The 284,507-nt window shown below is 38.8% G+C and overlaps 5 protein-coding genes across 7 annotated transcripts; 3 read left to right on the top strand and 2 right to left on the bottom strand.

Annotated features, from left to right (window-relative positions):
* Nucleotides 1-9,153: 9,153 nt before the first annotated feature.
* LOC115261560 (muscle M-line assembly protein unc-89) lies at nucleotides 9,154-69,868 on the bottom strand. The gene is made up of 8 exons (XM_062858673.1): nucleotides 69,682-69,868; nucleotides 68,388-69,618; nucleotides 52,513-53,211; nucleotides 46,867-47,991; nucleotides 42,298-43,056; nucleotides 24,307-25,017; nucleotides 10,792-10,964; nucleotides 9,154-9,453 (listed from the first exon to the last, which is right to left on the bottom strand). The coding sequence occupies exons 2-8, from the start codon at nucleotides 69,607-69,609 to the stop codon at nucleotides 9,367-9,369; spliced, it is 4,776 nt and encodes a 1,591-aa protein (XP_062714657.1). The 5' UTR covers nucleotides 69,610-69,618; nucleotides 69,682-69,868; the 3' UTR covers nucleotides 9,154-9,366.
* Nucleotides 69,869-132,016: 62,148 nt separating this feature from the next.
* LOC109416616 (uncharacterized) lies at nucleotides 132,017-225,754 on the top strand. Its single transcript, XM_062858670.1, has 9 exons — nucleotides 132,017-132,556; nucleotides 171,991-172,214; nucleotides 196,813-197,555; nucleotides 219,101-219,217; nucleotides 220,812-220,987; nucleotides 221,064-221,337; nucleotides 221,411-221,702; nucleotides 221,802-221,929; nucleotides 224,066-225,754. The coding sequence occupies exons 2-9, from the start codon at nucleotides 172,009-172,011 to the stop codon at nucleotides 224,215-224,217; spliced, it is 2,088 nt and encodes a 695-aa protein (XP_062714654.1). The 5' UTR covers nucleotides 132,017-132,556; nucleotides 171,991-172,008; the 3' UTR covers nucleotides 224,218-225,754.
* Nucleotides 225,755-229,180: 3,426 nt separating this feature from the next.
* Nucleotides 229,181-238,497, bottom strand: LOC115261571 (protein-L-histidine N-pros-methyltransferase). Of its 3 annotated transcripts, none has more exons than XM_029863463.2 (7): nucleotides 238,382-238,497; nucleotides 235,394-235,485; nucleotides 231,644-231,934; nucleotides 231,069-231,220; nucleotides 230,802-230,974; nucleotides 230,465-230,745; nucleotides 229,181-229,502 (listed from the first exon to the last, which is right to left on the bottom strand). In XM_029863463.2, the coding sequence occupies exons 2-6, from the start codon at nucleotides 235,481-235,483 to the stop codon at nucleotides 230,534-230,536; spliced, it is 918 nt and encodes a 305-aa protein (XP_029719323.1). In that variant the 5' UTR covers nucleotides 235,484-235,485; nucleotides 238,382-238,497; the 3' UTR covers nucleotides 229,181-229,502; nucleotides 230,465-230,533. The 3 variants fall into 3 exon arrangements, with proteins under 3 accessions (XP_029719323.1, XP_029719325.1, XP_029719324.1); XM_029863465.2 differs by lacking the exon at nucleotides 238,382-238,497 and adding an exon at nucleotides 238,186-238,346; XM_029863464.2 differs by lacking the exon at nucleotides 238,382-238,497 and adding an exon at nucleotides 238,095-238,119.
* Nucleotides 238,498-242,487: 3,990 nt separating this feature from the next.
* On the top strand, nucleotides 242,488-275,662 carry LOC115261572 (uncharacterized). Its single transcript, XM_029863467.2, has 3 exons — nucleotides 242,488-245,575; nucleotides 267,026-267,233; nucleotides 275,405-275,662. Exons 1-3 carry the CDS (start codon nucleotides 243,065-243,067, stop codon nucleotides 275,419-275,421), a joined length of 2,736 nt encoding a protein of 911 aa, XP_029719327.2. The 5' UTR covers nucleotides 242,488-243,064; the 3' UTR covers nucleotides 275,422-275,662.
* LOC134291197 (uncharacterized protein K02A2.6-like) lies at nucleotides 245,607-249,955 on the top strand. Its single transcript, XM_062858669.1, has 2 exons — nucleotides 245,607-248,323; nucleotides 248,391-249,955. Exons 1-2 carry the CDS (start codon nucleotides 247,980-247,982, stop codon nucleotides 249,949-249,951), a joined length of 1,905 nt encoding a protein of 634 aa, XP_062714653.1. The 5' UTR covers nucleotides 245,607-247,979; the 3' UTR covers nucleotides 249,952-249,955.
* Nucleotides 275,663-284,507: the final 8,845 nt, after the last annotated feature.

Raw genomic sequence — 284,507 nt, 5'->3', positions numbered from 1 at the left:
ATAAACTGTTGCTAGTTAAAAAACCAGTCATTTTGATGCATGCATTCAAAAGTTATACACTATTTTCCGTGGTGTAATTTGATGCGGGACATCCTTTAGGTTCATTTAGTGTTTGGAATTGTTTCGGTATCCGCTTTATAAATTATCATTTAACCTGCCACACAGTACATTATTTACATTTCTTTTCAACATTAACTAATCCCAGTTAGAAATTGAGAGGCGCTATATTAAGGTGCCCTCCTCTCAGTGGCTTCCGGGAAACCAAAATAGGGTGTCGGGGAAGTATGGCTGTAAAATTGAAATTTGGTCTGCCTGGTTTATGAACAGCCCCCATCATGGTTTCTGAAGAAGAATCTTCGAAAGAATCATTATTGTTATCCAAAATCAAGCTTAACCTTCCTTTTGCATCACGTTGGCAGCAGCTCGCTGACGTAGTGTACGGTTTGGGTCAAAAATGACTCTAATGCCAAAGGAGGGTTAAGAGCGGCTTATTTTTTTGTCTGTTTTAACAAGATTTTTAACCCTAGGCTAGTTCATCTCGGGACCCACGCTTTACTTCCCTTCCAAAGGAAGAACTCACATTATGTGAGTATGTCGGGAGTGGGATTCGATCCCAGGTTCTCGGCATGATAGTCTTGTGCTCTAACCACCACACCAGGTCCACTCCAGCGGCTTATTTATCTATTCTACAGCAATAATTTTGTTTGTTAAGACTGTATCCAAGAGCGAAGGCGAATACACAGATCGAATGTGACTCGTTGGCTTGTTTTCCGACAGAGATCCGGCACGTCACATACGTCCTTCAGGATCGACTTAGCTGTGCAGACCCTACACTGGCGCCAGCTACGCCAGGTTTTAAGTCAATATAGGAAAGGGGAGAAAAGTGATGATTACAATAGCCTACTTCAGGCCGTTCAGTCCTCAGCGCCTGCACATGGTCGTGCGAATGTCGGACGGAGTGTTGTTGGGAAATGGTTAGTTTCTGTTACTTTTGGCCGAGAGTTCACGCATTGTCTCCTTGGGGCACATAGGGTCAACGTAAAAGATGTCCATACTGGGCGGCTGCTCACTTTAGACTTGACCTGGGCCCAGGTCAGATTCCTATCGGCTTCTTTGATTTCCTTGTCGAGGCTTGTCTGCCTCTGCTGCGATGTCCTGCCAGATTCCAATTCAGCGCATACTTGGATTTCAACTCCATTTTTTTTTTTTCGTAGTTTGTGGCCTGGAGGTGGGGTTCTCGAAATTCTGTTGATATCGGTTTCTGATGGCATTGACGATAGAGTTCATACTGAAAGACGCCTTGCGGTTGAAATTACTATTCTGCAGAGTCAATTTAAATACATAACGCCACTAAATTTGTGCAGACTGAATTTCGTTTCAATTCAACAGATTAATGTTTTCAATTTTATCATGGACTTGATTTACAATTGAAAAAAAAATCCGTTGGCAACCGGATTCGAACCAAGAATCTTCATATCAACAGGCTCCACGCTACCACTCGTCTATCGAACCAGTTGATTTGATAGGAAACACAATGCGCACAAGAAGCGTGTATCAGTCTATGATCACGTTTTGCCATGGTAAATTTGAAAATATTTGTATTAATGTCTTCGCGGTTGAAACCCGAAGTTTCCCCACACGCGACAATCGATTTTTTTCCAAATCCATACGTGAAACCTAACGTCGGACGTAGTGCGCTGGGCAGCGGATCTGGTCCCCTATCCAGCGCACTTTGCCTGACGTACGTCCGGCGCATGGTTTAGGAGAAAAATCTATTTTCGCGTGTCAAAAATTCCGATCTTCAACTGCACGAACAATACCGCAATTCGAGATCCAGTTGTGAGGTCATCGAGGTCTCCAGTTAGCCTAGTGGTTAAAGCTTAACCAAGGGGCTAGACACGTATTAGCATAATGAGTGTATTGGAAATATATTAGTGTCACTTTCTCAGACCCCCCCTCCCTCCTAAACGATGGACGTCATATTTGAATTACCCCTTATTGTAGATTAATGTATTACCATCAAAGTAATCGTACTAGCTGAAATCAAGGCAGTGACAGATGAATCAAAAAACAAGCATTGTTTATCGAAAAAATCAGCCGCAGAGTTTGCTACGATGCACTAATCCAATGTTTCCCAAACTTTTTCATGGTATCGCCCTTTTGAAGCCAAGTAAAAAAGTTTTCGTCCCTCTAGGCAACTTTTTTTTAATTTTATTGGTACTATTTTACTTATCGTAAGTCTCAAAATGCTTATCATTTTTTTTTTTGCTACTGTAGCATTTTAACAAACCTAGAAATTTGCTGTTTTTGGAATCGTGATATGAATATATTAATTTTCTTCAATTGAATAAAATGAGATGATTTTTCTACCGTGCGTACGCAAAATTTAAATCATTTTGTGCTAAACGATTTAATAACCTCGAATGTGCTATGTACAATTGCGGTCTTTGATCAGCTGTTTAGAAAAATAGTCAACACTTGGTCGTATAAAAACCGTTAAGGTACCCCGGGGCAAGTGGGACCTAAAAATGAGCTAGTTTGATTTTGTCATACCAAAAAATTCTAAATATGAATAATTTTATAATTTCAAAGGTTCTAAAAGACATTGTTGGTGTATTTTATATTAACGGGCATTAAAACTGTTTCAAAATTTTTAAATTCTATATATCATGCATATAAAGAAAAGTGTAGCAGATCTTCAAATATTCCGTTCCACGGGGCAAGTAGGACGTCTGTTCGGATTTTTTGTACATATGACTTAATATACCGGCAGAGGGGGTGTTTTCGGCCTTGGCAGTCTCTAAACGTTTGCAAAAACGATTATTGCATTTTAACCCGGCGGTTTCGGTTATTTATTTAACCTTTTTCAAGGAAAAGATGCACGTTTTCTTGTTAGATTTCTGGAAACGTTCAATATACGGAGTCATGGTGTAATGGCGTCCGCTATGGTGCTCTTGTGTCGATCCGTGAAAAAGGTTAAATAAATAACCGAAACCGTCGGGTTAAAATGCAATAATCGTTTTTGCAAACGTTTAGAGACTGCCAAGGCCGAAAACACCCCCTCTGCCGGTATATTAAGTCATATGTACAAAAAAATCCGAACAGACGTCCCACTTGCCCCGTGGAACGGAATATTTGAAGATCTGCTACACTTTTCTTTATATGCATGATATATAGAATTTAAAAATTTTGAAACAGTTTTAATGCCCGTTAATATAAAATACACCAACAATGTCTTTTAGAACCTTTGAAATTATAAAATTATTCATATTTAGAATTTTTTGGTATGACAAAATCAAACTAGCTCATTTTTAGGTCCCACTTGCCCCGGGGTACCTTAACGGTTTTTATACGACCAAGTGTTGACTATTTTTCTAAACAGCTGATCAAAGACCGCAATTGTACATAGCACATTCGAGGTTATTAAATCGTTTAGCACAAAATGATTTAAATTTTGCGTACGCACGGTAGAAAAATCATCTCATTTTATTCAATTGAAGAAAATTAATATATTCATATCACGATTCCAAAAACAGCAAATTTCTAGGTTTGTTAAAATGCTACAGTAGCAAAAAAAAAATGATAAGCATTTTGAGACTTACGATAAGTAAAATAGTACCAATAAAATTAAAAAAAAGTTGCCTAGAGGGACGAAAACTTTTTTACTTGGCTTCAAAAGGGCGATACCATGAAAAAGTTTGGGAAACATTGGATTAGTGCATCGTAGCAAACTCTGCGGCTGATTTTTTCGATAAACAATGCTTGTTTTTTGATTCATCTGTCACTGCCTTGATTTCAGCTAGTACGATTACTTTGATGGTAATACATTAATCTACAATAAGGGGTAATTCAAATATGACGTCCATCGTTTAGGAGGGAGGGGGGGTCTGAGAAAGTGACACTAATATATTTCCAATACACTCATTATGCTAATACGTGTCTAGCCCCTTGGTTAAGCTTTAACCACTAGGCTAACTGGAGACCTCGATGACCTCACAACTGGATCTCGAATTGCGGTATTGTTCGTGCAGTTGAAGATCGGAATTTTTGACACGCGAAAATAGATTTTTCTCCTAAACCATGCGCCGGACGTACGTCAGGCAAAGTGCGCTGGATAGGGGACCAGATCCGCTGCCCAGCGCACTACGTCCGACGTTAGGTTTCACGTATGGATTTGGAAAAAAATCGATTGTCGCGTGTGGGGAAACTTCGGGTTTCAACCGCGAAGACATTAATACAAATATTTTCAAATTTACCATGGCAAAACGTGATCATAGACTGATACACGCTTCTTGTGCGCATTGTGTTTCCTATCAAATCAACTGGTTCGATAGACGAGTGGTAGCGTGGAGCCTGTTGATATGAAGATTCTTGGTTCGAATCCGGTTGCCAACGGATTTTTTTTTCAATTGTAAATCAAGTCCATGATAAAATTGAAAACATTAATCTGTTGAATTGAAACGAAATTCAGTCTGCACAAATTTAGTGGCGTTATGTATTTAAATTGACTCTGCAGAATAGTAATTTCAACCGCAAGGCGTCTTTCAGTATGAACTCTATCGTCAATGCCATCAGAAACCGATATCAACAGAATTTCGAGAACCCCACCTCCAGGCCACAAACTACGAAAAAAAAAAAATGGAGTTGAAATCCAAGTATGCGCTGAATTGGAATCTGGCAGGACATCGCAGCAGAGGCAGACAAGCCTCGACAAGGAAATCAAAGAAGCCGATAGGAATCTGACCTGGGCCCAGGTCAAGTCTAAAGTGAGCAGCCGCCCAGTATGGACATCTTTTACGTTGACCCTATGTGCCCCAAGGAGACAATGCGTGAACTCTCGGCCAAAAGTAACAGAAACTAACCATTTCCCAACAACACTCCGTCCGACATTCGCACGACCATGTGCAGGCGCTGAGGACTGAACGGCCTGAAGTAGGCTATTGTAATCATCACTTTTCTCCCCTTTCCTATATTGACTTAAAACCTGGCGTAGCTGGCGCCAGTGTAGGGTCTGCACAGCTAAGTCGATCCTGAAGGACGTATGTGACGTGCCGGATCTCTGTCGGAAAACAAGCCAACGAGTCACATTCGATCTGTGTATTCGCCTTCGCTCTTGGATACAGTCTTAACAAACAAAATTATTGCTGTAGAATAGATAAATAAGCCGCTGGAGTGGACCTGGTGTGGTGGTTAGAGCACAAGACTATCATGCCGAGAACCTGGGATCGAATCCCACTCCCGACATACTCACATAATGTGAGTTCTTCCTTTGGAAGGGAAGTAAAGCGTGGGTCCCGAGATGAACTAGCCTAGGGTTAAAAATCTTGTTAAAACAGACAAAAAAATAAGCCGCTCTTAACCCTCCTTTGGCATTAGAGTCATTTTTGACCCAAACCGTACACTACGTCAGCGAGCTGCTGCCAACGTGATGCAAAAGGAAGGTTAAGCTTGATTTTGGATAACAATAATGATTCTTTCGAAGATTCTTCTTCAGAAACCATGATGGGGGCTGTTCATAAACCAGGCAGACCAAATTTCAATTTTACAGCCATACTTCCCCGACACCCTATTTTGGTTTCCCGGAAGCCACTGAGAGGAGGGCACCTTAATATAGCGCCTCTCAATTTCTAACTGGGATTAGTTAATGTTGAAAAGAAATGTAAATAATGTACTGTGTGGCAGGTTAAATGATAATTTATAAAGCGGATACCGAAACAATTCCAAACACTAAATGAACCTAAAGGATGTCCCGCATCAAATTACACCACGGAAAATAGTGTATAACTTTTGAATGCATGCATCAAAATGACTGGTTTTTTAACTAGCAACAGTTTATTATGTGTAGATGATGCCATACAAATTTCATCGGGATCGGTTAAGTATTGGCAGAGATGTCTCCGATGCGAGAAATTTAGAATTTGGGAATCTTGTACACTCATTCTGAAAATGGTCTAGGTTATAACTTTACTATTAGTATATCAAAACGTCTAAAAAATTGACTATACATTCTCAACATCATATGTATTAAGCGGTAAAATTTTCATCGAAATCGGTTTCGGAATTTTTCGGAAAACCCCAGTGGATAACCAAACATTTTCCACAGACATCACCTACTTTGAAAAATCATAACTCAAGAACGTAACATCGTAGACACAATGCTTTTTTTTAGTGAAATCATAAGCAAATTTTTTTTCCTGGAGAATCTTCGGGTTTCAACCGCGACGACAATAGTTTTTCCTACTTTTCCAACCGTTTTTCCTCAACAGTGGAAAATTTTGTGTAAAACAATTTTTATTTTGTATTTTTTTTTTCAATTGCTGAGAAAATTTGCTTATGATTTCACAAATAAACATTGTGTCTACGATGCTTCGTTCTTAAGTTATTTTTTTCAAAAAAAAAACGGGACGTACACAGTTAGAAAAAATCACCGACTTCGGTAATGTTTTACCGAAATCTCAACCGTTAAGTTTGTTTTACAGGAAAAATTCGGTAAAGGTAGCAACTTTTACCGAAGTTCGTTAGAGTTTGACAGATAAACGATAACATTTTACCGAAATTTGTTAGTTTTCTACAGATTTTCGTTAAAAACTCATTACCGAACGCTCAGCGGTTGAGATTTCGGTAAAAATTACCGAACGTGATTAGCTGTGTATAGCACATTTGGAAAATTTATACCAAATTGGTCATAACTCAGGAACGAAGAAAATCCACATCTTGATAATTTCACAGAATATAGCTTATGCAATTCCCTTCCAAATTTTTTTTTTCAGAAATTTCCTGGAGTGCGAAAATAGTTTTTCCGACTTTTTCAACCGATTTTCCACTTAACAGTGGAACATTTTGTGGAAAACATTTTTTATGTTGTAGTTTTTTTTTCAATTAATTTGCTTATGATTTCACAAAAAAAAACATTGTGTCTACGATGCCTCGTTCTTGAGTTATGATTTTTCCAAGTAGGTGGTGTCTGTGGAAAATGTTGGTTTTCCAGTGGAGTTTTCCGGAAAATTAGGCGACGTTGATTTTTTTTTCAATTTTGTTTGTTCATATATATATATATATATATATATATATATATATATATATATATGAACCCTACCTGTGAAAAAAAATTCATTGAATTCTGAGAACCATGGTACCAATTTGTACGATAATAAAAAAAAATCCCCTTCAGAGTGAATCTTGGAGTGAATTTTAGGCAATTCATTACAATTTTCAGATCCGTTTGCACTATGTCGACTATAAACCTGTTAATACTACTGCGATTCCCAATAAAATTTAACAGTGTTAACCTAATATAAGACTGATACAAATTTTATTTTCGGGGCCCGTGGCGTAGTTGGTCACACGTTCGCTTCATATGCGGATGGTCATGGGTTTGATTCCCAGCCCCGGCACTTGCAATTTTTCGTCAGTTGCTTTTCCCCCGAGAGCAACTGACACTGACCCTCTTCTGAGTCCCATGGCTCAAACGGACCCGGATACCTGGACATCGGCGAACTGCTACTCATAATGGACCCCCAATCGGACTGGAAAGGAACAACGGCCATCCATCATCATCCTTGTGCTCATCATTCTACTAGGTATAAAGTAGAAAAAGTGAAAGCAGCAGAAAGGCAACCAGTTCGATAAAGTAGAATAAGAATCTAGGCGCTGTACAAAATGTAAGTGCAGCTGTCAATTGAAATTGCTCACGTAGTGCCCCAGTGGACAATAGAGCTGTAAATTAGGTTAAGTGATTAAGAATAAAAAAAAACAAATTTTATTTTGACTTTTTGTCTCCCTTCCACCCCTTCAAAAATTTTTGGCTGGATTTTGCATTTTGAGGGGGCAGATAAAAAAATATTTATCAAAATTTCGAGTCTTACTCAAAATTCTTTAACAAATCCGATGAGCAGGGATGCGACCATTCATTTGCAAAGATTTACATTCACTTGCTATTAGCTCAGTTCAGAAGCATGCTATCGAAAAACAATGTGTGGATGAATTTAACCTTGTAGTTTTATCTGAAAGTTTGCCAAATAACATTGGGGTCGCACACGCATACCAAAGTCGTGAGCGAGCTGTGAAGGCAACTCTCCACAGCGTGAATGTAATTTACATTCACCGCGTGGAGAGTTGCCTTCACAGCTCGCTCACGACTTTGGTATACGTTTGCAACCCCAATGTTATTCGGCAAACTTTCAGATAAAACTACAAGGTTAAATTCAGACATACATTGTTTTTCGATAGCATGCTTCTGAACTGAGATAATAGCAAGTGAATGCAAATCTTTGCAAATGAATGGTCGCACCCTTGCCGATGAGTTTTTAATATTTTTCAAATTAAATGCTTTATTCTTTTTATCCCCCCCTCATCGAACAGTCAAAGAGTGGTGGGACAAAAAGTGAAATGAATATTTGTATCGGCCTAACAACATGTTTTCAATCAAATTTTGAGTTGGCTTAACACTTTCAAAGTTAGAAAACTTTGAATGCCACAATACAATAAAATATAAGTGTAGAATTAGCTATAAGTTAAAATACACATTAATAAAATCAAAAAAAAAAAAATACAATAAAACATGTTTGCATATTGCGACTTTTGGCTACAAATACGACCACAACTTTTCATCTGTTTGCCCAAATGGAATGATATTTTAAAACAATATTTCTACATACATACGCCTCCTATAGAAAAAAAAATCATTGTAATCGGTTCAGTATTCCTGACTCAAGCGTTACATATATGTAAAATATTTGCTATTTTTTTTCTTTGTGTGTACAATCTAAATTTCTTGCGTCGTAGCTATCTCCATCAATATTAAACCGAATCTGATGAAATTTGATGGCAACATCTACACATAATAAACTGTTGCTAGTTAAAAAATCAGCCATTTTGATGCATGCAATCAAAAGTTATTCACTATTTTCCGTGATGCAATTTGACGCGGGACACCCTTTAGTTTCATTTAGTGTTAGGAGGAATGTTTGTCATAGTCTGCTCTCTCTGGCATGAGTGATCCTTAAAAACAACTTATGTGCCTTAAAAATGCTACTTTTCTCGAAAATCACTCGACAGAATGAGGAAGTATATCTACAAAATGCTATTTTTATGTATTTTTGTGGTGTTTATTATTAAAATTGGCTAATTGTTGTGTAATATATACCAAACACATGACAAGATAATACAGTTTTTTTATTGAGACATGACTCAATTCAATGGAGTTTCTTTTTCTACTTATTTAAATACTGTATTTTATTAAGCTTTCAATAAGCTATCCACTGAGTGTTACGCCAATATTTCTATATTCACCATGTGCTTAACATTTACATAACAATGGCGTCGACTGTTTCATCATCCGCATTCCGCAGGTACAGATGTGAGCTATTATACTCTGCCTTTGCCAGGTTTCTTGACTTCGGTTACACGGTCTTCTATGTCCGCGTCTTTTTTGTAACCCTTGGGATGTTTCACCTGCAAAAAGCGAGAATTAGGAAACAATTAGATATAAAATGTTTAAAAAAACGATAAAATTCTATGAAACCTAAAAAATATACACTCCCGTTCAAAAGTTTGAGGTCACCCCCTCAAAAACATGTCATTTTTTTAGGCCTATATCTCCGCCAATTTGCGTCCGATTTCAAAACCCTAGGTTTCATTCAAAAGATAGTAAGTCAAAGAAACTTTGAACATGATTTAAAAGAAACTTTTTCAAAAAATTTTGTATGTTAACTTAACCCAAAGTTGCCAAATTTTCTAAAAAATGAATATAAACTTACGGCAGTGTTGCTGGAAGTTGGGTCGACCAAATTTTAAGATGAGAGCGGTAATATGACCCATTTTCTATTAGCTTTCAACTGCTTTTTACAGAACTTAGCTAAAAAAACTAGAAAAAAAGTTATTAAGTAAATTAATCCTTGATGTCATCGACCAAAAGTTTGGGGTCACCCCTCAATATGCTGTATCGGTCAAAAGTTTGGGGTCACTTTCGTAAAACATGGAAAAGTGATTTGTTGATATCTTTGTCATCTTTCATTCAATTTTAATTCTTCTTGGCTTATTTGAAACAAAATGAATGATTCTTACTGCATAGACATTGAACCACACATATTTGTTGAAAATTACATACTAAAACTTAACGTAAAGTTGCCTCATTTTTTGAAGCGTGGTAAAATGTGCTAACTTTACATAACATTTTTATATACAAAAATCGTTAAATACGTTAAGTTGAAGACATCAAACGTAAATTTAGTTAATTATCTTTGAAATGAGCCAAAAATAATTAAAAATAATTAAAATTGAACTATAGATGACGAAGATATCACCAAATCACTTTTCCATGTTTTACGAAAGTGACCCCAAACTTTTGGCCGATACAGCATGTTGAGGGGTGACCCCAAACTTTTGGTCGATGACATCAAGGATTAATTTACTTAATAACTTTTTTTTCTAGATTTTTTAGCTAAGTTCTGTAAAAAGCAGTTAAAAGCTAATAGAAAATGGGTCATATTACCGCTCTCATCTTAAAATTTGGTCGACTCAACTTTCAGCGACACTGCCGTAAGTTTATATTCATTTTTTAGAAAATTTGGCAACTTTGGGTTAAGTTTACATACAAAATTTTTTGAAAAAGTTTCTTTTAAATCATGTTCAAAGTTTCTTTGACTTATTATCTTTTGAATGAGATCTAGGGTTTTGAAATCGGACTCAAATTGGCGGAGATATGAGCCTAAAAAAATGACATGTTTTTGAGGGGGTGACCCCAAACTTTTGAACGGGAGTGTACGTTTGTTGCATTATAGCCCTACTTACCATAACTTTGGTGAAGCACCTATCAATGCCATATCGATTCCTGGCAACAATGAAGTACGCTCCTTCGTCGGTAGTCAGTGCTTCCTTGATCGAAAATCGAATAAAATCGTTGTGAACTTCCTTAACCGTTCGGGCAGCGTTTGTAATATCCTTGGTTCCCTTCATCCATTGAACTAAATAAATAAAAAGTTTTTGGGAATAAGGTAAACTTTTAAAGTTAAACATTTTAGTAGGTACAATTTGATATTTTTCAATTAAAAAATGAGCAAGTCACATCGAGTCAAAAGTAGATTACATACAAAACCATTTTTTCTGTGTTAAAATCACCATTTTGACTATTCAAGATTAAATCTAAATTGGAGTATATTGAAAGCAGTTAAAATCGGTTAATAAATGGTTTGCTCTTTTGGGAAAAGATCAGCAAGGAAAGCCGTTTTTGCAGCAGTACCCAAGTGACCACGAAGCACGATAGTTCATCTGGAGGCGAATATAATGGTATTTAGGAACTTTTTTTATACTTATTCGTTCGACGCCACTTGGGCATAATATTGCCGAAATAATCTTCACATTTTTTTTTATGTTGATTTTACATTTTGTTTTTAAATTTATACTGACTTAATACTACGTTAGTTTTGGGCGACGAAGTACCGTAAAACGGGGCGAATAGAAACGCCTTCCAGTTTTGATGAATTTTAAAACATAATTGCAATTTTTTTACAATAAGTTATTTGTTTCTATTCGCCCCATTGTTTCTATTCACCCCGTTTTACGGTACTCGCGGCTGTTTCGAGGTTAGGGATAACAAATATATAAAGTTGGAAAGGAGGTATTTAAGGGACTTATACTAAATTACTTGCTATCTTATACTAAGAACATTGATGGGACCGACTGTCCTGAACTGTAACGGAACTAAACAGAAAGGGCTTTATCGGAAGACAACGACAAGAAGAGGACAAACGGAAAGGGGGGCAACGGAAGACAGGGGACGAACAACAAAACCAAATGGCGGGCAACGAAAACAAGGAACGTACGGGATCAAATTCTGACATCAACACATTCAAAAACTGGTAAATGAGACCCATGTACTCCAAATCAAGACCTGCCAACACTTCTCTAACGGGTTTATGTTGTTTTCCTCGGACCCGGAGAACAGCTCAGATCTGACTTCACGATGCTCATCGCATCCCCACACGACATGTTCGATATCCTAGTTAGCCACGCCGCAAACACAGAGATTGCTTTCCGAGAGCCCAATATGGAAGGTATGTGCGTTTAACAAATAGTGGTTGGACATCAGCCGACACATTACACGAATGAAATCGCGGCCTAAATCCAATCCTTTGAACCATGGCTTCTTCGATACCTGCGAAATGATGGAATGCAAACCATCTACCCGTCTCTCCATTTGTGTTGCCAGCTGATCAAGGTCTTCTGACGGGCTAATGCAAAAAATTCGTCGAAGGCGATTTGACGCTCGTAAATATCGCCTTCGCTAGCGCCCACCTTAGCCAGAGAGTCCGCTTTCTCATTACCCGGAATTGAGCAATGTGAAGGGACCCAAGCTATGGTGATGGTGTATGAGCGTTTGGACAAAGCACCCAAGACTTGGCGTATTCCATTCAGGAAGTACGCTGAGTGCTTCATCAGTTTCATTGACCGGACAGAGAACTTAGACTGTCGGTAAAAATGAAGTAGTGCTCAGGTGAAAGAGTGCGAATGTACTCTAAGGTGTAATATATAGCCACTAGCTCAGCAATGTATATCGAGCATGGCTTTTGAAGCATGAAGGTGGCGTTATGAAATTCGTTGTAGAAACCGAAACCAGTTGAATCATTGGTTTTCGAACCATCTGTGACAAACTGTCTGTCTCAGCTAACATGCCCGAACTTACTTGCAAAAATTTGTGGAATACACACGGAACCAAAAATTCTGGTATTCCGGTGATCTCATCCTTCATGGACAGAGGAACTGTCGAAGTCTGAGACGTTGTCACGATTTTTGTTAACCGGAGATGGGCTTATCTCCAACGTCATGTACCAGTAGTACAAGGTTCTGTTCAAGCAGCTCTTCCAAATTTTCTTTGACCAATGGATTCACAACCTCGCATCGGATGAGGAACCGGAACGATAACTCCGCAAAGCGGTCTGTCAGAGGCTGTACACCAGCGAGTACCTGTAAACTCATAGTGTGATTTGAGTTCATGCAACCTAACGCGATCTGAAGGCAACGGTACTGAACCCGTTGAATCTTCAGCAAGTGTGTTTTCGCCGCGGATTGATAACAGAAGCTACCGTCAAACGGTGTTACTTGCAACAGGGGTGTAACTTGCAACACGATGACGTACATTAAATGTAAACTATTTTCTCATAATAATGAAAGCTAGTATGCTCCGCTATTTCTGTTATCGAGATTATGCATACCAAAGATTAATTCAGTGGAAAAATCAGCTTTGTTACTTTGTTTATTGTTTAGCTACACTGTTAAAACAGTTTGCTCATTTTATGCCGTAAAAACAAGTATGGAAATCGTGCTTTACCTCTCTCCTATGGTAAATGCAATAAGTCTGACGACCTTGCGTGCAGTGAGGGTACCTAATAGAAAGCTTAACTAATCAATAAAAGTTTAATAAACTTTTCGACTAAGTAATGTAAAAAATCTTTATCATATTTGACAACCACTATGGGGTAACTTGCAACACTTAAAATTGATAAAAATGTCTAGTATTTATTTTTATTTCACGATATTTAGAATAGAAGTAATCGAAATGAATCATGAACTAACTCCGTAACGCGCTTATTTTCGAATGTCGACTCAATTATTACAGTTTTTGCACGTGACCTTCAAACATTGTTAAGGATTGCTATATTTTGAAATTTTATTCTTGTTTCATCTTGTTGAAAGCTGAATTTAGTTTATGGGCGTTTCAAAACAATCACCAACATCAATTTTGGGTCTATATTGAGCAAAGTATTTCAGTGGAATGCCCAAATGAACGGCTTTGATAGTTATTTACAAAGTTAAATGGGTGCTTAAGTCATGTTATTTCAGCTGAAGTAGCCAAACACCACTGCAAACTGAAAATTATCTATACATGACTTACTCTACTGTTCATGAAATGACATTTTGTAAGTAGTACTAAGTCACGAGATCCATATTTATTTTATATTTGAGGGACGTGAGATCTGTTGTGAAACGATATACTCTTGTTTGTAAGACATATCAATTTGTTCGTTAAAACTGATATTTCAGCTGGTAAGTGTACATCTTTTCAATGCATTTTTCATGCATTACATCAAAACTTATAATACGATCAAGTACTAGAATGTTAGTGCAGTTTAATGGTAGCTAACTTAGCTTTACGTCATATGTTGCAAGTTACCCCACAGATGGGGTAACTTGCAACAAGCATGTATTTCGCACCTCCTGATTGGGTGGAAACGTATTTTGGTAAATCAAGTGCTGCATAATATTCTACTCGTAGTAATTAGTGTACACGATGCTTTACAATATATTTTAAAAGTTTATATTTTCAATGATATTGCGTCAAAGTCAAAAAGTGTTGCAAGTTACCCCATTTGACGGTACTGTATTCTAAAACCAACAGAATGGTTGTTTGGTACAGCCTGATCAGATTTTCCGGATGAGCTCCCCACCATGTTCCGGTAATAGTTCGCATAAAGTTGATCCGCTTTTGGCATTTTTGTATCAGATACACAATGTGCTTCCCCCAGGTGCATTTGGAGTCGAACCACAGACCGAGATATTGAGAAGACATGCTATGAATGATTGTTTATCCATCAGATGGAGCGGAAACTTAGCCGGTTTGTGTTTTTTTTAGAAAAGACAACCATCTCAGTTTTCTCCGGAGGGAATTCGATACCCAGCTTGAGAGCTCAAGTAGACAAAATGTCCAAAGTATCGTGTAGTGGTCCTTGCAGATCAACTGCTATTGATCCCGTCACAGAAACAACACAGTCATCCGCAAGCTGTCTTAAAGTGCAATTTGCCTTGAGACAATCATATATGTCTCATAAACATTGTAAAGAGCGGGGCTTAGACATGAACTTTGAGAGAGACCCATGTAGCTAATTCGTGAAACTGTCAAGTCACCATGAGCAAATCTCATCTACTTCTCAAACAGCAAATCATACAAAAAGTTGTTTATAATTGATGAAAGGCCACTTTCGTGGAGTTTGTCGGAAAGAACATCGACACAAACTGAATCCAAAAGCACTGAGCCCATTTGCTGTTTTTGAATTTCTGAAGAAAGATACGCAAGACAGTCGTCCGTCCCTTTGCCTCTGCGGAAACCAAATTGTGAATCTGAAAACATGCCATTCGATTCAACCCATTTGTCCAGTCGAAAAAGAATCATCTTCTTCAACAACTTCCGTAGGCAAGACAACATCGCGATTGGACGGTACGAGTTTTGATCCGACGCGGGTTTCCCGGGTTTTTGAACAACTATCACTCTCACTTGCCTCCAATCATCCGGAACGATGTTGTTATCCAGGAACTGATTGAACAAGTTCAACAAGCGCCTCTTAGCGACGCACGCGACGTCAGGCAGGTTTTTAAGCAAGTTGAACTTGAATCGATTCATCCCTGGAGTAGAATTGTTACATGACAGGAGAGCAAGTGAGAATTGCACGATCGAAAACGGCCTATCCATGTCATCCCTATCTTCGGAAACGTTACGAATTATTCGTTCCACGGAATCTGGACAAACATTTTTTTGCGAACTTGAGCATCCACCGGGGAGAGCTTTCCCGGTCCTTGTTAACCGACGCCGCGTTACGCATTCTCCTCCCGACGTTCCAAAGAGTTTTCATCGAAGTCTCGCACGACAAGCCCTCGACAAAGCGACGCCAATAACCGCTTTTCTTCGCCTTGATCAAGTTCTTAAACTTGCGTTCAAGGGAAGCGTACCGCTCAAAGTTTTCGACCGTACCGCGTTTACGAAACTCTTTAAACGCCACGGATTTCTCGCGATAGGTTTCTACTACGGATTGGGGGGTTTCCTACGAACCGAGGGACCTGGTACTGGCCGACGTTGTGCGTGAAGCGCGCTACTGATGATCAGTTCTGAGAGAAATTGATACTCTTCCCGTGGTGGAAGGACTTCTATTATTAAGACTTCTAGTATTAGGATTATTAGGACTTCTAGTATTAAGTCTATGCTTCTACCGATTGCACACCTTCGATGATTGCTTCCGCGTACTTCCCCCAGTCGATGTGTTTCGTAAGGTCATATGTGATGTCAATAGATGTAGGCTGACGTGGGCCATTGGAAATAGAAACAACGATCGGCAGATGATCACTACCATGGGGATCCTGGATAACCCTCCATGTGCACTCCAGCGACAGCGTGCTCGTACAGATTGAGAGGTCTAATCGGCTGTCTCTAGGATTGTCATCTTTAGCTGGATGTGCCACTGGCGTGACTTCCCCGGTGTTCAAAATCGTCATGTTGAAGTCGTCGCAGAGGTCATATATCAAAGATAAACTGCTGTCACCGTATAGTTCCCCCCAGCCTGTACCATGGGAGTTGAAATCTCCCATCAGCAGCCATGACTCAGGCATAACCGAGCAGATGTGACACATCTGCTCGGTTCAGGGATAGGGTGCGACTCAATACTCTTCTCGAAAAAAATGTATTATCTGGGATTTTTTATGTTCCCGGGAGCGAAGGAAAGTCCCGTTCATCTTGGATTTTGAATCCAGGAGGTAAACGTTTGGTGCGTTTTTCAACACTCCTAGAATTTGTCACGGTGGGTTGGGGATCACTGCTAGGCAGATTCCGAGGTTTTTTGGTTGATCTCTGGAGCCTCATCCGTTTCCTCGTTTCACCCTTAAACACAAAGGGAACCCCGTCCCTAACCTCAGAGTCAGAGCCCTGATCATCGAGAGACAAAGACGAGTACATGATGCGTGATTCAACGACCGGAGCAGCTTTCTTCAGCATCTCGGCGTAGCTTCGCCTAGAACGCTGCTGCAACAACCGTTTTTGATTTTGTTTTTGCTGTATGTACTTCGGGCAAACATTGAGATCATGTGGATGGTCACTGCCACAATAAACACACCTTGGCGGCGTTTTACACGCACCTTCCACATGTCTCTTCCGCATGTTGCACAGCGAGGTTTGTTGCAGCAGTACTGAGCAGCGTGGCCCAGCTGCTTGCAATTGGTGCAGTTCATAACCTTTAGTACATACAGCCGCACAGGTAGTTGAAGTTTGCCAATCGCCAGCAGATCTGGTAAAGCTGATCCAGAGAAGGTCAAACAAAATTCATCAGATGGTGTGTAAACATTCTTCTCGCCCTACTGGCCAGTGTCGAAAAAAATCAGCACAATGATGTTCAATTTGTGCGAAAACGAACACAAATAAACAAACACAGTTACCCATAGACACGAGACCGAGAATGAACATGACAAAGAAGAAACGAGACAATGAAAGCAGCGTTTTGTGGTGTCATCCACCGTAGTTGAAGTTCAGTTCAGCTGAACTTCAGCTCGATGGATTCGAATATGAATATTTCTATTTGAAATTGGTTTTAGGCATGCAAATACCGATATGTTACCTTAATCCAATGCATTATAGTTACTTTTGGTGAGTGATGCAGAACAACTGCATTTTTTGCTTCTGCATCGTGCTTAATTAAAACGAATCAGTTGAAATTGAAAATGCTGACTTTGAGTATCAGTAGATGGTTGAAGTTCAGCAGACAACGGTCAAAAGAATTTCGAAAGCATACATTTCTGAGAATGCTGCTCGGGTTGTCAAGACGACTATCAAAACAAAAACAAATCATCGACGCTGGCGCCGCAGGGCGTCGGTGTAGACGACCGTAATTTGACAATTGCCGTCACTGCTACTGGCAGACCGAATGCAGTTCACTATCTGGACAGGAGGAAGAGAAGTGTTCTTGAAGAGACCACAGCCTTGCATGATCGTTTAGCAGGTCAAAGATCCTTCGGCGACCTTGCCCGAGATCTCGACCTGATGGCTTGGCATGTAAACGTGATATTCAAGTGTGAATGCTCATAGGCCACAATCTCATTAGCTTACTTTCGGTCACCAACCGAAACCCGAAGCTTTTATGTACCAACCATGTCAATGGCGATAACAGACAAAAACCGCTTTGTCAAGTCCTTGCCAATCTGAACGGCGTTCAAACGTTTGCTTTTGGGTCGGAAGAATAGAACAGCTATGGCAGATTATGCACGAATACGGATTCCCGGATAAACTGATACGATTGATCAAGGCGACGATGGATCGAGTGATGTGCGTAGTTCGAGTATCAGGGACACTCTCGAGTCCCTTCGAATCTCGCAGAGGGTTACGGCAAGGTGATGCTCTTTCGTGCTTGCTGTTCAACATTGCGTTAGAAGGTGTAATTCGAAACTAACATTCATAGACCATTGTAATCTAGAGAAATCATTTTTATAAAAATAACCAATAATCCTATGGAAACAATCAATGCGTCAAATGAAAGGTTTATGCCTATACTTTATAAGAAAAATGCAAAAATCAAGCTAATACTTGAGTTTTGTTTCAAAAGTGGCACTGGCCAAAATAGAAGCATTGCCGCAGTTTTGGCCATATTCTCAACTTTGGTTTCTATTTTGGCCAATCACGTGTATTTCTTATGGGAGTGGCCAAATTAGAAGCACCCTGGCCAAAATAGAGAGCTGATATTTTTAAGGAAAATATTTTTTTTCTTCTAGTTTTTAATCAAAATGTATGGTTTTCACAGCTTCAATCATCATATTACATTAGAATCTACTAATAAAAAATAAATTTATGCTGATTTAGATCGTAACAGGCTGAATACCGCACTATGGCCGAAACTCCGAGCCAGCCAAAACTGAAGCTTCTACCCTATAGTTTGGTCACTGTCTTCAGTAATACATGAAGCCCGTATAGAATCAATTCGAAAACAGTTTTTATGTACTTTTTGCACTCCGAAAACTAGGCTGGACAAGGTTGCCTCTCCCATCCTATGAAGCACGATGTACAACTATCAATTACGACTGAGCGAGAGAATGAGTGACCACCGAAGTAGCCGATGGTCAACCGACGACGCTGTGAATACAGAGTAGATGTATGAGAAATTAGATCGCTAATGGCGCTGTTCTCAATAAATAAATTAATTTTTTTGCAATTCGGCACTATAAATATGATTTTACACTTGCCGTTTCAGTATCACTACGGCCTACTTTTCAGTATTATAACAAACAATTGCATTATGATTCATAATGCAACTCATTTCGGTTGCATTATGAATCATAATGCGATTATTTGAACAACAACCTGAGTTTTCCTTGGTTTCCACAGCACGAACTTGAAAAAATGTGACGGTTATAGCACGGCTTACTTGGTGCAAATTTCGTGCCTACCATGATAAAGCACGTGGCCGTTCCCATTCAATTATCACAAAGCACGATGATGTTGAAGGCATCGATCATATTTTAGTGAGTATTTTTTGTCTTTGCAAAAAATGTTGTATGTAACACCATAGACTCGGCAAGCCTCGTTGGATAAATGTGCTCGTGCTGTAAAAATCATCATTTTGCAACTCGTTGCATAAATAACTATTATTTCATACCTCAGGTGCATTTATCCATTATTCTTCAATACACATGTTGTTGTGAATAATTTGGCTATAAAAATTGGTTTGACACTTTAGGACCGGTACTGACGCTGTAAGGGCGTGGCAAACTAGAAGTTGGTCATCACTCGCGACATTGACATTCTGTGGCTAGTTATTCTACTGAATACTGCAACAATTGTACATAGTAATCAGTAGAAAATTATACATTGAACTACGTTCGATTTTTGTCCCTTTGGTCGGTCGATGACATCATCCGAAGTTCATTACCCCCGGCGCTTGTGAGAAACGGTCTCGGGTGTACTATCACTATCGCGAGTGTTCTAATTTTCGGTGCTAGTACGAACTAGCGAAGTAACACCTTCGATTTACGGCAAGGCGAGTATCGCCAACAGGAACAATTACCCTATTTGTATTTTTGAACGAGTGGTGTGAACGAGTGATCATTCAATATGGTTTGGTGGACATTCTAAACCTCTTGGATACTGACACCGAAGGCACACAGAAAACCTGCTGAATAGGATTACCCGGTGAGTTCATTCCTTGCTATTCCCTTTTATATTTGAACATGACATATACGTGAGAGTTTTGAGGGGGCATGCGGAAATTGCGAAACTTTCAATGACGGAGAAAAACATCCCCGTTTGTCGTCATGTACAATGATCAATGACAGATGGTAACTTGCTGAGAGATGAAATAATGGTAACACGATGAAATGGGCTGGTATGGTGTGGTACCATTTGGCTACGGAGCATGTTAGATGGCAAGTGAGATAATTATGCAAAGAGAATGTCGATTTTTTTCCACTGCGTCCAATAAGCTGAACTTTTGTGGCATGTCCCGTTTTGATATTCGCATCTAGCCAGCTAATTACCATATGTCAAGTAATCAGCTTCTGCCACGACGCGTCGTCTCCCAGTCAGGTGCAATGGAATTAATAAACCCCAAGACCTTCCCAGGTTCTGCAGACCAGATCTCACTGGGTTGCAAGCAACCACTATTTAGAAATCTTTGCCTGCGCATGTATAAAGCACCACAACTGCTAAGCAGATGTTCCGAGGTTTCTCGTTCCGTATTACAGAAACGACAGATATCACTCTGAATCTGGCCAATATTTTACAAGTGATACCTGCTCGGACAGTGTCCAGTTACTAGGCCAGTGTATGTACATAGAGCTCTCTTGTTGAGCTCTAAGAGCTTTTTGGTTTTATAAGCATTTGGTGTTATAAGTCGTTTTGACTGATTGCAATTTTTGACATCCATCCAATTGGATATCACCCTCTGCTCAGCCCAGCATTTCAGATCCATTTTAATTGTACAGTTTGATATTCCGCAGAATGGTTCTGGACCAACAAATTGTAAATTAGAACAACTTTTAGCCAGGGATAGGGTGCGACTCAAAACTCTTTGCGTGCCGCACACTCTACTACGAGACAGCACAACAAACTAGAAGGAGACGAGTACGCGCAATCGGTTGTGTGTTGCTCGCTTGCTTTGCCGCGCGCTGGAGCTCTCCTGTCTCTCACGCTGCACTCTCTCGGTGCTTGTCTCCGTGCTTTTCACTTGGCTTGATACTACGCATGATTGCAAAAATTTCGAATCAAACGACCCATCACTTGTCAACCCTTGACAAGCTTAACAACTTTGCCGAAAACACAAACTCTTCAATTAATTTATTAATTGATTTTTTCTGTTTGGAGACAAGCGCAGTCCCAAGCACCGTGCATTACTCCCTGCGCCGTAGAGCTAGTGCTGCGATTGTCTCTCGCACAATTATGAAAGCTCTCACTCATACGTCTCTTGTCTCTCGGCAAAACGGGAGACGAGCACTTGCGATTGTGTGAAGCACACGCTTTTTTCGCACCGCACGGTGCATGCCGCCAATCCCTGCTTTTAGCAAGCTCGTCTGCCATTTCATTCCCTTCAATGCCGCAGTGACCTGGAACCCAGTATAAGTTTACTGAGTTCCCTTGGCACAGCCTGCGCAGTGAAAGAATGCATTCCCAGACAAGCTTTGAAGTACATTTGTAAGCGCACAATGCTTTTAGTGCAGCTTGACTATCTGAGAAAATACAAATATTTGCATATCTGTATTTTCTCTCAAGGCAGATATTTGCGCATTTCAAAATAGCAAGAATCTCTGCTTGAAACACCGTAGGATAGTGTCCCATCGCCACTGATGTTTGTATTCCAGGGCCGTAGATTCCTGCTCTCGTTTTTATTCCAACTTTTGAGCCATCTGTATAGAATTTGATTGACCCTTGACGAACAGTGGGACCTCCGACTTCCCAATCTGCACGAGTTGTTTCGTGCAACTTGTAAGGAACATCATGGTTCTCCACAGGTTTCATCCAGTCTTTAATCATTTTCATTACTGGCCTATTTTGGAAGTATTGTGAAATGCTCAGGTGACCTACAAGATCACCTGGCATAAACTTTTCAACTCGTTCAAGTCTCAGCAATTCCTTTTCTGCTTCTAATTGCACGTACTCGTGCAAAGGTAGCAGATTGAGAATCGCATCTAAAGCTTATGATGGAGTGCTACGCATCGCTCCTGTAACAGCAATGGACGCAAGACGTTGAATTTTCGCAAGCTTTGATTGCGTGGTAGCCTCTTTTGTTTTTGGCCACCAAACAAACGAAGCATACGTCACTTTTGGGCGGATTATGGCAGTATAAATCCACATTATCATTTTTGGTTTCAAGCCCCACTTCCTGCCAATAGTTTTGGAGCATAACCAGAACGCACTTGTTGCCTTACCGATCACGGACTCAATTTGAGCATTCCAGTTCAGTTTGGCATCCAGAATCAAACCTAAGTATTTGACTCGATCACTAGGATGAATTTGTATCCCTCCAAGCCGAAAAGCTTTTAGGTTGATCTTCCTTCTCCTAGTGAAAGGGTCAATTACGACTTTTGACGGATTGATGCTAAGGCCCTCCTTAATACACCATGAATGTGTATAGTTTAGGGCCCTTTGCATTCTCTCCGAAACAGTTTCGTCATACTTTCCTCTCACTATTATGACTACATCATCTGCAAAGCCCACAACTTCGAAACCTCTTTCCTTCAAGCTTCTTAGAAGATCGTCTACAACTAAGGACCACATTAGTGGTGAGAGGACTCCTCCTTGAGGGCAACCCTTTGTTGCCCTTACTGTTATACAAGAACTTCCCAGCTCAGAGGTGATTTCTCTTTTTGCAAGCACAGTATGAATCCAATGTATGATACATTGGTTGAAGTTTTTATTCTCCATGGCACGCTTCATAGATGAATAGGAGGCATTATCAAATGCTCCTTCTATATCTAAAAAGACGCATAGAGCTATTTCTTTTGCTGAAAACGTTTTTTCCACCTTTGTTACTAGCGAGTGAAGTGCCGTATCCGTTGACTTACCAGATTGATAAGCAAACTGGAAGTCAGACAGGGGATGCTCTTTTATGTAAGAAGAATTGATAAAATCCTTCAAAACCTTTTCCATAGTCTTCAACAAAACTGAAGAAAGACTAATTGTATATCTCTTTATTGTTGACACTAATTGGTCTATATGCTTTCGGATGCGTTTTATCTCGTTTCCACTTTTTCGGGATAAAGATAACTTTTACAAGTCTCCATTTTGATGGAACGAAATTCAATCTCAAACTAGCCTTGAACATCTCAATTAGTGATGGAACCAACACCGCTTCTCCGTTTTGAATCAGTGCTGGAAATATCCCATCAACTCCTGCAGATTTAAAAGGCTGAAAAGATCTTATCGCATTTTCCACCCTGGCCTTCGTGAAGATTTCATCAGCTAAATCTGAGGCGGTGTTTACTGTACTATTTGACTCCATTGAGTTTATACTAGGACATCCTTCACCTTCCAGAGATATAGTATCATTGGAATCCACACTTAGAATCGAACCTGGAAAATGGGTTTCCATAATTAAATCCAAAGTTTCACGAGGAGTTTTGGTAAAAGCTCCATCGTCACGCTTCAGATTTCCCAATTCATTTGCATGATCTTTTGCAAGCGTTTTTTGTAGTCTAGCAACTACAGGAGTACTGTTTATGTTTTCACATGTCAGCACCCAAGATTTTCTTTTAGATTTTCGTATTTCGTTGTTGTACTCAGTCAGGGCTTTCCTATACTGAGTCCAATCTCCTGTTTATTTCGCTCTATTGAACATTTTACGAGAAAATTTTCTTAGGCGATCCAGTTTAAAGTTCCACCATGGCACGTCTCTAGTAGAAGACGATTGTATGGTGGGACAACTGCTGTTAAAGGAATTGATCAAACTTTCATTTACTCTTTGAGAAAATGATTCCAACTTTTGGGTTGAATCGATAGTTTCCCCCATTGTAAATGAATGCGAATTCAACAATTCTACATATTGATCCCAGTTTGTCTTCCTGGGATTTCTAAATGCAGTTCTAGAATAATCTCCACCGCTCCAATTGAAGATTATGTGTTTATGATCAGATAGAGAAATCTCATCTGACACGTGCCAGTTTGTGATCTTGTCAAAGATTGCAGCGTTGCACAGTGTTAGATCCAAGACCTCTTGTCTGATTGCATTTAAGAAAGAAGGTTTATCACCATTATTACAAATGTCTATATTGTTCGAAGACAGATACTCTAATAGTGACTCACCTCGACTGTTAATATCCATACTACCCCAAACCGTGTGATGCGCATTGGCGTCACAGCCAATGATGAACGATTTGTTGAGAATGTCGATATGAGTGAAGAATATGAAAGGCCTCGAAGTAATCAAAAACAAATTCATCTAAAAAATACTTTGTTAGCACATGAATATCATTCCAATAAACAATTCGAGGTTACAAGGGTAAACGAAACAAAACAAATGGTCAAAGACGTTTAGTTTTTGTAGTTTTGAGGGTTTCTCTCGAAATACTCACTCTTTGGTTTCGGGTCACCGATAATCTTGAACGCCATCGAAATTTCCTGTCCTTGTCGAATCTTAATTTCCGGTTGTGGCCTGGCCATGAAAATCGGTGGTTTGGCTCCCTTGATTGCATTTGGATTTATAACGTCGACATTGGACGACGATTCAGCCTTACCGAATGCATTGGTTGCCCTGCAGGTGTACTTTCCTGAGGCGTCCATCGTTGCGGCCGTTATGCATAATGCGAAAACTCCGGTACCGTCGCTGTAGAACCGGATCTTCGGTGGTCGTCCCTTAACTTCGTATTTGTCCTTGAACCATTGTACCTCACAGTTGCCCTGAACTTCCACAACTAAACAAATATTACCACCGGATGGAATAGAGTAATCTGCTAGAGATTGATAGAAATGCGGTAGATTAGGATTTCGGTGGTAATAGCTGTGAGTTCGTTCCATCATGATCTGCTCCTTTCCAACAAATTGTACATTATGGCTGATAGCATCACTGCAGCCTCCGCTTTCCGCCTCGCAAGTGTAGGTGCCAGAATCCTCTTCACCTGGTTTCGTTATAATCAACTTGCAGGTTCCATCGGCGTGATCGTACTGCTCGTACTTATCTCCAGGGATGATGTACTCTCCATCCTTTATCCATGCTATATTTGGTCGCGGAGATCCTCTTACACGGCATTCCAGTACAATCTCATCCGAATGTAGCGAGTAAGTTTCTATGAAGAATTCGATTAATATTAATATGCTTTAACTGTTGAGCGTAATCCCTTGGTATATCAATTTAGTACTCAAAAAATTTCTGGATCTAGAAAATATGCAGTCTTTCAGATTAATCTATTTGAATCCCTCATTAAAAAACAATCATTAAGAAACGAATAGAAAAAAAAAATGATTTAAAAAAAAAACCGTTTCCGAATCGAAAAATTTAATACATAATAATTTTGTTATTTTTCATCATGTTTTTGTCGCGATTGAGTAGTTTCTCTAGTTGGAAATTTTCTAAAGGAGTGCTATCAAGTAGTTTTTGAAACATGAATTTACTCATCATGTAAACACTAGTTGGATGCGTTGGATGCGTAAGACATCAACAAATCCATTCCACCAGAGACGCAGAACTCGCGTGAATCAAAATCAGCTTTAACACTAACATGAGCATGAGCATGAGCATAGATGACCGCACAATTCGTAGTTGCTACTCCGTGATTGACCAGAGCAATCGAAATTGCACAAGGAACCAATGAATAGGGCTTGGGACTAGCTTACTATTCTCAATGTACACAGTTCGAGAGCTCTCAACTTTAATAAGGTCAATAACGGCGCCGGCCACGTTCTTACGGTCATCGAGGATGGGAGGGAATGTTAGTAAGACAAACGTTGTTATAAATACCGCGAATCGCTGCATCTCCCCGCTTGTCTCAGGAAGGAATTTTTGATAGTAGGGTAAGGTACATAGTCAGTCCGGGAGTCACCTCCCAAGTAACAATCTTAATTCTATTTGTTTTTATTTATTTTTATGATAGTTTTATCGGAACATTGCATATTCTAGTTGATCTTATCGGAGTCTCAGCTGAGCACAACTATTCTTCGTCAATATGTGGTTTTAAAAACACCTCCAAGAATACTTGAGGTTCAGTTCATAAAACCATAAACACAACAAGAACTGTTGAACTTATTTTCAGTTTTATAAGGTTCTTGTAGTTATCTTCAATCATCCGTTCTTGATCAAGAGCAACTGTTCTCGCATAAGAACAGTTTGGTACATGAAAAATACAAGAAAACACTCAAGCATCAGATTTCGATTCTCATCGTTCCATTATTGCTGTAAATCAAGAACACCTACCCGGAAACCCAACCGCAACGCGGTGCAGTGCCAAGTTCCTCCGGTTGCAGCATTCGAATTGAGGTGGGTATGGTCATCTAGGACGTCGTTTCCCGTGCAATCGGGGTTCCAATCAGCGGTCTTCAAAATCAACCACTACTTACCTGTTGGAAGTGCTGACCGGAGGAATGAGGCACTGCACCGCATCAAGGCCGGTTATCGAAAAAGGTCTGCCTGGTTGGCAACAGTACTGGGTTGATAAATAAATTCATCGGACGAGATTCACAAAATCCACCGCGGTGCGATAATTTATTGTTTGTTTACAATTTGGCGTACATGTTTTATGACGTTCTTGGCGGAGTTTGCATAAACCTATATCAAGAACGTTATAAACCTGAGTACTCTTGAGTAATACTTCTTACCCTTGCATAAGATGAAATAAATTTAAGACGTTCTGGATGGAGGCCAACCAGGCTGCATTGAGAACGTTATAAATCCTAGTATTCTTGAGTTATGCTTTTAGCTCTGGCATGAGTTGAAAGAACTTTAAGACGATCTTATGGTGATGTTGATTAAAACCATCGATGATGGACCGACCACCGGCCTAGATTTCAATGGAAGCCATGTTGAGAAAACTCATGAGAAATGTTCGCATGACCAGCAATAATATTTTTAAATATTTTATTAATGCGTTATAATGGAAGCGCGTTGCAATTTTTGGAAGTATCTTGCAACATATATACGATGAATTTTGCTTGGCATTTGGCATTCTTGTTACAACACGGAAATATTTCCAATTTGAGTAATAAATTAATCCCGATTACAATAATGTGTTATTTTCATTGTGTTTTTAATTTCAATTTAATTCACCAAACTTATCTGTCGACATAAAAGCTGCATCAGCAACAACACTGACAAATTTATTATCGATTTATCGTGCACTTGAAGAATTCTACAAGGAGAGAGCAATTCGCCTTGAGGACAACTTGGGAAGTACAACAAGTTTTAAGAGAAATTTAAAAACAACTCTCCAAGAGCATCTTAGGATGGGCCTCTTTGGTCTTATGGCGGGTTTATGGTTGAGTTGATGTCGTGTTGCAGAGCAATTTGGTTTATGCATGGTTTTAAAGAACAGGTGTTGAAGAATACTTCAAAAGCATTATAAAATTAATTTTGTTACTTGGGCTATGGTTGGTGAGATGATTTTACAATGGATCAATATACACAAACCGCCGTTAACACCCGACTACTTTTCGACGCAAAAACTAGCCAAAAAGAAAATTCTATCGCGCGTCTCCACTCCACTAGGGAGCAGAAACCTTTAGTCTATTCCACACAGAAATACACTGAACGCGACTCACTTGTCGGCGCCCGGATTTTCCTCGACCCGCGACCCCGAACCAACACTTTTCACTCTTTTGTGTAAATGCAAAAATGACAGAAAATATGCATTATCAACTTAAGGACAGACTTGTTGGAATCCCAAAATGGCCGCCACATTGGCCGACTTTGGCACCTACTCACGATTTCGAGGGCACAAATCTCTTCGTAAACAAAACCAGCGCACTTGAGCATTTTATTTTAAGCTTATTACAAGTGAGCAAGAACAGAATAACAAAATGCACTGCTGTTTGAAGCTCGCTTCTTCAGATTTGTGCGTTTGAAGTTCTGATGCACTGTTGAAGCGGGATTTCAAGACGTTTGTCCTTAAGAGCCAGTTCGCGAGAACCGTGACCCCCTTTCCAAAGGAAGTGGAATCGATGTGCTCCGATTGAGCTGAAATTTTCAGGGTATGGTTTTCCATATAAAAGATGATATCTGGCCGATTTTCAGATTTTTCCGTTAGGGGGAAGTGGGATAAAATAGCCCTCAAAGTTTTCATGTCTAAAAATAGGTAAAATCACAATAACATCCGCAAAAGTTAACGGATTCAGCTGAAATTTTGCATGGACACTCTATTACTATGGCTTTTCCATTTAAGCCAAGCGTTGGATATTCTTTGATATTTAATTTGAAAAAATAGGTTATTTTCATAATTTTATTGACGATTTTCAGGGCGTCTGTTTTCGGACCAACAGAACTAGGATGAAAAACTGAGTACTACGTTTTGAAGGATTACCAAAGAGCTTTCATTTGATATGTGACCCAGATGTGCCAACTTAAAAACTTTCGAAAAAAAAATTTCGGGGTATGCATTTTACCCCATATTTTTAGCTGTCTAAAAAGACGTGTTGCCGCAAATTATGACAACGTTATTTAACTTTCAAGGGTTTTTCTTCAATTATAATTCAACAGAAAAATGATGAATAAGAAATGCAATTATAAGGCAATCTGGCGTTCATCGCCCTTCTCTCTCAAGCAGCAGCAGAAGATAGCAATTTTTTGTTTAATGTTTTCATAGGGAAACGTTTCCCTATGAAAACAAACCTATCCTCCTCGGCAGCCAAAAAGAGAAAGGTGATTAAACGTCAGATAGCCTTATTGGTTATTTTTTTCATTTGGGGAAAGTAAGGTAAAATGGACTAACTCAACCTCCTTTCGAAATAACGTAATTTTCAGAGTTCGTTATTCTATTGAAGAATAGATGCTTTATCACATATTATTTTTTTTTCTTGAGAGGATAGCGGGGTAAAACAATTCTCAGAAAACAATGTTAAAAATAATCAAAATTTCAAAAGCTCCAATGCTTTGGTAAAACTTGGCGAAATTTCATGAAATTAAAATAAATTTCTTAATTTTTATTGCTTATTCAAATGAGCAAGTCTGACAACCTTTTGACGTCGAGAAATGTCACAGATTAGCACGTGGTGTGTGATTCACCGGATCCTTTCTCGATTTTTCTTTTGACATGCATCTCCGGTTCAATTTTCTCTCTTTTTTTCTCGTGAAAGTTGCTGCAGTGCACAATGGTCCACGAAAAAGATTTACGAGGTAAGATGCATTCAGCGCCTTTAAATGATTTTTTGGACAAATAGTGTTTCTTGGGTGACTTTGATGAAAAATCGAAACTGAAAAAGTTAACGCCAGAAAACCGATTTTTCTTGAACCACCCTAGGCTTATTCAGAAAAATATCTTTAGATCAGTCAATTTTAAAGCTACATAAAAAGTGTCTTCAGGAAACTTGCTCAAAATTGATAGATCTACAACTTTCTCGAAGAATGTATACAATTATTTTTGCAAATAAAAAAGTTTGGTTCCCAATTTCTTTGATAATATGGACCACCCTAATTTGTATGTACATTGAAAAGAGGGCCTTATTTTTGGGAACAACTTTGTAGAAGACCATATTTGTCCAAAAAATCATTTGAAGGCGCTGAATGCATCTTTCCTCGTAAATCTTTTTCGTGGACCATTGTGCACTGCAGCAACTTTCACGAGAAAAAAAAGAGAGAAAATTGAACCGAAGATGCATGTCAAAAGAAAAATCGAGAAAGAATCCTGTGAATCACACACCACGTGCTAATCTGTGACATTGTCAGACTTGCTCATTTGAATAAGCAATAAAAATTAAGAAATTTCTTTTAATTTCATGAAATTTCGCCAAGTTTTACCAAAGCATTTGTAGCTTTTGAAATTTTGATTATTTTTAACTTTTTTTCTGAGAATTGTTTAAACCCGCAATCCTCTCAAGAAAAAAAATATGTGATAAAGCATCTTTCCTTGAATAGAATAACGAACTCTGAAAATTCGAGTCCGATCAGAGAACATCGTAGCAACGTTATTTCGAAAGGAGGTTGAGTTAGTCCATTTTACCCTACTTTCCCCAAATGAAAAAAATCCAATAATTGCATTTCTTAGTCACCATTTTTCTGTTGAATTATTATTGAAGAAAAACCCTTGAAAGTTAAATAACGTTGTCATAATTTGCGGCAACACTTCTTTTTAGACACTGAGGCAAAAATACTTAGGAAGAACTTAAGAATCCATTATGATTTGGCGACACTACTATTATTGTTGAAAGCCATAAATACCACTTATGATTAAGAAGGAAAAAATCAATATCCAGCCACTTACGAATATCATAAGTTTTCAGTTGTGAATATTATCGGATAAAAATTATGATTATCGTATGTTTTCTCTTATTGAATTCAACTACTAATACTTATGGAAAACGTTATTGGTAATTATGAATTTCATGGCGCAAGTAAAATAATATTCGTATTCCAACTTTATTAATTTTAGTTTTAATTTGAATTATTTCTATTCTAAATCATGGCATGACATTGTATTTTGAGATTACACCGTAAGTTAAATGATCGACTTTTCTTAATCGATAATTTAAAATAAAAGGACAAGGAGCGCGTTTGACTGTTCTTTCATTTAAGTTTACATAAGTAGGTAACATTCTGTGGCAAAAAATGACTAACAAATTGGCTTCTTGTCACTTTCATTTATTCGTTAAGTTCGATTAAGAACAGCCGATACTTACGAAATCCCAGATTTCTTGTTGGTTTGGGCGGAGCATTCTTGGACGCTATAGAAATTACGATATAAAGGCAATTTGACTTTTTATGTCTTTCAGTTCCGAACGAGTTCCGAATACAGATCTGTGAGGAATGTGTGTTTATCCAAGCTTCAGCAAATTGGAATCCATACCCTTATTGAAACGATTTTCATAGTTTTTAACCCTAAAAGGGATACCTGGGGTCCATTTGGACCCCAGGCGCTTTCAGAGCTCATCTTTGATGGAACACACTCAGCGAGGTGGCGAAACTGAGGCCATGAAGGTATCCCTTCTAGGGTTAATTATGATTTTTTCACAATCATGCCGCTTATGGCAATCATAAGTTGTAGATATGAAACGCAAGCACAACAACTATAAAATAAATAAGCGAGAAATGAAACAGAAAAATCATCCATTCATAAGTTATAACTTATGCAATTCCTAAGTGTTGTTGCCTCAGTGGACAGCTAAAAATATGGGGTAAAATGCATACCCCGACAAAAAATTTTTTTTTCGAAAGTTTTTAAGTTGGCGCATCTGGGTCACATATCAAATGAAAGCTCTTTGGTAATCCTTCAAAACGTAGTACTCAGTTTTTCATCCTAGTTCTGTTGGTCCGAAAACAGACGCCCTGAAAATCGTCAATAAAATTATGAAAATAACCTATTTTTTTCAAATTAAATATCAAAGAATATCCAACGCTTGGCTTAAATGGAAAAGCCATAGGAATAGAGTGTCCATGCAAAATTTCAGCTGAATCCATTAACTTTTGCGGATGTTATTGTGATTTTACCTATTTTTAGACATGGAATCTTTGAGGGCTATTTTATCCCACTTCCCCCTAACGGAAAAATCTGAAAATCGGCCAGATATCATATTTTATATGGAAAACCATATCCTGAAAATTTCAGCTCAATCGGAGCACATCGCTACAAGAAGGGGTTGCGGCTCTCGCGAACTGGCTCTTAAAGTGTATTGGGAACTAGCGCCGACGGGAAGCGAAAAATTCGGAACCGACTCGATCCACGACGCGTCCACCGCACACTCCAGCATTTCGACTTTGCCTCCAAAAACACACTAAACTGCCCCGTACGAAGATGAGCACTGTGAAATAGACGACGACGACAACGCGCTCGCGGCCGAACCAAATGAAAAAAAAAGCGGCATTTCGACGTTGCCTCCAAAAACACACTCCAAAATCAGCTTTAACACTAACAATTCAAAAAAAATAGCGCAGGTAATAATGCGGTAAACTTCTTCGCAAGGAGTGGGTTGGTTAGGTCTTCGCGGAGGACGGTGGGTACCGGAAAAGATAGCCAAGCACTAGTTCAGCTTTTGCGAGTCGTCGAAGGCTTACTTCAGGTGTTTCGAACAGGGACAAGTGCCTTGGATCTGCAAAGGCCTAGACTAGACGAGTAAGCTTTACAGGCGATGATATGGGGGCAAAGACCGCAAGGATCTGTTTCGGGAAAGCCGAGAGCAGTAAACAACCGACGGAAGGCCCAAAATGTCCGCCCTTCAATGAGCCTCAGTTGGTAAAGCACAGTGCACGTAACGCAGCTAAATTTAATTCATTGTGAATAAGCTTGGAAGCGTCAGCGTTAACACAAGTCATAACGCGATTTTTTTAGAAGCGCCGACACCGCCCAGACAACCAGTAATCGTATAAGATGTTGCATAGGATGATAAAGTGGAGGCCATATGCGTGCATGCCTCCATTCAGGCGCATGTAAAATGTACGCATATCGCCTCCACTTTATCATCTTATGCAGCATCTTATACGATTACTGGTTGACTGGGCGTTTGACATCAGCTGCAGCTTAACGTCCGACTATTTCTGGTACTAAGCCTATACACGGACGGTCAGGGAGACCGTTGCTTTTTGTGGATCTAGCCTAACAAGTAATTCGAACTAAAGGGTACACGCCCAACTAACAATTGCAAGTCACAAACAAGCAAGCTTGCTGAATTGTTGCTTAATAATGGTAATGATAGCTGAACTAAAATTATGCTCTACACATTACTGTTTAAATGATTTTTCAATTGAGAAAGTAGTCAATGTTCGACTTTCCTCATCGATATCAACAATGAAAAATTAAAACAGTTTTCAAAAGTTTAACAAGAAATTTATTCGACAAGCATTGATTCCTTAACAAAAGAGTTTATCAAAACATTTGTCTGCATCTTATTAAGCTGATGTATCGATAAGCATATGCTCCTGAACAGTGTGCTTTTCACTTGTCAAATAAACGCCTTCAGCCCGTCGGAACTTTGTTCGGATTATGGGATAAATCATGGCTAAAACTGTTTAGACAACCAAGTTATTAAAGCACCAATATTTTAAACGAATTACATAAAATAAAACTGAATAGAATTATGTAGTTTAACATTGAGTGCCAAGAGACGTAATCAACATAAAAATGAGGCATTTAATTATTATTATTAGTCTGTAACAAAATATCTTGTACCTTGATTATTATATTTTTATCTTTCGCAGCAGTTCGACTGTACGAGACGCTTGGGTCGATGCATTTGACATTTCAGTGCTGGCGAGTTTACTGAATATTGTTCCCACAGTCACCTAGATAACCAAACAGCATTCAGAAATCGACACATTTCAAGTATCCCTAAACATCCTTATGCACTATTAATTGAACATAATATCAAGATTCCATGACAAAAGCATAAATAAAAAAATGCTTAACGAATCTTCGACTGAGCATGAGTAGATTACCTGAACAGATGCTGTGAATGCACCATGTCCAAGACCATATCGCACCATATATTGTCATACATTTTGAAAATCGATATTTAATAATAAAAATAAAAACATGTTCATATTGCAATTAGTTCGTCTGGAAACAATATCTTCAATAAAGACCAACACTTTTTGGCCGCATTCGATACAAGTTTTCTCACCGTGCGATAAAAATACTGACAGCGAAATCAGAATGGAAAACACGTGTTTTGGGCTGAACAGCTGTTGAATTATAAGGCGTTGTTCAGTTGATTACCACCACTCCCCTGTTGGGGAAATTAAGCCACTGCGTCCAATAGGCTGAACTTTTGTGGCATGTCCCGTTTTGATATTCGCATCTAGCCAGCTAATTACCATGTGTCAAGTAATCAGCTACTGCCACGACGCGTCGTCTCCCAGTCAGGTGCAATGGAATTGATAAACTCCAAGACCTTCCCAGGTTTTGCAGACCAGATCTCACTGGGTTGCAAGCAACCACCATTTAGAAATCTTTGCCTGTGCGTGTATAAAGCACCACAACTGCAAAGCAGATGTTCCGAGGTTTCACGTTTCGTATTACAGAAACGACAGATATCACTCTGAATATGGCCAATATTTTTCAAGAGATACCTGCTCGGGCAGTGTCCAGTTACTAGGCCAGTGTATGTACATAGAGCTCTCTTGTTGAGCTCTAAGAGCTTTTTGGTTTTATAAGCATTTGGTGTTATAAATCGTTTTGACTGATTGCAATTTTTGACGTCCAACCAATTGGATATCACCCTCTGCTCAGCCCAGCGTTTCAGGTCCATTTTAATTGTACAGTTTGATATACCACAGAATGGTTCTGGGCCAGCAAACTGTAAATTGGAACCACTTTTAGCAAGCTCGTCTGCCATTTCATTTCCTTCAATGCCACAGTGACCTGGAACCCAGTATAAGTTTACTGAATTCCCTTGGCACAGCCTGCGCAGTGAAAGAATGCATTCCCAGACAAGCTTTGAAGTACATTTGTAAGCGCACAATGCTTTTAGTGCAGCTTGACTATCTGAGAAAATACAAATATTTTCATATCTGTATTTTCTCTCAAGGCAGATATTTGCGCATTTCAAAATAGCAAGAATCTCTGCTTGAAACACCGTAGGATAGTGTCCCATCGCCACTGATGTTTGTATTCCAGGGCCGTAGATTCCTGCTCTCGTTTTTATTCCAACTTTTGAGCCATCTGTATAGAATTTGATTGACCCTTGACGAACAGTGGGACCTCCGACTTCCCAATCTGCACGAGTTGTTTCGTGCAACTTGTAAGGAACATCATGGTTCTCCACAGGTTTCATCCAGTCTTTAATCATTTTCATTACTGGCCTATTTTGGAAGTATTGTGAAATGCTCAGGTGACCTACAAGATCACCTGGCATAAACTTTTCAACTCGTTCAAGTCTCAGCAATTCCTTTACTGCTTCTAATTGCACGTACTCGTGCAAAGGTAGCAGATTGAGAATCGCATCTAAAGCTTTTGATGGTGTGCTTCGCATCGCTCCTGTAACAGCAATGGACGCAAGACGTTGAATTTTCGCAAGCTTTGATTGCGTGGTAACCTCTTTTGTTTTTGGCCACCAGACAAACGAAGCATACGTCACTTTTGGGCGGATTATGGCAGTATAAATCCACATTATCATTTTTGGTTTCAAGCCCCACTTCCTGCCAATAGTTTTGGAGCATAACCAGAACGCACTTGTTGCCTTACCGATCACGGACTCAATTTGAGCATTCCAGTTCAGTTTAGCATCCAGTATCACACCTAAGTATTTGACTCGATCACTAGGATGAATTTGTATCCCTCCAAGCCGAAAAGCTTTTAGGTTGATCTTCCTTCTCCTAGTGAAAGGGACAATTACGACTTTTGACGGGTTGATGCTAAGGCCCTCCTTAATACACCATGAATGTGTATAGTTTAGGGCCCTTTGCATTCTTTCCGAAACAGTTTCGTCATACTTTCCTCTCACTATTATGACTATATCGTCTGCAAAGCCCACAACTTCGAAACCTTTTTCCTTCAAGCTTCTAAGAAGATCGTCTACAACCAAAGACCACATTAGTGGTGAGAGGACTCCTCCTTGAGGGCAACCTTTCGTTGCCCTTACTGTTATAGAAGAACTTCCCAGCTCAGAGGTGATTTCTCTTTTTGCAAGCACAGTATAAATCCAATGTATGATACATTAGTCGAAGTTTTTGTTCTCCATGGCACGCTTCATAGATGAATAGGAGGCATTATCAAATGCTCCTTCTATGTCTAAAAAGGCGCATAGAGCTATTTCTTTTGCTGAGTGATCATTATTGAGTCATGGGAAGATAATGTTTTGCTTTGGGTGCTGTATCTCACCATCTCTAGGATGGTGCAGATTGGAAGGCATGCGGCTGGCAATCGACAGGTCTCGAGTTCGGATTTAGGTAATTTTATATGTAATTCTTATTTCATAATAGGTGTTCTCAACATGAGAGCAAATAATTACTCTCGTGAGAGTTCAAGATTTTTTTCATTTTATTTATTTTCAGTCATTTTTGCCAAAGCTCAATAACAACTTTCCTGTACATTTGTAAAACGCTTTGAACAACAACAAAATAAGTTGGTGCACAACATGATGCTTTATAACTTCTCCAAATTTGTGTGAACAAAACCCGAACATAGGTTGTACGTGAAAATAATTCAAATGTTATTCAACATTATACTGAATAAATTCGTCATAATGGTGCCTGTTAAATGAGTGATTGTTAGTTAGGTGATGCTTCCATTCACAGTGAGTTTGCCACTGTAGTGACTACACTTAGCCAAGTCCTCGCAGGATAGTTGGCAACACTGGCGTAGCCACCGAGGGAATTTAGAGCTGAAATTTGTGGAACAAATTTTCATTATAAAGCGCTTTGTAACGAAAAAATTTCAAACTACGTATCTACACGGAGAGAAAACCATCTAGTTTGAAGCAACCAAAATTTTGGTTGATGTTCAAAGCTTGATTTTTATTGCTCCAAAGTAAACAAATATGTTGTTCTACATTGGGGTTTTGTTTGAAACAAATCATTTTTTCGAGTATATTTTGCCTACATGATTTGGTTCTTCCAAAGCCATGTTTGATTTGATTCAAACTAAGATTACATGCTTGTTTTTACCAAAACTTAGGTTGATGAACATGTTTCGGTGTTGCCAAATCTAAACTAGATCATAGGTGGGATTGAATCAAGAACCTCAATAAAATCAACCTAAAAAATTGGTTGGGTGAAGATCAACCTAAAAAATGGTTCGAAGCAAACTAAGCTATCAGTTTGTCCATACCACTGCTAAATGTGTTGCTACAGCCGTAGTCGTTCTTTGTTTCATTGTTTTTGGCTCAGTTTTCGCGGTTTTCAGATCATTGGGTTGAAAGTTTGACTGTATCAGCTGCAGTAGATCCCTGCGGCTATTAGTGGAGCCCTACGACGGCCGGAAGACAAATTTGACGTAGAAATCATCGTCAGCCCACGAGTTAGTTTAATTCTTGTTCAATTAAAGAATTTTTCTAATTGGCAATGCAATTTTATTATTTTAGATTGATGCGCTTTTGCACAAGGATCATGGCCAAAAATTTGCGATTTTCAAGATTTTTCTTTTTACTGCAAAGCAGTAGCCCGATGTTACGACCGGATTTTGCAGATGATCAACCGGAATTAGCGATATCTAATAATTTTCTTGAGGCGAAGGAAGACCCCCTTGCGGGAGGTGCAGAACTGGATGTATGTTTTTATGACAATAAAAGTGTAAGCCAAATGTGATAGTAATAATGTTTCCTTGGCAATAAAAGTGTTACTATGTTCAATCTTTTACTGTTTTATTTGTATATTAATTTCTTAAAAAAAAAGAATAAGAAGGAAGGGGAGGGGTAGGGAAGAATAAAAAAACAAAGTAATTTCAATGAATTCTTTGTTTAGTATAACTGTCGTGTTTGTTTGTTTCGAGCCATTTTTTGTTAAGTTGAAACTAGACAACTTGGCTGAAACAACAAACGTTTTAGTTTGTTCCGAGAGCTGTCAAAATTGAACAACCAACATAATGGTAAATTTAAACAAAAGTTGGTTGCATTAAGCTATCGAACCCTCAAAACAGTTATATGACATTATAGTTTGTTTCAACAAACGGCAGGAGTTGAAGGAAGCTAGGATTTTGTTTGTGCAAAAATCAACCTAGAGATTTGGTTGAATCGCGCTAAAATTTGTTTGTATTTACCAAAAATTTTTCTCCGTGTAGTTGCTTATTTCTGTTTACGAAATGTAAGTATAAAATCCACCAGGGTGCGAGGCCGCCATGTTTAGGAATCCAACATCTTGTATGTAAACATTTGTGTATCCACAAAGGATTCCATTGTGGATACACGAGAGATGTTGGCTCCTGTCAGATGCATTAGGTGGGATTAGGGTTGCCACATACGTGATAAAATCAAAAAGGTATCATTGACCGTTGAAAACCCCTCCCATGCATAAGATGCCACCATGCCTCGGGAAGTCCAATCTAGGCTAGCGCCTGTCTGACTAGACGACGGATGCAGCGAGCACGTACTGATGGGGAGCGTGATGACCGACGGGTCATCACGGTGTTTGTGGCTGCCAAATACCCTCATTCTTGTTTTCGATCGAATCCACTTTCGAACGTAAATCATTCGCATTCCCGTTTACGCCAGCAAAATCAAATGAGTTACGGATTCAAACGAACCAAATACGTTAGAAAGCGGATACGTCCGTAAACAATAATGAGGGTGAAAGTCTCACTCAAGACCGGGATAAGGATAAGCAAAAAGGCCTGCTATGAGGGCCATTATCAGAGTGCCAGTATGAACCCGTGGGGTGATACATACAGGGTTGTGATGCTTAAGACACGAGGTATAATGGCTTCCACTGAGCAATCTCCAGAGATGCTGCAGAGGATCATCGAGAGGCTCTTCTCGCGTTATGAGTCCTTGGCCTTCTTTTGTAGAACAACGGTGGATGATAAAAAAATTGATAGATGAGGAATTTACGGGGATTTCAAAATCTTTTAGCGTAGGTAATACTTCAGATCCGGATGGAGTTCCGAACCTGTTCTTAAAAGTAGTCAATGCGGAGGCTGTAGAGATGTTAAGACCTACTATGCAGAAATGTCTGGACAGGAGAGTCTAGTTTGTGACACGGATATGGGTCGGAAGAGCTTTCACTTAACCTCAGGAGTCCCGCAAGGTTCCATGCTGGGTCCGGTGTTATGGAATGCCATGTACGATGAGGTGTTGAGATTAGAATTCGCGGTGGGAGTAAAGATGGTCGGCTTTGCTGACGACATTACGCTGGAGGTCAACGGTGAATCGATCGAAGAAGTGGAATTGACTACTACCCACTCTATCGCGATTGTGGAGGGGTGGATGAGATCCAGGAAACTGGAGTTGGCCCACCACAAAACTGAGATGATGGTTGTGAACAACCAAAGGTCGGAGCAGCAATCGGTGATCAGTTTGGGCGATGGCACTATCATTTCGAAGCGCTCCATCAAACACTTGGGGGTGATGGTCAACGATAAGCTTACCTTCGGTAACCGTTGATTACGCCTGCAAAAAAGCCTCCACAGCTATAGTGGCACTGTCCCGGATGATGTCCAATAGCTCTGCGGTGTATGGCTAATGTCGCCTCGTACATGCTAAGATATGGCAGTCCGGCTTGGGGCACGGCGCTAAGTACCAGAAGCGACCGTGGTATTAAGCTGGAAAGTACTGATAGGCTAATGTGCCTGAGGATTGCTAGCGTGTACCATACCGTGTCACACGATGTACTCTGCGTCATCAATGGTGCCTATCGGTATCCTCATCAAGGGAAGACATAGTGTGCTTCGAAATGCGCGGCACAAGAGGCATAGGCAGGACTCCCAAATTGGCCTCCATGGTCAAATACCAGCGCGCGTGGGGCAGTTCCACCAAAGGAAGGTGGGGTTGGATCTGAGCCCGCGGTTGGAAAGGGTTCCTCGGCAAGATCGGGGTAGGTGGAGGCCCCATGTCGGGTCGTCCTTCCGTGTGCTCGCTGATAGGGCCTTACTTACGGGAAGGTCAAATCGTTGTGCACGCGGTATCAGTTCTTGCAGGAGTGGTGTCGACTCTGCCTGCCTACCGAGGACAAAGGAAGTGGTGAGGACCATTCGGAAAACTGGGTAAGCGTCAGAATGGTGAATCGATAAAAAGAGCGTCCAACATAGCTCTGGTCCTCATAAGTTTCTACCTCATGCTTCCACGGATCAGTCGATGACAATGACCGCCAGCTAAGAGTTGTGTGCTTATCTGGTACTGCAGCCTGGGCACTGTTGCCTTTCTGACTGCAGCTAGATTAAGGAGGTACGTCCCTTTTCTATGAAAAATCATAACTCAAGAACGAAGCATCGTAGAAACAAGTTTTGTTTTTTAGAAAATAAAAGAAAATTTTCTCAGGAATCCAAAAAAAAAAAATGAAGTGGAAAAAGTTTCCCACAGAATTTTTCATCGTTGAGGAAATTTATAAAGAAGAGCCGGAAAAACTATGCCCGAATTCGCGGGAAATTTTCAAAAACAAATATTTTTGAGAAGGTAGTTTCATAAGCTTTGATGGCTGAAATTTTTGGAATGCACTTTTTTTTCGTTCTTGAGTTAAGGCCTATTCGGCACTGATTTTTTTTTTATTTGGGCCTAACTGACATTTTTGAGTTCTCTTCATCGATCCTCTTTTTGTGTTATCACAGAATGTGTATTGAGTTTTCCAAAGATTTTTTGGTTGATTTGCGAAAAAGACGACTACATGCTGCTATAGAAACAAAAAGAATAATGATTTTGTTTGTTTTGATCAAGTCATTAGCGAAAGTGAGAGTCGACGAAGAAAAATCGATCAAGTCAGTTAGGTCCTTATGAAAAATCATTGCCGAATTATGTGAAAAATGACCATTTAATTTATGCGTACATGGTTATTTTTCACAAAATTGACCATAACTCAAGAAAGAAAAAAAAGTCCATTCCAAAAATTTCAGCGATCAAAGCTTATGAAATTACCTTCTCAAAAATATTTTTTTGAAAATTTTTCCTGCTTTTCTTTTTGAATTTTGTGGAAAACTCTTTCCACTTTATATTTTTTTTTAAATTCCTGAGAAAATTTGCTTTCATTTTCATTGAAAAACTTTGTTTCTACGATGCTTCGTTCTTGAGCTATAATTTTTCAAAGAAAAGGCTTCACATAAGCCTTTTGGACAATTTTCAACAAAATTGGCCATAACGTTGGGTGTGTGGAGTGCCAGTTGGCCGCGTGGAGGACTCCTTCATATGTTGTCTTTGTGGCGACAGCCTAGTAGATTGGGGTATTTGGTAGGTCCAAAGGAAGCGTAGGGACCACACCCAATTTCCCCCCCCCCCCCCTTCAAGGACTGTGTCGGAAATTAACTATAAAGTTCACAACTGCCTAAAAATAATCTATTCGAAATAAACATAACTTTATTTTTGGAGATACTACATAAATCTCTTAAATAAGGAATGGCAAAATTCCTCCGCAGTTAAGCGCATTTCTTAAAAATGAAAAAAGGCCATTGTTTGAGGAACTTTTTTTTATGCGTCCTCAAAGAACGATTACGCAAATAAAAAATAGATATAGTTGAAAATTCGCATTTTTTTTCAATCGGGCATGTATTTTAATTTATTGAAGAAGTAATTTTACCAGAGAACGGAATTTTATAACCTCTGAAGATATTTAAAACAGAGCGTAAAAATTCGACCTAAAACTAAGTGTTTTTTGGGATAGACCATTTTCTACATGTTGGACGGTTGTCCATCCAAAACAAGAATTTTTAAAGTCGGTATTGAGTGATATGTTATGTGTACATAACTGCTAGTAATAATCATTATTTTTCAGATTTTTCCCCGTACATTTTTTTCGCTACAAATTATTGAAACGTTAAAAAAATTGAAAAAATGCATTTTGTACAGATTGTTATTTTGTGTGGTGTACTCATTGAACCATACTTTCAATAATTCTTAATATTTTCGAAATTTCTTCAAGCTGTTCTAAACTTAACTATATTATGAAGATTTCATAGATGAACCGGAAAAACAACGATTGCTCTTCAACTCTTTTAATCTTATTTATTTCATATAAATCCACTTCACTACACAACCGTGCTTCAAAATAGAGCATTTTGAACGTTTATAGTTAATTTCCGATACAGTCCTTACTTGATGCTGTGAGTGCAGCGGGAACACAGGCGTAGCGTACATACATAAATCCTGCCCCGCCTTCCCCGGACATAGGGAGCAATAATGTCGCTCAGGAGGAAATTGCTTTGATTTTTTATATCAATGACAACCGGATTTTTTTTCTCTCTTCGACACCAACATTTCAAAAGGGCGTAACTGATTTTGGACCAACTATAGAACCCATCTCAACTCTCCCGACCAGTCCACTAGCAGAAAAGAAAGATAAAATCTTCCTCTTTTAAATAATATATGTGGATTACATGAGATAAATGAAACGTGATCCAAGTAGTTTCATCCTATCGAAATGTTGGTGCCGTCTTAAGGTATTCAAGTGATTTTGTTGATTATAAACCATATGTTTTCAAGTAGACTGAGACACACATGGAGGGGCATGGCTGCTGATATCGATGAAAACATTATTTTGCAATTGCTTCTTCTGCAGTATCCTGCAAATATTGTCTAGTTCGCGTTAACTTAAATGCCCTTCAAATAAGGCCGCTTATCATTTAAAACGAAGAAAGTTTGGGGAATACCATTTTACCACACGATGGACAGGACGCAGATTTCAATTTCGTTCCAACGATGTTATGATGTCGGAACCCAGTATTCATTCTACTTCATAATATCGTTGGAAAGAAATCGGTATCTGATGTCCGGTTAAGTCTGTTCCGTCCCTTTGAGGATAAATTTCCTGGTCCCACTTGGAACTTTGCTGCGTCATCATGACCCGTGGTTCACGATCTTACCTAGTATGGTGCTTGCAAAGATGGGAGGTACAAATTCGGTATAGGGATTTGGATAAACAGTGACCACGGATTTGGACTCAATCGTTCCGGCGTAGTTTTTGGCCTCTATCTTGTAAACTCCGGAATCTTTTTCGCTAACGTTAACTACTTCTAAAGTTACTTTTCCATCGCGTCGCTGTTTTTGTCGATATTTGCGGCCTTGTACTAGCGGTATGTCATCCTTGTACCACATAAATTGTGGATATTTTCCATCCACATAACACGTGAACTTGAGATTGGAGCCTTCTGGAACGGTTTTATCCAAAAGGCGTGTCACAAAGCGTAACTTATAGTTGTACCCATATTCTTTCTCATGCTGACTTCTAGCTTCAGACCATTTGATTAGGTATTCATCTTCTGGCGAGTAGACGCATTCCTTGGCACGCAAATGTCTACTGCTGATAGGTTTCTCTGTCTTTTTGTGCAGTTCATCTTCAAAGACTTTGATTACCTCTTCATCGCTATTTTTGTAATTCAAATAGTACACCATATCGGTCTTATCCAAGCTGTTTCGAGCACGACAAACATATCGACCGCTATCCTCTTTCTTCGGCTGGAAAATTGTCAGTTGCTGTCTTCCATCTTCGAACTTCCGGAAATAGTACTTCGTCGTAGACTTATGCATGAACGTGCCTTGGATAATCCATATTGTTTCAGGGGTGGGATCTCCACGTACGGTACATTCCAAATATAGCTCATCTTTGAGAGGGTTGTATGTTTCTGAAACGAACAAATGGTTGTGAAATCTGATACGTAATATTGTAGTTTGATAAACTGTTAGGGAGCGTCCATAAATTACGTCACGCAAAATTTGTCCATTTTCAACCCCTCCCCTCTATGTCACTCTTTATGTATGGGACCTCTGAAATTTTTGTATGCATCTCGTCACATTTTGCTGAACCCCCTACCCCTCAAAGCGTGACGTAATTTATGGACGTTCCCTTGAAGAAAATGTGACGTATGTGCAGTGTAATGTGCAAATGGGAATCTAATCCGACACCATTACAAGTTACTTGTAAGATTCATCCCGAAAATAAGTCGTAAGAAGAAGCGAGCAGTTTCCGATTCAATAGTTTTACCTCCTTTCTTCTGAAATGCTTAGGGAGCATTGTCGATCATCATATCCGTGATGGTCGCCTGGCTAACATGCCGCTCATATTTGCCGAAGTTGGTCAAATTAAGAAAATTTACGAAACTAATTTCATGTTAGTAACTTTGTACTACTAACATCGCACGGACAGAAATGCCACCGACAGGTTTGGGTTGGTTCTCCGAATTTCATTTCACAAATGTGCATGTTTTACAAATTGACTTCATCTATATATATAAAAATGAGTTTGAAATCCCTTTGAGGCAACAAAACTCAGGAATGGCTGAACCGATCCGGCTGATTCTGATGACTGTGATGACATGATCTCGAAAATTTTTGTTGCAGACAAAATGGAAGCTGAATTTGTTGCGTACTTTTCAACTCGTGAATAATCAATTATTACTAGCGCAAAGTCAAAACTATTTGATGATAGATCTTCAGTAGAGTTGCTGTGTTTACCGACTCGAAGTTAACGTTTAAGAATCGCAATGCAAGGCTTAAAAATCTCTAAACTCATGGTGTACGATGTTTATCCTATTATTTTCAAGTTGGGACAAACTTATGTTGCATTGGGTGGATTGTCGCAACAAATACAGGTTGCGACATTGTCATTATTGTTGAATTTAATTGGTGATGGTTGAATTTCGATTCACTGATCGCGAGCGCCCTTTCCTTTTTGAGTGGAGTGCTCGATTCGATAAGTCGACTAATTTATCGGAGTAAAATTTAACTAATATTTCGAACAGTTAGTAGTAATTTGAAATTCAAAGGTTCGAAGTAATTTTCGCGATAGTTTTCAAACCAGTAAGTGTGATTAATAATTGAAATTAATATTACAGGTTTTTCTTTAAGTTTAAAGAATTTCAAAAATAAATTGTGTACCTTGATTGAAGAAGTTTGAGTGATTTTCCAACGTTGAATAGGCTACGCCCATCCAACGAGGGCGGCTTGTCCTGATTTGGGCCACATTTCCGAGGACGAGTTGGACATCTCGCGGGTCGATACTGCTAGTACGAGTGCTATTCAAGCTCCCAGCAAGAACCAACCACGTGTTTCGAGTAAAAGACAATTCTCGAGGGTGAAGTTCGAAGTAGAAGGACAGTCCGCGTGCTAACGGCTAGTATTTGTCACATTGAGTGGAGACCAGGTAGCATAATTCGAAGTCGGTGTCGGCTTCAATATCGGGTGTGTCAGACTGCTCGAATCCCGGTCCGTTTCGTAAAGTGGGACGAGTCTGAGCCTCAAACACGTGCTCTACACTCCACTTCGGACAGGGACGCCTCTACCCTGGAATTGTCGTCACCCACGGGCCAAGCTATTGTCCCCTCAACGACGGCCAAAGGCGGAACTGCTTCTCAAGACTATTTGTAACGGAGTAAGTCGCTCGAACCCAGCTTGCCCGCCGAGCGCGGACCTGCTGTAAGTAGCCATCGTAGGACAGCGTGGGAGCCCCACCGTTCCAGGCCAAGGTCAGATTAGACTAGTAATTTCCTAGGAATACAGAAGAATACGTTATTAACATTGTCAAATCGAGCTAGTCGTGACGTCACAAAGTTATCCAGCTTTTTACGCTGGCTATAAAAGAGCGAGGGGTGATTCGATTTTGACAATTCTTGCCGACACATTTTATGGTTTGATCTTAGTAGGCAGTAATTTTCGTTTGTTGATTGAGCTGTCAAGATTTTTCACTGCATATGCTTTGAAGCTACGATGTATGTATTCGCATTGCAATCTTTCTCAATATATTATTAATTTAACTATTTTTATATCTAACCGCAAGAATTGTCAGAAAGGGGTGATTCGAAAATTATGGCAGGCTAGCGTAAAAAGCTGGATAGTTTGGTTTTCTTGAACTAAAGTCGTTATTTCAATGAAAGCTTTCCCAATTTGTAACTGTAAAGCTTATAACAAACCTGAGAAGTTTTGTTTTGTTGGATTCGATATTGGATGTAATAAAACTGATTAATTTGATTTTAGTTCACGCTCCACTAGCCCGTGACGTCTGAAAGATTGAGCTGATTATCAAATTGATCGGTCCATTTAGCTGAGACACCAATCAACTGCTCGAAAGTACAATAGTCTTCTAAGTTTTAAATTTCCTTTCAGATTTTTTTGTGCCTTTAGAAAGTTTGCCAACGTTGCCCAACGGATAGGTCAATTTGTTTCAATTCTGTCCGTTAGTAACTGTTTGGCCTGCTCTGAGATAGCAGTCTGTTGCCGGGATATAAATCCGAGTTAACGATCCTTCCAAACGAAGGTGGCGCTTAAGCCGTTAGCTTAGCGATACCGGAGGATTGTTACAAACGGTTTGACGACACCGCTCATACGTCAAATTTCGTGTGAGAGTAAGCAGGCCACTATAAATTCGTGCAGTAATTCATAGAGGAATATAAGTCAAATTTACAAAACCACACAAAAAATACTAAATGTGGTTTTCCTTTAATCCAAATTGGTTCTAATATATTTTATTTGAAATATCTTGCGAACAGAAGTAGATATCGATATTGAAATGTAATGACATTGATGTAAAAACACATTTTTTTGAGAAAGATCCAAAAAAATGTCAATCCATCATAACTTTTTTCACGTTCAAAATTTGTTCCAAATTTGTACCAATGATGCACATATAATAGGTTGACAAACTGTCAAATTTGATAATGTTTGATGCACTATATGAAAAGTTACAACTTGTTGATCATTTTTTGTGAAAAAAAAAGTTCCCAAACATGTTGGCCATGCCCTGTATTTTACGACTCGCCTTTCGTTTATTTTGTCCGGTTAAGTAAACCTGTCGGCTCCCACAATTGAATGGAAAACCATTTTGACGAAAGAGTATGGACAATTGGGTTGTTTAGTGAATCAAAATAGCTATTATCTGTAGTCAAATCGTAAGAGCTTATTTTTTCTGAGTATAACAGAGTTTTATTGCGTTTTAGTATCTTTGTTTGGCTGGTCAAAAAAAACAAAATAATTTCCACACAACTTCAAATGCAAATTGAAATTAGTTACACCAAAAAAATGATGAGATTTTGGATTTCGATTTATTTTCGGATGTATGAGATTGTCATATCATTTTTTTTTGCTCACCATAAACGTAGACAGCAGTGTCTTCCAACTATCATGTACAAGAGTTAGTGGCATTAACCAAAGGGTGGTTTGATCGGAAAATAATTGAGTTTTTTTTAATAGCCATTAAATGAACATTTCATCCTATTTTGATTAAAAGTCTTGATTGTGGGTTATACGCGCTTTCACATTTTCTCGGTCACATGTTGAATAAAAGCAATAATAAGTATTGAACTGATTCCAAGATAATCGTTCCATGTTATCAGGTATCGAAAGGTGTTAGAAGCAATTCAAGATCAATCACTTGCGAAAATTCATATGCGTGTATCTGATTGTTGTAATGCAGTAAATATGTATGCAAACGTTTCACTTACCTTTCATAACCTTTGTGAATATAGGTTTTTCCCCTTTGATTTCCGTTTCATAAATGGTTACCGTGCACGACTGTTCAATTTCACCATATTTTTTGCTTTTCGCGACGCAAGTATACACACCACCATCTCGATATTTGCATTTCTCGATTTCAAGAACACACGTGCCATTTTTGGTCGTTATGAATGATGACCGCAAACCCTCTTTCAATACGCGGCCATCGTGTTTCCACTCCGAGGTCATTTCCCCTGGGCATTTCACATAAGAAAATAGCCTAAACGTTTTACCCAGTGGAAATCGAACGTTTGGCATATGGGATACGAAATCAAATTTTTTTCGGCGTTCAAGTTCTTCCACATCGAGCTCAATTTGCGTTTTCTTTCGGGTGTATAGGACTTCTTCTTCATGGGTCGGCAAGGCCACCGGGGGGGCCGGCTTGGGATCACTTTCGTTTTTTGGAATAGAGGTCTTTAGTACGGCTGCTGAAGAGGTAGCTTGTTCTTCCAATTCGGGAATCTCACTTACTTCTGGAAGCGATGATACTTTTGAAATGTTGCGTTTCACTGCCTCGGGTTTCTTGATATTGGCTTTGTCAAGGGATGGTTTGCTGGCTTTTTCTTCTTGGTCGTCGCTAGTTTCCTGGTCATCGCTAGCTTCTTCAGTTGCTTCTTTTTCTTTCTCTGCCGCTTGCTGCAGGGCATAAGCAGCATCAAATTCTGCATCGACCTTTGCCAAAATTTCATCTGGATCGAAAGTTTCAGCATCCTCTGCTACAATAATGCCGAGTTCAAGTTCTCGCTTTAGTTTTGCCGAAGGTCTTTTCTTTGCCAACCATTCGAAGTATCCCTCTTCGCTAGAGAACTTGAGGCTATAGGTATTCGTTGCTTCACCCAATCTATTACTTGCAGTGCACACGTAGTCTCCAGAGTCCATGAAAGTGGGATCATAAAATATTAAAGAGGCAATGGTGTGCTCAGCCACTTCATCGAAATGCTGTGACATTCGGATATGAGGATCAGGAAACATTGCAAGATTGAAAAGTCCCTTTACCCATTTTATGGTGGGAGGAGGATTGGCCTCAATCAAATGTTCGATGGTTAAGATGTTGGTATATTGGTCGAAAATTTCTGCGGTATGAAAAAGAATAAAAAGTTATTAACACATTTCTTAGGTATGTGTAAATGCATTGAATTTGATTGTATTCTATTAGTTCTTGATCAGAATATTATCGTGATGCCTTTCATAAAGATTTTATAATTATAAAATATCGAAAAATACCAAGTCTTGCCTCCGGATTCAGCTGTTTTGGACTCTCAGAGGCTACGTTCAAAATTCGAGTAAAATCGGTCAAGCATAAGGGGCGCTCAACAAGATTTAAGTTTATATGAGAAAACGTGGCCAAATATATGCAGAAATGCCAACTGCTCCTGATCACCTTCAACGTATCTATAATGAAGTCCATCAGGAGTATGGACTAAGTCCCATAGAAGCCTCTGCTGACCTGCATTCATATAGAATTATAGACAGTACCTTACCAGCGCACTAAGGGGATTCAGGTGGCCAAAAATCGAAAATTGACTTTATTAAATTTGAGATTTAGTTTCGGTAGTTGAAAGTAGACCACTTGGACCGGTAAACTCTAGAATATTAGTTCGCAAATCCCTATACTTATCAAGATACTGACAGCAGAATGAGACTATTGTCAATTTTTGGTAAAATGAATGAAATGTTCAACTTCGCATATCTTCAGCATAAATGAACAATGTTAAACTTTTAAAGCAGTTTCCTAAAGCATGCCTATAAACCTTTCGAATGACGTATCAGACGTAGAAATGTTGATTGTAAAACTATTAAATGATGCTGAATTAAAAATATCAATTTTTCCCTATACAAACCGTTTTATACTAAAAAAAAATGCACAAAGTTTCGCTTCGGGACTACTTTTATGTCTTTGTTTATGTCTGGTAGGCATTGAAATCAAATTTGGCTGCTACTAGTTGCTATTCTGCAATTCCAATCAAGTTGTCGGCGATGTTTGAGATATTGCAATATAAAATCGCCATTAAATACCTCTGAGGAAACATTTTGTCGCCATGGCCACTTTTCTCTGTAGATCAATCATAATGAAGTCTAAATCTGGTCTTGGATCTCTTAGCGAAGCGTGTTTTTACGAATTTGAATCAATTTTGTAAAAGGGAACAGAAATCCTTAAACGCCTAAAAGTATGCAATGCCCTTGTTATTTCATACTGTTTTAAACTGTCGTGTTGAAACAACCTGTTGAACATGTTTTTCGTATATTTAAGGCATAAGCCCTACGAATAGTAGCAATACATTATAAAATTGACGCGAAAATATGTTTGGTCACCTGTTTGTATGGAGCCGCCCCATAGTGCAGCGAACGAATTCGTCGTCTGCAACAACTACGGCAAAGTTCCAACCAATTTTATTCGCCGTGTTTTCGCAAACATGGACGCATTCTTTCTACGAGGAAGATAGTATTATTTCCTCAATCGACATACTTCCCGAAGAAGTTTTGACAACAGGAAGTAGTCTTTCCGAAGAAAATATTAATGTAGGTAGGGTCTTGTACAATTTGGGCAGGTGTACCTATTTTGGGCACTTGCCGCTATAACTAAGTCAATTTCAAACCCATTGATTTGAAATTTTGTCCAGAGTTAAGCACATACTGTACTAACTCTGTACAATCATTCAAATCAATCGGTTTGAAATTGACTTAGGGTAATTCATGTATTTTGGACAGGCTGAGGACAACGATAGAAAAACCGTCCCCTAGCTTCCTTAGAAAGCAATTGATTATTTTGCAAAGTTACTATTACGCTAATTCAATAATAATATGATTGTACTTTGCGTTCCTGGTGTCAAAAACCTTAACGAAAGCATTTTAAGCTGAGAAAATCACAATTTCCAATCGCCTGTTAAAATTGCATTTTGGACACCGAATATATGTTTTGGACACCCTCAGGTATATATAATTTGGACAGGGCAATTATCTCCATGTTTAGCCATGAATACTGGTTTATCATGAAAGAAGCATAATTTCACAAATATTTTCTTGTAAATAATCAAATTTCTCCGCTTAACAGGCATCTATTTTGATAACTATTACAGTGTTTGTTAAAATCGAGGAAATATCGCCAGAACCACATAATACGCCTCCAAGTATGCAATCGCACAGCATCCCCATGTAGTTCGCCAGATGACCAAAATATATTTACAGTAGAAAATTTGTAATGTATTTTGGACACCATCTGTTTAAGGCGTTCTAGATGAATGTTAAGAGATTGGCTGCCCAATGCTTCTTTATTGAATAGTTTTCATTGCAATAAGGCTTTTAAATTTCTTACAATTATCAATTCAACGATTTTGAGGTGAATATTGTATGTGACTGTGAAGTGTATGTCTTCTTGCATACCTGTGCATTTGAGGGGTTCTAGTGAAACATTTTACATTTTCGATAATTTTGAAGTGAATTCTTAATTGTTAAGCGTATTTTCAACGTAAGTCATCAGAATAGAGTCTGTTTGATCCAATAATCGATATTCAGAAATATCTACTTTGATTAGCTCTCCGGAACAAGACATACATCGCAGTGCATGTCCAAATTATATGCATGTCCAAATTATATTTTTTACCCTATGTCGAATTCGTTTTTGAGCCTGGGTTGGAACTGGATCGGCGGAAAATGTGTAATCAAACAACGTCAAACAAACTTTAGTACAAGCGAAACCGAAGTCGGGTTGGGGTTGAAACTGTGATCTGATCCAGTTCCAACCCAGGTTGGAACTGAATCAAAAACGAAAACGACATTAGTTATAGCGATAAGTGCCCAAAATAGGTACACCTGCCCAAATGGTACAATACCCCATAATTATTCCTTCAAAAACCTTTTCACTTTTTCAACAGAATGCGATTGAAATTTTGGTGTACTGCCAATATTTCAATCGCGTGAAAAGCCCAGGAAAAATTAAAGAAATCTAACAACATCTTATATCTTCTTCTTTCAATGTAATACTTGGAACTGAGACTAGCTGGGACAAAAGCATCAGAAGTGAAGAAGTTTTTGGAAATCACTATAACGTTTTCAGAGATGACCGTGATTTTCGAGAGTCTCAGAAAAAGTCAGGAGGCGGGATGTTAACTGCAATTTCGTCAAACTTCAATTCCGAATTGATAAGTACAAACAAATTCAAAACTTTTGAACATGTTTGGGTGAAATCACACATAGCTGATGAAACCCATGTATTTGCATCGGTGTATTTCCCACCAGACCACGCGCATAAAAACACATACCTACCAAATTTTATCACAACTTACTCCTGAAGTTAAGGTACACACTTACAGCGACTTTAATCAACCGCGATGCTGACTTCATTCTAGACTCCGAAAATGATAATATATTACTTCCGGTTGTTGGTGATAACGATACACTACAGCTTATATTTGATGCTGCTGCTAATCTTGGACTTAACCAAATGAATCGCATTAGGAATCGACCAAATTGCTATCTGGACTTTCTATTTACAAATACTTATGATGATTTCTGTGTGACTGAATCCTTGACTCAATTATGGAAAAATGAAGCATTCCACACAGCAATCGAATATTCCCTTTTTATACATAAGTGCCAAAGTCCAAACGACTGGATGGAAATATTGGGAATTCTTTGAATATAAACATGCAAATTATGACAACATTTAATTTAAATTAAACTGTGTGGATTGGCAATCAATTTTAAGGAATGATGAAAATGTCGACATTGCTGTCAATAACTTCTACAACATCTTGTCGGACATAATTGCACAGGAAATTCCAAAAAAGAAAAGAAGATGCCAAAGAAATACAAAATATCCAATTTGGTTTAATAAACAACTAAAAAATCTGAAAAATCGCAAACAGAAGGCTCAATTTATAAGAAAAATAATAGCGAATAGATAAATAAATAAGGAACAAAAAAATAAAAAAGGAAAAAAATATTGAAAAAATCAAAATTATATCCACCATTGAAAAAATATTTTCTAACTATTGAAAAATAGTTGCTTAAAAACTATTGAAAATGGAGTCATGGACCGCCATGTTTTTTTTGCCCCTTCAATATTTTGGAATTTTTGTTGAGGGGGGGGGGTGACAAAGAACAAATTAAATATTTGCATCGGCCTACAAAAACTTCAATAAAAGTTGATTTTCTAATAGTGTAGTAGATTTCTTAGTATTTTCAACACAATCCGAGCTTCAATTGTTTGACTGAACTATATTCAACCTCCCTTTTGCCTTACGTTGGGAACAGCGCGCTGGCGTAATGTATGGTTTGGAAGTAAAAAGAAAATCTCATTAAGTACTGTTCCTTTGAATTCCACTAAGAATTTGCATCCTTTGACAGATACGTATTTCGACCTCAATTGTAAGGTCGTCTTCAGTGTCTTGTACTTGACTCGACTTTGACTCGACTGGTTTGGGTCAAAAAGAACCCTAATGTCAATGTAAGTTCGTTAAAATTGCTACGCTAAATTGTTCAATAACAATTAAAACTTATCCATAACTTAAGATAAAATCTTTAAGAAAGGCATCATTATTATCATCAAGAAAAACTAATAAAAATTATTAGACAAACTATACAAAGGCACTTACCTCTAGTGCGATGCGGTACGAATGTCGGTGCGCATTCTTTCGACTTTGTACCGGGATCTACCACTGTCAATTTGCAGACCGTTTCAATTTCCTCAAACCCATTGGAGGCCACACATTTGTACGTTCCGGCATCACTGGGGCACAAGTCATTGATCCAAATGCACCCATAGGCGCCCCGGTGCAAATCATTCATATCGACAATGTGGTCATCGTACTCGATGGGTTCGTTGTTCTTGAACCATTTCAATTCGGGCTGAAATCCGATGCACATACACATCAGCTTGAATCGTCGGCCGGCCAGACCGGCGCGGTTCGTCAAGTGTACGGACCATTGCAATTTATCTCGGTTGTGTAAAATTTTCTTATGATGATATTTCACCAAATCGTCGCCATACTGAGGAGGGGGTGGTGATTGTTCCGGTTTATCTCTCTTGAACTTGTCGGCAAACTTTGGAAATTCTGGCAGCGCAGCTTCCTCAGAACTAGGAGGTTCTTGCCCTTCCGCGGCAGCTGCACCTGCTGCCTCTGAGGATGAAGCGGCATCAATGATTGTTTCTTTTTTAACGACATCAGCAGTGGCCGAAGCTTTGTCTTTAGGAGCGCCTGATTCCGATGGAGCTGTTGCGGGTTTCTCTTCGGGTTGTGGTGGTTTCGAATCCTGAATAGGTTTCTCTGGCTCAGCAGATGTTTGCAATTCATCTTAATCAAGTTAAAACGTTATCATCGATAAAAGCTTGTTTAATATATTTCGAAAATGCTTTTGCTTCGTACATGTAATTACATTTAGTTCAGCATTAGACATGGCTAGGTAAATGTTACTAAAATATTTTGTGGACAAAGCACAAACAAATATCACATTGAATATTGTCTTCGGAATGCCCAAACTTGGAAGTCTAGATAATTCTGCAAATCGTCTTCTGTTTGAGTCGTCGTCAAAGACGAAGTCGGCACTTCAGTGGCTACAATATACTTCAGCTTTTAAATCAGTTGATTTAAAGCTCAAACTCAGATTCTTACACTCCTTTAAGTTGCCTTCTCTCACAGAGTATGGTATTAAACTCTTTATCACTTGCTTAAACTGGAAAATAAATAATCTTGCAGTCATTGTTTCCCATCCTCATCAGTTGAAAGAATGTAAACAGGGAAGCACCCATATAGATAATCTTAGAAAATAAACAATGATCAAAACTTAATTTTTAATAGTCATCGCTTAAAAATTGATCTAAACTTATGGACTAGTGTAACCTTGTCAAATATCCTAACGCGATTCAAAGCTGTTGTGTTCAAATCTGTTATTGAGTGAAAGTGAAATTTATATGTTCTCATAAATGCTGCGTCCGAGACGACGTGATACACGTCGTCTCGGTCTACCGTGCATTCTAACGAAATTCCTCTCATTTGCTACGGTAAACAAACTCATTGTGATTCATCTAGCACTCTCGTTTATCGCCGTGCGCATGCTAATCTAATTTTCGTTTTTGGCATAGTATCAAATGCAGTGGATCATCAGCAGCATGTGGGTAGAGCTGTCCCAATATAGAGCGTAGTATATAGATGACGGAATAGGTTTGCTAATCGAAGCATCATCAATAAACTCTGTTGGATAGTTGCCCGAACCCTGTGACGGAGCCGCTATAAATATTTATTCATGCTCATATCGAACAATGCTTGTACAGTCGGCGTCGGTGGTGTAGTGCTACAGTAGTGGTAAGCGTGGTTGCCTCTCCAGTCGGTCGGGGTTCAATTCCCGTCGACGCCGATGATCATGAGACATGAAATCCGTGATCACGTCTTCCCTCGGATAGAAAGTAAAGCCGTAGGTCCCGGCCCATGTGTTGATAGGTTCGATATGTATAGTCCTCAGGTGTGGTGGCTGTCTCCCTGGGGCGTCGGAATTTTAGGCTTAGCTCCTAGACCCAGCCGACGTAAAACACAACTGGCGCCGAACGGTGCCATAGACGAGTGCACCGATGAACCAGATGAACATTGAGTTCATTGAGCCTGAAAAATTTTGACACCACAGCGGGGTCGACTCTTAACAACTTCTACTTAGAGATGCATACCAAAAAGGTGCTGATATTTTCTTTGTTTGATTTCTTACATGATTTTTCATTTGAAGTGATGCATATGCATGTTGTTAATGCGCTAGTCCATATTTTTGCAACTTTATCGTGAAAACTAAATGCAATAAATTAAACAAATTTTCAGCTGGGTAGAAGTTGTTGAGAGTCGATCCCGCTGTGGTGTCAAAATTTGCTGCCCGAGTGAACTTTCCGCGAGCGGTGCAATCGTCTATAGCAAATCGTGAGCATCGACCGGTTCCATGGTAAACTTGAAAAGATTAATCTGTTGAATTGAAACGAAACTCAGTCTGCACAAATTTAGTGTCGTCGTGTATTTCACTTGACCCTCAGAATGGTAATTTCAACCGTAAGCCGTCTTTCAGTGAAGGGTGACCAATATAATTTGGTCCACCATATATTTTGGACCACCTGGGTCCTATTATCACAACTTACACAGGTTTAATGATGAGATGACGGAAATTTTAAGAATCATTCGCTAAAGAAGATAGCTCTGCACGGGCAGCAATCAGAAATTAGCAGAAATTATTTTTTTGCCAATCTCGTCATCCGTGCGAGTGTCACATCGTGTTTACAAAAAGAGATTGCGGTGCTGAGGAAACTTGCAGATGTTAACAAAATGACCTATTCGGCCTAATGACCTATTCGGCTTAATGACCTATTCGGCCTAATGACCTATTCGGCCTAATGACCTATTCGGCCTAATGACCTATTCGGCCTAATGACCTATTCGGCCTAATGACCTATTCGGCCTAATGACCTATTCGGCCTAATGACCTATTCGGCCTAATGACCTATTCGGCCTAATGACCTATTCGGCCTAATGACCTATTCGGCCTAATGACCTATTCGGCCTAATGACCTATTCGGCCTAATGACCTATTCGGCCTAATGACCTATTCGGCCTAATGACCTATTCGGCCTAATGACCTATTCGGCCTAATGACCTATTCGGCCTAATGACCTATTCGACCTAATGACCTATTCGGCCTAATGACCTATTCGGCCTAGTGACCTATTCGGCCTAATGACCTATTCGGCCTAATGACCTATTCGGCCTAATGACCTATTCGGCCTAATGACCTATTCGGCCTAATGACCTATTCGGCCTAATGACCTATTCGGCCTAATGACCTATTCGGCCTAATGACCTATTCGGCCTAATGACCTATTCGGCCTAATGACCTATTCGGCCTAATGACCTATTCGGCCTAATGACCTATTCGGCCTAATGACCTATTCGGCCTAATGACCTATTCGGCCTAATGACCTATTCGGCCTAATGACCTATTCGGCCTAATGACCTATTCGGCCTAATGACCTATTCGGCCTAATGACCTATTCGGCCTAATGACCTATTCGGCCTAATGACCTATTCGGCCTAATGACCTATTCGGCCTAATGACCTATTCGGCCTAATGACCTATTCGGCCTAATGACCTATTCGGCCTAATGACCTATTCGGCCTAATGACCTATTCGGCCTAATGACCTATTCGGCCTAATGACCTATTCGGCCTAATGACCTATTCGGCCTAATGACCTATTCGGCCTAATGACCTATTCGGCCTAATGACCTATTCGGCCTAATGACCTATTCGGCCTAATGACCTATTCGGCCTAATGACCTATTCGGCCTAATGACCTATTCGGCCTAATGACCTATTCGGCCTAATGACCTATTCGGCCTAATGACCTATTCGGCCTAATGACCTATTCAGCCTAATGACCTATTCGGCCTAATGACCTATTCGGCCTAATGACCTATTCGGCCTAATGACCTATTCAGCCTAATGACCTATTCGGCCTAATGACCTATTCGGCCTAATGACCTATTCGGCCTAATGACCTATTCGGCCTAATGACCTATTCGGTCTAATGACCTATTCGGCCTAATGACCTATTCGGCCTAATGACCTATTCGGCCTAATGACCTATTCGGCCTAATGACCTATTCGGCCTAATGACCTATTCGGCCTAATGACCTATTCGGCCTAATGACCTATTCGGCCTAATGACCTATTCGGCCTAATGACCTATTCGGCCTAATGACCTATTCGGCCTAATGACCTATTCGGCCTAATGACCTATTCGGCCTAATGACCTATTCGGCCTAATGACCTATTCGGCCTAATGACCTATTCGGCCTAATGACCTATTCGGCCTAATGACCTATTCGGCCTAATGACCTATTCGGCCTAATGACCTATTCGGCCTAATGACCTATTCGGCCTAATGACCTATTCGGCCTTATGACCTATTCGGCCTAATGAACTATTCGGCCTAATGACCTATTCGGCCTAATGACCTATTCGGCCTAATGACCTATTCGGCCTAATGACCTATTCGGCCTAATGACCTATTCGGCCTAATGACCTATTCGGCCTAATGACCTATTCGGCCTAATGACCTATTCGGCCTAATGACCTATTCGGCCTAATGACCTATTCGGCCTAATGACCTATTCGGCCTAATGACCTATTCGGCCTAATGACCTATTCGGCCTAATGACCTATTCGGCCTAATGACCTATTCGGCCTAATGACCTATTCGGCCTAATGACCTATTCGGCCTAATGACCTATTCGGCCTAATGACCTATTCGGCCTAATGACCTATTCGGCCTAATGACCTATTCGGCCTAATGACCTATTCGGCCTAATGACCTATTCGGCCTAATGACCTATTCGGCCTAATGACCTATTCGGCCTAATGACCTATTCGGCCTAATGACCTATTCGGCCTAATGACCTATTCGGCCTAATGACCTATTCGGCCTAATGACCTATTCGGCCTAATGACCTATTCGGCCTAATGACCTATTCGGCCTAATGACCTATTCGGCCTAATGACCTATTCGGCCTAATGACCTATTCGGCCTAATGACCTATTTGGCCTAATGACCTATTTGGCCTAATGACCTATTCGGCCTAATGACTTATTCGGTCTAATGACCTATTCTGCCTATTGACCTGTTCGGCCTAATGACCTATTCGGCCTAATGATCTGTTCGGCCTAGTGACCTATTCGGCCGTTTTTCAGCACGTGCAAAAAAAACAGTTTCATCTACCGTATGATACAGTTAGTTTCATCTACCGTATGATTACAGCGATTACAGTTACAGGTTTACAGGGTGCGGCCGGAAAAAATGCGAAAAGTTCAAGGCACTATTACACGCTAAATATGGGATATATATGACTATTTTTTCATGACAGTGTATTAGTCAATGTCTATATTCTAGCACTGAAAAATAAAAATGAACATATTCGATGTTTAACATGTGATAATGTGGGCCTAATAAGCGGATATCAATAAACTGCGCGCCCAATGGTCATTAAATAAAATGACTACAACAGTAACAAAATTAGCTCAAATTCGATGAACAACCAGACCACACTGATCCAGAGCCATGTAGTTTCACATATCAGATGAAATAAGTACATATATTTGATGATATTGTAGAGAAAATCAAAAATTTTGTTTTATCAGATGCAAAATTTAGCGACCTGTGTGATTTTCTGCGGTTTGAAAATTCTGGTTGTCTTCATCTTCAGGCACCGCCCTGTAAAGGTTAGTGACCAAAATGAGAAATTTTTTAATTAACTTTTCAGAAAACTAGCCTATTATAGATCATGGAACGTTGAAACATAGATTGGTTAATGTCAAATGGACGAAAATGAGGTTTGAAGTTGAAAAACACTTTCTCATTTTTTCCTGCCGCATACTGTAGTTACCTGGACAGAAGAATACAACAAAAGAAGATCAAAAATTTGCCATTAAAAATGAATAGCTGAATGGCAAAATTTGTTATTGGTTTGTTGGGAATAAAAGCTAAAAATGCAAAAATAATACCTGAATTTGTACCGGAAAATAACCCAATAAGAACTAATTTTATCATTACAAGAACAAACATTTTGAAATGTAATATAACTGAATCAGTTATTATCGAGTTTTTGAAAACAACTTAAGTACCAAATAAGTAACCCGTAACGTGGGTAGATCACCTTATAATGGTGCGTTACGGCGTAAGATCTACCATAACAAATTTTGATTTCGTAATTCTCCAGCTTGGTTAATTTAAATGCAGTAAAATTATGAGATTAAAATTTGGTTTACTTTTTGTTTTATTGTTTGGTTTTTGAATTTTTTTTCTCTACTAATGTTTCGTTTGTTTCAGTGTTATTTGCTTAATTTTAACTTTAATATCATAATGATTTGTTTCAGCGCTGTTCAGGTAAATAAAGTTGTAATTGTAATGTAGGTCAAATAATATTCTATATATCATAATAACAATATTTATTATTTCAGGTAAAATCAGTTGACCAAATACCGTCAACTATATGATAAATTATATTTAAATTACATGATACTTGGGATTTTGAGAGGGGTAGCCTAAGGAAGCTAAATGAACTGGTTTCTGGGCAAATGTTCGTGGGGTGGCCAGACTTTGTCACGAGATAACAACCATCGTGTTGTCTTCCAAAGGTTTCCAGTGAATTTAGCTTACCCTGCTACAACAAACCATCAGGTAGATCATTCCCTTCCGGTATGACTCTGCAGCCATAGGTAATGCTTGCGCTGATGGTGGATACCCAATCATCATCATCATCATCATCATCATCCCAACATAAGTACCAAATAAGTCAAAGGGGGTTACTTGCAACAACGGTGTAACTTGCAACACGATGACATACACTAAATGTGGATCATTTTCTAATAATAATGAAAACTAGTATGCCCTACTATTTCGGTTATAGGGATTATGTGTATCAAAGATTGATTTAGTATAAAAAATTAGCTTTGTTTCTTTGTTTATGGTTTAGCTACACTGTTAAAACGGATTGCTCATTTTATGCCATAAAAACAAGTATGAAAATCGTGCTTGACCTCTCCCTTATGGTAAGTGCGATAAGTCTGGATGACCTTGCTTGCAGTTAGGGTACCTAATAGTAAGCTTAGCTAAACGATAAAAGTTTGATAAACTAATCGACTAAGTAATGCAAAAAATCATTATTATATTCGACAACCACTGTGGGGTAACTTGCAACAGTGTAATTTGACGAAACCTTATATAATTTATCTTCATTTCACGATATACATGACAGAAATAACCGAAATGGATCATTTATTGATTACGTAACGCGGTTATTTGTAAATGACAATTCATTTTTACATTTTTTTTTGCACATGACCTTCAAACATTGTTAGGAAATACCACATTTTGAAGTTTCATTCATGTTTCATCATGTTAAAAGTTCAATTTTTGTTTTTGAACGCTGTAAAGCAACCACCAACATCAATTCTGAATGGATGGAGAAAATTATTTCAGTCAGTTTAATACCCAAATTAGCGAGTTTGACATTTACAAACTAGAATAGGTGTGTTTCAATCATGTAAATTTAGCTGAAATTGCCAAACACCATTTCAAACTGAAAACTACTTGAAGATGACTCACTCTACCTTTTCAAGAAATGACAATAATCATTGTTGACATTTTGTAATGAGTGCTAAGTCACGAGAATTATATATATATTTTGTGTTTGAGTGACGTGAGACCTGTTGCTAAACGATATACTCTCGCTTGCAATAACTATCAATCCTTTCATGAAAAATTATATGTCAATTGGTTAGTGTACATCTTTTCATGGTATGTTTCATGCATAACATCAAAAATTTACAATACCACTATATACTAAAATTAGAATGTTAGTGCTGTTTATTGATAGCTAACTTGGCTTCTTGTCCTATGTTGCAAGTTACCCCACAGATGGGGAAACTTGCAACAAGCATGTATTTCGCACCTCCTGATTAGGTGGCAACGTATTTTGGTAAACCAAGTGCTGCATAGTATTCTACTCGGGGTAATTAGCGTACACGATGCTTCACAGGATGTTTCAAATGTTTAGATTTTCAATGATATTGCTTCAAAGTCAAAAAGTGTTGCAAGTTACCCCATTTGACGGTATTTAAAAAAGATAATCATAATTGTCAGTTTTGTTCTTATGAATGGGAAAAAACACAGTGTTCAGAAATGTTTTGTCCTTGGTTTGATCCTATGATAAGAAAAATAGTTATTATCTAGGTTATTATTTAGTTATTTTCCGGTACAAAGTAAGTTATTGTTTTTGTTCTTTTAGCTTTTATTCCAAACTAGCCAATAATAAGTTTTGCCGCTTAGCTATTCATTTTTTTTAATGGTTATATTTGATCTGCTCATGTTATTCTCTCTGACAAAACACAAAAATGCCAAATAACTCATGAATAAAGAAATAAAAAAAATAATTTTAATAGGGTAATTCATGTATTTAGGACAGGCTGAGGACAACGTTAGAAAAATCGTCCCCTAGCTTCCTTAGAAAGCAATTAATTATTTTGCAAAGTTACTAATACGCTTATAATATTATTGTACTTTGCATTCCTGGTGACAAAAACCTTAACGAAAGTATTTTAAGCTAAGAAAATCGCCTGTTAGAATTGCATTTTGGACACCGAATATATGTTTTAGACACCCTCAGGTATATATAATTTGGACAGGGCAATCATCTCAATGTTTAGCCATGAAAACTGCTAAATCATGGAAGAGCATAAATTTACAAATATTTTCTTGCAAACATTCAAATTTCTCCGGTATCTATTTTGATAACTATTACAGTTTTTGTTAAAATCGAGGAAATATCGCCAAACCCATACCCATGCATACGCTTCCAAGTATGCAATCGCACAGCATCCCCATGAAGTTAGTCAGATGACCAAAATATATTTACAATGGAATATTTGTAAAGTATTTTGGACACCATCTATTTTAAGCGTTCTAGATGAATGTTAAGAGGCAGCCAACTAATGCTCCTTTATTGAACATTTTTCATTGCAATATGGCTTTCAAATTTCTTACAATGTGTATGTCGTCTTGCATTACCTGTGCATTTGAGGGGTTTTAGTGAAACAATTTACATTTTCGATAATTTTGAAGTAAATTTTTAACTGTTATTGTTTAGCGTATGAAGATGAAGACTCAACAATCCGTTTTTGAGTTTTTCTTCCAAGACTGAAAGCCATAACCTCAAAACATGAATGTTTTACCAATATCCAGTTATTTAATATTATGCATTCAATAATAACTCAGAAATAACATATTCTGCAATGATAACATGTTTTGTTCTTAGCGAGTTATTCGGTGTTATTCATAACTAACATTAGAATGATAAAATAAAATATGATTGCAAACTTGTTATTATTTTGTCTTTGATTTGTTCTTTTCCTCAACCCGGGTACTAATAAAAAGCAAATCCAACTAAGAATGTGGTAAAAATATTGTATGTTGAAGATTTGAATGTGTTAATGTGAAAAAAAATCGGCTATATAAGTGTTAAGTGATCCACGACACTACGTGTTTGTCAGCGTTATTTATTTAAGGTGAACAAGAGTTTCGTAGAGGGTCCATATAGCCGAGGCGGTAAACGCACGGGTATTCAGCATGACCATGCTGAGGGTGACGGGTTCGATTCCCGGTCGGTCCAGGATCTTTTCGTAAAGGAAATTTCCTTGACTTCCTTGGGCATAGAGTATCTTCGTGCCTGCCACACGATATACGCATGCAAAATGGTCATTGGCAGAGGAAGCTCTCAGTTAATAACTGTGGAAGTGCTCATAGAACACTAAGCTGAGAAGCAGGCTTTGTCCTAATGAGGACGTTACGCCAAGAAGAGAGAGAGAGAAGAGTTTCGTATATGTACGTCAACAATGAATTAAAATAATAACATTCTAGGTTAGGAAATTCGGCTTATCCGTCCTTGCCTTTCTAGAACGAAAATGTTTATGATTCGTCCCTACGTTTCTGTAACGGTTGCTACCACTAAACAAAGAACGATTCCATTGTTTTCCCTGAGGATGGTTGCAACCGTTACCGAAACGTAGTGACGAATCATAAACGATTTCGTTCTAGAAAGCAAAGAACTGATAAGCCGAATTTCCTAACCTAGACCGTAAATCTAAAAGTTGCACTCTCGCACATCCGTTTCATAATAACAATAACAATATTATTTTTTATATCCAAAAGTCATTACATTTACATTACAATTACATTTCACGTTTGACCTGGAAGAAAAATCTGTTAACACATTAGAGTACACTTAATTTACTACGGAATATTCCGTTCAAATTACACATTCAAAAATACAGCTCAAACTCACAACATTAACACACAAAAATTCATAAAAAAAGTCGCTGCATTTTCTAGATCCAAAAATGTAGGGTTTCTATGAAAGACAATCAGTGGTCAGAGATGATGTAGAAAACAGATTACAATTCAATTTTCTTTGCGAAAAAAAAAACAGAACTTAATAGTATAATAGGGTATTGATTCCTTTATTAAGGCGAAACTGGAAGCATTTTCTCATTTTTTCGGTTTTTGATTTTTTATTAAATAACGAAGCAATATTTTTAAAATCGGTTTTCGTACACATGTAGAGTATGGATCAAGGTATCTTCTGAATTTTTTTGAGGTGGAAAATGTTTTCCATTTTTGCAGAAACCATTTTTATGTGAAATTTTGTTCAAAAATGGTTTCTGCAAAAACGAAAATATTTTCCACTACAAAAAAAAATCAGAAGATACCTTGAGCCATACTCTACATGTGCACGAAAACCGATTTTGGAAATATTGCTTCGTTATTTAATAAAAAATCAAAAACCAAAAAGTGAGGAAATGCTTCCAGTTTCGCCTTAAGCATGTGGCTCCCATTTTCATCCTACGAAAAACAAAGGATTGAAGCGCTGTTTGCTTTGTTTCTTATTTTTGTTTTTTTTTTTTGTTAGAAGTGAGCACCTATGAAAACAAAAAGAACGGAATCCATCTGTGCCGTAATCGCTAGTTTTCGAATAGGATTAATATGGGAGCGTGAGATTACTGATGGCACACATACCCTATGACTTGTTAAAAAGAGAGGTTCTTCCATCTGTTCAGCAGAGAGCTCCCAATTTTGTCCTACTAAAATCGAAGGACTGAAGCGCTGCTTGTTTTGTTTGTTATGTTTGTATTTTTCTGTTTGAAGTAATCATTTCGACAATGATTTTTCATCAGGGCCTAACTGACTTGATCGATTTCTCTTCGTCGACTCTCTCTTTCGCTAATAACTTGATCAAAACAAACAAAATCATTATTCTTTTTGTTTCTATGCAACATGTAGTCGCCTTCTTCGCATTTCAACCAAAACACCGATTTGTCTAATTTTATTGAACGATAATGCTGCATATTTCCCAATAAATCTGCCAGTACTGCATTAGTAGTTTACGCAACAAGGTGCAAAATGAAGATTTTCACAGCATGAGTCGTACATTTATCCAACGAGGCTTGCCGAGTTGGATAATTACGACGAGTGCTGTAAAATCGTGTTCTGCATCGAGTTGCGTACGTTTTTTTTTTGCAATTTCATAAATTACCGCTTGAGGATAGTTTTTAACGAAACTTTTTCATCAAACTGCACGCTGATGTTCATAGCCATGTTTAAGAAAGTCTGATCATAACAGGTTATACTGTGTAGTTGTCACATTTTTTTAAAACTGCGTCTAGAAAACATCAAGAAGTTGATCAAAACTGAAGACAGTGCTGTAATAATTAATTACGCAACGCAAATCAGTGCTGCAATGAACCATAACAGCACTGTTAATTTGGTGAGCGAATTGCAAAACATAATTTACCAGACTAATTTGACTAGGCAGATAGGTTTGAGTTGCTTGGACTGATTCGTTTTCCTTAAAAATAAGCTTTTTCTATTATTTTTTGTAAGGGGCAACAGGGACAGCAGTTCTGGGGCTTGACGAAACAACTCCTACCCCTCCGCTTGCGAGTTAGCCATGTAGTTGTCGGCAGAATAACAATGTGGACCCCCTGTTCCAAGAATAAAAGTCCACCAAGCAGGGGACACCAATTCAAGGTGTCGGGCGACCCGTGCTGACGAATGGTTGAGGGGGTTTAACCTTCCGTAACTCGCGCGGTTGGCTACCTGCGTCAGCACCACGCTAATGCTGAGTACAAAAAGCGAGATTTTTTCAACGTGTTGTACAAAACACAACAGCGCGATCGCTCGAGAGTTAAAGATGTTCATCAGTGTTTGGAACCAAAGATGTTTTCGATCACCTGGCAATCTTAATAACTACCTGCAGAAATTGCTAATGATATCTTCGAAAATAAAATCAAAAAGATTTTACTGGAAAATCTATATATATAAAAATGAGTTTGAAGTACCTTTGAGGCAACAAAACTCACGAACGGCTAAACCGATCACGATGACTCTTGCACGGTTCGGTTCGTATTCGTGGTGGCTGTGTTTATATGTACAAAAAGTTACGAAAATCAGCTAGAAAAGTAACAAAATTGAAAAAGTACTGATTTTCCATGAGCTGGGGAGGAAATCAACACGACCAAAATGAAATCAATCTAGAGTGCGGTGCTATTTTGAGCTCAACAGTTGTCAAACCTCCACAAGACGGCAAGACAAAGTTTGCCGGGCCAGCTAGTTTACTTGATAAAATATTTGCAGAACTTTTGAAGAAATTCTTTGAAAAGTTTACGTTTTCGATTAGTTTCCTTAAGGCCTTGAAATGAGTTCCGATCTGACCTACTAAACAATTTCTGTATGAATTTCATAAAGGAACAGTCTAAAAATTACGGAAAATTAATTTCTGATGGATTTTTAAATGATATACTAGTTTATTTTCTGGAAGAAGTTCAAGTACATTTCCTGATCGAATTCTTTGATTAATGTCTGTAAAACGTGATGCTGGGAAATGAGGTTTTATCCCCTTTCGAATGTCTGGGATAATTCCCGACTGTACTTTTCAAATAAAGGGTGGTACGGTCGAAATTTGGTCAAATAATTTTTTTCATAACTTTGGACTGCGTACACCAAAATAGTTGATTTTTGGACCAGTAATGGTGCATTATATGTAGCTAATGCCATACAATTTTCATCAAAATCGGTTAAATTTTTGCGGAGATATTGTTGAATCTTGAGATCTGCAATTTTAAAATTTTGTACAAAGAGGCTTCAAAAATAAGAACACATTTTTACTGTTTTATTTATAGAGCCAGAAATATTGAACCGAATTCAATGATTTTTTTTCTGTATATAAAGAATGCATGTCCAAATGTGTAAAAATTTCATTCAATTTGATTTTGCCGTTTCAAAGTTATATTTGTTTAAGTGGCTGACAGGGTAGTTTTTTCATATTCAAACTGCCACAACTTTGGAAGTATTCATACATAATGGCTCAATTTTACTTAGATCATATTTGTATAATATTATACTGTAAAATTTTCATATGAATCGGAGCAGTATTCCTCTCCTCTTCTTGGCGTAACGTCCTCACTGGGACAAAGCCTGCTTCTCAGCTTAGTGTTCAATGAGCACTTCCACAGTTTTTAACTGAGAGCTTCCTCTGCCAATGACCATTTTGCATGTGTATATCGTGTGGCAGGCACGAAGATACTCTATGCCCAAGGAAGTCAAGGAAATTTCCTTTACGAAAAGATCCTGGACCGACCGGGAATCGGACCCGTCACCCTCAGCATGGTCATGCTGAATACCCGTGCGTTTACCGCCTCGGCTATATGGGCCCTATATGAATCGGAGCAGTATTAGTAGTTTTATAACCAAAAGTGTGCTCTACTGATCTTAAATTGTCAAAGACTTACTATGGAGCGCCTTCGTACAAAATTCTAAAAAGGCAGGTCGATGGTATTATCTATATATCAACCAATACTTAATGGATTTTGATGAAAATTTTATGGCATAAGCTACACATAATGTACCATTAATGTTCCAAAAATCAAATGTTTTAGTGTACGCAGTCTAACGTTCGTTTGTATGACCAAATTTTGACCGTACCACCCTTTATTTTATGGAGAAGCCCTTGAAAGAGTAATTCTCCGTATTCGGAAAATATTCGTTCGTGAAAATCCTGCAGAATTCTCTTCTATTTCTGAACGTTTTGTAACGAGATTCTTTGAGAAATGTGCAATGGTGTCTATCAATAATCTACAAATGCGTCCCACGAATCAGAGATGTTATTGGCTGGACCGTCTCAGGATCTTTAATTCTCTTGCGTCTTAAGGGAGGAAAACATATACTCAATTGTTTTCTTCGTTTAGACTGCATACAAATAGAATGTACATTTCCCATCTTATTGAAAACGAAAGTCATCAACACTTCCCTACACTGAATTCTGTTTTTACAAAATGGAATAGTGCAAAAAATATTCGAAACATTTTATCATGGGAATGTTTTTTAAATTTGCCAGGACATCATGGATAGTAAAAAAAATTCTTCCGAAAATAAATAAGAAAATATGCCTAAAAATTATTTGAAGAATTCCATTAAATATGAGAATTTCCAAAGAAATAAGATATTTGGTTGGAATTTCATCTAATATTTTAATAAAAGGATCGTTTATTTTCTAGCTTGTTCTTGAAAAATTCATGGTACGTCTAGACGAATTTCAGGAATTTTAATTTATTTTTGTTAATTTTTGCACAAATTTACAGTGACCCCACACCGATGAATCACCCTAATTTTGTACACTATTTATGAATCAACATGTTGATCAAATGGAGTGATCCATAAACTGTGGTCATTTTTGCCGATTTATAAATTGTGGGGTCACTTTACAAGTGAAAAAAACTTGGACGGAACTCCCGCAAAATTATCCTAGCAAAATATAAGAATTTATTGTAAAAATGTATACATTATCTATGCTGTAGTTCATATGCTTTCTGCATGAATTTTACCAAAAAATACCATATCCTCCTCCCTCTCCTCTTCTTGGCGTAACGTCCTCACTGGGACAAAGCCTGCTTCTCAGCTTAGTGTTCTATGAGCACTTCCACAGTTATTAACTGAGAGCTTCCTCTGCCAATGACCATTTTGCATGTGTATATCGTGTGGCAGGCACGAAGATACTCTATGCCCAAGGAAGTCAAGGAAATTTCCTTTACGAAAAGATCCTGGACCGACCGGGAATCGAACCCGTCACCCTCAGCATGGTCATGCTGAATACCCGTGCGTTTACCGCCTCGGCTATATGGGCCCTTTAAAAAATACCATATATGCTCTTCAGAAATTTTAAAACAAATTATAGAAATTTCGATCGTTTAAAAAATTCTGACAGCAATTTCTACAAAAAATTAGCAAACACTTCACCTACATTTTTGCCAGCAGTAGTTCTACGAATAGCGCCAAATGATCCTCAAAATAATGCTCAAGCATTTTCTCCTGAAATCTGCTTACAAGTTCCTTTTCCTTCGGAACTGCAATATTGGTTATAAAAATGCATTTTCAAAATAATGTTTGTACCAGAAGACACTATTTAGTTACTATTTTTTAACAATTTCAACCGTAAGTTTTTGCCTTGATAATTAGACATAAAAAGTCAAAACTATAAGATTAAACTTCATAAAAACCTTGAAAGTACGATTTCAAAGTCCTTAAAAGCAATATTGTTTGAATCACTAAATCATCTACTTATTATCCGAGAGAAAGCTTTGGTTTCACAAATCAGCACGTTTGTTCACATTTCTAAGTAACGTTTTTTTTTTATTTTCTTAACTTTGAACTAGTAACCAGAGCAACGATTTAACGAATCGACTCGCAGTTTTGTGGTTAATTTGACACAACTCGTTTTCTTGAAACTATGGTAGTATGAAAAGCCTGAAGGACAAATCTGAAATAATTTTCTACATCATCAAAATTCACTGAGCTTTCACCCTACGCAATTAGTTAGTTACACTCTGAAAAATGTTACCTTTGATTGAAATAAAAGTGGGAGGAATGGGCTTGGATTCAAAGCTTTCATACACTTTCACAGTTGTAGACGTTGAGGTTTCTCCATTCTTATTTTTGATAATGCAACTGTATTCACCCTGATCGGAGAAATCCACATTGACCATTTCCAAGCTCAGTAAACCTTCGCTAACCTTGAAAGAATGCTTTGCACTTTTCTCAATAGGATTACCATCCTTGAACCACCTGACCGTAATTCCCGGTCCAGATATAGTGCAAGTTAGCTTCACTGTTGAGCCTTTGGGAGCTGCTCTCGATTTCAAGTGAGAGATAATCAGAGGTGGTCGCATCAACTGGCGTTGACGTTGCCATTCCAGATCACGTTCCCTTTCCGTCATCTCGTGAGTGGATTCCCGCCTGGATGATTCCTTTGATGCTTCCTTAGCCTCCTTAGCCTTGGTCTTTTTCGTCTCTTCTTCACTATTTTTCAATTGTGTTTCTAAGTCGTCAACACTTTTCCACACTGAAGGATCGAACTCTTCCTTCGGTGGAATCAGTTCAACGTCTGAATCATATTCAGGTTCGGGTGTAGGTGTCTTTGGTGGAGTAGGTGGCGGTGGTGTCGGCTCACGAGGGGGTGGTGGTGGCGGTGGGGTCGGCTCACGAGGTGGAGGAACTTCTTCCTCTTCTTCTTCCTCCTCTTCCTCTTCCACTTCCTCTTGCACAGGTTCTGGAGTAGGCTCGGGAACTACCTCGACGGGCGCTGGAGCGGGTTCTGGTGACTTACCTTGTTCTTCCTGTTTTGCGGCCAGCTCGGCTTCTGCTTCACTTAATGTTTTCTCATGCTCAGCAGCGGGCTTTGGTGCTTCAGGTTCAATGGGCTGTTCTTCCACAATTTCGATTTTCACTGTAGAAATATCACCACAACTGGCTGGATCAAGACTGCAGGAATCCGTGAAAAACAACGAAATATATTCATCCACATTTGTTACACCTCCCGAAATGTCCATAACCAATGCTTTATCGATGATTGCTTTTTGGGACGCAACCTGCACATCTGGTTTTTCACCAATTTCAAAGGGCGATTTTTCACGATGCAAGCTTCGGAAATCACGCGGAGAGTCGCCCCTTTTAGGAACTGCCAGAAAATCCTGAGCTGGAGCAAGCGGTTCTGGAGTTAATTCAATTTTCGGCGTTTCATCCTTGCCCGAGCGGCGTGCCCTTCTCTCTTTGCGGGTACTCATTTTTACCAACTATTTCAAATTATATAACTTTAATGAGTTTGAATTTTAACGCACAAAAAAAGCAAAACTTACGGAAACGATTTATTATTATAGAATTAGAAAAATCTACCGATATAGGAAAGTAAAAAAATTAAAAAATATCTTAAAAACTATAACTTTTTCGAGGAGTTCGGACTATCGTAGAGGGATTGCAAAATTCCCATCAAACAGATAGTGCCGAAAAGCTACTCTAAGGGATTGCGGCATAGCATTTTCGAAAACCAATGTACATGTATTCGATCTATTCTAGACACACACGATCATGTGTGCTGCTTTTATTGCTAATTGTAACGATCGATATAATTAGCGTTCGGCAGTTGGTTAATTTTAGCTAGCAGCGTAAGTGACATACTCACCGTATTATAGGGGATTCAAAGCACGAGTTGAAGTAACGTGACGCATAAGCGTAGCAATGCGTCTGCTAGTTGAGCTGATGATTTGTTTTATTTTGCAACTTGACTAAAACATTAAAATGCACATTAAACTTTTGCATAGTTGAGGATCTCCTTGGGCATTTCATTCATTCATTCATTCAACAGTTAAACTGTTTAAGTTATTTCAGATATTTAAATTTAGTAATTATACAAGTGATAAACGACGCATTGTGGGGTCTTTTTAAAATCCGTTTGGCCAAAATTATTTATAAATTCTTGAACGTTCAAATGCCTATCATCCTGGCACATGGTGTTATATGGAAAAATATACAACAGGGAAATATGCTCACTCACCATCTAAGCCAATTTTTCACAAAATTTGCCATAACTCAGGAACGAAAATTAAGTGCATTCCGAAAATTTCAGCGATCAAAGCTTATAAAATTACTTCCTCAAACATTTTTTTTTAAATATTCCACGAGTTCGGACATAGTTTTTCCGGCTTTTCTTTATGAATTTTCTCAACGGTGAAAATTTTTGTGGAAAACTTTTTCCATTTCATATTTTCTTTGGATTCCTGAGAAAATTTGCTTTCATTTTCATTAAAAAACTTTGTTTCTACGATGCTTCGTTCTTGAGTTACCTTACCTTGCCTTGTTGGCTACAAAGTAACTTTACTCCAATGCCGAGCGTATAGTAGAGCACCATCTTCGTCGGTCTTGGGCGATGTTCCTCCAGTTTCCCCGAACGTGTAGGGATCGTAGATCTTCTTCAACCGCGTGCAGCCAGCGAGTTCGCGGTCGCCCACGAAGTCGCCTACCTCTACCGGGTTCTCTGCTGAATATTGTTTTCGCTATTCCTTCTTCCGACATTCGCACTACGTGTCCAGCCCACTGAAGTCTGCCGTATTTTATACGTTTCACAATATTCGCATCTTCGTACACTTGGTACAACTCGTGATTCATGCGTCTGCGCCACACTCCATTTTCTTGTTTCCCACCGAGAATTGTCCGCAGCACTTTGCGACGATCAAAAAACGATCAATTCTGACTATACATGTCAATGGTTGCTCCTCCGTGATTGATCTGAACTGGTACCAGTTGCACTGAGATCCAACTGAATAAGGGGCTGGGACATTCCACTCATTCTCAAAGTGCAATTTTAGCAGCTCATGCATATTTGATCAATAACGGCGCCGGCCAAGTCCTTATAGTCAGCTGGGAAGGAAAAGGAATGTTAGAGTGTACTGGTTGTTGCTACTAGAGACCGAGAGCACTCTGCGTCCCCACAATCAGCACGGACTGGGGTATTTGTTAGATGGAAAGGATGGGAGATCTGGGAGTCACCGTTGGGTCGGTGATGCGATCCATATGGATTGGGGTTATTTATAGTGTTTGTGATAGATTGTTTGATGAATAAGGTGAATAAGGTCAAGCGGCACAGCACGCTTTGGTTGCATAACTTATAGGCGTTATATATACACTGTGCTGTGAGTGGAAGTTGGAAGGGAGGGAAACGACTTTTTTCAATTCGTTTCTGGTTCTAGCGATGGCTATGAACATATGAATATATATGAGTTGTACATGTAGAGAAGAGAGAGCGAGAGAAAGTGGATAGAAAGACACAAAGTAGGATGAAAAGAACGGGCCAGGGATTGAACCCATGACCTTCTGCATACGAATCAGAAGCGGTAGCCACTAGACCACCAAGCCCGTCAAGAATTGTCCGCAGCACTTTGCGCTCAAAAACTCCAAAAGCTTTTCGGTCTACCTCCTTTAACGTCCACGCTTCGTGACCGTAGAGGGCAACCGGAAGAATCAGCGTCTTATACAGAGCGAAATTTTTTTGCGTTTGCAAGTTACGGGACCTAAGCTGGCTACGCAATCCGTCGTTCTTGAGTTATGATTTTTCAAAAAATAAAGTTTTTTGGCTCATTTGGACAATTTTCAACAAAATTGGCCATAACTCAAAAACGAAAAAAGTGCATTCCAAAAATTTCACCGATTAAAGCTTATAAAATAATTGGCTCAAAAATATTTTTTCGAAAATTTTGCACGAGTTCGGACATAGTTTTTCCGACTTTTTTTTATGAATTTTCTCAACGGTGAAAAATTTTGTGGAAAACTTTTTCCATTTAATTTTTTTTTGATTCCTGAGAAAATTTGCTTTCATTTTCATTAAAAACCTTTGTTTCTACGATGCTTCGTTCTTGGGTTATGATTTAAAAAAAGGCTTTTATGGCACATTTGGACAATTTTCAACAAAATTGGCCATAACTCAAAAACGAAAAAAGTGCATTCCAAAAATTTCAGCGATTAAAGCTTATAAAAGAATTGTCTCAAAAATATTTTTTCGAAAATTTTGAACGAGTTCGGACATAGTTTTTCCGGCTTTTCTTTATGAATTTTCTGAACGGTGAATAATTTTGTGGAAAACTTTTTCCATTTCATTTTTTTGATTCCTGAGAAAATTTGCTTTCATTTTTATTAAAAAACTTCGTTTTTACGATGCTTCGTTCTTGAGTTATGATTTTTCAAAAAAAAAAGGCTTTTATGGCACATTTGGACAATTTTCAACAAAATTGGCCATAACTCAAAAACGAAAAAAGTGCATTCCAAAAATTTCAGCGATTAAAGCTTATAAAATAACCTTCTCAAAAATATTTTTTCTAAAATTTTCCACGAGTTCGGGCATAGTTTTTCCGGCTTTTCTTTACGAATTTTTTCAACTGTGGGAAATTTTGTGTGAAACTTTTTCCAGTTTATATTTTTTTTTTGATTTGCTTTCATTTTCTAATAAAAACTGTTTCTACGATGCTTCGTTCTTGAGTTATGATTTTTTAAAGTGAGTAGTGTCAACCATGATCCATCCTATCTCATAAACAAAATAAGTTTCAAAATTATCTCAAGGCCGTTTTTTCTTGGGCCACGAAAACTAAAGCGTGCCACAAGGACATTCTCTTTGAATGACTGGCTTTTAAGTAATAGTGGGTCATGATTATTTATCACTTTTTTATTTTCAAAATGGAATGCACAGAAATTCATTTTTTTTTCCTCTGAAATGGCTCGAACTTAAGGCGAAACTGGATCCATTTCCTCGCTTTTTGGTTTTTGATTTTGTGCGTGTGTGTGTGTGTGTGTGTGTGTGTGTGTGTGTGTGTGTGTGTGTGTGTGTGTGTGTGTGTGTGTGTGTGTGTGTGTGTGTGTGTGTGTGTGTGTGTGTGTGTGTGTGTTTTTTATTCTAGGAGTCCAAACATCTTCTAAAGACGCTGTGTGAGATTCGAATGTGCGCCTACCCACTAAAAACACTCTCCTAGTTCACCTCCACCTTAAATTCCCCTCCGGTACCACCATGCAGTATTTCTTCGGAGGGGAGGCGTTTTGTGCCTTGTGCACCATCACCAATTTGTTATTCTACGCTTTTGTTGTTATAGTTTCCTAAGCTCTTTCGCTACCTTCATGCTGAGCCATTTAGCTCTTGCTATTAATTTGTTTAATTTCTAGCGTTTCACCGATCAGCGTGCAACATGCGTCGTGCTGAGCCATTTACCTCATGTTAGTGAATTTGTTGTTATTTTCCTATTTTTGTCGCCATTCAGCGACACTTCAACTCCAGTCAGTGCACATTACAATTTGTTCATTTGTTAATTTGCAATTTGTTAATCTTCTACGTTTTTTCGCCATTAAGCGACTTACTTCGGCTCCTGTTAGTCCAAAACTATCAGTTCACCACGGTCGCTCGCTACTCGGATAGCCCCCAGCGGTGGACCCATCCTACTCCGACGAAGAGTTCCCCGGCGATGGAAGTTCTTCCGAACCGATCTTCCCGGGTCGGCGTCAAGGTCAGTCCTGAGATTCCGGTTGGAGACTGGCTTCCGGTTCAAAGGCGCCCCAACGACCGTTCTCCGGTGCTTTTCACGGCCTACTCTGTCTAGTCCCCGGCGGTGGACCTAGCCTACTCCGACGGAGAAAATCCCCGGCGACGGAAGTTCTCCCGAACGCGCAGTTCAATCACGACCGGCCAGGTGCCGAGGTCGACCCAGCGATTCCGGTTGGAGGTTGGCTTCCGGTTCACTGGCGCCCCGACGACCACAAACTACGTCACGGTCTACTCGGTCTTGTCCCCGACGGTGGATCAAGCCTACTCCGATCGCGGTCAGAGATCCTCTGGTCTTCACGCCATTTCCTTTGCAGCTCGGACAGTATTCGCCTTACTACGCGGTCGACAGCGTTCCATTTCTCTTCTTCGCGGCACATTTCGCGGACGACATTGTCAGCTGTCGTACCAGGCAAATCCCTGCGCGCTTCGTCGAATCTGGGACATTCGAAGACGACGTGCTCTGGTGTCTCTTCTTCGTTTCCGCACTCTGGACAGAGAGGCGAAGGTGCGTGACCAAACCGATGCAGATATTTCCGGAAGCAGCCGTGCCCGGACAGGAACTGCGTCAGATGAAAGTTCACCTCTCCATGCTTCCTGTTCACCCACTCAGATACATTCGGGATGAGCCGATGGGTCCACCTTCCATTTCCCGCATTGTCCCACTCTTGCTGCCACTTAGACAACGAATCCGTTCTAACGATGCTCCGCACGTTCCTTGTATTCCTTCGCTGATAGCATTCCACGTCCTCGGCCAGGGTAATGCAAATGGGCATCATCCCAGCGATAACGCATACTGCCTCCGATGAAATCGTACGATAGGCGCTTGCGACCCGCATGGCCATTAGTCGGAACACTCTGTTCAGCTTCCCTCGGTTACACTGTGTTTTCAGCGCTGCGGCCCAGGCCGGAACTGCATATCTCAGGGTTGAGGTTGCAACGCTAGCCAGAAGGCGTCTCTTGCTGCTTCTCAGTCCGCCGACGTTTGGCATAATCGCGTTGACAGCCTTCGACGCCCTTTCGCAGGCGTAATCGACGTGTGCGTTAAAATTTAAACGGTCGTCGACCATCACCCCCAGGTGCTTCAGCACACGCTTCGACGCAATTTCGTATTCTCCGACGTTGATGTTTACTGATTGAACGGCTTTCCGGTTGCTCACTAGCACTACTTCCGTTTTATGATGAGCCAACTGTAGTTTAGCTCCCGTCATCCACGCTTCAACGGTGTCCAACGCCTCCGCCGTCAACATCTCGACCTCTTCTAGCGTCTCGCCGGTTACCGTAAGAACGACATCGTCCGCGAATCTAACGATTTCAACTCCACAGGGCAGCTGCAATGTTAGTACTCCATCGTACATCGCGTTCCAGAGCGTAGGACCTAGAATGGAACCTTGTGGCACCCCTGCCGTAATCGTGGTCGATGTTTGGCCCAACTCCGTTTCGTACACCAGTATTCTGTTCTGGAAGTAACTTTTCAGTATTCTGCACAAGTAACTAGGAACACGCATCCTGTGTAGTGCTACGGCGATAGCCTCCCAGCTAGCACTATTGAAAGCGTTTTTCACGTCGATTGTTACTACCGCGCAAAACCGTTTTCCTCTCCTCTTTTGCGTGGCTGCCTTCTCTGCACTATGCACGACTGTCCGGATTGCATCCACCGTTGAGATACCCTTTCGGAACCCGAATTGCTTCCTCGATAGACCATTCTCGCTCTCCGTGCAATGTGTGAGCCTGTTAAGGATTATCCTTTCCAATAGCTTCCCGAGGGTATCCAACAAACATATGGGTCTGTACGATGCTGGGTCCCCTGGCTGTTTCCCCGGTTTCGGTAGTAAGACCAACTTCTGGATCTTCCATCTATCTGGAAAATAGCCTTCATCAAAGCACTTTTGCAATACTATCCTGAACATGTCAGGGAACGCCTGTATCGCCGTTTTCAGCACTACATTGGGTATTCCATCCGGGCCAGGAGCTTTCTTCACCTTCAGACCCTTCGCAACTATTATTAGCTCTTCGTTGGAGATCCGTGAACCTCTGGATTCATCTTCTTCGTCCTCATATGGCGTAGGCGGCCACAGCGTTGGATCATGGTGCGGAAAAAGGCCTTCCACGATCGTCTTCAACTTTTCCGGGCACATTTCAGCGGGGGTCGCCGGGCCCTTCAACTTTGCCACCACGATTCGATAGGCGTTACCCCATGGGTTGGCATCAGCTTCTTGGCACAGTTCTTTGAAGCAGTTCAACTTGCTCAGCCTAATCTCCCGTTTGAAAGCCGCGCGAGCTTCGCGAAACACGAGTCTCCGTTCTTCTCTCTCGACATCAGTTCTTGCCCTCTGAACACTTCTTCTGGCTCTGAGACATGTAGCACGTAGGATACTGAGTGATCCATTCCACCAGTAAGCTGGGCGCCGTCGGAATCTGGGCTCCAACTTCCTTGGCATTGATGCGTCACAGGCTGTTGCTACCGCTTCTGTCAGCTCCTCTGCGTCGAGATTTGCACCGCTGTGTGTCCGAAGCGCCTCGATGAAGAGACCCTTGTCGAAGTCCTGTATCTTCCACTTCCGCTCTCGGGTCCTCGTTCGTCTCGTTGCCGAATAGGCTCGCCAGCCGACGGTGTAAGTTATCGCTTGGTGATCGCTGTGGGAGTACTTCTCGCTGACTCTCCAGTTCATGTCCTCCGTAAGCGAAGGACTGCAGAACGTGACATCGATTATTGATTCACGTCCGTTTCTGCGGAATGTGCTGACCGTACCGTCATTACAAAGTTTTACGTCCAGCTTCGCCAGGGCTTCCAGTAAGCTGTATCCTCTTGAATTGGTAAGTCTGCTACCCCACTCCACGGCCCAGGCGTTGAAGTCACCTCCGATGATAACCGGATTTCGTCCAACCAGCGCGTCGGTGAGTGCATCCAACATCCTGTTGTACTCTTCGTCCGTCCACCTTGGAGGTGCATAACAACTGCACACGAAGATTCCATTGATTTTAGCAATTACGAAACCGTCATGTGAGCATTCGATCACTTCTTGGATAGGGAATCTACTCATGACTTGAACTGCCGCTATCTTAGCTCTATCGGCCACCCAGTTGCCGTTCTCGGGGGGAACCCGATACGGCTCCGCAATAATCGCAACATCACACTTTGACTCTGTTGTCGACTACCACAACAGTTGCTGTGCGGTGTCGCAATGATTCAGATTTATTTGAATTATCTGCATCATTGTTGGCCTGTCCTCGCCTTTTTGTAGGCCGGGCACTTAAAGCCTCCAGTCGGATGATCATTGCCGTCCTCCGGCTTGCACAGCATGCACCTGGGTTGCTTCGTGCAGTCCCGAGCAACGTGTCCGTTTCCACCGCATCTCCAGCACCGTTCGGACCTGTCCGGACCCTTGCAGTTCCTCGAGTGGTGACCAAACTCCGTGCACCTGTAAGATCTCTCCATTTGCTTGGTCAAACGGGGAGCCAGTCGCAGCGAGCACACCGCCCATCCAACTTTGACCTTGTCATTCACCACCAGCTTATTGGCAGCATCCGCCGGCAATCGGATTGTCGCCGTCTGGGTGCCTCCATACGACTTCCTTATCCGAATCACCATCGGCCCTTCGACGTTGCACTGCGCAGTCAGTGCGCGCTTCAGATCTTCTTCGGTAGTGACCTCGTCCAGATCCTTGATTTCAACCACCGTCTCCTGTGATAAGGCTCTCACGTTAGCCTCGCTGCCCAGGGATTTGGCAACAAGCTCCCTGAACGCCGAGCTCTTAATCATCGGATCTTTCTTGAGCTCGAACAGCATCTCTCCTTTTTGGGTGCGTCTGGTCTTCACCACATTTTCGCATCGACCGCGCAGAGTTACGGAGAATCATGGACGAAAACGGCTTTCCTGGGAAGCTGACTGCAAAACTGCGTAAGGGTTTCGGGTGAACTATCCAGTTCATTCGAATCTCGCCGAGGACTGAGAGAAGGCGATGGACTCTCATGCCTACTCTTCAACATCGCTCTGGAAGGTGGAATATCTCAGAAACCAGTGGAGATATCGTAATTTTGAGCACAAATTTGGCCCAATTGGGTTCTAGAATCACCGATTTAGTCTAGAAAACATAAGTTTGAAAATTAAATTTGAAATTATTTTTGAAGGTTTGTTCTAGTAAAAATTTCACTTGAACCCTTTGCGACACCCCTAAATATCAACCGAAATCGCTCATTTTTGTACAGCTGACTCATTTCGACTAGCAGATCACTTTCCACTTGGGAAATCATATATCGGAGAGATTTTTTGAAATTAGCCCCACCCTAGTGTGATGCGACGAGCCGGGCTCAACAGCCGGGGAACGATTTTCACAAAATCCGGTCAATTTGTGTGTTTTGCGGACGACATGGACATTATTGCCAGAACATTTGGAACGGTGGCAGAGCTGTACACCCGCCTGAAACGCGAAGCAGCAAAGGTCGGACTGGTGGCGAACGGTTCAAAAACAAAGTACATGCTGGTAGGCGGAACCGAACACGACCGGATCCGTCTGGGTAGTAATGTTACGGTAGACGGGGATACTTTCGAGGTGGTGGAGGAATTCGTCTACCTCGGATCCTTACTGACGGCTGACAACAACGTGAGCCGTGAAATCCGGAGGCGCATCATCAGCGGGCCTACTACGGGCTCCAGAAGAAACTGCGGTCAAAAAGGTTCACCCACGCACCAAATGCACCATGTACAAAACGCTAATAAGACCGGTGGTCCTCTACGGGCACGAGACATGGACCATGCTCGAGGAGGATCTGCAAGCACTCGGAGTTTTCGAGCGACGCGTGCTAAGGACGATCTTCGGAGGTGTGCAGGAGAACGGTGTGTGCCGGAGAAGGATGAACCACGAGCTTGCTGCACTTTACGGCGAACCCAGCATCCAGAAGGTGGCCAAAGCCGGAAGGATACGGTGGGCAGGGCATGTTGCAAGAATGCCGGACAACAACCCTGCAAAGCTGGTGTTTGTAGCGCAGAGAGCACGATGGGCGGACCAGGTGGAGCGTGACCTTGCGAGCATTGGGCGCGACCGAGGCTCTCCATCCTAATATTGTGGCGTACTATTGTTGATTATGTCTTGTATTAAGTGATGTTGAACAAATAAGTGTATGTATGTATGCTTAAAACACGTTACGACATTGAACTCTTGACAAATATTTACAAGACCATAATCAACGTATTGCCTTATTGTCCATTCACGCTATATTTGAAGCATAATTCTATTCAAAGTATTTTTTTATGTAAAAATATTTCCTGGGATCGTTTTTTGGATCTACAATTCCCTAATACAAGTGGCCTAACATAATTCATACCGAAACCTGGATTATTTTTGGAATTATTAGCAGTTTTCCCGCACATCACTTGGAAACTAGCAGTCATAAGGCGAACTCCTCCTTATAAACCTTAAATTAGACAGTTTTCATGAGAGAAACACTGAGAACCATATGTATTATGAAACTATAGATGTAATTCTATGATCACAAATTAAAAAAATCAGAGTAGATTCAGTTTAGTTAAAAAAATATCTTAAGATATTTCACATCATTCAAACACATCCAACGAATTTCGTCAGTAAACGTCCATGCAGCTTTCAAGCCACGATTATACATACCAACCAATCAGAATGTTTTGTTTTGCAAAGCATTTACTCCTTTACTAATGCTGGAAAAGGGATAGTTTTCAAGTTATGCAAAGCTGTTGTACATGAAATGCATAATTGAAAATTAATTTTAATTAGCGCGGCATGCGTTATACAAGGTAAGACATTTGTGAAAAGTTGTAAATTTGATTTATCAGGAGATTTCCTAATTTTTCTAATATAAATAATAACTCAGAGAATGATTTTTCGTTAAGAATCTTTTTATTCTTTTTTTTTTTCAAATAATAATAAACCAGACAAAAAACAAGCATGTTGTTTTCTAATGAATATATTATTGAAAATAAAAGAAAACTATTTTTGAAACTACCATAATATTGTAGATGTCAAGCTTGACAGCCCACGTCAAAAGCCTGAAACCATTGTTATTTCAATCAGATTTCCGATTGAGGAACAATAATACAGGATTGTAAAAACAATCATACAGGATTGTAAAAACAATCATACATTCTCATTGCGGCCAAAACAATTTCAAATTCTTTTTGACTTTACGTCGAATATGGTTATTTTTACCGTAGATTTTTCTGCGTGTAGTACCGATTGTTGTGTAATTTGAACTGACGGTTGGGTAAAAAGAACTTCTACTTTGAGTACTTTTTGTCTGTATGCGAATTATCCCGGGTGCAGTCGCGTCTTGTACTGAGTGCACGCACCATGTAAAAATACACGCTTGTAGTACACTGCGTGTGCGTGGTGCCGTCGAAGGTGGCTGACAACGCGACTGCTCGAGGGTTAATGTAAATTTCCCACCTCAAGGTTGGGTGGATTGATCTAACTTTTGGAAATTTTCCATTCTCTGTGCAAGTTCAAAACAATTGATAAACAGAGAAGAAAATTGAATACCAACTTGCACGCTAAGGCATAACATGTCATTCAGAACGATTTTTCGTAATTTTGAACCATGAATAAATTTCAGTGAACATTTAAATTTAGCACTGCCCTTATTAAAGGTTTGTTCGAAAAATAAAAAGTTGCACACCAAACGAAAACTATCAAGGTTCAGTGTTGCCAATAGTAATAGAATTGGTATAAAGGAATTTATGATTCTTGTTTGATAATTTGATTTGATACAAAAGTTCTCATATACCTAATTCAGATTTTTACAATAAAATAAAAATGTTTGGCAACACTTCAATTCAGTCTAATTTTCTAAATTTCTAAGATATTTCTAATTTTTCACTTCTTTAGATCGATGAATAGAAATTCTTTTTTAGATCGAAGTGAATAGAAGAATCCGAAAGTCAAAAATGTGTATATGTTATAGTTTCAAAGCTGTAAATTAAGGAAAGGAAGGGAAAACTTGGATTTTTCTTGTATTGGCAAAGACGAGGGGTGGTGCTGTCACGGGCCGAGGGGTGATCCTATCGACACCAAATTTGGATTTTTCTTCCTCTATTTGAACAAACATTCCAACAAAATTTGGTCAAAATCGGTGATGGTCGATAACATGTTTTCACTTTTTTCTCGGTCACTTCATATGGAATGACTCATTTTCATTTTGGTATTAAAAGTTACCTATTGGCGATTAAAAGTAGAGGTTGAATTTAGAAGTTTGAAAGAGAAATACCAGCTATCAGCGCATAATTTTTTTGATAAATTCACCGGTACCTAAATCGATTTTTTACTTAGTTTTCGCCAAATAGATTGTCTGGAATTACTCAATCACTAAAATACGAAATGGGGTTTCACAAAACATACCTCTCTTTAGGAGGCCAATTATCTAGAAAGTGTCCACAGAACCCTATAGACTGATGAATAGGTTTTGACCCAGACTTTAAGTCAGAACGCATATCGTTGCTGCTAATCTAAACCATTGCTGAAAACAATTTTAATATTTTTTTTTTCATTCCAGAAAATAATTTTCTTTCCGTGCATACCCAAGTAACCACAAGCATTATATCATTACACGAATTAGACTGAATATCAACCTTTGCAATGCGAAATGCAGTAACTCCACATTTGTCATGCAATAATCCTTTAGATTGGCATTATCAATGTAATGATGCATTGCATTTTCCTTCACGTTAGGGTTTATTAAAAGGTGATAAGATAATTCAATAATTCAACACTGCAAAAACTGAATAACTGCAATGTACAAACTAGCAAAGTTTGCTCGAACAATACAATTATAAAAGCTTAACTCTAATGGTAAACAAATGAAGTCATGAAGATTGAATAATTTTACGGTCAACTCTAGCGGTCTTCAACATTTCTGGTTCGACTTCCCGCCAACTTAATCCCCGTTTGAGCCACCGATCGACGACAGCAAAACCTTTTTAGATTTGAACTTTTCTCTTTTCTGTAGACTGCTATCACATACCAATAATGATGGAAATTACAATTAGCATATGAGCAGTGTGCGAAGGGTGTTTTATTCGAAGTTTTAATTTTCTTATTTTGATTAAATATCTTCTAAAATGCATTATGTATTTATCAGAATGTTATGAATTACTGTATTCTATTACATATGACATAGACGTTTTGTCCTCGACTGCAATGATTGAGACAGATGAATAGTTTCCTTTTAGTTAATGAAATATCTGTTGTTATCACTGCAGCAGAAATGGTCCAAGGCGCCAGCGCATTTGGAACTCATCTAGCGGTCTTCAACACTTCTGGTTCGACCCCCAACACGGCGACAAAAAAAATGGTTAAAACATTCATGTGTGGGGGCATCAGTACCGTCGATAACGAAACGGTGCTAATAATAGATTTTTGTTTTGGATTTTCGTGTTGCACGTATCAAGCATGTGCAAATGCAAATGTACAGCACATGCACTTATGTTACTTTAGCAATGGCTGTCAGCGTGCTGCAATATTGTGGGCTTCGTGGCCGAGCGGTTAGCGGCGTCAGTCGTTTAAGTGTCTCGTAAGCCTCGGAGTGTGGGTTCGATTCCCGCTCCAATCGGGGAAAACTTTTCGTCAAACGGAAAATTCTCCACTGGGCCGGTATTATATGTGTTGTCCGTTGTCTAATGTTAGTAATGTTCAGTCTGTGTGGCCTCTGGCCGAAGACGGTATAATTGTCTTTTAATATGTGGCACTAATTTGATTTTAGTGGGGCCCTTTTCGACTTTAATATTGCTTCAATGAGGTGTTTAAAGTAATGTAGCATTATTATATTATATTCACAATTTTATTCACAATTTTAATTATCAATATATGGCAAAATTGATGCACTTATATACGGCTTTGTGGTTACTTGGGTATCTTGTTATACCGCTTTTAGATATGTTTTGCCCTCCTTTCTTGATATGCTGCCCCAAAAACAAAATTAAATTTTTAATCGCCTATTTTCGCGCCGCCTACGTCGTGGCGGAACAAGTATAAAGCATTAAATAAGAATTGGCAAACATTTTTCCACTCTGGGAATTCTTGGTCGATATCGGTTCCATTGATCATTTCTACGCATATGAGAGCACCTATGTACATTCGAACTAGATTTATTTTTCAATATAAATTACACCCCCAGGAAAGTAGTTATTAAAATATATATATATAGGTCAAGGGCAACCACAAGAACACCCTCGTAGCCTCTGTTGGACCTTGGCGCTTGGCTACTGCGCGTTGAAGAACACACACAGTGCGCGGCCTGGAATGGTTGAAACGCTAGGCACAGCGCATCGTTATATCCATTCCAATGTTTTTCCGTTCTTCGTAATTTGTGTATACTGTGTACATAACGTAGCTCCAGTAACGAAGCATACCGTGCAATGGCGTAGAAATACAACTACATCTGAGAAAACATATTTGGTTTGGTTCGAAACTTACAATTTCTTAATTAGTTCTGAGGTTGTTTGTTGATAAAAACATCTTTAGATTTCGCCTTCATCTAAATATTTTTACTAATGATTTATTTAACAAAAAAAAAAACTGAAAGCACAGGCAAACAGGCGTAACACTTAGTACATTTTTCGATTCAAATTTTAGCCACGGAAACACGTTCGCCCAATGCTAAAGGGCCTGAGTTTGGCCAACCATGAACTAGGTGGCGGTAGTGAGCAAACGTCAAACCCGAACAGAAACGATGCATGCGTCACGGGTGGGCAGTCGGCCAACTATCAAATTTAAAAATAGACCGGTAAATCGGTGCACGATTGGAATGGATTACCCGCAAGGAGTGCGTTCAATGTTGGTCAGCAGGAGTAAAATCAATTTATTTTGTATGGCGAAAAGCATCTAAACTCGAATTTCTCGAAATGAAAAGCTTTTAAGGTTGAAGGATTCGTCATTGAAATAATCGTCATCATTGAAAATTCGAAAGCAGTTTTCTCGTACAAAGCTGAAATTTCCGCAGTGAAAATGTATTCACTGTATTGCGGCTGAAGATTGGAGTACAGTGAACATATTTTCACTGCAGAAATTTCAGTTTAGAATGAGAAAACTGGTTTTGAACTTTCAATGATGACGATAATGTCAATGACGAATCCTTCAACCTTAACGAAAAAAAAAATTGGTAGGCAACCAACCGGTCATCATTGTGCACAACCGTTACCAAATATTTTTTCGATTAAGGCTCAAGCATCCGTCATCATTTTTCGGGAAATAAAAAGCAGTTCTCTCGCTGCAAATCAAAACAAGGATCATGAAAATATATTCACTGCATCATATTCCTCATGTGAATATATTTTCATAGCATAAACTTTTGTTTTGAACGAAAAAACTGCTTTCAAATGTTTGATGATGACGATGATTTCAATGACGAAAAGTTCAACGTTAATGTGTTCCACTTCGAGAAACACGCCTTGAGATGCTATTCGCCATAAAATATTTTTGCGATTTACTTTTAGCGATTTTTCGCGCATAGAAGCTAGCGCCACATTGGTCGATGCGGAGAGTAGGAAAACTGCCAAAGCATTTAATTCATTTTCAGAATGTTACGTCTGCTTGTCTGTGCTGTAAATGTACATGACTCTTTACGTCGTGCGTGTACTGATGAATTTTACAGAAATAGTTTGGGTGAAACATCAACAAAACGAGTGAAATTTTAGTTCTTGGGACATGACAATTTTTCAAATGTTGACTATTAACCGTAGTGTGGCCAGTAAAAAAACACCCGTAGAATACCGGCAGGGTACCCGGGTACCCACGAAACTGAAATGATCATATCTCCGTCAATTTTCTACCAATTTTAATTTGTTTTGCTCATTCAACTCACAAACTCATTATCTATCGATATAATATCACTAGTTTACAGCATTTTTGAACTCGGTAAGCTGATGATCATTTTTGGTGTAGAATCATGCCCTGAGTTCGAAAACGCGAAAGAAAAAAAATACAGTAGAGCGGAAATTTTTTCGACTTTCCATACAAGGTTGATTATTTTAAATCGATTTTTGTTCTATTTTTAAGCAAAGTCGCTCACTTCAAACATCTCATTCTCCGTAATCAATGATCCGATTGAGCTGAAATTTTTACTGTAACTTGCCTACATATGATATGTCAAATAAACGTCGAAAATTTTTTTTTAGTTGTTTTTTTCTTATTGAAAAAAATACATTTCTTCAAAAAATTTTGGGAATTTTGCTAAAATTTAAGAAGATCGTCCCTAAAACTCGCCAATATCTTGAATTTCATCAATCTGACGCAAATCCTGTGTTCAGATGATCGAATGGTATTGTATTCAGCTTTTAATTTATGGAAAAAGATTTTAAATTGGTTGAACAAAACACAATATATTTGAATTTTAGTAAATTACATATTTTGAAAAGTTGCAAAACTCGATATTGAGCTAAAACTCAAAAACTGTTCTACTTAAAAATTTTTGAAGGTCGGTTTCGAAATCAGCACTAAATTGTGCTTCAAAAATTTTGGTCGTTGACAGAAGTTCACGACTTTCGTTTTATTTTGTAAACTTGTGTATTTGGTTAGACCGGTCCGATCACCGTGGGTGCCGGGAAATCCGAATTTCCGGGCTTATGTTTTTATACAAACTTACCTTACCGATCAGGCTAAGGCCGGGGTAGCCTCTGCTGTACATATAGTTGCCGTCTCCATTCCACTCCGTCCATGGCTGTTTGTCTCCAGTTCCGCACTCTGCGTGAGGTCCGCAGATTGTCCTCCACTTCGTCGACCCACCTAGCTCGCTGTGCTTCACGTCTTCTTGTACCGGTCGGATGACTCTCGAGAATCATTTTAGTCGAGTTGCTATCCGTCATCCTGGTGACGTGACCCGTCCACCGTAGCCTCCCGATTTTTGCAGTGTGGACGATGGTTGGTTCTCTCAGCAGCTGATGCAGCTCGTGGTTCATTCGCCTTCTCCAAGTTCCGTCTTCCATCTGCACTCCGCCGTAGATGGTACGCAACACCTTTCGTACGTAGGGTCCATGTTTCGTGCCCATAGAGGACTACCGGTCTAATCAGCGTTTTGTAGGTAGTTAACTTCGTGTTACGGCGAACTTTATTCGATCGTAGAGTTCTGCTGAGTCCAAAGTAAGAACGATTTCCTGCCACAATGTGCCTCTGAATTTCCCTACTGGTGTCGTTTTCGGCGGTCACCAGTGAGCCCAAGTACACGAATTCTTCAACCGCCTCGATTCCATCACCATCGATATAAATTCGGGGTGGCGGGCGCGGTTTTCATACAAAACAATGCTCGGAATTTTTGGTAGGTTAGTGGCAATATCGGTATCAACCATCGTAAAATTGCTTCAGCATATAGTATCTGACCAGCCTGGGATCATAAAACGTGTTGACTTTGTAGCTGCGATTTCGGATCAGGCTTCCCGTGGGGCCATGGCTGGCAATATCCACTATACGGTATCCTAGGCTCAACAATGTGGGATTCAATATGGTAGAAGGACGCGCTCCCGAAAATCCGGATTTTCCGAAAACTACAGTCATCAGATCGGCACAACCACATATTTTCTAGATAGATAATGAGTTTCTGAGTTAAATGAGCCAAAAGTTTTCAAAATCCGGTGAAAAGATGACGGAAATATGATCATTTCAGTTTCGTGGGTACCCGGGTACCCTGCCGACATTCCACGTAATAAAAAAAAATCAGAAACCTCCCCCCCCCCCCCACTGCCCCTCCTCACTTGGGAATTCGGTCAACCCCATTACCTAATAGATATATATTCACGAGTTCTAAGATCTAGCATAGTTCCAACTTCCTACTCTCAATAATCATAAACATATCGAGATTTGAAATTGAAAAAGGCACCCGGGTACCCTGCTGGCCACATAAGGGTTAAAAAAAGCAAACAATAGTTCATACTATATATAGTTGAGTAAACACTTTACTGTTTGGAGATCATGGATAGGAGGAATAACTAAAAACGGATTCTTAAGTTGTCTGTATCTGTGCGCAAGAGTAAAAGTGGCGCCAAACAGGCAACCGCATCCGTAGTTCTGCTACATGGATCGTTTTCGGAAATTCCCTATACTGAACCACCGCAGTTGCGATGGGGATCTCGGTCGCGTTGCATTGTTCAATGGAAAAAAATGACGCTTGTTTGGGGCAGTTGCGATGGGGACCTCGATCGGGTGGCATTGTTCGAAGAAAAAAGTAAAAAAAAGCCGCGTATTTGGTGCGGTTGCGATGGGGGTCTCGATCGCGTTGCATCGTTCGAAAGAAAAAAGTGAAAAATGACGCTTATTTGGGGCAGTTGCGATGGGGACCTTGATCGGGTGGCATTGTTTTGCGGAAAAAACGAAAAGTGACGTGTGTTTGGGGCAGGTGCACATTGTTCTTCCTCGTGAAGTGATAAAAATGGATGCATACTTGGTAGTCAACAATATTTCAGAAAATTGAAGGAGTCAAGGAGTGGTAGCGGTCATTCGACGACATGGAACTGGGTGAGATCATTTCGATTTTTTGTCGTTACATCCTAGAAGGAGTTGGAGTAATTTCGCCAAGGCGTTTTCATGAGGACTCCTGGAGTCTGGTAATATTTGCAAACTAATCTTGTATCTCTGGTGCTGGCCTAATATTAAAGCATTAAAAATGTTAGAAGAAAATAATTGCAGTTCACATCAATCATTGAGCAAATTAAAAATAATTTTCATAATTACCTCAACGGCTATCGATCACAGGTAACACTACTACTCTTAGTAAAATACATAATTCGAAAAAAGCTATCTAAGCTTGAAAGTATATTCACCGTATACTCAGGGTTCAATACTGTGAGAAACGCGTGACTATTTTCGTGAGTCGGTCGGTTTTCTCGGTAGGGAGATGGGGACAGGAATATTGAATGCGGAATCAGAAGCGTGCGATAACTTTCGTGGGAAGGTCGGATTTCACGGTTAAGTAAACGATCAATGCGGTGACGCGTTTAACCCTTATGTGGCCAGCAGGGTACCCGGGTACCTTTTTCGATTTAAAATGTCGATATTTTTATGATTATTGAGAGTAGGAAGTTGAAACTGTGGTAGATCTTAGAACTCGTGAACATATATCTATTAATGTGGTTGACCGAATTCCCAAGTGAGGTGGGGCAGGAGGGGGGGGGGGGGTCTTTGATTTTTTTTTTATTACGTGGAATGCCAGCAGGGTACCTGGATACCCACGAAACTGAAATAATCACATTTCCGTCAATTTTTCACCGGTTTTAAAAATTTTTGGCTCATTTAACTTAGAAACTCATTATCAATCTAGAAAATATGTGGTTGCGCCGATCTGATGAGTGTAGTTTTTGGAAAATTCGGATTTGCGGAAGCATGTCATACCATATTGATTCCCACGTTGTTGAGCCTAGGATACCGTATAGTGGCCATTGCCAGCCATGGCCTCGCGGGAAGCCTGATCCGAAATCGCAGCTACAAAGTCAACACGTTTTATGATCCCAGGCTGGTCAGATACTATATGCTGAAGCAATTTTAGGATGATTGATACCGATATTGCCACTAACTTACCGAAAATTCCGAGCATTGTTTTGTATAAAAACATAAGCCCGGAAATCCGGATTTCCCGGCACCCACGGTGAGCGGACCGGTCTTACCAAATATTATATCGATAGATAATGAGTTTGTGAGTTGAATGGGCCAAAAAAATATTAAAATCGGTGGAAAATTGACGGAGATATGATCATTTCAGTTTCGTGGGTACCCGGGTACCCTGCCGGCATTCTACGGGTGTTTTGACGTAAACTACGTCTATGGGGAAGGTACGGTACTGTACCACGGTACCGGGTGCAAAATGAAAATCTAAATTTTGCGACCATCACGAAATAGCAACAGATTTCAAACGCTAATAACTCAAAAAGTAATCGATGGATTTTTCGGATTTTAGCACGAATCGATAGGAAAATTTCATAACAATTTTCTACAATACACAAAAATCACTATTTTCAATCATAAACTTTTGAAATATTGAAAACTGTTGATCCATGTTTTTATTTTATTGACCAATCACGTGCAAGCACGTTTTTTGGGTTTTTCGCTGCGGTATAAAAGCATTCTGCTTCTTCTCATCTTCCATCAGTCTTCTTCGACTACTCGATAGGTACGCATCGGCAGAGCGCTGCCGGTCTGAGTTAGTATTCTTCCGAGCGTCGACCGCGGTGGAGCGGGAGAGAGCATTTTCGCATTTCGCTCGCCAATTCCGCTTCACATTGCCGAGCGCGTTGGACGTGCCGTCGGCTACCAAGCAGCACCGGACTCAATCGCATTTTCTCAGTGCGGTAGTGGATACGCCCGGCAGCAACGGAAAGGAAATTTCAACATCGGATCCAACACCTACGCCGAAGGAAGAAATCCCTCCTGAAAGTGGAATATATTTTGGTGTTGCGCAATCAAATTTAAACAGCCCTTTTGAGGGTTACTATTTTAAATTTCTGCACAAGAGTTCATTCAGAATTATCCTAGAAAGTAGCCGACATATTAAAACCAACTACAACGAAAGCGCTGCCGAGCGCGGTAGCCGCACCGACAGCAACCGAGTAGCAGCAGCAGGGATGGTGGCTCATTAAGATTTCCCCTGTGCGGTAGCGGATAGGTAATATGACACAGCTACTGGGAATTTTCATCGGAGAGAATTTAACCGCTTGATGTCGAATCAATGAATTAACTACATCGGCTGTTTTCCTACTCTCCGCATCGACCAATGTGGCGCTAGCTTCTATGCGCGAAAAATCGCTAAAAGTAAATCGCAAAAATATTGTATGGCGAATACCATCTAAAGGCCAATTCTTCAAAGTGGAACACATTATTCGAAAAAATATTTGGTAGTGGTTGTGCACAATGGTGACCACTATTAAGCCTACCAAATATTTTTTCGGGAAAAGCTTTGTATTTCAAGTAATTCAAGTTTAGATGCATTTCGCCATACAAAATCAAATTGATTTACTCCTGCTGATCAACTGTGGCTGCGCGCAAAGCGGGTAGTCCATTCTGAATTCAATGTTCTGTGTGTAAACTTATGCGCGCATCAAACATGAAATTTGTCCAACTTAGAAAAGTTTGCTGGTTTGCTGGAAAGTGAAAATTGTTAACCAGCGTTGCCAAATTTCAATAAGAATTTTCGAATTTCAAATATTAGTAATCTTTAGTAATTTTGACCGAAAATACATGGAATTTGTAGTACATATATGCAGTGATTCTTTACTATATTATAATATTTGTTAATCCTATGTCTTGTTCAGAATAATAATTATCATTTTAAATTATTTTGAATATTCCGCAAAAATAAATGATAACAGATAAATTTGTATGGCATCATTGATTTTGACTCCCCTCGTATCTAACCAATCACGTTCAAGAGGGGAAATCATACCTTTGTGCAGTATAGAAGCAAACTGCTTCTTCTTATCTTCGCTCATTATTCTTTAATCCATCGATGCCGGGCGGAAAGCGGAGCTCAGTTTGCTTTGGTCGCTGAGTTGAACGGTTGTCTCGCGCACCGGACAATAGGCCCGGTTCATTGGTGGTGGCTCGAAATCTCCCAGTGTGGCTGCGGATGGGTACGGCAGCATGCGGAAAAATTTTCATCATCGGATCCAACGCCATCAGCGAAGGAAGAAATCCCTAAACAGTAAACAGATTTGGTTTTGCGAAGTCAAATTTAAACAGCCCTTATCGGGGCTACAATTCAGAATTTTCTGCTGGAGCTAAAACCGAATGCTCGCGGCAGAAGCTCTGCCAGCAACGTAGGAGCGGCGGGGTGGCTGATTCGCATTCTCTCAGTGCGGTAGCGGATGAGCACGGCTGCAACGAAATGGAAATTTCAACATCGGATCCAACACCTTCGCCGGAGAATTTCACCTCGTGTATGCAATAATTGAACAACTATTGTTCAGCATATAGATTTAAACAGCCCTTCTAAGGGCTTTGAAAATGTTTCCCACAAGAGAGAACCGAATAATTTTCCAAGAAAGACGCCGGGTCACAAACTTCTCTTCTTTCATCATTCTTTCACACCTCGAGGGGAACGCATCGGAAGACTGCTAGCCAGTTTCTCCGTTTGCTTCTCCCTTCAGTATGCTTTGGCTAGCCGGGCGCGGTGGTCGTCGGCTGTTGCTAGTCGTCTTCGCATCGCTATGCGCGGTACCAGTGGGGCTGCTAACCACCGGATCAGATCTCTGGTGCGGCAGAAGCGAAAACTTTCTTCATTCTGGCTTCATCGGTGCTCCGGGCAGCTTTGCACAAGCCAACAAAATTACACAGCTGGATCGCGCTTGCAGTAAAACAGTCCTTGTAAGGGCTACAAAAATGTCCCACAGGACCAGGAGTGAAAGAATAATTTTCTTAGGAGGAAAGCCCGGGACACAAGTGTCAATCACTATGAGCGCTGTGTGAAAATTGAATAGCGCTCCGTCGCAACCATGAGACATTCAATTCAAATTTGTGAGAGCTGTGCTATTTGATTGGCAATTCGGAAAACGTTTTCTTCAACTCAGATGATGAAGAAATTTTCATTTTAATGAAATGTATTACTCAGTGTTGCCACATTTCAATGCGTGTAAGTCTTCGCAAAATTCGTAAATCTTGCCAAAATATTTGCATGATTTATCCAAATTATGCAAATATTCAATGAGATAATTATTCGAAAGCATTTGGTGTGCATTGTGAAAGTGTCGAGACCACCAAGAATTTAAAATCAACTGCATCAAAAGCGCGGCACGGAAATTTTACCATGTTTTATCGCATAGGAGCCCAAGTTTCTGTAAAATTGGTTCAAACAGTTCTTTAAAGGACCAACAATTTTCTGAAAGAGGGTACGGTGAATTTCCCGAGGAAGTTGCTACGGCCAAGAATTCGAAACTAACTACATCAAAAGCACTCTATGGAAATCAAACCGCATTTTGTCGCAACATTTCTCTAGTGCGCCTATTGAACTATTGCATTCCTTTTCATCATAACATGTGTTTGAAAATTGAAACTATCAAAGCCTGTCATCGTCGCTGTTCTAACACGTGCAATATTTTTAACAAATTCTGGTCCAAACAACTCTTTTGAGGGCTTTATCAGCAGTTTTCAGAAAGAGTAAACGGTAGATTTTCTGACAAAGTGCTGGTCACATAAGTGTCAAAACCACCGAATTTTAAAATCTACTCCTAAACTAAATGCAACAGCTTGTATTATCACCTAGTCATGTCATCGAATCTGGCGAGTACGCTTCCTTCCTGCGTGTACAGTGTATAATTATAAAGGGATTTCTTCAGGCTTCAAACTTTGTTATAAATATTTTCAACACAAATCTTGTTAAAATTATCGATTTTCAAAACTTTTAGCCACTACAAATTCTATTGTTGATCCAATGAAGTTGCATAGAAGTCATTTGTCGTTTATAACAAACTGCTTTACGTAGTTTACGTCATGCGGTTGTGTCTTGTACACACCCCTCTGATTTTTTTTACTGGCCACACTACGGTTAATATTGAACGATTGTTGACGTTGTTGTGCATTACCCTTATTATCGCGACTAAATAAATCATAATCGGGATGAAGATCGTGTCGTCTATTTTCATATAACTAGTGGATCATATCACCTACCAAAGGGGGCTCCTAGATTCACGCCACAGAGAAACAGACGTAACACTTAGAACAAATTATATTAAAAATCATCGTCACGAAATCGTAATCGCTCAATGCTAATCATGCCGTGTTTGGACAAGCCACCACTAGATGGCGGTAGTGAGCAAACGTCAAACAGGAGCAAAAACGATACTAGCGCCGCGATTGGTCAATGGATTTACCTGCAGGGAATGCGTTCAATGTTGGTCAGCAGGAGTAAAATCATTTTATTTTGTATGGCGAAAAGCATCCAAACTCGAATTTCTCGAAATGTAAACCTTTTACCGAAAAAATATTTGGTAGGCACCAAACCGGTCATCAGTGTGCCCAATCGTTACCAAATATTTTTTCAAATAATGTGTTTCACTTCGAGAAATACGACTACGCCATACAATATTTTTGCGATTTACTCTTAGCATAGAAGCTAGCGCCACATTGGTCGATGCGGAGAGTAGGAAAACAGCCAAAGCATTTAATTCCTTGACCAACTACCGAATATTTGAATCAACCTTTAAAAAGGTAATCGATGGGAAGGGAGAAGAGTGTGATGTCTGTTTCTTTGTGTTCACGCCTTACCCTACCCTACTAACAATTCAGTAACAAATTTTGAAAACGACGTATAATCAATGGTGTAGCATTGATTATACGTCGTTTTCAAAATTTGTTACTGAAATACTCCTTCCTGAGACAACTGTGGGATGCTGTGGATTCCACGGTTTCTAGTAACATGTCGAACAAACATTTCTTCCCTTTTCCGATGACCGTAAGGCGTCGTTATTGACTTTAAAATATTGAACTCTCGAATTGTACACATTGAGAGTGTTTAGCTAGTCCCAAGCACCATTCATTGGTTCTCTGTGCAACTTCGATTGTTCTGGTCATCTACAATGTGTACGGTTATCTTTGCTTTGCTTTGGAAATCAAAAATATCTGGCAGTGCGAAGTAATGAATCTCAACGGTTCTAGTCTTTGGGATAAATATGGGTTGTACTAGGCCGGACATGGGTGCCATTAACCTTCATGTAGGATTATTCATTCTGCTGATAGCAATAACTTGGCCCTCAAAGCCATTTATTACAAAATGGATTTTAAATAAAAAAAAAATATTTCTTGAATCAGTAAAGATAATGCAATCATAACATTCGGGCAAATTTGGCTGATTATTCTGATTCTAGCATGGTGTGCATTTTCGTGACGTTACAACGCTAGCAGAACCCTGTTCGAAACTGATCAAACGTTGCAACGTCAGGAAATGTAAAAGTCTCGCCCTCAGTATCATACGGGCGTATCTACAATGATGGATTTCTCTTCATCGATTTTCTCTTTGGTTAATAACTTGACCGGCAAATCATGTTCGGTTGTTTTTGTTGTTTTGGATGCTAGTCCTAGTCCTCCTTCACCGAAACACACCAAGAGATCATCAGAATATTGGTCGTATTTCCCGGGATAATCCGAAGAGAAAATCGATGAAGAGAAATCGATCATTGTAGATACGCCTGTATGATACTAAACGCGAGAAGTCGATTATCCAAAAACGAATCTGTAATTTATATGTTTTATTTCCCTGAATTGAAGTTCAAACCAATAATTTTCAATGGTGGGAAAAATTTTCAGATTAATATAAAAATCCGAAGAGATTTTTTAAGATTTTGATAGCGCGGTAGAGGGGGTCGAATTCTAGCGCGTATTAACGTCACGCTACAAATACACATTTTAACCATTTTTTTTTACTGAAAACAGAAAGTGTATTATCCAGAAACAAAATGTAAATTAGTAATGTCAGTTAGAGTAATAATGAAGTTGTTGGTATGGGAATGACAGGATATCACACTTCACACCACTTATTCGATTCGTAACCAGATTATATGCCTTCATCCAAAATTGGAATGTTTGCATGGGAATTACTATGGGACGTTTTTCATTCTATCGACCGTCGTATTTCCCCAAGTCCTCTAGAGGAATCCTAGGCAATCCTAGGCTACTTCACCTAAGACAGCATTCTTATCGGACGCCTCATAATTTAGTTATCGATGTTTATCTAACTGGAGAAACTTGATCAGTGATCCTCCAGCGTCCCAGCAGGCAACATTGCTGTATATGACGCATCATCACTGAACGGCGGCTTGCGGTAAAAACTACTATTCTGAGGGTCAATTTATACACAATACACAACGCCACTAAATTTGTGCAGACTGAGTTTCGTTTCAATTCAACAGAATTATGTTTTCAATTTTACCATGGACTCGACTTTCAATTAAAAAATGTTTCTGTTGGCAACCGGATTCGAACCAAGAACCTTGACATCACCAGGCTCGCACGCTACCACTCGGCTATCGAACCGGTTGATGTGAGAAGAAACAAAACGCAAACAAGAAGCGTTGGTGGGACGATGATCATGTTTTGCCATGGTAAATTTAAAAACATTTTTATGTTTGTCAGTACTGCAAGCCGCTTTTCAGTGTGGCTACTATATATGTTTCACTGTTAAATGCAGTAATGTCCATCGAATGGTTTAACCGTTATGTGTCCGACAAACTTATTGCTTTTTTCTACACCGTGTATTTTAAATGGGTGCTTGGTACCCGGGTACCCGGTCGGCCACATAAGGGTTAACCATCATGAGAAAAATTTTAACTCTGGGTAAACATCGATAGGTTAATAATTGGACATGCGATGTGAATACTATCTTTGACAAAGTTGTAGCTTAAGAGTAGCCGGGTAGACGAGAATAACTAAATTATATCTCAAATCGAACAACTTTTGCTCGATGTTATTTTGAATTTTGAATTTCATCAAAAATTCAATGAATATCGCACGAATAGCTCAAAGTGATATAAGTTTTTGCTCTCTTTGGCGCTTGTTTATTTTTATTTTATTTCACCATCTTCAGCTTATAGCTGTACAGACTGACTGTAAGTTAATTACCTTATACTATTTTTAAAACTATCTCTACTCTGGTTTAAGTCAAACGTAAAATCTAAACTATTCAGAAGTGTGAAACACTTCTCCAGTGAATTATTCTGCCCATATCCAGTGCGATGAAATGCACTCCAGAACAACGTACGATGTCGTAACCTACGCACCGGAGCCAAAAAGTTCGCCTATTGCAGGAGGTCCGGGCAGTCAACACGACTACTGAGAATATCAAAAGCAAACATCCTTCGCAGATATTCTCGCCGCTACCGCAATGTTTCCAGTCGTATCAGTTGACAACGGTCACATAACATAAGTGGAACTCTGGCTCAAAAAGTTGATGCCTTTTCGAGTTCGTACGCTGGTATACAGGGCATCGAAATGTCAAATGCACTATATCAAGATTGATTGCCATTCTATTTTCAGCACGTAGGGTATATGTACCATTCCTTGGCCTAATTTGCAAGCCACCTTGACCATTTTGACCATAACTCATGAATTAATAGTACTAGAAATAATATGTTGACCCTACTGCACACTCTAGGCAATGCATGTTTCACCAGCTGGAAGTAAACTAACGTAAATATTCAAAAATTTACTTAATTAAGTTGAAAAGATTCGATGCGATGGTATGCAACGTTGGTCTATGGTACAAAAATTGGCCTATTAGTGGATACAACGTTGGCCTATTGCTTTCCCTGCACTAGAACCACTTATTATCTCAATTTTTAATATTTCTGCTAAAGTATTATCTCTGTTTGTTCACCAATCTTACTTTTAAATTACATTTTCGAAGTCAAATTTCCAAATAACTATAAATAAATCACTTAAACTAAAGTTCTTTCTTAATTTAGTAACGAAAACAACGCTACCCTATTATTGTGTTATATTTTTACAGTCACCGCCCACAAAATCTTTCTTCCTGTTCGTTCTTTCTGGTTCTTACACAAGCAATCTTGTTGACGTCATTTTATCGGTGTTGTTGACGTCACTTTACTGATGGGCCAAGATTTGGGTACATAGTGAAAAAAATGTCCTCAATATTTATTTATTTATTTAATTTATAAAATAGTTATTATTCGTTGAAAACAAATATACATGTTCAAAATAGTGTCTTTGACCGTCGCATTAAAAGTTCAGTCATTGAAAAGTCAATTCGAAATGTTCCAGAATCATACCATTTATGATCATGTGTATAGACCACCTACTAAACCGAAGAATCATGGCGTCTACAAAAGCTGAACAAAGTGACATTTTCATTTAATGTTAATGCTCCAAGGTGCTAAAATTGAAACGAAAAGTTACAGTTGTTTGTCGCATAGCTTTTCCGATATGCGTGTTTGTTTGAGGTTTTGGTTTACGTTGAGATAGGCCGAACGAGGGGACCATGCCAACGAAGCATCCCGATACCCTATACCATTTTTCATTGCTGTGAAGTAAAACAAAGACCTCACAGATCTAGACTGGCAGCACGTGGAGATCTAAAATAGGACATAGATTGTAATAAAACTTTGTAAACTCAAGTTTAAAGTATGTTTTATGACTTTAAATATAAAGGGAGATCGATATGTGGAACGTGGATGTGCTATTTCGAAGATTTCAATGAATTTATGACAACATGAATATGTGGATTTCCAGCAGCTAGTTTTGCGCATATCTCAAATGCCAATCTTTGTTCCTGTATTCTATGCCAAAACTGGAATACTGGTTGGATGAGATGTTTTCTTGTTTACCAAAATAAGTGACAGTTCGACGCCTTTTATGAAAGATATAACAGTTTCGCGTGCTGGAAAAGGATACAACTTTTTCCTTCGCTCTGACCATGGAGTTCCACTTATGTTATGTGCAACGGTGTACATACGGCGGCAATCTGAGCTGATCATTCCACGGCAATCTTCGGAGTGCAAAACGTACAAAGCAGCGTTGCACTCTTTCTATTCTAGCTACATGTGTTTCGTGATGTGGAGCCCAGATTTGTACGGCGTATTCAAGAATACTACGGACCAACGAACAGTACAGTACCTTCAACGCATATATATCTCGGAACTCGTTTGCGTGCCTTAGCAGTGGCTTAGCAGTGGTCTTGGTAATGTGTTCCGCGAAGTTCAGTTTGTTATCAATTGTTACTCCCAAGTCGTTGAGTGATGTTACGCGGTCGAGTGTAATGCCATTTACTTTATATGCGAAACTCCGTAGTGTATGACTTTTACAAAAGCTGATCAGTGATCACCTTGCACTTCATCGCATTCATTGTCATTCCATTAGAAACGCACCAGTTCTCTACCGCTTCGTTATCTTGCTGTAAAGCAGCACAGTCAACCAAAGAGCTGATGATTCGATAAATTTTCAGGTCGTCAGCATACATAAGATGGAATGATGTCAATCGGTGACACAAATCGTTGACGAAAAGTATAAAAATCAGAGGCTCGGGATGACTACCTTGGGGGACTCCAGATGGCGTGTTGAAAAGACTAGACGAAGCCGGGTTCAACTTCACGTAAGCGGATCTATCTTTCAGATACGAGCGTAGCCATCTGATAAGCCAATTCGGAAATCCCAATCGCTAAAGTTTACACAACGCCAAATCGTGCGGTACTTTGTCGAACGCCTTGGACAAATCCACGTAACACTGTCGACTTGGCCGTTTTTTTCCAAGCTGGAATTTAACTTGCTAACACAGACCATGAGGTTTGATGTTGTAGAGCGGTTCTTCACGAAGCCATGCTGTGGCTGCGAAATAATTGGCTTTGCAGCAAAATACATTTTGTCGTGAATTAAAATTTCAAAAGCTTTAGCTAGACATCATAGTATAGAAATTGGTCGATAGTTCTCAACATGACGAACGTTACCAGCTTTATGGATAGGAGTGATGGCAGCCACTTTCCATGCTTCCGGGAAGACGGCTTCCGATAGCGAGAGATTGAATATCTTACAAACAGGTGGTCCTAGCACTCCAGCACATCGGTGAACAAATACGGGAGGCAATAAAGGGAGCCAGGTCCCTTTGATGGGTCAACAGAGTTCAACACGTTGGTGACGTCGGCGACAGAGAAAGTCGGGCACGGAAATCGGATGTCATATGATGGCAAACTATTCAACACAGCCGTGGAAACCGAGGGGGGATCGGAATTATAAACAGTTTGGAAGAAATCTGCAAAAAGTTCTACCGAACCTCTGACATCGTGACTCGTTTTGTCTTCAAATGACATTTCTGGAGGAACAGATTGCGCATTTTTCTGCCTTTGAGGTGACGCCAGAAGGAGGATGGATCGGTTTTGACTTCCTCTTGGATGCGAAAAACATACTCACGGAAAGAAGCCGATACACAATCATCGTACTCAGCTTCGAGCCTTCGTAGAACGCATCTGTTCTCTTCGGTACGGCATCGTTGAAAACGGCGGCGGGCTTTACGGAGAACTTTACGTCGGTGTCGAAGATCAGCATTCCACCAGGGATGTTTAGCCAAACAACGAGGACGTATTCGGCGTAGAGGAGTGTGCCTTCCAATCGACCAGAACACAGTGTCGTAGAAGGTGGTGACCATATCATTAACACTGGCGTCTCGAAACAGCTGGTCCCAGTCCAACAGTCGTAACTCATCGATAACAGCATCGTAGTCGCATCGGTTGAAGTCAAAGTTGAAGTCAGCAGTAGTCCTGTCGAAATTGTTCGTTGCAGTTCCTGTGGTCAAGCGTAAAACTAGCGGCTTATGGTGACGGTCAGTGGGTAACATAGCAGAAGGTACTTCGAACAATTCTACTTTGCTGCTGTTGTTAACGAAGGCCAAGTCTAGAAGCCTTCCGTTGGAGTTACGCACATCACAAATCTGTTGGAGTCCGCTAGTGATCATATTCTCTGTAAACACAAGCTCCTGCTCTGAGGAGGCGTTTGTCGGCAAGTACGAACCCACGTCATCGTCATACGACCAGAGAAGACGAGGCAAGTTATAGTCGCCAACAATTATTACAGAGTCTGTGCCGGTTGTTTTGTTCATAATTTGTTGAACGGAATCGGAATGGGTTACGTATTTGCCTGGAACACTATCAGGTCGCAGGCTGTTACGATCACATCGGTAAATATTGTAAGCGGAAGAGAGTTCAGCGTTACTTACATCACTTTGAAGCCAAGTTTCGGTAATTACGATAACGTCATAGTTCTAGATGCGGTCGCCAGGAAGAAACGATTAGTCTTGGTACGCATCCAGCCGGCGTTCTGATAATAGATTGTCAACGGAGCATTAACTATTGTTGGCGGTGGAACGGTGTAGATGGAGATGGCCTCAGTCAAAGACGTTGTGCCGGCGTTGGGTAAAACAGCAGGAACTAACGCTGTTGGATGTTGTCGTAATATCAGAAAATTTCTATATAAAAACAAATTTTATGCAATTCAGTGTCATAATTTCTATTTTATACTACTCATTTCAGTATCATAATGGCCAACTTTTCCGTACCGATTCATAATACAACTGAAATGAGTTGCATAATGAAAAATAGTTGCATAATGTTCATAATGCAACTCAAATGAGTTGCATTATGAAAAATCATTGCATAAAATTTTGTATGGAACTCGTTGCAAAACTCGATTTTTTCAGCACTCTTCGTATTTATCCAACTCGGCAAACCTCGTTGGATAAATGTACGACTCGTGCTGAAAAAATCAACTTTTTGCAACTCGTCACATAAATAACTATAGCTCTTCTGCACGAAATGGAATTCATACACCCATAAAGCTATGTTCATTTAGAATCCGGAATGACAAAATCACGCATATCTTAGGGATGGAATAACAAACATAAAAGGTGAAGCCCTCAAAACAAAGGTTATTTATTGTACTTTCATGGAAAAATATCATTGAAATTATTTATTTTTATTTTTTACACATTTTCTCACTTTTTCAGTGTTGACCTCTCTAAAAATCTGCACAACGGTGGTAAATTTTAGCAACAACCCCTTCCGCACGTTTGTTCAACAATCAGGTCATCTATGCAGTGTCCTGAGTGCCTTGACTAGTCTGACTAGGATTCCGAAGAAAAATTGCCAAACTTTTTTTTTATATTGCGAAATGAGGGGCAATTCAGTGAATTGAGAAAACGCGAAATTTGAGTGTTTTTTCGTTGATAAACACTACCCATCTGTGACGATACCACTGAACGTCTCCGGCTGTCATAACAGCTCATCAAAATAGGTAAAACCTCTACATATCCCTTGTGTGCGTTTTTGAAAAGCAGCACGGGATTCTTGAGGCTGTCATCCTTGTATGAATTGGTTCTCATCATCTTGTTGCGAAAAAACCATGCCCAGAGTTCGAACTTCTTGCCAAATCTTCAAATTCAAAGCAGATTTATCAATGAACCCAAGCTTTTTTCTTCCTAGGACACTTCCTTATGCCATGGTTAACAACATCTGTGCACATAACGCATTATGGTTTTGACGATATTAACATTTTTCGCGACTGCCGTACCTGACCACGCTAAATTTCCAACGTGTTTGTGTAAAATTTTTTTCCTCCTCTTGTCTTCAATCTGAAATAACTTTTCACTCGTTGCAAGAAAATCGATGAAATTTTCACCATTTAAAGAGGATTAGTGTATGATCAGAGTGCTGCAAAAGAATGATGAATATGTTCATTGAGAGCGCCACTAGAAAATGTGACATGATTCCAGATTCTAAGTGAACATAGCTTTAGAGATGGCTCAATGCTATTCTAAAAACTTGTTGTACTTCACAAGTTGTCCTCTAGGCGAATTGGTATCTGCTTGAGCTCTCGAGTGCACCATAAAACGATAATAAAATTGACTGCTGCTCCCGAGCAGAAGAGAATACCAACAGCATAATATAAGATGTTTTTTTGGCATAATGACTGTATAATGGAATAAGTAATTTTCATGTTATTAACACATCTAATTATGTTATAAACTTGTCTGTCATAAGCGGCAAAATAACAAAAATCATAACAAAAAAATATTCCTGGAAAACCAATTTAATAACATGTTTTGTTAGATTCAATAACAGCTTAATAACAATGAATCAAGCAGTGAATTTGAAAATTTATTATTGTTTTGTTATAGTTCATAGCATATGTATTTGTACATTTTCAATAAGAGAACAAAAACAAAACTTAATTTACTTAATAACTTTTTTTTCTAGATTTTTTTTGGCTAAGTTCTGTAAAAAGCAGTTGAAAGCTAATAGAAAATGGGCACTGCCATAAGTTATTATTCATTTTTTAGAAAATTTGGCACCCTCAAGTGAAGTTTACATACGCAAATTGGCGAAGATATGGGCCTAAAAAATGAAATGTTTTTGAGGGGGTGACCCCAAACTTTTGATCGGGAGTGTACAGGTAGATAAGCAAACAATTCACTTGTTTTTATTGTGGACAGGCTCAAACTCTCGTAATACCTTATTTGCTGTTGCTTCCAAATTATAAGAATTCCACCGTATGAACAACATACTTCAATTTCATTGATAATTTAATCATTTTGAAGGAATATAAATGGTACTTTTGAACAATAGAACAATGACTTGTTCCTTTACACTTATGCATTAAAAGTTTAACATAAAAGCCAACGGTTTCGCCAAAAACAGGGGTGTCCATTATGCCCCTAATCCCCCTACTTACTTTCAGTCCTAAGCAGCCATAAATACGAAAAATGCAGTAAAAAACTAGTTTTGCATATTATTTTTAAGTTTTTGCAAAATACATTAAATCGATATATCGTCGGTTTCCTGCAATATTTAGGGGCACAGCTCAAAATTTGTCATTTTTGAGATTTTGATGGCAAATGATGAAAAACTATGTAAACTTTTGCCTCACAAAGACCCCTAGCAATTTTCGTTGAGAAAGACGTCTCGTTTTTGGCATTTGTACCATTTTTTTGCAATAAAGGCACAACTCAAAATCAGTCAACTTTTTCAAAAGTCGTTGAAAAACAGCCATCCAAAATACAGATAGTTCTTTAGTCGCTTTCCATGATCAAATGTTGAATGAAATAAGTGAACTTGTAGGATGTGCTTCAAGGTTCCCAACTTTCAAACGCTTATTCTGAAAATTCACATTTTTTAGTTGTGCCCCTATTGCAGGAAACCGACGATATATGTTTAAATTAAACGTTTTTCTAAGATAACTATTTTTGTCATATACATTCGCTTACATTCAATACAGTTTCTGTTTTTAAGAGTGCTTTTAAATCCATGCTAAATAGACCTCATAATAGTAACACTGTTACAAGCTACTCCCTTCTACGGTATTGTTTCATATATGGAGTGGTGCATATTTATCGTAAATGGTTGGCAGATTGCGATTCCAGCTGTTGGACCAATGAACTTCTAGGCGTAATTAGAGTTGCGCATGTCTGGAACAAATAACAAAAAAAAACTGCTATAGCATAATAGTGGCTTTTGGAAGAAAATATCATTATATCTGCCACAGAGTAAGACGAACCGCTTTCCACCATTGAGAGCGCACCATTTCTCTCCAAAAGGCAAACGTGACTCAAATAGTTCAGAAAACCGTTATGATCTTTTCACTTTTTCGAATAAAAATTTTAATTTCTTCAAGCTTGATTACGGTGCACAACCTCTTTCTGTTTCATTTTCTCCGTAATCCACCATTACCCACCAACAACGTGCACCCGGTAGAAGAAGTGGGAAGCTCTTTTGGTATTCATTCAGTTGGGCCATGTTGCTTTCTGGAGAGGCAAAAAATCAAGATGCGTACTGCTCCCATGTTCACATACCTCTATATCTACGTACAAAAGTTTCTCATTCATTCTGATGGCCCCCGTTCTGCGATTTTTCTCGTGCCAACCGCCTAGTCCCACTTTTATTTTGTGCGAAGCTAAAGTTTGAGACCCGAGAGACCGTTGCTGAAAACTGCAGCGTAATGCTGCTTGGGCTTTGTAACTATTCCCATTTTTCGGAATTTATCACAGCTTTCGTCTGGCGTGGCGGAAACAGCATTTGACGATGCCACAAAGCATTCAATTAGAATTTGGCGCACTAACACGCGGAAATTGGGGTTTTAGATACGTGGGATGCCTTTTGACACTATACGGTGATCCGTCGCGTCGGCTGGCTGACTGCAGATGCAGATAATTGGGGTTTTCCAAAGGTGTTAGGTTTTAAGTATGCCGCGGGAATTTGGATGCCTAGTTCGCGCGTTGAGCATGTTCCGGTTGCCTATAGCTGAAGCATTTATGCATTTTTATGAAGCCTTTGGAGATAACAAGCATATTTATTAACGTTTTATATGCTCCAAACAATATTTATCTATTTGTACCTCGAAGCAAAATAATAAGTGGGGTTCATAATGCAGTGTGCAAACTGAAGAGGCAAAGATGAAACAAAACAAGATCAACAAACAGATGAATAATTCTGGCTGAATCCAGGTCACCATTAACCCATAGATTTTGTGTTCGTTTTTCGGGATTTGATGAAGAAAAGGAATATAATGAAGTTGGTTGGCTTGAATTGGTGGATTTCTCGCTTACCAGATGGTTAAACGGTTGGATATGGCTCGATTTGTAAAAAAATAGTTTGCTTTCTAGATTTCTGCACATGAACAGTTTTGATTCGAAATTTGAGAATTTGAATGCAATGGTACAGCATCAATTTTTTTTGATGTAGATGTTATGTTGATAAACATTAATTTGACGGCCACTGACTCAATACAATTGTCCAGGAAAAATACTTTTGAGGAAATAAGTATTGGCGGCATCGAACATTAAAAAAAAAGCTGTAAAAGTTGCTATTTCTAATAATGCCCATTTTTTTTATTTAAGATACACAGGGGCAAGTTGAAACGGGTGGGGCAAGATGAAAAACGAAGTTTTGAAAATAATATCAATACCTACGATTTGGAAAATTATCCTTCATCAAAAGATTTTGATTCAAAAACTATGTATTATGACATTCAAATCATTTCTCATGATTAGATAACATCACGTTAACCAGCTGTTTCATCTTACCCCACTCATTTCGACTTGCCCCGGTGTACTTTATATGTACAGCAAAATACTACGGTACACCGGGGCAAGTTGAAACAGGAAGTTTTGAAAAAAAAATCAATAGGGTAAACGTACCAATAGTGGTGCTATTAGTAGCTCCTTTTAGTAAAATAATTGAATTACATAATAAGGAAATTAATTGTTTAAAATAGGTTTTTCGACAAATCCTGAAAACTCAACTGATTTACTGTCATAAATTAAGGATAATGCATCTATTAAAAATGTCATTTGCGAGCTTTTTGGTCGAAATAGTGCTAAATTGCCACAACCACCACTATTGGTACTACACAGATCGAAAAAAGAGTGTAAAATTCTGTGACATATGAAGCGTGGGATGTCATAGAAGTTTACATGGCATATCATGTTATGTTCATGAAATATCATGTAAACTTCTATTATATGTCATGTAATTCAACATGAATATATCATGTAAACCATCACAACATTAAGTTTACATGAGTAAAATGAAGTTTACATGACGTATAAATCTCATTATTTTTATCTGTGTTTAGAGTGGGTCAACGTTGTATGGAGAAACTTTAAATTTGATCATATCAACCCGGAACAAAGCTTTTTCAATCTATATTAGCGCCCAAAACAGCTGTGCAAAATTTGGAAGCGATTGGTTGCGTCCCCGTATTCCGCATTGCGATTGAAATTTGTATGGAAGTTAGTATGGGAAAACGTACTTTTTTGCATTTTACACATAAGTTGTATTCTTTTGTCTAATACCATATAACTAATGACGTTAAAGTATAGCCTAGGATATGCCAAAAAACTTTGCCGAAGACCGCGAAGTGATCCGACGCTTGTGAAATAAGTTATTCGCCTGGTAACTTAGGCCAAAAATTGAGATTTTATTATTGATGTTATTCCTTTACATGTTAAACGTTAAGCACCACCCGGCAATCTGTACGTTTTAACTTTTTTCAGAAGTGTCGGATCACTTTGCAGTCTTCGGCAAAGTTGTTCGGCATATCCTAGGCTATACTTCAACGTCATTAGTTAGATTGTTTTAGATGAAAAATTTCAATTTATGAGAAAAATGCAAAAAAGCACGTTTTCCCATACTAAATTTCATACAAATTTCAATCGCAATGCGGAATACGGGGAAGCAACCAATCGCTCCCAAATTTTGTTCCAAAAAATCGACTTTGTTGACCCAGTCTATGTACCTCCACTAAGGTAACGTTTACCCTACCATTTGAAAATGTATCCTCCATCATTCAAAAACTATGTGTTATGGCATTCAAATTGTTGATAGTGATTAAATAACATAATGCTTACCCGCTGTTTCATCTTACCCTACTCGTTTCAACTTGCTCCGGTGCACCTTATATATATTTTTTTTATTTTTACCCTCCCTACACCCATAAGAAAGGTATAAATTCCGCTCGAAAAACCGGAATTCGATCCGAGGCCCGGAGGGCCAAGTCTCATATACCAATCAACTTCTGGCGATCAGACAAATAACTACGGATTAATATATTGGCGACTCTTCTGACCCCATCTATCAAGTTTTCCTAGCAAAATTTCGTGATCTAATGTGTCAAACCCATTTTAAGATCAAGAAACAGCCCAAGTAATGCAGTAATTATTGCACGAATTAGACTGAATATCAACCTTTACAATGCGAAATGCAATAATTCCACACTTGTCATGCAATAATCCTTTAAATTGGCATTATCAATGTAATGATGCTTTACATATTTCTTTACATTAGGATGCATTAAAAGGTGATATTCGATAATTCAATAACTCAACACTGCAAAAACTGAATAAACCCAATGTACAAACTAGCAAAGGCTGCTCTAACAATACAATTATAAAAGCTTGACACTAATGGTAAAAAAATGAAATCAAGAAAAGTGACCGTTAAAGCTCTAGCAGTTTTCAACACTTCTGAATCGACTCCCGACCAACTTAATCCCCGTTTTAACCTCCAATCGACGACTTTCTTCAGCAAAATCTTTTTAGATATGACCTTTCCTCTTTTCTGTTGATTGCTATCACATGCCAATAATGATGGAAACCACAATTAGCATATGAGCAGTGTGCTAAGGTCAATTTTAATTTTGTTATTTTGATTAAATATCTTCTAAAATGCATTATGTATTTATCAGAATGTGATTACAGGGATTCTATTACATATGACAGTCGTTTTGCCCTCTACTGCAATGATTGAGACAGAAGAACAGTTTCCTTTAAGTTAATGCAGTTAATGAAATATTGTCGTCGCGGTTGAAACCCGAAATTTCCCCCCACCCAGTCGAATTTTCTCAAAATCCATACGCGAAACCTAACGTCGGACGTAGTGCGCTGGACAGCGGACCCGGCCCTCTATCCAGCGCACTGTGCCCGACGTACCTCCGACACACGGTTCAGGAGAAAAATCGATTTTCGCGTGTCAAGAATTCCGATTTTCAACTGCACGAAAAATATCTGTTGTTATTACTGCAGCAGAAATGGTCCAAGCCGCCAGCGCGTATGGAACTCATCTAGCGGTCTCCAACGCTTCAGGTTCGACTCCCGACCCAATAACAAAAAAAAAAAAAACTAATGGTTAAAACATTCATGTGTGGATAAATAGATTTTTGTTTTGGTTTTTCGTGTTGTACGTATTAACCTTCACGTACCCAACCCCCGACAACTCATTTTCAAAATGCTGGCATTTCGTCAATTTTCATCCGATATTTTTGAAGTCGCCCTCAATCGATCATAAATTGGTGCAAGTTTATTTTACTGAAGTGGCTTTGTAATACCCGGAACCATTCCGGAGATATTCCGGATTGTACTGGGGTCAGGAGATGAGGGAGGGGTCTGTTTTGCCAAATGGCTAAAAGTAATTATTTTAAAAAAAAAGGGCCTCCGCGGAACTTGTTCCAAGTGTTCCGGAGCGGCCCCCCTTGGAACCTGTGCTACACATTCCGGGGTGGCCATATTAGTGGATACAGACTTCAATCTACCGTTCCTGACTCAGCCATTCGAAATCATGAAGTCGCACGGCATGATTAGGTTGAAAAAAAGAAGTGTCCCCAATGAGGCCCCGTGGAACCTGTCACGGTGATCCGGATGGGTCAACTTATTTAAATCTTACTATCGTAGCTGTGTTTCACTGTTCGCTACAAAATTTCGCTGAAAATCGATGGTTCATACACAATAACACATGAAATAATCACTTTTAGCCATTTGGTAACCACCCTGATCCCAGCACAATCCGGAATATCCCCGGAATGGTTCCGGATATTGCATGGCCACTTGAGTATAATATACTAGCACCAATTTATGATCGACTAAGGGCAACTTCAAAAAAAAAATCGAATGAGAATTGACAAAATGCCAGCATTTTGAAAATGAGTTGTCAGGGGTCGGTAACGTGAAGGTTAAGCATGTGCATATGCAAATGTACAGCACATGCATTTACGTTACTTTAGCAATAGCTAACAACGTGCTGCAATATGTGACACTAATTTGATTTTAGTGGGGCCTTTTTCGACTTTAATATTGCTTTAATGCGGTGTTTAAAGTAAAGCAGCATTATATTCACAATTTTAAATATCAATATATGGCAAAATTGATGCACTTATATACGGTTTCGTGGTTACTTGGGAGAGCTCCAACATACACAGATCGAAAAGAGAGTGTAAAATTCTGTGACATTTGATGCACATAATTGGAGCGTGAGATAGCGCAGAAGTTTACATGACATATCATGTAAATTTCATGAAATAGCATGTAAAATTCCATTATATGTCATGTAATTCAGCATGACTCAGAATGTTTGCATGACATATAACGCAAATTTACATGATATATCATGTAAACCATCATAACATTAAGTTTACATGACTAAAATAAAGTTTACATGACGTGTAAACTTCATTATTTTTATCTGTGTAGCTCTCAGACTCTATTTCAGCTACTATGCAATCAACCAGCTCAGTGATTGCTATATTAGTTCCACTACCACATCTAAATCCGTATTGTAAGCTTTAAACTACGTTGTGATGCCCAAAAAGGCTGTTCAGGTATCAGTAGGTCGGCTCTAGAGGCACGTTCTCCTCCATTCGGGAAATTTGTGCCATCGCCATGAACACGAGCCTATTCATCATTTACCTGACGGAGAAGGGAAGGAAAAAGGATAGGACATGGGAAAGGACAGGTAAGGGAATAGGATCGTCATACTCGCAAAAGCGTACCACAATGAGTTCACATAGCGTCCTGAAAAGGACACTGTAATAACGCATAAGCGTGCCACAATGGGTTCGAACAGCGCCCTGAGAAGGGCACTGTGATAATGCATAAAGCGTAAAGAGAGCCTACAGCTCTTTACCACAGCGGGTCAAGAACAACAGAACGTCCTGAAGATTCAGGTTTCTGAAGTCAGTTTCACTTAATAAGTGTTTCCCGAGTACTCGGAAACGCAATTGCGCAAAAACTGGACAGTTACAGATTAAATGATACGAAGTTCCATAATCGGATTCACAGCTATCACATGCAAATGAATCAGCTTGCTGAATATTTGTTATGTGATAACTGAGTCGGCAGTGGCCAGTCAATGCTTTGACCAGCATGCTGCAATTCTGCTTTGATAGATTTGTTAGATACTTTGCCACCCCTAGAGATGGCTCAGTACAATACAAATTTGGTTGACGACATGACTCCAAACTATTCCAGTATTGTTTGTGCTGAGTGGCAGCCCAGGTGTCAATCTGAAGCTTCACCCAACACTTGGATACCGGAATAGCTGGCTCAGGGCCAATGAAGTCATGTGATGCTCCAGTGCGAGCTATCTCATCAGCCAATTCATTTCCAGCGATGGAAGAATGGCCAGGTACCCATACAAGGTGAACAGCGTTTGCTGAATTCAGCTCCTCAATTTGAGTTCGACAAGCGACAACTATCTTCGACCTGGAGTTGGCCGAAGCAAGTGCTTTAATAGCAGCCTGGCTATCTGAACAGAAGTATATTACTTTGCCCATTATGTGCTGCTGAAGTGCTGAGTGCACTCCACACATAAGAGCAAAGATTTCGGCCTGAAAAACGGTGCAGTGTCTGCCAAGTGAATAAGACTGATACAGCCTTAGCTCACGAGAATAAACACCAGCACCTGCTCGACCTTCGAGAAGGGAGCCATCAGTGTAACATACGATGCCGTCTGAAATACTTCTCTCCAGATAACCAGATGTCCACTCTTCCCGGGAAGGGAATTTCGTGGAAAATGTCCTATATGGAAAATTACAAGCAATTGTAAGATCACTTGGAGCAAGGACAACTTTGTCCCAATTCACCAAAAGTGGAAACAACGAGGTGTGTGTTGAACTGCGGTTCACAGGAGTTCACAGGAGATGTAATATCCACACATCCGGGGAAGTGTGTACTGAATAAACATTCTAAAACTTCCTCATCAGAGGAAGTGAAATCACCATTTGGCAAACGAAGTTCGTTCACTTGAAAATCCTTAGATTTTGCAAGGATTTTGTTCAATCGACTGGCTGCACTCAGACTGGAAACATTTGTACAAAGGTTTTTCCAGCCGGATCGTTCAGCAGACCGAAGAGCTTTCTGGTAGGCCTTGCGAGCCGACCTGAAAGCCTCCGATCCAGCCGAACGTCGTCTGTTCCAACTCTTTCTACATTGTTTCCTGAGCTTCGCCAGATCAGAGTTCCACCAAGGGGTTCCTCTTGTGGTCTTCACAGACCGCAGAGGGAAGGCTTCTTCAAAAGCCTCCATGATGAAGGCCGTTGTGGTATCAACGGCATCATCTAAATCACTTGGAGTGTCAATTGATGGTGAGTATCCATGAAATTTGGCTGCAACCAAATCGGTAAAGAGATACCAGTTGGTTGACCGGGGATTCCTGAAACGCAAAGTTTGCGAAGTAACATTCACATGTTCAAACAAGATGTAACGATGGTCCGATAAAGATTCTTCATCTGACACATGCCAATTGGTCAGCTCATGACTAATTCTGCTAGAGCAAAGCGTTATGTCTAACACTTCCTCTCTACCAGATACCATGAAGGTTGGGCGGTTGCCTATGTTAAGTAATCCAAGATCTGTACTACTTAAGTATTCCATCAAACTGGAGCCTCTCAAATTGATGTCTGAGCTGCCCCAGATTATATGGTGAGCATTAGCATCACTACCAACAATTAGCGGAAAGCCTTTTGAAGTGCAGTATGCAATGACTTGCTTGAAAGCATCCGTAGGGGATGGTTCATCATGCGGTAAATAAACGTATTTCCTGTTCGAACAATAAACGTATTTCCTGTTGAGGTTTCCAACAGATACATGTATTGTGATAGCACATACATCTCTGGTAGTTAGTTCCGAGATGAGTGTAGCAACGATTGCGTTGTTGACAAGCACACATGCTCGAGGCATGACACGTGAGTTTGCCATTTCATTTTTACTGAAAGTAGCAAACACCGGATTCACAAGGTTTCCTAAATAGAAATTCCCCTTACGAAAGTAAGGTTCTTGGACTAACGCCACTTGGGCTATACCATTTTGCTTAAGTCTACAAAGATTGATCGTTGCTGTTCTTTTGTGCTGAAGATTGATCTGAGCTAACCTAACCGTAGCCACTACTCAAACTAGGCAAGATTAAACTCTTAACAATCACAGCACAAAAAAGAACAGCAACAATAAAGCCAGATCGGTATCGATTTGAGTGCGCCAAAGGCGAGGATGCACAGAATACACTGTGTAAAACGCATAATGCGAAACCATATAGGTGAAAATCTAAACTAATTAATAACATCTTCATAATCCCGCCCTTATTCAGCCTCAAGTATGAGATTGAAGAAGGGCAGCTGATTGTCTCGGAGAAACACAAGGTCCACCGCGCTATTGCTCCGGTTAGCACAGTAAGGGCAAATACTGTGGAGGATGCCCTGGTACTCCACAGGCTCCGTTTGCGATTAGGTTTTTATAAGACCCCCCTAACCATTCATTCCTAGGCACGGTAAGCGTAAAGCCGCATAACACCATGAATTAGGGGTTACCTGATTAGTGGATTCCTACCACTGGAACAGGCGGTCCGTAGTGCTATTCTTAGCCAGTTGAACTAACCGCTACCGACACTACACAGCTATCTAGGCTGATCGGGAAAAGAAGTTAATATTGGTGATCAACTTCATACGGGCCCGAAAAGCCGGTAAAAATAAACTTCCATTATATGTCATGTAATTCAGCATGACTTAGAATGTTTGCATGAAATATAACGCAAATTTACATGATATATCATGTAAACCATCATAACATTAAGTTTACATGACTAAAATAAAGTTTACATGACGTGTAAACTTCATTATTTTTATCTGTGTAGTTCTCAGACTCTATTTCAGCTACTATGCAATCAACCAGCTCAGTGATTGCTATATTAGTTCCACTACCACATCTAAATCCGTATTGTAAGCTTTAAACTACGTTGTGATGCCCAAAAAGGCTGTTAATCTACTAACCAAAAATTTTTCGAAAATTTTGTTGAATATTGATAGGGCAGATATACACTAGCGTTTTGCACCGCTTATTCGATTCGTAGCCAGATTTTAAGCCTTCTCCCAAAAATTGAGCTAAATTGGTTGAAAATTGAGAGTGCAAAAGCCCTTCAAAGTTTGTACGGGAATTACTGGGAAAACGATGTTTTTCATTCAATTGAAGGTAGCATTTCCTCAAGTGCCCTAAAGTGTTACTTGACCTATGGCACTCCTAGGTTACTCCATCAGATATAACTTTACCGAAGACCATTTTCAAATCGGACGCCTTAATTAGTTATCGATTTTTTATCCGGAATGATGATCTTTGATCATGATGGTCTAACTCATGCTTGGAAAGCGTCAATGTCAACACGAGTCGTCACGAGATTTTTACAGAAATGCCTCTCTCAATATCATCGAATCGGGAGACGATGACCAAGAAAGACTAACAATATTCGCTCATATTTTGGTCATGACGAAGCATGACATGGACGTAAAATGGACGTAAAATTTGAATCCATTAAATCATGAATATATGTCCTCTCTATCCAGTATCCAGAGTCCGAGTAGCCCAAATTTGCTTGGACCAGTTGAAAATTTTAATTTTAAAACAATTTGAAAGTTTTCGTCATGACGCTTGATTATTGCGAAATGACATGACGAAGTGCGCGAGTGCTTTAATGGCACAAATGTCCCAAATGGAGGATAACGTGCTTCTGGAGCCGGCCTTCTGAATAGCAGCACTGTACACTATTCGATGGGCATCACCGCAATTTGCCTTGAAACATAGTAGCCAGGATTTCTGTGTGCTATCTTTGGCACCATGTGCAACAATGTTGCCTGCTGGGAAGCTGAACGATCACTGCTAAAGTTGTAATGGTGAACCAGATTCAATCTGGAATCGGTTGGATTACCCACTTCGCTTAAGCGCCAAGCAAGCGAAAAGTTTCACTTGCATGCGAAGAGGCAAGATTAGAACACCCGGCGAGACTCCTCAAGGCGAGTCCTTCAAAATCAACCGAACCGACGAATCGTCCCACAGCACACACTCACAGAACCTAATCATAAGCAGGATATTCAATGGGGAATCACTGATAAGAAAAACGCATGCAAAAATGAAAAACTAAAATCGATTATTGAATTTTCTCTTTTCTTCCGACTGTGGTGTAGGGCTACAATTGCTGTATTCGAGTAACGAATGCTCCGTTTATTTTCTTACCCACTCGGTCTTCTACTTTACCGCCTCTCTTTCCCCAAATAACATCCACCTTAGCCTCCTGTGTCTGATGTCCCTATATTTCCTCTCCACAATTTCTTATTCTATGATTCTGGTCCGGACCCGAGAGATCTAGTGTTTTTTTTCCAATTTGGCCAATTTTAACAAATTTCTAATGAAAAGATCTGACCTGTTTTAGATGCGCAGTCGTCGAGCTCCTTCCGCCTTGCCGCACCGCTGTCAGTGGTAGGCGTCCTGATCGTGGCGGCTTCTTCGGTAGGCTTGAACGTGTACACGTGGTTCTCTTGATGGCGGGCCCGCTGGTTTTACTCGCGAGAAACACTAACTCGCCACGAGGAAAAACCTACAAGCGAACGAGTTTTCGGTCCTATCCAGAGGTCACACGACGTGCGTAACCCCCTACACCTACCCAGGAGAAACACCTTCGCTTGAAGGATATTCGGTCCTTCAAGCGAATATCACATGTTACAAATTTTGTTCCGATTGTTAACAAATTGTGTTCTCATTAGAATATTTACCTGGACCTCGAGCAGATATTTTAACAAACTTCCACTGACTTCAATTGGTAGAAGTTTTTCCGAGCCTACAGGCAATTAATTATAAAATTACAAAATGGCCATTTTTTTTATAACTTAACTCACTTGACTTTGCTCAACTTAGAGGCTCACTTTGGGCAGATAATCACGTCCTCAACCACTAATTGTCTCGAATAGGTACTGCAATTTTACAACAATTAATTATAAAATTCAACTCTCTACTTTTCTTCTTTACAATGGTTCACTCACAATATAACTTTCGACTAGCTAACAAACTGAAGATCTAATAACTTTTTACTAGGTATACTTGGGACTACGTCCTTACACTCAGCCGATCAATTCGAGAAAGAACGATAATCGCTTAGTCAAAGATGGCCTTCACATATTGACCTTCGAGAAATCGCGGGATTCCCTTATCACACATACAAGCATACATACATATATTTCTAGCAAGTCATGTTTTCTTTTTAAACATTGGCTATACTGCCTATTTTCAAAGCAGAGCGATGTGATCTGCTTCGCGATCCGTTAAGAATGGGTCATTTCAATTCCCGCCACCCATGGCGCTGCGATCGAATAAAAGCTTGCATTTCAAATATTGCCTCTTATATACAAGTCTCTCACTTTTAGGCTTGGTTGTATCCCGAGGAGTGAGAAATCCAACTATAGATAAAATTTGATGTTTAAATAGTTATTTACATTTTGTAACCTTGTTACAAAGTTTCTCCATTTTGATAAAAATCGGTAGCTAATTAATGAGGCTTGAATGAAGTCTTCGGCAAAGTTGTAGCTGATAGAGTAGCCTAGGAGTACTAAGGGTCAACATACTTCTAGGACACTAGGCGAAAAGCTTTGAAGGTCATTTGAATGAAAAACGTCGTTTTTTCATACAAACTTTGTAGGGCTTGCAATGTAATTTATACATCACGATGTAATTTATACATCACTTTTACGACGTGATTGATGTACACTGAAAATGATGTGATATTACCAGATTTTTTTTATTGTGTAGTTATTCCTATGTAGATTCGACCTATTCAAATCGAACGCCAGATTTGTATCGTAAATATTCTTGCAGTATCACTTTGTACAAGCTTAGTGTCTTCGGAAAAGTTGTTGGCTCAGTCACGGGCTATCCAGCTCAATTAATTAGAAATTCATCCGCTAGGCGGCGCTAGTGAGCATGCAACAATACAAACACATATTTGTGTATCTCAATGATGTGGTAATTTAGGTGAGAGGTGTCTTTTACAAAGTTGTTAGCTTGGTCACGGCCCGAATAAAAAATACAGTAGAAAAACCGAACGTTGTATTGTAACAGTACTATTTAAAACCATATTTTTACAATAGACACCACTGTAAAAATAAAAATACAAAAACAATAAGATGTAGTGTAGACACCCATACCGTGAATTGTAAATAAGATTTTTACAATATACTATACGGGTTGTTAAGTATCGTAACAATATAAAAAAATATTTTTCTCCATATATATTTTTTTGCAAAACCATACATTTTATTGTTAATGAATTGTTTAAAATACTGATACGTGGGTTTAAATATACCGTACATTGTATGGTACATGAAAGGTTTCAAACAATAAAACGTACCGTAAATAAATTGTTTTTAATTGTAATTTCACTACTGATTATACATTTAATCAAATGGTTTTGGAATGGTTCTCTTTTGTTATGTTGTATTGTTTTACATTACATAAACCATATATTGTTATATTATCTTGACATTTTCCTCCTGTTAATGGAATCTTAGGCTTATTAGATTTATTAGAATGCGCTTTGGGAATTCTCCAGAGCGTTTTGGGTGGAGCGGACCTGGTGTGATGGTTAGAACACTTGACTATCACGCCGAGGACCTGGGATCGAATCCCACTCCCGACAAACTCGCAAAATGTGAGTTCTTCCTTCGGAAGGGAAGTAAAGCGTGGGTCCCGAGATGAACTAGCCAAGGGCTAAAAATCTCGTTAATACAGATAAAAAAGAGCGTTTTGGATAACCCTTCATATATAGGATCGCCCACGTCTAAGTCTGAGTAGTCTCTGATTGCATTAACAGTTGAAGCTTGGTCTCCCATGCCCCACCAGCCAGATAACCGGGTTTTGCAAACTAAGCATTATTTGTGGCAACACTTTGAGCGGCATGATGGAACTATGCCGAGCGCGCTAAGTGTTATTAGACCACTAATGTAGTTGCATGAAGTGGGTGACGAGATACATAACTATCATTACAGCGTGCTTAACCGTTATTGCAATATTGAGGCACCAGTTTGACTAAAGTTTGAAATACATAACAACTCATGAGATAACTGTCAAGTTTGATTCAAATATAAGTTAGGTTAAAAAGCGAACCCACAGACGAACCTATATTAGAAGTCATTTCAGTGTTCAGTCCAGTCCATATATTAAAGATGGCTCTACGTCAAAGATAAAGTTTGTCAATCGCATTTGATTCGATTGTGGTCGAAGGCTTGGTCGAAGGCAAGTTCACATGAGAGAAGAGGAGAAAACTCCCCTAAATGCAAATACAGAAAGAATAGTGTTGAACTCATCCACTGATTTACGGTAATCTGACCCGAGATCTGACCTGCATCTTTCCGGGTTGGCCTACATTCGTATTTCTCTCATCGCACTCTACACACCTAGCCCGCCATATCTCTTGGACCCCTGCTTGGATCTGCAGTTCTTAGGACATCTGGTTTACCACTGATTTAAACATATGTTATTGACTTTAAATTGATGTTTCAACGCAGAGAACAGACATTTAAGCTCGAACAAGAATACGTCGAAATCGTGTGTAAAGGATTTAAGTGTACCTCAACGCCACCAACGGGGACTGCCCCACACATAAAGTCGGTTTGACCCCACGAAGGCAGTGTTCATCGTTAAAATACACTAGCCCACAAAGCGACACGAGCGCCAAACGGCCAAAAACGTCGAGCACTGAAAACAAATTTGACAACACAACAATGTAAGTGATGAGACGCTAGCGCCGCGCAACGGGAGCATAACCACATACTCTGATATGACCGTTACAAAGTTTTACACAAGGCAGAAAGCGAAGATAGACGTCTGTTCTCTGTGGTTTCAACTTATTCACTTTTTTCTCTTTCCTTTCCTTTGCATAAAAAAAGTCACAAACATCAACAAAACAAAGCACGGAAAAAATCTTAAACTGAATAAATAATTAAAAATTCACGGAAAAATTATGTTTCGGAAAAGTGAATGGTTCAAACGTAAGAAAAACAGTATAATATATTGGTACATAAAAATCCAATGTAAATGTATAGTATAGCGAACCATTTCATTACAATACACTTTATTGTAGCTGGTACAATGTATGGTGCAGGAATGGTTTTCACCATACACCCTATGGTTAGTTTTTATCCGGGGGGCTGTCCAATGATGGTCCAAGTAAAAATAAATTCATTCGCTAGACTAGTTCTCAATTTGGTTGATAGAGGCGCTATACAGAAGCAATACTCAAAAACTATCACATATTTCGAGATCTAGTTTTGGAGATGAACCAGCCTCGGGCTGAAAATCTCCCTAATAAAGCTAATAATAATAATAAGATCTAGTTATTTGGAATGACGGTGTCTTTGGTAGAGTTGTTCGGAAGATCACGAACAATCTAATCTGGTGCTTTTCCAATTAGTTAGTGATTTCGCCGCTAGGTGGTGCGATTTGTCATGTAAAGATTTGAGCTTCAATGTCTTTCAATGTCTTGGGATCCAAAGCAGATAGAAAAGTGTAGTTTTCGGCTAAATTGTTTAGAAGTGCAAAACAATCTGGTGATTTGTTGGTGATTTTGCCGCTGGGTGGCGCATGTTGTTATGTAAAGTTTTCAACTTCAATGTTTCGGGAACCAAAGCAAGTATAAAAGTGTCATTTTGGAAAAAGTTGTTCAGAAGGATAAAAACCTTTTGGTGATTTACCAATTAGTTGGTGATTTCACCGCTAGGTGGCGCTAGTTGTCATTAAAAGTTTAAATTTTAATATCTTGGGATCCAAAGCAAATATAAAAGTGTCGTCTCCGCCATAATTGTAAAGGAGGGTAAACAACCTGATGATACACCAATGGACTACCCGCTTTGCGCGCAGCCACAGTTGATCAGAAGGAGTAAATCAATTTAATTTGGTATGGCGAAATGCATCTTCACTCGAATTACTTGAAATAGAAACCTTTCCCAAAAAAAAAAAAATATTTGGTAGCCTTAATAGTGGTCACCATTGTGCACAACCACTACCAAATATTTTTTCGAATAATGTGTTCCACTTTGAGAAATTTGCCTTTAGATTGTATTCGCCATACAATATTTTTGCGATTTACTTTTAGCGAGTTTTCGCGCATAGAAGCTTGCGCCACATTGGTCGATGCGGAAAGTAGGAAAACAGCAGATGTAGTTAATTCATTAGTTAGTGATTTCGCTGCTAGGTGTAAAGATTTAAACTTCAATATAGGGTATGTGTGCCATCAGTAATCTCACGTTCCTATATTCATCCTATTCGAAAACAAGCGATTAGGTACGACACCGATGGATTCCGTTCTTTTTGTTTTCATAGGTGCTCACTTCTAACAAAAAATACAAAAATAAAAATCAAAACAAACAGTAGGATGAAAATGGGAGCCACATGCTTAAGAAGGGAACCAATATTCTACCAGGATCCAAAGAATATAGGAAAGTGTTGTCTTGGGCAAAGTATTTTAGAACGGCAAGAACAATCTATAGATACTATAGTGATCGACCAATTAGTGCGCAAATTTGCTGCTACGTGGCGCAAGTTGTCATGTAAAGATTCGAGCTTACATAAAAGGTTTCGAAGAAGGTAGAAACGTGTCTGTGGAGTTTAGTATTTCACTGGGAAGGAATCACCCCTCACGTGCAGCACACACAACTTACCCAGGCTGACGTCGGTTCGCAAGTGGCAAGAGTGAACGCGGTTGAGTGACACCTGGAGTTGTTGCTACGCAAGCAGGGATGCTAACATTGTCTGCTTGACAGTTCGCATCACATTCAAATGCGCTATATCGCCTGCTGTGATCAATCTTCTTTCCACAGCTTTATGCAGTACATCTTATATCTCACATCCTCCTTCTACTCTAAAGAAGTTTTACACATTTTTAACAAAAAAAAATGAATTTACGTATCTCAATTTGGAGTGTTTACTTACAACGATTTAAGGACAGACTTGTTATAATACCAAAATGGCTGCCACAATGGCCGACTTTGGCACCTACTCACGATTTCGAGCGCACAAATCTCTTCGTAAACAAAACCAGCGCACCTGATGTTATTATTTTAAGCTTATTACAAGTGAGCAAAAGCAGAACAATAAAATGCACTGTTGTTTAAAGCTTGCTTCTTGAGATTTGTGCGTCTGAAGTTCCCACGCACTGTTGAAGCGGGATTTCAAGACGATTGTCCTTAACATATTGCGAAGATTCCACCTGTTTAGACTTCTGCGCGAAAATTAGTTGTGTGGGCCCACAGATATTAAACCAGACCGCGTCCTGGTGAATATTTTACGCTGTGTTGCTAGGTACACATTTGGTAATAGTTTTGCATTGTAAGCAAACGCACCTACGCTGAAAATGAGCCTAATCATTTGCGTCGGAATCTATAAATCATCACAACGGGCAATAAGTTACTGTTATATTACATCTGCCATGAAGCTACCGAATACAGTTTCATTGTGAGGTACCATTCTGAGTATGCTGCCGCTACTTTTTTCAAAATAGCTCGAACATTTTAGTGCTTATTTGTGGGAATGATATTTTCCGACGAGCAATAAGAGCTTGCACAGTGACGTCATCATCTCTCTCTCTCTCTTTCTCTCGTTCGGAGTCGCTCGATACAGCCGTCCTTGCTCGCGAAATAATTTTGAGGGCAATGCTTACAAATTGTATCTCATTTCGTTAGTTATGTTGGTAATGCAAGCCTCTATACTTGTAGTATTTAAAAGAAATTACCGTTTTGGTACTGGGTGATCCAGAAAAAATCTTGTTCTTTGAGTCTTTATTTAATCTTATATTGCTTTATTCACAGAAAATTTTCCTTGCTTCGCTGAACAACATGACGTTTTCTTCCAGCGAAGGCTTACGCGATACAGAAAATCGTTGAATTTCATACTAACACTGCAGAAAATCTGTCAACAATAACTCAATACACATGCATTTTCAGCGAAAAGATCTATTTGCATGACAACAATCCACTCCCATGCGAGCTCCCATGACTACCGGGCGGCCGCCGTCAAATATCAGGAATGCCAACTGTCCGGCGACTGCTGTCAGTTTTCTTTGTCGCCGAATCTGGCGCTGGGTCTTCGGCGCGGAAACCCAAAGGTGGGAATAAAATTTTGGGGTTTGTGCGCAATACCCAAATTTATCCCATTGCTCCGTCGTTTAAATTCGAGATATCTGATAAAATACAATATAGATAAAGTTTATTGCCTTCCCATTCATTGGAACACTAGTCACAGAAAACAAACTGCATTAACATAATCCTTCTTCTGGCCAGCCAACATTGACCACACTCTTTGATAAATAATATATTGTAACCATTCGATACCACATTTGCACGAATCAAAACTACGTGATTGTTCAATTTTTTTTTTTGCGTGCATTTCCAATATTTATCTGCCATGACAAACAACACGATGCAAACTTCCAATCCGATATTTGCGCGAAGCAAAACAACGGGATCTTTCTAACCTAGCTTTTCGTAAGCGGACATTGCCGGGAGTCTTCCTCCACGACAAACAACACGCTGTAAGCTTCCGATCCGACATTTGCGCGAAGCAAAACAACGGGATCTTTCTAACCTAGCTTTTCGTAAGCGGACATTGCCGGGAGTCTTCCTCCACGACAAACAACACGCTGTAAGCTTCCGATCCGACATTTGCGCGAAGCAAAACAACGGGATCTTTCTAACCTAGCTTTTCGTAAGCGGACATTGCCGGGAGTTTTCCTCCACGACAAACAACACGCTGTAAGCTTCCGATCCGACATTTGCGCGAAGCAAAACAACGGGATCTTTCTAACCTAGCTTTTCGTAAGCGGACATTGCCGGGAGTCTTCCTCCACGACAAACAACACGCTGTAAGCTTCCGATCCGACATTTGCGCGAAGCAAAACAACGGGATCTTTCTAACCTAGCTTTTCGTAAGCGGACATTGCCGGGAGTCTTCCTCCACGACAAACAACACGCTGTAAGCTTCCGATCCGACATTTGCGCGAAGCAAAACAACGGGATCTTTCTAACCTAGCTTTTCGTAAGCGGACATTGCCGGGAGTCTTCCTCCACGACAAACAACACGCTGTAAGCTTCCGATCCGACATTTGCGCGAAGCAAAACAACGGGATCTTTCTAACCTAGCTTTTCGTAAGCGGACATTGCCGGGAGTTTTCCTCCACGACAAACAACACGCTGTAAGCTTTCGATCCGACATTTGCGCGAAGCAAAACAACGGGATCTTTCTAACCTAGCCTTTCGTCAGCGGACATTGCCGGGAGTCTTCCTCCACGACAAACAACACGCTGTAAGCACAAAACAAAACAATTCGATCACTCTAGCGCTGCTGGAATTTGTTCTTTTGTTGCACTTTCACACTCTTTCCCGTCAATAATTGCCCATGCACAAACAGTTTTCCGCAGGCATGCTCCAGCGGGAGCTACGTCCCCGAAAAATACCACACCGAACTTCCACTTTTCACATATGGGTTTTGTGTTTCCCTCACTTGTTCACTAATGCATGCACATTGAAGGGTGATTCCTCCCAGCAAAAATATAGGTTCCATTTCCTCAATTAAACGAAAAAACTGGCAGGAATTCGCCAATGTGGAGTTTGGTATTTCACTGGGAAGGAATCACCCCTCACGTGCAGCACACACAACTTACCCAGGCTGACGTCGGTTCGCAAGTGGCAAGAGTGAACGCGGTTGAGTGACACCTGGAGTTGTTGCTACGCAAGCAGGGATGCTAACATTGTCTGCTTGACAGTTCGCATCACATTCAAATGCGCTATATCGCCTGCTGTGATCAATCTTCTTTCCACAGCTTTATGCAGTACATCTTATATCTCACAGTGTCGAATTCGGCAATGCTATTCAGGAGGTTGAGAGTAATCTGGCTGAGGACTCACCAATTAGTTTATGATTTGGCGCAAGGTGGTGATACTGATCAAGCGAATATTTGAACTGCTCTATTTTGGGATTCAGATAAAAAGGTGTCATCTTCGAAAAGTTCTTGATTAAGCCAAAAGATGTGATGAACCAACTTGTTGGAATTTTACCGTTTATGAATTAACTACATCGGCTGTTTTCCTACTCTCCGCATCGACCAATAATGTGGCGCTAGCTTCTATGCGCGAAAAATCGCTAAAAGTAAATCGCAAAAATATTGTATGGCGAATACCATCTAAAGGCAAATTCTTCAAAGTGGAACACATTATTCGAAAAAATATTTGGTAGTGGTTGTGCACAATGGTGACCACTATTAAGCCTACCAAATATTTTTTCGGTAAAAGCTTTGTATTTCAAGTAATTCAAGTTTACACAGTACAAATGCACTAATTTATTTCATTTTAATTCATTTACTTAAAATATCACTTAACTTAATTCACTTCATACTCATATCACAACTTCAAACAGTTCAATATTACTTAATTCAAAGATATTTTGATAACTTTAGATGATAGGATACGGACACGGAGACCCACTTCACGTAATGGCGTCAAAATAGTGCTTCAGGGCAGGAAAGAGATCGATGCTCGTTGCTTTTTTCCCCGTTATATCATGGTGTCCCGGAAGGCCTTTGTTCGCCTTGATAAATTTCTCTTGGAGTTTACACACTCAATCCTGAATTTTCTGTTGGGTACTTTTTTGACGAAAATAGAACAACGGAACTATTTCGGTAATTTTTAATTATCGATTTTACAGAGGTTTAGTACTTTAACTGTCAAAATCGTGAGTAAAAGATAAACAATCAATTTGCTGTGTTCAACGGCACTAAAATTTGCTGCAACGGCACTACGTTCACGCTGTGTATCACAAGCGTGCATTTTTCATGGTGCGTGTACCGTCTACCCTCGTTGGTTTGAACGACAGCTCATGCAAACAAACGGGGTTCATTTTTAATTTGAACTTCTTGCAACCCGGTTGGCATGGTACTCAGTACACGACGCGATCGCTCCCGGGTTAAAATTATGTGTGTAAGCTTTTATCGTTCTCGATAGACAAAGATAACGCACGGTTATAACGTATCATGTGATTTAACGGCTGACAAATAAGTGGCGCGTAATTTTCCTATTCGTAATGTGCATGGCATATACGAACAGGGAACGAATACCCAACAGTCCAATGAAAGGTTGTCTTAAAACAATCGCCTGTAACCAAAGCCAAGTTTATGCCAAATGGTCCCATTTTGGGCACTTACCGCTATAACAGTCAACTGCACAGCAATTATCTTGAATTTTTATACACGGCTATCTACTGTACGTAACTCACTGCCTACAGATATTGATTAAATTGGAAGACAATTGGCTGAGTTCTAGCGAAAAGCGCCCAACCCCCAGCACGAAGCCTACAATATAAATAGCGCAAAACTATTACATAGTTGTTAGTTATTTTGACTAACATTACTTTTTACGAAAACAGCTTTTTTAACTTTTTCTAGATAAACAGAACGTTTCTCTCCAGTCTATAAAAATAGAACATTTTTGCCTGTCCTAGACGCAATTTAAATTTCAACACGGTTAATCACTTTATGCTTGCTCGGCGTTAGCTCGCCAGCTGATAGGGAGCTAAAGATAAATTCAGCAAGGCGTGAAGCGTCAAGCCTTTAAAAACATCCACGGCCACGCAAAGTATTTCAAACCACGTTATTCTTACTTTTATCACCTGACATGGTCCATTTATCTCCAATGTGAACTACCGAAGTATGAGATTTTCTTCATGCTTGCTATGTTTTGTTCGCGGTTCGACGTAGATAGGACAATTTTCCTCGTTGAATCAGTTATGAGACCCAGAATGAAGACAGTTATTCCACATACGGGCGTTTTAAGAATTAGCTGCATGGTGAAGATGCTCCGTACGAGCAAGATTAATAATTTGCAGGAACAGAAGAAAGCATCGCGCTCGCACAACACAGTTATCTCGTATAGCGTTCAGCGGTATCACCTTCCACCTCGCAACAAGACCAGTGCATGCTAATTAGGCTAAATACATTATCTACCTACCACAAGCAGAAGACACAACAATGCGCCGCGCCGGTATCGACGTGAAGTTGCAAGAATGGAAGGTATTCAGTTTTTCTCTTGTGCAGGTCATCGTTGAAAATATGTGGTCAAATATTTAGGTTCAGGTAAATTTTAAATAGTCAGTTTTTTTACGTGGGGGATACGTACCGCGTAAAAAAAAACTCAGTTCAAAATTCAAAAAAACCCGTAAAAGAAGTCTCACCATTTCTCGACGAATCATGCTAAAATAAGACGATGATTTTTTTTTGTATGGAGCCGCGTAAATAAAAACCGCGTAAAAAAGACCTGACTGTAGTTGAAATAGCATTATTTTTTTTTTCAATTAAATAAAAATAAATAAATGAAAAGACAGTTCAGAAGCTCCAGATGATTTACTATTCAATAATCATCTCGACTTTAACACAGTATTACTGGTTTTGATTATTTTTGATTAAAGCCTGTCCACGTCAAATTTCGGGTACCTGGAAACCGTAAAAATACCACTCAAGGTCATTACACATTTACATTAGGGTAACACATAAGCTCACAGTTTACGGCATCAATAAAGCAAAACAGGAAAAGCTACCAAAAATTGAGAAATGCCTTTTCTACCAATTTATGTATTAAAAACGTACAAAAAATGTGATAAATCAATATCCATTCGTTGTATTAAGATGCGCTACACGGTTCCACAGGTTCCATACCACTACACACAAACACCTCTATTCAAACCCGAGAAGTTGAACCGGGTTGCGTCTAAAAATAACTTTCGCTTCGCTATACTGAGTAGTATACTGAGCTTCGCGTCCTAATGTCTACTAGTCCACTTGCAAACAGCACACTGCCGGATGCGGGCTTTTCAGTGCACAATGGGTCTAGAGTCGTATTTACGAAGACAAAAATGTTTCTACCAAGTTCCGTCATTTTTTTTTTTTGCATTATTGTGAAATGAGTACGGTCTCTCTAGTGTGGCTTATCAAAAAATCTGCTGAATAATTATTCTCTATACAGTTTCAAAATGTTCTACAAAGTTGTAGCAAATTTGCAAAAAAAAAAAACATTCATCTGATTAGAACTTTACGAAAAGTTTTCAATAAATTGCTATTTCTTTTCCCTTTGGACATATTTTAGTCGAGTAAATGAAGACCAATACATTAGTCATAAACTTTCAAAATTTAATTTAATTCGGTTCGCTTAATCCTAAGGTACAGTAATTTGATAAACGGAAGTCAAATAATAGGTATTCTACTAGAAGGGCTCTAATTTCGTGTAGAGTTAATCAATCAAGCCCAAATTTGTACCAATTATATCTAACTCGTTGAGGAACAAGTAATCAAAACTTGAATAGTTTTGGTGGACATTATAAAAGGTTACAACTTGCTGAAATGTTTTAGGCAATTTATAAAACTTAGCATGCTTTTGTATATATCACTAGGCGGCGCTAGAGGTCAAGCAAATTTTAAATTTCACATATTTTAGAACTCTGGTCACTTACAAAGTTGGTGTCTTCGACAATGTTGATAGGTAGGTCAAGGGCTTACAGTTAATGTTTCACTTGTTTCAAAATTCCGCAACTAGGAAGCACTAGCAACGCATTTGCAAAATTATGCAAATAAATGTTTTTTTTCGTAAAGTAATCAAAAAGCTGTAATTTTGTTTTCTTTGAACGTATTTAAGTCAAGTGAAAGGTTTTTCAAAGAGCTATGTATTACTCATAAATGTGCAAAATTTCATTTCATTCGGTTCACTTAATCATGAGATATAGCAGTTTAACGAAGAACACTCAAATATAAAACATTTTACTACACAAAAAAAAATGTAATTAAAATTCAGCGAGAAATCATGCACATAAAGGGAATGCTAGAGTAAGTGCACTTTTACACTTTTTACACTTTTTTTAGATATAATGTAAAATTACATTACCATCGTGTAAATTTTCGCCAACCATCGCGTAAACCATCATGGACACCAACCGGTTACGCGACTATTAGCGGAAATTTACACGAACATAACGTAATTTTACATGATATCTCATGTAAATATGCACTAATTCTAGCATTCCCTTTATGTGCATGATTTTTCACTGAATTTTACATGAAATTTTTTTTCTGTGTAGAGTCGCTCTAATTTCATGTAAAACTATCCAATCGAGCTCAAATTTGTATCATTTATAGCTAATTAGTTGTGCAACTAGTAGATAAAATTTGAGAATTTTCCCTACACTTTGAAAAAGTTACAGCTTGCTGAATATTTTCGAGATAATAAGTAAATGTTGCATGCCCCAAGTAACCACGGTGCTGAAGCCTTATTGCATGCAGATATACGGTGTATTTAGAGCAATCATTACCCAAGTAACAATCTTGATTCTATTTGGTTTTATTTGCTTTTATGATAGTTTTATCGGAACATTACCTATTCTAGTTGATCTTTATCGGAGTTTCAGCTAAGCACAACTATTCTTCGTCAATGGTTTTAAAAACAACTCCAAGAATACGATTTTTCGGGCAGGTAAAGATAAGCTGAGGAACTCGTTAAACCTGAACTTTTTAACGTTATTTTGATGCGGATGTGTCATTACATTAAAGAATAATAATATTTCTGAAAATAATGCCAGAAATTAGAAATTTCAAATGCTTGCAGGACATTTTCTCGAAATCATTGAAAAACAGATGGTCCGGTCTGACTTAACGCCGACCAACTGTTCTCGCATAAGAATGGTTTGGTACATGACAAATACAATAAAAAACTCAAGCATCAAATTTTGATTCTCATCGTTCCATTATTACTGCCAATCAAGAACACCTATCCGGAAACCCAACCGCGACGCGGTGCGGTGCAGTGCCAAGTTCCTCCGGTTGCAGCATCCGAAATGCGGTGGGTTTGGTCATCCAGGACGTCGATTCCCGTGCAATTCGGGTTCCAATCATCGATCTTTAAAATCAACAACTAGTTACCTGTTGGAAATGCTGACCGGAGGAATGAGGCACTGTCCCGCATCAAGGCCGGTTATCGAAAAAGGTCTGCCTGGTTGGCAACGGTACCGGGCTGATGATAAAATAAATCGGACGAGATTCACAAAATCCACCGCGGTGCGATAATTTATTATTTGTTTACAATTTGGCGTACATGATTTATTACGTTCTCGGCGGAGTTTTCATATACCTACATCAAGAACGTTATAAACCTGAGTACTCTTGAGAAATACTTCTCACCCTTGCTTAAGATGAAATAAATTTAAGACGTTCTTGATGGAGGCCAACCAGGCTGCATTGAGAACGTTATAAATCCTAGTATTCTTGAGTTATGCTTTTAGCTCTGGCATGAGTTGAAAGAAGTTTAAGAAGATCTTATGGTGATGTTGATTAAAACCATCGATAATAGACTGACCACCGGCCTAGATTTCAATGGAAGCCATGTTGAGAAAACTCATGAACAATGTTCTCATGACCAGGAATAATATGTTAAAATACTTTATTAGTGCATTATAATGGAAGCGCGTTGCAATTTTTGGAAGTGTCTTGCAACATATATACGATGAAATTTGCTTGGCATTTGGCATCCTTGTTACACCACGGAAGTATTTCCGATTTGTGTAATAAATTAATCCCAATTACAATAATGTGTCATTTTCATTGCGTGTTTTTTTAAATTTATTTCATCAAACTTTTCTGTCGGCATAAAAGCTGCATCAGCAACAACACTGACAAATTTATTATCGTTTTATCGTGCACTTGAAGAATTCTACAAGGAGAGAGCAATTCACCTTGAGGACATCTTGGGAAGTACAACAAGTTTTGAGAGAAATTTAAAAACAACTCTCCAAGAGCATCTTAGGATGGGCCTCTTTAGTCTTATGGCGGGTTTATGGTTGAGTTGATGTTGTTTTGCAGATCAATTTGGTTTATGCATAGTTTTAAAGCACAGGTGTTGAAGAATACTTCAAAAGGATTATAAAATTAATTTTGTTACTTGGGTACTTTACATGAACACATGTTCTAAGATTATACCAGTATAATCTTAAGTTGATTCTATAATTGCCCATTTCCACTTTAAATCAACTTTAAGTTTGCATGTAAAGTAATGATTGCTCTAAATACACCGTATATCTGCATGCAGTAAAGCTTCAATGCCTTGGTTACTTGGGGCTTCTACTAATTTGCAACTAACGCCGTCTACTGGCAGAATCTTGAACCAATCAACTAATCAAGTGAAAGGCCTTAATGAGTGCTGAGGAAACTTGCAGATGTAAACAAAAACGTATATCATTCTAGCACATTAAATTCGCAAAGTTCGTCTAATCAGCCTTTGCCAATCAAGTAATTAGGATGTGATCCAACTTATTCAAGTGGCAGATTCTTCGAAAATAGTTTCAAACTGGTTTAAACACCGGGTGTCCAAAATATATATTTAAGAGGGTCCAAAATGTATCGGGGTGTCCAAAACAGTGTAAACTGATGCTTTAAAAATTAGTCATTCTCATCAAATATTCAGCTAGAAATGACCTTGTGTATATTTTTAACGGACAGCGGAGTTTTTTACGATCATACCAACATCATCATTATGTGTAATACCATCTGAATCTGTTTGATTTTGACTTAAATTCAAACTTATGTCTTCTAGGGGTCCAAAATTCGACCGTTACCCTACACCGTCTTCAACCAGAGCACAGAGAACAGACATCCAGGCTAGAACAAATTTCATTCGGAAAGTTGTGTAAGGATTTGAATCTTTACTTGAGTAAGGTTGCAAACAAATACACGATGACAACACTAACGCCGCCAAACACCATATTGCCACAGTCAGTGGTGGATTGAAACATTTCAAGTGGTGAATTAAATTAGTATGGGAAATTAACCGATTGCAGCGCCACGCTATTGCTACTTGTGTTGCCGATTTCAAATGGCCGTTAAATTCCTTACACAGTTTCGGAACTGGACTTGGATGTCTGTTCTCTGTGACCAGAGGTTGAACAGACCACAGAGAACAGACTTCTAGACTAGAACAAATTTCATTCAGAAAGTTGTGTAAGGATTTGAATCTTCACTTGAGTAAGGTTGCAAAACGATGAAAACATTAACACCGCCAAACACCATACTGCCACAGTCAGTGGTGAATTGAAACATTTCAAGTGGTGAATTAAATTAGTATGGGAAATACACCGATTGCAGCGCCACGATGTTGCCTCTTGTGTTGCTGATTTCAAATGGCCGTTAAATTCCTTACACAGTTTCGGAACTGAACTTGGATGCCTGTTCTCTGTGTACAGACTGACAACGGACAACACACATAAGACTAGGGATGTAGTACCGGTAGTACCGGTACCGAAAATACCGGTATTACCGACCAATTTTTGGTACCGAAATACCGGTACTGACTGAGCATTGGTACCGGTACTTTCGGTACCGTGAAATCTCTCCCGAAGTACTGAAATCCGATCATTAGTATAGCCAATATACAATGGAAATATTGAATGAAAACATTAAAAACCAAGTACTTTGACAAACAAACATTTTATATATGCAACAATTCTGCAAATCCAGGTTATCATAGCAATGATTGATTTGATAAACGTTGAATGTTGGAATTGGATTCACTTGCTTAGAATAAAACTTGTTAGATCAGGGTCTAGATCAGGGTTTCTTGTTATTTCTTCAGTTTTTATAATCCGTTGATAGCATCATCAAGAAAAATTATTTATATCTTCTTCTGTCTTCACCTTGCAGCTATTTGATTTTTGTACATGTAAGGTTGTTCCTGTTGCATTTTAAATTGACCAAAATACTGCTTGTGAAACTGCACAGAAGCTAAGCAATAGCTCCAAAATAAGTTTAATGAAACTAATTTCTTTCTACCTCTTTTATTTATCTATATTTTTTGTTTAATTTATTGTTTTCTGGATAGCTTTTATGACATCCCTGAAAACCGTAATTCACAAATTCCTGGTAAATTGTTGGTTTTCTGTGCAAAGTAGATTACTCTTCATTTTAGTGAAAAATTTCCCAGTACCGGTAATTTACCGGTACTACCGGTACTGTGAGCCCCAGTACCGAAATACCGGTACTCACCAAAAGTAGTCGGTACTGCGACCCCTACATAAGACCCAGTGGCTCAGTGGAGAATTTTCCGTTTGACGAAAAGTTTTCCCCGACTGGAGCGGAAATCGAACCCACACTTCGAGGCTTACGAAACGTCTAGATGACTGACACCTCTAGCCGCACGGCCACGTAGCCCACGGATGAGAAGGAGGCAACCCTCATAACAGCGGTCTAGGACTACCTACGAATTTGTGCGACTTGGGGGCTGTCCATTAATTACGTAAGGGTTTTTGGGGGGAAGGGGGTTTGGAAAATCTTACGCGGCATACAAAAATATTTGGAGTTTCATACAAAAAATCTTAGAAGGGAGGGTGGGTGTGTCGAAATTTCGGAAAAATTGCCTTACGTAATAAATGGACAGCCCCTTGCGTAATGCAAATGCTAATGCTAATTTCTGTTAAAAACAATAAATGTAAACAGTTTTTATTGCTTTAATTGGTTGTGTTAATCACCGTTGATATTTATCATTTTTATTGATGTTTTTCGGTGAGCCAAAAAACATCAATAAAAATGATAAATCCGTAACAAATTTTGAAACGACGTATAATCAATGCTACACCGTTTTCAAAATTTGTTACTGAAATAATAGTTTTTATTGCTTTTACTCAGGTTTTCTCTACATGTAGTTCTAGGGGGGAATAGAAATAAATATCAAAATTTGTGCTCTTCTTCGATACTATACATGTTGAACAAAGTTACAATTACAATTTTTTGATAAATAATTTTCGTTTATATTTAAAAGTATAAAAAAAGCCCGAAAATATATTGACTGCTGTTTGTACTTATCAATAAGTCTATTCTACAGTACAATTTAATTAAATCTATTGAATTCGTATTTTTATTCAACAACAATGGTATTGTCTATAGTGATTTGAACATCAAGTATTTTATTACTAATTACATATGTTTACTGCTCCGCTTAATATAAACAAAACTTAATATTCTCTGTACTCGCATGTCAATTAAACAATTGACCGACATGCATTTGAACCTACAACTTCCGCACTTGGTGACACAACATCGCTTGAGCACCGCAGGGTCTGGTTTCTCGTTACCCCGAAATGTTCTGAGTGTGAAAAATTGAGCCAAATATGATTAGGTTGAAACCTACCTAATTGGAAAGAAACGTTACTCTGCAAACATTAACCGACGCGCAAGCATTACGGTGCATTAGACAAGAAGGTACCCCAAGCAGATAAAATCTGTCAAGCATAGAGTGATGTGAATGTCAAACTTAATTTGGAAAATTATGCCGCAGAAGTAGAGAAAAACGATTTGTTTACTTCAATTTACGTAACGGTACACGTGTGTGCACTAATATGCTTGAATTAGGGGCATGCACATATTGGTGGGTAGAACGAGAGCAAACAATCGCACCGAAATCGTTGTTCCAGGATATGAGTACTCCAGTTATGCGAAACATCGTATCGCTTTATGAATGACGATCGTTTCGGATTAGACCTGGTTCGGAAACGGCGTGTCTCGTGTGCACCAGAATTGGCTGAATTAACGGATTGCATATTTAGTTTGACAAAAATTCCCATGAAGTGTTCCAGCGCATTTTCTGGGCAGATGTGTAACTCTTCACAATCATTGTAAATGAATCTAGCTTAGTGTAATTGGTATAACCCAGCATGCCAGAGCATTTAATGCCTCCACCGCATTACTGGTTGTGGTGGTTGAATAGAAAACATAAGGCCGCGGGATTGTGTACCACATTACCGTAAACTAATTCTCGCTTTTCCTCTTTACTTTCCTCTTTCATTGAGGTTTTGCTTTGAATAATTCGCTCTTTCTCTTCAATAACTCTCTCGAACTGGCGACTCCGGCGGGAGCTCTGGCTCTATACGATCGTTATTGATTCACCAACGAGAAGAGGAAAAGAGAGTTTCGAAGGCAGCAGCGCAGCATATACTGCTATGTTTTACAAGAACTACATCTTCAGGAAGGCCATAAAAAGCCTTGCGAACATCAGCCGCAAAGTCATTGTCCATGATGCAACCGGAGCGTTAGCATCAATTTTCGTTTCTTTCACCGCTTACTTGCTTATCTCAGTTTCAGCGCTGGTGGTGCGTTAAATGTACTGTTGCTTCTTTGTTACACTTTTTTTTTCATATGTGCTTCGGTGACACCGTTTCGAAAGGATAAACGTTTTACGATAATCTCCTGATCTGGTTGCTGTGCGAAGAACCCATTGTGTATGACGTTAATCGTTAATTATATCCAGTGACAGAGAACTGTTCATCATCCGCGAAGGCGCGCTGCTTGCGGGAAGATCAATTTACATCAAATACCGTTACGGATTCCACAGGCAGTAGGCCTGGTGAAAAGAAAACTAACGGGTGAAACAGTGCTGCTGCTGCTGTTGCTGCTGAAGAAAATTGCAAAGGCATTAGTTTTTCGCATCGAAGAACGGGTTACAAGAAAGACAACCAGCAAGAATTTGCGGTGAATTGTGAATAGTGATTGGATAAAAAAAAGATCGGAAACACATTTACGAAAGTTGAAGGTATGTGTTTTTGCTCATGATCTCAATCGGATATACAGTGTGTAATCGGAATCATAAGACAGTGGTGATAAGAGTTTGGGGGAGAACATGCTTTATGCCAATTAGTGTCAGCGCCTTGAACAGTGTGCAGAAAACAGAAAAAAAAAAACTCAAAGATGCTGATTTCACAAATGAACCATAACGGAAACGGGACATCGGAAATCTCATCTCGACCTCTCGCGATCTACCTCTCTATTGTTGGCGCGAACGATGTATCCATATTGCAGCATGTGTGTTGGTGAATGGTATCTCTCCAGCGCGAAACTGTGTCACAAGAGATGCCCTCCCGGAGTATAACTGTAGATTAGAAATGCCCTCATGAATGCATGGGATGGGGAGTACAAGCGATTGTAAAACACTGCAAGGGTCATAGTTGGCGTATTGTGGCTGATAATCAATGGCTACTGGGATGCCATTGAGGGACGGATTCAACCCAACTTGGGGGCTGCTGTCTCGGTAACGGTAAAAGGAGCACAAATTATCTGTATGAAATTTCTGGTTTGTAACGGATAACGGGTCCGATTCCCGTTGAAAGCGATTTTCACGTATGGGATTTTTGTGTGCTCCAGATATCATCGGCGCAAACGAGATGAGGCCATATTGTATGCATTTCAAATCAGTTATGAATTGATTATCTTTATATATTTTTTATGTGATCCAGCTCATGATAGTTTTTATGACCGGTATGATGTGGAACAACCTTGACGATTTAATTCGATTTTATGAGAAACCTTACCATTGTGGCTTGACCTATAAACCTTTCGTGTGTATTTTTGTGTTTTCCTATTGACCCAATCTTTCGTTTAATCAGGAACTTCCGATACATTATATGTGTTTAATGAAAACAATTTAGAAATATTTGAAATAAAGTTTGTGCTTTTATTTCAATTTATCTGCATTCTGATGATTTATTGTCACCTCATAACAATTTTATTTTCTGCTTTGATTATCACAACTTCTGTTTTAACTGATGAACCCATTTGGTATTTATGAACACTCACTATTTTAATTTGTTTATTTTTTTTGTTCGAAGATATTTGAATTAGGGGTTTTAAAACAAAACCTCGTTGGCAAACTACCAATGCAATGAACTTTCATTGTGGCAAATGAATCGAAAATCGGTTTTTGGCGTATAGAACGCAAAACGCATGTCAAACTTCAACTTGTAGACAAATAAATCATTAAGCTTTACTATTTTATCGTAACTTTATAAAAAATGTGCTAAAACAAACGGTCAAAAATTCAATATATTTTAAAATGCTCATTCAATTATGGCTGTATTCATACATGTAGCTTTTGAATATTGTCGCAATTATCTTTATAATACATGATTGAGAAACGCATTACAATGTTACAGAAATTTAAACTTTCTTGTGGATAAGCTGGAGTTCTGACCTATTTTTTATAACTACCAGACTTTTTTTTAATAAAATCGTTATGTTAGTCGCACCACGTGTGCTTCATTGCTGAACAATTGATCGATTGATTACCTGCTGGTAGCTGGTATTGAACGATCAACTTTTCTCGAATCATAATTTGGTTCTGCAGATATGTGCTTCTGAATCAATCAATAACTGAGACGTCTGACTCGAAAACGATACAATATTGGATATATTTGGCATACACTGTAACCTACTTACCACAAAAGTCTATTTTCTCGTAGCAGTAACTGGTGATGAGTAAAGAAACTCATAGAAGCCCTAGTAGCAATCTTAGTGAAAACAAATAGTTTTGAGAGTGTAGATTTTTTCCAAACGTACACGTTTTCCCAATGTTACAATGATATTCGCAGAGAAAGCTTATGTTGAACCAAATTTGAGTGATAATGCGAAACACAAAGCGATTATCGTTTCCATAGATATTAGATATGGTCGATGAATTTGTCACACGTGACATATTTTCAACCAGAGCAAAGTATACGCATGAGTCAATTATCGACTATGTGTGTCACATTTGCGCAACTCATGCTCAATTCAGTTGTTCTTGCATTAAGGACGTGACGCTCATCAAAATTGTGTTATTAATTTAATTTACGAAAAAATAGGTTGGCCTGCTTTTCGAAATTATTTTGTTCATCAAACTTTGATGGCCATTCTCAAATAATTGTTGTATCCATTGAGTGGTGTTAATACAGGAAGTCTAGTTTTCAATATATTGCGAAAGGTTTTCAATACATATCTGCGTTTACGAACAAAGTCACAATCCACAGATTTTTTGTTTATTTATCTCAAATTTTTCATAAGCAATTTTCTTAAAAAAAAAAACAAACGATTTGCATCATCAGTTGGCCATTTTATTTATCACAAATTTTTCATAAGCAGTTTTCTTAAAAAAAAACGAACGATTTCCGTCATCAGTTGGCCATTTTGACTCTAGTGTTACTTTTGAGAAGGATCAAAGCAAAACATTACCGAAAATTTACAAAAAATATCTGAGAAACGGCAAGACAATTGGCAATTGGACAAACTGTTTCTAAAATATATATTTTAGAAAATTCTCATTGATTTTTAGCTAAGGCCATTCTCAAAAGTGAGGCTCGAGTCAAAATGACCTTTGATCGTGAGAAATAATTATTATGCAAAATTATGGATAAATAAAAAAAAATACAAGAGCAAGTTCGATCATCGAATTTAAATGGAAATGCTCAGTATATGCCAAGTCATTGCATTGATACGAAACATTGATTTGATACAAAATCAATTGAATTGTTGATACAATTAGAGGAAAGTTAAATTAATAAAACAAGTTAACAATTTAAATAACACAGCACAACATTTTTTTGTCTAAAGAACAAACTTATGTGTCTCTGACAGATGTTTGGCCACTGAATCCGAATCCGGGCTCTGATTTGCTCCAGCACGTCACAATTTTTAGCTATATGTATCTCCATTTATAGGGCAAAATATGCTATTTTGGGCTTTTTTATTGCAGACCATGGATATATTTTTTTAAGCAATCAAAAGGTAAATTGGTCAATTAACATCTAAATTAACGACTCATGCAAACAATTTAGTTTTACCATATCAAATTTGATAGATTGTAGAATTTTATGTAATACAGAACCTAACATAAATCGCTCAAACTAGAAAATTGAAATGTTCTACAAAAATGCTTCAAATATGTATAGCTTTCATTTATTGGTTGAGCACCTTGACTTTTCGAACATGGATTTTTTTTGGGACAGCCCAATAGATATATTTTTTTTAGAATTTTATATTAGTAAGTAAACATGCATGCAACTTTTGGAGGGTGTAATATCGTACCTAACATAAATCGCTTGAAACTATCAAATTTGATTTGGTAAAACGATATGTTTTGCATGAGTCGTTAATGTACATGTTAATTGACCAATTTACCTTTTGATTGCTTGAAAAAAATATTTCCATGCTTAACCCTTCAGCACGCGCGCTTTTGTAAAAAGTACAACACTATCAAAAAACCTCGCTCGTCGTATACAGCGCGAACGTGGTGCAGTTTCGGTTGCTTGATGGCGCGTGTCCTGGAAGGTTAATAACTTGCAGTCAAAAAAGCCCAAAATCGTACATTCTACCCTACAAAAAGAGGTACCGTAAACCGGGGTCAAATTGATCAGCGGGGTGAAATTGATCATTCGGGTACTACATTGTAATTGCATACTAGGAACTCTTAAACGTCGTAATGATCTTAAACTTTTTACGTCATCTGGTTAGTTACTGTCTATAGATGAGTGTAGACTTTTATTTTTTAGAAAAAAGTTAGTTTTGCCTTATTTTTTAAGGAATTTGAAATGTATTTCTCATTTAACTGAAATTATTGCTACTAAACAATTGATTGCTAATAGGACTTTCCGTAAATTCTCTGTTTTAACATTTTTGTGGAACCTTGGTTAGGAAGTTATGAAGCTAATCAGAACATGAAATAGTTATAAAAAAGTTCATTTTATGATGAAATAGTCATTTATTGCGCTAAAAATCACTTATTTCAAATTAAATTGCCTACCTTTAGGCGTTTAAGGGGAAATTTCTAAATTTAATTTTACATTTTAAGTATTAAATTCACTAGTTGTAAGATTTTAAACGCGTTATTCGGTTTTAGAAGAGCAAAATTAAGCGGAGAAGGAAATTTTCCTTTCCAACCGATGCTTAATTGTGTACTGATCAATTTCGCCCCAAAGTGGCATTTCCAATTTTTTGATATTTGGAGTTATTTAACTTAAAGTTTAAATTTGTTGAACAAAATTCCGTCACATGGTTCCATGGAGATCCACTGGGTACTGGATTTACAGACATTCTTTTGGAAATATTTGAATTGGCACTGATGTTATCCACAAAAGTTGTTTTAAAGTGATCAATTTGACCCCGGATTACGGTATAGCTTAAAATTGCAACGTGCTCGAGCAAAACTAAGTCCGGATTCGGATTCAGCGGCCCAAAATCTGTCGTTTGTTGTTGAGACAGACCAATAGTTATTTTTTGTTTCGCTGTGTAATATATAAAACCACATTTTTTCTGTGCACGGGCCTGACATACATATGTACAATCATACATTTATTTGCTCAACATTACATTTGAGATAAGGCATAATGAATAATAGTACACCACAAAACTCGGATTGTGGCTGCTGCTCTTCATCTTCGGTCGCGCCTAATCCCGCCAGATCACGCTCCATCTAGTCCGCCCATCTGCGCTCAACGCCTTCTTGTGCCAGCCGGATCAGTAGCGAACACCAACTTTGCAGGGTTGTTGCTTGGCATTCTTGCAACTTCCCTGTCCACCGTATCCAACCGGCTTAGGCGGAGCGGACTGGTATGAAGGTTAGAAAACTTGACTACCACGCCGAGGACCTGGGATCGAATCCCACTCTCGACAAACTCGCAAAATGTGAGTTCTTCCTTCGGAAGGGAAGAAGAGCGTGGTTCCCGAGATGAACTAGCCTAGGGCTAAAAATCTCGTTAATACAGATTAAAAAAAACCGGCTCAGGCCACCTTCTGGACGCTGGGTTTGCGCAGAGTACAGCGAGCTCGTGGTTCATCCTCCGCCAAACACTGTTCTCCTGCACACTACCAAAGATATTCCTTAGCACACGTCGCTCTAATTTCGCTTGCATGTCCTCCTCGAGCATGGCCTATGTAACGTGTCCGTAGGGGATCACCGGTCTTATTAGCGTTTTGAACATGGTGCATTTGGTGCGGGGTGGATAGATGTTTTAGACCGCAGCTTCTTCTGGAGCTCGCAGTAGGCACAAATTCCATTAATGATGCACTTTTTAATTTCACGACTCACGTTGCTGTCAGCGGGTAGTAAGGATTCAAGATAGACAAATTCCTCTGCCACCTCGAAGGTATCTCCGTCTATCATGACATTACTACCTATAGACGAACCCAGTCGCGTTTGGTTCCACCTACCTGCATGTACTTTGCTTTTGAGGTATTCACCACCAGACCGACCTTTGCTGCTTCGCATTTCAGGCGGGTGTTTAGGTCGGCCAACGTTCCAAATGTTCTGGCGAAAATAATTTTCTAGCGTCTAAGTGTAAAAAAGTTCATCTGAAGTTGCATCTTGTCACTTTAATTTGCAGAAAAGAGAGTCGATGAAGAGAACTCTCTCATGTTACTTTCGCCCTTATTTAAACTCAATCTAGAAATGTCCGTGTCGTTTACAATGCACACAAATTGACGGGATTTTGTGAAAATCGTACCCCGATTGTTGAGCCCGGATCGTCGCATTACACCTTCCGGAGAAATGTGGAAGAGTAGGCATCAGAGTTCATCACCATGTCACAGTCCCCGGTGAGGTTTGAATGAACCGGGTAGTACACCCAAAACCCTTACTCAGTTTTGTACATCGTCCATCGTTACTTTGATCGGTCTTGCTTTCAAGGAAAGCCATTAACTTCCATGATTTTCCATAAGCTCTGTGCGGTCGATACTGTCATCTGCCGCCTTAAAGTCGATGATCAGTTGATACGTTGGGACCTGCTATTCACGAAATTTCTGGAGGATTTGCCGTACGGTTAACAATATAGGATGTAAAATATAATATGGATATGTATGAACTTGAACATGCGAGTTGCTCTATATCTTGATACAAAGAGCTTTACAACGTTAAAGTAATCGAAATATCTTTTGAGTGGTCAACCAGACTCCATTCTATTGACCCACGTTGAAAAGATGTCTAAGAATTAACTATTTCCGTCAAAATTACAGAAAATGCAGAATGCGCCTTAAAAACCTTCAATTAATGGAAATATGCAAGAGGACATACACTTCACAGCAAAATACAACAACTCATTTAATTTATATGTGTTGTATGCAGTTGTATGCAATGAGAAATCAGAGAGAATATAGAAGCACTAGCTGACCCGACGTGGCTAGCCACGTTTTCACAATCCCGAGAATTGTGTCGATGGCTTAAAAATGTTTGTATGCATTTTTTGCTTATCTACAACTTCATTCAGAAACCATATTTGTTCCTCTGAAGTGTTCTAGAATTTCCTACTACTAAATCTCTTTGCCATGTAAGGCTCCAAAAACTTCTCCGAATTCTAATCAGAAAGTTTTTAAATATTCTATAATTTTTGAAAAATACTCGAACATGTATGTTATTGGTTTCATTCCTACGAAGAATGTAAGAGAATGTTCATGAGTCTTCGATTTCATCTCCTGATTCTCTCAGGGATGTTCATATTTTTTTTTAAATAAGAATATATGTATATTCCATTATTTATCGAAAATTCACGAACATTTTTGGTATTTCCTGCATTAGAGAATGCGAAACATTTCTTTCAGCAATAGACTCATCAGAAGCGCCAGAAGGTGTGATGGTACATATGTATTCAGAAATGAAAAACGCCAGAAAGTATACTGTTACAGAGTTCCAATCCCTGAAATGGTAAGAAAGCTTATCAAGAACTGCGAATTTTTCATTTAATTTCAGCCACCGTGAATGAATGTTCGGAGCGCATACAGCCGAGCAGTAAACTCGCGGGTATTTAGCAAAATTATGCTGAGGGTGCGAGAACTTCCAGAGACTTCCGGAAAGTCCTCGAAAATTAAAGTAGTTTCAGAACATTCCAGAACGTTCTTCTTTTTTTCTGAAACTTTTAGCAATTTCCACAAAATTCTGAGAAGCATGCTTTGTTCCAATTGGGACGATATGCCAAAAATAAGAAGAAGATGTTTCATAATATTGCATCTTCTTTCTAGAGCGTCCAGAAACTTCTAGAAGGTCTGGAACATTTAAGAAATTCAATACTCCGGAACATTCCAGAACCTTCTTCATTTCTTCCGGAGCTTTCAGTAACTTCCAGAATGTTCTTGGAATTTTCAGAATACTGATGTTCCAGATCATTCCGAAAAGTTTTTCTTCTTATTATTTCTGAAGTGCTTCAACTATAATGAAACAATGCAAAGCGTTATGGACAGACAGACATACAACGCTGGGATTTTATATGTATGATGCATATGTGAAATATTTCACAGCATTGGGCATCTCATTGAGAAGCGCCAGAAGGTTATACTTCCAAGCATCCACCTTTTTGACTGTAAATAACTGTTGTAGGGTTCTGATCTATATAATGGAAAGGAAACTCTAGAAACTTCTAAGGCATGCAATGTAACGATGCATCAATGCAACGATGCATCAATGCAATGGTGCATCAATTCATCGATGCACCAATGCAACGATGCACCATTGCAATGATGCACCAATACAATGATGCGACAATGTTACGATGCACCTATGTAACGATGCACAAATGAAACGATGCATCTATGCAACGATGTACCAATGTAATTATGCATCAATGCAACGACGCCATAACACAGGTACAATGCTACAGAGCAATGATTTTTGTAGCTTTCATTCTGTGAAACATTTCGATGCAACATTTCAAAGCGTGACGGAAGGACAGACAACTCTGGGATTTTATATATATGATTAGGCATCTTTATCGCTTAGCATTCATCCAGAAACTAAGGAAAATGCATGGAAGAATATAAACCATCTAATACCCAACCCCGCCTTTAGACGGGGTATAGTTTGAGTTTTTTCGTATTTTTTCTTGCCTGGAGAATACGTTTTTTTATATTTTTAGCTGATATTTAGGACGGTTCTGTATGTTCCAAAATAGTGTCTTTTAAAGCGTATTAATTTTTTTTTTAAATCATGGAAAATTGATGTTTCGGTCACCTTTCAGATAAACGTGTTTAAAATTTTCCCCCATTCATTTCATTATAGTAAAAGAGGTTAAGGGAGTTGAAAACACAATAGGGGGATTCACTTAACGGCGTAAACTGATTAAACTGATTAAACGTCGCAATCACCAAGGCAATCTTCGATTATTTCATTCGCAAAATCATGAAACATTTCAAATAAGCAGAAAATCATGGCTTACGCAGCAATTTAATCTGTTTAGTGAATACCCATAATAAAATGATTTTCCTAAAAATTACACGGAAAATAAAAAAAATCCATTAAAAAAAATTAAAATAATTTTAACAACAATCTCAAAATGTTTTCGTTTTGAAAAATCGGTATACCAAATATAAAAGTGTAGACATGTTCAAAAATAAAAATTAGAATAATCAAAAACCAAAATTTACAAAATTGCGAATTGAAAAAAATATCTTTCAAAACATGTTTAAATCGATTTTAGACGACGGAAAATTATGTTTAGATGAAAATTTAAAATAAGGGTATTAGAGGGTTAAGAAAATCTGTTGAAAAACTACCAAATTTACCCCGTTTGCGGTACTTATGGCCAAACCGTGAGATAATGATCCTGTCCAAATTATTATGTATCACCTGGGGCTGTGAAAATGCATGCATGGTAAAAAAATAGTGATTTTTAGAGCTTAAACTGCATTTGTAAAGATTTTGTCACCAGAATCACAATTTAAATTAACGTCAGAGCAGCGTCTTAGTAACTTTGGTGTCCAAAAAAGACAATCGATATTTTATCTAGCACTGTTCTCACTCTGCCCAAAATACACGATTTACTTTACATGTTGAGAAATGTCTGTTACTTTTTGAGAATAACAAAATAAATTTCTCAGAAAAGTGAAAAGAAGATGCATGCGGTCTATACGGTCATTACAGCACTATCGTTTTAATTATTGTTTCATAACTATAAGCATGATTAATGTAACTGAAACAACCCTTACATATTCTGAGAACCTATAAGTACATCGCACTTTACTTTCACAGTCATTCATTTCCGTTGAGAAAATATTGTCTCGATTAATTAACATCTTTCCAAAGAACTTGTCCGAACGTTAGCCACAAAAAAATCGTTTGCCTCATGACAAACAGGTAAGGGCGTCTTTTTTTCGATGGTCTGTCGGCTGCGCCAAGTACGCTGCACTTCAGCCAGTGAACGCTACTCAGTTAATTTCCTCCACCGACGTCGACAGCCAACGACACTTCCCTGCTCACTTCCAAATAGTTACTTGAATGATCAAAGTCAAGTGGAACATATCTTGACACAAACGAATCTCAAAGATGCATTGGACAAGAAGTACTATTCTCAGAGGCCAGTCGAAAAAGAAAACACAAGTCCACTCCGCAAACAAGAGGTACCTAGGACCGCGTCAACTTGCGAACGCAACCGATCAAGCACCTTCAAAAAAAGTATACGTAGATAGGTATAAGGTACCTATTGGCAGGCAGGCGCCCATGGGATCGAATGAAAGTTTGGAGAAATTATTCAAGCGAACTTTCCACTCTCATTCGGGTACGCAAGCTATTTATTTCGATGATACCTTGCTCGCGAAAGCTAATGCCTGGCGCGCAATTCACGGCTTCTCGTGGTAATGACCTTCAATGCAGCCAGCGCCAGCGTCAAGACAAAGAGAGTTCGCACGGAAAGGGACCCGCGGCGGATGGTGGTGGAATAACGGTGTGGAGTGGATACTTCAGCTTCCCATGAAACTCTTAATTCAGTAACTATTAAACCTTTTTTTTTCTGAATGCAACTATGCAAGAGTCGTACTGTATAGTTGTTTTTATGACGTTTGAAAAATCTCTGCACATTTTATAGGGGAATGATGACTTCAAGAGTTTCTTAACCAATTATCGTCAGGGGAGAAACGAAATCTTCTACTTATTCCTGCCACTATGTTTCCATTGGCACTTGATCTGCCTCTCTTTTCAACTTAGTGTTCTTTTAGCAAAACGTAAACAAACAATTGTCAAAGGCTGTTACTCTTGAATAAAACGAATAAGTTTCATTTAAGACGAACAAATCTGCCTTAAGATCATAACTAGTAAAAACAATCTTCAATAAAGGCTGTAGTTTTCATGCAAGGTGACTTGGTTCCATCATTATCTTGAGGGGGTTTGGATTAAAGGTAATAACAATTGGTGGCGGATGCATGAGTTTTGTTCGCTTGGAACGGCAGCCATGTTTAGATAGAATTGAAAAAGTGGCGTAGCCTTTTGTTTTTATAGGAAATGTATGTCTTCGTATAGGGTGCCTGTACCAATTATGGCACTACCTAAGGAAAACTATTTGTACAAAAATAACGAGAAGACCAACGAATGTCACCAATATGTTGAAAGATAGTTTAGTTTCCATACTTTACAGGAAAAATATAAAAACGGAGCCAAAACTACTTTTAGTATTTATTACAGCGTGTGCCAATGATAGGAACCCTGTACCAGTTATGGTTACATTTTTTAATTTCGGTTCCTTTTCGCACTATTTGCATGCATTTCTTATGGGATTTGCCATAATTGGTACACCATGGCGAAAAAGGGTGCAAGGAAGCCGAAATTTTTAGGAAAATGATTTATTTCTACTATAATTTAAGCAAAATGTGGACTTTAAATGGTTGCACTCATTTAAAGTCCACATTTTGCTTAAATTATAGTAGAAATAAATCATTTTCCGTTTCTTTTGTGAACGTGATCTGTTATTCACATTTTTTTTATTGTTGATATATATCGTTAAAGGGTAAAAATCAACTATGGCGAATAATTGGTACTATAGCCATAATTGGTACACTTACCCTATTAATGATTGATATTATGTTTGGGGCGCTTTGTTATTTTAGTATGTTTTGGGCGGCATATCAACGAAAAAGTGGGTAGGGCACGGAAAATTTTGATTCCCTGTCATCAATGATCTGTCAGGCAACTTTAATGCTTTAGCCATTTCAATTTGATGAAAATTAATTCGCATTTCAATTAACATTTCATCCATGAAACAAAACTTGTTTGCATTTGCATAATGCTTAGGTAAAAGATTTCATTTATTATGCACTGTTGACACTTTTGAGAAAGACAGCCAAAAGATCAACATGCCTCAAGCTATTCTTGTTAAAGTTTCATGAAGTTCTTATAATCAATCATCAGTGCAAATACATTAATACAACTAGTTTCAAAGCAGTCTTCAAAAGCAGCTTTGAAGATCTCCTGAAGAGTGGGCCAGATTAGTCTTATGGATGTTTTATGCCTTTTTTATCTCGGAATTGCAGAACAAAGAGCTTTATTGCTAAGTTTATTATTCTATCTTAGAAATTACTTCAGGATTGCCGCAAAAGTATAACTGTTACTTGGGCTATCATCACTGTCGAACCAACATAACATTTATTTTTTTATTTTGTTGATTTTTGGGTAACATTGATCATATACAGTCAGGTTTTTTTTACGCGATGGATACGTACCGCGTAAAAAAAAACTCAGTTCAAAATTCAAAAAAACCGCGTAAAAAAGTTTCACCATTTCTCGACGAATCATGCAAAAATAAGACGATGATTTTTTTTTTTGTGGAGTTTTCATTTACGCGGCCGCCGAAGAAAAGACCTGACTGTAAGTGTCGAAAACACTCTTTACTTACTAAAGTCGGAGTCTCTAATTTCGAATATGTTCTAAAAATTCTTACAACTTATGTATATTTTAAGTTATTCTAGTCTAAGCCCCAAATAACGCCTTAAAGTATGCAATTTCCTAAATGAAATACTGCCTTCAATAAATCGTATGTTTTATTGAAAAAGACACGCTTTCATAAAAGTTTCGTTAATGAAATTCAACTCTAGGGTGTCATATGGAGCCAATACAATTATTTCTAATCTCGCATTGTATCTACTATTCATGACAAGTATGCATGTTTGAGAATGTATCTCATTGCGATGCAAAAAATACAAGAAAATATCTTTGTTTATAAAACTCTTTTGAATTTTTGTCATTCAGTAGTAAAAAATTATTCAATTACGAGATACCATTCGTGAGCGCACAAACAATTTCTTGGAAATTGTTTGTTTGAACATTTCATTATGTAGGTCAAGTCGATCAATGTCAGGGGGGATGACACTTCTTTTCCTATCCGGGTAAATCCACATGTAGCCGCTGCAATCCATCGCTAACCGCCGCTAACCAAGCAGCGGTTAGATACGATTCATGACGGACAGGGGCGGATAAATGCCGTTTTTTTCCTGTTAGCAAAGAAGTGTCATTCCCCTTGGTGGAGCGGACCTGGTGTGATGGTTATAACACTTGACTATCACGCCGAGGACCTGGGATCGAATCCCACTCCCGACAAACTCACAAAATGTGAGTTCTTCCTTCGGAAGGGAAGTAAAGCGTGGGTCCCGAGATGAACTAGCCTAGGGCTAAAAATCTCGTTAATACAGATAAAAAAAATCCCCTTAATCAGTGTTACCGCGCTGATCAATGATATCCCGTTTAACGGTAGCCATTCAATGAAAAAAAGTCTAATGTCATGCTAATCGTCATTCCAGATTCATGTCAAACAAAAGTCCCAAAAAAATGACCACGTGGTTTATGGACAGCCCCCAATCATGCAAAGATATATTCGTATAAATTTTTGATCGATTTTATCTCAATGGTGCAAAGAGGTACACTGCAATGCATTCTATGTCCTCAAGAGAAAGCCATTGTTAAAAATGATAGTTCTGTCTCACATTTATTAGAATAACTTCATAATGAATGCATATATCGTTATGAGAATTGGAGCGAAAGCAGTAAAAAAGTTTTGAAATTGAGGAAACTTTTCATTTAAAATGCACCAGTGTAAAAGATCTTCATGAAAAATGGGTAAAATAGGTATTTTTGTGTTGCATATTCTATTTTAGCTTGTAAATATGCAGTGCTGAAATAGTTATATATGAAACAAGTTGCAGAAGGATGTAGGCAGTCCAGTAGACCATTTGACTGTCACAAACACAGCGCAACATTGTTTTTGTCTCAAGAGCAAACTTATGTGTCTCCGAAGGATTTTGAGCCGCTGAATCCGAATCCGGGCTCAGATTTGCTCCAAACGTCACAATTTTGAGCTATACCTCAATTTATAGGGCAAAATATGCGATTTTGGGCTTTTTTGACTGCAAGCCATTAAGCAAGGAAATATTTTTTTTAAGCAATCAAAAGGTTAAATGGTCAATTAACATCTAAATTAACGACTCATGCAAAATATTTCGTTTTACCTAATCAAATTTGATAGATTTAAGCATTTCATGTTAGTATGAAAACTTGCATACAACTTTTGGAGGGTGACTTGTATGGGAAATATATTACCTAACATAAATCGCTTAAAACTATCAAATTCGATTTGGTAAAACGCAATATTTTGCATAAGTCGTTAATTTAGATGTTAATTAACCATTTAACCTTTTGATTGCTTAAAAAAATATTTCCTTGCTTAATGGCTTGCAGTCAAAAAAGCCCTAAATCACATATTTTACCCTATAAATTGAAGTATAGCTCAAAATTGTGACGTGTTAGAGCAAATCTGAGCCCGGATTCGGATTCAGCGGCCCAAAATCCTTCGGAGACACATAAGTTTGCTCTTGAGACAGACAAAAAGTTAATTTTTGTTACGCTGTGAAATATTCAAGTTCACTTTGTTAACGATGGAAAACTGTGCAAAACTAGTGTGAAATCGGTTAATCAACCAAAAGTGCCGAAAAGTACTACTTTTCGGGATACATAAGGATGCTGAAAAGTATAGCGTCCGTTCGCTCGTTGCAAACCCGCTCGTTGCAACGCTTTTCAGTTGCAAGTCCGCTAATTGCAAAATTTGACAAGTTTTTGCAACTAAAAAGCAAGCATGTGTCAAATTCATGCTGTCAGTGTATTTCGATGTACTTTAGTGTCAAAGTGACGTTGCAATTAGCGAATGGCATTCGCTCGTTGCAAAGTAAACATTTTGCAACGAGCGAACGGCCGCTGTAGTACTTTTTGGTACACATATTTTTATTCAAAAAGCGCCATAAAGTGTAAAACAAAAAGTTGTGGGCTTCGTGGCCATGTGGTTAGGGGCGTCAGTCATCTAGGCGTATCGTAAGCCTCGGAGTGTGGGTTCGATTCCCGCTGCAGTCGGTGAAAACTTTTCGTCTAACGAAAAATTCATCACTGGGCCACTGAGTGTTCTGTGTGTTGTCCTTTGTCTAATGTATGTAATATGTTCAGTCTGTGAAGCCTCTGGTTGAAGACGGTGTGAATTGTCTTTTAAATGACGGATTATTTCAAAACTCATCATGAAGCGAAAAACGAAAAAAAAATAAAGAAATATGAAAAATGGTTATTTTGAAAAAAAAACTAAGTTTCACCCAAAACTTTACCATTTCAACCAATAGCTTCATCACAAATAATACAGTATAATTCAACGATTGATTACTTAAGGCGTCGATTTTTACTTCACTATTGTGTGAATTTCGACTTAGGCTGACGAACGCGAGATCAAACTATGAAATTGTGTTTGTTTACTCTCATAGGTCTCACTTGCCCCAGATGCTGGAATGCACTGGTGCTGCTCTCACAGAATGCCCTGGTTCGTAACTAAACGTAATAAATGAAAATGAATTACAGCTTTTTCACTTAAAATAATTGGCATGCACTCCAAATATTATCCTGATATCGAAAAAGTTTGACTTTATACATATACATATGCATTACATATAAACAACAATAACATACATGGTCTCTTTACAGTGGAAACAATAACAATTTTTGTATTCAAAGTAGCCGTTGGTGTGATACCTATGTTTTCTAAGAAGAATGTTAGCCTTAAAAATAAATAATTAAAAAAAAATATGACATGCCCCGAATTGGGTTCTTTAGGGGTATCCGGATTATTTGATAATCGAATTCTCCGCCCAAAAAATAGTCGAAATCCAAAATTTCATAATTTTTGGAGTCCGGGAACTATTTTTAAAATGCATTTAAAGTTTGTATGGGAAATTTTTTTTTGTTCGGGTCGAACTGTCACTTTAACGATTGAACTGTCATTCTGTCCACGAAAATTGAAACTGTTTTGTTAAATTAATCATCAAAACAAAGGTGTTGGAATCCAATAAATTTACGTTATACTCAGAAAAATGAGCTCTTTCGATTAGGCTATAGAAAATAGCAATATTTTATTCACTAACCAACCCAATTCTCACTTGCCCCGGGGTACCTTACTATTGCAGAGTTATTACAAAAATGTCATTTTGACATGTCTAAATTCAATCACCCACAGCTTATTCCAGAAGCTGAACTGGTAAATATGGTACATATATGAAAAACTTATTCGGCTAGACCAGTTCTACAAGAAAGTCACGGAAAAACCACTCTTACTTTAATTTTTAAGATGAATGTCATGGTCTATCTTCGAAAAATGAATATTCATGATGAATATCAAACGACTTTCTTGTAGAACTGATCTAACCGCACAAGTTTTTCATCTTTATCTATATATATAAAAATGAGTTTGAAGTCCCTTTGAGGCAACAAAACTCACGAACGGATGAACCGATTAGCATGACCCTTGCACGGTTCGATTCGTATTCATGGTGGCTGTGTTTATAAGTAGAAAAAAGTTATGAAAATCAACTAAAAAATCAAGAAAATTGAAAAAAGTACTGATTTTATTATTAGCTGGGACAAAAATCAGCACGATTGAAATGGAATTCATCTCGAATTATACTAATGTCATGCTAATCGTCGTTCCAGATTCATGTCAAAGAGAATATCGGCATCCCCAAGATATTTCCGAATGACTATGAAAACATAAAATCTGCAAAAGACTACAGGTGGTTCATCGGAAATTCAGCCACTCAAATCAACCCAGGTTCTAATAAAAAAAATGAAGTTGAACCTTTCATATTTTATTTCTTACTTTCACTAATCCCTTAGAGAGCTAAATAAGTTCGATCGTCAACATCGAATGGCAATCTTCCAGTACGGGTCGCGCTCGAATGCCTATAGGAACCTAAGCATGGAAAATCGATTCGAAAAAAAAACTAGTGCTTTGCGCAAACTAACTGAACATTGAGCGAACAGAATATGGACGAAGATAGGCCGCAAGAAAGACGACCTGAATCAAACCGCAAATCCCCGGTATGTAGCTAATTCGAAAACACCAATAAAGTGCTATCGGCTAGTCGTTATGCTGTTGCTATTGATTTTGTTGGTTGTTGTTATAACGCTTTTTCCAATCCCCGTTCGAGACAAAGGTACTGTAGGCACTATTGGAATGGTGTTGCTTTGAAGATACGTATGTGCAGTGCAGAGAACTGTTTGCTTGTGAAGTTTTGTTTGGACTTTTTTTTCTCAAATATGATTTTACACCATTTTGGACGAGAGGCCCTGTTTTAGGCAATTTCCTCTATTACTCAATAAGTTTCATACAAATCGACTAAATTAAAAAAAAATGTAAATCGATATGAACTTGAATGAGTTGCTCAAAGGATCCTTATAAACCATGAGAAGCATAAGAATTCACATAGAGTAAGATTTTTTTTTTTAAATGGCATTTGTTAGTAGGCAGTTTTGGATTTAGGTTTGTAGAAAAAAAAAGACTTTTCAGCTTTAAAACACAAAACAAACGGCTAAGAACGCAAGGAAATTTGTCCCAATTCGCACGAATAGTGACATAAACTCGAAAGTGTTTACAACAAAACAGAAGCTATTTATTATGAACCTAAAATCAAAACTGTTCGATGCAAAGTTTGCCTACTAAAGTTAATTGCAATGCAAGGCTTAAAAGGTCCAATACACGCGTTGTTTTGTCTTATTTTGTTCAAGTGGTACAAACCTTTGTTACAAAATATGTAGATTTCGGTATTGTGATTATTGTTGAGCGATAGTTGAAAATCGATGCTACGTTGATGAAAAGTAACCATCTCTTCTAGAATGCATGTTTGCGAAAGGTTATATTTTCTAAAGATATTTAGATTTATTCATATACGGTTGTTCAATTCTATGGATTACGAATGCAAAGCTGAAGTAAATGACCTTACTTGAGTCAGCTGAAAGCTCATTTAATATTCATAGGCTCTCAAGGACAAGGTTCACTTGAACTGTATCAATAAAAAAGTAACCAATGCAAAAATTATGTACATTTTCCCATACAACAGTTCATATGACACGAGAGGCTGTACTGCAGGTGAACGGCTCTCTTGGCTCGGAAAATTGAACTGCGGTGCCTCTCGTGGGAGTGGAAAGAAAACAAAGAAAGTACATGTGATCTTATATAAACATGCATTGACCTGAACGAACTTTCATCATTCGAATACCATCTAGAAGTGTAACCATTGATACCATTCGCACCTTGTTTGATAATGTGAAAAAGCTGAGAGCTTCGTTCATTATTAAATAGTTCTGTGGAAAAACGACGATATGCTAATTGCATTAATTTTTTTCTCATCTGTATTGCCTTTTGTTTGAATCATTTTCTGTTATAATAAATTATGAAAAAATGATAATAGAAGGTTATCAACAAACTTTCCTGTATTTTTCTCAATCTTGTTGTACATACTATAGTATTTAATATATGACGTCTAGCGTTGAGCCGCGCTTGAGATGAAACGCTATTTACTACTTGATATACATTTACCTGTGTAACTCCATCAAGTAATACACTGTACAATCCGTATGCTACGTTTATCTTTTTGCAGAGCATTGTAACTGAGCTTAAGTGTTTTACAAAACGCTTGTAAGGACTGTATCGTTAATGAGTACACTTGAAAATTGCTGTATTTGAAAATGTCTTATTAATTTTGTAAATTAAATTAAATTACATTGTTTATTGACAATCAGAAAAGCCCATGATATCATTTTATATTTGATTTTTTGTGAATTTTGCCAACTCTCGCACCTTCTTCTTGATGTTCTTCATAAGGTTTTGGACAACCGTTCCGTCGATGGTTTTGCGTGGGTTGGCCCAGTTTTTCTTGAATTTGATGATGTCCTCTGCTTCTCTATCCTTTTTCCGTAGTTTCCATTTCTTCTTCTTCTTCTTCTTCTTCTTCTTCATCTTCTTTTTTATGGCTCAACGTCCCCACTGGGACTTGGCCTGCCTCGCTTCAACTTAGTGTTCTTTGAGCACTTCCACAGTTATTAAATGAAGGGCTTTCTTTGCCTGTCATTGCATGAATTTGTATATTGTGAGGCAAGTATGTACAATGATACACTATGCCCAGGGAGTCGAGAAAATTTTCCCGACCGGAACGGGAATCGAACCCGCCGTCTCCGGATTGGCGATCCATAGCCTTAACCACTACTAGGCTAACTGGAGACCCCTAGTTTCCCTTTCATCACAGCCAAATACTTTTCAATGGGCCTTGTTTGCGGACAATTTAAAGGATTTTTTGGCTATTCCACAAACTAGACATAGTTTTCTTCATACCAGTCAAAGGTATCACACGCATAGGGTAAATGTACCAATAGTGGTGCTATTAGTAGCTCCTTGTACTAAAATAATAGAATAAAATTTATAATACCACAAAATAAAAAGTCTGAAAACGTTAATCGATAGTTTTTCACTTAAATTTGCTAAGAAAAATGTAAAAACCATTGTTTTTGCTAATAAATCACTTGCTTCAACTATAGGTGCATGGTTCCTATTATGGAGGTAAAATTTAACATTGGTTCCTATAGTGGCGCATCCCATTGAATTCTTATGGGACCCACTACTATACTGCCGTAATTCTGCAAAGTGACGTAAGCGCCATTCAAAATGTCGATATTTGTTGGTATATTATATGTTATATCTGGTGTAAAAATAATACTGTGGTATGCCTGTTGTATTAGAATGCAAGATCTAGTCGTAATCTATCATCTATGGAAAGAAACCTAGAGGATGAGCAAGAGTTTTATGCATAATAACCAAAAAATGGGCCAAAACTATCAATGTCACTTACGTCACTTTGCAGAATTTGGGCAGTATAGGAACACTACCACCACTATAGGGCTCTGCACTGTTTTGATCTTGTATGGGATTTTGACGTTTCTTGGCCTTGTTGTTTACAAAATTTCTGTAAGAGTGAAAGAGAAGGAGATAATTTCATGCAGAGCCCTATAGGTGCAAAGGAGCAAAAAAGTTAAAGAAAATAACTATTTAAAACTAGCTGTCCCGGCAAACGTCGTTCTGCCTGCCTACTGTGTTTTTGACATCCAAGTCCTTAGAAAAGTGCCACTCAAAACGCAATTTCAAACTTTTTCGTTTTCGGTGCGTTCCCGGTCGTTTATCCCAATTATTTTTTCGTACGAACACATCGGAGCCCTGCACGAATGAAACACTGAAAGAATGGTGTTGATCCGTTGGCCCGTTCCCAAGCCTATTCGTGACATACAAACACCATTCCATTTTTATTTATATATATAGATAGGTTTTCCGCCAAATCCTGAACACAAAACTAAATTAATGTTATTAATTAGGTATGATACATCTATTAAAAATGTCATTTGCCAGCTTTATGGTCAAAATAGTGCTAAATTGTCACTACCACCACTATTGGTACTACCTCCACTAAGGGAGCTTTTACCCTAGTAGCAGGATGCCAAATCCAGTCAAAATAATGTAGGACCTTTGTGCTTTCAGATGAGTGGCAGAATTAATTTCTGGAGATATTCCTTTCGGTATATTTCGACGTTCATACTTGGGACGATCAAGAAGGTGACGATTTCATACCACTTTAACAAATTGCTTCCCAAACCAACACATTTTCCCAAATTTTTCGCAATAATCGATTGCTCCTAATTCGGAACATCCGTGCCATGCTTCACAGTGAGAAATTGTGCCCCTGGAAGTGCCTAGTAGTCCAGTTTGACATGCGTTTCATCATCCATGATTATGCACATGTAATTTTTGCTAAAAACATGTTCGTACAGTTTCCGATCCCGAGTTTTCGCATAATCCGCCATATTTTGACTGCGTTTAGGACATTTCTGTTTTGGGTAGGTCTTCAGGGAACTACGCTCCTTGGCTCGTTGAACCATACCAGTAGTCGTTCTACATTTTTTTGCACAATCTCTGATGGATACCTCCTTATTTCCATTAAAGATTTAGCAAATTTTGCTGTATAAATTTGACTTGGACGCACTTGGTTTTCTGCCGCGTCTGGGTGAGCCTTCCAGTGTGTTATGCATACCAAATCGTATGACAGCATTTTGGACAGCAAAAACGTTAACACCTTCAACTTTCCCTCATTTTCTTAGTGATAATCCTTTTTCAATGCAATACCTGGTCACAATCGTTTTTCGCTCCTCTTCCGTAAACCATCGCATTGTTCTCCTTGAGGAAAAACTTCAACGCTTAATGAAGGTTATCGTTTGTTTACAACGCTAGCAATAATAGAAGAACAGCAGTTGTTAAAATAAGGCATAGTCTTTTTAATACAGAGCCTCAAAGGTGTTCTCATAATTAACGATACAGCCCATAACCCTTATGTGGCCAGCAGGGTACCCGGGTACCATTTTCGATTTCAAATCTCGATATTTTTATGATTATTGAGAGTAGAAAGTTGAAACTCTGCTAGATCTTAGAACTCGTGAATATATATCTATCAACGGGGTTGACCGAATTCCCTAGAGAGGAGGGGCAGGAGGAGAGGTTTCTGATTTTTTTTATTACGTGGAATGCTGGCAGGGTACCCGGGTACCCACGAAACTGAAATGAGTATATTTCCGTCATTTTTTCATCAATTTTAAAAATTTTTAGCTCATTTAATTCATAAACTCATTATCTATCTAGAAGATATGTGGTTGCGCCGATCTGATGACTGTAGTTTCCGGAAAATCCGGATTTTCGGGAGCATGTCCTTATACCATATTGAATCCCACATTGTTGAGCCTAGGATACCGTATAGTGGCCATTGCCAGCCATGGCTCCGCGGGAAGCCTGATCCGAAATCGCAGCTACAAAGTCAACACGTTTTATGATTCTAGGCTGATCAGATACTATATATTGAAGCAATTTTTGGATGATTGATACCGATATTGCCACTAATCTACCGAAAATTCCAAGCATTGTTTTGTATAAAAACATAAGCCCGGAAATCCGGATTTCCCAGCATCCACGGTGATCGCACCGGTCTAACCAAATATTATATCAATAGATAATGAGTTTGTGAGTTGAATGAGCCAAAAAAATAATATCAGTGGAAAATTGACGGAGATATGATCATTTCGTGGGTACCCGGGTACCCTGCCGGCATTCTACGGGTGTTTTTTTTGCTGGCCACACTACGGTTAAAGTTATTAACCCTCGAGCTATCGCGCTGTTGTATTTTGTACAACACGTTGGAAAAATATCGCTTTTTGCACTCAGCATTAGCGTGGTGCTGATGGTGGTGCTGGTGGCCAACCTTGCGAGTTATGTATGCAAAATGCACTGGTTTCAATTCCAGGTCTGTCCTTTTCCTACCACTTCGTAATTTTGTACTTTTTCTCTCTTCTCTACACGTATAATTCATGTGCATATGTTTATAGGCATTTATAGAACCAGAAACGGGTCTAAATAGTTGGTGCCATTATTTTCAACTTCGCAGTCAGTGTTAAACTATCTTATGATGCCTGTAAGTTATATAACTAGCGTACTATGTCGAATAATGTTCAGAACAATCAACACACAATATCACTTTACGCCTGATTTCCGCGCACCAACGTGAACCCTTTGCCATTTCCAAAACAAAAAAAAAACACTCCGACATGCTGGCATATATGTACTTGTACAAACGCAGTCTATCTTGAACAAGTGGTTGCAATCATAACTTCCCCAAATCAACTTACAATCTGATGTGAGGTATGCACACAGCAAAATCTAGCCACCGCATTTTGGATAGAAATTTTACAATTTTCAAAGAATCGTGGCAACCTTTAGTGCAGATGAAAGCTTATTGTCAAAAACGAATGTAGCCAAATTTTGAAGTAGACAAATTCGGGTGTTGCCAAAATCGGTAAGAAACTGTATCTAGTTTCGTTTTGGTTGTTGGCTCATTGCTTCGTTATTAAGGTAAAAGCACGCATAAAAATGCCTTATCTTAAAGCTTATTTATGTAATCGCAGAGTTCACAATAGGATGAAACGAATTTTACCAAAATCAAACTTTAAATACTCATTTTTGTTCAAGTGCGGACGTAGGTATTCACTTTCTTCAAATAAAACCATTTGGCATTCCCATCTGCGCAAGCAAACTTGTATGGGAAAAAAATTGGTTTGAAAGTTTTGTTTGCCGTGACCAATAATAGGGATAATAGCTTGCACATGTTGATGGTACCGAATTTCCCTCACTCACGCTTTTGTTGTAGAAATTGAAATAAAGATAATAAAAAATGGTCTGCGCATTTATCCTTATTTATGCGTAAATTATCTGCGCGTAAAAAGTTCATAGCACTCTGAATCGTACACGGCTGTAGCCTAGGTACTTATTAGTCTATGGTTGTAGCCTTTCATGGCAATTAATGGTTGTCTTGTTGCAACTAGAATGAGAAAACGAGACTAATTTTGCCAACGAATAAATTTCAAATGTATGACCATACACAGATAAAAATAATGAGATTTACACGTCATGTAAACTTTATTTTAGTCATGTTAACTTAGTGTTATGATGGTTTACATGATATATCATGTAAATTTGTGTTATATGTCATGTAAATACTCAGAGTCATGCGGAATTACATGACATATAATGGAAGTTTATATGATATTTTATGACTTTTACATTATATGTCATGTAAACTTCTGTGATATCCCACGCTCCAAACATGTGCATCATATTTCACAGAATTTTAAACTACTTTTTCGATCTGTGTACTTCATTCACAATTTACTTTTCACAGTTGCTCTAACCTAAGGACTACACGACGCGAGACAAGACATAACACTTATTGTTCTTACAATCGTCAAGAAAAGATTATTATTTTTTTGACGATTGTAAGAACAATAAGTGTTACACGCAGAAAAAAATATGGTTAAACCAAAAATATTTGAGGTAAATACAAACATTTTGTCAATTTGTTCAGGTCACAAATATAAAACTGTTTGAAACAAATTAAACGCCAAATTTGAAACAAATGGAATCAGTTGGAAAAAAATGCATCTTTTATTTGTTCCTGACAAGTTATGCTTAAAATGAATATATTTTTTTTATATTTTGTGGAACAGGTCAGCCCTACGGAAATTTTCGTTTTCCCATTAAATATGCAAATTATTTAATTTCGCTGAGAGAGCCCACCTTCCCAGTGACACTTCCAACGCTCCCGCATAATTGAAAACGTTTAGCCGTTTGGTGCAGAATGTACATCTGCATTCAGCAAACTGGAGCAAAAACGAGAACTACGGAATATTTGAATAATCCGTTAAAAAGGGAAACGATGGCAAGTGAGTAAAATGAGACGTCTGTTTGTATGTGGGAAAAAGTTCAAGTCTGCGCTGATTTGACAGAAGCTTTCGCTCGCTTCACTGGAGAACCAAAACTTTTTTTATTTGTAAATAGGGTCCATGGTAAAATTGAAAATTTTAATCTGATGAATTGAAATGAAACTTAGTCTACACAAATTTAGTGGCGTTGTGTATGTGAATCAGCCCTGCAGAATAGTAATTTCAACCACAAACCGTCTGTCAGTGTATAATTTAATGATAGATTACTTAGGGCGCCGATTTTTATTAACTAGGGGAGACTGGGTAGACTTGATCCCTTTTTCTTAACTTACATGTAACTAGTACAGAATGGTATGTAAACATCTATCGCAAGGTAATACACAACAGAAGGCCTTTAAATTATCTTTGGAAGTTTTCAAAACTGTGTTTTTATGTAGGCATGTATTATGATGCATTTTTCAAAAATGGGTGACACTTGATCCCCCTTTGTCCATATGTTTTATTTAAAGGGAAATTAACTCCAGAGGCTTCCTAATCGTTTTCTTTTCAAGTTTTCTTGTAATTTTTAAGGATATGCCCCATTTTGAAAGGGAGACTGATCTCCTTTTCATGGTTTGTACTAAAATAATAATTATCCGACACATTTTATCGTTGAATATACTAGAATCCCAAGTAAGTAGCGGCTTCCGAATAGAATTTTATTTTTCACATAAGGCTGATACAAATTATACTTTAACTTCAAAAAATTTTGGCTGGATTTTGCATTTTGAGGGGGCAGATGAAAAAATATTTATCAAAATTTCGGGGTTTGGTGAGAATTCTTTAACAAATCCGATGAGTTTTAAATATTTTTCAGATTAAATGCTTTATTATTTTTATCCCCCCCCTCGACCAGCCAAAGAGTGGTGGGACAAAAAGTAAAATAAATATTTGTAACGGCCTAATGTGTGTGTAATCCACGAGGGATCAAGGCTCCCCATGGCACTGTTGTTTATACTAAGCTGCATTTATTTAATATATTTTTAAAACAGCCTTTTTTGGATAAATACGTATTATTCGGTTGGTCGATTCTACGATAAATAAGCTTTCATTTGACGTATTCACATATTGCGTGTGATACAATGCATGAGCTGTACGAGTGCACCGAAAATGTGCTTTCTCTGGGGGGAAATGGGTGAAATCACAGTGATTTTTCAATTGCCTGTTTTCCATGACAAAAACGCCTTTTCAATGCTTTTAAAGCCAATGTTATCAGGTAATATTACGGAAAGCTGTTTAACATCTTTTTCGGGACAATATGTGCCTAAAAAGTACGTCGTTTTAATGAATTTCGATATGGTTCAAATTAGGATTACAATTTGACTAGTTCAAAGTTTGATTTCTTACCCTACTAAAAATCCTCTTTTAATTTGACTCGAAGATTCGTGCTTTAAATTTCCAAATGCTAAACAAACTGCATTATTCGGAAAAGCACTCATGAGACGGTAGTGGGGGTTTCTAGAGTTTGCATGGAGTTGTTTTGTTGTTTGTTTTGTTTCTTATTTTTGTATTTTTTTTATCTGTATTAACGAGATTTTTAGCCCTAGGCTAGTTCATCTCGGGATTCACACTTTACTTCCCTTCCGAAGGAAGAACTCACATTTTGCGAGTTTGTCGAGAGTGGGATTCGATCCCAGGTCCTCGGCGTGATAGTCAAATGTTCTAATCATCACACCAGGTCCGCTCCACTATTTGTATTTTTTGTTAGAAGTGAGCACCCATGAAAACAAAAAGAACGGAATCAATCGGTGCCGTAATCGCTTGTTTACGAATAGGATCAAAATGGGAGCGTGAGATTACTGATGGCACACATACCCTAATTTGGGTGACTTTTAGTTTTTTTCATATGAGCGAGAATTAGATTTTCATTTTGGGGCACGGAGACAAATTTCGTTCGTTTGAAACAAAAATATTCATGTTTATTCGGTAAATTGATAAAATGTTTAAAACTAAAATTATAATTTTTAAAACTAACTCAATTACACATTTATTGCGACGATACCCATTGAGGAGCCCCCCGTTCCGCGCTCGAGATCATAAACAAAACTCACAAGTTCCAGCTGCAACATCAAACAAAATTTCCTCCTGCAAAAAAGGCAAGGTTCACCGAAAGTCTTCACGAAATCCCGTTCTTGTCGGGAGCGTATGTTATCTAATAGATATATACATGATGTTGGCATTGGAAGTACAACACCGGAGGTGGATTTTTTCAGCGAAGGAAATGACTTTATAAGTTCAATGGGAAAACAAATATTTCCGTAGGGCCGACCTGCACAAAAAAACAAAAATATTTACATTTATTTCTAACATAATCTGTCAGAAGATGCATTTTTGTTTCAAACATGGATTTCATTAGCTTCAAATGTGACGTTCGATTTGCTCCAAACAGTTTTATTTTTGTGGCCAGAACAAATTGACAATTTATTTGAATTTGCCTCAAATATTTTTGATTTTAAAATAGATTTTTCTGCGTGGGTAACTTTGATAGTGCCCTGAAAACACATCAAATCCTAAAACAATACTCATAGATTGAATGCTTATGAGTATGAACATAATGAGACAAGCCTTGTGGAATATATCAGATAGAATTTTTATATCAAAACATTGATGTTTTACAAAATTCCACATTAAAAAATGAGTTTGTGAAGTACTGAGTGAAAAACACAGTGAATTTAGCTATCATTATCTTTGTAAAAAATATATGTTTAACGGTACAACATATGAATTCATGCTTATGTTCTTTTAGGAGTACATTGTTGGAATGTGGACACATGTAGAAATTAGCAAAACTTGTGCGAATTGGCCTTAATTACGATAAAGAGAGTTTTCCGTCAGACCATATTCTGTAAATAATTTTTGATGTTTTCATCATTTTAAAGTTATTTAGTTAATTTTAATCCAACAATTTCCCTACTTTCATGTTTTTATAGAATGAGAAAATCTGCTGATCAGATGCCCAAGATGGTAAACTCATTCCCTCTCTTTCTTACCTTCGCGGTACACCCGTTAGGCATGACTTCTAGAAGAGGGGGCGGGGTACTTGAGAACTCTCTATTGGTAAGCGTTCCACCTGCTAACGCCTTAAGTTGTCCTCTCTCCTCTAGAAGCTTGAGTCCTGGCTAGTACTGTAGACCCGTTGGTCTCAAGCTCCCGGATGGAAAGGGGGGCCACTCAACTTGCTGTTGATCGGCCTGTCATTTTTCTGTAGTTCCGGAGACCATGGAAGTATCGGAATCCCACTTGTCCGCCCCCGTACACATCCTTTCAAAAAATGTTGTCCGGAGTGATATTTCTACCGCATATCTCCTGCATACACGACTGTTGTTCCAAAGAAGTGTGGGCATTCAAGGAAACATGCTCCGCGATCTCGTCGCTGTACCACCAAACTGGACGTCGCATACCGCGACGTGAACCAACTCGCAACATTTGAATCATGTTAGGGGCTGTCCACCCAAGTAAACACGGTGTGGAGCGAACCTGGTGTGATGGTTAGAACACTTGACTATCACGCCGAGGACCTGGGATCGAATCCCACTCCCGACGAACTCGCAAAATGTGAGTTCTTCCTTCGGAAGGGAAGTAAAGCGTGGGTCCCGAGATGAACTAGCCTAGGGCTTAAAATCTCGTTAATACAGATAAAAAAAAAGTAAACACGGTGCTGAAGCCTTATTGCATGCAGATATATGTACGGTGTATTTAGAGCAATCATTACTTTACATGCAAATTTAAGGTTGATTTAAAGTGGCAATGGGCAATTATGCGACTGCCCTAAGATTATACCAGTATAATCTTAATTTTATCCTATAATTGCCCATTTCCACTTATAATCAACCTTAAGTTTGCATGTAAAGTAATGATTGTTCTAAATACACCATATATCTGCATGTAATATGGCTTCAGCACCGTGGTTACTTGGGCATAAACCACGTGGTATTTTTTGGGAGATTCCGAACCCCCCCCCCCCCCTCCACCTCTCCCCACGTGGTCTTTCGTTCATACAAAAAAAATTGTATGGACCGTGGTCTTTGCCAGAACACCCCCCCCCCCCCCCCCCCCCAAGTAACACAGAAAACATCTTTTAAAATTATAATTTCAAAAGATGTCTTACAACAGTGATATAAGTGAATCAGAAAACAAATATTGTAATAATTAGGCTTTAATAATGTAAAGTGGCGATAAACAGTAGAAAAAATAGTACAGGTTGTGTTTAGTATTAAATGTGCATATTTCACAAGGATATAACATTAATGAAACATCATGCAAGTTAATCATTAGATCAGCAATGTTTACATTTGATGTTTGTCGTTGTGAATGTTGCGAAGAGTCTAGGACATCTTCAAATTATATTCAACGCATATTGGATGTTGATCCTCAAACGCAGTAGATTAATTACACATGGATTCCAGTGAAGCTGCCGTGATTTATTGTTGAGTCGGCACAGTCCGAAAGACCCCTGATGGGGCTAGATTCAGAGGTGTAGTCACGTTGCTGGCACCATTTTTCAGGTTGCCAAAGAGGATTGCCAGAGAAAGTGTTAATCCAGACAAGCTGATGATGCATTTGGTTGCGCAATCCGTCGGATTATTTATGTTAAACATGTTGTTGATCTGATGTGCCAACTTTCCCAAAAGCCCTTGTACAGTTGAAATCTCGGTTGAAACTGTTGGTCACAAACTATCCCGGTCGACACCGAGCTCCCATTGCGGAAAGCCCACCCGACACCAGCTCGTTCAAACCGTATATCAATTATAATAATCTTCAGCAACTTATGTCCAAAAACGACGGTCTAGTAGAAATAATCGAACGGTACTTGGAATTAAAAGCAGAGAGAACATTCCGACTACTTATGACAATGTTTAATGATTACTTTTTCTATTTGACAGATTCACCTCTGCCAAACCAAGTTGTAATTCAGTTATTTCAACGGTTTAATAATGATCGAAAAGCATAGTTATAATTTGGGTAAATGATTGTTGCGAACGTGTTATCTGAACGTTTGATAAGCGTTCGCATGATTCAACCGACGTCTTTCGACATTATATTTGATTTTCTTAAAAAATAGCATCTTCAGTTACAGTACCTGTCAAAAATATGTATGCTCAAACGAAAATATCCAACACATTATTATTACAATTGATATTAATTCTGAAATATAGTTTAGAATTCAATTATTTCAGGTGAATCGTGAACATTAATGAATGCTTGGCTCAGGAATAAATGTTATTTTAATTTGGATAACAGTTTCTGTTTGTTTGTGCGGTACTGTGAACTTCATGCCGAAAACCGGCCATATTGTTCCATTGTGTGGATTCAATAAGCTGGCAAAACAGCTTAATTTGGTTGACCTTCCTTATGATTTTTAACGAAACTCAGCGGCGCTTGAAATATAAGTGAGTAAAATCATCAATTTCACAATGAATTTTGAAGCGCATGTAAATCAGCGCTATCACCAATGAGAATAACCCATTTCCTCATTGCTAATGTAAATAGTTTATAATCAATGACTTCATAATATTTTCCAGTTCCATGTTTACGTGACTCAAAATTCCAAATCTATCATTATTGTTTATTTTTTGTTTATATTTTTCGTCGGTTTCACGTTACATATAGTTACTGATTTTTATTTTTGTATTAAAATAGCTTTCTATCAGTCATATCACTTTTGAATAGCGTAGTAGCAACATGTACAAATGCTATGCGATACAAATGTTTTCTGCAAGTTATATCATTGAAAAAAATATTTTTTTCGAACTAATTGATGTGACTGCTTTATAAGTGTTATTGGCAAGTTATATCACTGATAAATATCTTGATAAATATTTGACAGCTGGATAATTTGTACTTTGATCCCAATTTTAAGTACTACAAGTGTATTGGGATACATCTTATATTACATGCAATATGTTCTATAAGCCGCCATTTTTTGCGCTGTTTTGATTATATAAGTGTACAAATTTAGGTAAATAATTCAAGGAAAATACACCACGTTCTGTTAGAATGGTGTATTTTTAACTATTATATAACATGATGTGTTACTTGGGCCTCTCCCTTTTAACATGACCACGTGGTTTATGGATGGCCCCTAAGTGCACGTTTCAACTCGCGACACTTGCGATAGCTGACGTAACGTCTTCTATGGTACAAAGCCTGCTTCTCATCTCAATAAGCACTTCAGCAATAACAAAGATATCCGATTAGCTTCCTCAATCATTGGACATTTTTGCATGCAAATGTCGTATGACAGGCACGAAGATATTGTACGTCCAAGGAAGTCAAGGCAATTTTCTTTATGAAAAATTTCTGAACCGACCGGGAATCGAACCCGAATTTTTCTAGTAATTTTCATTGACCACTCGCCATACATCGCTGACCTGACGGAAGACAGAACAAAAAGAACGTCTAACTCACTCAGAAGAAATATGGAAGATAAATTTCGTTGTTTTGCGGTTAGAAATGGAACTAACTCAATTTACTAAATCAGAGCAAGATACCGCAATGTTGATGATACGATCGTTTAACAGAAATTTTGTCTTAAATTATACAGCGAGCTTGTCACTTAGCCAAACAATATATGGGAGAATGGACCATATTTCCCAAGATATACACAATAACTTTCTATACCACTTCCCATCCCACCTACCAGACTAATCACAAATGGCTTGGTGTACACGCCGCGCCGCCAACTCGTTGAGCAGGGGAACTAACCTTCACAATGGCAAGAGCAACTAGGTATTGACCATAAAAACACTCGACTGCCGCCGGAGGGAAAACCGCTATTGAGATTACACGCAGAAGCTCCACGAGTTGCTGCTCTACGAACGAGTCGAGTTTGTGCTACATTTCAGTTTTCTCTGACCCGCTTCTCTAGTGTAAAGAATTCCGACAATTGAAGCAGTACTCTTACCTTTCCAACCAGGGCCGAAAACCGGCTAGGTATATGCGCGATTATTAGCATTTTCTCTCCCGTTTATTGACTTTTCTCGTGCGCCAACGTTTTAAGCTGGCTGCCACTGCCTAAGCATACCAGCGGTTTTATATTCCCGTCCATCCGGACTTGTACTGCACCGAGCGAGAGCACCGAAGATGGTTCCCGATGATTACTGGTCCCGTTTTCTCGTTAGGTTTATCTGATAACAAACAAAATTGTGCTAAAACTTGCAATCAAACTTCCCGTCATGGATGGTGTACGGAACGAGACCATTTAATTTCTGCGAAGTGATTTATGGGGGCGATAAGCGAAATTATGGGTTTGCATTGATGAGTACCGCAACCGGCTGAAAGGTGATCATGAAATCATCGTTTCAAAAATTTTGGCGCGAAATGCCCAATCGGCTGGCTACCAAGTGCCGTACTGTTTGCTATACAAATATACAGTTTGGATAGGTAGCAAGTACTCGCACGCTGGCTGTTACTTTCTCTGAAGTACATATTCGAAAAGAAAGAGAACGTGTAGTCATTTGAATTGACTGTGGTCTCCGTGAACCGTGAGGGCAAATAGGTAGAGGTATATGAACAAAAAGTCAAAAGGAAGCGCAATTTAGCAGCCCAACGGGAAATGTGTGACTATGGGCAATTGACAAAAGCGTACACGGAGAAATCAAACTACCTAATTTTTGGGTCGATTTTACTCAAAGCTGAGTATATCGAATAAACTAGTTACCCAAAATTAGGTTGTTTTCCCTCTTTCCCTCACCGATGTTGTCAAAAACAAACAGAGATGCATCTACCCAACGGGGGTCCTTGAGCCCAATAAGCCAATTTTGGGTAAATGCAGGTTTACTCAAATTTGGGTTGAATGAGGGGGGGTCTTGGGTTGAATTTACCTACTCTTAAGTAAATGTTTTTGCTGGAGGTGAAGGCAATTTACCTAGTGTGATTTTAATCGATTTACTCAAATTTGGCTTATTGGCCCGAACTATGGGATTGCGTCAAAAGAACTCAATTTTGGGTAGTTTGGCGGTTCCGTGTATAGTTATGCTGAACAAATGGTTGGAAGATCAAAGGAAGTTTATGCTTACAATAATCGCACTTGTTACTTATGCGAAAATTAAGTGCAAAATAAAAGGTTTGCGTTTGAAAAGAGAATTCAGCATACGTTAAGTGTGGTCAAGTAGGGTAGTCGTCTTTTTTGGAAATTGATATTAAATTATACAGCCTGTCGCAGTCTATAAAAATAAAAATTATGTTTGACTTTTTTTTTACTTATCTTCATTTTACGACATTTTTAACCTTAGGTTCATCTTGGGATCCACGACTTTACTTCCCTTCCGAAGGAAGAACCCACATTTTGTGAGTTTCTCGATTCCAGGTTTTAGGCATATGCTCTAACAGTCTAACTATTACACCAGCTCCGCTCCAAAAAATTTGATTAGTATAACGTTATATTCAGATTCAGGTATGAAAACTATAGCTATGAAAGCTATAGAATTTGATTATAAAAATAAAAATCAGAAATAAATGCTTTCAAAATTCTTTGGCCAGAGTGCTTTTAATTTAGTATATGCGATTAGTCAACATAGAAATTAAACAGGATTTATGTACCAATAAAGGAAGCCCTTTAATTAATAACTGTGGAAGTGCTCAAAGAACACTAAGTTGAAGCGAGGCAGGGCAAGTCCCAGTGGGGACGTAGAGCCACAAAGAAGAAGAAGAAGAAGATGTACCAATAATTGTTGTATTAGCACATTCAATCCTGAATTGACTGTTCAGCACTTTTTTGACGAAAATAGAACAGCAGAACTACTTCGGTAGCTTCGGTAATCGATGTTCAGTACACCAACTTTCAAAATCAAGCGCAAAAGGTAAACAATGCAGTAAAGCTGTATTCAGCTGTTCTATTTTCGTCAAAAATTTACCGAACACGGTATTCCAATTTAAGGCGAAACTGGAAGCATTTTCTCATTTTTTCGGTTTTTGATTTTTTATTAAATAACGAAGCAATATTTTCAAAATTGGTTTTCGTACACATGTAGAGTATGGATCAAGGTATCTTCAGAATTTTTTGAGGTGGAAAATGTTTTCCATTTTTGCAGAAACCATATTTTTTGTGAAATTTTGTTCAAAAATGGTTTTAGCAAAAACGAAAAACATTTTTCACTACAAAAAAAAATCAGTAGATACCTTGATCCATACTCTACATGTGCACGAAAACCAATTTTGAAAATATTGCTTCGTTATTTAATAAAAAATCAAAAACCAAAAAGTGAGGAAATGCTTCCAGTTTCGCCTTAAGTGTGAGTGGCTTCCTGTAGTAAATTTATTAGATAAAATGCTAACTTCACACAGCATAAATTCTGAACACGTAAGTCGGTAATTCTTCATATCAATAACTAATCTTAAAAACAAAACTGGTTTAACCTTCCTTTCGCATAACGTTGGTATCAGCTAGCTGACGTAGTGTACGGTTTGGGTCAAAAATGACCCTAATGCCAAAGGAGGGTTAATCTCAAAATTAAGATATAATGCGTTTAAATGTCGTTTGTTTTTTTTTTGATTCAGTCAAGATAGTGCTAATACTACCACCACTATTAGTAGTATCACCTCTGGGACGGTTATTCCATAACCAAATCAGGCCAAACATGTTTATTTATTTATTTCCAGCATCAGCATAGGGCTTCTGTTTTGGACTGTGCCTCTTTTAATACAAAAACTAAGTATTACCTAAATTTATGCATTTTTTTCAAAAGAAATAGATTGAAAGTTTTCATTGGACACATTGCTTACAATGTGTCATTAGATTTGGTGATGCTTTTTTTTGAATAATTTTCCTTAGACTGATCAAATCAAATGCCCGTGACACATTGCTTACATACAGCGGAAAGACAAAATGATCGGGACAGGCAAAATTTTCACTTTTAAAAAAATGTTCAACCAGCTGTAACTTTTCGAAAAGTTCATCAAAAATTTTAAAATTTGCACTGTACGTTGATCATCTAATTGTCTATCAATGGTCCAAATTTGAAAAAGATCGGACTATTCTGCATGAAGTTATAAAGATTCTTGAAAAAAGGTATAATTATCCGATAGCCAACTTTGAGCTGTTATATCTCCGGATTGAATGAATCGATTGCAATAAAATTTTGACCATTAATGACTTATATTATGACTCCTGACTAACGATGGACTTAACTTTAAATTTTAACAAGAGAAAAAGTTATTGCGATTTCATTTATTTTACGATTTTTTTTGTAAATTGGTCTATTTTTTAATAAGCATCCCATTACTTTTTCAATTTATTGGCGGCCTGTTGTTACTTTCCTTCCAACACAGTTCTATATAAGTCAATTAGGGGGAATTTTTGGCAAGCTATTGCATTTTGCATGGCCAACTTTTAGCCATTACATCTCCGGATTCACATAAAGTAAAATTTTGAGCATTCATGACTTATATAAAGAAATTTGAAAAACATTTGACTCAACTTAAAATTATTTATATAAAAAAAAGTTATAGCGATTTAATTTATTATATGATTTTTTAGTAAATTAATCTATTTTTAACATGCATCCTATAACATGTTTCAATGTATTATCGGATATTTTGTTACTTCATTTCAAAGCATTTCTATATTCAAGTTAATTTGAGAAAATATATCTGATCTATAAATACCGTCTTGAATTTTGAAGCGATGTTGAAGTTTTGACTAATTTGGCGCTTTATTAGAAAAATAATCTTATCGTTATAATTTTCTTCCGTGTTAACAATTTTAAGTTAAGTCAAAAGTTTTTTTTAGTCCGTTAAGCTGATACAAATATTCATTTCACTTTTTGTCTCACCACTGTTTGGTTGGTCAAGGGGGCAGTCATAAACGCTCCAAATTTTATTACATTCGGTTTATTGAATCCGGAGATATAACAGTTCAACGTTGACTATCGGATAAATATGCATTTTACCAGAATCTTTCTTACTTCATGTAGAATAGCTCGATCTTTTCCAAATTGTAACCATTGATAAACAACTAGCTGATCAACTTACAGTAAAAATTTAAAAATTTTTGATGCACTTTTCGAAAAGCTACAGCTAGTTGACCATTTTTTGAAAAGTGAAAATTTTGCCTGTCCCGATCATTTTGTCTATACCCTGTAAATTTGGTGATGGTTTTTTGAATAATTTACCGTAGACTGATCAAATCAATTGCCCATAACCTATTTGATGATTTTGCGTATTTTTTTTTTCTTTTCAGCGCAAAACTTTTTGTCAGCAAACTTTTGTGTCACTGAAGGATTTCGGGCCACTAAATCTTAATCCGGGCTCAGATTTGCTCCAGCACGTCACAATTTTGAGCTATACCTAAATTTATAAGGGCAAAATGATTGCAAATCAATAAGCATGGACATATTTTTTTCAAGCAATCAAAGGGTAAATTGGTCAATTTTCATCTAAATCAGTGATACCCAAGTGGGTGAAAACCATGCCTTGGAGGAAGAAAATGTGTACAATGAAAACTAGGGGCGGATACACTATGAAAGGGGGCGACTGCAATTCATCAATGGTGTGAAGAAACAAGTTCACAAAGTCTTTAATTTTTGGAATCTTTGAACAAAATCCTGGGTCAAACCCAGAAATCGACTCAGTGATACAGAGTTCAACAGTTGGTGTGCAGAATCGATTGGTGTTGGTGTTTTAGGGAATTTTAGGAAGAGTTCTAGAAAAATGTCTTTTGGAGTAATTCCTTTGGAATCTCGAAATCATACATAAATATTGAGAAGTTCATAATTGAAAAAAAAAATCTCTGTTATTAGCCAATTTGAAATTAATTATGCTAGCCCATCGTACTGGGATTGATGGCGTCGTTTAATCAGCATCTAGATCCAGCAGAAGTGTGACGCAATAGAGGCAGTTATATTGCTAAACATTTACATGCGGTATCGGTATTGGAAGCTTGTTATCGTTGTTATCTCACCAAGCGTTTTACCAATATCAGCGAGAAGAATGCTTTACCTGCTATACGTATCACATTTGCTGCTATAGTTTTACCGGACTACCTAATTCTCGCTCATATGAAAAAAACTAAAAGTCACCCAAATTAGGGTATGTGTGCCATCAGTAATCTCACGCTCCCATTTTCATCCTATTCGAAAACAAGTGATTACGGCACCGATTGATTCCGTTCTTTTTGTTTTCATGGGTGCTCACTTCTAACAAAAAATACAAATAGTGGAGCGGACCTGGTGTGATGGTTAGAACACTTGACTATCACGCCGAGGACCTGGGATCGAATCCCACTCCCGACAAACTCGCAAAATGTGAGTTCTTCCTTCGGAAGGGAAGTAAAGTGTGGGTCCCGAGATGAACTAGCCTAGGGTTAAAAATCTCGTTAATATAAAAAAAATTAAAAAAAAATACAAAAATAAGAAACAAAACAAACAGCGCTTCAATCCTTTGTTTTTCGTAGGATGAAAATTAGAGCCATATGCTTAATAAGGGAACCAGTACCCTATTAAAGATTATCGGATCTTACAATTGCAATTGATAACTGATACCCCAGTTCTTGTTTTAAAAATATAAAGCTAGGAAAAATACTGTTACATGGAAAAATATTAAGAAAATTCGCTGAAAAGTTATCAAAGTTACCCCGTTTTACTGTATTTTTTTTTTTCAATTATTAATTTCAATACATTTAAACATTCCAAAAAGTTTCAAAAGCGTAGCACATACAGATTACATTAAATTTGCTGACATGCACAGCTAAATATATCGAAATTTTACATATAAACACTGTTAAATATGTGTACATTTTACCCCCATAGATTGTTTATTTTACCCTCACTGTTTTTCGTTACTCGGTTTTCTTCCATTTTTTGTGATAGAAAATAATTAAAGAAAATTTTATTTTTGAGCTTTTCTTTCTTCTAGGGTGCTTAGAACAAAATAAGTACGATATGTATACAGTTCTGCAATGTCGAACTACCCTTGCGCTTCTTTTATCACAAGCCGATGTTATGTGTTTGTTGCAAGCAATACGGGCATACAGAACAGTATTGTAGCAATAAAATTGTTTGCCTGAAATAAGGAAGCAATTATCCCTATGAATCGTGCGCGTTAGAGGAGAGCACAGTGCGTTTCAAATCTCGAGCAGAAGAAAATAACAAGAGAATAACATATCAAGGTAATTATCTTAAATACTACCATACCTTGATATGCCCTTCATTAGGTGGTAATAAGAGGCAAAATAACAAAAACAAATACCAAATTTTTGTATAAATAACACCTAGAAAATCACAAGTCTTGTTATTTCAATAACGAATGCATACCTAAAATTTCAACTGCTGTATTTGTTATCCAAAAGTTATTGAATAACAAACTAATTACATTTCTTGTTATTAAATGTTTCATTTGTTCGTTGACTTCATGATGTAATAGCAAATCTTGTTCTTCGGTTGTTTTCACTGCTAAACCAACAAATACTACATCAATACCAAATTCTGCTCAAATACCTCCAATTGTTATTGTGATGTTCTCATAACATTTCGTAGAATAACGCAGCAATAACAATTTCATGTATTAGAGCACATGTTGCTCTTCGCATGGTATTTGTAAGGTATGCCCTTCTGCTCGGGATGTGGAACGGAACATGCAGTTTCGCATCAAGGTATTCACAACTATCTACAAGGAATGAAATCCAAAAAGTGAAATATTTCGTTAGAACATCTTTTTTTCAGCAACTTTTTTTTTATTCCTGTTCGGGTTTGTCACTGCGACCAGTTTTTAGATCTATTGTGACATTACCCGTATCCTTAGTGTAGTGCATGTCGCATTACTCAATTGCCATTGAGGGGCAATAAAGTATCGATTTTGATACAGTTTTTGTTTTGTTTTCTTAGAAAACAAAACAAAAGTACTGATATTGGCCATGCATCGGAAACCTAGCATCACCCTTGTTTTACTGCTAAATTCTCCCCAGTAAGAAGTTTAGAACCCGGGTTTTAACATTAGCAGCAATACCATTCCAATAATGGAACATATGTTCAGTAATAAGGATTCTAGTATGTTCCTTGCATACCAGCACTTACCTGTCTTTGAAGAGTTAGTACATACATGGATCCCTAACCCGATTTGATGTCCTTTGCATCAAGTTTAGCCTCGAACGGTGAGGTTTTTAACTATCTGCAAAGTAAAGTTGGTAAACTTAGTTTTATTCAGAGACCGTAAGCCACCACGATACCAGTGACAAGGACTAAATACTATGATTCCTTGAATTGCCAGAACGCATATTCCAAAATTGGAAAAGTAGGACGACACTAGGTTTCGGTAGAATTTACTCCGTAACGCAACACGAAAAGGTGATCTACCCACGTTACGGGCTCCCGGCTCCGTTAACGATCGAGCATCTTTGAAACCCCCTCAATCATTCATCCATCAGCACGGGTCGCCTGACACCTTGGTTTGGGGTTCCCTGTTTGGTGGACTTTTACCTCCGGAACAGGGGGTCCGTTGTGCTATTCTAAGCCGGCAGCTACACGGGCATTTCAGCAACTTAGTAGCTTCAAAAGTTTTTTTTTTCAGTGGTGAACTTATAATGTAATAACATAGTATTGTCGGCACCGTAAAACTATATGGTGATTGGGCCTTTTTAAAGAAATAGTGGATAAAAAAAATATTGTTATACACATAGATTGTATGGTAGATATTGCTAGGCATACAAAATTGAGGGTGTGATTATTGAAAGTAATCACAATATATGCCGCGGTGTCTGTGACAAAAAACATTATCGAAAAAAATCAATATCGCTAAGTCACCCACCAAATGAAAGCTTTTTCGTGGTGGAAAATGTTTTTCGTTTTTGCTGAAACCATTTTTAAACAAACTTTCACAAAAAAATGGTTTCTGTAAAAAATGGAAAACATTTTTCACCACGAAAAAAACATCAGGAGAAACCTTGATCCATGCTTTACATGTGTACGAAAATCGATCTTGAAAATATTGTTTCGTTATTTTAAAAAATTCAAAAACCAAAATAATTAGGAAATGCTTCCAGTTTCGTTTCACACGTGTAATTTGTTTTGCACTTAGAAACGTGGTGCGTTTAAGGAAGAAAACACAGAAGCTACAGCTACAGGCTAATCGAACTTTGCGGTTTATAATTCGGGCCTGGCGACCTCACAATTGGATCTCGTGTACTGATTTCTTTCGACGGTTCCATCTGAAACCGATATCAACAGGAATGTTTGAACATGAATGAAGATCGGTAGGCTACAAACTACGAAAATCAGGACTCGGGTAGAAGAACGGAGAAATGACAGAGATCAATGAGTAAATGCGAATGTTTAAAATGCTATCATGTTCTTGTTAAATCTTCAAACATTCAAACTGTGAACCTTCTTCAGTCGATAAGTTATAAAATAATGAATTGCTTTAACAGTATTCACCTCATTAACAGGGTAAAATCCATGATGATAAAAGTCTCGATGTTATGCTGCTTTGAATTTCACGTGTTTCTTAGTGTAAGACTCAAAACTATTCAAAAATTTATATATTTCAGTTGATTTAAAATAGCGTACTATCACAATTAAATGATCAAGATAATGCTGAAAACATGACTTACAATTTACAAAGTTGGATAATGTTTAGAACACACTGTCTCATTTAAGACAAATATATCCTAGTCCTATAAATCATACAAAGCCAATCATATAAAGTATTAAATTATTTTAATATACCTATCCACTTAAAGTCCTCTGTCGGTGATTCCGATTCACACATAAAACAATTCATAGCTCAATATTGGTACACGATTGTTAAAATACCGCCACTAAAAAATATTTTCCTATTTTCAGATTTCACTCGCATCGGTTATGAAAACGCGCATATCAAGGGATATGATAGCATCATTTTTACTGCTATGCCTGGCAGTAAATTTTGCTGCCGGGCGAATAGCATTTGAAAAGTTGACGGATTTTGACTTCCAAGGAACAACGTATTACAGTGTTAAAAACCTTTCATTATATGAGTGCCAAGGATGGTGTCGAGAAGAACCCGACTGTCAAGCAGCCGCCTTCAGGTATGTATGAAAATTGATGACATAGCAGTCAATTTGGTACCGTCTCACTTAGACAGCTTACTCTATTTTTGTTAGTTAGATGACCTTAACGCAGGATTGCATTAACACTTAAACTACTGAGGGGGTGAAAACTCCCGCGAACTACCAAGGGTCCAAAAAAAGTCGGAAGTCCAACTTTGACAAGGCATTTCTCGGCCGTTTTTCAACCGATTTCAAAACTTTTTTTTGCGATGGAACCGGACAGGCTTCAAGAACAGCGTCCATCTTTAATAATTCAAAATAGATGCGTCTACTCAAAGTTATTAAGCAAAAGGCACTTCCTAGTTTTTTTGAGAATGCATTTTTTGCACACTTTGATCAATAAAATAAATTTTAAAGCGATGACATATGGTTTTTTCGACCCTTAATCATGCGTACAGTCGGAGTGAGCATGTTTATGCAAAATAAGTGATTTTTCAGTACACTAATATTTTATTTTACTGAAAAACTGCTAAAATACCCTATTTTTCACATAAAATAAGTAATAAATCAAAATTCAAAGCGATGACAAATAGTTTTTGGTCTTAAATTGTTCGTAGGATTGTACTGGACATTTTTGATGAACAATAAAAATGTTTTAATTGCACTCTTATTTTGTTTTACCCGGAGAACTACGAAAATTCCATATTTTTTACACAAAGTAGTCAACAAAACTAAAATTAAAACGATAACTTGTAGTTTTTTAGCCTTGAATTGTTCTTAGTAGTTTGGGAGACATACTTGAAGAATAATAGTGATGTTTTCATAACACTCATATTTTGATTTACTCAAAAACCATCGAAAGTTCCACATTTCTCACACAAAGTGGTTGACAAATAAAAATAGCTTACAATTCATTGCAGTTTTTTGCCTTGAAATTTTCCGTGAAAGAGTTCAGGACATACTTGATGAACAATAGTCACGTTTTTATGACACTCTTAATTTATTTTACTCAAAAAATTACAAAAATACCATAATTTTCATACAAAATAGTCAATTATCCAAAATTTAAAGCCATAAGATGTAGTTTTTTGGCCTTAAATTTCCAATAGGATGCACTGGACATGATTTTGATAAGATTTGAAGTTAACATTACACTAATATTTTGTTTTATCAAAAAATGTACAGGAATATCACATTTTTAGACAAAAAAGCCAATAAGCCAAACTTTAAATCAATGACATGTAGTTTTAATACTTTGAATTTATCGTAGTAGTTGAGTGGGTAGTGATGTTATATTACACTCATAATTTATTTCGCTCGAAATACTAGAAAAATACCACATTTTCACACAAAGTAGTAAACAAATAAAAATTGAATTCAATACATGTGTTTTTTTTTGCTTTTAAATTATTCGTGAAAGAATACTGGACGTATTTGCTAAACAATAGTGAAGTTTTCATGACACTCTTAATATATTTTACAAAATTTTTAAGCAATAACATATAGTTGATTGGCTTTTAATTTTCCATTAGAATGTACCAGGGATGCATTTGATAAAATTTTGGTGTTTCCATTACACTCACATTTTGTTCAACTAAAAAAATCACGAATGTGCCCAAAAAAATGTTCACACAAAATAGCCAATAATCCAAAATTCAAAGCGAAAACATGCAGAATTGTCCTCTCCTCCTCTTCTTGGCGTAACGTCCTCACCGGGACAAAGCCTGCTTCTCAGCTTAGTGTTCTATGAGCACTTCCACAGTTATTAACTGAGAGCTTCCTCTGCCAATGATCATTTTGCATGTGTATATCGTGTGGCAGGCACGAAGATACTCTATGCCCAAGTCAAGGAAATTTCCTTTACGAAAAGATCCTGGACCGACCGGGAATCGAACCCGTCACCCTCAGCATGGTGCAGAATTGTATTCTTGATTTTTTTTGTACCAGTTCCAGGTTAGGGTCTGGGACCATTTGGGCAGGAGCACCTAATTTTGGGCACTTGCTGCTATAACTCAGTCAATTTTGAACCGATTGACTTGATTTTTGAAACACGATCAGGAAGGCGCAGTATCTAGCTATGTTCAAAAATTCAAGTCAATCGGTTTGAAATTGACTGAGTTATAGCAGCAAGTGCCCAAAATAGGTGCTCTTGCCCAAATGGTCCCAGACACTATATATAACCTGAAAAAAATACTGAGGAAACCGGAAATCCTCGGGGAATTTTATTTAACAGGGAAATCTTTTGAATTTGTTGTAATTTGTGAATTTTAACAATGCTAACTCTTCGCTGTTATGAGATTTGCTTTCTTCCCGTCCGTTACCAAAGCACAGATATTTGGGGATAATCACTGACTATATTTCAAGATTGACGTAGTTTCTCTCAGGCCTAGGGGTCACGGGTGTTAATGGAAGGTTCAAAGAATATGATTGGTCAATGTTTATAGGCACAATTAAGAATATACAGAAACAAGCTCACCAAATTATATGAGTTCCAGTACTCTTGAGACGAAATTGTCGACATCCATTTGCGTCTCCTGATCATGAAGTAGCAATTACTAAAAAATACACGGAAATCCCGTACAAATGAAAAAAAAGTTACGAACTTTACTGGTATGAATAAAACAAGTTTTCCAAAGTTGAAGTTAGGTTATGTGTCTTTAGTTGAGATATTTTCATCTCGAGGCCGTCCCATCTGTTAGTTTTCAAAAGTTTGTCTAGTGTTTATTTCTTTCGAATATAAGCATCTACTACTACTTCTTTGTAGTAGGAAGTGTCAAACAAATATTTTCCCGAAATGCTGAATGTTCTTACTGGAAGCGTGTTGTTACGTGAAGAAGTTGAAGATTCTTCTGGAAGATTATTCGAAAAGCAAATTAAATGAAGAAAGAATCTGTTCAACCGTGCTAAAGGAATAAGAAGAGGGCTAATATATCTAGCACTCTAGCAGCTATTTCCGGTATGCTGTCGATTTTGATACGATGCGGCAAATTTCATGTATGTACAAAGATGTTTCTAGAAAGCAAAATATGTTTTTTTTTTTCGTTTTTAACTGTTTCGTAAGTGTGAGTATGACGACAATATCACTATTATTTATTAAATATATTAAGTGCACTCTTACGAACATTTTAATACCAAAAAAACTATATACTATCGCATTAAATTTTGATTTATATTTTTATAGATATATGGTATTTCTGTATTTTTAGTGACATATAATACGAGTAACATTGAAAGATCACTGTTGTTTATCAAACAAGTCTATTACTTTATTACGAAAAAAATCGTGACATTGATTGCCTCCAATTTTTATTTGTTGACAACTTTGTGTGAAAAATGCGGTATTTTCCTAGTATTTCGAGTGAAATAAGATATGAGTGTTATAAAAACATCACCAGTATTGTTAAAATAAATCCACTAAACTATTACGATGAATTCAAAGTATAAAGACTCCATGTCATTGATTTAAAGTTTGGTTTATTGGCTTTTTTGTCTAAAAATGTGATATGTTCGTACATTTTTTAATAAAACAAAATATTAGTGTGATGCAAACTTTAAAATTTTATCAAAGTCATGTCCAGTACATTCTATAGGAAATTTAAAGCCAAAACTAAATGTTATGGCTTTAAATTTTGGTTTATTGAGTATTTTGTATGAAAATTATGGTATTTTCGTAACTTTTTGAGTAAAGTAAATTAAGAGTGTCATAAAAACGTGTTCATCAAATATGTCCTGAACTCTTTCACGGATAATTTTAAAGCAAAAAACTGAAACGCCATTTTTATTTGTTACCCACTTTGTGTGAGAAATGTGCTACCTTCGATGGTTTTCGAGTAAATCAAAATATGAGTGTTATGAAAACATCACTATTATTCTTCAAGTATTTCCCCCAAACTACTAAGAACAATTCAAGGCTAAAAAACTACAAGTTATCGTTTTAATTTTAGTTTTGTTGGCTACTTTGTGTGAAAAATCCGGAATTTTCATAGTTCTTCGGGTAAAACAAAATAAGAGTGTAATTAAAACTATTTTATTGTTAATCAAAATTGTCCAGTACAATCCTACGAACATATTAAGATCAAAAAAACTATATGTCACCGCTTTGAATTTTGATTTATTGCTTAGTTTATGTGAAAAAAAGGTATTTTAGCAGTTTTTTCAGTAATTTAGAATATCAGTGTACTGAAAAATCACTTATTTTTCATAAACATGTTCACTCTGGCTGTACGTATGATTTAGGGTCGACAAAACCATATGTCATCGCTTTAAATTTTATTTTATTGATCAAAGTGTGCAAAAAATGTGATCTCAAAAAAACTAGGAAGTGCCTTTTGCCTTATAACTTTGGGTAGACGCATCTATTTTGAATTATTAAAGATGGACGCTGTTCTTGAAGCCTGTCCGGTTCCATCGCAAAAAAAAGTTTTGAAATCGGTTGAAAAATGGCCGAGAAATGCCTTGTCAAAGTTGGACTTCCGACTTTTTTTGGACCCTTGGTAGTTTACGAGTTAAACTTGTTAAATCAACAATATTTGCTATCAATTATAACCCAAGTAACCACGAAGCACAATAGCTCACCTGGAGGCGAATATAATGCTATTAAGGAGCAGAAATGCTGTATATTGGCCGCTTAGTAACCCTGTGAGCCAAAAGTGGCGAAATATAGTGCTAATGCTTACTAGGGAATGGTTTATATTTTTATAATGCTAAACATTGGTTTAGGAAAAAATAACATGGTTGGGGGCCATCCATCAACTACGTAAGGGTTTATACAAAAGGGAAGGAGGGTGTGTTGAAAAATCGTGAAAATTTTCTTACGTAATAAATGGGCAGTCTCTTATTTCTGCTTTCCATTTAAAGACAGACACGGACACGTTTGATGCTTCCAGTAAGCTGTTTGCTCTTTCAAGGAAGCATTCTCAAGAAAGAGACGAACCAGCCAAGGGCTGAAAGTCTCTCAAATAAAGATAAATCAATCAGATAATTTCAAGGAAGCATGACACTAGACAACGGACTAGCATGCAACGCCCAGTGGTATAGCCGAAAACTTTTCCTGACAGCTGCGGGGGAATCGAACCCACGCTCCTCAGCACGATGCGACTAAATGCTTGGTAACACTAGCCGCACGACCTCGAAGATCACAAATTTGAAGTTACAATGTGATCATGCGATCCAAATTTGCACATAACGATGTTGAAAGCAGTGTTTCTCGTCTGCTGCATCGTTCAAATCTTTTGTTCAACAGTTAGGTGGAGCTCGTGTAGGCACCTCGTTTAACTGGATACCGGAGACTTCAATGCGATGCAAACAATAAACCCTGGAACACAGCGTACATTCCGTCGAATTTGCGTTTTTTCTTTGACAGGTTTCCCATGGGCAATGTGTCAAACTACTGTCACGCCCAAGTCAACATATGCATTGTGTGGGGCACTTACGCTGCTCTCAGTTGTCGTCAGCAGTAGAGTAAGGTGAGGTATACGGAGACAAATTTCGTTCGTTTGAAACAAAAATATTCATGTTTATTCGGTAAACTGATAAAATGTTTAAAACTAAAATTTTAATTTTTAAAATTAACGCAATCACATATTGATTTCGACAAAACTCATTGAGGAGCCCCCCGCTCCGCCGTCGAGAACATAAAAAACAGTTCCAGCAACAACATCAAACAAGATTTCCTCCTGCCAAAAAGGCAAGGTTCACCAAAAGTTTCCACGAAATCCCGTTGTTTTCGGGAGCGTATGTTATTTAATAGATGTACGCTTGATGTTGGCATTGGAAGTACAACACGAAAGATAGTTATTCCACGGAAGGAAATGATATGTTTAATGGAAAAACAAATATTTCCGTAGGGCCGACCTGCCACAAAAAAAACAAAAATATTTACTTTTACCGTCAAGTCACAGGTCACCGTGGATCTAAGAGGATTTGGGACGAATAAGGGCTGCCATTTGACATCAATCTTATAACCATTGTTGGTACCGCTGTTAATTGCCTTCATTAATGGTTAAAATTAAAGTAATATCGACAAAAGCAGAAAATTTTACAAAATTGGGTGATATAGTACAATTAGTAGAGGGCAGTAAGGTCGCCTAATTCCGTGGTAGGGACCCATTCACCGTGGGTCAGAAATTTTATTCTATTTTGTTTAATAATGATCAAAACAACCCAGCCAAGTGAATTTTCTCCGTTTTTATTCATTTCAAGTAATAACTTGCCAGATTTAATTAGAAAAATGAATGTTCAAATTTTCATTTTTTCCAGGTATATGGGACAATATGGGGCACGGTGAATGGAGACCATTGATTTTTAGGGAACCCATTTACCGTGCCTTTTTGTTTCAATTAAAAAGTACGAGTAATCGTACTTTCTTGTTCAACTTTCTTCGGTATGCAAATTACACACCTGATATGTTAATTTTTTTGCTTCTTGGTGGAATAAAAACGTTACTACATTTAGTTTATCGCTTAAATCACCTTAGCGCAGTTTTCGTTTATTCACTATGAATGCAGTGAACGAGCAGAAAACTGCTCCATGTAAACACACTTTAGTGTTAAAATGGTACCGTCGATGGGGGTGACAATGGGTCTGGGGGGGGAGATTGGGTCAAAACGGAGAAACATAAAATTTTTAATATCTTATCAAATATCGCAAATTATTATTGGAAACTTTGTATTATTTGAAAGAAGACATATTTTCACGCGTCATAATGCAGAATAATATTTTTAGTAATAATAGTTTTTTGTTGCATAAGTGGCTAAACTTATATGATGAAACCACCTGCGAATCTTCCTGGAAAAAATTCTCCTTCGTAATGTGTCACGTAAAGAACATAGCATAAATTTTCTTCTAAGCGATATGCTGTAGCTATTACCTAGTTGATGCATCAAAAATTTATGGCTGTCAATTGATTTTATATGTGAAAATACAATATTTTCGAACTTTTGTCTTAACATTAAGAATGGGGGTGAGTTTGGGTCAAGCGAAAAATTGAGTGTACGCAACCAAAATGAAAAAAAATCGCTTGTTATCCACTGCCTTTACCCACCCATCTGACATTCGACTGGTACCGTGTTTACTATGTCTCCATAGAGGCGATTTTTTATTTCGTAAATATTGTTTCATTCAAATGTCAAGCAAGCGTGTTCATACGTACCGTGCCAAATACCATTTCAGTAACAAATTTTTAAAACGACGTATAATCAATGCTACACCATTGATTATACGTCGTTTTCAAAATTTGTTACTGGTTTATAACAGCAAACTCATGCATATGAACAGTTCCTCTAATCATCATATGATTTCTGGTGCACAGCAATATCGTAAGCTCACAAAATTAACTAAATTGTGTTTTAGTCCAATAACACATTTGAGAAAGTTTAAGAGTATGACGCGGAACTAACAGAGAATAATAGAAGGTAGAAAATACCGGGACAATAAACAGGCCCGGATTAAGGATTGTGGATGGTGAATGGAGCCCCCACGGTAACTGGCGCCTTGACGGTATTTCTAACATAATCTGTCAGAAGATGCATTTTTGTTTCAAACATGGATTGCATTTGCTTCAAATGTGACGTTCGTTTTATTCCAAACAGTTTTATTTTTGTGGCCTGAACAAATTGACAATTTATTTGAACTTACCTAAAATATTTTTGATGTTAAAGTATTTAAAGTTTTTCTGCGTGTAAGATGCCATTTCGTCGTTTTCAATAGTAAATAGTCTCATTTGTAAGGTATTCAAAGGGTTAGCAGCAACTAAACAATATTTTGTTGGAACATGTTTTCTGCCATGGCACCAATTACCATGCGCCTCCATATGTTTCTCGTTCTTCTTGAAAATACATGTTTGATAGAAAAAGTATCAGAAAACGGGAGCATCCACTAAGTACGCGGGGATATTTGACCCCCGCTCCCCTCTTCGTACGGGGTCACACTTTCACGAACCGCCCCTTCCCCCCTCCAAGCGTGACATATTTAATGCATAATCACTTAGTGGTAAGATGTAGGTTTTTCAACTAGCTAGTTAGTTTTTCCTGCCAAAAGAAAAAGAACCGAGTATGATAATAAATAAAAATAATTTGCAAGATATACCAGAAGTTTGTGATTTTCATCGGGAAATCAAAAGCATTTCACCTTCCTTTTAGAAGGATTTCTTATAATACCTTGGCACCATTCACAATAATATTCAAATCACATCTAGGAATGATTTTATATGTTGGATCAGTGCATTTTTGACTATCTTTTCCTAAGGGTGTTTTTAAAAATTAAAAGGCAGCATAACACATGGACATGACGTCAGATAAGGTGATGATATAAATTATTATGGTTTCTCCCTTTTGGTAGCGTTATCAAAATAAAACAACTTTTATAAAAGCTATTTCTGTCCGTGCAGGTTTCTATAAAGATTTTTTAGTAATGTACATTGCACAGTGATTGAGGACGAGGAAATATGCATTCAGCGATGCATTCAGCGCCTCCAAATAATTTTTAAAAACAAATATGGTCTTCTGAACAACCCGTAGTTTCCGGGAAGGTAAGCTCAGCTCACTGGGTTAGTGGGTTGGTGTCAGGCCCTGCGAGCCAGCCGTAAATAGACTAGCACCGAAAAATCTACAAAATGAATGATCTTCTACAAAGGTGGAGACTACAAAGACTAATCCGATTCGCCTGGCTTCACTCTTTAGTCGGATGTACGTTTCCGCCATCGTCTCAAATTTGCGAGCAATAATATCAATATCATCAGCGAAACCAAGCAGCTGAACGGACTTCGTGAAAATCGTTCCACTCGTGTTAATCCCCGCTCTTCTCTAAAGCAATGTTGAACAGCAAGCACGAAAGACCATCACCTTGCCGTAACCCTCTGCGAGATTCGAAGGGACTCGAGAGTGTCCCTAATACTCGAACTACGCACATCACTCGATCCATCGTCGCCTTGATCAATCGTATCAGTTTATCCGGGAATTCGTATTCGTGCATAATCTGCCATAGCTGTTCTAGGGTGGCGCTAGAACAAATAGTTTTATCGTTCTAGATTTCTGTTTCAAATTTCTCATTAAAACTACTTGTAGAGCTTTCAATTCATTAACTACTTTTAGAGCTTTCAAAAACGCACATTTTCGTGCGCGGAGAAATTTGTTACATCATTTCGTTCAAAAGATATTGATGATTTTCTAGAAAAAATGATAACTTTTTATCTTTATTTTTCAGAGTTACAGAAATAACACCTCTCTAATTTTTGATATGTTATATAACAATATTTCTTCTTTTGAATGCTGGAAAAAGATATTTTTACCTTTGCATCAACCCGTGATATCGCCTTTTGAATATACTATGATTTTTGAAGAAAAACGCTCATAACTATTGAACAAACGATAGCTAACGATCGCGCACGGAACGGAAAGTGATGCTTGGGCGACTTTGATGGGAAACTGAAACTGATAAAGGGTCAGCCAGAAAACCGGTTTTTCTTGCACTACCCTAAGCTAATTCAGGAAAATGTCTCTAGATCGGTCGACTTTAAAGCATCATAAAAACTGTCTTCAGCAAACTTGCTCAAAATTGATAGATCTACAACTTTGCCGAAAAATGTATTTAGATATTCTTGCAAATAAAAAGGTTTGTTTTCAATTTTTCTGACCACCCTAATGTTCATGTACATTGAAAAGCGAGCCTCATTATTAGGATCAACTTTGTAGAAGAACATATTTATCTAAAAAAACCATTTGAAGGCGCTGAATGAATCTTTCCTCGTAAATTTGGGTCCTGGCCCACTGTATATTGGTCGGTCTCCATACAAAGAGGCGGCCAGAATTCAACAAAACTAACTCTATATTTATATGCTTCATATTACACTTGTACTTATACTTTTATGATCCTTGATTAACCGTCCTTTTGCATTTGGGTCATTTTTTGACTTGAACTAACACTACGTCAGTGAGCTTTTCCAGACGTTATGTCAAAAGAGGGTTTAAAACATGCAGTCTTTCAAATCGATCGATAGAACTTGTGATGACATTCGATGTATTCGTTCAATACATGGCCTACTTGCCTAATTTCACCTTCTATAAATTTTCATACTTGTTCGCAACCTAGCGAATACTATCATTATCCACTTTGATTTCTACTCCCTTATACTCTGAGTAGAAAAAGACCGATATAGCCATGAAATTATTAAGTTAAATATAGAATACGGTCGATAAATCAGAATCTAGTGATTCAAGTATAAATGTTCTACTTTCAAAACTATTAGTGAAATAAAAAAATCGACTTTTTTGGCTGTGTATTAACATTCGGTAAAAAGATTGTCTTTCAAAAAATCGTCTCCCATCAACGCCTTGTATATCAGATGACTCACAAAACACTTTTAATTTTTTTTTTTGTATTTTAACTAAAGCTAAATCTACACTTCTTATTTTATTAATTAATGGTTGGCTTACTGAATAAGCGTTGAGTTAAAATTATTGTTAACATGTAGGTTCTATTTAAAAAAAAGCGTACTATGCGAAAGTAAGACGATTTTTTTTAAAGAAATTGCCTACCTTTAGGTGTTTAATATGGGTTATTTTGTAACTTACTAAACTTTATTCTTTTTTCAACATACGAAATACACCAGCTGTAAGAATTTTAAAAACTTATTCAGATTCAGAATCATCAAATTAAGTTTGTTTCATAATTTTCCGATCTTAGAATATTGTGTCATTGGTTGATCAACTTCACCCCGCATTGAAAGTTTTCAAAATATTTCATTTAAATATTTTTTTTACAAAATATAGCAGTTTGTTGTGAGAAATTCGTTTATGGAATTTGATATAGGTTCACTCAGTAGGGTAGAAGCTTCAGTTTTGGCCAGTCCGGAGTTTTGGCCATAGTGCGTTATTAAGCCTGTTGCGATCTAAATCGGCGTAAATTTATTTTTTACTAGTAGATCCTAATACAATATGATGATTACAGCTGTGAAAACCACACATTTTGATTAAAAACTGGAAGAAAAAAATATATTTCCTTAAAAAATTAGCTCCCATATATCTATTTTGGCCAGGGTGCTTCTAATTTGGCCACTCCCATAAGAAATACACGTGATTGGCCAAAATAGAAACCAAACTTAAGAATATGGCCAAAACTGCGGCAGAGCTTCTATTTTGGCCAGTGCCACTTTTAATTCAAAAATCAAGTATTGGTTTGATTTCTGCATTTTTCCTTCAAAATATAGATTGAAACCTTTCATTTGACACATTGGTTGTTTTCATAGGATTATTGGTTATTTTTATAAAAATGATTTCCCTTAGACTGGCCAAAACCGGAGCCCGCACCCTACATGTTTTAAAATTTGTTTGGAATCATAGGCATTTTAAGGACTGTTGATTGATTTGTCTTTATTAAAGAGACTTTCAGCCCTTGGCTGGTTCGTCTCTTAAGGACTGTTCCATTTATGTATAAAACGGACAACTTCACAAGGTTATAACAATAAGACGCGTAGTTCAAATTTAACCACCCTTGCTTCATTGTTCAGTACATCATCTTTCATTATAGTGATTTTTGAATCGAATAAAAATAGTTTTATTTCATAGAAAATTTTACGATTGCTGAAAATTGGAAATATATAAAACTAGCTGTACCCGGCAAACTTTGTCTTGCCAACCGCGTTTGTTGACGTTTCAAGTCCCTAGTCAAGCGCGTCCCCGTTCAAAATGTATGGAAACCCGATTTTCAAAAACTCTTAATTTTCCCATGTTTTTGGCCTCATAAACCTTCCTTGGGTGAAAACTAACGTTCGCAAGTTATGCGACTGCATTTTTAAGATTACTGTTCACATATGGTAGGGTAGCAAACCACTTGGGCAGCGGCCGGTATTTTGGGCACTCTTCGCTATAACTCAGTCAATTCCAAACCAATTGACTTGAAATTTTGTACACGGCTAGATACTATACGTATCTCATTGCTTTCCAAAAATTGTGTCAATTGGTTTAGAATTGGTTGAGTTATAGCAGAAAAGTGCCCAAAATAGGACCCCTGCCGAGATGGTTCCACCTCCCTATATCGTTTTTAATATCAGAAAAGTATGTGCCATGCTGCAGCAGCATGAGTAATAAACATTCTAGCGAAGTTTAAACTCAATTGGAAAATTAGTTGTTGAAATATGAAAGTCTCAAGTTAGATTCGATTTTTTGATTAAAATTCAATTGTAAAGCAAAAAGGGCATGAACATATGTGGGGCGAATGGGTTATCCCCCTACCCTGAAGAATAAAGAAAAACTTTTTAGTGTGTATATTCTACTACTACTTTTTCCGCTACGAGCCAGTTGTGAACGAGAACTCGCGCGCGCCGTGTGATTAAATGTACCGCTTTCTAATTAAAGTTAAATAAACCGATTTTAAGTTATTTCGTGCGTTATTCACTTACTCCGACCAAGACTTTCTACATGGGGGCTCAACCGGGATGGAGTTTCCGTGAAATCTGCGCGAAAAGTGGACATTAAACGTTGTGAAAAAGTTGATCCGAAAAAGCCAAGATGGCTGACCCGGTAGTGAACTTGTGTACCACATTTACGAGAGTCGGATTAGAGCGCGAGTGTGAGAAGTTGGGCCTTTCACAAAGAGGTAATAAAGCAGAGCTGGCGAAGCGGATCGTTGCTCATAACACCAACACAGCTGCAAACGACGAACGTCAGAGCACCAACGACGAGGTGCACGACGGCGGCCATGGTGACGGTGAGAACGCTTCCAACGACGACGCTCCGAACAACAACGATGTGAACGACGAAAACGATGATGCTGCCGACGACGACGGCGGTACGAGTGGTGTATCTGACGACGCGGACGACCACCACAGCAACGATGATGCGAACAGTAGCAGTGACGACGACAACGTTTTCCTCACAGCTTTGCACTCAACACCGAGGAGCAAAAAGGCGTTGAGCAAAGCTTCCCGGCCGTACTCCTTCCGCGACGTCGAAGACAGCATTGAATCCTTCGGTGCTGAGGAAGGCCAAGACGTAAAAGTGTGGATTCGTCAGTTCGAGGAAATATCTGCTGCTGCTTACTGGACCGACGAACAAAAGCTGATTATGCTGCGAAAAAAGTTGACGGGAACGGCGAGACGATTTGTGTTCACACAACGTAATCTGGGCACATTTTCGAAGTTGAAGAAAGCGCTGTTTGCCGAGTTTGCACCTCTCGTGAGAGCCTGCGACGTGCATCGGCAGCTTGCGGCGCGTAAGAAGAAGACGGCCGAACCGATCAGGGATTACATCTACGAGATGCAGCGGATTGCAATGGCAATTGATCTCGACGAGCCCAGTGTCTGTGAATATATCGTCGATGGTGTGACGGATGACGAGTACCATCGCTCGATGCTGTACGAAGCGAGCACCATCAAACAGCTGAAGGAAAAGCTTCTGACGTTCGAAAAGGCGCAAGCGAAATCCAATAGGAAACACCGATCGGACGACCGCTCGAACCAGAAGCCAGAACGACGCCCAAAAGGAGACGACAAAAAGCCGAAGGAGAAACCCGAAGCAAAGCGACACTGCTTCAACTGTGGTGATCCAACACACGTAGCGAACGACTGCCCGCAGAGGGGCGACGGCCCAAAGTGTTTCTCGTGTAACGGTTTCGGGCATCTATCAAAAGAGTACACCAAGAAGAGCGAAGAGCAAAGTGCAAAGAAGAAGAACGCGAAAGTAAACACGATCGAAAAAGTGAACAAATCGCAGCCGGGTGTCAGTGTGAAAATCTTCGGTCGTGTTGTACCTGCTATTGTTGATACGGGAAGTGAAATCACACTGATGCGAAAGGATTTGTGGTTGGATATTGAGAAGAATGGTGCCAAGCTAGATCGATCTGACATGAAAGTTCGCGGATATGGTGGAAAGGTGGAAACCGTTTGCGGCGAAGTAGTGTTGAGCGCGGAAATCGAAGAGGAACTGTTTGACATTCGTTTCTACGTGGTTCCTCAAAATGCAGTCGACATGCAAGTGTTGATCGGTATGGACTTTCTCGACGGTGTGAATTACTCGATCACGCCGGGTGGTGTGAACATTAAGAAGTACCCGCCTGCCGTGATGGAAGCAGATGACGACGCGAAGTGGATCCGACGGATCGAAGAGTGCGATGAAAAATGGATGGGAAATGTAAGTAGCCGTTGTACAGGTCGGACGTGTTTCATATTTGCTCCGCTTTGAATAAATCGCGCGCGTTCGTAAACATTTTTTTTTGTCATTTGTAACAGCTGCGTAAGTGAAAAATGCCGTGCGCGAGTAATATTTGTACCGTCAGTGACGATAGGCATGTGTGGTATTGCTATGGATCGTGCGGAAAAAAATTCCATGCGGCATGCGTCGGTGCTCAGAGAAATCATGAGCAAAGCATTCTTGAATATATGCTACCGATCTGTAATGATTGCCAAAAGCGTTTCTTGCTTGAGGTGAACTTCGAAAAATTCTTCGACCAACAGCAGGAAAGCATCAGACTCAACAAGTTGATGATAGAGTCCAACCACAAAATTGCCGCCAATCTCAATAAATTCAATATAAATGAAGGCTTCGAGAGTATGGAAACGCTTTTAAACGACCTAAAATCCGATTTCGAAGCTACGACATCAAAAATAAGCAACGCCGCTGTCGAAATTGCCAATAACTCTGCTAAGGTGAACGAACTGACTGCCCGGATCCAAAACGGAAAACATGACGACGTTGCAATAAAAAATCATTTAACGTCGTTGTTCGACATATCGATGCAGGCAACCAAAAACAACATAATGGATTATGTTGATGCGCTGACTTCCGATCTGACAAGAGAGCTAAAACATATTTGCTCTGAATTCGAAAAAGTCAGCGGCCTTATTATCGATATGGCAGGCCATTGTACAGAGCATAATAACAGCCAATCAAATTTGATCTCAGTCGATATTATTGATGAATTGAAGCAACTTTCCTGCGCGGTTAATTCGCTCGAAATTAGAACCACATCGTCACCATCAACAGCAGCACCATCAAATCTAGGAGCCGAAATGTCCGCCAAAGCAGCAAATGAATCAGACTCTAGCGGCTGGAGAATGCTTGGTGCGCGAAATGTATGGAAGGCCAGTTGGGCAGAATACGATGCACGCCAACTTCGTCGCGTGGAACAGCAGAAGCAAGCCGACAAAGCTAAGAAACGACGCAAGCGAAATGCAGTGCAGAAAAATAAAAATAATATGAATAAAACTAATCATCGATGGAATAATAGCGGCAATCCAAATATTCGCAACCAAAATGATTGTAACAACTTCCGTCCTGCTGTTTTCAACAACAATAATAATAACCGTCATCAAAAAGTTGGAAAAATGCTCCCTCCGGATAAGGATCTTCTAGCAGCCGCTAAGGTAACCTTCTCCAACCCTCTAGTGGGAAATCTGCGAGGGATCCAATTTCGAAGAGGTGAAGTGCTAAACCCATACCCGGTGGACAACGAAATCCCACAAACGAGCTACACATCGACGTCTAATTGGTCATGCGGTCCCGCCTTTTCCCAGCATTGCTCATCATGTTCATGTGAGCGATCGTGTTTTCGCTCAGCCTGACGCGTTCACCAGAACCAGACGAGGACGAACCGGATGGTAATATAAGCATAATCTCAAATCATGACTCTACTTTTGAATTAACAAGTGTTGTAACAGACGAAGAAGAGGTACAGAGCTTAAAAACCTCCAATACTATTATTGAAACTTTTGAACATTATCCACACTTGAAATCAGAAATTTTGGTATACTGTCAAAATTTTAACCGTATGAAGAGTGCGTCTAAGATGCACGAAATCCATAATAAAGTTTTATCTTGTCCTTATCCAATTATTCTAGGAACAGAGACTAGTTGGGATAAGACTGTTAAAAGTGAAGAAGTTTTCGGAAATAATTACAACGTTTTCAGAGATGATCGCGATTGCCTAACGTCTGAGAAGAAGTCCGGGGGTGGAGTATTAGTTGCTGTTTCGACAAATTTAAACGCTGATATCATCAAAACGACTAAATTTAAAGAGTTTGAGCATGTATGGGTGAAAGTGCACATAGCAGGTGAAACACATGTTTTTGTCTCTGTGTACTTTCCACCCGGTAATGCTCGTAAAGTTATCTATGAAAAATTTTATCATAATGCTGAAAATATCATTAGCAATTTTCCCCCCGAAATAAAAGTGCATATTTATGGAGACTTCAATCAACGTGATATCGATTTCATCCCAGACGTTGACAATGAGAGCATCTTGCTACCAATTTATGGAGAGAATGAAGCGGTGCAATTTATATGCGATAGTTCTGCAAGTCTTGGTCTCAATCATATTAATAATGTTAAGAATCAACAGAATCGCTATTTGGATCTTTTAATGACGAATATTGATGAAGATTTCTGTGTTGTAGAATCATTGCATCCCTTATGGAAAAATGAACTATTTCATACAGCAATTGAATTCTCTCTAATTGTGCATGTAAACAATAGACCTGAAGAATGTGATTTTGAAGAAGTTCATGATTATCGTTCAGCAAGTTATGATAATATACGACAACAAATTTCTCTGGTGAATTGGCAAAATGTATTAAGAAATGAAGAAAATGTCGAAGATGCCGTTACAACATTTTACAGAATATTATACGGTATAATTCACGACACTATACCTTTGAAGAAAAGAAGACGACATAATACCTCAAGGTACCCCATTTGGTTCAATCGAGAAATTAAAAACCTGAAGAACAGAAAACAGAAAGCACATAGAGCATACAAAAAATATAGGAATGATCAAAGCTTATCCAATTATTTAAATATTTGCGATCAATTAAATCATGCCATTGATATTGCATCCGAAGAGTATAACGAAAAAACTGAGCGGGAAATAAAATCATGCCCGAAGAATTTTTTTAATTACGTTAAAACTAAACTAAAATCTGACAATTTTCCACCTGAAATGCACCTTGACGAAAAAGTTGGAGTAGATTCTGAAGCAAATTGCAATCTCTTTGCAACATTCTTTGAAGAAATCTACACCACACATTCGGAGGAAAATCGTGATCGTGAATATTTTTCATTTCTTCCTGAGCTATCTAAAGACATCAACGTTCATCAAATCAAAGTACATGACATTACGGATGCATTGAAAAGTTTAGATGCCTCCAAAGGTGCTGGTCCGGATGGGATTCCACCAGTATTCTTAAAAAATGTATCAGTAGAACTTACATCCCCGTTATACTGGCTGTATAACATGTCACTGGAATCAGGTAGTTTCCCTGAAACGTGGAAAAGCTCTTTTCTAGTGCCAATTTTTAAAAGTGGCAAAAAATCCGACGTACGTAATTACCGTGGAATAGCTATAATCTCTTGCATTCCCAAGATCTTTGAGGCAATAATCAATAAAACTTTATTCGACATGGTCAAAAACAGAATAACTCACACGCAACACGGATTTTTCAAAGGACGTTCAACATGTACAAACTTGCTCGAATTCATACATTATTCGTTGACGGCCATGGACAATGGCAATCATGTGGAAGTTCTCTATACAGACTTCAGTAAAGCTTTTGATCGAATTGACGTACCAATGTTGCTTTTTAAACTAGAAAAAATAGGATTTGGTCCAGGTCTTCTTAAATGGGTCGGGTCATACCTTTCCAATCGTCAACAAATAGTTAGATACAAGGGAGTAAAATCTAAACCTATTCAAGTTACATCTGGAGTTCCTCAAGGATCTCATTTGGGTCCATTATTATTTATTCTGTACGTCAACGACATTTCCTTCATTCTTAAAAAAGTTAAAGCTCTCATATATGCCGATGACATGAAACTTTTCCTAGAAATAGTAAACGATGAAGACTTGCACACTTTTCAACAGGAAATCAATATGTTTTATGTGTGGTGTAAAAAAAGCCTTTTACAACTGAATGTGAAAAAATGTAATGCCATAGCCATAAGTAGGAAACGTAGCACACCCGATGTAACAATATTATTAGGCGATCAACAGGTAGAAAAATGCGTCAGAATCAGAGATTTGGGAGTGATTTTAGACGAAAAACTAACTTTTACTGATCATTATAATACAGTTATCAACAAAGCAAATAATATGTTAGGCTTCATAAAACGATTTAGTTATCATTTTCACGATCCATATACAGTAAAAACATTATATGTAGCCTATGTACGTTCAATTCTAGAATACTGTAGCATAGTTTGGTCACCATTTTCGGTTACACATGAAAGTCGTATAGAATCAATTCAGAAACAATTTCTACTATTTGCGCTTCGAAAATTAGGTTGGACAAGGTTACCTCTTCCGTCTTATGAAGCACGATGTATGCTCATTAACATTCAAACACTAAAAGAACGACGCGAATTTGCCATGTTATCATTTGTAAACGACATCGTTTCGCAGCGTATTGATTCGATAGAGCTTCTTTCAAAATTAAACTTTTATGCTCCCTCTCGACAACTACGAAATCGTAGTATTTTTTATACAAACCATCACCGTACTAATTATGCTAAATTTGGTCCCCTCAACCAAATAATGACAACCTACAATAAATTTTGCGAAACTATAGATTTTACTATGACGAAATCACAACTAAAAAAAATATTCACATCAAATCGTAGTTAAAAATAAAATAAGCAAACAGTTCTAGTTTTAAGTTAAAATTGTATTGAAACGGTCTACTTATGATTGACTAAATAAATAAATAAATTCGAAAAAAAACGAACTAACGGTGCTGTACCAGTATCGATCGAAAGTGATGGAACTGATCGAACAGTATAAGCCGGCAACGACTGTGACCGCGAAGAACCCTCTGTTGATTAAGTTGACCGATAAGGATGTTGTGCGTGAAAACCCCCGACGACTTGCTCCATTGGAAAAGGAAATTGTGCGGAATCAGATAAGTGAATGGCTCGACAACGGCATAATCCAGCAGTCGGACAGCGAGTATGCCAGTGCAGTGGTAGTCGTGCCGAAAAAGGACGGTTCCCGTCGCGTTTGTGTCGACTTTCGCGAAGTGAACAAAAAGGTGATTCGTGACAACTTCCCGATGCCAAATGTTGAAGAGCAGATAGATCAGTTGGCCAACGCTCGAGTTTACACGACGCTGGACTTGAAAAACTCCTATTTTCACGTGCCGGTGGAGGAAGACAGCAGGAAGTACACTGCTTTCGTCACTAGTGAAGGGCAGTACGAGTTTTTGCGTGCCCCGTTCGGTTTGTGCACAAGCGGCAGTGCGTTCGGAAGGTTTATCAGTGAAGTGTTCAAAGACTTGATAGACGATGGCACAGTAGTGGTTTTTGTGGACGATGTAATCATTCCCTCCAAGACGGAGGAAGAAGGACTCGAACTTTTGAAGAAGGTGTTGAATGTTGCGGAAAAGAGCGGATTAGTGTTCAACTGGAAGAAGTGTGTGTTTCTCCAACGCCGGGTTGAATACATCGGCTATACGGTCTACGATGGACGAGTGGAGCCCGCGCCAGGAAAAATCGAAAAGGTGAAGCAGTTTCCCCAGCCGACCACTGTCAAGCAGTTGCAACGGTTCTACGGGTTGGCGAGCTACTTTCGTAAGTTTGTCCCGTCTTTCGCTAACATCGCCCGTCCGCTGTCCAACCTGATGAAAAGAGAAAGTGTATTCGTGTTCGACGAGAAAGCTGTGGCGGCCTTTGATCAAATCAAGGATATCTTGGCCAGTTACCCAGTTCTCCGGATCTTCCAACCAGATGCTGAAACGGAGGTCCACACAGATGCCAGCAAGATGGCCCTAGCAGGTATTTTGATGCAGCGCTCCGACGAAGACGGTAAGTTTCACCCATGCTACTATTACAGCCGCTTGACGACCCCGGCTGAACAAAATTATCACTCGTACGATTTGGAAGCCTTAGCAGTGATTGAGTCTGTGAAGAAGTTCCGCTGCTATCTGTTGGGTTGCAAATTCAAAATAGTAACCGACTGCATGGCTTTCAAGGATTCCATGTTGAAGAAAAGGGTCAATCCTCGTGTAGCTAGGTGGGCAGGGATTCTAGCTGAATTCGATTATACCGTCGAACATCGATCGGGTGACAAGATGCCCCACGTTGATGCGCTGTCGAGAGCAAGCGTCTTGACGTTGTCAGCAGCGGTAAGTGCCAGGATGCGTGCTGCACAGGACGAAGATGAGATGGTGAAAGTTGTAAAGGTTGCTCTGGACCAGGAAGGGACAGTCGAAGGTTATTCCGTTTCGAATGGTGTGCTGTACAAGGCAGCGAATGGACACCGGCGTGTGTTCGTCCCAGAAGCAATGGAGATGGAGGTGATTCGTCCAGCGCACGAGAAAGGACACTTCGGCGTGAAGAAAACGATGGAAAGGATTGCTGCTGATTATTACATTCCGGGCATGGAGGAGAAAATCAAACGGTGCATCGCTGCGTGCATCCCCTGCATCGTTGGCGAGAAGAAGAGATGCAAACCTGAAGGCGAGCTGCAACCGATTCCCAAAGGTGATGTACCGATGGATACACTGCACATTGATCATCTAGGTCCGATGCCGTCCACGAGGAAGTCGTATAATTATATCCTGACCGTGATCGATGCATTCTCAAAGTTTGTTTGGCTGTTTGCTACAAAATCGACGTCTGCCGAGGAGGTTATCAAGAAGCTACGGATCATTACCGACATTTTTGGGAACCCAAGACAAATTGTGTGTGACCGTGGAGCTGCGTTCACGTCGACACAGTTCAATAAGTTCTGTGAAGAAGAAGGCATTGAACTGCATACGATCGTAACAGGTGTCCCTCGAGGAAATGGTCAAGTGGAAAGGGTTCACCGCATTATAATACCGATGTTGACCAAACTGTCTGTGGCGAAACCCGATGAATGGTTCAAACACGTTGTTCCAGTGCAGAAATGTCTAAACAACAGTTGGCAGCGAGCAATTCAAACGACGCCTTTCCAGTTGATGTTTGGTGTGAAGATGCGAACGAAGGAAGACGAAGTTCTTCATGAGCTGCTCAACAAGGAGATTCAGGACAAGTTCGAGGAAGAGAGATACGAATTACGGCAGATGGCACACGAAGGCATCCAGAAGATCCAGCAAGAAAACCGGAAAACGTACAATACCCGTCGTAAGCCGGCGAAAGGGTATCGAATGGGAGACATCGTGGCGATTCCGAGAACCCAGTTCGGAGTCGGCCAGAAGGTGAAGCACCGATATTTTGGCCCGTACGAGATAGTGAAGGTTATGCCCAACAACCGGTATGAAGTTCGGAAGCTCGATGAGGATGGAGAAGGCCCGAAGAGAACATCAACCGCTGGAGATTGTCTGAAGCCGTGGGCACTTCCGGGCCGGAAGTGAGGTCAGGAAAGGCCGTGTGGGGCGAATGGGTTATCCCCCTACCCTGAAGAATAAAGAAAAACTTTTTAGTGTGTATATTCTACTACTACTTTTTCCGCTACGAGCCAGTTGTGAACGAGAACTCGCGCGCGCCGTGTGATTAAATGTACCGCTTTCTAATTAAAGTTAAATAAACCGATTTTAAGTTATTTCGTGCGTTATTCACTTACTCCGACCAAGACTTTCTACACATATTCAATAAACATTTTTTATACATCCAGTCGAAAGTAGGAATGTGGTTTCAAATGCGGAAAACTGCTTCCTAATAGCACTGCTGGTTTGGTTACTGTGTGCCATTACAGGCAAAGTAATCAAAACAGTTTCGTTCTTTGAAGGTTCTTCCAAATAACAATGCAACCTAATGCAAATTTTACATAGCAATGATGTTGGAAATAAAAAGTTTACATCCGATTGTCATTAAATAAGGTGTACCTACAATAACATAGGACCAACTTTGTTGAAAATAAATAATAACAAGATTCGCTAGAATCGAAAATCTGCATAAATGGAGCAAAAAGTATGTATTTTTTTTACTATGACCATCTTTATGGATTAAATTTTTGAAGAAGAATGCAATTAAAGATTTTTTTTCTTCTTCGTCATTCAGAAAGCAATATTCTTCTACTCTGGACAATTTTTTAGCCGAATCCGTTGTGCTATTGCATCACAGGACTTAAATAAATATGTTTTAATATTTTTTTTGTAAACAAGACAACTTACTATATCAAGCTGGAGACTGCTTGGTGCATTATTACTAATCAACTATTGAGCTTTACATTTAGTAGAATAGTATAAGATTCCAATACATTAAAAACTTTCTGAAAATATGCATGTTTAGTATGAGGAAAGTTATGTCGAATTTTGAGAAATGGGTTTTTATTGATGTTTTACGAAAACCGCTTCAGTTACACAATAAAGAACATTTTGCTTATTTTTGTATTTTTCCTACATTTGAGAATAGCTATAGAAAGTTATGCAAAAAACTGATAATGATTTTAATTGAAAAATACAAAAAGATATCGCACAAGCAAGTTGTCCGTTTTATAAATTGAACAGTCCTTACCTGATTTTATTGAAAAGAATAAAGGAAAAATGATCAACTCCCCCCTGACTACAGTACTTTTTTATTAACAAATCTGTGTACTTCAGGTTTTCTTTTAATGTATATTGTTATTCTATTTGTAACTTCTACAGGGGATAGACAAAATGATCGGGACAGGCAAAATTTCCCCTTCTAAGAAAAGTTTCAAATAGCTGTAACTTTTCGAAAAGTGCATCGAATATTCTCAAATTTTTACTGTAAGTTGATCAACTATCACTATGTATCGGTGGACAAAATTTGGAAAAGATCGAACTATTCTGCACGAAATTATAAAAAAAATCTAAAAAAGGTATAACTATACGATAGCCAATTTTGAACTGTTATATCTCCGGATTCAATGAACCGAATGCAATGAAATTTTGACCATTTATGACTTATATAATGAGCTTTGAAAAACTTTCGACATAACTTAAAATTCTTAACACGGACGAAAATTATAACGATTAGATTATTTTTCTCATAAAACACAAAATTTTCTTAAATTTCAACATCGTTTCAAAATTCAAAATGCTAATTATAGTTCATTTAAATTCCCTCTGATTGTCTTGAATATAGATATGTTTTAAAGAAAAGTAACAACATATGCGGCAATTCATTGAGAAAGTAATGGGATGCATATTAAAAATAGACCAATTTACTAAAAAATCATAAAATTAATGAAATCGCTATAACTTTTCCTCTTGTTAATAATTTAAAGTTGAATCAAACGTTTTTCAGAGCTCATTATATAAGTCATAAATGGACAAAATTTCATTGCATTCGGTTCATTGAATCCGGAGATATAACAGCTAAAATTTGGCTATCGGATAATTCTACCTTTTTCTAAAATGCTTATAACTTCGTGCAGAATAGCGCAATCTTTTCCAAATTTTGTCCACTGATACACAACTAGTTGATCAACTTACAGTAAAAAATTGAGAATATTTGATGCACTTTTCGAAAAGTTACAGCTAATTGGACATTTTTTGAAACGTGAAAATTTTGCCTGTCCCGATCATTTTGTCTATCCCCTGTATGTGCTGTTAATACAAATTATTACGCGTTGATTTATCATCTTTCTTAATTTAAATATATGAATGTACTTCTGACCTCGCTATGACAAAACTATGTCTTGTTAATCTATCTTTAATTTTATTTTGGATTTGGAAAGGGGCAACTCCTGTGAGTCCATTTGATTTTGCCGGGAACAGCTGATTTTTTTTTATTATTTTCAACCAGTAACTCAGGTAGTGTTCGTGTAATGCAACGTGTACGTACACCCAACACAACTAAAAGCAGAAACCACTATGGGATGATATGCTCGTCAAGATGTTGGTTTATTATAATTGGATTATTGGTAGTATTGGCGAGTTTGCTATATTGAATTATCATAATGTAGTAGTTGGAATTCACTATGAATTTGATTGTATCAAGCTGGGCTCCCTCCCGCACCAAGATCATGAGCATGCAGGCTCGCCGACGTAAAGCATAATAAGTGTGCACGAAGTTGGAGCTAGCTCAAGGAACACATGCATCTCAATAAATTTTCGATTTAACAGTAGGGGGATTCACTAAACAGTGTAAACTGATTAAACTGATTAAACGTCGCGATCACCAAGGCAATCTTTGATTATTTCATTCACAAAATCATGAAACATTTCAAATAAGCAGAAAATCATGGCTTACGCAGCAATTTAATCTGTTTAGTGAGTACCCCTAGTTATTTTTTTTTTTTGGTCGAACTCCTTTTCTGCCGTAATTCTGCAAAGTGACGTAAGCGACATTGATAGTTTTGGCTCATTTTTTGGGTATTATGCATAATACTCTTGGTCATCCTCTAAGTTTCTTTCCATAGATGATATATTACGACTAGATCTTGCATTCTAATACAGCAGGCATACCACAGTGTTCTTTCTACACCAGATATTATGTATAATATACCAAAAAATGTCGAAATTTTGGATGGCGCTTACGTCACTTTGCAGAATTACGGCAGTTTTGGCCATTGTGCATGGGATCAGTAGAATAGAGTCTGACTGATCAAACAATCTATATTCAGATTTCTTTATTATTGTTACTTCTTCAAAAAAGATTTACAGCATCGTGCTTGTCCAAATTAAATTCCTCAGTCTATCAACTAACAAATTTATGCAAAATACGCTGTGACGTCAATCTTGAAGATTTTTTTTTCTTTTTTTTTACAGTTTCGTTGTCAATCCTTTGACACCAGCGCAGGAAACACTCTGTCAGCTGCAAAATGTCACAGCAGCCAACAACCCTGCGAGTACACCGCAGCGGTCATCTAGCATGTATTACATGGTGAAACTGCAACTGCGGTCGGAAAATGCGTGCCAGCGGCCTTGGAATTTCGAGCGAGTTCCAAACAAAATCATCCGAGGTCTTGACAATGCGCTGATCTACACCAGCACAAAAGAAGCATGCCTTTCCGCTTGTTTGAATGAAAAACGGTTCATTTGCCGTTCGGTGGAGTACGACTACAATAACATGAAATGCGTGTTAAGTGATTCAGATAGGAGAACAACTGGACAATTGGTTCAGCTGGTTGATGCCCAGGGCGTAGACTATTTCGAGAATCTTTGTTTGAAACCAGGCCAAGCGTGCAAATTCACCAGGGGCTTCCAGCTTCCACGCACGGGCGTTTCAGAAGATAAGGTCTCGCAATATGTGGGTCTCCATTACTACACCGACAAGGAACTGCAAGTCACTTCGGATTCGGCATGCAAATTAGCTTGTGAAATTGAAACGGAGTTCCTCTGTCGGTCGTTCCTGTACATGGGACACCCGGTTGGGTCGCAGTATAATTGCCGCCTGTATCACCTCGATCACAAATCGCTGCCCGACGGACCCTCGACGTACTTAAATGGAGAGCGACCATTGATCGATGTTGGAGAGCCCTCAGGAGTGTACTACGAAAACTCATGTGAAAGTAAGTAGCTTATTTGTTTATTTTTTTCTGCACTGATGACACGAGCTTTATTTATTTGACCATGATATAAAACATCTAAGAAAAAAATCTAGTTGGTTCTGGATGAGAGGTCTTTATTCGATATGCTTCAAGATGGTTTGAAATGATTTTCAAGTGTGTATTGCAAATCATTTTTTTTTCAATAAAGTAGCAGCGGGCATGCGTGCCAAATTTGGCTCTGTGCAAGTCTTGCATCCAATGTGGGTGATGGGATTTTTAGATTCTTACACTAGTCATTTTAATCGCTACTGTCAATTTCACATACTATCACGTTTTTTAAAAAGGTTGTGGATTTAACGTAAAATAGCACAAAACTTAGGCATATTCAATGGTTATTATTGCGATCAAGTTCTTTATGTCATTCTCTACTGACTAAAATAGATGTAACAGATTTTTATTTATGGAAAAAGTATCTGATGGTCCTGCACGATAGGTAATACAATCTTCAAAAGTTTATGATGAAACTGTGAAATCTTGTTATCGCTTTAAGTAAGTTTGGTTGACTTTATAGCCAAAAGTAAGAAATCAAATATAAGAAACACGTAAATTTGAATTTTTAACATTAAAAACGATTTTATTTTCATTGTTTTTTTTTTATTATTTAACTTTATTTTATTTTAATAGTTTATTAATTATTATATTCATAATCGATCATCAATACAGCAAAACAAGTTCTTCTATCAAGTTCTTGTCTAAATGTATTTTTTTAAATGCAATTAGCCCTCTAAGGTAAAATCTCAATAAAAAGCAGCAATAATTATGCAAGACCAGTTGGTCGGCGTTAAGTCAGACCGGACCATCTGTTTTTCAATGATTTTGGGGAAATGTCCTGCAAGCACTTGGGATATCAAATCAAGCGCATTATTTTCTGAAAAACTGTAGTTTTTTTTATGTAATGACCCATCAACATCAAAGAAACGTCGAAAAATTCAGAAATATCGAATTCCTTCGCTTATCCTTACTTGCCCAAAAAATTGCGTAGGCCACTCTGACTTAGCGCCGACCAGTTAAGGCCATAAGCTTCTCATAAAACATTGCAGTTTGAAGCTTTTATCAATCGTTAACTCGGTCAACAATTCCTGGAGTTTTCAGGTTGTGCATCTCAAAATCTTGCCAAGTTCATCACGATTCTTCCAAAAACCTTATTGTCGCGTTAAAACTTTTTACCTCTTTAATTGTGAACATGTTACACATTTTTTATAACTTACAAAAAAATAAAACTTGAGCGATTGTATATTGCTTAAATTCTGATAAATTGAGGAAACCTTTAAAGAAAATGTGAACACATTACTGTGGAAAATTTTGCCTTTACATTTCAGGCAAACTTTTTCGACGACAAACTTTGCTCGAGATTCTTTTACGCTTTCCATATAGGGTGCCTGTACCAGTTATCGCACCACCTAAGAAAATCTATTTCTACAAAAATAAGAAGAAGACCGACGAATGTAAACAATAAGTCAAATTATTGATTAGTTTTCAAACTTTACAGGAAATATATAAAAACGGAGCCAAAACTGCTTTTAGTATTTATTACGGCGTGTGCCAATGATAGGAACCCTGTACCAGTTATGGACACATTTGTTAATTTGGGTTCCACTTCGCACTATTTACATGCATTCCTTATGGGATTTGCCATAACTGGTACACTATGGCGAAATAGGGTGCAAGGAGGCCGAAAAGTTAAGGAAAATTATTTATTTCTACCATAATTTGAGCAAATTGTGAAGTTTGAATGATTGCAATCATCTTTTGTGATCGTGATCTGTTGTTCACGAATTTTTTCTTGTTGATTTGTATCAGGTTGTTACAGGTTGAAAATCAACTATGGCGAATTTGAGGTGCTATAGCCATAACTGGAACACTGAGCCTATTTTTAGAAAACTTAAACCCTAGTTTACACTCACTTTATTCGCACCAAACTCAAATTACGCCTTAACAAGCTCAACCCACCCCCAAGCAGCACACATGTCGGCAGCGCAGGTTTTTGGATGGACACGAGTTGTTTTCAAGTTTTTTATCCCATTAAGATAGAATTACATGAATGTAGCTCCTGTACAACGAGAAACTTGTGCTGTCGACACTCCTCTGGGACATGACATTGTGTTCTGCTTGGGCCCCTTAATAGCGCACTTGTTTTTATTAACGTGTATTTTAACCTTTAGCTAATTCTACACTTCTAATAACGCACTGATTCCCAAATAGCGCTCCCCCATTTTACGCTCCTTAGGCGTAAATTGGGGTTCTAGGTATTCGGAAAGAACTAACATGTGATACATATATATAATGAAAATTTGAGGTTGTTTCTCAAAATATCCGTCTCAAGAAACATTACTATCAGGAATGTTGCAACATTTAGTAGTTCCCAATTTTAAGTGACGGGCCATGGGAACTTCTCAAGACCCGAAAGTTTTAAAAAAGGGAGAATATTTTTTTCGAATTCTGCGTCTCAAGGCGCATATACTACATGTATTTCAATAAAGTGGTGTTGCACAGATCAGTGGTTCACAAGCAGAGGCCACAGGTCATGTTAATTTCTTAAGTACCGAAAGTGCAATTAGAAAATGAAAAATGTTTTCAGATTCTGCGGCCATCATGATTTGGCAAGAACCGAATGCACGAGAAGGTGTGGATGTTTTTAAGATTCTGTGTCTCAAGGAGTACTTAACCCTCCTTTGGCATTAGGGTCATTTTTGACCCAAACAGTGCACTACGTCAGCGAGCTGCTGCCAACGTTATGCAAAAGGAAGGTTAATACAATAAATTGGTATTGCAAAGCTCAGTAGATCCCAAACTTGAATTACGAGCCATGCTAATTTGCCAAAACCGAAACTCTTACAAGGAAGGGTTTTTCAAAGCTTAGTGGTTCCCAAGCTGAGGTAATGGTCTATTCGGCGTATATTAATCTAGTATAGGTCTGTTCTTAAACCACGTAGACAAAATTCTAGCCAATCAGAAACCGTCATCCCTCTGAAGCGCTCATGAGGCCTCATAAGGCGTCTCTCAAAGCCCCTATGAACGTCTGAAATGCCCCCGAGATCCCCAGAAACTTCCTGAAATGACTTTGGGACCCCCGGAACTCCTCCTGGAACCTCCTGAGAACCCCAGCAACGCCCCTGAGTCCTCCTGGGACCTCTGAAACACTCCTGAGATCCCCTGAAACTTCACTTGGAACTCCCTCAAAACCTCTGAAATGACACTGATACCCTTTAAAACGTCACTGAGGTCTCTTAGGACCCCTTGAGAACCCGTGAAGCCAGCTGAGACCTCCTTAAAGTCTTGAAAAATAATGTCTTTTCGTTCTCACACTTTCGATTCTTGAGAAATTTGCGTGGCCCGTGACCCCAAATTGGAAACCACTGAAGCTGGAGGAATTGGCGGTCTTCCCAACTTACGCTTTGAGCGAAAATTGAGGTTTTAGTGTACATGGATTTATTCACAAGCGCCAGAATACTTTGCAGTTTTGGCAAAGTTTTCAAGCTGATCCTTGGTTTTATATTGTTGCGTCATTATTTTCACGGTTCAAGGAAAAATTGAGCCTTTCACCAGAAAACTGTAAAGAATGTGATCGTTAACTGCATGTGCCAAGCCGTTTTGAAGAGTGTTACGTCTATTCAACAACAATCCTCTCAGAATTCATGGTTAGAAGGAAAAAGATGAACGACTCTCGCTTCTAACAGGCGACACGAATTGCGTCGCTCTGGTGAGCCAAAACCCAACTAATACACTCTTCATTTATTTTCAAATCAGGCCAAACATGTCTAAAGGTCCTATCTGCAGAAGAGAGGCTCTCTTTGGTTTCCCTCTCTTTCGTTGATATCTCAGCTGTTTATTTGTATTATGATTGTCTCCTTGCATTGAACGATAGTCGAAACAATCGTCTTTTGATTTGTACTGCAAAAATAGTAGAAAAGTGTACCATTACATTGCAATAATTGAAAGAGAAAGTAAACAAAGAGAGTCTCTCAAATGCAGATAGGACCTATTGAAATGTTTGGCCTGAAATGTCGATATCAACGCACATTAGCGGAGCCAGCTTTTTCTTTTTTTCTTTCTCACACTCCTAAGCATACAAGAGAAAATGAAAGATGGAAGAGGGGGCAGCTTGTTTCCTCTTTCATCTCGCTCTTTCTCTTGCATGTTTAGGAGAGTGAGTAAGAAAAAAGAAAAAGCTGGCTCAGCCAATGTCACGCTAAACTGTTTTTACACAATCCACACAGTCACGCGGTAGTAAATTGTAATCGCCAAACAATTTTTAATTTGATTTAATCAAACAATTTAGTAGTGATGGGTAAATTAATTTCAAGCTTAATTTGAATGTTTGCACAAATTGTTCTACTTCAATCCATACGTCATGTGATCACTTTTTGTCAAATATTTAAGCAAAGGCGGAGAGCCAGGCACTATAGTTAAAATTCGTGACTGGATTCCATTCAAAATATTATGGAAGGAATTTGAGATGCAATCACATATGTGATGATTCCAATGTGCATTCGAGGAAAATTACATATAATTCAAAACCATCGTGCCACATAATTTCGATACATATAAAAACATTTCATAAGAAAAATATTTACAAAAATTTGAATCAGATTTACTCGACGCAATTTCGTGTTGTGCTGTTTTAGCGTGTTTCAAGGATCTTTTTTGCGCTTTTCGCTCAACAGATGGCGGTAATGTAGCATGCACAGTGTGTCTCCGGGAGAATGTATGAAAAAATGGAGTCGGTCATCCTAGAATCATAGAATCTGAAGTGAATGTAAAAAAAATACATGAATAATGTGCTTAAAACAACCATAAATCTTAAGAATAGATTTCTAAGAACCTCTTTAGAAATCTTGGAACACTATTTATCATACCCAAGTAACCACGGTGCTGAAGCCTTATTGCATGCAGGTATAGGGTGTATTTAGAACAATCAATACTTTACATGCAAACTTAAGGTTGATTTAAAATGGAAATGGGCAATTATAGAATCAAATTACGATTATACTGGTATAATCTTAGATCAGTTGCATAGTTTCCATTTCCACTTTAAATCAACCTAAGTGTTCATCCAAAGTAACGATTGCTCTAAATACACCGTATATCTGCATGCAATAAGGCTTCAGCACCGTGGTTACTTGGGTAAATCAAACCATTTATTATCCAGGGATCAACACAGGGCTTCGTCGAGGTTTTCTTCAGAAATCCACTTAAAATTAAAACTATGAACTAGGAACGATGTTCACTAGAAACCAAGTCCAGACATCATGGAGAATTCGCAACAAATCTTGTCCAGAAATTTCGAAGAATTATGAGTCGGCGTTAGACTCATATCAGCGTACAAAAAGTATCAAAACTCGATGCGGAAAACACATTAGGGTGCCTGTACCAGTTATCGCACTACCTAAGAAAACCATTTCTACAAAAATAAGAAGAAGACCGACGAATGTCAACGATGTGTCAAATGATTGGTTAGTTTTCATACTTTACAGGAAAAATATAGAAAGGGAGCCAAAACTACTTTTAGTATTTATTACGGCGTGTGCCAATGATAGGAACCCTGTACCAGTCATGGACACATTTGGTAATTTGGGTTCCACTTCGCACTATTTCCATATATTCCATATGGGATTAGCCATAACTGGTACACTATGGCGGAATAGAGTGCAAGGAAGCCGAAACGTTAAGGAAATGATTTATTTCTATAATTATTTAAGCAAATTGTTAAGTTTGAATGATTGCACCTATCTTTTGTGAACGTAATCTGTTGTCCACGATTTTTTTCTTGTTGATTTGCATAATTAAAGAATGAAAATCACCTATGGCGAATTTGAGGTACTATAGCCATAACTGGTAAACTGAGCCTACCTATTTTTAACAAACTTCAAATTTCAATGTTTTAACTATTTTGAACTAGTGCACCACGTAGCAATTAATTTTCAAAAAAGTGCACCGCGTGTCAAACGGTCTGTAAACCCTTGATCTGGAAGATTCTTCAAATTATAAGGTAACATCACTATTATTCACTTCAATTTACTCGATGGCAAGATTCAAATTCCCGAGTTTGATTTATTTCCGTTACCCAATGAGATATTTAGTTCAATGGTCTTTGACAGCATATCTCACAGATTTTTGTACTGATGCTTCCAAAGTTTGGACTTCGAAATGAAATTATATTTTTTAAATGAATCACTGTTTATCTGGCTTTTACTATCAAAAGAAAAGTGTAGCAGTCGTTTAAAGTATGTACAGATTTGCTTAGGGTGCCCCTCCTACTTAAGGAACGAGCATAATAATAATTTTATTGAGTTTTTTACTGTTAAAAATAAGAGGCAAAATAACAAAAACGAATACCAAAATTTTGTATAAATAACACCTAGAAAATAACAAGTCTTGTTATTTCAATAATGAATGCAGACCTAAAATTTCAAGTGCTGTATTTGTTATCCCAAAGTTATTGAATAACAAACTAATAACATATCTTGTTATTAAATGTTCCATTTGTTCGATGGTTTCATAATGTAATAGCAAATCTTGTTCTTCGGTTATTTTCACTACTAAACCAACAAATACTACATCAATACCAAACTCTGCTCAAATACCTCCAACTGTTATTGTGATGTCCTCATAACATTTCGTAGAATAACGCAGCAATAACAATTTCAGGTATTAGAGCACATGTTGCTCCTCGCATGGTATTTGTAATGCCCTTCTGTTCGGGAACGTCGTTCTGCATGTCTACTGTGTTTTTGACATGCAACCCTGTAGAAAAACGCCCTGCAAAATGGAATTTCAAACTTTCTCGTTTTTTGGTGCGTTCTCGGTCGATTTTCTCAATTATTTTTTCGCACGAACACGTCGGAGCCCTGCACGAATGAAACACTAAAAGAATGCTGTAGATTCGTTGGCCCGTTCTGGAGCCTATTCGTGACATACAAACACCATTCCATTTTTATTTATATAGACTAGCTGTCCCGGCAAACTTTGTCATGCCAGGCTGTGGTGGTTTGACAATTGTTGGGCTCATAACAGCACCACCCTCTAGACTGGTTTTATTTCGATCATGTTGAATGTCTACCCAGCTCATAAAAAAACAGTAACTATTTTTATGCAATTCAGAATCATAATTTCAATTTTATACTACTCATTTCAGTATCTTTTCTGTACCAGGAATCTGTACTGGAATAAGTTGCATAATGGAAAATAGTTGCATAATGTTTATTATGCAACTCAAATGCGTTCTATAATGAAAAAAATCATTGCATAAAATTTTGCATGGAACTCGTTGCAAAACTCGATTTCTCAGCACTCTTCGTATTTATCTAACTCGGCAAGCCTCGTTAGATAAATGTACGACTCGTGCTGAAAAAATCAACTTTTTGCAACTCGTTACATAAATAACTATTATACTTTTCTTGACCATTTTGGTAAGTTTTTCTACATATAAACACAGAAACCACAAATACGAATCGAACTGTGCAAGAGTCGTTCTGATCGGTTCATCCGTTCTTAAGTTTTGTTGCCTCAAAGGAATTTCTAACTCTTTTTCATACAGCTTATTGCATTTCATAAGCTATTGCACTTTTTTTAAATAATAAAAAAATGGTGTACTATTTTGTGTAAAAATGGCTATACAATGTGACTCATATAATCAAGACCTCACGCAGAAAGTATTATTGAAATTTTAAACGGTGCTGCTACATCCGAATGTGATGTGGCGCGAAATGCGTCTTTTGCGTAACTCTACATATCTATATAATCTCACATGTCATATCGTCTGGTAATCTAAAATCACATCTTCCAGATATGTATAACGTCATTTTTAATAATAAGTGTGATTATTTTGCACCATTTTTTTACAAACAGACAGAGGCAGTAAATTTCGCATGATTAAATTATGCAAAAGCATGTTCGTCAGACATATGCCAGACTACAAATCAATTTCGGTGCATTATATAAGATTTATTGAATTCAAGCAAAACAACAGACGATAATGTGATAACACTGATGAACGAGATAATTACAGTAACATTTGGTTCGATGAACTTTTTTTTCATTGAACACCCAGTCAGTGACAAACGCATTCTGTGGCAAATGAAGCGTCAAATTGAACGGCGAGTTTTCCTATTTTGCTTCGCCGGCACATTGCACCCGAAATTTCACTCCTGAGAGGTTAGATCTGACCATTATGAGCAGCACGACGCTAAAATTGAAAGCGGAATTAAATTTGACCCAAAAACTTTCAACTTGACGAAAGAGAAAAGCATCAATTTTCTTCGGCGGACGCTATAAAAAGGAAATAAGAAGAAAGAGATGTGAAGAGCGTTTGCTGTGTGCTTTGCAAAATGTGCAATTCGGTGGAAAGCTATGATTAATCGGGCTCATAGACAATAATGAGTCGTTGCCTCCTGCAGCCTCTGTTTGCCGGCGCGACGGCCGGGGTCAGGGAACACATAAATGCTGCCATGACGTGGGTTATTTCCCATTTCATGCCAATCTCATTTGATTGGATCGGAAGAATGTGAATGTGGTTGATAGATCAATTGCTTTCTTGTGGAAGGCGAAGTGGCTCATCCTCCAAAGATGCTTATCTGTGGAGCATCAATTGCTGTTCTACGCACAATTGCCCCATTACCTGCTAGAAGTAAAAAGAAACCGTTGCTCAGACTGCCAGATTGAATGTATGAAAATGAATTGTTTGGGATAGGCAACTTTTTTTCTCCCAGAAAAAAATTCAACATGCTGTAACTTTTCATTGAGTGCATCAAAAAATCTCAAATTTTGACTGTTTGTCAACCTATTATATGTGCACCATTGGTACAAATTTGGGCTCGATTGATAAATTTTTTGCGAAGTTAGAACCGTTCGGGTAAAACACTATTTTTTAGACAACTAATTTTTGAACTGTCATATCTCGGAAACCAGTGAACCGAATTGAATGATTTTTTTAACGTTTATCAACAATATATTGATACTTAATACGATGTTTTAAAATATAATATTTTCTCACGACGAATTAAGTTATACCAGGTTGAAATTTTTACCCATATAGATGAAAATAAGTCAAATTTACAATACCACACAAAAATTACTATATGTGTTCTTCCTTCAATCTTAATAGGCTCTAATATATCTGATTAGAGATAACTTGAGAACAGAAGTGGAAAATCTTTGAATATCAACACTAAAATTTATTGACAATGATGTAAAAAAATTACATTTTTTCGAGAAAAATCCCAAAAGTGTCAATCCATGATAACTTTTTTCAAAGTTAAAAAAGTACCTATGTTTTAATAGTTTTCGAAGCATTTACATATTGTTAGTGTACGTTCAAAATTTCATTCAATTCGGTTTACTGGTTTTCGAGATATAACAGCTCAAAAATGAGTTGTCTAAAAAATAGTGTTTTACCCGAACGGTTCTAACTTTGCGAAATATTAATCAATCAAGCCCAAATTTGTACCAATGATGCACATATAGTAGGTTGACAAACAGTTAAAATTTGAGATTTTTTGATGCGCTCTATGAAAAGTTATAGCATGTTGAACTTTTTTGTGAGAGAAAAAAAAAGTTACCTATCCCAAACATTTTGGCCATCCCCATATCTTCGAAACACAGTGGCCAAAACATTTATTCCAATGCTTAACACTTTCAAACCGGACGGGTTTGATGGCCCCAAACGAAAAATGGCTACATTAAATCACCCACTTGATAAAAGTGAACTATACACGGAGCCGCCAAACTACCCAAAATTGAGTTCTTTTGACGCAATCCCATAGTTCGGCCCAATAAGCCAAATTTGAGTAAATCGATTAAACTCACACTAGGTAAATTGCCTTCACCTCCAGCAAAAACATTTACTTAAGAGTAGGTAAATTCAACCCAAGACCCCCCCTTATTCAACCCAAATTTGAGTAAACCTGCATTTAACCAAAATTGGCTTATTGGGCTCAAGGACCCCCGTTGGGTAGATGCATCTCTGTTTGTTTTTGACAACATCGGTGAGGGAAAGAGGGAAAACAACCTAATTTTGGGTAACTAGTTTATTCGATATACTCAGCTTTGAGTAAAATCGACCCAAAAATTAGGTAGTTTGATTTCTCCGTGTAGAAATAATTAGATTGATCGCAAATCTGCTTCTCTAATAAGAAAAAAATATTATCAGCTGGAAAAATATAGCCATCTGAGATTTTATCAGCATATAACATTCTAAACACCATGAAGTTCGAATTTAGAAAGTAAACAAATGATGCACCACTAGCGCCAAATAATGCTTTTGGATATGGTTTACATTCACGGAGAGACGAAACTACCCAAAAGTAAGTTCTTTCCACCCAACTTCGGGGTTGCGTGCGTCAAGCCAATTTTGAGTTGTTGGAATCGATGTTTTTGTTGGGTTGTTCCCGCTTGCTTCCATGTGAAAAAAATACCTAATTTTAAGTTTTTTCCACCCAACCGAAATTTTGACTAGGTTGTATTCACTCAAATTTGAGTACTGTGCTAGAAACTCAATTTTGGCTTGACGCACGGAACTGCAAAAGTTGGGCTGTTTCTCTCTTCACTCTCTGACAACAACAGAAAGAGCGCATGAAAAGGGAGATGAAAAAGAACTCAAAATTGAGTTTAAAAGTACCTAATTTTGAGTTTTTCAGTTTCTCCGTGTTCATACGTATTTTTATATCGGCACCTACATTTCAAAAGGGCGTAACTGCATTTCAAAACAGTACCTTCTTTTGAAGCTGTGGATCGTATTTCATTTAGGGGGATTTTAGCTTTCTTTTAGTAGTTTTAGTGCTTATAGATTGTTCAAAAGATTGAACATACTATCTACAGCTTTGAGAGAAGGCACTATTTCAAAAAGCAGTTACGCCCTTTTGAAATGTTGGTGCCGATATATAGTCTTGTGAATATGGAAAAGTTGTTATTCATATGTATATTAGGGTGTTGGAAATATTTTAAACTGTCCTGAAATTCAGTCCTTCAAATCTGCAGGAGTTACTTTATTTGTTTGTTTGTTTTAAAAACAATTATTAAAAACATTGTATAATCTACTGGAAAGCGTGAATCACTTTTTTGATAACTCGAGTTGCATAATACTTGAGGGGATCAGAAGCAAAGGGGTGTAAAAACCCACTTTCGAGTAAATGAGGTCTAAAGTTTTTCACCAATTTTTCATCTCATATAAAACGTATAGAGTTTCTAAATCTATCAAATTTTGTGCCATTTATTATTATCTTAAAAGAGTTCCTGAAATTTTGAAATCTGAAGAATTTTATTTATATGCTCTGCTCAAAATCGACAAAATGGTAACTTACACCCCTTTGAATCTGGGCCCCTTAATTCATGTTTACTGAATCTTCTCAAAGACTAATACTGGAGCTCGATTTGAATAGGTCGTATGTGCTTTTGTCGATATAAAATTCGATCAGTTTATTTTAGTCATTGTAGCAATGTGGCAGATATTTTGCAAGCTTTTAATGATGAAACAGAAAGCCTGTTTTGTGAGGATTCTGCTGTATGTATCAACTTTGCTCAATTTCAACGGTTTTCGCTATAATAAGCGAATCCAACTGATCGAATTTTTAATCGACATAAGCACATACGACCTATTCAAATCGAGCTCCAGAATAGATATCACTATCTAGTTTTCGTACAAACTGTCACGAAGTTCAGTCATCGGTATTTTTCACCATTACAGTAGCTATTTTTGCTATACATAGATGCGACTGAGCTAGTTCTAGTAGTTGGTTTATAAAACAAAAACAATTTATTCTACACCAATGTCATTATACAAATCATAGACTGCTAGGATCCTACATCTCTCCCTTCTTCTATAATCACTTGGCTTCTTCCAATAGGCAAGACAGATCTAATTAGAGAAAATCTGTGTTCGAAGTGTTGTTCAGAATTCCTCACAGTTCCTCAGATTTTCTCCCATTTATACGACAGTGTGGTCTGGCACCAACGTCAAACTGTAAAGTGTTGCGTGTGCTGAATAAAAAAAATGCAATTTTTGGGGATGTCTTTCAACAAATTTCGTCGATCATCGTTAAAAATAATAACTCAGAATTTCTCAGAGTTGCTCTAGTTTGCACAGTGTCTTACCCCTAGGCTTCTTCTTGATCATATAAGTCCGTTACAAATATTTATTTCACTTTTTGTCCCACCACTCTTTGACTGGTCGAGGGGGGGGGGGATAAAAATAATAAAGCATTTAATTTGAAAAATATTCAAAACACATCGCATTTGTTAAAGAATTTTGAGCAAGACCCGAAATTTTGATAAATATTTTTCTATCTGCCCCCTCAAAATGCAAAATCCAGCCAAAAAATTTTCAAGAAGGGGGAGACAAAATTTGTATGGAAATTAGTATGGGAAAACGTACTTTTTTGCATTTTACTCAAGTTGAATTCTTTTGTCTAATACCATGTAACTAATGACGTTAAAGTTTAGCCTAGGATATGCCCAAAAACTTTGCCGAAGACCGCAAAGTGATCCGACGGTTGTGAAAAAGTTATTCGCCTGGTAACTTAGGCCAAAATTGAGATTTTATTATTGATGTTATTCCTTTACATGTTAAACGTTAAGCACCACCGGACAATCCGTACGTTAGACCTTTTTTTCACAAGTGTCGGACCACTTTGCAGTCTTCGGCAAAATTATTCGGCATATCCTAGGCTATACTTCGACGTCATTAGTTAGATTGTTTTAGACGAAAAAATTAAATTTATGAGGAAAATGCACGTTTTCCCATAGTAAATTCCATACAAATTTCAATCGCAATGCGGAATACGGGGAAGCAATCAATCGCTCCCAAATTTTGCACAGTTGTTTTGGATGCTAAAAGGAATCGAAAAAGCTTTGTTCCAAAAAGTCGGCCTTGTTGACCCAGTCTAATAGTTACACACACTATCTACTATAAAATGTTCCGATCCCCTAGGCTAAACCACAATCTCATCATAATATTTCAGGTCGATGGTGGTGTTTAAATAAACTAATATATGTTTCATAAAATACAAATACATATTTGTATAGAGCAAAGCAAAAATCTGATTATTGATTCATATTGAAAAACTTTGTAATACATGAGAATAGTGGTACTTATCTGAACGCAGTGATCGTTTCTGCTGGGATGAACTCATTCTTGCCTCATCACCAATGAGAGTCTAATAGAGGTGAGGAAAAAGATACTTCGTGTGCGTGAGATCCGTGTCTGGTGCAAAACATGTCACAACTACAAGCAAAGCGAGCTCCCATAAGAACGCGTGTTAAATAGTGACGTCACTATTTGTGTTTACATTTTTCTTTCCTTACTAATACATAGCCATCTCTTCTTCTTCCTCACCTGTAATATACTCTCATTGCCTCATCACGGTACAATCATCTGACTTGCCATTTAAAAATGAATTGTGCACACAGTCCTTTCCTCCAGCAACTGGAGTTCAGCTACCGCCATCTGCCGCTCATAAAGTTACTGATCGGATGTCCTCCGGATGATGGTCTATCTGGCTGCTACTGTCATCGACTCGTCTGTCAGTCGCCTCCGTCGATTCTGGACGTTTTATAATGAAAATGTTCCGTTCACGTCAGGTCAGGATACCCGAGCCGACTTGGTCAAATTTTTACAATAGCTTTCCTGTTTGTTGAATAGTTGAATCCACACAGCAAAAAGTAATGAAATTTAAATGGCATGTAAAACAAGGTAAAACATACTGGTTGTAAATGTACATCACCTGAATCGAAACGGTGATTTAAATTTCAATAGAAATCCATGCACATAACAAGAGCATTGATAAACATTGATTTTTAAATGTAATTCACTGTAAAATTCAATCAACATATAAACACAACAGCGCTCTGATGTTGACGAAAGTATGGCCGTCGCGTAAAGCCTTGGTGCGGCTGTTGAGCTGCTTCGAAATTTGATTTAATTCATATACCAAACGTCTGAAAGTGTAACAAACGCGTGAACCAGCATTGTAAAAATCATTAGCAGATAAGAAGTGCATACTTTTACATTCGGCAGTGATAACTTATGAAATATCATCCGTAATGTTGCTAATTTTCAGAGGCGCTCTCGTTATCGGTCACCACCAACAAGTAGCAAAACGACCTGCACCGAGTGCCAAGAACTTTCTGCTGGATGCGGTATTTGCTTCGACATTTTCGAAAAAAAAAACATTGTGTTCTTTCATAGTTTGCAACCTATAATGTGAAAATATGTTATAAAATTAAATTGTGACAATCATTTTTGACTTTTACTGCTTCTTCCGACAATCTGGGCGGGGAGAGGTGTGTTCATAAATGAAACAAACGAAATAAAACAAACCACCGGTAAAGCGCGTGCGGCGGAGTGCGCCGTTGAACTTTCAACGACGTTTAAAATTACACGTCGAGCTCATGTTTTCAATCAATGTAAATTCCAAACGTGATGTAGTTTTGAGTTTATTTTCATGCTCCAAATATTTGCATGAAAATAAGTTAAAAATTACATTTTGTACCCAATGATATGCATAATGCATATGCAAATAAGGACAAAATTTTACAAGCAGAAGATAAATTGATTAAAAATTTCAGGAACTTTGAGAATAATAATAATTTCAAAAAATGTACGGTTCGCGTCATGCTTGTCAGGCACCAATGCTGTAATAAACGAGTTTTGTTTCAGTTATGAAGGAAGTTTGAACTACATTAATTTTAGTTTTGAAGGCAATTGAGTGTTGAAAACTTGAAAGCAGTTTTGCTAGCTAGATTCGATTATCAGGATTCTTTTGAAGGCTGCCGAAAAAAATGTTTATAAGTTATATCGACCCTTCTGCGGAAAGTTCACAGCGCATGGTAGCAAAAACGACTTACTTATCGATCAGGCGAAGGCCTCGGTGGCCTCTGTTATGCATAGTAGCCGTCTCCATTCCACTCGATCCATGGCTGTTTGTCTCCAGTTCCGCACTCTGCATAGGGTCCGCAGATCATCCTCCACTTGGTCGACCCACCTAGCTCGCTGCGTTCCACGTCTTCTTGTACCGGTCGGATGACTCTCGAGAACCATTTTAGTCGGGTTGCTATCCGACATCCTGATGACGTGACCCGCCCACCGTAGCCTCCCGATTTTCGCGGTATGGACGATGGTTGGTTCTTTCAGCAACTGATGCAGCTCGTGGTTCACTCGACTTCTCCAAGTCCCGTCTTCATCTGCACTCCGCCGTAGATGGTACGCAGCACCTTCCGTTCGAAAACTCCAAGGGCGCGTTGATCTTCTGCACGTAGGGTCCATGTTTTGTGCCCATAGAGGACTACCGGTCTAATCAGCGCTTTGTAGATGGTTAACTTCGTGTTACGGCGAACTTTATTCGATCGTAGAGTTCTGCGGAGTCCAAAATAAGTACGATTTCCACAATGCGCCTGTGAATTTCTCTGCTGTTGTCGTTGTCGGCGGTCACCAGTGAGCCCAAGTACACGAATCGGTATAAATTCGGGGTGGCGGGCGCGGTGTTCATTCCCTGGAGCCCTTTGCCATCATGTACTTTGTCTTCGACACATTAATGACTAATCCGATTCGCCTGGCTTCTCTCTTTAATCGGATGTACGTTTCCGTCATCGTCTCAAATTTACGAGCAATAATATCAATATCATCAGCGAAACCAAGCAGCTGAACGGACTTCGTTAAAATCGTTCCACTCGTGTTTATCCCCGCTCTCCTAATTACACCCTCTAAAGCAATATTGAACAGCAAGCACGAAAGACCATCACCTTGCCAACCCTCTGCGAGATTCGAAGGGACTCGAGAGTGTCCCTGATACTCGAACTACGCACATCACTCGATCCATCGTCGCCTTGATCAATCGTATCAGTTTATCCAGGAATCCGTATTCGTGCATAATCTGTCATAGCTGTTTTAAAAAATGAGTGTTTCGTATTTTACATTTTTTTTTTTCGATCAAAAATAAATAAAATAATAATAAATAATAAATATGTGTGCGAGGCGAGTATATGATTTCACCTTTAGGTATCAGTAGGTCGGCTCCAGAGGCACGTTCTCCTCCACTTGCGAAATTTGTGCCATCCTTACTATGCTTCTTTCTAAATTAATGTCTCGCGTTGGAACTCTGGTCATCTGGTCACTTTATTCTAGACCAATGTCATTATACAAATCATAGACTGCTAGGATGTTACATAACCTATGACTTCTACAAACCATTCCAAAATTCTTTTGGGATATTCCAGGCCGTCAAAATAATCCGAAGAGACTAATCATAAGTATTAACACTCGCTACCGTAATCATATACGCTGTACAAAGTAATGTTGCATAATCAACTATGGTTACTGAGTGAAGATACGTGAAGACTAATAGATGTTAGCCAAGTAACTAAGCTTTTGGAATTGTATGTAAAAAAATATATAACGTACACTACCCGTCATAAGTACGGACTCACTTGAAAAAGTATTGCAACACTCAGTTGAATATTGCATTACCCCTCAAAAAGTTTAGCATCACCTAAAAACAGCTAAATTTGTGCTGCTGTATCCTGATAATATGCAAAGGTACAGTCATCAACAAATTTATTCAGAAGGCCGTTGGCATCACAATGGCAAGCAGTTTGATTCGAAATTCTGTCGCTAGGTGACGCTAGCGAGCATAGAAAAATGAGCATGTTTAACTAGTTCAATCTCGCGATTCTTATGAGATAGGAAGTTCATGTCTTCGGCAAAGTTTTTCGGAAGATCATGGCCATCATAATGACAAGCAGTTTGATGCGAATCTGGCAGTACATTCTACCGCTAGGTCACGCTAGCATTTTTACTAGTTTTATCTTGTAATCCTGATGAGATAGCAAGTTCTAATTATCGGTAAAGTTGTTCGGAAGTCCATGGACGTCAAAATGACAAGCAGTCTGGTACACAATCCTGTCGAAAATATAATGCTGAGAATCATGACATTATAAATAAAAAAATAGATGTAAGTCAATTTTATATATAAACATCATTAGAATAAGAAGAGATGCAGAGCTGAACCTCTTGAATATAAAGTAAATCAGACCTGAATCACTTGAAAATGAAGTAAATCAGACTTTAATCACTTGGATTAAAATGACTCAGACCTGAACTACTTGAATATGAAGTGAATCAGACCTGAACTGCTTGAATGTGAAGTGAATCGCATCTGAATCACTTGAACATGAAGTAAGTCAGACCTGCACCTAAACCTATTCAATACAAAGTGAATCAGATCTGAATCACCTTAATATGAAGTAAATCAGACCTTAATCACTTGGATTAAAATGACTCAGATCTGAAAAACTTGACATGAATTGAATCAGACCTGATTCATTTGAATATGAAGGGAATCAGGCCTGTACTACTTGAATATGAAGTAAATCAGACCATAATCACTTGAATATGAAGTAAACCAGATCTTAATCACTTGAATATGAAGTGAATCAGACCTGAATCTGTTGATTATGAAGTGCATCACTGAATCACTTGAATATTAAGTGAATCAAACTTGAATCACTTGAGAGACGAACCAGCCAAGGGCTGAAAGTCTCTTTAATAAAGACAAATCAATCAATCAATCAATGAATCACTTGGGGCCTGTCCATAAACTACGTAGACTCTTAGGGGGGACGGGGGGTCTGGCCAAAGTCTACGCTCGATACAAATTTCGAAAATATTGTATGAACGAAAGTCTACGAGGGGGTCTGAGATGGCTGAAAAAAAAGTCTACGTAGTTTATGGACAGCGCCTTGAATATGAAGTAAAACATAACTGAATCTTTTAAATATGAAGTGAATCAGACCTGAATCGCTTGGATTAATATGACTCAGACCTGAATCACTTGAACATGAAGTGAATCAGACCTGAATCACTTGAATGTGAAGTGAAACAGACCTGAATTAATTAAATATGAAGTAAATCAGACCTGAATTACTTGGACTCAAATAACTCAGACCTGAATCACTTGAATGTGAAGTAATCAGACCTGAATCGCTTGAATATTAAGTATCAGTCCTAAATCACTTGAATATCAGGTGAATCAGATCTGAATCACTTGAATATTAAGAGACCTGAATCACTTGGATTAAAATGACTCAGCCTGAATCACTTGAACATGAAGTGAGTCAGACCTAAATAACTTGAATGTGAAGATATTCAGACCTGAATAACTTGAATATTAAGTGAATATTAACCTCTTGAATATGAAGTGAATTCAGACCTGAATAACTTGAATATTAAGTGAATCAGACCTGAACCTCTTGAATCTTAAGTGAATCAGACCTGAATCACATGAATATCGAGGGAAACAGATATGAACCACTTGATTATGAAGTGAATCAGACCTGAAATTCTTGAATATGAAGTCAATCAAACCTGAATCACTTGAATATGAAGTGAATCAGATCTCAACCTCTTGAATATGAAGTGAATCAGACCTGAACTTCTTGAATATTAAGTGGAGCAGACCTGAACTTCTTGAATATGAAGTCAATCAAACCTGAATCACTTGAATATGAAATGAATCAAATCTCAACCTCTTGAATTTGAAGTGAATCAGACCTGAATCACTTGAATATGAAGTTCATCAAACCTGAATCATTTGAATATGAAGTGAATCAAACCTGAATCATTTGAATTAAGTAAATCATAACTGAATCACTTAAATATGAAGTGAATCAGCCCTGAACCCTTTGAATTTGGAGTGAATCAGACCTGATATAGAGGTTCAGGTTCAGATCTGATTCATTTAGATTAAAATGACTGATACTCTTGAATTTAAAAGAATCAAACGTAATCCACATGAATATGTAGTGAATCAGATCTGAGCCAATTCAATCAAAATGATTCAGACCTAAATCACTGGTTTATATAGAATAATGCATGTCAATACACAGGGGATGGCCAAAATGTATGGGATAGGCAATTTCTTTTTCTCTCACAAAAATTTTAACATGCTGTAACGTTTGATAGAATGCATCAAAAAACCTCCAAATTTGACTGTTTGTCAAGCTATTATATGAACATCGTTGGTACAAATTTGAGCTCGGTTGGTTAATCTTTCGCGGAACTAAACCGTTCTCGTAGAACACTATTTTTAGACAACCTATTTTTGGACCGTCATATCTCGGAAATTAATACGGAAACGAATTGAATGAAATTTTGAACGTTTATCGACAATTTATTGATGCTTCACAAGTTATTAAAACTTTGGTTCTTTTTGAACGTTTGAAAAAAGTTATCATGGATTGACACTTTTTGGATCTTTCGTGAAAAATTATATTTTTTTTACATCAATGTCATGAAATTTTATTTTTTTTTTTTACATCCAAAGATGTTCTACTTCTGCTTTCAAGATATCTCTAATAAGATGTATTAGAGCCTATTTGGATTTAAGGAAGAACACATTTAGTAATTTTGTGTGGTATTGTAAATTTGACTTCTTTTCCTCTATAGGGGTAAAAATTGCAAACCGGTATAACTTTATTCGTCGTGAGAAAATATTACATTTTATAATGCCGTATCAAGTATCAATATATTGTTGATAAACGTTAAAATTCTCATTCAATTCGGTTCACCACTTTCCGAGACATGACAGTTCGAAAATAAGTGGTCTAAAAAATAGCATTTTTCCAGAACGGTTCCAACTTCGCGAAAGATTAACCAATCGTGCTAAATAGGTTGACGAACAGTCAACATTTGAGATTTTTCAATCCACTCTATGAAAAGTTACAGCAGCTATTTTTGCAATACGTACAGCTTCAAAAGCAAGGTTACTTGGGGTACACGGATCAAGATTGCTAGAGCTGCTTTTGTAAGATTAAGAAATATATGGAGACCAATCAGTTTAGTCAATGCACCCGAATTCAATTTTTCAATTCCCAACGTGAAACGTGCGATTCAGCAGGGACCACACAGAAGCTGCAAACCGCGTTGTTTGCGATTTATAATTCGGGTCTGGTGACCTTACAACTAGAACTCGAATATTTCAAAAATATGAGAACGTAAATTGAGATGCGTCGGTGTGTGAAGGGACGAAATCTGCAAGCATGCACTGGGTTGGAAGCCGGCAGTACATCGCAGCATAAGCAAACCCAGGGACTCGTGGCACCGAAGCCTCAACAAGGAAATTATGGAAGTTGATAGGTATCTGGTCCTAGGTTCTGTGTACCCTCAGGGGTGCTCAGGATACATTAGTGGGTGAGTGAGTGTATTTCAACTATCTAAGAGTGAGTCACTGCCTTCTCCGAAAGTTCTCTTCGTTTAAGTGGGATTCTTTTTTTTGCATCACATGGCGACCGTGACAAAGCAGTGGATTACGTAATGGGATATTTTTTTTTTCGTGGCTACAACCACGTAAAATGGGTTGACCATGAAAATTACCAAGAATAATTGAGTGTTGGCATGAGTACCATTTTTCAAATAGCATGAGGTAGAATATTACCGCCAAACCACGTTATCTCCACAATAAAAGTTGGTTGTGCATTATTAAAGCAAGCTTGCAATACACCCATCTACGTTTTTATCTAATATTTAAAAGAGGTCGCTTTTGCCGGATATATATAACGTTTCTCTATGGACCACTATGGACGACCAAAAACATATTATGAAATGTTCAAACGTGATGCGAAAGAGCTCTTTAAGGGAAATAGTAGTTTACGCAACAAGGTGCAGAATGACGATTTTTACAGCACGAGTCGTACATTTATCCAACGAGGCTTGCCGAGTTGGATAATTACGACGAGTGCTGTAAAAATCGAGTTATGCACCGAGTTGCGTACAACGTTTTTTGCAAGTTCATAAATTACCGCTTGAGGATAGTTTTTAACACAACTTTTGCATCAAACTGCACACTGATGATCATAGTTATGTTTAAGAAAATCTGATCATAGCAGGTTATACTGTGCAGTTGTCACAATTTTTCAAAACTGCGTCCAGCAATCATCAAGCAGTTGAGCAAAACTGAAAACAGTGCTGTAATGGTTCATTACGCAACGCAAATCAGTGCTGTAATGAACCATTACAGCACTGTTGGTTTGGTGTGGGAAAGTAGGCCTTTTCCTGTCAGATTTGCGTGAGGTAAAACAGCCTATTACGATGAGAAATTGCAAAAATATTTTTTTCGGGATTGAATTTTAAAAAAGGCATCTAATAAATCAATCAATATTAAAAGAACTGATGAAATTAAATCTTTTTATGATTGAATTTTATTGCCAGCTTGCTAACTGCTGATTGAAATTCACGCAGTGATTAAATATTCTGTGTTTTTTTAAGAACACCTGGTAATAGCAAAAAAACAGTGTTTAGTCAAAAAAAGTTATCGCGTGGCAGTTTTTAGAGCTAGAATATAAAGTGTAAGTGTAGCTCACAGCTGTAATTTCTCACGTAGTTCTCTAGTGAATAATAATACTGTAAATTAGGCCGAGCGATTTAAAATACAAAACAGATTTCTGATAATCTACCAATCTGATACCAAAATCCGTCTTCAGAGTTGAAGCTAACGTTTTATTCTATTTTATCCTTTTTTCAGAGGCTGGACCTGGAGAAAATTCGTTGCCTGTGGTATTCGATGCCGCCGAGGACCACTCAATCAACAACTTGACCAGGAACGATGCCAACTGTGATAAAACTGGAACCTGTTACGATGGTAAGACAACAATGGAAAACTGGCAAAATGTTGAGCAGATCAAAATCTGTTTATATTATTATGATAACCTCCAATGTTAAACATTTGACTTTTTTACAGTTTTTATTGTAAGATGTGGAAGGATTGATATCAGTGATATCAGCGTCGCTACTTATGTATTTTGAAACGACATTTACCATCTGATTGCTTTCATTAAGCAGATAACACAACGCCTGCTGATCTCTGTAAAAGCTTAGGTTGATAATCAGTTATTTTCAACAATGCAACTCATGCTATACTTTTTTCATTTGCTTAGTTTAGGATAGTCTTGGACATCTCTGACATCACATTCATAAATATTTAATACTTTTTTCAGACCGTTCATTCAATTTCCACAAATCACCTTTAATTTTTAACCTGAAGATCAATTTCAAGATCATTGATGGTACATGTGCATGAACACTTTTTAATTTTCTTATTTCCTTATCCCTCTAATACCCACATTTTTGTCGATTTTGTGAGAACATCCCTACACCTATTTTTTTTTAATTTTCCTTGAATCCTATTTAAGTCACCGATTTTTTAAGACGAAAACATTTTGAAATGTTTTGATTATTGATGAAATATATTTCTGGCGTTCGATTTCAAAAGGTCGAATCTGCATAGAAATCGCAGCAAACATACGACGCCAGATAAATTTAATTTTTTATGGAAAATTGTGTTTTCCGTGTAGTTTTTTGAAAAATATTTTTAGAGTGTATTCAACACCGTTAAGGACAACCGTCTTGAAATCCTGCTTCAAAAGTGCATGAGAAATTAAAACACACAAATCTCAAGAAGCAAGCTTCAAACAACAGTGCATTTTATTATTCTGTTCATGCTCACTTGTAATAAGCTTAAAATAAGAAGATCAAACGCGCTGGTTTTGTTTACGAAGAGATTTGTGCCTTCGAAATCGTGAGTGGGTAACAAAGTCGGCCATTGTGGCGGCCATCTTGGGATTCTAACAAGTCTGTCCTTAAACTCTTTCGCTTTGATAGAATGGTTGAGGAAAAATTTATAGTACGTTTTTTTGCGATTTAATATAAACGAAACAATATCCAAAAGGTGATTTTCCAGGAAGGAAAAAATACAAAAATGTTCAAACTATTCCTCGTTCAAAGGCGGAATTTGGTATTAGAGGGTTATTTTGGTCTTGTTCATAATGAATTTCTTTTTATTTGTAAATGCATGACTACACAATACTATCAAATGCATCTCTCTAACCTGAAATCCGATGCTTGTTTTAGTGTCAAATTATTATGAAGTAATAAAGTCCAAAACGCGTATTAGCCGAATTTCCTACAATTCCTTGCCATAATTCAGAATAAAAACAAATTAAGCTTGAACTCATGATATGCTACATATTTATTTTGCTTCTATGGAAATACAGAAAAAGTTTGAAAATATGTCTATCACTGTTCTATTACTTTTCGCAAAACTTTTGCAACTTGTTGCAACCAGAGAGGTGCCTGTTTCAGTTAACTAGATTTACCAACATTCAGCTCCAGAATCCAAGTAATGTTAAGACCCTGCCTTGCCTTGACAATAACATGTGTTTTTTATATCATTATAGTATCTGTGCATTGCAAAGACACGCGAATTGCCGTGCAAGTTCGCACCAACAAACCATTCAATGGACGTATCTATGCTCTGGGACGATCCGAAACGTGCAATATCGATGTGATCAATTCGGATTCCTTCCGGTTGGATCTCACAATGGGAGGACAGGACTGTAATACGCAGAGTGCCGTACGAATACGTTTAATTATCGCCCCTAGGATCTGGTTTTATTAAAATAATTACTCGTTTCATGCTTCCTTTGTAGACCGGAATCTACAGCAATACTGTGGTTCTGCAACACCACTCAGTCGTCATGACCAAGGCGGATAAGATCTACAAGGTGAAGTGCACCTACGACATGAGCTCTAAGAATATTTCCTTCGGAATGCTGCCGATTCGCGATCCAGAAATGATCCACATTAACTCCTCACCCGAAGCTCCACCACCGAGGATCCGCATTCTGGACGCCAGAACTCGCGAAGTGGAAACTGTGCGCATTGGAGATCGTCTCACATTCCGTATTGAAATTCCGGAGGATAGTAAGTGCAGATGACCATTTGGCTGCGAATGTGAAGTATCTAGCTAACGTTACGACTCTCTCTGGTTCCACAGCTCCTTACGGTATCTTTGCCCGATCATGCGTTGCGATGGCCAAGGACTCCAAGAGCACGTTCCAGATCATCGACGACGATGGATGCCCTGTGGATCCGAGCATTTTCCCCGCATTCACCCAGGATGGAAATGCCCTGCAGTCGATATACGAAGCGTTCAGGTTCACCGAGAGCTATGGCGTGATCTTCCAATGTAACGTCAAATACTGCCTGGGACCGTGCGAACCGGCGGTGTGTGAATGGGGACGTGATTCAGTAGAGTCCTGGGGCAGAAAGCGTCGTTCCGTGACGAGGTTTGTGTCTAATGAACAGCGCAATAAAAGCTTTCAAATTATTGAAACAAATCGAATGCATTGTTACAAATCATTGTCCCCTTATTTTTAATTTTACAGAAACGAAACCATCACGGAAGAAGAGGAAGAAGAAATGAACATTTCGCAAGAAATTCTGGTTCTCGACTTTGGAGATGAGAAGAACCGTGACTTCCTGAGAAGTGAAGCCAGCACGGAGTATGGTAGAGGTAAGTGTATTCGGTTAAGTGTATTTTTCGACAGTATGAAAATGACTACTAACAATTGATTTGTGGCAACCGTAGTCCCTACGCTACTTGCCTCCTTGTGCCTCGCCTGTTTTTGTGAATAATCAATTTGGCGGAACTGTTGTCCGGCATTCTCAGCAAATTAGGAAAGAAACAAATAGAGTGTGAAAATGTATAAGCTTGGATTGGTGCAGAGGTACAACAACGTTCGCATTTTCCCTCAACCACCAAATGGCATTCATCTGATTGAATCAGAACGCTCATTGATTGATTGAATTTGCAGTATTTACTGAATCCTCCCAATGAACGCTAAATGAACATTCCAAAACGAATGCTTTCGCGTCCGACGTACGTCCGATCACTCGTTCATCTTCGGCACACAGATTCGGTAGCGAATCGTTCGGCCGGTCTTCTGTTTATTGTTTGAGGAAAGCATCGTTTGATAGGTGTTGTGATCGGAACAAAATAAATCATATTTTTTTTATTTAAAGGTAAATGTGAATTTAGTAAAAAGAGAATATTTATTTAATTTTGCATTGAAGAGCCACTCATGAAGCCACTACTGTCACTGCTCTGCCCAAAAAAAACTAATATCGCTGCTTGGTTGGTTTCTGCAGCCTTGTTTCACAATTCTTTGATTGCGCTGCTATTTATTCGAAATTGCAGAATAAAATATACGACTTTAATTAGCAAACGTAAACAAACCAACTTGAACCATGACAAAGTCACGCACAAAGTTTAATCATCTAGCTTTGCGCCAAGTGTGGCCAGCTGTTGTAAACAAAACAAACATCATTGCCGAATTGACATATGAAACTTCCGCTCATCTCTATATGGAGGATTTTTATGTGAACAGCAGGCACAGGAGTCCATCACCCTGTCGTAGTCCCCGTCGAGATTCGAACGAATTGTATTGCTCACTTGAAATCGTCACTCGGCAGTGACCCATAGTTGTCTTTGTCAATCTCAACTTCCCTGATAAGCAGTTTTCCTCTATGATCTTTCATAGCTTTGTTCCGTTCATACTGTCGTATTCCGCTATGAAATCTATGTGATGCGAGCCCTGGCCCCCTGCCCAACACGCAAAAACGGCTACGCTCAAAAATGTGTTCGGCCTGCACATTTTTAGTAAACATCCATGCCGCACATGACTGTGTTGGAAACACACATTTTTTTTTTTAATTGCTCGTACGCTCACATGAGCATGTATTTTGCAATAATTTCGACATGGCAACCTCACTGGGTTTATAAACCACCTTCAAATACCGAAAAATATTGATATTTTGCAAAAATGTGAGCGTACGAGCAATTTTAAAAAATCTGTGTTTCCAACACAGTCCCTGTGTGGCATGGGTGTTACTCAAAAATGAGAGTTTTTATTTTAGAGAGAAGCAACACACATGATAACAAATCGGTCATGGCAGCGCATGTAAGGGTTTCACAGAAGACACTACTGTGACTTACTACGCAACCCTTACATGCGCTGTCGTGACTGTTTTGTAACCATGTTACTTGGGTGCAACACCTAACACCACCAACCCACCCAAAAAAATCCGGCACTGTCCTCCTGCTGCACACAAGTTCGAAAGCTGAAACCTTCATGCTCGGAAAGTTCAAAAGCAATGTGACAGTTCTGACACACTCTCAAAATATTTGATGCAATGTTTGATATGTATACTCTACACTTAAAGTATTTTTATCTGCATCCAGAAAAGGCAGATCTGTTACTTTCGATTGTAACATTCAACGATCTGTCGGGTTCCATGCTGCAAAATGACCGTTCATGCTGCACAATTCTCCACCTAAATCTCTCACACTCCTTATCGAACCAATAGTTCCATCGACTCCGTTCAATATACACGCATAATGGTGTCGTGACCGCCTCGTTGTTGATTGCTTCAACTGTAGTTCAGAAGTTCGGATGAAGAGACCCGTCTAGCTCAATTCGAGGCCGTCGTCGATTTGCCATTCCGTCTGTTGCGCTGATCATAACGCGTAACGGTGTCCGAGGCAGTGCTAGCACATGGTGCTAAGAATAGTCACATCACGGTCCCCACATATCTCTACTAACCCTTTAAATGAATCAATATCATATATGTTGTCAACTTTTTTCCACAGATAAAACCGTCACCATAATCGAACCGTGTCCGACCAAAACCTCAGTATTAGCGCTGGCCGTGACGTGCTCTCTAATGGTTCTGGTCTACATGTCGACCCTGTTCTGCTACTACATGAAAAAGTGGATCCAACCACACAAAGTCATGGCTTAGGACGGCGAAAGCGCGAACGGCAACACAACGATGTCAATCACTCAGCATTAGCCTAATTTATTTATTGTGCTGTACTAGTTTGATAAGAGCGAGTTCTTCTTCCCGATAAGCAAAAAAAAATCAGATGACAAAAAGCGCTCTGTGAATCATAACCGATGCGGGAGTAGGGCCAACAAAATTATCGAATCGATTATTTATTAAGATTATTACGAGGAGTGAATTGTTCCATTCACCTCAAAAGTTGTTTATAAGTATTTATTGGGACTGTGACGGACGATCATACTTCAGACTTAGGAGCATATAAGACGGGCATTTTAAAATAAAGTGCTCGATTGCTCGATAAAACAACAAACTTTGCTACGACTGAAATAAAATGTCAAAGTTAAATTAAACGGAGTTAGAGGACAATCTATGTCAATGAATGTTGGTATAAATTATTTATATATGAAAGGACGAATATATTTGATGTATACTAATGTTAACAATCTTAAACTCTGATCCACTGAAAGAGTTGATCGAAAACGATGTCACCGGTATGGAAGTTTCGAAAAACCGGTTATCTCATTAGTGCCACAACAGAGATGAATTGCTTTGTATCTCGAGAACCGAAACAAGTTGGCCTAAATACTGCTTCTGTGTTCCAATTAGGCGGAATATTACAACAAATAGATTATCTAACAATTCTTAACAGGTCGCCTTAAAGGAATTCAATTTAATCATGTAAATTAGTAGCTTTTCCACAACAAACCAATTTTTCAAAATTACAGTTTATTTATCCTTGATTTACAACCGGCAAATGATTGTTTGCTTTTAATCACTAGCAAGCATGACATCGTTTTCACCAAAAAAAACTTATACTTCTTAAATATCTTAAAACCTTACCACCAAGATTTAGCAATAGTAGTACATTAAAATTCAATTACGTTATATGCTATTTTGAATAGAACAATAGAACAGCAACATTATTTTCTTAATTTTTTATCTTCATAACATGCTGATTCATAATCTTAAAATGCATTCAATCAACATGTGGTTAAGGTTTCCGATATTTAAGAATATTTGTAAAGAAGCGTAGAAAAGCGATCGTCGAGAAGATGGCTCTTTCTATTGGGTTAATCATTGTTTGGTAGATTGCACGAGCGTAGTAAATTGCTGTAGAAGAAAAGAAATACAAGAACATAACGCCAGCTGAAGCTTACTCATATGTACAAGCAATGACGAAACTAACAATTTGTAACCCATATAGAGATTGCGTGTCATTTAGGATAGTAATTTATTTTAAACCCATAGTTAATTCACAGCCACACAAAACAGTATCATTCGAACATTGTCAGAAATAGGGATTCTGATTCGAAACATTATCATCGTATTTATTTTAAATCATTGACATCATCACCATCTAGTACATTAAGATCATTTTAAATAATACAACGACGAAAAAGCAAATGCAAAATCCTGCCCGTTAGAATTTAATGGAAAAAGAAACTCTACTCTTACTCAATGACTTTTTGATAGTAATAAATTTTTATGCAACGTACCGAGTTTGTTTCATTTAAACATTAGTATTGAGAACATATACGGTGGTCTGCGCCGCCTAAGCTAACCCATTACCTTCCCACGAACTCATTTACCTACCATTGTGGTGATAGACCGCGGAAAATGATCTAGAGGAGCACTGTATGTAAGCAGTATTCAGAATACCCTTTCCTTCCACTCTTCAGTTAGCTGATCAGTTTTCGCGCCTGCATTATCCTTTTTGTTCAGGTGTTCATCGAAGTGCTACTTTCACCTTTCACATCGTGTTCATCCATCAGGAGGCTCTGTGTGGTAAATGTTTGAAAATGAGCATCTCTCAGTGTATTTAAAGTCTTGTCCCTCAATATGTCAACAGACAATTGATAATGCACGCACATTTCCCACCCGGGGTAACGGCTACCTTATCGACTGACAGCTGCTGACGAGATCATGGCTACGACTCTTCTCCTTTGCCCTTTCTTCGGACAACGTTCGACCACTCCGGACGTACTGCATCTGTAGCAGTGTAATGTGTCGCTTCCCTGGGCGATTCGCATCGTGAACCATCAGCCAAATTTCCACAGCTCTCATCCATATCCCTGCACAACCAGGTTCACGTTTGCAGGATGCGTTGCAACTTATGGATGCGTTGAGCTTCTGGTAGAATTCCCGTTTATCTCGAGAGTAGCACCTTTAGAGCTGTGAAAGGGTTGCAGACCGGATGTGTCTGAATTACGCATGTAATCCTGTGTGTTCTTCATTACACCACCAAACCTAACCTCAAAGTGATTGACAATTCTCAGGTCATTTTGGATGTCACGCAAAAATCGACCTTCTTCAACCACCTCCACCCCCCCCCCCCCCCCCTCACCCTATGTATCACTTTTTCAATGGGACTTTAGCATTTTTGAGTGGGTCGTCACGTTATGCAAACAAGAAACTCCCCCCCTCCACCCCTTAAAAGCGTGACATAATTTGTGCACGGCCCCCCTTTTCATGCTCGGTGTTACACTTCTCAAAATGACCTGAGAGTTGTCAGTCATTTTGAGGTTAGGTTCGTTGGTGTAATAAAGAATTGTTACGATGGATGGGGAGGAATGGCACTTTCATCAACAGCCACTGCTGGTGGCTATCGTATCAGACGTCCGAATTGGAAGAAAGTGACAGTAATGCGTGATGTTATCATTAACGAGGCTAAGGCCTGTAGTATGTACACAGGGTCAAATATTTCTGGCGTTCGATTTGAATAGGTCGTATGTTTGCTGTGATTCATATGCAGATTCGGCCTATTTAAATCAAAAGCTAGATTTGACAAGGAAAGAAGTCAAGAAACCGAATCAGTTTGACACTAATAAAAATTCGATCGAGTCAAACAAAATGATTGAGCATTGGTTTCTTTTTGGAGAAATATTTGACCTGTGCTTAACGCTGTTAACGAACCGAGAGAAGCAAAGAAGTTACCAGGTCAGGATCAGATCAGTGAAGCTTGATACCGATTCTGAGTAAAGCAAGATTGAAGATACTCATTAGGATGATCTCAAAGAAACGTTCGAGCTTGTATGAGGATTGCGAGGAGGTGACAGATCAGCACAGACAAACAGACGTATCACATAGAACAAATTGCGATAAAAATCATCGCCACGAAAACATAATCGCCCAATGCTAACCAGGCTGTGTTACGCAAATCACTCATTAGGTGGCAGTAGTGAGCAAACATCAAACAGGAGCAAAAACGATGCGAGCGCCGTGACCGAGCAAATTGCGAAATACAAAATATTTAAACTAATCGTTAAAAAGGGTAACGATGAGAAGTGCGTAGAGTTAGACGTCTGTTTGTCTGTGGTATCAGATTCAACATATAATGGCAGGACATCGAAAAAGCATCGTGAAGTCATTCTGGTCGCAGTAGTCGGAAGCGCCCAACCGATATAATACAAGGATTTCCGACTAGATGAAAATAAAAACAAAATTATTACAGGTGGTGATTTTGTTACACTGATTTTTATAACAACGGCTGTTATAAAACATGTACCGTTAGCAGTTAAAAAACAAAAGATCTAACAAAACTCGCTCCAATTAAAACAAAAATATAAAAAGTTAAGATACAACCATTACAAGATCATATCAAATTTTGTTAGTTTAAACTTGTGAAATCATAACAAAATTATAAAAAGTGCTGTTACAGGGGATAGACAAAATTATCTGGACAGGCAAAATTTTCACTTTTCAAAAAATGGCCAAATTGCTGTAAGTTTTTGAAAAGTGCATCAAAAAATCTGACATTTTTACTATAAGTTGATCAACTAGTTCAGGCCAAACATTTCAATAGGTTCTATCTGCTTTTGAGAGGCTCTCTTTGTTCACTCTCTCTTTCAATTATTGCAATGTAATGGTAGGTACGCTTTTCAAATATTTTTGCAGTACAAATCAAAACACGATTGTTTTGACCATCGTTCAATGCAAGGAGATAATCATAATCAATTAAACAGCTGAGATATTAACGAAAGAGAGGGAAACCAAAGAGAGCCTCTCTTCTGCAGATAGGACCTTTAGACATGTTTGGCCTGAGTTGTCTATCAATAGTCAAAATTTGAGGAAGATCAGGCTATTCTACATGAAGCTAGAAAGATTCTAAAAAAGTCATAATTATTCGATAGCCAACTTTGAACTGTTATATCTCCGGATTCATTGAACTGAATGCAATCAAATTTTGAGTGTTTAAGACTTATATAATGAACTTTGATAAAAGCTTGACTCAACTTGAAATTAATAATACGAAATAAAATTACAGCGATTTCATTTATTATATGATTTTTAAGTAAATTGGTCTAATTTTAATATGCTTCCCATTACTTTGTCAATTTTTTGCCGATTTTTTTGTAACATCATTTCAAAACATTTCCGATGATTTGGTATTATATCAGAAAAATAAACTTAACGCTATTATTTTCTTACGTGTTAACAATGTTGGGTTATGTCAAAAGTTTTTCAAAGCTTATCATTTAAGTCATAAACGATCAAAATTTCATTGCATTTGGTTCAATGAATCCGGAGATATAACAGTTCAAATCGCTATCGCTATCGGATAATTATGACTTTTTTTTTAATCTTTTGAGCTTAATGTAGAGTAGCTCGATATTCCTCAAATTTTGGCCATTGATAGACAACTAGTTGATCAACTTATAGTAAAAATTTCAGATTTTTTTATGCACTTTTTAAAAAGTTACAGCTATTTGACCATTTTTTGAAAAGTGAAAATTTTGCCTGTCCCGATTATTTTGTCTATCCCCTGTATATATTTCAGAAAAACAATGTTATAAGTTTTGCTATAACTCTATCGGCTCAAGTGACCAGAATAACAAAAAAATTCAAGCTTTTTCGCGACAATACCAAAAATCTAATGAGTTCTGAAATAATCTTGTTATAAAAAATAAAACAAAGATTGATATAAACGTGTTACGAAATTATATTATACAAGTATATTATAATGCATACTATAACAAAGGTTGTTATACATCTGTTTGAATAAATGAAACAAGCTTTGTTATAATTTCGTTACTAAGGTAATAACAAATGTTATTATAATTTTGTTATGGAATTATATAAACTCGTGTTATTTCTCACAACAGATGTCATAATTTTGTTATGATCTTGTTATGTGCTTCTGGTCAGGAATCTCACTAATAAGCATTTGCTTTACATTGAAAGAATACTCAAAGCGCCAATACTTGCAACTTAATCCATATAGGAACGATTATATTAATAATATACAGGGTGTTAGGTTCCTGAGTGCAAACTTTTTAAAGGGTGATAGAGGACCATAAATGGTGACAAAAATTGTTCTACGCATATGATCAAATCTCAACCGTTACGTAGTTATTGAACTCCCCATGTTTTTGACTCTTATTGCCTTAACTGGCTATAACTATGAAATGGTCAAACTTATCGCACTTTTTTAACCCTTATTCGAAAGATTATTGAATTTTCTATCAAATGGCATCTTTGAACCGATCGGTTTAGTTAAATAACTAAGTTTTCTAGATCAAATAGCCTAAAAGTTGTGTGTTTTAATTTGTTTTTGTCAATTATCTTTGAAAAATGTGTAATAATTTAAAATTCTTTCTTTGGCAAAGTTGTGGCCCCTGTTTCACTCTACAATTCGTTCTTTGACATCAAACTTCTATCTCTTATCGTTTTCTTGCAATTTCGATTTAAACGTTGCATTTCAGATGAGAAATTTGCAATCGTCATGGTAAGCACTTTTTTGCGCACTGTGCTGCACATTTAAATCAAAATTGCAAGAAAACGATAAGAGTTAGAAGTTTGATGTCAAAGAACAAATTGTAGAGTGGAACAAGGGCCACAACTTTCCCAAAGAAAGAATTTTAATTTACTACGCATGTTTCAAAGATAATGGACATAAACAAATAAAAACACGCTATTTTTAGCTATTTTGCTCTAGAAAACTTTGTTATTTAGCTAAACCAATCGATTCAAAGATGCCATTTGATAGAAAATTCAATAATCTTTCGAATAAGAGTAAAACAAACTGCGATAAGTTTGACCATTTTAAAGTTATAGCCAGTAAAGGCAATAAGAGTCAAAAATATGGGGAGTCCAATAACTACGTAACGGTTGAGATTTGACCATATGCGTAGAACAATTTTTTTCACCATTTATGTTCCTCTATCACCCTTTAAAAAGTTTGCACTCATGAACCTAACACCCTGTATGTTTCAATTCTACAATACAATAAATGCGTTTTATGTTATCACTAATCCTTATACTACCTTCTTATGTACTATTTTGAGCATACTACCAGTATATCATTTAACCAGTAAAAATACTGCTTGAGATCGCCTTCGCACAAGTACGGAGCCTTAGTCCACGATAGTATCTTGAATCCAACGTGTTCCAGTTGTTCGAAAAACTTCTCGATTTCCTTCTCCATTGGCAGACAAGAAAGGCTAGGCCAGTGCTCCATCAGCGGCCGTAGTGGCATGTGGCTAGAGTCTGAAATACAGGAAAAAAGGTTTCAATCATGCTTAACCTGAATCACCAATTGATACTTTTTTCAACATAGTGGCTATAGGGTAACACCAACGCCAGTAACAATCTTCCATTGGGTGCGAGTGCGTTGTACATGTCATACAGCAACTGGTGTGGATCAATACAGCGATCAAGAACATTCAGGCATGATATAAATTCAACGTCTCTCAGTTGGTTTATCTCTTCTAACACCCTTGAAGCAGATATTAACATAATGTTAGACAGCAGACTCTCAATATAGGTTAGCAAAAAAAAAAACGAAAGAAAAGTAGGTCTTGATGACTCACGTAATTTGCTTCTCTGCAAGCCTCGATCGCATTATCCAACTTGACTCCGTTGCGTACAGTTTCATAGGCGACGACGGGAAAATTGAGGCAATTCCATTCACAAGTCTTAAGGTTACTTCTCCATCGCCAGCTCCAATATCCAAAACTTGGATCTGTTTTGTAAGGAAAAATAACGGAGTTGTTTGAGTTGAGACACATAAGCAGTCGAATTGACCGGATCTAATGAAAACAGTATATTGTGAGCTGATTTCTTGATATTCACTTTTCATGACTCTTCGGATTAGAAGTCATTAGAACCATTAAAGCAGCGTACTAGTAAGTGAAAAGAAATAAGCTTTAGCAAATAATGTCAAAATATGGTTTTCCAGCAAAACTAAATAGTCAGTCACGAAATCATCAATTAAATCAGAGACAACAAATACGCACCAATCACTGCATCTGAAGCTGCTGTTGTGTGAATTACAAGAAATCAGTTGCACTGACAATATTTACAGCATTGATCAGAACAAACTCAAAGAGTTTTTGAGTTCATAAAACCATTCAGGTTTAACCATTAATCTGATTTATACGCTTACTTCTCTTGAATCACCGGCAAAGGCATTCTCAATTCCGCTTTTCACCAACAAGTACCTAAATTGGGGCTCCGAAAGGATGAACATCGATCCTCGCTTCAATATGCCATTGACGTCCGTTTGTGTTAGAAATACACTTAGAAAAGCCTTGGCAATCAAATGCCACAACTGCAACCAAAGCTTTCCGGATACTTCCTTCGATTGTTCCAACCACTTCAGGGTTATCTCATCAGGGTTCTGCATATTGACGAACCTTTTCTCATACTTTTCCGGAAGCTTCGATAGGGTGTACCACTAAAATTATAGGAAAAAATGTATGTACATAGTTTGCTAAAATATGTTTATGCAATTTAGTATTTTAATTTCAACTCATTTGAGTCACCTTTTTCCGTTCTGATTATGCAACTCATTTGAGTTACGTTATGAACATTATGCAATTCAAACGAGTTGTATAATGGATTTTTTCATACAATTTTGTATGTAGCTCGTTGTAAAACAATGCTGAAAAAATCAACTTTTTTCCAATTCGTCACATAAATGACTTAAGCTTTCCGATGGTCCCTTCCAGGCCTTTCTCCCACAACTTGACAAGTGTAGAATTAGCATTAAGTTTAAATACACAGAAAAAAAAACATAAACAACTATAATGATTGGCAGTAGAGTAGTTCGGCGTTTTGCATTCTAACACAGCTGGAACATGCGAACCGTTACAATATGTAGTAGCATGTTCATCGCATGGGCCCCTATAACCACAGCTGTAAAGGCGTGGGTATGCAGCATGTTAGGTTCAATTCCCGGTCGATCCAGGATCTTTTTTGTAATGGAAATTTCCTTTACATCTTCGGGCATAGAGTATCTTGGTGCCTGCCACACGATTTATACACGCAAAATGGTCATTGGCAGAGTAAACTCTCAGCTAATAACTGTGGAAGTGCTCATAGAACAAGCTGAGAAGCAGGCTTTGTCCCAGTGGGGACGTTACGCAAAAAGAAGAAGAATGTATATCGCAATTTAAATATTAGTAAGTAAGTTCCTACCTGCTCACACTGCTGAAGGACTTGCCGACATTGGGCCTTCTTCTGCCTCGGACCTTTCCCAAGTAGCAGGCTCGGAACCAACCTACCTACCTACCTGATTCGGAATATTGGCTTTGCAGTCAAAGTAATTCAAACAAATGCCATCAAGATAAAGAAGAAACCAGGATGAATTGGGCAGACAACTGATTCGAAGCAGTCTAACAATGTTGTGCCTGAGCGTTGACCAAGCGTATCCTTTGGAATTTACTCTTTCACTAACAACATCTATATTTCCGTGACACCTAGCCCTGAGGGATCGTAGAGCTGTCTAGATCGTCCAACTAAGCATCCTTTCCCATCCCTCAGCAGTCGCAAGGACGTGGCCAGGACAGTACTCGACCATTGGAGGGTTGCGTCAGTCTTGTCTAAGACTAAGAGGCGATTTCTTCACTCTGGCTTAAGCGTTAAGCCAGGTTTAACTGCATGGGTAAGCCTGGCTTACCGGTTAAGCCGAGGTGAAGAAATCGGCCCTAAGAGTCAGATATTAGTCCCAACCCGAGCAGAGGAAAATATCAAAATAATAACAACGGAATCACAAAACCTGTTTTTATATCTCGGTTTGTTATTATTAACTCATTAAGTCATCACCGTTCCATAACATGTTCTGTTGGGCAATCTTATGTTGTTATGATCGTAAACTTGGTATATTTTCTTTAAATTACATTTCAATAACATGTTTTGTTTTAGTACAAGCTCAGTTATTATTGTGTCGTTGAGACTGTACAGATATTTGGTCATTAACCCTAAAAAGGATACCTTCATGGCCTCAGTTTCGTCACCTCGCTGAGTGTGTTCCGTCAAAGACGAGCCCTGAAAGGCGCCTGGGGTCCAATGGACCCCAGGTATCCCTTTTAGGGTTAATATCACAACATAACTATCTTTGCAATCAAAGCTACACCATTCGAGATTTTCGTTGTTCGCAGCATTCCGTGAGGAACTGTAAGAGAAAATATGTATTATTTAGTCATCCGTTCCTCTTCTTTCTGACATTACGTTTCAACTGTGACAGAGCCAACTTATCAGGCTTTTGTTTTATAAGCACTTTGAAAAGTATACCTGTTTTTTTTTGTCCCAGTTTCAGTTAGGTATGAATACGAATATAGTACACTCTCTATATATAGAGAGTTAGCTATTTTATGAAACATTTCGGATCAACTGGTGGAATTCAAGGACGAACAACACATTTTCAACAAAAATGTAAAAAATAAGTAATCAAGAAGAAGAACTCCATTGATTATTTTTAGACATTTTATTTTTATTGATTTCACTGTATCGAGCATACTTAGATTCACTTGGATAAATGTGTCAATCGATGAGGTAATAATGTAAATCAATCTTATAAACAATGAACCACCTAACAAAGGGTGGTAGTTTTTTATCTTAAGTTGTTTGGAAAGTAAACGAAAACTATTGTTTCGCTCTGTTTTCGATTATAAATCGCTTGCAACTACAACAGCGTCCCAATTATGAATGAAACGCCACGAAAGGAGGAGTTCCTATCCGCAACAGAAAAAAAGAAAATTTTGTTTTCAGATTGTTATCAATATCTTATTCATATCAAAATTTGTTATTGAAATATTTTAAAAATTCGCTGTAATTAAGTTGTTATTGAAACTAACAAAACATGTTATTAAGCAGGTCTTCCAGAAACATTTTTTTGTTATAATTTTTGTTATTTTGCCGCTTATGACAGACAAGTTTATAATAGGATATGTTATGTAAATAACATGAAAATAACTCTTCCCCTCACTCAGTTATTTTTCCAAAATAACACATTTTATTATGCTGTTGCTATTCCCTTCTGCTCGGGAAATCTTTGTGCTTTGGTTCGGACGGGAAAGAGGCAACCCTCATAACAGCGGTCTAGGGCTCTACCACTCACGAATTTGTTCGACTCGCTTAATGCCAATAATGCAGTCTTTTGAGGGGAATTACTGTTTTTTTTTTCGACGTTTTGCTCCGTATGTGACCATTTTCAAGGGTTCAATCGGTCAAAGTTTCCTAGTCAATATGGCTTTGCTTGGTACACGAAAAAAAGGTGTACTATCAAACTGCGTAACGCTGAATGCAGAACTATCAGACCCTTCCCCTTGTAATGCTTTTTGTATGAAAACCTTTTTTTTTGTATGGATGGTAATGGGCTGTTCATAAACCACGTAGACCAAATTTTGGCTATCTCAGACCCCCTCGTAGACTTTTGTCCATACAAAAATTTTGAAATTTGTATGGAGTGTATATAGACTTTGGCCAGACAACCAAACCCCCTTCCCCCCACTCCCCCAAAAAGTCTACGTGGTTCATGAATGCTCCCTAGCGCCATCTCTCTATAGCGTTACATAATTTGTGCACGATGCCTAATTGATCAACGCATACTATGCATCTTTTCTTCTACGTGGCTTTAGCCCAATACGCCTTATTTCCCGACAGGCTCACGTGGCTTTGGACATTTCTGCACTTAAGGACAAACGTCCTGAAATCAACTGTGCCATTTTTCTTGCTCACTTGTAATAAGCTTAAAATAAGATCAGGTGCGCTGGTTTTGTTTACGAAGAGATTTGTGCGCTCGAAATCGTGAGTAGGTGCCAAAGTCGACCATTTGTGGTGGCCATTTTGGTATTCTAACAAGTCTGTCCTCAAATGTAGCCTGCCGTAGAAAATATTGATTCTCAATACTTACCGCGGACATGTCACAATTGTCCAGTGAGATATCATTTCGGGTTTTGTCCACCACAGCGCGCGCTAGGAAACCTCTTGGTGAATAATCCATTGCTGAAAAGGCGAAAAAAGAAAAAAAATCCAATAAATTAGGCAAATATGTGTTTCCAATTGTTTGGCATTACTAAATTATTACACTATTCTAAAAAAGAATGAATTAGTAACATTAAACTTTCTTTAATGTTTAATGTAAAAAATAAAAAAAGGTTCGAAATTATTTTGATCTTTTAATTTAATTTAATTTAATTGAGGTAAAATCTTGGTAGGGCATTAAATCCACTTTTCCGTTACTCATTAAATTTTGAACGAATTTATATGACTTTTGTCTTATGTACTTGGTGAGATACGTATAATTTCCAGTCGGGTACAAAAATTCAATGCAATGGATCACTGAAACAACTAAAACGGCCGCTATGGAATGAACAGATAGCGCAACCTTAGCCTTGTGTGTTTGACATAACTTGACTGCTGTCACAATGCTAATGCCGCTGTGTCTTTGTTTACATGCGGTGAATGCTAGAAAAGTTTGCTTCATTGATCCATTGGGTTAAAATTTACTAAGTAATACCGGAAAATATCTACAAAAAAGCAGCCACTGCCTAATTGTTTATTCCAGAGGTTCCCAAACTTTTTGCTATGGCGGCGCCCTTTGAAATTTCCAAAAATGTTTTAAAAAGGTTTTTTTAGTTATAAACAGCTTTCACTTTAAAATGTCAAAGGCAAAATCGTGAAACACTTCTTATATCATGTTCAGTGAAGAGAACTGTCAGACAAAAGAGGCACAAAACAAGCAACAAAGAAGGTGCGACGATTAGTCTTTATCCCTACTGGTGACAGATAATGACATGATCTCGAAATTTTTTGTTGCAGACAAAACGGAGGCTGAATTTGTTGCGTACTTTCCAACTCGTGAATAATAAATTATTACTACCCAAAAGTCGAAACTGTTTGATGATAGAGCTTCACCTGAGTTGCAGTGTTTACCGACTCGAAGTTACCGTTCGAAAATCGCAATGCAAGGCTTAAAAATCTCTAAACTCGTGGTGTACGATGTTAATCCCATTATTTTCAAGTTGGGACAAACTTATGTCACATGGGTTGTTTTGTCGCAACAAATACAGGTTGCGACATTGTCATTATTGTTGCGCGATGGTTGAATTTTGATTCACTGATCATGTTTTCTTAGAATTCAGAAAAAAAATTGGAAAACTATGTTTTTTAATAAATTTCTCAAAGATAATTTTAATATGTTTGTGAGATTTCAAAAATCATGTTGATTTCATCATAGAAGCTTTATAAAAGAGTAAAAAAAACTTAGATGTAATTCAGCCAAAAATCCTAAAGCGTTTGCAATAATTAAAGAATTCCAATTGAAATAAAATGACTTCACAGAACTTGACCAAAGTTTCAATTTTTACGGTAATTGCAAAGCAACACTTTCAACCTGTCAGGTGGGCTTTGATTGAACTTTTTATTAACATAAATTTCGACTTAACCCTTTGAGGCTGGCGTGGCCATATCTAACTCCAGTTATGAAACCGAGCATGGCAAACTTATTCAAAGTTTAGTGAGGTTGCGGCAGTACCAATGAAACAGTCCGGTTCAAAAAGGTTAAAGCTAGCTCTTCACAATGTCACAGCGGCAAACCTGCATGCCACTAGCTGTCCCGAAGACCTTGTAATTATTCTGAAAAGAACGCAAATAAGGTTCTTGAAATAAAAACTTTGGACAAGTTATAGTTAAATCAACAGCTAAGCTGAAGCTTATAAGGTCCAAAAACAATTTTAATAACTTAAAATTTAAACATTTTAAAATTTGGTGTCAATTGATATGTTTAAAAAGGATACCAGAAATCCTGTGGAACAAACGAAGACTCAGGGAAAGATTCAAAAAAAAATGAAGCTACACTAGTTTTACTAAACAAAACAAAATTAAATACAAATAAAGAGTTTGTTTTTGTTTGTTTCGTCACAACTCAGCCTGCGGCACACCAGGGCGCTGCGGCACACAGTTTGGGAAGCACTGGTTTGTTCAGTTGAGATTCCTACAACACGATACTTTGATCCGCTCCGTAAATTATCAAAATATAGCGAATGCCATCGTGCTCTAAGAGACTATCAGTTTTATTGAAATGACTGGATAATCACAGCAACTAGGAATGTGTATAAAATTTTAAAACTTTTTTTTGTTCTTTTCAAATAGAGATTCATGATCTCTTTCCAATTAATTATCAATTAATTCTACTCGAAAACATTAATGTGCTTAAGTTTCACATAAAATAGAAATAAGGATAATAATAGTGTTAATAATAATAATAATAATAATAATAATAATAATAATAATAAATGTATTTCAAATATAATAGGCAATTTCCTTGACTTTCTTGGGCATAGAGTATCTTCGTGCCTGCCACACGATATACACATGCAAAATGGTCATTGGCAGAGGAAGCTCTCAGTTAATAACTGTGGAAGTGCTCATAGAACAAGCTGAGAAGCAGGCTTTGTCCCAATGAGGACGTTACGCCAAGAAGAGAGAGAGAGTATTTCAAATAAATACGAAGGTCCACAAAGAACAACACAAGATATCACATTACATAGCACATATATCAGTATAGACACAAAAAATACACAATGACTACAGTGATAACACTCGGCAAATACCTTGCACTTGATGCCATTAAGAAAGTTCAGCATTGAACTTTTTCCCTAGTTTATATTTTCAATTTATATGATTCATAATAAAATGACATACCATACGGTCAGATATGTAAAGTGTACACAGTATAGTGCAGTGTAAGCACATTACTGAAAGTGTATGGCTTATAGGACTTTTTTGTAAGCATCTTTGCTTAGTAATGCATATATTTTATCCAATCACATTGCTTTTATTTAGAAATTTGTGAAAATATACTAAAACCATACTATATTTCTTTATGAACTGTACTAACCTGACCAACCTATTTCAATCACGAGCTGATTATGTTCTCTTACATTTGTTTACCTGTATCATTCGTTTCATTTTGTTCACAACAATTGGAAACTTCCTCTTTGTGGGTAAATTTTTACTCACGTCAAAGAGAACGAGTGGATCTATCCAATTTACACAGCAATGGGTACTATGTAAATGTATCAGGACATATACAGGGTATTCACCATCATCAATAGCATGGAGTTATATTCTTATAAGAATTAATTTTAACCTATTCGATAATTTTCAGTTGGATTTTTTTTGCATTGGATTATGTCTATTAGAAAAAAAAAATGAGCAAGTTTGGTGAAAAATATAATTTGGACATACAGGGTGCTGTATGTCTTGTTTATAAGAACTAGAGTAGATTTATATCAGATTCCCGCAAGGACGGCTTCTTCTGATAGTTATTTTTCTTCTTCCTCAGACTTTGTTTTCGGATTTTAACTGGCGTGCTCGATAGGTAGCCGATTTGACATTTCGATAGGTAAATTTGGTTTCAGTCTATGCGGGACTCAGATATAGTTAGACTCTACTCAGAACTATCGAAGACCACTTTATCAAGAAGACTTGCAGCACTGCTCAAAATCGGGAGTCACTATTAGCAGCGCCACCACGGATTAAGGTGGAAGCATTCATGGTAGTGTGTGTAAATCTTCATACTCGCACCAATACACTCTTACACTTTTATACAAAGGTACCACCTTAGCTCAACAGGCGGCGGTGCCATCGGTGTCGCATGCCGTTAGTATGGGAAAACAACTGAGTTGCATGTCTTCTTGATAAAGTAGTCTTCGGAACTATGTAGTAAGAATAAATAATTAGTTATTGATCTGAATACAGCGTGGATTTGCTGAATACAGTAACAAATTTTGAAAACGACGTATAATCAATGGTGTAGCATTGATTATACGTCGTTTTCAAAATTTGTTACGGAATAGGTCACGATTGCGCCCCGATTAATTAATCATGTTCGTTTGTTGGGGCAACTGACAACAACTGATCGAAATATTCAAGTGACGAGAAATATTGTGGATTTACCGGCTACTTGTATTCTACCTGTCGCTTCAGTATGGCCTCCAAAGCACAGTGTTTTATTTTGCCGATTCAGTGCGCTTTTTTAATAACGTTTCAACAGTTGATTCTTGCGATATAGTTTCTTCGGAAAAGTTTCTACATAAGACAAAGCGCATCTTTTGATATGAATAGTTGGATGATCAAGCCACCTACAATTGGGTTTTTAAATTTAGAAAAATTCAATGATTTTATATTTTCAAACGAAAGAGCACCTTTTTCTAAGCCTCTATGATTTTTTTCAGATTTTTAGAACTTCGTTTTGATACCTAAAATCAATTTTAAGAAGATTTATTCAAATCACCTTTTGACAGCTGGGCAACTGCTTGACAGCTCCGCCCAGTACAAAATTCGACGAGGGGTGATTCGACAAATCTCTCCCATACAAACTTCAAGTTGATTTTTAAATAGGTTCCCGGGCTCCAAAATTCATGATTTCGGCTCAGTTTGGCGTGCAGATTCAGAATATGGAATTATCTCAACATCGTTTAAAAAGCCAATTGAGATGAAAAAAATATTTTTTCAAAAAATGCAGATAGACGTTTGATGTCTTCGGCAAAGTTGTGCAAAATGCAATTTTGAACAACTTTGTCAAAGACGCCATAATGCTGAATCTCATAGCTTTTTAGCTTGAGCTTGAGTTTGATGGACCACCCGCAGTTGCTACTCCAGTATCGCCAGATCGGCTACACTCACACAAGGAACCAATGAGATAGCTGCTTGGGACTAACAGGCATCTTCAGTGTGTGAGCGTTGGTGGTCTTGTATTTTTAGGCGACAATGGCGCCTGCTGCGTCAGGTTGCAGGTCAATGTTGGAAGGGCTGGGAAGTGATGATTGCAATCGCTAGCCCACATCAGGCCATTGAATCCTCTGCGCCTGCACAAGGTCGATGTTGGTGTGTTGGTGGGAAATGTTTATTTTTGGCACATGGATCATGCATTGGTGCAAGGATGCCAGGCGTAAAGCGATAGATTGTGTGAAGATTACTGTGAAGTGCCACAGCCCGCTTGGTTGCATAACTTGAAGGCGTTATATGATAGATTGACACTGTGCTGTGATGAAAGTTGGAAGGAAGGGAAACGGCTTTTTTTTAATCCGTTTCTGGTTCTAGCGATCGCTACGAACATACGAATATACATGAGATGTATATGTAGGAGAGAGAGAGTGATAGAGAAAGTAGATAGAAAGATACAAAGTAGGAGGAAAGGGACAAGCCAGGGATTGAACCCAGGACCTTCTGCATATGAATCAGAAGCGGTAGCTACACACTAAGTTTTTTTCGCCGAATCTCAGCAATCCGATTGCCGAGATTGGCACCGCCGAGTGCTCGGCAATCACCTCAGCAAAAATAAGATTTGCCGAGACCTCGGCAATCACAGAAATGACAGCTAACGATATTTTGCCGAGATTCTCAGCAAAAATATTTGCTGAACGCTCAGCAAAATAATTTTCCAGCGAAAATGAATTTGCTGAATCTCGGCAATTTGTTTTATTTTGGTTTTGGGATGAGAAAAATATTTGAAATAAATAAATAAATCAAGAACTTTGCGCACGCATGGTAACACAATAAAGAAGTCATAACTCGTAACTTGTATATTGTTTGTTTTTACAATTAAATAATAAAAATATTTAGTTTGTTGCCGGCGTTTTCTTTTTTCACTTCAAGACCACCCAAAACAAAAGCTCCTGTAACGGGAACAGCATCAAATTAGCTCTTCGGGAAACAGCGTCAAATTAGCGTGGTTGCTAGAAAATGGAATGAGATGCGTTATAAGCTGTTATAAGCAATCATTTACTTACAGAAGTATTATATTTTTGCATACAATAGTTATTTACCTTTGAGAAAACACTTCAAGCACCTTCAGCAAAATGTAAGATTGATTTGTTTTGCTTTTTCACTGAGGCATGGCGGCTGCAAAAGTGACAGTTGTATTGCCGAAATTCGGCAATGGATGACATAATTGCTGATATTTCGGTATTCTGATTAACTGATTTCGGTAAAATCTTTGAATACCGATGGGTTCAGCAAAAAATGCTGTCAGTTTTCGAAGCTTTCAATCAGTTTGCTGATGTTTCGGCAAACTCTTTCGAACAATCTCGGCAAAAACGATTTGTTTGCTGATAAATCAGCAAAATCTTGACTTGCCGTTTGGAATCGGCAATTTTTTCTGCCGAGCTCGAGAATCAGTTTTAAGTGTGTACTAGACCACAAAGCTCGTCATCAAAAAACTCATGTAACTGCTTTCGGCGCAAAATGGCGCAGAAAACCGTTTCGAATAATGAAACCACCATATTTCTACTATATGAAAATGGCTTAAACTTTTGTATGCAAGTGTATCCTTTATATGTGTACTAGCTGTCCCGGCAAACGTCGTACTGCCTGCCTACTGTGTTTTTGACATGCAGCTCGATAGGGACGTTCCCCGCAAGGTCATTTGTATGGGAGCCCCCCGTTCCAAAGACCGGAGAGATCTCACACCAAGCTAAGAACCTTCCCCGGCCCCAAGAGTATCTAAATACAAAATTTCACGTCGATCGGTTCAGTAGTTTCCGAATCCATAGCGGTCAGACAGACAGACAGACAGACAGACAGACAGACAGACGGAAATCCATTTTTATATATATAGATATAAGTAATAGCTGAATTACTGAAACATTTTACGACACATAAAACGAAGTCTAAACAGATGAAAACAAAATGCAAAACTGTTACCACTCAACAGCACAATTGTGCTGGTTCGTCACGAAAGGGATATACTTTGTATGTATGCATACATTACGGCGTGGTTATTTGGGTATGTACAAAGAGGCTGGGTATAAAGAAAAAAAATTACATCAAACCCAAAATCATATTGGAATTTGTTGTCCGTGCTATAACGTTCAGATAATTATTAAAACAAATTAAAAGTGCAAAGAGTAAACAACTTCCACCATCCCAGAAATATCTTGAAGTTATGGCCTCAAGTACACCAGGGTAAAATATGTGACAAGGAATGAAATTAAGATCAAACATCTGTTTGACACTAATAAAAATTCGATCGAGTCAAACAAAATGTTTGAGCAATGGTTTCTTTTTGGCCAAATATTTGGCCCTGTGTACAGCGATCTTATGTATTTGGTTTCGGGTGTTTTACAGTTGTATTACTAACACATAATCACTGCTCTGATATTTAGTTGTATTGATCGGGTACTTCACTGTGTGATACAATATGATGTAAAACCGCATGACAGTACCTGTACATGGAACATTATTAAGAATAACTTCACGGCAGGAGAAACGAGAAAGAATATTTGCACTGTGACAGTTACTATACCGATCTGCAGGGGAAGGGAGAAAACCAATAACATTAAATATGTATTCTGTTGGAAGATGAAGATTTTTCACGCAAGCATAACGTAAATGTCAAGCATAACTTTCGTAAATAAGAGCATTCATTAACTTATCCATTAACAATGGACAGTAATCGCAAGTTTTCCAAACAAATTCAGCGATGATATAGTGGAGTGCGGAAGAAACAGCAACTAGAACAAGTATCGCTTCAGCCGTGTGTTGTTGCATGTCATGTTGAACGCATAAAATTGCAAAAATGGATTTCATAGACAACCTACTAAATCATATGTCGTCAAAGTTCAATCAAGAAAGTGCATTACCAAAACAAGCAGAAATATCAATGGACGAAACGTTCAAATGGCGAGCACTGAAAAATAATCAATTTGCCAGCCGGTCGAAGAATGGTCGCTCGAAAGTGAAAACAAAGGACAAAGACAAGCACCAAACCCCCAATAGCTCCGAGTTGAGCCCGTCTTCAGATGAAAATAACAAAAGTGATAGTTCCCCGGATCCCCTAGCAGCAGAAGTGAGTGAAAGCACAGAGATCGAAATTGAAATCGCGAACGATATAAGTGGAGAAGAAATTCAAGAAGCACTTGCATCTACTCAAGGAACCATTTCGGTGTTGGTTGAAGAAACCAATAATCACATTGAAGAGGAATGTTTTGAAGAAGGTGACAAGATAATAAGCCTTACAACCAATGAAGTGGATATATGTGAGACTGATACGTGTACTTTGAACATTGCAATTGAAAACGATGAAAATTCTGCGACAATGATCCATATTGAACATGATAAGGAACCTGTGCAAGGAGACATTTATCATGCGGAGAAACAGGTAGAAGAATCTATTATTGCAAGAGTAGAATGCGAGCTAATCCCTACAACTACGACACCACAGTTATTGCCAGAGAGCAGCAATATATTCATTCACATGTCATCAACTTTCAATGCCACATGTTTAACCTTAGATTCTGCCATCGACAAAATAAATAATTCGCAATCAGTAGAGTTGCAAAACTTATCCACTGTTGAGCCTGATGTTCCTTCCATGGATGACCGAGAAACGTCTGAAAATAAGGACATGACAGATGAAGTTGAAAAGGATTACTCAGATACGTCAGCGGGAAGTGTAAGGAGATCGAAGCGGTTGAAACCTGATGAAATGAAGGACTTAGAGTTAAAGGACATGGAAAATATAGCAGTATCCCAAACACTGACTTCAGAAACATTACCTTCAACATCCGCTGAGCCAGTTAAAGAAACCAGTAATGAAACTCCCAATGATGAAAATGTTTCCAAACAAATTGAACGGACTGATAACATCGTTAGAACATTAAGAAATAAATCAATCGAAGTCACGCCAAACCATATTTCTAAACACAGTGTAAAGAAAAGAAACAATTATGGAATAAAAGCGAAAAAAAATCGCCCTACACATGAAACTAATGTTGACGATAGAACACGAACTATTTCTTCGGCAGTAAGCACGCTCACTAGAAGTAAATCTACTGTACAAAATAAACCAAAGCACAAAAAACCACCAGAACCTAGAAGTAATTACCCTACAAGACAACGGAGTCGTGACGTAGACATTAAAACAAATCGAAGGCGTTCATCCCGCTTTGGGTCAAACACTAAGAAACCTGCCAATGACTTGGATAAAAGAAGTGAAGATCAAAAAACTAAACATTCTCATGAATCTCAGCGAGAAACTGCCAAGAGTAAAACCCTTAAGGACCACTCGCCGAAACAACGGACAGCTCGACTTTCTAGGGACGGAAGCGATGGTATACTAGCTTCAGCAATTGCTCGAAGAGAAAAGAGTGACTCTTCAGGTATTCAAGGGAGACTATCACGTCCTATAAAGCTATCAGCTAAAATACTGGCAAACGATGAACTGCGATACGGGTTTGAACTGCAAAACAGTGCTAGGCTCAATCTGAACGCAGAAGTCAAAGATTCTTCGGATGCAGCAGTGATACTTAAGCTTGATCCACCTGTAACTGTACCAGAGAAAATTGATTCCATATTAGGAAAGCCAGAAACCAATCAGGAAAGTACAACGGTTTGCAAACCTGATGCGATTATCGTAAATCAAACCCCCATATCACCCACGCGAAATGTACAGAAGAAATGTCGTGATCCGTTAGACTTTCTCGATGAAGTAAAACGAGAAAGTTTTGGAAGCAATCAATCACCCGAATGCAATTATAAGCTTAACAAGGTGCAACAACGAAAATTGCTAAAACTCAAAGAAAAGCATATGCTCATGCTTGGTCTGCAGAGAACTATCAAAAAAGCACCGGCAACTTCTAGTTTAAGTGAGAAGCCTAGTGAACCGATACCCAAAGCTACAAATGATAACTCAGAAAAAGAAGCATTTACAAGTCCCGCAATGACCTTATCCGACCAAAGTTTCATCTTGATCGATAGTCCACCACGTGAAGATCAGGCGCAAGTTCAAACGGAACAGCCTGCATGTCGTGCACCTCCTTCGCCTCCTGTCCAGCTACCCAACAAACTGGTATGCCTTTGTCAAAACAATTCTCGCTATTTCACCACCAAAACACTAAGCCGTATGTATTGTACCGCCGTTGACGACATTGATGGGCAGTTCATCGGATGCAACAACGAGTTGATTGGAAGTTTGCAGAATTTGCTACGACCAAGTAACAGCGCTAGCTATCAGCTGTTGTGCACTCTACACCAGCGAAGGCTACACAATCATGGATGCTGCGCTACTTGTGGCATTTTTTGTACACAGGTAGGTAATTCACTGATATACCATACGGGTCGTAACATACCCAATCGACAAGTCAATTGGCACATACTGTTTCAAATATTACATACCTTTATTATTGGTACCCACACTTTATTTTGAATACCGAGTACGGTAAGTTTTTGACGAAAATAGAACAACCGAACACTGCATAAATGGATTCTTTATCTTTTGCTCTTTTTTCCCCTGTTGGGGCAATTAAGTCACTGTGTCCAATTAACTGAACTTTAGTAGCAAGTCCCATTTTTGTTATTCGCATCTTGCAAGATAATAACCTACTATCGGCTACTCTCAAGTATCCACGAAGCACGATAATTCACCTGGAGCCCTGTGAGCCAAAACTAGCGAAATATAGTGCTAATTGTTACTAGGGTTGCCATGACGCGTCTTCTCTCAGTCAGGAACACTCAAATTGATAAACCACAAAACCTTTCCAGGATCTTAAGACCAGATTTCACTGGGCAGTAAGCAAATACAAACTCACAAGCTTTTGCTCATGTTTTTGATAAATGTTGTACTGAGCCTGATTCGGTAAAATCTGTTACTTGCCAGCTCAGGGTTAAAGGGATCACAGGGTCGTTTATCGGCTTGTACACGCAACACACACACAGCTGAAAGGTACTCACCATAAGCAGAAACTGCTCGAATTGAACCACTGCCCACTGACTTCACCTTTCGTCGATTAAACGGAAGTTAACCAAAATGTTCAACACCGAGAAATTTCAAATTCAAAATAAGTTTTGGAAATCCGAAAGTGGAAGCAATTTGGTTCCTTTCTGAACCCGACAAAGCGGAGATACGAAAAGGAGTGGAAATATCAATCACCAGGGCTATGCTCTTTGAACAAATAGCTACTGAGGCCAAATTTTCATAATAGTGTTACAATTTATTCATGACGTCATGCGGGGTACTTGCGTGTTTCGGCGTTCGGATCGCGATCCTGACAGGGCTGGTGGCGGTTACGGTTGTAGGGTTTTCCTTGAGTACATCCCTGACTAAATAAGATGCGAACCCCTGAGTGAGGGCCTGGGAGAGATGACAGGAGAATGATGTGGTTATGTGCAGGGCCAGAGAGAGGGATACACGGCGTGTGACTTTGTAGTGCGGATTTAAGCGAGTAATAAAGTGTGACTACAGTGAGTAATTCGGGTGTTTCATTCCTACAAATCTGGCGACGAGGATAAACTTCGAGGTGAGTCCAAAATTTCAAAGAATGAGCTGAAAATATGAAGATGCGGAGGTTTTCAAAATTCCGTTTCGGCTTGGAAATGAAGATGATGGCTTTGTGTACCTAAACGTCAGGTGCGTGCGACATGGTGGTAAGGGTGGTATTAGTGAGAACGGAACACATTTTTACTTGTGATAAATGCTGAATCAGCAAAGTTACACTGAACAAAATTTACACTGGCAATGGAATAAATTGTGTATATGGAACATTTTATGTGAAAAAGTGAATAAGATTGAAAATATAACGTTGTGTTTTAAATATACATTTTATAATAAAATTGTTATGAGTATTTATTTATATTTGGTGTAATGGTCATAAATAATTCCTGTATGTGTAGCATTGCTCTGGACTGAGAGATTATTACCGAATGAATGAACTGAACATGCATTGTTTGAAAAGCTGTATGGATTACAGAATGTAAACACTGTTGAACATGGATTGTTCTCTTTTAACACTGTATGGATTACAGGATGTGAACATTTGTGCTTGCATTTGTGTTCACGGGAAAAAAATTAAAATGCTGTATGGATTACAGAGTGTAAACACTGTTTACGATTATCAAAGAGAAACATGGACTGTTCTCTTATAACCCTGTATGGATTACAGGATGTGAACATTTGGTGTTCACGGAAAAAAATGAACAGATAATGTTCGTTGAAAAGCTGTATGGACTACAGACTGTAAACATCGTTTACGGTTACTAAAGTTGAACATGGATTGTTCATTTAATCTCCTGTATGGATTACAGGAGGCAAACAATGCATGTTTACGGTTCAACAAAATAAAAACATTTATATGCGTTGTTCATTAAAAGTTGTATGGATTACATAATGCAAATTATAACAATTATAAGCTAAAGTTGAGCATGGATTGTTCATTTTAAACCCTGTATGGATTACAGGATAAAAACTTTGATTTATGGTGAAATAAGATTAGCATAACTAAAAAAAATATATATATAAATAAATGCTTGAATCTCAGTATGTAATTATATTATGTTTACACATATTTGTTGCTTAATTGTCGCAATCGCAATGTGCAAACTACCCTTCCCTGCCTCGTTCCCTGCAAACAAACTTAGAAAAAAAAAAAATTAACACTCAGTGCATCTTATTTCATGTTGGTTCCTCTCTCGGTTTCTCTTATTTGAAAACGTTTTAGATGGAAGAGAGTCGGCCGATTCCTCAATTTCGATGCGAAGACATAGAGAAGAGCAAACTGCACAAAGAGTGGAGAATTTGGAAAGGAGCATTAGAATGCTTCTTTGATGCGTATGATGTCGTGGATCAGAAAAAGAAAAGGGCAAAACTTTTGCATTTCGGTGGACCGCAACTGCAACGAGTGTTTCAAAACCTACCAGATCGCGAAAAGTTCCCTCTGGTTTCCACCGAGAAACAGTGGTATGACGTGGCAATAAACGCGTTGGATGGATTTTTCCAGCCATGCAAGCAGGACTGTCTTGAGAGGCACAGGTTGAGAAACATGAAACAGAAGCAGGGGGAAAGGTGAAGCAATTGTGTTTAATGGTTTGTTTCTACATTCGATACTGATTTATCACATACAATTATTTAGGTTTGCTGACTTTGTGCTTCGCCTCCGCCAACAAGCCAGTGACTGTGGTTTCGACAAGTACTCAGATGAATGCAAGGATATCCTCACAGAAATCTTTCTAACAGATGTTATCGTTGAAGGATGTTTGTCTTCCGAACTTCGCCGGCGTATTCTCCAACAAGATCGTTCACTAGCTGAGATCGAATCCCTTGGTGCCGCTCTTGAAGGCATCGAAACTCAAATACAAGATCTGGGAGACAAATCAGGGACTCAAACTGGTGATCATAAGGTTCTGAAAGTCAGTAGCAAACCTGCCTATGCGTTTAACAAGCGACCAGATCAGCCTCAGAAGAAATTCACAGCGAAACGACGGTTTCCAACCGGTCAAAACGATACTGGTTGTCTTAACTGCGGGCATCGGGATCACCAAACCTACGATAATGCGTGTCCAGCAAAAGGGAAGCTCTGTTACACCTGTAAGCGTGTGGGTCATTTCGGAAATCGATGCAGATTCCGAAAACTCAAACAGGTATCGATTCCGAGTAAAGTGCGAGTGATCGAGCAAGAAGATCCTTCACCGAGTTCCGAACCGTCCGAAGATACAGAAACAGGAAAGACGTACTATGCCTTCTACTCCGGAAACGAGACAAACGTTATCCAATGCGAGATCGGTGGGGTAAAATTGGATATGCTAATAGATTCCGGATCAGATGCCAACCTGATTACAGATGTAGCGTGGGAAGCCTTGAAGCAGGCGAAGGTAGAAGTTCAGGAGAGCACCAAGGGAAGCTCTAGGGTCTTGAAAGGATATGCGAGCGATCATCCACTGCCGATAATGGGAACATTCGTAGCTAATGTAGTAGTTGGAAGAGTTTCGGTACGTGCGCTTTTCTATGTCATCAAAGGTGGTCAACGTTGCCTGCTAGGCGATCAAACTTCAAAGGACCTTGGAATTTTGAAGGTTGGCTTGGACATTCAGAATGTGGCAACTCAAATGGCAACATTTTCTAAAATCAAAGACGTCCAGGTTCAAATACATATGGATCCGGCAGCAAAACCTGTGTTCCAGCCCCTAAGAAGAGTACCCATGCCACTTGAGGATGCAGTGAACCGAAAGTTGGAGCAACTTTTGACAAGAGACATAATTGAGGTCAAAGAGGGTCCAGCTTCGTGGGTTTCTCCTTTGGTGGTGGTGGGAAAAGCCAACGGGGAACCAAGACTTTGTCTCGATTTGCGTCGTGTCAACGAAGCAGTTCGGAGGGAGCGCCATCCAATGCCCACAGTGGACGATTATCTGGCAAGATTGGGAGAAGGAAAATGCTGGAGTAAATTGGACATCAAGGAGGCATTTTTACAAATCGAATTGGCGCCGGAGTCTAGGGACGTGACTACTTTCATCACCAGTAAGGGACTATACAGATTCAAGCGGCTTCCTTTTGGTCTTGTGACTGCGCCTGAAATGTTTCAGAAGGTCATGGACCAAATTTTGACAGGATGTGAGGGGACTTATTGGTATTTGGACGACGTGATAATCGAAGGACGTGATCGTGAAGAACATGATAAACGATTGGACGAGGTATGAGCGTTGTAAGGAGTGTGCATCTCCATGACATCAGTCTTGATAAATAAATAAAAATAAACAAAGTATAAGCAACTTCTTTTCTGTTATAGGTGCTTCGCAGGTTCAAGGAGTGGAAGGTTGAATTGAATTGGGAGAAATGCGAGTTTCATGTCAATGAGGTTGAATTTTTGGGTCACAAACTAACTGAGAAAGGGATACATCCATCTGAGTCAAAATTGAATTCAATAATGTCCTTCCGGCGCCCTGAAAATGAGGCAGAAGTTCGTAGTTTCTTGGGGTTAGCGAACTACTTAAACAAGTTCATGCCGAATCTGGCCACTCTGGATGAACCTCTGCGTGCACTGCTAAAAAAAGGTTCTAAGTTTGAATGGAGCGAGAGTCACCAGAAAGCGTTTGAAAACATTAAAAGAGCTATGACAGAAGCTCAAGCTCTGGGATTCTTCAATAAATGTGACCAGACATCAGTGATGGTGGATGCTAGTCCGGTCGGCTTGGGGGCAATATTGATGCAAACAGATCAAAAAGGAGAAAGTCGTGTGGTAAGCTGTGCATCGAAATCTTTGACAGATACCGAAAAGCGGTACTGTCAAACCGAAAAGGAAGCGCTCGCTATCGTATGGAGTGTAGAACGATTTCAAGCATACCTGTATGGAAGCACATTCAATATTTTGACGGATTGTAAAGCCTTGGAGTTCCTTTTCACCGAACGTTCGAGACCTTGCGCCAGGATCGAACGGTGGGTTCTTCGCCTGCAAGCTTTTGACTATTGCGTTGTTCATATACCCGGAGATAAAAACCTCGCAGATGTTTTGTCTCGTCTAACATCATTACCTGCTGTTCCATTCGACTACCATGAAGAGATTTTCATAAAGAACATCGCGTTATGCTCTGCTACTACCGCAGCACTGAAGTGGGATGATATTGTACAAGAATCGACGAAGGATGTAGAAATTCAGCAAGTTCTAGGCTGCCTGGAAAATGGAACTTCTCTCGAATTGCCGTTACAGTACCGGGTCGTAGCAAATGAACTATGTCGTTGTGAAGAAGTTCTAATGCGGACCGACCGTATAGTGATCCCTCAAGCTTTGCAAGAGAAAGTTCTCCAGATTGCCCACGAGGGACACATTGGAATTCGTATGATGAAGCTGCATCTTCGTGGGTCAGTCTGGTGGCCAAAAATGGATGCTGCGGTGGAATCATTTGTTAAAAGATGTCGTGGTTGCATTTTGGTTTCGGCTCCAGATCCTCCAGAACCAATGGTTCGTAAGGAGACTCCAAATGGGCCCTGGCAGGAAATTGCCATAGATTTCCTTGGACCTTTGCCGGACGGACAAACTTTGCTGGTTGTGGTTGACTATTATAGTCGTTACATCGAAGTCTGCGAGATGAACCAAACTACAGCCAAAGAAACAATCAATCAGCTGTCAACAATATTTAGCCGTTTTGGCGTTCCCCTTACTTTGCGGGCTGATAATGGACCCCAATTTAACGCTAGCTGTGAAGAATTTCAAGCATTCTGCGAGGACGTAGGGGTGCAGCTGATCAATACTATTCCATATTGGCCGCAACAGAACGGGGAGGTTGAGCGACAAAACCGCTCGATTCTTAAGAGGCTAAAAATAGCACAACACCTTGGTCAAGATTGGAGAAAAGTTTTGTCACAGTTTCTTCTATCATACCATGCAACAGCCCATCCCACGATTGGCCGTTCACCGTCCGAACTGATGTTTGGTAGGAAAATTAGGACAAAACTTCCGGGAGTGCCGACATTTACACGAGTCAACGAAGAACACCGAGATCATGATGCACTACAAAAAGAAAAGGGGAAAGAGTATGCTGATCTGAAACGGAAGGCTCGGTTCAGCGAAATAAAAGTTGGAGATAATGTTCTTGCAAAACGGATGCGTAAAGACAACAAATTGAGTACAAATTATGCTCCAGAAGAATACGAAGTTACCAGGAAATCGGGAGCGGATGTAACAATCAAGTCACTTGAAAACGGCAAAGAATACCGCCGCAACGTGGCCCATCTGAAAAAGCTGCTGAATGGTATTGGCGAATCATCGACCACGGAAGATTCTGGCTCGATAGAGAAAACCGTGCCATCGAGCAGTAGTGATACTCAGCTACCTACAAAGACTTCACCAACATCCACCCAGCCTGACTTACAACAGGACAAGCAGATTAGTGTTAAGAGGAACCGTAATGTACCTGTTAAGTTCAAAGATTATCTATCCCATTAATTCTTCTTAAAAATATTGTATAAGGGGGGTTGTAGGGTTTTCCTTGAGTACATCCCTGACTAAATAAGATGCGAACCCCTGAGTGAGGGCCTGGGAGAGATGACAGGAGAATGATGTGGTTATGTGCAGGGCCAGAGAGAGGGATACACGGCGTGTGACTTTGTAGTGCGGATTTAAGCGAGTAATAAAGTGTGATTACAGTGAGTAATTCGGGTGTTTCATTCCTACAACGGTGACATGCGGGGCTTGGAGGATATGGCTTCGGGCTGGCCGGCCGGTTGCCGACGTTCACAACACTCGGCGGTAACGGACCGATGGATGGTTGCTTTGGCCGCTGGATGGTGATCAACGGCGATTACTTTCTCGCTGCGGGGCCGGCTTTCCGGCGTAGGGGCCGCAGATGGTGTTCGGGTACCGGATTCACCACTAGGAACCGGTCACGTGCAGAGTTGGCGACACAGGTGGTAGCAGAGAACTACAATGGAAGTTTGGTGGCTTGGAAGATGGCGACGGTGGCATTCGACGGCCACCAGGGCTGATATCGATTTTTCCCCAACAGCAAAAGGGCGAATGGTGCTGTTCTCGACCTGGATGCGCTTAGGTCCTGTCCACTTCCGAGTCCACTGTCTCCACTTTCGTTCCTTCCGGTTCGTCGTCTGCCAAGAAACTGCACAAAAGACAGAGAAAGGCCCGCTTTGTGGACCTGCCCTTTCAATTAATACCCCGTGACGTCATAACTCTTAGGCCTCTAACAAATTTTCACATTAACACTTATTTAACAGTATAATTAACGAAACTTTTAACAATTACCTTTTTCTTCTTCTAAAACCTTCACGTTGGCAGTTTTCACTTCTAATACGGTTCTTTTTGGCAAAATCTACAATTTGTTCACATTATTAGCTTTAGAACAATTAATCGCTTTCAACTACTAACCTTAGCATACACTTTTAACACTACTAACTGCTTTTGATTCTTACTAACAAAACTAATTGTTCTACTAACAATTGCCACCTAAAACAAAGAAACAATAACCTTAATAATTAACACTTCCACTTCATTATTCTTCTTCTTACAAACTTTTGTATTAAAACAATTAACTCGATTATCGCGCACTTCTTAAACTTTCGAGATTTCCAGGGAAAAGAGATTTTTTCCTGGTCGCGAAGACCTTTTTATCAAAATTGAAAATTCTCGAGGGAGCCGAAGTTCTGCCGAGAATCGTTCGTGAATAAAATTTACGAACGATTTTTGACATTTATGCTCCTAACATGGTGGTTTGCCATAATCGCCTTGGGGTTCCATCTACGAGCAAATAGTACAAATCCGGGCGGGATTTATGCGTTACCCCGTCACGGAGAGTAGTTTACAATGCTCAAAAAGTACACATACAAACTGAAGGTGTGTTGTGAGTGGAGCAGCGATCACTACACACATCAAGCCACTGTGTGCAGCCACTGACCCATTTAGTGTTAGTAGGAGGTCTATTTGTTTAAAGGGCGTGTTATTCTTCTGGGAAGAGGGAATATCAAATTGCGGTGGAGCCGACAAATAATAATTGTAACCGCTGGTTACATTACCCCCTCATCCTCCTTGAATGAAACGAATTTTCATTCATTTTTATGATTCTCATCTGTTTCCTAATCAAATTTTTCTTTGATTAAAGCAAATTGACCAAAATAGGCCCTTTTCGAAAGTCTTTCACCTTTTTCGCTCTCACGAAAAAGAAAAGGAACTCAAAGTAACTCAACCAACACCACTGGGTGTCGAGAACTGTCAAATCATCGACTGGTTTGTTTACATACCGACGCGAAATCGAACTACGGTGCATGCGAGTCGTCGAACTTTTCCGCGGGTTTTCCACGAAGTTTTCGCGAGTTTTCCGGCTGTTTCGCAACAAAATCTCGTCCGGCGAAAGAAGAATCTCGGGGTGCGCAAATATCCACGATCAAAAGGTGCATTAACCGGTTGTGATGGCACTTGCTGTTGGGATGATCGACTGATGAGGAGATGATTCTTTTGGGGGAAGCGATTATGTTTAGCTAGGTAAGTTTGTTTTCTTATGTTTTCGATAGTCGACGGTGACCTTGACTTTGATTTTCTGTCGTTTTCAGCTGTTAACGGGGGTTCGGCGATTTTACCGACGGGTTTTTCAATGAACGTCCGGACGTGTTTACTGAATGGTAAGTTGTGAATCAAATAAAACGAGTGTTTTGAAGAGTGAATCAAATCGTTTTTTCTAGCTTTCTGGCTTCAGGTCGCAAACGGAAAACACTCCGATCGGTTTTCCTGATTCGTCGGACAGTTCGTACGAGCTGGTGCCAACTCGAGCGAGGACGGTGCAGGGTACGTACAAGGCGTCCAATTTGGCATTGTACGAGTCCGCTGCAGAAGATTGACGGAAGTTCCGTCGGAAAACCCGCTGGCCCACAGAATAGACCGGCGCAGAAGTTTTAGAGCGGAGATTGTACGTGCGGATGTTTTTGTCGTGGCTTTTCCTCAAGTTTTGTTGTACTGTGGAATAAATTCTTTTGTCGATTGTCCCCTTCCTTTCCAACCTCTCCTCGTCGGACACTTCGTCCGTCTCCCTATCCATCCTATGTTCCTCTCCAGATCCTACTATCTCATGTCCGAAAAGAATCTTATAGGGGGAGAATCCGGTGGCTGTGTGGGGGGTGCTATTTAGGCAATATTCAATCTCGGACACTCGGGTGTCCCAGAGCTTTTGATTTTCTTTGACGTACGATCTAATGCAAGCATTGATCGTACGGTTTAGACGCTCGACAGGATTTGATTGACTGTGATGTCTTGCGTTTTTCCAATGTTGGATTTTATGTTTCGTCAGAAGAGTATTGAACTCTGATGACAAAAATGTTGATGCATTGTCGGTAATTATGAATTCTGGGACTGAGTATCTTCGGAACCAGGATTCTTCTAAAATTTTGGTGACTAACGTAGCCGAAATTTTCCTAACCGGTGTGAGCAAGCACCACTTTGAAAAGAGATCCATGACCACGAGTAAATGGGCATTCCCATTTTTACTGCGGGGGAGGGATTGTATGAAATCTAGTGCTATAATTTGAAAGGGTTTACTAGTCAATCTTTGACGACCCGGCGCTGGAATCTGAGATTGATTTGATGGTTTGTTTTGCCGACACATTGAACATTTTCTGATATAATTTTTCACGTCGGTTAGCATTTTAGGCCAGAAATATTTCTTCTTAACGAAAGCTAAGGTTTTTTCGCAACCAAGGTGCATTTTATCGTCGTGCTCTTCCACGAGGATTTTCTCTCGCAACGACTCTGGCACACAGGTCTTCCAGGAGAATCGATAGTCAAGCAGATCGTCCTGTGAGGAAACCAACTTTTTAAGGAGTCCGTTCTCATACCGGAAATCTTTGAACTTTTCAGGGTCAGCCTTGACTTTCTTCACCATGTCAGCATACCAACCATGGTCACTGCTGGACACGGCTAGTTCCTCAACGGAACGAGACAAAGCATCGGCCACGATGTTGTCTGCACCTCGGCGGTGTAGGACAGTCATGTCATACTTTTGAAGCTCTATGCTCCAACGGCATAGGCGAGATGAAGTACGCCAACTACTTCGCATGATGTAGGTCAACGCAGAAGCATCTGTGTAGACTGTGAATTTACTGCCCTCTACGTAGCAACGGAATTTCTCAATAGAATTGAGTACGGCTAGGCCTTCCTTTTCTGTTGCGAAGTACCGTTGTTGGGTAGTGGTCAGTTTTTGGGAATAGTATGCGATGGGTTTTTCAATACCGTCATGCGTTTGTGTTAGCACACCAGCAATAGCGGCGTCGCTTGCATCGCAGTGAATGGTGAATGGAAGACTAAAATCGGGGTTCGTTAGGATTGGGGCGCTAATTAACATTTCTTTGATTTTGTTGAATGAAGCTTCTGCTTTATCATTCCAACACACAGACTTCGGCTTATTCTTGAGAAGATCTGTGAGATGTTGTGTGTAATTACTATAGTTGGCCAAGAACCTCCTATAATAATTACACATCCCCAAGAATCTTCGCAAGGCCCTCAAGGAAGTAGGTCGCTCATAGTTGACTATGGCAGCTACTCTATCTGGGTTTGGTCGCAGCCCGTTTCTTCCTAGAATGTACCCTAGGTAAGTAACCTCTGGTACACAGAAATGAGACTTATCCATATTGATGGTCAGATTGGCCGCCTTTAATCTCGATGCAACCTCCTGAAGTATGGTCAGGTGTTCCTCAAACGTTTCGCTGACGACTATAATGTCGTCTAGATAGACGAAAACGTTTGGTTCCAGTTCACCACTGCCCAACACTCGGTCCATCAGTCGTGAGAGTGTGGCTGGACTGTTCACCAGACCGAAGGGCATCCGGGTGAACTGGAACAATCCCCGTCCCAACACAGAAAAAGCAGTGTATTTGCGCGATCTAGGATGAAGGGGAACTTGTAAGAAGGCCTTAGACAGGTCCAACGTGGTGATGTAGTTAGCTTTTCCTAGTCGGCTTAAAATTCGGTCGGAGTGTGGGAGGGGATAGGAATCCCTGACCGTACGCTCATTCAGTTTACGCGCATCTAGACAAAGGCGGACCGATCCATCCGTTTTATCCACAGGGACTAAACGCAGGGCCCAGTCGCTGTAGGATTTTTCTATGATTCCACACTTTAGCATCTTATCCAGTTCTATGTTAACTTGCTCTTGCTTTTTTGGTGATGTGGGAAATGGGTTGATTCGGGCTGGAGCAAGCTTTTTAGCTTCCTCCGTAAGCTCTATACGATGGGCAATCCAGTTGGTCGTATCCAGAACGCCATCTGTGGCAATTTTGAATTGCATTTTAACTTTATCCAGGCTTGCGGTTTGTTCTTCGGATAAATCTGTCTCCGAGCCTTCCAAGGAGGACTGATTTTCCGGTATTAGGTTTTTCTCCCGCGGCCACCTCTTCAACCTGGATTTGGCCAATCGTGGGACGGATTTCAAATGCTCTCCAGAAGTTCATTCCCAAGAGAATTCTTCTTTTGAGTGATGGAACTACTAAAGTATCGACCATTTTAGTAGCCCCATTGAACGTGATAGGTAAGTATACTAAGCCAGTGACTTCCAATTCCTCACCGTTGGCGGTCCGCAGACTCACCTCGGACGGAAAAAGTTTTAATCCACATTTTCTTATCAAATTCAGAGCACCGATCCCAAGGATGCTCAGATGGGCTCCGCTATCCAAAAGACCAACCATAGGCGTTTCGAAAACGGAGACTTTCACAAACGGTCTGTCGTCATTGGCTAAGTTGATTATCGTTTCGTACGTTTGAAAATTGTGTGAATGGACATATTCGGTAGGAGAAACTTTGTCTAATCCAAAGTTTAGCAAAGCCTCTCTGACTTCGGCAACAGAGTTGAGGGACTTTATTGTCGGTCGAACTGTCTGCCCTCGGGAACAGTTTTCGACGCGTTTTTTGCACACCATGGACACGAGGCTGTGTCCACGTTAAGGAATCCACATTTTTGACAATATTTGTGCTTCGGTCTGTCGCAGTCGCGAGCATGGTGACCTTGAAGACGACAATTGAAGCAATATCCATCCTTGAGTGGTTTATATTTATACCCCGGACAGACATGTGATACGAGTGTGATACACGTACAACGGTACTCACTGTCAAAAAAATTCTAACAAGACTGACTTGAACGGAGAGAATTATCAGTATGGCACTCATTTCAAGCGCAAATTTACAGTGATTCCTGAATCACATGTGTGTCATAAGTATTATCGACAAGCATCTGTAGAACATCTTGTTGTTCGTTCGGCCGGACAGGACTTTTGGACTTTCGCGGCCGTGAATCGTTTTCATCTTCAGAACCGCGACGATCTCTCGACGAATTGTGGAACGTACGCGATCTCTGTTTTTCTTCTGACTTGGCCTTCGGTTTCGGCTTCGTCCCTGTATTAATCTCGTTAACTTGCGATGGTTTACCACGTGTATTCGCGTCATTGGAGGATGTTTGGTATTTGTACCAATACGTCGCATCCAACCTTCTACCAAACTTCTTAAGATCGGCCAGATTGTCAATTTCCGACGAAACAACGTGGCCTTTGTAATCCGCTCTCATGTTGCGAAACACGATTTCGAATTTTCGACGCTCGGTCATCGGTTTGGTCAACGAGTTGAAAATCTTTTGCAACTCGATGAAATAATCTTGAAAGGTTTCGCGTGGACCTTGTTTTCTCGCGATCGCGCGTATTTCCGACGTATGGTCGTGATCGGGGCTTAAGAACTCGCGCTTAAGCTCCTCCTTGAGTTCTTCCCAAGACGTAAAATCTTCGTTTTCAAAACCGGTCATAAACCAAGTTTTGGCGGCTCCACTGAAAAGGTGGATGGCCGATCGGAACAAGTCTTTCGGTGACATGTCCTCGGATTTCGCGTAGAATTCAACTTCTTTCAGAAACTTCATCAAGTTTTGACCGTTATCCGCGCCGTCGTACTTGAGTCTCCAGTCCGACACTGGTCGATTTCGCGGTTTGCTTTCGCGTTTCTTTTCGCGGACCGGTTTCGGAGGCTCATCCGATGGCCATCCGGATTCTGTACCGGACGAATCTTTGGATTCAGAACTCGTACTTCTGACCCTCTGTCTAACGCGACGGGACGATTTTCGCGGTTTCGCGTTCGAATTATCTACCTGTCCAGGACCGAATGGAACATTCAATTGATTAGAAAAATTACCTATAGAACCAGCTCCCAACATCTGTTGAGTGGCCCACATTTGCATCTGGGGGTTCCCAAACATCCACGGTGGCATCATCCATGGAAGGAAATTTGTTGCTAAATTTTGACTCGCGACGGGATTGTCGACTGATTTTAAATTTCTTTTGCTAGAACGGTTCGAAGAAACGACTGATTCTATCTCTTCATTTTGCTTGTCACCAGCGTTCTGGTTGACTGAAAGCATTCTCGAAAACGATTGGTTAAGTTGTTCGATTACGTCTCGTTGTCCCGAAAACAACGAAAAGTGTGTATTAAAGGCCCCACGAATACTCGCTATCAACGAGTCTATATCCGCGAGATCATCTTCTCTGTCCGTGTTATCTGGCAACCGCTTCGCACGTGCGAAGTAATGTACGAGTCGCGTTTTGAGGCTTTCTCGAATTCCCTCAAACTTCGATTTATTGACTAAAAAATCTTTAATCTGTTTTAATCTCGTATCGATAATTTTGATTTCATCATCTACCGTGGTGTTCAACCGTTCGAACTCTAGATCGCGATTCGCTCCCTTCTCCTCTTTCAACCGATCTTTCAAACGTCTCATCAGTGCCGCGCGCGTCTCGGTTTCGGTGAATGGAAGCCCTCGAATTTTTAATTCATATTCAATCTCCTCACGATCGAGGTGATGAATCGACAAACCGGTGTATAACAAATCAAATTCAACATCCATCTTGGATGTGAATGAAATTCAACAGTTCTCAAACACTCTTTCTCCTTCGTTTGGAGGACGAAGATAAATTTCAAAACGGCAAGTCGTTCTTACCGCCCCTACCGGGAACGAAAACGATTCAAATTCAAATTTTTGTTGGGCGCCAATTGTTACTTGCCAGCTCAGGGTTAAAGGGATCACAGGGTCGTTTATCGGCTTGTACACGCAACACACACACAGCTGAAAGGTACTCACCATAAGCAGAAACTGCTCGAATTAAACCACTGCCCACTGACTTCACCTTTCGTCGATTAAACGGAAGTTAACCAAAATGTTCAACACCGAGAAATTTCAAATTCAAAATAAGTTTTGGAAATCCGAAAGTGGAAGCAATTTGGTTCCTTTCTGAACCCGACAAAGCGGAGATACGAAAAGGAGTGGAAATATCAATCACCAGGGCTATGCTCTTTGAACAAATAGCTACTGAGGCCAAATTTTCATAATAGTGTTACAATTTATTCATGACGTCATGCGGGGTACTTGCGTGTTTCGGCGTTCGGATCGCGATCCTGACAGGGCTGGTGGCGGTTACGGTGACATGCGGGGCTTGGAGGATATGGCTTCGGGCTGGCCGGCCGGTTGCCGACGTTCACAACACTCGGCGGTAACGGACCGATGGATGGTTGCTTTGGCCGCTGGATGGTGATCAACGGCGATTACTTTCTCGCTGCGGGGCCGGCTTTCCGGCGTAGGGGCCGCAGATGGTGTTCGGGTACCGGATTCACCACTAGGAACCGGTCACGTGCAGAGTTGGCGACACAGGTGGTAGCAGAGAACTACAATGGAAGTTTGGTGGCTTGGAAGATGGCGACGGTGGCATTCGACGGCCACCAGGGCTGATATCGATTTTTCCCCAACAGCAAAAGGGCGAATGGTGCTGTTCTCGACCTGGATGCGCTTAGGTCCTGTCCACTTCCGAGTCCACTGTCTCCACTTTCGTTCCTTCCGGTTCGTCGTCTGCCAAGAAACTGCACAAAAGACAGAGAAAGGCCCGCTTTGTGGACCTGCCCTTTCAATTAATACCCCGTGACGTCATAACTCTTAGGCCTCTAACAAATTTTCACATTAACACTTATTTAACAGTATAATTAACGAAACTTTTAACAATTACCTTTTTCTTCTTCTAAAACCTTCACGTTGGCAGTTTTCACTTCTAATACGGTTCTTTTTGGCAAAATCTACAATTTGTTCACATTATTAGCTTTAGAACAATTAATCGCTTTCAACTACTAACCTTAGCATACACTTTTAACACTACTAACTGCTTTTGATTCTTACTAACAAAACTAATTGTTCTACTAACAATTGCCACCTAAAACAAAGAAACAATAACCTTAATAATTAACACTTCCACTTCATTATTCTTCTTCTTACAAACTTTTGTATTAAAACAATTAACTCGATTATCGCGCACTTCTTAAACTTTCGAGATTTCCAGGGAAAAGAGATTTTTTCCTGGTCGCGAAGACCTTTTTATCAAAATTGAAAATTCTCGAGGGAGCCGAAGTTCTGCCGAGAATCGTTCGTGAATAAAATTTACGAACGATTTTTGACATTTATGCTCCTAACATGGTGGTTTGCCATAATCGCCTTGGGGTTCCATCTACGAGCAAATAGTACAAATCCGGGCGGGATTTATGCGTTACCCCGTCACGGAGAGTAGTTTACAATGCTCAAAAAGTACACATACAAACTGAAGGTGTGTTGTGAGTGGAGCAGCGATCACTACACACATCAAGCCACTGTGTGCAGCCACTGACCCATTTAGTGTTAGTAGGAGGTCTATTTGTTTAAAGGGCGTGTTATTCTTCTGGGAAGAGGGAATATCAAATTGCGGTGGAGCCGACAAATAATAATTGTAACCGCTGGTTACAAATCCATTACCAAAGCTACCGAAATAGTTCTGCTGTTCTATTTTCGTCAAAAAAGTAAGGAACAGGGAACTCAGGATTGAGTGTGCTTCATTAAAATTAGGACAAAATTGACTGTCAACAACAGTAGTTACAATTATAATCGGAGTTTTCGACTAGCGAAGTTGGATTTTTCTCTAAATTCGTGCGTCGGACCTAACTTCGGAAGTGGTGCGCTGTACAATAAACATGGTCCGCTATACAGCGCACCACTTCCAAAGTGAGGTCCGACGCACGGATTTGGAGAAAAATCCAACTTCGCTAGTCGAAAATTCCGGGTGTTTCAACTGCACGGGGAATAATCGTTTTATGGCTGCCGCTCTCCATCCTCGATCATGTGCCATGTGCTTGTGGTGTCCAAATTGAAGTGTCTAAGATTTGCGAGATTTTCATGATTTTGTGTTTCATTGCATTGTTATGTCAAATCAGCTGGTCACCCTCACATCTTATTTCTAATGCTAAAACAAACTTCTGGTCAAACTTTCAGCTAAATTGGTGAAGATTTCGAGATGCCTCAAGTGAAAACTGTGTTTTTCGGTCATTTTTTACCTTAAAAAAATACAATCAATAATGCTAGGAGCTCGAAAAGATCATCCACTATGGAATGTTGAGGCACACCGAGGGTGTAAATGGTCTCTCGAGTAACCAGTTCGGCTTCCAGAATAGGATATTGACCGTAGACGCTATCCTGTCGGTTACTAAATCCGCCGAGATAGCACTCCAGCTTAAGAAGATGGGGATTCGCTACTGTGGTGTGGAGTAGTGACTCTGGATGTAAGGAACGAGTTCGATAGCATCAGTTGAGTGGCTATTGCCGATACGCTCCTACGTTTGGGGATAAGATTCTCGGTAGTTACTTCCATAATCAAGTACTAGTTTACGACAGGTCGCAAGTGCTTTCACATAACCTCAGGAGTCCCCACCCTGCGTCCGGTGTTATGGAATGTCATGTACAACGAGGTGCTGAGGTTAGAGTTCCCGGTGGGAGTTGAAACCGTCGGCTTTGCTGACGACATTGCGCTAGAGGTCTACGGTGAATCGATCGCAGAAGTGGAAATGACTTCTGTCCACTCGATCGCGGTTGTAGAGACGTGGAGGAGATTTCCAAGAAACTGGAATTGGCTCACCACAAAACTGTTGAGGTGGTGGTTATGAACAACCGAAAGTCGGAGCAGCAAGCGGTGATATGTGTAGGCGATTGTACTTCGAAACGCTCCGTCAAACACTTGGGGTGATGATCGACAATAAGCCACATTGATTATAATGATATATATTGCCCTTTACTGGCATTTATCAGACGTCTGAAACATACTGCAAAATTTTTAATTAGGTAGAAGGCACAGAACCCAATTAGGATCTTAAGGGGTATCCGGATTATTTCAGATTCGGATTCTCCGCCCGAAAATTAGCCGAAATCCAAAATTTCATAATTTTTGGAGTCCGAGAACTAATTTTAAAATGCATTTAAAGTTTGTATGGGGATTTTTTTTGTTCGAGTCGAACTGTCATTTTATCAATTGAACTGTCATTCTATCCACGAAAAATAAAACTGTTTTGTTAATTTAAACATCAAAACAAAGATATTTGAATCCAATAAAATCTCGTTATACTAAAAAAATGAGCTCTTTCGATTAGGCTACAGAAAATAGCAATATTTTATTCACTAAACAACCCAATTGACAAATTGACATTGACGTAGCTAGCTTTTTCTTTTTTTTCTCGCTCACTCTAAACAAACACTAGAAAGAGAAGGATGAAAAAGGGGGCACATGCCCCCTCTCGCATTCCGCTTTTTCTCCCGTTTGTTTAGGAGAGTAAGTAAGAAATAAGAAAAAGCTAGCTACGCCAATGCAAATTGAGAGATGAAATTTGTAAAAAAAAATGCGTTCTTGTTGGATACGAACCCACGACTCCGTATTCGCTAGACCGGTGCTTTAACCAACTAAGCCACAGAACATGTAACGATTCTGTGGAGTAGAAAGCCAAACTGAATCGGAAGCCACACCATGAACACTCGTTTTTTTCACAAATCCATCTCTGTTTCGGCTTAGATGCTAACCCACAACGCACTCGCGTTTGTGCCCACTAACTACAAGTGAAAGCTAATCGTTTTTTATTATCGTCGCACCACCAAATCGAAGTCGTCGCTAGAAGCACATGCGAAGTTGCAGCTGCGAAGTAAATTTTAATCTATTTTTTCTGTTGCGCATCATTAGGCTATTTAATAGCAACAATATGCACTAATCCAAATTTAGTTGCGACATTTCTAAGTAGGTTAAAAATCAATTTTCGCACGTTCGGTCACTTCGTATTTCGACCAAAAGCATAATATGAAGCCGAAACATACTGTCGCACTCCACATACACTTTGCCAAATAAATAAGGCTTAACTTATGAAACGGCCTTTAAATAATTCATAATGATTAGGATGAATTTCATTAGGACGCTCTATGATGCAGAATCGTTTCAGAGCTTGGCTTTTATATATGTTTCGCAAAATGATATTCTCAAGTTTCGGTAGCCGTGTGGATCAAAAGCGTGTTCAGTTATCCCGGCGTCCATGGATTGATTCAAGTCTGCATCATTTTAATATTGTTTTGCTCTCTTCATAAGTCTATCCAGGGCCGGATTTACAAATGTGGGGGCCCGGGGCCACAGTGTTGTGGGGGCCCTCTTTTTAGAGGATTTTTTTTTCATTATAGTAAAAGCAGAAAATATGAAAAATTCTTCCAAAAATTAGGGATATTATTGGGGATATTAATCTAGCTTAATTAGCGTAGCGTAACTAGAAAAAAGGCTATCTAAGCATAACAGAGATCCAGATATGAAAATCTAATCTGAAGACGATTGCAAAAGAAATTTTTCATTTGAATGACAAGGTCTAGCAACATGCAATGTTCAGAACAAATATGCGTCATTACTTGCTCTTCAAATGCTACGGAGCTCACATCTTCGAAAAAAATCGAAGAAAAAACGACTCACTCAAAGAAATTTTATCAAGTAAATAACGCTTTATCCGAGAGTGTTCAAAGTATTAGATTCCATTGATCAAGTCAAAATTTAAGAGAAAGTCCTTTAGGAAATTCAAAAATAAATTTTAAAGGAGACATTTCTGATAAATTTCAAATAAAATTCATAGCGCTATCTTTGGGGCCGTTTTTTTAATTCTTTTTTATCTGTATTAACGAGATTTTTAGCCCTAGGCTAGTTCATCTCGGGACCCACACTTTACTTCCCTTCCGAAGGAAGAACTCCCATTTTGCGAGTTTGTCGGGAGTGGGATTCGATCCCAGGTCCTCGGCGTGATAGTCAAGTGTTCTAACCATCACACCAGGTCTGCTCCTTAGGGCTGTTATTGCAAGCTCCAAATAGAATTTCTTGCGGAATCATTGATGAAATCTATAGAGTTGCAAACCGATTACAAGTTTTTTTTTTGTGGAACTTAAGCATTATCGTTTCTAACGCGACTTCGAAGATTTTCTTATGAACGCGCAAAATAATTGTTCAGAACTATTTGTGAAACTTCAGGAGCAGTCTTGGAAAACGTCAGCGTCAACACGGGTCGTCACGCGATTTTTACAGAAGTGCCTCTCTCAATGTCATCGAATCGGGAGACGATGACCAAGAGAGACTAACAATATTCGCTCATTTCTCGGTCATGTAATCAAAGTTTTAGGAAATGTTTAAAAATAATACCAATAATTTTCGATTAGCAAACACGAATTTTCAGCAGAAACTGTTCGACTCTCTATTTCATGGAGTTTAAGATTTCATCCAGAATTCAGGTGAAGATGATCATTCCGAACCATAAGAATCTTAACAACTTTCAGAGAAAGTTTGAAATTTTATAAAAAAGGCAGATAAATATCTGCTTCTTTCTAATTTGAAGCACAATATTTCACACACATCTTGAGAGTAGAAGTACTTGTGATAAAAATTAAATCACGATGTTTTCAGCACTACTTTTTTTCGGTTCCCATTTGAAGTTAGATTTTGTGGGGGCCCCTAAAATGTGGGAGCCCGGGGCCATGGCCCCCCTTAAATGCGGCCCTGAGTCTATCTTATGAAATCATAACAAGCACGATCAATTTTCATAAGGTATGCTTATGGCATCTATGATTTTTAGTTCTATTCTATTCTATTCTATTCTAGTGCTTGCACAGCCAGTATTGAAAAGCATCCTGGAAATACCAAAATTTCTTTTGATATTTTCTTGTCAGCATTAATATTTGCAGCATATCAGAAATGTGACACAAATATTAAAACGGCCAGGTTATGGCATCTATGATTTTTAGTTATAGCAAAAGTTCATAAGGTATTTTGGTGGTTTTCGATAGTTTTTTTTTTTCGCTGAGTGTACCTAGCCACCAATCATAGACTAATAAATGCTTATGCTAAGCTGAAGTTTAACCCTTTCTTTTCTACTACTTTGAACGACTATATCTAACCACAGACAAACAGACGTAACTCTTAAAGGAAGTTCTTCAAAAACTTTTGCCCGGTGTCTCTTTTATGAGCACACTGCCACCTGTTGGTATAACCGCGCGTGACACTGTCGGCCATGATGGATTTCGATTTGACGCACACTATTACACAAATCGCCTATAATTTTCGTTTGCATCATTCAGCACTGGCAAACGTCAAAGCGATCGAACACTAGCGCCTCTGGTGGAAGGATCGCGGAAATAAATGAAATTTGATTTGATTGTTAAATGCATGTGCCAAGCCGCTTTGAAGAGTGTTACGTCTGTTTGTCTGTGATCTAACCATGAAGCGTTGCCGATAAAGGTGATTGAAGAAAAGCTGTACCGAATTTTGCGAAATAAACGAAAAAGTTGTTATGTGTAAATCAATTTTTTTTTAAATTCTGGAGCTCGATTTGAATAGGTCGTATGTGCTTTTGTCGTTTAAAAATTTGATCAGTTTATTTTAGTCATTGTAGCAACATGGCAGATATTTTGCAAACTTTTAATGATGGAACAGAAAGCCTGTTTTGCTTAATTTCAACGGTTTTCGCTATATTTAATAAGCGAATCCAACTGATCGAATTTTCAATCGACAAAAGCACATACGACCTATTCAAATCGAGCTCCAGAATTGTTTGTCAATAGCTTAAGCTTAAGTGAATTCACTAATGAAATAATTAGTAGGCAGTTGAATTTACCTAATGAGATTACAACCATATTCTAATAACTATTATATCATATTCATCAAATTCCGTTTGTCCCGAGTTCGTCAAAAATCGCAGGTGCTCTAGAGCTACCATTGGAAGTAGAGGGTTAAGAATCGGCCCTCAGCTTGTGATCGCTATCTGTGGTGATGAGCAAATGTACATATAGTAAAGTTTTGTCCATTCGACATGGAATAGCAATAGAAAACTTTGTTTAAAAGTATTACATATTTTAGGTTTATCGAGTGTCGAGTTTATTGTGTCAATACCATATATTTTCTCTTTTGCAGGGAAGTTTCGTCATTTGCACCAACAAGCATCTATTTCATCGTGACTGTGCGGAAAAGTTCATCATCAACACCAAAGAAAAATCTAGTCCAATAATTCCGAAGTTGGTATTGAAGTGCCCTCATTGCAGTTTAGAAAGCATCATCCAAGAATACGAGATTCGATTGCAGAGAAGTCCTATCGTTGAAATTGTTACTTCACGATACTTAGGTAAGTTTTTTTTGTGTGATTTTAAGAGAAAATTTAAGAGATAAATTTTTCGTCTTGCACGGCGACAAATTTCATTCGTTTGAAACAAAAATATTCATGTTTATTCGGTAAACTGATAAAATATTTAAAACAAAAATATTAATTTTTAAAACTAACTCAATTACATATTGATTCCTACAATACCCATTGAAAAGCCCCCCGTTCCGCCGTCGAGAACATAAACAAAACTCTCAAGTTCCAGCTGCAGCACCAAACAAGATTTCCTCTTGCAAAAAAGTCAAGTTTCACCAAAAGTTTCCACGAAATCCTATTGATTTCGGGAGCGTATGTTATCTACATGATGTTGGCATTGAAAGGGCTATGCGGGAAGTGGATTTTCCTAGAGAAAGAAATGACTTTGTAATAAATTGGTAAACAAATATTTCCGTAGGGCCGACCTGCCACAAAAAAAGGTTCACATTTTTTTGTAACATAACCTGTTAGAAGATGCATGTTTGCTTCAAAATGGATTGAATTTGCTTCAAATGTGACGTTTGATTTGCTCCAAACAGTTTTATTTTTGTTGCCAGAACAAATTGACAATTCATTTGAGTTTACCTGAAATATTTTTAATTTTACCATGCTTTTTTCTGCATGTGGAGTAAAATGCGTCAATAAAGCTTTGAATTGTCAATGCGAAGACGGCTTCGATTATCATTCCGGCTAGAAAATTTCCTCGATATCTTGTCATAGTGTATCGATGTTCTAGCCACATAATATACAGTGACCATATCCCTTTCGTGACGAACCAGCACAATTGTGCTGTTGATCAATAACAGGTTTGCATATGTTTTTCATCTGTTAAGCCTTTATTTTGTGTGATGTAAACTGTTTTAATAATTGAGTCATTGCTTATACCTGTATGTGTGCCAAAGTAGTCAAAATGGTGTTCAACGATTAGCTAAATTCGACAAATATTCGATTTGAACTTTTGTCCCAGTGGTGGAGCAAGAGTTCGAATAAGACGCACGCGTACAAAAAGGTGTTGTAACTCAAAATTAAAAAGATATTTGACGTTACTTTGTTAAGCAAAATTTTAGCTCATGGATGTTATAGAATCACTACACGGTATTCATTAATTTCTATCTGCTTCGATTTTTGAGAAAAATTGAATATAAAACTAGAGTCCAACCATCAAGCTATTGTCCCACCTTACTCTACCTTTTGAATTGACATATGTATGTCACTGCATGTGTATATATTTTTCTCCCTTGTCTAGTGTATTTTTTTAAACAGGAGCAAAAACTATACCAGCGCCGCGAGTGGTCAATCGACCTACTACTGAATATTTGAATCAACCGTTAAAAAGGTGCTCGATGGGAGGCTATGAGAGTGTGACGTCTGTTTCTATGTGGTTTTACACTTGCCGTTTCTTAACTATAACCACCGACGAACCGACGTGACAGTGGTGATTCAAAACTGTCCCCCCCCCCCCCCCCCCCAATTTAACGGTCGACCAGCGAAGCGAGCGAACGCTTCTGTCAAATCAGCGCGGACACGAACCTCTTCCTATATTAATACACGGGGGTTTGGAATCATGCTACCAAAACAACGCGAACCGTTATAGAGGAGGCGGTAGTGTTCGGCTATTTTTCATCATGGCGTCGGGGACAATAAATTTGAATTTTTTTGTTCTAGCTGTCACGTCGGTTCGTCGGTGCTATAACGGCCTACTTTGTCGCACTATAACAAACAATTGCATTATGGTGCATAATGCAACTCTTTTTGCATTATGAACCATATTACAATTGTGTGATCACCAACTTCAGTTTCCACGGCAAGAGCATGGAAAACTTTGACCATTGTAAGCGTGTTTAACAAGTTTTCATACAAAATCAAATTGAATTCATTTCACATCGCTTATGTGTCGTAAGTTTATTTAAGCTGGCACGCATGCCATTTCATTGGTATTTCGTCTCATTTTAACGAGTAATGGTTTAAAGTTGAAACAAATTAGTAGCAACTATGACCAGAAGAGAAAAAAAACAGATTAATCCACCTAGTGGTGATAGTGCATTTCTCATCGAATATGTAACTCATGATCTTTTCTTCAACGTTAGCCGGAATGTTCGATATCCTGGGAACACTTTATATAGAAAAGCAAAAATTTTAACAAAGCCGCCATCGATTTGTGAAACTTATTGATGGCACATATGACCACCTTAACTTTATTCACAACCACAGATCACTTTACGATCTTCCATAAAGTTTTCTTTAGCACACTTTAAGCTTAGCTATATTATATTATCCTTGGTAAGTCCTTGTGAGAAAAATGCAAAAAGGAGAATTTTCCATACAAAAATCGCAATGAGAAGAGCGAGAGCTCATCCAGCCGCACCCAAATTTTGCGCAGTAATTTTAGACGAGAGAGGAAATTGAAAAAAAATCGGTGTTGATGCGATCAAATTATAATTTTCCCATTAAACGTTGATCCATCCTACTATATATTAAGGCTCAAATGAGAATGGCAAATGCTCCAGAACTAAAAAAGCATTTTTCCCAATGATCCATGGATAAATGGATATGCATAAATCTAATAAAATGAACCGATTGTTGATTTAGTCGAAACCAACGTGTCGGTTTTGTTCGCTTTTTCGTCATTCTGGATAAAACGCTTTTTCAGTTTTGGATAATATGCGATTCTCATTTGAGCCTCAACACCGCAGGAATCTGAAAAGGTGTGATTTGGTGAGCTCGCCTTGGTCACAATTTTGTTCTCTTGCATATATGAAGACTTCGAACATGTCTTCACTTTTAATCTAACCCAAAGTTTACCAGGCTATCAAAAAGCCACGATTTGATCAATCGCTAGAATTTTTTTTTCACTTTTGTCATTCCGCTATTTAATGTGGCGCATGTATTTGACATCCCGCATGCACCCGGAATCAATTTTGGATCACTACCGGTAGTTTCTGATGTGATCTGAGGCTATTTTCTTGATAGTTATTGAAAAAGCAAAGATTTTATGTGTCGCATGCATAGGTTTGGTTCATTTTTATATTTGACCACATACGACGGAACACTTAAAATCGGTTCCCCGACACGACACGAATTGTTGTCCCGAATATGGTCTGAGGCTATTTTCTAGCTAGCCGTTCATCAGATTACCAAATAAATCATTTGATATGTTACATGTATTGGTTCTCTTTTACATTTGACCTTTTCCGGCGGGATACCCGGAATCGGTTCCATAACACACTGATATGGTCTGAGTCTATTTTCTTGCCAACTGTTTATCATGCACACTCAGATTCGATTACCGAAGTCGGTAAAATTTTACTGGGTTTTTGAACAGCAGAGTCAAGTCAGTAATATTTTCTAAGTACCGAAAACTCAGTAAAGCAAAAAAATCGAGCTGTCAAAATAAAAGCTGACTTAGTCAGTAATAGTTGATGCAGATGTTACTGTCTTTTTCGGTATTTTTTTGGTTTACTTCCGCATTACTGACTTTTTCAGTTCTGAAAAAGATTTTGGTCCCTCCCCAGTTTCATGTTTCCTAAATCTTTCAATTTCAATATGTTTCCAGCACCCGATTCATTTGCTGCTACCAGCCTTTCTTGAAAAGATTACAAACGCCGTAAAGTACAACAGTTTATTACAATTCCGGCAGACTGAATTTGGTGTATATTGAAAGGCAACGTAAATACACACTCAGATTCGATTACCGATGTCGGTAAAATTTTACTGGGTTTTTGAACAGCAGAGTTAAGTCAGTAATATTTTCTAAGTACCGAAAACTCAGTAAAGCAAAAAAATCGAGCTGTCAAAATAAAAGCTGACTTAGTCAGTAATAGTTGATGCAGATGTTACTGTCTTTTTCGGTATTTTTTTGGTTTACTTCCGCATTACTGACTTTTTCAGTTCTGAAAAAGATTTTGGTCCCTCCCCAGTTTCATGTTTCCTAAATCTTTCAATTTCAATATGTTTCCAGCACCCGATTCATTTGCTGCTACCAGCCTTTCTTGAAAAGATTACAAACGCCGTAAAGTACAACAGTTTATTACAATTCCGGCAGACTGAATTTGGTGTATATTGAAAGGCAACGTAAATACAAGACTGCTGGATGATCCTGCCGGTGCTCAATCCGTGCAGCAGCTGAAGTGGCTGAACCAAAAGTTGCATAATTAATTACTCCCGGTAGATGGTTCCAATTTTATGCCTTCTAATACTTACCAAAAAAAAAGCCAGCAGGAGCGTATGAATCGGAATTAGAAACATTAAATAGGAATCTTCTCTTATTTTGAAGACATTTCGATGCCGTCGTTGGAATCCAGGATCAGCGAGCTTCATCTTTGGAAATATTATTTTGACAGCTAGGTGCGTGCGCAGCAGAGTGTTTACATTTTATTTTGACGAAAACTCAGTGAAAGTAATCTTATGCCGAAAAGTCGGTACTTGCTTTTTACTGAACTCTTTTCAGTAAATCTGAATTTTTGCTGAATTATCGGTACGCAATGTTACGGTGTTCAGTAAAACGTCAAAAAATATTGCTGAAGATCAGTAATAGTGAATGAAAAAGCTGAAATCTCAGTACTTTTTGTATTTTGCGGATCAAAAACCGTAAAATAAATTACCGAACAGGGAAACCAAGATTAAGTGTGTGTTATCTGAAAAACCGTGATTTGAGGTATCGCATGCATGGGTTTGGTTCAATTTTATATTTGGCCATTTCCGGCGGGACACCTGGAACCGGTTCCTGAACACTACCGGTTCAGATATGGTTTTAGACTATTTTTTTTTTTTGATAACCATTCATTAGGATATCGAAAAATCCGCTCTTTGATATGTCGCATGCATGGGTTTGGTTCACTTTTATATTTGACCACATACGACGGAACACTTAAAATCGGTTCCCCGACACGACACGAAGTGTTGTCCGGAATATGGTCTGAGGCTATTTTCTAGCTAGCCGTTCATCAGATTACCAAATAAATCATTTGATATGTTACATGTATTGGTTCTCTTTTACATTTGACCTTTTCCGGCGGGATACCCGGAATCGGTTCCATAACACACTGATATGGTCTGAGTCTATTTTCTTGCCAACTGTTTATCATGTTATCTGAAAAACCGTGATTTGAGGTATCGCATGCATGGGTTTGGTTCACTTTTATATTTGGCCATTTCCGGCGGGACACCTGGAACCGGTTCCTGAACACTACCGGTTCAGATATGGTTTTAGACTATTTTTTTTTTTGACAATTATTCATTAGGATATCGAAAAATCCGCTCTTTGATATGTCGCATGCATGGGTTTGGTTCACTTTTATATTTGGCCACTTCCGGCGGAACATCCGGAACCGGTTCCGGAACATTACCGGTTCAGATATGGTCTGAGACTATTTTCTTGCTAATAGCTGATCAAGTTATCAAAAAAGCCGCGTTTTGATGTGTCGCATGCATTGGATTGGTTCATTTTTATATTAGGTCACTTCCGGCGGGACACTTAGAGCCGGTTCCGGAACACTATCGGTTCAGATATGGTTAGAGACTATTTTCATGATAACCGTTCATCGAGTTATCGAAAATGCCGCAATTTGATGTGCCGCATGTATGGGTTTGTTGCATTTTCATGTTTGACCCCTTCCAGGGGTATCGGTCCGGAACATCTATATGACCATAACTCCGGAACGGTTGGACCGACCCGAACCATTTTCAACAGGAAACAATGGGACCAGATTCCGCGTCGAATGAGCCATCGATCGTTAAAATCGGTTGATATTTACTATCTAAAAGTGAGGTGACTTTTTTGTACACATACACACACACATTCATACACACACATACACACACAGACATCATCTCAACTCGTCGAGCTGAGTCGATTGGTATATGAAACTTGCCCCTCCGGGGGCTCTATCAAATTTTCGTTTTTGGTGTGAACATATAGCCACAGACAAACAGACGTAACACTTGCGAAATTTCCATCGACCACGCTTTTAACGATCATTTTAAATTATCATAGTTGTGGCTTTCATTAAGGGCCCATATAGCCGAGGCGGTAAACGCACGGGTATTCAGCATGACCATGCTGAGGGTGACGGGTTCAATTCCCGGTCGGTCCAGGATCTTTTCGTAAAGGAAATTCCCTTGACTTCCTTGGGCATAGAGTATCTTCGTGCCTGCCACACGATATACACATGCAAAATGGTCATTGGCAGAGGAAGCTCTCAGTTAATAACTGTGGAAGTGCTCATAGAACACTAAGCTGAGAAGCAGGCTTTGTCCCAGTGAGGACGTTACGCCAAGAAGAGGAGGAGTTGTGGCTTTCACAACCAGAGGCGCGCGCATCGTTTTTCTATGCGTTTGACGTTTCACACTAGCGCCTTCTGTTGACAATATTGCACAACACAGTGATTCGTGCATTTTTTCCACCAGATGATGGTAGTGTGAACTGGGTGATGAATTTCTATGAAAATCGTTCAAGGTGTTACGTCTGTTTGCCTGTATAGCCTTTCGGTACACCTTGGTGTACGAGAAAGGCAAAAATATGAGATTCTGTATTGGTGAAGTACGAAGCCGTTTTATTTTGTACAAAATAAAACGTAAATTAAACAAAAATGTCCATTTACCTGCTAGAATGAGATTTGTTGTGCGAAAGAAGCATGGCTGCATCTTATCTTGTTGATTCACACCATTCTTACTTCTAAAACATGCTTGTGTTCCTATTGTGGTGAATTCTGTCCAAAATTTACGTTTTATGATGTTTATCTTTAATATAACAATCATTTTCAAGGAAATCAGCCCAAATTAAGCTTACTTGCAAATTTCATACCATATCCTCACTAAAATTTTATTGTTTTAGTGTATCCATTTGGTACAATACTTGGGATAAAAACTCAAAATTTAATCTATAGAGTCCATAAAAGCTACCGTAAAATAAAATAAAAAACTTATCGAACATATTGTCAGATTTCTTGAAACGTAAACACCGCGTCACAGACAAACAGACGTAACACTTGCGAAACTTCCATCGGCCATGCTTTTAACGAACATTTTAAATTTTCATAGTTGTGGCTTTCACAACCAGAGGCGCGCACATCATTTTTCTATGCGTTTGACGTTTCACGTTAATAAAAAAGGCCACTAGCGCCTACTGTTGACGATATGGCACAACACAGTGATTCGTGCAACTTTTCCACCAGGTGATGGTAGTGTGAACTGGGCGATGGATTTCCATGAAAATCGTTCAAGGTGTTACGTCTGTTTGTCTATGACCGCGTGGTCGTTGAAATGTTTCAAAAAGGGGCTTTGCACGAAAGTTCACGCGGTCTATCGTTTTCGAAAGGAACAGCCGCTCCGTAGGAAACGCCGCAATGTAATTTCCCATAAGGATGAAGTAAACAGGGAGTGAAAACCGCGGCCGTACCTTTCGGAAGCGATAGGCCGCGTGCACTTTTGTGCAAATCTCACAATATTTCTTGCGTGCCGGAGCAAACGGATTTCAGAAAACGGAAGTTTACTGCTAGGCTTATAAAAACAAACAGAAAATAACGCAATTCTAAACCGAATGCTTTATTTAAACAGTGTGGCTCTCCAATTACAGGCATTCATGTTGAAAATATGAATCACAGATGTGAAACAAAATTATATACATATTCTAAATTTGTATTTTGTGTGAGAACTTATTGGACACGGTGTATGGCACAGCTTGCATGATCCAAATTTCGCGGCTAGCATGATGGAACACGTTGTACAATATCGTCAACAGAAGGCGCTTGTGTGAAATGTCAAACGCAAAGAAAAGCGATGAGCACGCTTCTGGTTGCGAAACCTACAACTATGAAGATTCAAAATTATCGTGGTCGATGGACATTTCGAAAGTGTTACGTCTGTTTGTCTGTGATGATTCTTTTGGATGGATATGATCATATTCTAGTGAATATTTTTGTCATTGAAAAAACATACAATGTTGCAAAACTCGATTTTTACAGCACTCGTCGTATTTATTCGGCTCGGCAAGCCTCATTGGATAAATGTACAACTCGTGCCGTAAAAATCATGATTTCGCAACTCGTTGCATAAATAACTATTTTTAAAACCAATAAGCGATGAAAACGTATACTTTTTACCTCTTTTTACTACTCTATGTGCAACACAAAATGTAATATTTACTTTTTTTTCTATTTCAGATACCACCGTCATGTAGGAAGAATCTGTCGAGGAAGAATCCCCGCAAATGTCATTCTGATGTTTCTGTTCATTGAAGCAGATAGGTATAAATTCACATCACCCGGGCGAAAGCTAAGAATAAATCGAACAAAACTGCAACAGCAAAGGAAATCATCACGTGTTGAAAAGTAGTAGTATATTTCAGCATCGTAATTTATATCTATAGAAAATATATCAAAGATCTTAATAAAACTGAAAACGGTTCACATACTGAAAAATATAGTTGTCTTAGTAGTATCAACCTCCCTGCCCTTTGGTTCAGAACGTTGTATGGAAAACAGTCACTTTACACCGTGTCCAATAAGTTCTCATACAAAATCAAATTGAATTAATTTCACATCTGTAATTAGAATTTTCAAAGTTAATTTATTTATTGGAAGGCCATCTAACACTGACCAAATACAGCATATCCCTAATAAAAACGTATTATACACTGCTGATAGGGTGAATGATTGTGTCATTCCCTGTATGATCAAGATGATAGCCCGAAAGGGTTGTTAAGAACGTTGTATCATATTTTTCTATTAGGGATGTTCTGGAGTTACTTACTTTCAGTCCTGGCCACCCACGGTGGTGCAGAGGGCTGAATTGAAAGCTTTCCATCCTGGGCGATTGCCAGCCATCGCCTTGACATGTGGCAAATTTCTGTCGACTTGCTTGATTTCGTTATTGAGGCTGCGCCGCCATGAGCCTCTGGGGCTGCCTCTGCTGCGATGTCCTGCTGGGTTCCAGTCTAACGCTTGTTTGCAGATTTCGTTTCCGCCCCTGCGTAGAGTGTGGCCGACCCACCTCCACTTTCGCTCCCGAATTTCTGTCGCTATCGGCTTTTGATGACATCGACGATAGAGCAACACGTTGGAGATCCAATTGTGAGGCCACCATGCACGAATTATATACAGCAGGCATCTATTGATGAAGACCTGCAGCCGTTGAGTGTTCTCCACTGATACACACCAGGTTTCACTGGCATATAGCAGCACAGATTTCACGTTCGAGTTGAAAATTCGGATTCTAGTGGGTCGACTAATCTGGTTGCTTTTCCATACATTTCTTAAACTCGCAAAAGCTGGGCTGCAAAACGGTGAGTCGAAAAGGAGTAAAGGAGAGCGTCCGACATAACACTGATCCTCACAAGTTCCTACCTCATGCTTCCACGGGTCAAGCGATGACAAAGACCGCCAGCTAAGAGTTGTGTGCTTAGCTGGTAGTGCAGCCTGGGTACTGTTGTCTTTCTGACTTCAGATAGATTGAGGAGGTACGTCTCGAGCGTCTGATCACCAAGGAGGTGCGGCTCAAACAGCGTCTGTTCTGGCATCCAGCGGCTGAGTATAAAATGCTCCTCCACCGGAAGCTATACCTAAGGTGGCAGCCCCATCACGGTGGATAGGGGGCCGTAGGCCAACAACCTACTGTCTCTGAAACCCAAAAAACGTTACTGAAACCGAAAATGAAAGTTCTGGAGTTAACCGTCCGTTATTCTTCTCTGCTGATCGCTTATGTGTCGTAAGTCCATTTCAGCTGGCACGCACGCTATTTTATTGGTGTTTCGTTTCATTTTAATGAATGATGGTTTCAAGTTCGAACAAATTAGATTCCTGTCCTCACCATTGCTAGTAGCAACTATGACCAAAAGAGAAAAAAATACCTATGAGATTCTGTATTGGTGAAGTACGAAGCCGGTTTATGTTATACAAAATAAAACGTGAACTAAACAAAAATGTCGTTTTACTTGTTTTATTGAGATTTGTTGTGTTACAGAAGCATGGCTACCAATTATCTTGTTGATTTTTGGAGCGGACCTGGTGTGATGGTTAGAACACTTGACTATCACGCCGAAGACCTGGGATCGAATCCCACTCCCGACAAACTCGCAAAATGTGAGTTCATAGGGAAACAGACGTAACACTTAGAACAAATTTCATTAAAAAACACCGTCACGAAAACGCAATCGCCCAATGCTAAACGTGCTGTGTTTGGCCGGGCTGCCACTACACGAAAAAAAATTCAATTATACAATTTATTACAATCGCCTTTTATTATCTACAACACCAAACCTAATAACAATAATAAAGTCACCTAATATTAAGTATTATGATGCCACAACATTGCCATAAGGAAAACTTATACTTTTCATTTCTTTTGGCTAATGGCCAAAAAGTATAAGGTTTAACTTATGATTTGCTTAAGTTTGCCGTTTGATTTTTTTTCTGGCGGGAACAGACACTTGTAAACAAAAGAGTGAGATGGAAACCTCGTCGGAACTAAAATATCCCCCAAGTCATTTTTTTTTATTGGCAAACCTTTTTTTAATCGTACCACCAAGAATCAACAGATTTATCAGGTAATGTATTTTTTAAATTATTCTGTCGTAGCTACATGAGGATGGTTATTTATTTCAGCAAACCAAAATCCGTTTCCTGGTCTATCGCGGAGCCGTAGCCTTTCAGAGAGTTATGCGAGTTTGGAATGACGAACAGAAGCCGCAGTCGTAACCCGGGGAAAGCAACTGAACCCGATCCCGATCGGAATCTCGTATTCAGGATCCCCAATCAAACGGGAGACAGTGGATGGCATCGAGAAGGCTCCTAAAAAGCGAGCAAAGATCACCAAGAGGAACACCCGCAAGAGGAGGATCCGCGGTGCAGTGTAGATGTCGACGCGGGAGAGTCGATGAATGATTTCACGGAAAACTAGGCGACGGGTAAGACTTTTTGAAATATTTGCTGGAATGAACTGTAAACGTTGAATTTTCCATTTTAGCTGCGATTCCGTACGACTCCGAGCTGGTGTTGGAACGCAATTAGGAAAAAATGGAAAAACCATCGTAAGCGGAACGATTTCATTCCGTAGCTATTTCAACAGATGCCCCAACGCATCCGAGGCGCCAACTGGTCGATGGAATACAGCATTCCGCTTTAGATCTGTCTAAGTGTGATACATAAAACAAATAAATTAGGAATATCCAATAAAACAATGCTTATTTATTCTTCATTATTTCAAATAGAAAAAGAAAAAGTAGAAGGCAGATTAAAAACATATACAAATAGATTTCATTAGTTGTATCAAATACAAAATATAAGAAATCTAATAGCAATCATAAGAGTTAGTGATTGATTGTATTAGGCCAAACTTATACCTTTTATTTCTTGTTTCTTATGCTATACATTACATTCATTCATATGGATTATTACAAAAACGAAATGGCAAAAATGTATAACATTTTCTTATACATTCAATAAGGATTTTTCTTTTCGTGTAGATGGCGGTAGTGATCAAACGTCAAACGGGAGCAGAAACGATTATACCAGTGCCGTGACCTTCTTCTGAATATTTGAATCAACGGGTGAAAAGGTGATCGATGGGAGGCTATGAGAGTGTGACATCTGTTTCTCTGTGGTGAGTTCTTCCTGTGGAAGGGAAATAAAGCGTGGCACGCTATGTCTGAACCAGCAGATTATGAAAATTGAATGAACATCGGGCATCTAATTATTTTTAATACACCGTAATATCACTGATCAGCTGGGTAACATTGATCGGCTTGACCGGCCTCATGAAATGTTCACACAAACATTTTTAATTTAATCAGTTTCTGCTCACGAATGGTATTACGTAATCTGCTATTATTTAGCTATCAAATGACATGGAATTCATGAAAATTGAATTTCATAAACATTGAAATAAATTGTACTCCAGAGTTGGATTTCATGAACAAAACTTTTACGAAAGTGCTCTTTTTCAATTAAATAAACGATCTATCAAAAGTTGGCTTTCATTTCCTTAAGCTATTACCTACCCTGCTCAAGCGTTATTCGAGGTTTAGAGAATTTTAATCCTAAAATAACTCAGAAAGTACATGACTTGTAAGAATTTGGACAACATATTGGAAATCAGAACCCTTAAAATGAGTAAAAGGGTATTTTCAATCCAAACGAACATTGATCGCTGACATGATCAATGTTACCCCAAATGAACTAAATCAAAAATTAAAATAAAGAGCCAATTTTAACGTGTTTTAAAGTTTCACTTTGAATACTTTTTTCGAGTAGCTTTACACATACTCCGAGGGCTTACTTACCTTACCGGTCAGGCTAAGGCCGGGGTGGCCTCTGCTGTACATAGTAGCCGCCTCCATGCCACTCGGTCCATGGCTGTTTGTCTCCAGTTCCGCACTCTGCGTAGGGTCCGCAGATCGTCCTCCACTTGGTCGACCCACCTAGCTCGCTGCGCTCCACGTCTTCTTGTACCGGTCGGATGACTCTCGAGAACCATTTTAGTGGGCTTGCTATCCGACATCCTGATGACGTGAGCCGCCCACCGTAGCCTCCCGATTTTCGCGGTATGGACGATGGTTGGTTCTCCCAGCAGCTGATGCAGCTCGTGGTTCATTCGCCTTCTGTAAGTCCTGTCTTCCATCTGCACTCCGCCGTAGATGGTACGCAACACCTTCCGTTCGAAAACTCCAAGGGCGCGTTGGTCCTCTGCACGTAGGGTCCATGTTTCGTGCCCATAGAGGACGACCGATCTAATCAACGTTTTGTAGATAGTTAACTTCGTGTTACGGCGAACTTTATTCGATCGTAGAGTTCTGCGGAGTCCAAAGTAGGCACGATTTCCTGCCACAATGCGCCTCTGAATTTCTCTGCTGGTGTCGTTGTTGTCGGTCACCAGTGAGCCTAAGTACACGAATTCTTCAACCGCCTCGATTTCATCACCGTCGATATGAATTCGGGGTGGTGGGCGCGGTGATTCCTCCCTGGAGCCCTTTGCCATCATGTACTTTGTCTTCGACACATTAATGACTAATCTGAATCGTCTGGCTTCACTCTTCAGTCGGGTGTACGTTTCCGCCATCGTCTCAAATTTACGAGCAATAATATCAATATCAAGGGCCCATATAGCCGAGGCGGTAAACGCACGGGTATTCAGCATGACCATGCTGAGGGTGACGGGTTCGATTCCCGGTCGGTCCAGGATCTTTTCGTAAAGGAAATTTCCTTGACTTCCTTGGGCATAGAGTATCTTCGTGCCTGCCACACGATATACACATGCAAAATGGTCATTGGCAGAGGAAGCTCTCAGTTAAAAACTGTGGAAGTGCTCATTGAACACTAAGCTGAGAAGCAGGCTTTGTCCTAGTGAGGACGTTACGCCAAGAAGAAGAATATCAATATCATCGGCGAAACCAAGCAGCTGAACGGACTTCGTGAAAATCGTCCCACTCGTGTTTATCCCCGCTCTTCTTATTACACCCTCCAAAGCAATGTTGAACAGCAAGCACGAAAGACCATCATCTTGCCGTAACCCTCTGCGAGATTCGAAGGGACTCGAGAGTGTCCCTGATACTCGAACTACGCACATCACTCGATCCATCGTCGCCTTGATCAACCGTATCATTTTATCCGGGAATCCGTATTCGTGCATAATCTGCCATAGCTGTTCTCGATCGATTGTATCATACGCCGCTTTGAAATCGATGAACAAGTGATGTGTGGGCACGTTGAATTCGCGGCATTTCTGCAACATCTGGCGGATGGCGAACATCTGGTCCGTTGTAGCGCGTTCACCCATAAATCCAGCCTGATATTGCCCCACGAACTCTCTTGCAATCGGTGATAGACGGCGGCATAAAATTTGAGAGAGTATCTTGTAGGCAGCGCTCAGTAGTGTGATCGCGCGGTAGTTCCCGCAATCCAACTTGTCTCCCTTTTTGTAGATGGGACACACGATACATTCCATCCATTCCTCCGGTAATACTTCCTCCTCCCAAATCTCCTCCTCAATCTCTTGAAGGTCAGGGGCCGGAAGTGTTTCGTCCTGTGCACACACTCCTAGATCTGTTACCACGCCACCTTCGGTACTTGCAACGTCGCCATTGAGGTGCTCATCGTAATGCTGCCGCCACCTCTCGACCACCTCACGCTCGCTCGTGAGAATATTCCCGTGATTATCTCGGCAGATGTCGGCTTGTGGCACAAAGCCACTGCGCGAGCGGTTCAGCTTCTCGTAGAACTTTCGTGTGTCCTTAGCGCGGTACAGCTCTTCCATCGCTTCGCGATCTCGTTCTTCCTGCTGGCGCTTCTTCATCCAGAAGACTGAGTTCTCCTGTTCCGCGCCTGTTTGTAACGTGCCTCATTCGCTCTCGTACGGTGTTGCAGCATTCTCGCCCATGCTGCATTCTTCTCGTTTTTCAACTGTTCACATTCGCCGTCGTACCAGTCGTTTCTGTGATTCGGAGTCGCGAAGCCTAGTGCTGTAGCCGAGGTACTACCTATGGCGGATCGGATGTCCCTCCAGCCATCTTCAAGTGTAGCTGCGCCAAGCTGCTCTTCCATTGGTAGGGCCACTGCTAACTGCTGCGCGTAGTCTTGAGCCACTTCTACGTTACGCAGCTGCTCGATGTTGAGTCGCGGCGTTCGACTTCGACGCGTGGTGATAACTGTCGAAAGTTTTGAGCGCATGCGTACAGCGACTAAGTAGTGATCCGAATCTATATTCGCACTGCGGTATGTGCGGACATTGGTTATATCCGAGAAGAATTTACCGTCGATTAGAACGTGGTCGATTTGGTTTTCTGTTTGTTGGTCGGGTGATCTCCAGGTGGCTTTGTGGATATCTTTGCGGGGGAAGAAGGTGCTTCGGACTACCATACCACGGGAGGCTGCAAAGTTTACGCATCGCTGGCCGTTATCATTCGATACGGCGTGCAGGCTGTTTCGCCCGATCACCGGTCTGTACATTTCCTCCCTTCCTACCTGCGCGTTCATGTCACCGACAACGATTTTCACGTCACGTGGCGAGCAACCATCGTATGTTTGCTCTAACTGCGCGTAGAACGCTTCTTTCTCGTCATCGGGTCTCCCTTCGTGTGGCCAGTGGACGTTGATGATGCCGTAGTTGAAGAAACGGCCCTTAACTCTCAACATGCACATCCTTGCGTTGATCGGCTGCCACCCGATCACACGTTGTCGCATCTTGCCCAACACTATAAATCCTGTTCCCAGTTCATTGGTGGTGCCACAGCTTTGGTAGAAGGTAGCCACTCGATGCCCGCTTTTCCACACTTTCTGTCCAGTCCAACAAAGTTCCTGCAACGCCACGATGTCGAAGTTGCGGGGATGTAGTTCGTCGTAGATTATCCTGTCACATCCTGCGAAACCTAGTGACTTGCAATTCCATGTTCCAAGTTTCCAATCGTAGTCCTTATTTCGTCGCGTGGGTCTTTGCCGATTGTATCGAGTCGTATTTTCTCCTATGTTATTCGCAATGGGGATTTTTACGGGTGGCTTATTGGGCCTACGCCAACACTCCTGTCTCGCCGGAGGGCCATCGTGCCAGTTCTGTTTAACGTCCCAACCAACACTGGGACGACCACGCTGATGGGGCTACCACCTTGGATCTAGCTGGGCGTGGTGCAGCGTTTCTTACTCAGCCGCTGGATGCCATAACAGACGCTGTTTGAGCCGCACCTCCTTGGTGAACAGACACTCGGATCGTACCTCCTCAATCTAGCTGAAGTCAGAAGGACAACAGTGCCCAGGCTGCACTACCAGCTAAGCACACAACTCTTAGCTGGCGGTCTTTGTTATCGCTTGACCCGTGGAAGCATGAGGTAGGAACTTGTGAGGACCAGAGTTATATTGGACGCTCTCCTTATCGACTCACCGTTTTGCAGCCCAACTCCGAGAGCTAGTACTTGTTTTAAAAATATAAAATATGTTATAATTGCTTCAACAGATAAATTATTCCAGAGAAATCGAAAAAAATAGCCGAATTCTACCGCCACCCCGTGTGTTAATATAGGAAAAGGTTCGCGTCTGTTCTGATTTGACAGAAGCGTTCGCTCGCTTCGCTGGGCGACCGTTAAATTTGAGGGGGACAGTTTTGAAACACCACTTTCACGACGGTTCGTCGGTGATGCCAATTCCTTGATTTTAATTCAGTAATTTTACCGATTCGAAGAAAACCATCTAGCCACCCTGAGAAGAGCTTCAGCGGAAACGAAGAGAAAACCAGCACTGTATCTTTTCATTCCACGAGAGATTTCCGACAATAAAGTACGTCGTGTTATTTTACTCGTTTCATTCCGCCACGCGTTCTGAAAGTACTATCCGGATTTCGGTCTTTTCGGGATTGTCCGCTTTGTGCCCTGTGTCCTCTGCTGGCTCCAACAATTCCTACTGCCGTTCTATGCATAACTGTCCCATGTTATATGGGATTCACAAATAACATGGGACAATCGGGCGTAGAACGGCAGCTTAGAGGTCATTCAAATATGACGTCCATCGTTTAGGGGAGAGGGGGAGTACCGTCTTACCCCGCTCGTTCGACACGTTTTAATTCGACACTTTTTAATTCGTACCCCGCTTATTCGACACATGTCGAATTAAAAAGTGTTGGAATGTCACAGCGATGTACACGGTAAATGCAAAACAGTTTAATATTGCGCTTATACTCGCATCCGCAGCAGCTCCTCTTGCAGACGCTAATTCCGGAAGTTCAGTTTTGGTGCTATTTGACGCCCACCGCCTGAAGATCAACCGGAATCGACTGAGGATGGCAACAATCGTAAAAAGAACGAGCTTTTCATTCGCACCACCGCAATATCTGTTGAAATCATGTTTCATAACAAATCCGGAAATCAAAACAAAAACAAAAATAGAGTTGCCAAATTTCAATGAGCAACGTGGTGTAGGGTGACCAGTTTGTCGAATTAAAAGTTTACCCCGGTTATTCGACAACAGTCGGTGTCGTATTAGCGGGGTAATACGGTATGAGGAAGTGTGACACTTCATGTATTAGGTATACGAAAATGGGACAGAGGGGGAGGGGGGTCTAAACATCCCGAAAAATGATGGACGTCATATTTTATTCGGCCTTTATGGAAATTTTCCCTTAATATGGAGGCGATTCAAATATGACGTCTATCGTTTTTCGGGGTTTTTAGACCACCCCCCCCCTCCCCCTCTGACACACTTTTGCGTATACCTAATACATGGAGTGTCACACTTCTTCAACCTCCCACTGCCCCTTGAACGATGGACGTCATATTTGAGTGACCCCGTC

Source organism: Aedes albopictus, chromosome 3 (assembly GCF_035046485.1).
Source record: "Aedes albopictus strain Foshan chromosome 3, AalbF5, whole genome shotgun sequence".
In the NCBI taxonomy this organism is placed as follows: Eukaryota; Metazoa; Arthropoda; class Insecta; order Diptera; family Culicidae; genus Aedes; species Aedes albopictus.
This window is presented reverse-complemented; position numbering and strand designations above follow the sequence as displayed.

Coding starts and splice junctions, on each gene's coding strand:
- LOC134291197 (XM_062858669.1), top strand. CDS start 247,980: ATGGAAGAGAGTCGGCCGATTCCTCAATTTCGATGCGAAGACATAGAG. Junction 248,324..248,390: donor AAACAGAAGCAGGGGGAAAG/GTGAAGCAATTG, acceptor ACAATTATTTAG/GTTTGCTGACTTTGTGCTTC.
- LOC115261572 (XM_029863467.2), top strand. CDS start 243,065: ATGGATTTCATAGACAACCTACTAAATCATATGTCGTCAAAGTTCAAT. Junction 245,576..267,025: donor GTGGCATTTTTTGTACACAG/GTAGGTAATTCA, acceptor TCTCTTTTGCAG/GGAAGTTTCGTCATTTGCAC.
- LOC115261560 (XM_062858673.1), bottom strand. CDS start 69,609: ATGAGTACCCGCAAAGAGAGAAGGGCACGCCGCTCGGGCAAGGATGAA. Junction 53,212..68,387: donor CACTTTTATTTCAATCAAAG/GTAACATTTTTC, acceptor AACTTGATTAAG/ATGAATTGCAAACATCTGCT. Junction 25,018..42,297: donor CTTTGCAAGCACCATACTAG/GTAAGATCGTGA, acceptor AATTCTTCATAG/AAACTTACTCGCTACATTCG.
- LOC109416616 (XM_062858670.1), top strand. CDS start 172,009: ATGAAAACGCGCATATCAAGGGATATGATAGCATCATTTTTACTGCTA. Junction 197,556..219,100: donor CTACGAAAACTCATGTGAAA/GTAAGTAGCTTA, acceptor TCCTTTTTTCAG/AGGCTGGACCTGGAGAAAAT. Junction 220,988..221,063: donor ACTGTAATACGCAGAGTGCC/GTACGAATACGT, acceptor CTTCCTTTGTAG/ACCGGAATCTACAGCAATAC.
- LOC115261571 (XM_029863463.2), bottom strand. CDS start 235,483: ATGGATTATTCACCAAGAGGTTTCCTAGCGCGCGCTGTGGTGGACAAA. Junction 231,935..235,393: donor ACAATTGTGACATGTCCGCG/GTAAGTATTGAG, acceptor CTATAATTTTAG/TGGTACACCCTATCGAAGCT. Junction 230,975..231,068: donor CTTGCAGAGAAGCAAATTAC/GTGAGTCATCAA, acceptor ATCTGCTTCAAG/GGTGTTAGAAGAGATAAACC.